This window comes from Cylas formicarius, unplaced genomic scaffold (assembly GCF_029955315.1).
Source record: "Cylas formicarius isolate icCylForm1 unplaced genomic scaffold, icCylForm1.1 PGA_scaffold_16__1_contigs__length_5364039, whole genome shotgun sequence".
Lineage (NCBI taxonomy): Eukaryota > Metazoa > Arthropoda > Insecta > Coleoptera > Brentidae > Cylas > Cylas formicarius.
Genome location: NW_026844246.1, coordinates 897594 through 1185951, shown reverse-complemented (window position 1 = coordinate 1185951; position 288358 = coordinate 897594). Strand labels below are relative to the sequence as shown.

Genomic DNA, 288358 nt, shown 5'->3' with positions numbered 1-288358 from the left:
TGGTGATGTGCCATTTGAAATATAAGGGCATATGCATGCATATTGTTTTAAATTTATGCACTCAATCCCCATAATTGACAAAATTTTCTGGGCGGAGCTGCTAATTACAAAAATTATATTTCAAGCAAAACAAATGCTCGTTTACAGTAGGTAGTTTTCGAACCTACGCTGCCATAGAGAATCTGATTTCTAGTCAGACGCCTTAACCGACAGACCAGGGCTAAATCTGTTTGAAAGTCGAACTATTTCTGGTGATGTGCCATGCGTTGAAATATAAGTTTATTATATTTTTATAAATTTACGTACTCAATCCTCATATTTGAGAAAAATTTCTTTGCTGAGCTGTTAATTAAAAAATATATATTTCAAGCAAAACAATGGCCGTTTGCAGTAGGTAGGTTTCGAACCTACGCTGCCATAGAGAATCTGATTTCTAGTCAGACGCCTTAACCGACAGAAAAGGGCTAAATCTGTTTGAAAGTAGGACAATTTCTGGTGATGTGCCATTTGAAATATAAGGGCATATGTATGCATATTGTTTTAAATTTATGCACTCAATCCCCATAATTGACAAAATTTTCTGGGCTGAGCTGCTAATTACAAAAATTATATTTCAAGCAAAACAAATGGTCGTTTGCAGTAGGTAGGTTTCGAACCTATGCTGATAGAGAATCTGATTTCTAGTCAGACGCCTTAACCGACAGACCAAGGCTAAATCTGTTTGAAAGTCGAACTACTTCTGGTGATGTGCCATGCGTTGAAATATAAGTCCATTATATTTTTATAAATTTACGTACTCAATCCCCATATTTGAGAAAAATTTCTTAGCTGAGCTGTTAATTAAAAAATATATATTTCACGCAAAACAAATGCTCGTTTGCAGTAGGTAGGTTTCGAACCTACGCTGCCATGGAGAATCTGATTTCTAGTCAGACGCCTTAACCGACAGACCAAGGCTAAATCTGTTTGAAAGTCGAACTATTTCTGGTGATGTACCATGCGTTGAAATATAAGTCCATTATATTTTTATAAATTTACGTACTCAATCCTCATATTTGAGAAAAATTTCTTTGCTGAGCTGGTAATTAAAAAATATATATTTCAAGCAAAACAATGGCCGTTTGCAGTAGGTAGGTTTCGAACCTACGCTGCCATAGAGAATCTGATTTCTAGTCAGACGCCTTAACCGACAGAAAAGGGCTAAATCTGTTTGAAAGTAGGACAATTTCTGGTGATGTGCCATTTGAAATATAAGGGCATATGTATGCATATTGTTTTAAATTTATGCACTCAATCCCCATAATTGACAAAATTTTCTGGGCTGAGCTGCTAATTACAAAAATTATATTTCAAGCAAAACAAATGGTCGTTTGCAGTAGGTAGGTTTCGAACCTATGCTGATAGAGAATCTGATTTCTAGTCAGACGCCTTAACCGACAGACCAGTGCTAAATCTGTTTGAAAGTAGGATTATTTCTGGTGATGTGCCATTTGAAATATAAGGGCATATGTATGCATATTGTTTTAATTTTATGCACTCAATCCCCATAATTGACAAAATTTTCTGGGCGGAGCTGCTTATTACAAAAATTATATTTCAAGCAAAACAAATGCTCGTTTACAGTAGGTAGTTTTCGAACCTACGCTGCCATAGAGAATCTGATTTCTAGTCAGACGCCTTAACCGACAGACCAGGGCTAAATCTGTTTGAAAATAGGACTATTTCTGGTGATGTGCCATTTGAAATATAAGGGCATATGTATGCATATTGTTTTAAATTTATGCACTCAATCCCCATAATTGACAAAATTTTCTGGGCTGAGCTGCTAATTACAAAAATTATATTTCAAGCAAAATAATGGCCGTTTGCAGTAGGTAGGTTTCGAACCTACGCTGTCATGGAGAATCTGATTTCTAGTCAGACGCCTTAACCGACAGACCAAGGCTAAATCTGTTTGAAAGTCGAACTATTTCTGGTGATGTGCCATGCGTTGAAACATAAGGCCATTATATATTTGCAGTAGGTAGGTTTCGAACCTACGCTGTCATGGAGAATCTGAGTTCTAGTCAGACGCCTTAACGGAGAGACCAAGGCTAAATCTGTTTGAAAGTCGAACTATTTCTGGTAATGTGCCATGCGTTGAAATATAAGTCCATTATATTTTTATAAATTTATGTACTCAATCCCCATGTTTGAGAAAAATTTCTGAGCTGAGCTGTTAATTAACAAATATATATTTCACGCAAAACAATGGCCGTTTGCAGTAAGTAGGTATCGATCCTACGCTGCCATGGAGAATCTGATTTCTAGTCAGACGCCTTAACCGACAGACCAAGGCTAAATCTGTTTGAAAGTCGAACTATTTCTGGTGATGTGCCATGCGTTGAAATATAAGGCCATTATATTTTTATAAATTTTTGTATTCAATCCCCATATTTGAGAAAAATTTCTGAGCTGAGCTGTTAATTAACAAATATATATTTCAGGCAAAACAATGGCCGTTTGCAGTAGGTAGGTATCGATCTTACGCTGCCATGGAGAATCTGATTTCTAGTCAGACGCCTTAACCGACAGACCAGGGCTAAATCTGTTTGAAAATAGGACTATTTCTGGTGATGTGCCATTTGAAATATAAGGGCATATGTATGTAGGTAGGTATCGATCCTACGCTGCCATGGAGAATCTGATTTCTAGTCAGACGCCTTAACCGACAGACCGGGGCTAAATCTGTTTGAAAGTCGAACTATTTCTGGTAATGTGCCATGCGTTGAAACATAAGGCCATTATATTTTTATAAATTTACGTACTCAATCCCCATATTTGCAGTAGGTAGGTTTCGAACCTACGCTGTCATGGAGAATCTGAGTTCTAGTCAGACGCCTTAACGGAGAGACCAAGGCTAAATCTGTTTGAAAGTCGAACTATTTCTGGTAATGTGCCATGCGTTGAAATATAAGTCCATTATATTTTTATAAATTTATGTACTCAATCCCCATGTTTGAGAAAAATTTCTGAGCTGAGCTGTTAATTAACAAATATATATTTCACGCAAAACAATGGCCGTTTGCAGTAAGTAGGTATCGATCCTACGCTGCCATGGAGAATCTGATTTCTAGTCAGACGCCTTAACCGACAGACCAAGGCTAAATCTGTTTGAAAGTCGAACTATTTCTGGTGATGTGCCATGCGTTGAAATATAAGGCCATTATATTTTTATAAATTTTTGTATTCAATCCCCATATTTGAGAAAAATTTCTGAGCTGAGCTGTTAATTAACAAATATATATTTCACGCAAAACAATGGCCGTTTGCAGTAGGTAGGTATCGATCCTACGCTGCCATGGAGAATCTGATTTCTAGTCAGACGCCTTAACCGACAGACCAAGGCTAAATCTGTTTGAAAGTCGAACTATTTCTGGTGATGTGCAATGCGTTGAAATATAAGGCCATTATATTTTTATAAACTTATGTGTTCAATCCCCATATTTGAAAAAATTTTCTGGGCTGAGCTGCTAATTACAAAAATTATATTTCAAGCAAAACAATGGCCGTTTGCAGTAGGTAGGTATCGATCCTACGCTGCCATGGAGAATCGGATTTCTAGTCAGACGCCTTAACCGACAGACCAGGGTTAAATCCGTTTGAAAGTAGGACAATTTCTGGTGTTGTGCCATTTGAAATATAAGGGCATATGTATGCATATTGTTTTAAATTTATGCACTCAATCCCCATAATTGACAAAATTTTCTGGGCTGAGCTGCTAATTACAAAAATAATATTTCAAGCAAAACAATGGCCGTTTGCAGTAGGTAGGTTTCGAACCTACGCTGCCATAGAGAATCTGATTTCTAGTCAGACGCCTTAACCGACAGACCAGGGCTAAATCTGTTTGAAAATAGGAGTATTTCTGGTGATGTGCCATTTGAAATATAAGGGCATATGTATGTAGGTAGGTATCGATCCTACGCTGCCATGGAGAATCTGATTTCTAGTCAGACGCCTTAACCGACAGACCAAGGCTAAATCTGTTTGAAAGTCGAACTATTTCTGGTGATGTGCTATGCGTTGAAATATAAGGCCATTATATTTTTATAAATTTTTGTATTCAATCCCCATATTTGAGAAAAATTTCTGAGCTGAGCTGTTAATTAACAAATATATATTTCACGCAAAACAATGGCCGTTTGCAGTAGGTAGGTATCGATCCTACGCTGCAATGGAGAATCTGATTTCTAGTCAGACGCCTTAACCGACAGACCAAGGCTAAATCTGTTTGAAAGTCGAACTATTTCTGATGATGTGCCATGAAATAAAAGGCCATTATATTTTTATAAACTTATGTGTTCAATCCCCATATTTGAAAAAATTTTCTGGGCTGAGCTGTTAATTAAAATATATATATTTCAAGCAAAACAATGGCCGTTTGCAGTAGGTAGGTTTCGAACCTACGCTGCCATAGAGAATCTGATTTCTAGTCAGACGCCTTAACCGACAGACCGGGGCTAAATCTGTTTGAAAGTCGAACTATTTCTGGTGATGTGCCATGCGTTGAAACATAAGGCCATTATATTTTTATAAATTTACGTACTCAATCCCCATATTTGCAGTAGGTAGGTTTCGAACCTACGCTGTCATGGAGAATCTGAGTTCTAGTCAGACGCCTTAACGGAGAGACCAAGGCTAAATCTGTTTGAAAGTCGAACTATTTCTGGTAATGTGCCATGCGTTGAAATATAAGTCCATTATATTTTTATAAATTTATGTACTCAATCCCCATGTTTGAGAAAAATTTCTGAGCTGAGCTGTTAATTAACAAATATATATTTCACGCAAAACAATGGCCGTTTGCAGTAAGTAGGTATCGATCCTACGCTGCCATGGAGAATCTGATTTCTAGTCAGACGCCTTAACCGACAGACCAAGGCTAAATCTGTTTGAAAGTCGAACTATTTCTGGTGATGTGCCATGCGTTGAAATATAAGGCCATTATATTTTTATAAATTTTTGTATTCAATCCCCATATTTGAGAAAAATTTCTGAGCTGAGCTGTTAATTAACAAATATATATTTCAGGCAAAACAATGGCCGTTTGCAGTAGGTAGGTATCGATCTTACGCTGCCATGGAGAATCTGATTTCTAGTCAGACGCCTTAACCGACAGACCAGGGCTAAATCTGTTTGAAAATAGGACTATTTCTGGTGATGTGCCATTTGAAATATAAGGGCATATGTATGTAGGTAGGTATCGATCCTACGCTGCCATGGAGAATCTGATTTCTAGTCAGACGCCTTAACCGACAGACCGGGGCTAAATCTGTTTGAAAGTCGAACTATTTCTGGTGATGTGCCATGCGTTGAAACATAAGGCCATTATATTTTTATAAATTTACGTACTCAATCCCCATATTTGCAGTAGGTAGGTTTCGAACCTACGCTGTCATGGAGAATCTGAGTTCTAGTCAGACGCCTTAACGGAGAGACCAAGGCTAAATCTGTTTGAAAGTCGAACTATTTCTGGTAATGTGCCATGCGTTGAAATATAAGTCCATTATATTTTTATAAATTTATGTACTCAATCCCCATGTTTGAGAAAAATTTCTGAGCTGAGCTGTTAATTAACAAATATATATTTCAGGCAAAACAATGGCCGTTTGCAGTAAGTAGGTATCGATCCTACGCTGCCATGGAGAATCTGATTTCTAGTCAGACGCCTTAACCGACAGACCAAGGCTAAATCTGTTTGAAAGTCGAACTATTTCTGGTGATGTGCCATGCGTTGAAATATAAGGCCATTATATTTTTATAAATTTTTGTATTCAATCCCCATATTTGAGAAAAATTTCTGAGCTGAGCTGTTAATTAACAAATATATATTTCACGCAAAACAATGGCCGTTTGCAGTATGTAGGTATCGATCCTACGCTGCCATGGAGAATCTGATTTCTAGTCAGACGCCTTAACCGACAGACCAAGGCTAAATCTGTTTGAAAGTCGAACTATTTCTGGTGATGTGCAATGCGTTGAAATATAAGGCCATTATATTTTTATAAACTTATGTGTTCAATCCCCATATTTGAAAAAATTTTCTGGGCTGAGCTGCTAATTACAAAAATTATATTTCAAGCAAAACAATGGCCGTTTGCAGTAGGTAGGTATCGATCCTACGCTGCCATGGAGAATCGGATTTCTAGTCAGACGCCTTAACCGACAGACCAGGGTTAAATCCGTTTGAAAGTAGGACAATTTCTGGTGTTGTGCCATTTGAAATATAAGGGCATATGTATGCATATTGTTTTAAATTTATGCACTCAATCCCCATAATTGACAAAATTTTCTGGGCTGAGCTGCTAATTACAAAAATAATATTTCAAGCAAAACAATGGCCGTTTGCAGTAGGTAAGTTTCGAACCTACGCTGCCATAGAGAATCTGATTTCTAGTCAGACGCCTTAACCGACAGACCAGGGCTAAATCTGTTTGAAAATAGGAGTATTTCTGGTGATGTGCCATTTGAAATATAAGGGCATATGTATGTAGGTAGGTATCGATCCTACGCTGCCATGGAGAATCTGATTTCTAGTCAGACGCCTTAACCGACAGACCAAGGCTAAATCTGTTTGAAAGTCGAACTATTTCTGGTGATGTGCTATGCGTTGAAATATAAGGCCATTATATTTTTATAAATTTTTGTATTCAATCCCCATATTTGAGAAAAATTTCTGAGCTGAGCTGTTAATTAACAAATATATATTTCACGCAAAACAATGGCCGTTTGCAGTAGGTAGGTATCGATCCTACGCTGCAATGGAGAATCTGATTTCTAGTCAGACGCCTTAACCGACAGACCAAGGCTAAATCTGTTTGAAAGTCGAACTATTTCTGATGATGTGCCATGAAATAAAAGGCCATTATATTTTTATAAACTTATGTGTTCAATCCCCATATTTGAAAAAATTTTCTGGGCTGAGCTGTTAATTAAAATATATATATTTCAAGCAAAACAATGGCCGTTTGCAGTAGGTAGGTTTCGAACCTACGCTGCCATAGAGAATCTGATTTCTAGTCAGACGCCTTAACCGACAGACCAGGGTTAAATCTGTTTGAAAGTAGGACTATTTCTGGTGTTGTGCCATTTGAAATATAAGGGCATATATATGCATATTGTTTTAAATTTATGCACTCAATAACCATAATTGACAAAATTTTCTGGGCTGAGCTGCTAATTACAAAAATTATATTTTAAGCAAAACAAATGGTCGTTTGCAGTAGGTAGGTTTCGAACCTATGCTGATAGAGAATCTGATTTCTAGTCAGACGCCTTAACCGACAGACCAAGGCTAAATCTGTTTGAAAGTCAAACTATTTCTGGTGATGTGCCATGCGTTGAAATATAAGGCCATTATATTTTTATAAATTTATGTAGCCAATTCCCATATTTGAGGAAAATTTCTGGGCTGACCTGTTAATTAAAAAATATATATTTCAAGCAAAACAATGGCCGTTTGCAGTCGGTAGGTTTCGAACCTACGCTGCCATGGAGAATCTGATTTCTAGTCAGACGCCTTAACCGACAGACCAAGGCTAAATCTGTTTGAAAGTCGAACTATTTCTGGTGATGTGCCATGCGTTGAAATATAAGGATATTATATTTTTAAAAATTTATGTAGTCAATCCCCATATTTGAGAAAAATTTCTGGGCCGACCTGTTAATTAAAAAATATATATTTCAAGCAAAACAATGGCCGTTTGCAGTAGGTAGGTTTCGAACCTACGCTGCCATAGAGAATCTGATTTCTAGTCAGACGCCTTAACCGACAGACCAGGGCTAAATCTGTTTGAAAATAGGACTATTTCTGGTGATGGGCCATTTGAAATATAAGGGCATATGTATGCATATTGTTTTAAATTTATGCACTCAATCCCCATAATTGACAAAATTTTCTGGGCTGAGCTGCTAATTACAAAAATTATATTTCAAGCAAAATAATGGCCGTTTGCAGTAGGTAGGTTTCGAACCTACGCTGCCATGGAGAATCTGATTTCTAGTCAGACGCCTTAACCGAGAGACCAAGGCTAAATCTGTTTGAAAGTCGAACTATTTCTGGTAATGTGCCATGCGTTGAAATATAAGTCTATTATATTTTTATAAATTTATGTACTCAATCTACATATTTGAGAAAAATTTCTGAGCTGAGCTGTTAATTAACAAATATATATTTCACGCATAACAATGGCCGTTTGCAGTAGGTAGGTATCGATCCTACGCTGCCATGGAGAATCTGATTTCTAGTCAGACGCCTTAACCGACAGACCAAGGCTAAATCTGTTTGAAAGTCGAACTATTTCTGGTGATGTGCCATGCGTTGAAGTATAAGGCCATTATATTTTTATAAATTTTTGTATTCAATCCCCATATTTGAGAAAAATTTCTGAGCTGAGCTGTTAATTAACAAATATATATTTCACGCAAAACAATGGCCGTTTGCAGTAGGTATTTATCGATCCTACGCTGCCATGGAGAATCTGATTTCTAGTCAGACGCCTTAACCGACAGACCAAGGCTAAATCTGTTTGAAAGTCGAACTATTTCTGGTGATGTGCCATGCGTTGAAATATAAGGCCATTATATTTTTATAAACTTATGTGTTCAATCCCCATATTTGAAAAAAATTTCTGGGCTGAGCTGTTAATTAAAATATATATATTTCAAGCAAAACAATGGCCGTTTGCAGTAGGTAGGTTTCGAACCTACGCTGCCATAGAGAATCTGATTTATAGTCAGACGCCTTAACCGACAGACCAGGGCTAAATCTGTTTGAAAGTAGGACTATTTCTGGTGTTGTGCCATTTGAAATATAAGGGCATATGTATGCATATTGTTTTAAATTTATGCACTCAATCCCAATAATTGACAAAATTTTCTGGGCTGAGCTGCTAATTACAAAAATTATATTTCAAGCAAAACAATGGCCGTTTGCAGTAGGTAGGTTTCGAACCTACGCTGCCATAGAGAATCTGATTTCTAGTCAGACGCCTTAACCGACAGACCAGGGCTAAATCTGTTTGAAAATAGGACTATTTCTGGTGATGTGCCATTTGAAATATAAGGGCATATGTATGCATATTGTTTTAAATTTATGCACTCAATCCGCATAATTGACAAAATTTTCTGGACTGAGCTGCTAATTACAAAAATTATATTTCAAGCAAAATAATGGCCGTTTGCAGTAGGTAGGTTTCGAACCTACGCTGCCATGGAGAATCTGATTTCTAGTCAGACGCCTTAACCGACAGACCAAGGCTAAATCTGTTTGAAAGTCGAACTATTTCTGGTGATGTGCCATGCGTTGAAATATAAGGATATTATATTTTTATAAATTTATGTAGTCAATCCCCATATTTGAGAAAAATTTCTGGGCCGAAATGTTAATTAAAAAATATATATTTCAAGCAAAACAATGGCCGTTTGCAGTAGGTAGGTTTCGAACCTACGTTGCCATAGAGAATCTGATTTCTAGTCAGACGCCTTAACCGACAGACCAGAACTAAATCTGTTTGAATATAGGACTATTTCTGGTGATGGGCCATTTGAAATATAAGGGCATATGTATGCATATTGTTTTAAATTTATGCACTCAATCCCCATAATTGACAAAATTTTCTGGGCTGAGCTGCTAATTACAAAAATTATATTTCAAGCAAAATAATGGCCGTTTGCAGTAGGTAGGTTTCGAACCTACGCTGCCATGGAGAATCTGATTTCTAGTCAGACGCCTTAACCGAGAGACAAAGGCTAAATCTGTTTGAAAGTCGAACTATTTCTGGTAATGTGCCATGCGTTGAAATATAAGTCTATTATATTTTTATAAATTTATGTACTCAATCTACATATTTGAGAAAAATTTCTGAGCTGAGCTGTTAATTAAAAAATATATATTTCACGCAAAACAATGGCCGTTTGCAGTAGGTAGGTATCGAACCTACGCTGCCATGGAGAATCTGATTTCTAGTCAGACGCCTTAACCGAGAGACCAAGGCTAAATCTGTTTGAAAGTCGAACTATTTCTGGTAATGTGCCATGCGTTGAAATATAAGTCTATTATATTTTTATAAATTTATGTACTCAATCTACATATTTGAGAAAAATTTCTGAGCTGAGCTGTTAATTAAAAAATATATATTTCACGCAAAACAATGGCCGTTTGCAGTAGGTAGGTATCGAACCTACGCTGCCATGGAGAATCTGATTTCTAGTCAGACGCCTTAACCGACAGACCGGGGCTAAATCTCTTTGAAAGTCGAACTATTTCTGGTGATGTGCCATGCGTTGAAACATAAGGCCATTATATTTTTATAAATTTACGTACTCAATCCCCATATTTGAGAAAAATTTCTGGGCTGAGCTGTTAATTAAAAAATATATATTTCAAGCTAAATAATGACCGTTTGCAGTAGGTAGGTTTCGAACCTACGCTGTCATGGAGAACCTGAGTTCTAGTCAGACGCCTTAACGGAGAGACCAGGCTAAATCTGTTTGAAAGTCGAACTATTTCTGGTAATGTGCCATGCGTTGAAATATAAGTCCATTATATTTTTATAAATTTATGTACTCAATCCCCATGTTTGAGAAAAATTTCTGAACTGAGCTGTTAATTAACAAATATATATTTCACGCAAAACAATGGCCGTTTGCAGTAGGTAGGTATCGATCCTACGCTGCCATGGAGAATCTGATTTCTAGTCAGACGCCTTAACCGACAGACCAAGGCTAAATCTGTTTGAAAGTCGAACTATTTCTGGTGATGTGCCATGCGTTGAAATATAAGGCCATTATATTTTTATAAACTTATGTGTTCAATCCCCATATTTGAAAAAATTTTCTGGGCTGAGCTGTTAATTAAAATATATATATTTCAAGCAAAACAATGGCCGTTTGCAGTAGGTAGGCTTCGAACCTACGCTGCCATAGAGAATCTGATTTCTAGTCAGACGCCTTAACCGACAGACCAGGGTTAAATCTGTTTGAAAGTAGGACTATTTCTGGTGTTGTGCCATTTGAAATATAAGGGCATATGTATGCATATTGTTTTAAATTTATGCACTCAATCCCCATAATTGACAAAATTTTCTGGGCTGAGCTGCTAATTACAAAAATTATATTTCAAGCAAAACAATGGCCGTTTGCAGTAGGTAGGTTTCGAACCTACGCTGCCATAGAGAATCTGATTTCTAGTCAGACGCCTTAACCGACAGACCAAGGCTAAATCTGTTTGAAAGTCAAACTATTTCTGGTGATGTGCCATGCGTTGAAATATAAGGCCATTATATTTTTATAAATTTATGTAGCCAATTCCCATATTTGAGGAAAATTTCTGGGCTGACCTGTTAATTAAAAAATATATATTTCAAGCAAAACAATGGCCGTTTGCAGTCGGTAGGTTTCGAACCTACGCTGCCATGGAGAATCTGATTTCTAGTCAGACGCCTTAACCGACAGACCAAGGCTAAATCTGTTTGAAAGTCGAACTATTTCTGGTGATGTGCCATGCGTTGAAATATAAGTCCATTATATTTTTATAAATTTACGTACTCAATCCCCATATTTACGAAAAATTTCTGGGCTGAGCTGTTAATTAAAAAATATATATTTCAAGCAAAATAATGATCGTTTGCAGTAGGTAGGTTTCGAACCTACGCTGCCATGGAGAATCTGATTTCTAGTCAGACGCCTTAACCGAGAGACCAAGGCTAAATTTGTTTGAAAGTCGAACTATTTCTGGTAATGTGCCATGCGTTGAAATATAAGTCCATTATATTTTTATAAATTTATATACTCAATCCCCATATTTGAGAAAAATTTCTGAGGTGAGCTGTTAATTAAAAAATATATATTTCACGCAAAACAATGGCCGTTTGCAGTAGGTAGGAATCGAACCTACGCTGCCATGGAGAATCTGATTTCTAGTCAGACGCCTTAACCGACAGACCAGGGCTAAATCTGTTTGAAAGTCGAACTATTTCTGGTGATGTGCCATGCGTTGAAATATAAGGATATTATATTTTTAAAAATTTATGTAGTCAATCCCCATATTTGAGAAAAATTTCTGGGCCGACCTGTTAATTAAAAAATATATATTTCAAGCAAAACAATGGCCGTTTGCAGTAGGTAGGTTTCGAACCTACGCTGCCATAGAGAATCTGATTTCTAGTCAGACGCCTTAACCGACAGACCAGGGCTAAATCTGTTTGAAAATAGGACTATTTCTGGTGATGGGCCATTTGAAATATAAGGACATATGTATGCATATTGTTTTAAATTTATGCACTCAATACCCATAATTGACAAAATTTTCTGGGCTGAGCTGCTAATTACAAAAATTATATTTCAAGCAAAATAATGGCCGTTTGCAGTAGGTAGGTTTCGAACCTACGCTGCCATGGAGAATCTGATTTCTAGTCAGACGCCTTAACCGACAGACCAAGGCTAAATCTGTTTGAAAGTCGAACTATTTTTGGTGATGTGCCATGCGTTGAAATATAAGGATATTATATTTTTAAAAATTTATGTAGTCAATCCCCATATTTGAGAAAAATTTCTGTTCCGACCTGTTAATTAAAAAATATATATTTCAAGCAAAACAATGGCCGTTTGCAGTAGGTAGGTTTCGAACCTACGCTGCCATGGAGAATCTGATTTGTAGTCAGACGCCTTAACCGACAGACCAAGGCTAAATCTGTTTGAAAGTCGAACTATTTCTGGTGATGTGCCATGCGTTGAAATATAAGTCTATTATATTTTTATGAATTTATGTACTCAATCTACATATTTGAGAAAAATTTCTGAGCTGAGCTGTTAATTAACAAATATATATTTCACGCAAAACAATGGCCGTTTGCAGTAGGTAGGTATCGATCCTACGCTGCCATGGAGAATCTGATTTCTAGTCAGACGCCTTAACCGACAGACCAAGGCTAAATCTGTTTGAAAGTCGAACTATTTCTGGTGATGTGCCATGCGTTGAAATATAAGGCCATTATATTTTTATAAATTTTTGTATTCAATCCCCATATTTGAGAAAAATTTCTGAGCTGAGCTGTTAATTAACAAATATATATTTCACGCAAAACAATGGCCGTTTGCAGTAGGTAGGTATCGATCCTACGCTGCCATGGAGAATCTGATTTGTAGTCAGACGCCTTAACCGACAGACCAAGGCTAAATCTGTTTGAAAGTCGAACTATTTCTGGTGATGTGCCATGCGTTGAAATATAAGGCCATTATATTTTTATAAACTTATGTGTTCAATCCCCATATTTGAAAAAATTTTCTGGGCTGAGCTGTTAATTAAAATATATATATTTCAAGCAAAACAATGGCCGTTTGCAGTAGGTAGGTTTCGAACCTACGCTGCCATAGAGAATCTGATTTCTAGTCAGACGCCTTAACCGACAGACCAGGGCTAAATCTGTTTGAAAGTAGGAATATTTCTGGTGTTGTGCCATTTGAAATATAAGGGCATATGTATGCATATTGTTTTAAATTTATGCACTCAATCCCCATAATTGACAAAATTTTCTGGGCTGAGCTGCTAATTACAAAAATTATATTTCAAGCAAAACAATGGCCGTTTGCAGTAGGTAGGTTTCGAACCTACGCTGCCATAGAGAATCTGATTTCTAGTCAGACGAGTTAACCGACAGACCAGGGCTAAATCTGTTTGAAAATAGGACTATTTCTGGTGATGTGCCATTTGAAATATAAGGGCATATGTATGCATATTGTTTTAAATTTATGCACTCAATCCCCATAATTGACAAAATTTTCTGGGCTAAGCTGCTAATTACAAAAATTATATTTCAAGCAAAATAATGGCCGTTTGCAGTAGGTAGGTTTCGAACCTACGCTGCCATGGAGAATCTGATTTCTAGTCAGACGCCTTAACCGACAGACCAAGGCTAAATCTGTTTGAAAGTCGAACTATTTCTGGTGATGTGCCATGCGTTGAAATATAAGTCTATTATATTTTTATAAATTTATGTACTCAATCTACATATTTGAGAAAAATTTCTGAGCTGAGCTGTTATTTAAAAAATATATATTTCACGCAAAACAATGGCCGTTTGCGGTAGGAAGGTATCGAACCTACGCTGCCATGGAGAATCTGATTTCTAGTCAGACGCCTTAACCGAGAGGCCAAGGCTAAATCTGTTTGAAAGTCGAACTATTTCTGGTAATGTGCCATGCGTTGAAATATAAGTCTATTATATTTTTATAAATTTATGTACTCAATCTACATATTTGAGAAAAATTTCTGAGCTGAGCTGTTAATTAAAAAATATATATTTCACGCAAAACAATGGCCGTTTGGAGTAGGTAGGTATCGAACCTACGCTGCCATGGAGAATCTGATTTCTAGTCAGACGCCTTAACCGACAGACCGGGGCTAAATCTGTTTGAAAGTCGAACTATTTCTGGTGATGTGCCATGCGTTGAAACATAAGGCCATTATATTTTTATAAATTTACGTACTCAATCCCCATATTTGAGAAAAATTTCTGGGCTGAGCTGTTAATTAAAAAATATATATTTCAAGCAAAATAATGACCGTTTGCAGTAGGTAGGTTTCGAACCTACGCTGCCATGGAGAATCTGAGTTCTAGTCAGACGCCTTAACGGAGAGACCAAGGCTAAATCTGGTTGAAAGTCGAACTATTTCTGGTGTTGTGCCATGCGTTGAAACATAAGGCCATTATATTTTTATAAATTTACGTACTCAATCCCCATATTTGAGAAAAATTTCTGGGCTGAGCTGTTAATTAAAAAATATATATTTCAAGCAAAATAATGACCGTTTGCAGTAGGTGGGTTTCGAACCTACGCTGCCATGGAGAATCTGATTTCTAGTCAAACGCCTTAACCGAGAGACCAAGACTAAATCTGTTTGAAAGTCGAACTATTTCTGGTAATGTGCCATGCGTTGAAATATAAGTCTATTGTATTTTTATAAATTTATGTACTCAATCTACATATTTGAGAAAAATTTCTGAGCTGAGCTGTTAATTAAAAAATATATATTTCACGCAAAACAATGGCCGTTTGCAGTAGGTAGGTATCGAACCTACGCTGCCATGGAGAATCTGATTTCTAGTCAGACGCCTTAACCGACAGACCGGGGCTAAATCTGTTTGAAAGTCGAACTATTTCTGGTGATGTGCCATGCGTTGAAACATAAGGCCATTATATTTTTATAAATTTACGTACTCAATCCCCATATTTGAGAAAAATTTCTGGGCTGAGCTGTTAATTAAAAAATATATATTTCACGCAAAACAATGGCCGTTTGCAGTAGGTAGGTATCGAACCTACGCTGTCATGGAGAATCTGAGTTCTAGTCAGACGCCTTAACCGAGAGACCAAGGCTAAATCTGTTTGAAAATCGAACTATTTCTGGTAGTGTGCCATGCGTTGAAATATAAGTCCATTATATTTTTATAAATTTATGTACTCAATCCCCATGTTTGAGAAAAATTTCTGAGCTGAGCTGTTAATTAATAAATATATATTTCACGCAAAACAATGGCCGTTTGCAGTAGGTAGGTATCGATCCTACGCTGCCATGGAGAATCTGATTTCTAGTCAGACGCCTTAACCCACAGACCAAGGCTAAATCTGTTTGAAAGTCGAACTATTTCTGGTGATGTGCCATGCGTTGAAATATAAGGCCATTATATTTTTATAAATTTTTGTATTCAATCCCCATATTTGAGAAAAATTTCTGAGCTGAGCTGTTAATTAACAAATATATATTTCACGCAAAACAATGGCCGTTTGCAGTAGGTAGGTATCGATCCTACGCTGCCATGGAGAATCTGATTTCTAGTCAGACGCCTTAACCGACAGACCAAGGCTAAATCTGTTTGAAAGTCGAACTATTTCTGGTGATGTGCCATGCGTTGAAAAATAAGGCCATTATATTTTTATAAACTTATGTGTTCAATCCCCATATTTGAAAAAATTTTCTGGGCTGAGCTGTTAATTAAAATATATATATTTCAAGCAAAACAATGGCCGTTTGCAGTAGGTAGGTTTCGAACCTACGCTGCCATAGAGAATCTGATTTCTAGTCAGACGCCTTAACCGACAGACCAGGGCTAAATCTGTTTGAAAGTAGGACTATTTCTGGTGTTGTGCCATTTGAAATATAAGGGCATATGTTTGCATATTGTTTTAAATTTATGCACTCAATCCCCATAATTGACAAAATTTTCTGGGCTGAGCTGCTAATTACAAAAATTATATTTCAAGCAAAACAATGGCCGTTTGGAGTAGGTAGGTTTCGAACCTACGCTGCCATAGAGAATCTGATTTCTAGTCAGACGCCTTAACCGACAGACCAGGGCTAAATCTGTTTGAAAATAGGACTATTTCTGGTGATGTGCCATTTGAAATATAAGGGCATATGTATGCATATTGTTTTAAATTTATGCACTCAATCCCCATAATTGACAAAATTTTCTGGGCTGAGCTGCTAATTACAAAAATTATATTTCAAGCAAAACAAATGGTCGTTTGCAGTAGGTAGGTTTCGAACCTATGCTGATAGAGAATCTGATTTCTAGTCAGACGCCTTAACCGACAGACCAAGGATAAATCTGTTTGAAAGTCAAACTATTTCTGGTGATGTGCCATGCGTTGAAATATAAGGCCATTATATATTTATAAATTTATGTAGCCAATTCCCATATTTGAGGAAAATTTCTGGGCTGACCTGTTAATTAAAAAATATATATTTCAAGCAAAACAATGGCCGTTTGCAGTAGGTGGGTTTCGAATCTACGCTGCCATGGAGAATCTGATTTCTAGTCAGACGCCTTAACCGAGAGACCAAGGCTAAATCTGTTTGAAAGTCGAACTATTTCTGGTAATGTACCATGCGTTGAAATATAAGTCTATTGTATTTTTATAAATTTATGTACTCAATCTACAAATTTGAGAAAAATTTCTGAGCTGAGCTGTTAATTAAAAAATATATATTTCACGCAAAACAATGGCCGTTTGCAGTAGGTAGGTATCGAACCTACGCTGCCATGGAGAATCTGATTTCTAGTCAGACGCCTTAACCGACAGACGGGGGCTAAATCTGTTTGAAAGTCGAACTATTTCTGGTGATGTGCCATGCGTTGAAACATAAGGCCATTATATTTTTATAAATTTACGTACTCAATCCCCATATTTGAGAAAAATTTCTGGGCTGAGCTGTTAATTAAAAAATATATATTTCAAGCAAAATAATGACCGTTTGCAGTAGGTGGGTTTCGAACCTACGCTGCCATGGAGAATCTGAGTTCTAGTCACGCGCCTTAACGGAGAGACCAAGGCTAAATCTGTTTGAAAGTCGAACTATTTCTGGTGATGTGCCATGCGTTGAAATATAAGGCCATTATATTTTTATAAATTTTTGTATTCAATCCACATATTTGAGAAAAATTTCTGAGCTGAGCTGTTAATTAACAAATATATATTTCACGCAAAACAATGGCCGTTTGCAGTAGGTAGGTATCGATCCTACGCTGCCATGGAGAATCTGATTTCTAGTCAGACGCCTTAACCGAGAGACCAAGGCTAAATCTGTTTGAAAGTCGAACTATTTCTGGTAATGTACCATGCGTTGAAATATAAGTCTATTGTATTTTTATAAATTTATGTACTCATTCTACATATTTGAGAAAAATTTCTGAGCTGAGCTGTTAATTAAAATATATATATTTCAAGCAAAACAATGGCCGTTTGCAGTAGGTAGGTTTCGAACCTACGCTGCCATGGAGAATCTGATTTCTAGTCAGACGCCTTAACCGACAGACCGGGGCTAAATCTGTTTGAAAGTCGAACTATTTCTGGTGATGTGCCATGCGTTGAAACATAAGGCCATTATATTTTTATAAATTTACGTACTCAATCCCCATATTTGAGAAAAATTTCTGGGCTGAGCTGTTAATTAAAAAATATATATTTCACGCAAAACAATGGCCGTTTGCAGTAGGTAGGTATCGAACCTACGCTGTCATGGAGAATCTGAGTTCTAGTCAGACGCCTTAACGGAGAGACCAAGGCTAAATCTGTTTGAAAATCGAACTATTTCTGGTAGTGTGCCATGCGTTGAAATATAAGTCCATTATATTTTTATAAATTTATGTACTCAATCCCCATGTTTGAGAAAAATTTCTGAGCTGAGCTGTTAATTAATAGATATATATTTCACGCAAAACAATGGCCGTTTGCAGTAGGTAGGTATCGATCCTACGCTGCCATGGAGAATCTGATTTCTAGTCAGACGCCTTAACCCACAGACCAAGGCTAAATCTGTTTGAAAGTCGAACTATTTCTGGTGATGTGCCATGCGTTGAAATATAAGGCCATTATATTTTTATAAATTTTTGTATTCAATCCCCATATTTGAGAAAAATTTCTGAGCTGAGCTGTTAATTAACAAATATATATTTCACGCAAAACAATGGCCGTTTGCAGTAGGTAGGTATCGATCCTACGCTGCCATGGAGAATCTGATTTCTAGTCAGACGCCTTAAAAGACAGACCAAGGCTAAATCTGTTTGAAAGTCGAACTATTTCTGGTGATGTGCCATGCGTTGAAATATAAGGCCATTATATTTTTATAAACTTATGTGTTCAATCCCCATATTTGAAAAAATTTTCTGGGCTGAGCTGCTAATTAAAATATATATATTTCAAGCAAAACAATGGCCGTTTGCAGTAGGTAGGTTTCGAACCTACGCTGCCATAGAGAATCTGATTTCTAGTCAGACGCCTTAACCGACAGACCAGGGCTAAATCTGTTTGAAAGTAGGACTATTTCTGGTGTTGTGCCATTTGAAATATAAGGGCATATGTATGCATATTGTTTTAAATTTATGCACTCAATCCCCATAATTGACAAAATTTTCTGGGCTGAGCTGCTAATTACAAAAATTATATTTCAAGCAAAACAATGGCCGTTTGCAGTAGGTAGGTTTCGAACCTACGCTGCCATAGAGAATCTGATTTCTAGTCAGACGCCTTAACCGACAGACCAGGGCTAAATCTGTTTGAAAATAGGACTATTTCTGGTGATGGGCCATTTGAAATATAAGGGCATATGTATGCATATTGTTTTAAATTTATGCACTCAATCCCCATAATTGACAAAATTTTCTGGGCTGAGCTGCTAATTACAAAAATTATATTTCAAGCAAAATAATGGCCGTTTGCAGTAGGTAGGTTTCGAACCTACGCTGCCATGGAGAATCTGATTTCTAGTCAGACGCCTTAACCGAGAGACCAAGCATAAATCTGTTTGAAAGTCGAACTATTTCTGGTAATGTGCCATGCGTTGAAATATAAGTCTATTATATTTTTATAAATTTATGTACTCAATCTACATATTTGAGAAAAATTTCTGAGCTGAGCTGTTAATTAAAAAATATATATTTCACGCAAAACAATGGCCGTTTGCAGTAGTAAGGTATCGAACCTACGCTGCCATGGAGAATCTGATTTCTAGTCAGACGCCTTAACCGAGAGACCAAGGCTAAATCTGTTTGAAAGTCGAACTATTTCTGGTAATGCGCCATGCGTTGAAATATAAGTCTATTATATTTTTATAAATTTATGTACTCAATCTACATATTTGAGAAAAATTTCTGAGCTGAGCTGTTAATTAAAAAATATATATTTCACGCAAAACAATGGCCGTTTGCAGTAGGTAGGTATCGAACCTACGCTGCCATGGAGAATCTGATTTCTAGTCAGACGCCTTAACCGACAGACCGGGACTAAATCTGTTTGAAAGTCGAACTATTTCTGGTGATGTGCCATGCGTTGAAACATAAGGCCATTATATTTTTATAAATTTACGTACTCAATCCCCATATTTGAGAAAAATTTCTGGGCTGAGCTGTTAATAAAAAAATATATATTTCAAGCAAAATAATGACCGTTTGCAGTAGGTAGGTTTCGAACCTACGCTGCCATGGAGAATCTGAGTTCTAGTCAGACGCCTTAACGGAGAGACCAAGGCTAAATCTGTTTGAAAGTCGAACTATTTCTGGTGATGTGCCATGCGTTGAAACATAAGGCCATTATATTTTTATAAATTTACGTACTCAATCCCCATATTTGAGAAAAATTTCTGGGCTGAGCTGTTAATTAAAAAATATATATTTCAAGCAAAATAATGACCGTTTGCAGTAGGTGGGTTTCGAACCTACGCTGCCATGGAGAATCTGATTTCTAGTCAGACGCCTTAACCGAGAGACCAAGGCTAAATCTGTTTGAAAGTCGAACTATTTCTGGTAATGTACCATGCGTTGAAATATAAGTCTATTGTATTTTTATAAATTTATGTACTCATTCTACATATTTGAAAAAAATTTCTGAGCTGAGCTGTTAATTAAAATATATATATTTCAAGCAAAACAATGGCCGTTTGCAGTAGGTAGGTTTCGAACCTACGCTGCCATGGAGAATCTGAGTTCTAGTCAGACGCCTTAACGGAGAGACCAAGGCTAAATCTGTTTGAAAGTCGAACTATTTCTGGTGATGTGCCATGCGTTGAAACATAAGGCCATTATATTTTTATAAATTTACGTACTCAATCCCCATATTTGAGAAAAATTTCTGGGCTGAGCTGTTAATAAAAAAATATATATTTCAAGCAAAATAATGACCGTTTGCAGTAGGTAGGTTTCGAACCTACGCTGCCATGGAGAATCTGAGTTCTAGTCAGACGCCTTAACGGAGAGACCAAGGCTAAATCTGTTTGAAAGTCGAACTATTTCTGGTGATGTGCCATGCGTTGAAACATAAGGCCATTATATTTTTATAAATTTACGTACTCAATCCCCATATTTGAGAAAAATTTCTGGGCTGAGCTGTTAATTAAAAAATATATATTTCACGCAAAACAATGGCCGTTTGCAGTAGGTAGGTATCGAACCTGCGCTGCCATGGAGAATCTGAGTTCTAGTCAGACGCCTTAACGGAGAGACCAAGGCTAAATCTGTTTGAAAGTCGAACTATTTCTGGTGATGTGCCATGCGTTGAAACATAAGGCCATTATATTTTTATAAATTTACGTACTCAATCCCCATATTTGAGAAAAATTTCTGGGCTGAGCTGTTAATTAAAAAATATATATTTCACGCAAAACAATGGCCGTTTGCAGTAGGTAGGTATCGAACCTGCGCTGCCATGGAGAATCTGAGTTCTAGTCAGACGCCTTAACCGAGAGACCAAGGCTAAATCTGTTTGAAAGTCGAACTATTTCTGGTAATGTACCATGCGTTGAAATATAAGTCTATTGTATTTTTATAAATTTATGTACTCATTCTACATATTTGAAAAAAATTTCTGAGCTGAGCTGTTAATTAAAATATATATATTTCAAGCAAAACAATGGCCGTTTGCAGTAGGTAGGTTTCGAACCTACGCTGCCATGGAGAATCTGAGTTCTAGTCAGACGCCTTAACGGAGAGACCAAGGCTAAATCTGTTTGAAAGTCGAACTATTTCTGGTGATGTGCCATGCGTTGAAACATAAGGCCATTATATTTTTATAAATTTACGTACTCAATCCCCATATTTGAGAAAAATTTCTGGGCTGAGCTGTTAATTAAAAAATATATATTTCACGCAAAACAATGGCCGTTTGCAGTAGGTAGGTATCGAACCTGCGCTGCCATGGAGAATCTGAGTTCTAGTCAGACGCCTTAACGGAGAGACCAAGGCTAAATCTGTTTGAAAGTCGAACTATTTCTGGTGATGTGCCATGCGTTGAAATATAAGGCCATTATATTTTTATAAATTTTTGTATTCAATCCACATATTTGAGAAAAATTTCTGAGCTGAGCTGTTAATTAACAAATATATATTTCACGCAAAACAATGGCCGTTTGCAGTATTTAGGTATCGATCCTACGCTGCCATGGAGAATCTGATTTCTAGTCAGACGCCTTAGCCGACAGACCAAGGCTAAATCTGTTTGAAAGTCGAACTATTTCTGGTGATGTGCCATGCGTTGAAATATAAGTCCATTAGGTTTTTATAAATTTACGTACTCAACCCCCATATTTGAAAAAATTTTCTGGGCTGAGCTGTTAATTAAAATATATGTATTTCAAGCAAAACAATGGCCGTTTGCAGTAGGTAGGTTTCGAACCTACGCTGCCATAGAGAATCTGATTTCTAGTCAGACGCCTTAACCGACAGACCAGGGCTAAATCTGTTTGAAAGTAGGACTATTTCTGGTGTTGTGCCGTTTGAAATATAAGGGCATATGTATGCATATTGTTTTAAATTTATGCACTCAATCCCCATAATTGACAAAATTTTCTGGGCTGAGCTGCTAATTACAAAAATTATATTTCAAGCAAAACAATGGCCGTTTGCAGTAGGTAGGTTTCGAACCTACGCTGCCATAGAAAATCTGATTTCTAGTCAGACGCCTTAACCGACAGACCAGGGCTAAATCTGTTTGAAAATAGGACTATTTCTGGTGATGTGCCATTTGAAATATAAGGGCATATGTATGCATATTGTTTTAAATTTATGCACTCAATCCCCATAATTGACAAAATTTTCTGGGCTGAGCTGCTAATTACAAAAATTATATTTCAAGCAAAACAAATGGTCGTTTGCAGTAGGTAGGTTTCGAACCTACGCTGCCATGGAGAATCTGATTTCTAGTCAGACGCCTTAACCGACAGACCAAGGCTAAATCTGTTTGAAAGTCGAACTATTTCTGGTGATGTGCCATGCGTTGAAATATAAGTCCATTATGTTTTTATAAATTTACGTACTCAACCCCCATATTTGCGAAAAATTTCTGGGCTGAGCTGTTAATTAAAAAATATATATTTCAAGCAAAATAATGACCGTTTGCAGTAGGTAGGTTTCGAACCTACGCTGCCATGGAGAATCTGATTTCTAGTCAGACGCCTTAACCGAGAGACCAAGGCTAAATTTGTTTGAAAGTCGAACTATTTCTGGTAATGTGCCATGTGTTGAAATATAAGTCCATTACATTTTTATAAATTTATATACTCAATCCCCATATTTGAGAAAAATTTCTGAGGTGAGCTGTTAATTAAAAAATATATATTTCACGCAAAACAATGGCCGTTTGCAGTAGGTAGGTATCGAAACTACGCTGCCATGGAGAATCTGATTTCTAGTCAGACGCCTTAACCGACAGACCGGGGCTAAATCTGTTTGAAAGTAGGACTATTTCTGGTGATGTGCCATTTGAAATATAAGGGCATATGTATGCATATTGTTTTAAATTTATGCACTCAATCCCCATAATTGACAAAATTTTCTGGGCTGAGCTGCTAATTACAAAAATTATATTTCAAGCAAAACAAATGGTCGTTTGCAGTATGTAGGTTTCGAACCTATGCTGACAGAGAATCTGATTTCTAGTCAGACGCCTTAACCGACAGACCAAGGCTAAATCTGTTTGAAAGTCGAACTATTTCTGGTGATGTGCCATGCGTTGAAATATAAGGCCATTATATTTTTATAAATTTATGTAGTCAATTCCCATATTTGAGGAAAATTTCTGGGCTGACCTGTTAATTAAAAAATATATATTTCAAGCAAAACAATGGCCGTTTGCAGTAGGTAGGTTTCGAATCTACGCTGCCGTGGAGAATCTGATTTCTAGTCAGACGCCTTAACCGACAGTCCAAGGCTAAATCTGTTTGAAAGTCGAACTATTTCTGGTGATGTGCCATGCGTTGAAATATAAGGCCATTATATTTTTATAAATTTATTTAGTCAATTCCCATATTTGAGGAAAATTTCTGGGCTTACCTGTTAATTAAAAAATATATATTTCAAGCAAAACAATGGCCGTTTGCAGTAGGTTGGTTTCGAACCTACGCTGCCATGGAGAATCTGAATTCTAGTCAGACGCCTTAACCGGCAGACCAAGGCTAAATCTGTTTGAAAGTCGAACTATTTCTGTTGATGTGCCATGCGTTGAAATATAAGGCCATTATATTTTTATAAATTTATGTATTCAATCCCCCATATTTGAGAAAAATTTCTGTGCTGAGCTGTTAATTAAAAAATATATATTTCAAGCAAAACAATGGCCGTTTGCAGTAGGTAGGTTACGAACCAACGCTGCCATAGGGAATCTGATTTCTCGTCAGACGCCTTAACCGACAGACCAAGGCTAAATCTGTTTGAAAGTCGAACTATTTCTGTTGTTGTGCCATGCGTTGAAATATAAGGCCATTATATTTTTATAAATTTATGTATTCAACCCCATATTTGAGAAAATTTTCTGGGCTTAGCTGTTAATTAAAAAATATATATTTCAAGCAAAACAATGGTCGTTTGCAGTAGGTAGGTTTCGAACCTACGCTGCCATAGAGAATCTGATTTCTAGTCAGACGCCTTAACCGACAGACCAGGGCTAAATCTGTTTGAAAGTAGGACTATATCTGGTGATGTGCCATTTGAAATATAAGGGCATATGTATGCATATTGTTTTAAATTTATGCACTCAATCCCCATAATTGACAAAATTTTCTGGGCTGAGCTGCTAATTACAAAAATTATATTTCAAGCAAAACAATGGCCGTTTGCAGTAGGTAGGTTTCGAACCTACGCTGCCATAGAGAATCTGATTTCTAGTCAGACGCCTTAACCGACAGACCAGGGCTAAATCTGCTTGAAAATAGGACTATTTCTGGTGATGTGCCATTTGAAATATAAGGGCATATGTATGCATATTGTTTTAAATTTATGCACTCAATCCCCATAATTGACAAAATTTTCTGGGCTGAGCTGCTAATTACAAAAATTATATTTCAAGCAAAATAATGGCCGTTTGCAGTAGGTAGGTTTCGAACCTACGCTGCCATAGAGAATCTGAATTCTAGTCAGAGGCCTTAACCGACAGACCAGGGCTAAATCTGTTTGAAAGTAGGACTATTTCTTGTGATGTGCCATTTGAAATATAAAGGCATATGTATGCATATTGTTTTAAATTTATGCACTCAATCCCCATAATTGACAAAATTTTCATTGCTGAGCTGCTAATTACAAAAATTATATTTCAAGCAAAACAAATGGTCGTTTGCAGTAGGTAGGTTTCGAACCTATGCTGATAGAGAATCTGATTTCTAGTCAGACGCCTTAGCCGACAGACCAAGGCTAAATCTGTTTGAAAGTCGAACTATTTCTGGTGATGTGAAATGCGTTGAAATATAAGGCCATTATATTTTTATAAATTTATGTAGTCAATTCCCATATTTGAGGGAAATTTCTTAATTAATTAAAAAATATATATTTCAAGCAAAAGAATGGCCGTTTGCAGTAGGTAGGTTTCGAACCTACGATGCCATGGAGAATCTGATTTCTAGTCAGACGCCTTAACCGACAGACCAAGGCTAAATCTGTTTGAAAGTCGAACTATTTCTGGTGATGTGCCATGCGTTGAAATATAAGTCCATTATATTTTTATAAATTTACGTACTCAATCCCCATATTTGCGAAAAATTTCTGGGCTGAGCTGTTAATTAAAAAATATATATTTCAAGCAAAATAATGACCGTTTGCAGTAGGTAGGTTTCGAAACTACGCTGCCATGGAGAATCTGATTTCTAGTCAGACGCCTTAACCGAGAGACCAAGGCTAAATCTGTTTGAAAGTAGGACTATTTCTGGTGATGTGCCATTTGAAATATAAAGGCATATGTATGCATATTGTTTTAAATTTATGCACTCAATCCCCATAATTGACAAAATTTTCATTGCTGAGCTGCTAATTACAAAAATTATATTTCAAGCAAAACAAATGGTCGTTTGCAGTAGGTAGGTTTCGAACCTATGCTGATAGAGAATCTGATTTCTAGTCAGACGCCTTAGCCGACAGACCAAGGCTAAATCTGTTTGAAAGTCGAACTATTTCTGGTGATGTGAAATGCGTTGAAATATAAGGCCATTATATTTTTATAAATTTATGTAGTCAATTCCCATATTTGAGGGAAATTTCATAATTAATTAAAAAATATATATTTCAAGCAAAACAATGGCCGTTTGCAGTAGGTAGGTTTCGAACCTACGATGCCATGGAGAATCTGATTTCTAGTCAGACGCCTTAACCGACAGACCAAGGCTAAATCTGTTTGAAAGTCGAACTATTTCTGGTGATGTGCCATGCGTTGAAATATAAGTCCATTATATTTTTATAAATTTACGTACTCAATCCCCATATTTGCGAAAAATTTCTGGGCTGAGCTGTTAATTAAAAAATATATATTTCAAGCAAAATAATGACCGTTTGCAGTAGGTAGGTTTCGAAACTACGCTGCCATGGAGAATCTGATTTCTAGTCAGACGCCTTAACCGAGAGACCAAGGCTAAATCTGTTTGAAAGTCGAACTATTTCTGCTAATGTGCCATCCGTTGAAATATAAGTCCATTATATTTTTATAAATTTATATACTCAATCCCCATATTTGAGAAAAATTTCTGAGCTGAGCTGTTAATTAAAAAATATATATTTCACGCAAAACAATATCCATTTGCAGTAAGTAGGTATCGAACTTACGCTGCCATGGAGAATCTGATTTCTAGTCAGACGCCTTAACCGACAGACCAGGGCTAAATCTGTTTGAAAGTAGGACTATTTCTGGTGATGTGCCATTTGAAATATAAGGGCATATGTATGCATATTGTTTTAAATTTATGCACTCAATCCCCATAATTGACAAAATTTTCTGGGCTGAGCTGCTAATTACAAAAATTATATTTCAAGCAAAACAAATGGTCGTTTGCAGTAGGTAGGTTTCGAACCTATGCTGATAGAGAATCTGATTTCGAGTCAGACGCCTTAACCGACAGACCAAGGCTAAATCTGTTTGAAAGTCGAACTATTTCTGGTGATGTGCCATGCGTTGAAATATAAGGATATTATATTTTTATAAATTTATGTAGTCAATCCCCATATTTGAGAAAAATTTCTGGGCCGACCTGTTAATTAAAAAATATATATTTCAAGCAAAACAATGGCCGTTTGCAGTAGGTAGGTTTCGAACCTACGCTGCCATAGAGAATCTGATTTCTAGTCAGACGCCTTAACCGACTAAATCTGTTTGAAAATAGGTCTATTTCTGGTGATGTGCCATTTGAAATATAAGGGCATATGTATGCATATTGTTTTAAATTTATGCACTCAATCCCCATAATTGACAAAATTTTCTGGGCTGAGCTGCTAATTACAAAAATTATATTTCAAGCAAAATAATGGCCGTTTGCAGTAGGTAGGTTTCGAACCTACGCTGCCATAGAGAATCTGATTTCTAGTCAGACGCCTTAACAGACAGACCAGGGCTAAATCTGTTTGAAAGTAGGGCTATTTCTGGTGATGTGCCATTTCAAATATAAGGGCATATGTATGCATATTATTTTAAATTTATGCACTCAATCCCCATAATTGACAAAATTTTCTGGGCTGAGCTGCTAATTACAAAAATTATATTTCAAGCAAAATAATGGCCGTTTGCAGTAGGTAGGTTTCGACAGACCAAGGCTAAATATGTTTGAAAGTCGAACTATTTCTGGTGATGTGCCATGCGTTGAAATATAAGGATATTATATTTTTATAAATTTATGTAGTCCATCCCCATATTTGAGAAAAATTTCTGGGCCGACCTGTTAATTAAAAAATATATATTTCAAGCAAAACAATGGCCGTTTGCAGTAGGTAGGTTTCGAACCTACGCTGCCATAGAGAATCTGATTTCTAGTCAGACGCCTTAACCGACAGACCAGGGCTAAATCTGTTTGAAAATAGGACTATTTCTGGTGATGTGCCATTTGAAATATAAGGGCATATGTATGCATATTGTTTTAAATTTATGCACTCAATCCCCATAATTGACAAAATTTTCTGGGCTGAGCTGCTAATTACAAAAATTATATTTCAAGCAAAATAATGGCCGTTTGCAGTACGTAGGTTTCGACAGACCAAGGCTAAATCTGTTTGAAAGTCGAACTATTTCTGGTGGTGTGCCATGCGTTGAAATATAAGTCCATTATATTTTTATAAATTTACTTACTCAATCCCCATATTTGAGAAAAATTTCTGGGCTGAGCTGTTAATTAAAAAATATATATTTCAAGCAAAATAATGACCGTTTGCAGTAGGTAGGTTTCGAACCTACGCTGCCATGGAGAATCTGATTTCTAGTCAGACGCTTTAACCGAGAGACCAAGGCTAAATCTGTTTGAAAGTCGAACTATTTCTGGTAATGTGCCATGCGTTGAAATATAAGTCTATTATATTTTTATAAATTTATGTACTCAATCTACATATTTGGGAAAAATTTCTGAGCTGAGCTGTTAATTAAAAAATATATATTTCACGCAAAACAATGGCCGTTTGCGGTAGGTAGGTATCGAACCTACGCTGCCATGGAGAATCTGATTTCTAGTCAGACGCCTTAACCCACAGACCGGGGCTAAATCTGTTTGAAAGTAGGTCTATTTCTGGTGATGTGCCATTTGAAATATAAGGGCATATGTATGCATATTGTTTTAAATTTATGCACTCAATCCCCATAATTGACAAAATTTTCTGGGCTGAGCTGCTAATTACAAAAATTATATTTCAAGCAAAACAAATGGTCGTTTGCAGTAGGTAGGTTTCGAACCTATGCTGACAGAGAATCTGATTTCTAGTCAGACGCCTTAACCGACAGACCAAGGCTAAATCTGTTTGAAAGTCGAACTATTTCTGGTGATGTGCCATGCGTTGAAATATAAGGCCATTATATTTTTATAAATTTATGTAGTCAATTCCCATATTTGAGGAAAATTTCTGGGCTGACCTGTTAATTAAAAAATATATATTTCAAGCAAAACAATGGCCGTTTGCAGTAGGTAGGTTTCGAATCTACGCTGCCGTGGAGAATCTGATTTCTGGTCAGACGCCTTAACCGACAGACCAAGGCTAAATCTGTTTGAAAGTCTAACTATTTCTGGTAATGTGCCATGCGTTGAAATATAAGTCTATTATATTTTTATAAATTTATGTACTCAATCCCCATATTTGAGAAAAATTTCTGGGCTGAGCTGTTAATTAAAAAATATATATTTCAAGCAAAACAATGGCCGTTTTCAGTAGGTAGGTTTCGAACCTACGCTGCCATAGGGAATCTGATTTCTAGTCAGACGCTTTAACCGACAGGCCAAGGCTAAATCTGTTTGAAAGTCGAACTATTTCTGGTGATGTGCCATGCTTTGAAATATAAGGCCATTATATTTTTATAAATTTAGGTATTCAATCCCCATATTTGAGAAAAATTTCTGGGCTGGGCTGTTAATTAAAAAATATATATTTCAAGCAAAACAATGGCCGTTTGCAGTAGGTAGGTTTCGAACCTACGCTGCCATAGAGAATCTGATTTCTAGTCAGACGCCTTAACCGGCAGACCAAGGCTAAATCTGTTTGAAAGTCGAACTATTTCTGGTGATGTGCCATGGGTTGAAATATAAGGCCATTATATTTTTATAAATTTATGTATTCAATCCCCATATTTGAGAAAAATTTCTGGGCTGAGCTGTTAATTAAAAAATATATATTTCAAGCAAAACAATGGCCGTTTGCAGTAGGTAGGTTTCGAACCAACGCTGCCATAGGGAATCTGATTTCTAGTCAGACGCCTTAACCGACAGACCAGGGCTAAATCTGTTTGAAAATAGGACTATTTCTGGTGATGTGCCATTTGAAATATAAGGGCATATGTATGCATATTGTTTTAAATTTATGCACTCAACACCCATAATTGACAAAATTTTCTGGGCTGAGCTGCTAATTACAAAAATTATATTTCAAGCAAAATAATGGCCGTTTGCAGTAGGTAGGTTTCGAACCTACGCTGATAGAGAATCTGATTTCTAGTCAGACGCCTTAGCCGACAGACCAAGGCTAAATCTGTTTGAAAGTCGAACTATTTCTGGTGATGTGAAATGCGTTGAAATATAAGGCCATTATATTTTTATAAATTTATGTATTCAATCCCCATATTTGAGAAAAATTTCTGGGCTGAGCTGTTAATTAAAAAATATATATTTCAAGCAAAACAATGGCCGTTTGCAGTAGGTGGGTTTCGAACCTACGCTGCCATAGAGAATCTGATTTCTAGTCAGACGCCTTAACAGACAGACCAGGGCTAAATCTGTTTGAAAGTAGGACTATTTCTGGTGATGTGCCATTTCAAATATAAGGGCATATGTATGAATATTATTTGAAATTTATGAACTCAATCCCCATAATTGACAAAATTTTCTGGGCTGAGCTGCTAATAACAAAAATTATATTTCAATCAAAATAATGGCCGTTTGCAGTAGGTAGGTTTCGAACCTACGCTGCCATGGAGAATCTGATTTCTAGTCAGACGCCTTAACCGACAGACCAAGGCTAAATCTGTTTGAAAGTCGAACTATTTTTGGTGATGTGCCATGCGTTGAAATATAAGTCCATTATATTTTTATAAATTTACGTACTCAATCCCCATATTTGAGAAAAATTTCTGGGCTGAGCTGATAATTAAAAAATATATATTTCAAGCAAAATAATGACCGTTTGCAGTAGGTAGGTTTCGAACCTACGCTGCCATGGAGAATCTGATTTCTAGTCAGACGCATTAACCGACAGACCAAGGCTAAATCTGTTTGAAAGTCGAACTATTTCTGGTGATGTGAAATGCGTTGAAATATAAGGCCATTATATTTTTATAAATTTATGTATTCAATCCCCATATTTGAGAAAAATTTCTGGGCTGAGCTGTTAATTAAAAAATATATATTTCAAGCAAAACAATGGCCGTTTGCAGTAGGTAGGTTTCGAACCTACGCTGCCATAGAGAATCTGATTTCTAGTCAGACGCCTTAACCGACAGACCAGGGCTAAATCTGTTTGAAAATAGGTCTATTTCTGGTGATGTGCCATTTGAAATATAAGGGCATATGTATGCATATTGTTTAAAATTTATGCACTCAATCCCCATAATTGACAAAATTTTCTGGGCTGAGCTGCTAATTACAAAAATTATATTTCAATCAAAATAATGGCCGTTTGCAGTAGGTAGGTTTCGAACCTACGCTGCCATAGAGAATCTGATTTCTAGTCAGACGCCTTAACAGACAGACCAGGGCTAAATCTGTTTGAAAGTAGGACTATTTCTGGTGATGTGCCATTTCAAATATAAGGGCATATGTATGAATATTATTTGAAATTTATGCACTCAATCCCCATAATTGACAAAATTTTCTGGGCTGAGCTGCTAATAACAAAAATTATATTTCAATCAAAATAATGGCCGTTTGCAGTAGGTAGGTTTCGAACCTACGCTGCCATGGAGAATCTGATTTCTAGTCAGACGCCTTAACCGACAGACCAAGGCTAAATCTGTTTGAAAGTCGAACTATTTTTGGTGATGTGCCATGCGTTGAAATATAAGTCCATTATATTTTTATAAATTTACGTACTCAATCCCCATATTTGAGAAAAATTTCTGGGCTGAGCTGTTAATTAAAAAATATATATTTCAAGCAAAATAATGACCGTTTGCAGTAGGTAGGTTTCGAACCTACGCTGCCATGGAGAATCTGATTTCTAGTCAGACGCATTAACCGACAGACCAAGGCTAAATCTGTTTGAAAGTCGAACTATTTCTGGTGATGTGCCATGCGTTGAAATATAAGGATATTATATTTTTATAAATTTATGTAGTCAATCCCCATATTTGAGAAAAATTTCTGGGCCGACCTGTTAATTAAAAAATATATATTTCAAGCAAAACAATGGCCGTTTGCAGTAGGTAGGTTTCGAACCTACGCTGCCATAGAGAATCTGATTTCTAGTCAGACGCCTTAACCGACAGACCAGGGCTAAATCTGTTTGAAAATAGGACTATTTCTGGTGATGTGCCATTTGAAATATAAGGGCATATGTATGCATATTGTTTTAAATTTATGCACTCAATCCCCATAATTGACAAAATTTTCTGGGCTGAGCTGCTAATTACCAAAATTATATTTCAAGCAAAATAATGGCCGTTTGCAGTAGGTAGGTTTCGAACCTACGCTGCCATGGAGAATCTGATTTCTGGTCAGACGCCTTAACCGGCAGACCAAGGCTAAATCTGTTTGAAAGTCGAACTATTTCTGGTGGTGTGCCATGCGTTGAAATATAAGTCCATTATATTTTTATAAATTTACGTACTCAATCCCCATATTTGAGAAAAATTTCTGGGCTGAGCTGTTAATTAAAAAATATATATTTCAAGCAAAATAATGACCGTTTGCAGTAGGTAGGTTTCGAACCTACGCTGCCATGGAGAATCTGATTTCTAGTCAGACGCCTTAACCGAGAGACCAAGGCTAAATCTGTTTGAAAGTCGAACTATTTCTGCTAATGTGCCATGCGTTGAAATATAAGTCCATTATATTTTTGTAAATTTATATACTCAATCCCCATATTTGGCAAAATTTTCTGGGCTGAGCTGCTAATTACAAAAATTATATTTCAAGCAAAACAAATGGTCGTTTGCAGTAGGTAGGTTTCGAACCTATGCTGACAGAGAATCTGATTTCTAGTCAGACGCCTTAACCGACAGACCAAGGCTAAATCTGTTTGAAAGTCGAACTATTTCTGGTGATGTGCCATGCGTTGAAATATAAGGCCATTATATTTTTATAAATTTATTTAGTCAATTTCCCATATTTGAGGAAAATTTCTGGGCTGACCTGTTAATTAAAAAATATATATTTCAAGCAAAACAATGGCCGTTTGCAGTAGGTAGGTTTCGAAACTACGCTGCCATGGAGAATCTGATTTCTAGTCAGACGCCTTAACCGAGAGACCAAGGCTAAATCTGTTTGAAAATAGGACTATTTCTGGTGATGTGCCATTTGAAATATAAGGGCATATGTTTGAAAGTCGAACTATTTCTGGTGATGTGAAATGCGTTGAAATATAAGGCCATTATATTTTTATAAATTTATGTAGTCAATTCCCATATTTGAGGAAAATTTCTGGGCTGACCTGTTAATTAAAAAATATATATTTCTAGCAAAACAATGGCCGTTTGCAGTAGGTAGGTTTCGAACCTACGATGCCATGGAGAATCTGATTTCTAGTCAGACGCCTTAACCGACAGACCAAGGCAAAATCTGTTTGAAAGTCGAACTATTTCTATTGATGTGAAATGCGTTGAAATATAAGGCCATTATATTTTTATAAATTTATGTAGTCAATTCTAATATTTGAGGAAAATTTCTGGGCTGACCTGTTAATTAAAAAATATATATTTCAAGCAAAACAATGGCCGTTTGCAGTAGGTAGGTTTCGAACCTACGATGCCATGGAGAATCTGATTTCTAGTCAGACGCCTTAACCGACAGACCAAGGCTAAATCTGTTTGAAAGTCGAACTATTTCTGCTAATGTGCCATGCGTTGAAATATAAGTCCATTATATTTTTGTAAATTTATATACTCAATCCCCATATTTGACAAAATTTTCTGGGCTGAGCTGCTAATTACAAAAATTATATTTCAAGCAAAACAAATGGTCGTTTGCAGTAGGTAGGTTTCGAACCTATGCTGACAGAGAATCTGATTTCTAGTCAGACGCCTTAACCGACAGACCAAGGCTAAATCTGTTTGAAAGTCGAACTATTTCTGGTGATGTGCCATGCGTTGAAATATAAGGCCATTATATTTTTATAAATTTATTTAGTCAATTCCCATATTTGAGGAAAATTTCTGGGCTGACCTGTTAATTAAAAAATATATATTTCAAGCAAAACAATGGCCGTTTGCAGTAGGTAGGTTTCGAAACTACGCTGCCATGGAGAATCAGATTTCTAGTCAGACGCCTTAACCGAGAGACCAAGGCTAAATCTGTTTGAAAATAGGACTATTTCTGGTGATGTGCCATTTGAAATATAAGGGCATATGTATGCATATTGTTTTAAATTTATGCACTCAATTCCCATAATTGACAAAAATTTCTGGGCTGAGCTGCTAATTACAAAAATTATATTTCAAGAAAAATAATGGCCGTTTGCAGTAGGTAGGTTTCGAACCTACGCTGCCATAGAGAATCTGAATTCTAGTCAGACGCCTTAACCGACAGACCAGGGCTAAATCTTTTTGAAAGTAGGACTATTTCTGGTGATGTGCCATTTGAAATATAAGGGCATATGTATGCATATTGTTTTAAATTTATGCACTCAATCGCTATAATTGACAAAATTTTCTGGGCTGAGCTGCTAATTACAAAAATTATATTTCAAGCAAAACAATGGCCGTTTGCAGTAGGTAGGTTTCGAACCTACGCTGCCATAGAGAATCTGATTTCTAGTCAGACGCCTTAACCGACAGACCAGGGCTAAATCTGTTTGAAAATAGGACTATTTCTGGTGATGTGCCATTTGAAATATAAGGGCATATGTATGCATATTGTTTTAAATTTATGCACTCAATCCCCATAATTGACAAAATTTTCTGGGCTGAGCTGCTAATTACAAAAATTATATTTCAAGCAAAATAATGGCCGTTTCAGTAGGTAGGTTTCGAACCTACGCTGCCATAGAGAATCTGAATTCTAGTCAGACGCCTTAACCGACAGACCAGGGCTAAATCTGTTTGAAAGTAGGACTATTTCTGGTGATGTGCCATTTGAAATATAAAGGCATATGTATGCATATTGTTTTAAATTTATGCACTCAATCCCCATAATTGACAAAATTTTCTGGGCTGAGCTGCTAATTACAAAAATTATATTTCAAGCAAAACAAATGGTCGTTTGCAGTAGGTAGGTTTCGAACCTCTGCTGATAGAGAATCTGATTTCTAGTCAGACGCCTTAACCGACAGACCAGGGCTAAATCTGTTTGAAAATAGGTCTATTTCTGGTGATGTGCCATTTGAAATATAAGGGCATATGTATGCATATTGTTTTTAATTTATGCACTCAGTCCCCATAATTGACAAAATTTTCTGGGCTGAGCTGCTAATTACAAAAATTATATTTCAAGCAAAATAATGGCCGTTTGCAGTAGGTAGGTTTCGAACCTACGCTGCCATAGAGAATCTGATTTCTAGTCAGACGCCTTAACAGACAGACCAGGGCTAAATCTGTTTGAAAGTAGGACTATTTCTGGTGATGTGCCATTTCAAATATAAGGGCATATGTATGCATATTATTTTAAATTTATGCACTCAATCCCCATAATTGACAAACTTTTCTGGGCTGAGCTGCTAATTACAAAAATTATGTTTCAAGCAAAATAATGGCCGTTTGCAGTAGGTAGGTTTCGAACCTACGCTGCTATGGAGAATCTGATTTCTAGTCAGACGCCTTAACCGACAGACCAAGGCTAAATCTGTTTGAAAGTCGAACTATTTCTGGTGATGTGAAATGCGTTGAAATATAAGGCCATTATATTGTTATAAATTTATGTAGTCAATCCCCATATTTGAGAAAAATTTCTGGGCCGACCTGTTAATTAAAAAATATATATTTCAAGCAAAACAATGGCCGTTTGCAGTAGGTAGGTTTCGAACCTACGCTGCCATAGAGAATCTGATTTCTAGTCAGACGCCTTAACCGACAGACCAGGGCTAAATCTGTTTGAAAATAGGTCTATTTCTGGTGATGTGCCATTTGAAATATAAGGGCATATGTATGCATATTGTTTTAAATTTATGCACTCAGTCCCCATAATTGACAAAATTTTCTGGGCTGAGCTGCTAATTACAAAAATTATATTTCAAGCAAAATAATGGCCGTTTGTAGTAGGTAGGTTTCGAACCTACGCTGCCATAGAGAATCTGATTTCTAGTCAGACGCCTTAACAGACAGACCAGGGCTAAATCTGTTTGAAAGTAGGACTATTTCTGGTGATGTGCCATTTCAAATATAAGGGCATATGTATGCATATTATTTTAAATTTATGCACTCAATCCCCATAATTGACAAACTTTTCTGGGCTGAGCTGCTAATTACAAAAATTATATTTCAAGCAAAATAATGGCCGTTTGCAGTAGGTAGGTTTCGAACCTACGCTGCCATGGAGAATCTGATTTCTAGTCAGACGCCTTAACCGACAGACCAAGGCTAAATCTGTTTGAAAGTCGAACTATTTCTGGTGATGTGAAATGCGTTGAAATATAAGGCCATTATATTTTTATAAATTTATGTAGTCAATTCCCATATTTGAGGAAAATTTCTGGACTGACCTGTTAATTAAAAAATATATATTTCTAGCAAAACAATGGCCGTTTGCAGTAGGTAGGTTTCGAACCTACGATGCCATGGAGAATCTGATTTCTAGTCAGACGCCTTAACCGAGAGACCAAGGCTAAATCTGTTTGAAAGTCGAACTATTTCTGGTAATGTGCCATGCGTTGAGATATAAGTCTATTATATTTTTATAAATTTACGTACTCAATCCAAATATTTGCGAAAAATTTCTGGGCTGAGCTGTTAATTAAAAAATATATATTTCAAGCAAAATAATGACCGTTTGCAGTAGGTAGGTTTCGAAACTACGCTGCCATGGAGAATCTGATTTCTAGTCAGACGCCTTAACCGAGAGACCAAGGCTAAATCTGTTTGAAAGTCGAACTATTTCTGGTAATGTGCCATGCGTTGAGATATAAGTCTATTATATTTTTATAAATTTATGTACTCAATCTACATATTTGAGAAAATTTTCTGAGCTGAGCTGTTAATTAAAAAATATATATTTCACGCAAAACAATGGCCGTTTGCGGTAGGTAGGTATCGAACCTACGCTGCCATGGAGAATCTGATTTCTAGTCAGACGCCTTAACCCACAGACCGGGGCTAAATCTGTTTGAAAGTAGGACTATTTCTGGTGATGTGCCATTTGAAATATAAGGGCATATGTATGCATATTGTTTTAAATTTATGCACTCAATCCCCGTAATTGACAAAATTTTCTGGGCTGAGCTGCTAATTACAAAAATTATATTTCAAGCAAAACAAATGGTCGTTTGCAGTAGGTAGGTTTCGAACCTATGCTGACAGAGAATCTGATTTCTAGTCAGACGCCTTAACCGACAGACCAAGGCTAAATCTGTTTGAAAGTCGAACTATTTCTGGTGATGTGCCATGCGTTGAAATATAAGGCCATTATATTTTTATAAATTTATGTATTCAATCCCCATATTTGAGAAAAATTTCTGGGCTGAGCTGTTAATTAAAAAATATATATTTCAAGCAAAACAATGGCCGTTTTCAGTAGGTAGGTTTCGAACCTACGCTGCCATAGGGAATCTGATTTCTAGTCAGACGCTTTAACCGACAGGCCAAGGCTAAATCTGTTTGAAAGTCGAACTATTTCTGGTGATGTGCCATGCTTTGAAATATAAGGCCATTATATTTTTATAAATTTAGGTATTCAATCCCCATATTTGAGAAAAATTTCTGGGCTGGGCTGTTAATTAAAAAATATATATTTCAAGCAAAACAATGGCCGTTTGCAGTAGGTAGGTTTCGAACCTACGCTGCCATAGAGAATCTGATTTCTAGTCAGACGCCTTAACCGGCAGACCAAGGCTAAATCTGTTTGAAAGTCGAACTATTTCTGGTGATGTGCCATGGGTTGAAATATAAGGCCATTATATTTTTATAAATTTATGTATTCAATCCCCATATTTGAGAAAAATTTCTGGGCTGAGCTGTTAATTAAAAAATATATATTTCAAGCAAAACAATGGCCGTTTGCAGTAGGTAGGTTTCGAACCAACGCTGCCATAGGGAATCTGATTTCTAGTCAGACGCCTTAACCGACAGACCAGGGCTAAATCTGTTTGAAAATAGGACTATTTCTGGTGATGTGCCATTTGAAATATAAGGGCATATGTATGCATATTGTTTTAAATTTATGCACTCAACACCCATAATTGACAAAATTTTCTGGGCTGAGCTGCTAATTACAAAAATTATATTTCAAGCAAAATAATGGCCGTTTGCAGTAGGTAGGTTTCGAACCTACGCTGCCATAGATAATCTGAATTCTAGTCAGACGCCTTAACCGACAGACCAGGGCTAAATCTGTTTGAAAGTAGGACTATTTCTGGTGATGTGCCATTTCAAATATAAGGGCATATGTATGAATATTATTTGAAATTTATGCACTCAATCCCCATAATTGACAAAATTTTCTGGGCTGAACTGCTAATTACAAAAATTATATTTCAAGCAAAACAAATGGTCGTTTGCAGTAATTAGGTTTCGAACCTATGCTGATAGAGAATCTGATTTCTAGTCAGACGCCTTAGCCGACAGACCAAGGCTAAATCTGTTTGAAAGTCGAACTATTTCTGGTGATGTGAAATGCGTTGAAATATAAGGCCATTATATTTTTATAAATTTATGTATTCAATCCCCATATTTGAGAAAAATTTCTGGGCTGAGCTGTTAATTAAAAAATATATATTTCAAGCAAAACAATGGCCGTTTGCAGTAGGTAGGTTTCGAACCTACGCTGCCATAGAGAATCTGATTTCTAGTCAGACGCCTTAACCGACAGACCAGGGCTAAATCTGTTTGAAAATAGGTCTATTTCTGGTGATGTGCCATTTGAAATATAAGGGCATATGTATGCATATTGTTTAAAATTTATGCACTCAATCCCCATAATTGACAAAATTTTCTGGGCTGAGCTGCTAATTACAAAAATTATATTTCAAGCAAAATAATGGCCGTTTGCAGTATGTAGGTTTCGAACCTACGCTGCCATAGAGAATCTGATTTCTAGTCAGACGCCTTAACAGACAGACCAGGGCTAAATCTGTTTGAAAGTAGGACTATTTCTGGTGATGTGCCATTTCAAATATAAGGGCATATGTATGAATATTGTTTGAAATTTATGCACTCAATCCCCATAATTGACAAAATTTTCTGGGCTGAGCTGCTAATTACAAAAATTATATTTCAAGCAAAATAATGGCCGTTTGCAGTAGGTAGGTTTCGAAACTACGCTGCCATGGAGAATCTGATTTCTAGTCAGACGCCTTAACCGAGAGACCAAGGCTAAATCTGTTTGAAAGTCGAACTATTTCTGCTAATGTGCCATGCGTTGAAATATAAGTCCATTATATTTTTATAAATTTATATACTCAATCCCCATATTTGAGAAAAATTTCTGAGCTGAGCTGTTAATTAAAAAATATATATTTCACGCAAAACAATATCCATTTGCAGTAAGTAGGTATCGAACTTACGCTGCCATGGAGAATCTGATTTCCAGTCAGACGCTTTAACCGAGAGACCAAGGCTAAATCTGTTTGAAAGTCGAACTATTTCTGTTGATGTGCCATGCGTTGAAATATAAGGCCATTATATTTTTATAAATTTATGTATTCAATCCCCCATATTTGAGAAAAATTTCTGGGCTGAGCTGTTAATTAAAAAATATATATTTCAAGCAAAACAATGGCCGTTTGCAGTAGGTAGGTTACGAACCAACGCTGCCATAGGGAATCTGATTTCTCGTCAGACGCCTTAACCGACAGACCAAGGCTAAATCTGTTTGAAAGTCGAACTATTTCTGTTGTTGTGCTATGCGTTGAAATATAAGGCCATTATATTTTTATAAATTTATGTATTCAACTTCATATTTGAGAAAATTTTCTGGGCTTAGCTGTTAATTAAAAAATATATATTTCAAGCAAAGCAATGGTCGTTTGCAGTAGGTAGGTTTCGAACCTACGCTGCCATAGAGAATCTGATTTCTAGTCAGACGCCTTAACCGACAGACCAGGGCTAAATCTGTTTGAAAGTAGGACTATATCTGGTGATGTGCCATTTGAAATATAAGGGCATATGTATGCATATTGTTTTAAATTTATGCACTCAATCCCCATAATTGACAAAATTTTCTGGGCTGAGCTGCTAATTACAAAAATTATATTTCAAGCAAAACAATGGCCGTTTGCAGTAGGTAGGTTTCGAACCTACGCTGCCATAGAGAATCTGATTTCTAGTCAGACGCCTTAACCGACAGACCAGGGCTAAATCTGCTTGAAAATAGGACTATTTCTGGTGATGTGCCATTTGAAATTTAAGGGCATATGTATGCATATTGTTTTAAATTTATGCACTCAATCGCCATAATTGACAAAATTTTCTGGGCTGAGCTGCTAATTACAAAAATTATATTTCAAGCAAAATAATGGCCGTTTGCAGTAGGTAGGTTTCGAACCTACGCTGCCATAGAGAATCTGAATTCTAGTCAGACGCCTTAACCGACAGACCAGGGCTAAATCTGTTTGAAAGTAGGACTATTTCTGGTGATGTGCCATTTCAAATATAAGGGCATATGTATGCATATTATTTTAAATTTATGCACTCAATCCCCATAATTGACAAAATTTTCTGGGCTGAGCTGCTAATTACAAAAATTATATTTCAAGCAAAACAAATGGTCGTTTGCAGTAGGTAGGTTTCGAACCTATGCTGATAGAGAATCTGATTTCTAGTCAGACGCCTTAGCCGACAGACCAAGGCTAAATCTGTTTGAAAGTCGAACTATTTCTGGTGATGTGAAATGCGTTGAAATATAAGGCCATTATATTTTTATAAATTTATGTAGTCAATTCCCATATTTGAGGGAAATTTCTTAATTAATTAAAAAATATATATTTCAAGCAAAACAATGGCCGTTTGCAGTAGGTAGGTTTCGAACCTACGATGCCATGGAGAATCTGATTTCTAGTCAGACGCCTTAACCGACAGACCAATTCTAAATCTGTTTGAAAGTCGAACTATTTCTGGTGATGTGCCATGCGTTGAAATATAAGTCCATTATATTTTTATAAATTTACGTACTCAATCCCCATATTTGCGAAAAATTTCTGGGCTGAGCTGTTAATTAAAAAATATATATTTCAAGCAAAATAATGACCGTTTGCAGTAGGTAGGTTTCGAAACTACGCTGCCATGGAGAATCTGATTTCTAGTCAGACGCCTTAACCGAGAGACCAAGGCTAAATCTGTTTGAAAGTCGAACTATTTCTGCTAATGTGCCATGCGTTGAAATATAAGTCCATTATATTTTTATAAATTTATATACTCAATCCCCATATTTGAGAAAAATTTCTGAGCTGAGCTGTTAATTAAAAAATATATATTTCACGCAAAACAATATCCATTTGCAGTAAGTAGGTATCGAACTTACGCTGCCATGGAGAATCTGATTTCTAGTCAGACGCCTTAACCGACAGACCAGGGCTAAATCTGTTTGAAAGTAGGACTATTTCTGGTGATGTGCCATTTGAAATATAAGGGCATATGTATGCATATTGTTTTAAATTTATGCACTCAATCCCCATAATTGACAAAATTTTCTGGGCTGAGCTGCTAATTACAAAAATTATATTTCAAGCAAAACAAATGGTCGTTTGCAGTAGGTAGGTTTCGAACCTATGCTGATAGAGAATCTGATTTCGAGTCAGACGCCTTAACCGACAGACCAAGGCTAAATCTGTTTGAAAGTCGAACTATTTCTGGTGATGTGCCATGCGTTGAAATATAAGGATATTATATTTTTATAAATTTATGTAGTCAATCCCCATATTTGAGAAAAATTTCTGGGCCGACCTGTTAATTAAAAAATATATATTTCAAGCAAAACAATGGCCGTTTGCAGTAGGTAGGTTTCGAACCTACGCTGCCATAGAGAATCTGATTTCTAGTCAGACGCCTTAACCGACTAAATCTGTTTGAAAATAGGTCTATTTCTGGTGATGTGCTATTTGAAATATAAGGGCATATGTATGCATATTGTTTTAAATTTATGCACTCAATCCCCATAATTGACAAAATTTTCTGGGCTGAGCTGCTAATTACAAAAATTATATTTCAAGCAAAATAATGGCCGTTTGCAGTAGGTAGGTTTCGAACCTACGCTGCCATAGAGAATCTGATTTCTAGTCAGACGCCTTAACAGACAGACCAGGGCTAAATCTGTTTGAAAGTAGGACTATTTCTGGTGATGTGCCATTTCAAATATAAGGGCATATGTATGCATATTATTTTAAATTTATGCACTCAATAGCCATAATTGACAAAATTTTCTGGGCTGAGCTGCTAATTACAAAAATTATATTTCAAGCAAAATAATGGCCGTTTGCAGTAGGTAGGTTTCGACAGACCAAGGCTAAATATGTTTGAAAGTCGAACTATTTCTGGTGATGTGCCATGCGTTGAAATATAATTATATTATATTTTTATAAATTTATGTAGTCCATCCCCATATTTGAGAAAAATTTCTGGGCCGACCTGTTAATTAAAAAATATATATTTCAAGCAAAACAATGGCCGTTTGCAGTAGGTAGGTTTCGAACCTACGCTGCCATAGAGAATCTGATTTCAAGTCAGACGCCTTAACCGACAGACCAGGGCTAAATCTGTTTGAAAATAGGACTATTTCTGGTGATGTGCCATTTGAAATATAAGGGCATATGTATGCATATTGTTTTAAATTTATGCACTCAATCCCCATAATTGACAAAATTTTCTGGGCTGAGCTGCTAATTACAAAAATTATATTTCAAGCAAAATAATGGCCGTTTGCAGTAGGTAGGTTTCGACAGACCAAGGCTAAATCTGTTTGAAAGTCGAACTATTTCTGGTGGTGTGCCATGCGTTGAAATATAAGTCCATTATATTTTTATAAATTTACGTACTCAATCCCCATATTTGACAAAATTTTCTGGGCTGAGCTGCTAATTACAAAAATTATATTTCAAGCAAAACAAATGGTCGTTTGCAGTAGGTAGGTTTCGAACCTATGCTGATAGAGAATCTGATTTCTAGTCAGACGCCTTAGCCGACAGACCAAGGCTAAATCTGTTTGAAAGTCGAACCATTTCTGGTGATGTGAAATGCGTTGAAATATAAGGCCATTATATTTTTATAAATTTATGTAGTCAATTCCCATATTTGAGGGAAATTTCTTAATTAATTAAAAAATATATATTTCAAGCAAAACAATGGCCGTTTGCAGTAGGTAGGTTTCGAACCTACGATGCCATGGAGAATCTGATTTCTAGTCAGACGCCTTAACCGACAGACCAAGGCTAAATCTGTTTGAAAGTCGAACTATTTCTGGTGATGTGCCATGCGTTGAAATATAAGTCCATTATATTTTTATAAATTTACGTACTCATTCCCCATATTTGCGAAAAATTTCTGGGCTGAGCTGTTAATTAAAAAATATATATTTCAAGCAAAATAATGACCGTTTGCAGTAGGTAGGTTTCGAAACTACGCTGCCATGGAGAATCTGATTTCTAGTCAGACGCCTTAACCGAGAGACCAAGGCTAAATCTGTTTGAAAGTCGAACTATTTCTGCTAATGTGCCATGCGTTGAAATATAAGTCCATTATATTTTTATAAATTTATATACTCAATCCCCATATTTGAGAAAAATTTCTGAGCTGAGCTGTTAATTAAAAAATATATATTTCACGCAAAACAATATCCATTTGCAGTAAGTAGGTATCGAACTTACGCTGCCATGGAGAATCTGATTTCTAGTCAGACGCCTTAACCGACAGACCAGGGCTAAATCTGTTTGAAAGTAGGACTATTTCTGGTGATGTGCCATTTGAAATATAAGGGCATATGTATGCATATTGTTTTAAATTTATGCACTCAATCCCCATAATTGACAAAATTTTCTGGGCTGAGCTGCTAATTACAAAAATTATATTTCAAGCAAAACAAATGGTCGTTTGCAGTAGGTAGGTTTCGAACCTATGCTGATAGAGAATCTGATTTCGAGTCAGACGCCTTAACCGACAGACCAAGGCTAAATCTGTTTGAAAGTCGAACTATTTCTGGTGATGTGCCATGCGTTGAAATATAAGGATATTATATTTTTATAAATTTATGTAGTCAATCCCCATATTTGAGAAAAATTTCTGGGCCGACCTGTTAATTAAAAAATATATATTTCAAGCAAAACAATGGCCGTTTGCAGTAGGTAGGTTTCGAACCTACGCTGCCATAGAGAATCTGATTTCTAGTCAGACGCCTTAACCGACTAAATCTGTTTGAAAATAGGTCTATTTCTGGTGATGTGCTATTTGAAATATAAGGGCATATGTATGCATATTGTTTTAAATTTATGCACTCAATCCCCATAATTGACAAAATTTTCTGGGCTGAGCTGCTAATTACAAAAATTATATTTCAAGCAAAATAATGGCCGTTTGCAGTAGGTAGGTTTCGACAGACCAAGGCTAAATATGTTTGAAAGTCGAACTATTTCTGGTGATGTGCCATGCGTTGAAATATAATTATATTATATTTTTATAAATTTATGTAGTCCATCCCCATATTTGAGAAAAATTTCTGGGCCGACCTGTTAATTAAAAAATATATATTTCAAGCAAAACAATGGCCGTTTGCAGTAGGTAGGTTTCGAACCTACGCTGCCATAGAGAATCTGATTTCAAGTCAGACGCCTTAACCGACAGACCAGGGCTAAATCTGTTTGAAAATAGGACTATTTCTGGTGATGTGCCATTTGAAATATAAGGGCATATGTATGCATATTGTTTTAAATTTATGCACTCAATCCCCATAATTGACAAAATTTTCTGGGCTGAGCTGCTAATTACAAAAATTATATTTCAAGCAAAATAATGGCCGTTTGCAGTAGGTAGGTTTCGACAGACCAAGGCTAAATCTGTTTGAAAGTCGAACTATTTCTGGTGGTGTGCCATGCGTTGAAATATAAGTCCATTATATTTTTATAAATTTACGTACTCAATCCCCATATTTGAGAAAAATTTCTGGGCTGGGCTGTTAATTAAAAAATATATATTTCAAGCAAAACAATGGCCGTTTGCAGTAGGTAGGTTTCGAACCTACGCTGCCATAGAGAATCTGATTTCTAGTCAGACGCCTTAACCGGCAGACCAAGGCTAAATCTGTTTGAAAGTCGAACTATTTCTGGTGATGTGCCATGCGTTGAAATATAAGGATATTATATTTTTATAAATTTATGTAGTCAATCCCCATATTTGAGAAAAATTTCTGGGCCGACCTGTTAATTAAAAAATATATATTTCAAGCAAAACAATGGCCGTTTGCAGTAGGTAGGTTTCGAAACAACGCTGCCATAGGGAATCTGATTTCTAGTCAGACGCCTTAACCGACAGACCAGGGCTAAATCTGTTTGAAAATAGGACTATTTCTGGTGATGTGCCATTTGAAATATAAGGGCATATGTATGCATATTGTTTTAAATTTATGCACTCAACACCCATAATTGACAAAATTTTCTGGGCTGAGCTGCTAATTACAAAAATTATATTTCAAGCAAAATAATGGCCGTTTGCAGTAGGTAGGTTTCGAACCTACGCTGCCATAGATAATCTGAATTCTAGTCAGACGCCTTAACCGACAGACCAGGGCTAAATCTGTTTGAAAGTAGGACTATTTCTGGTGATGTGCCATTTGAAATATAAAGGCATATGTATGCATATTGTTTTAAATTTATGCACTCAATCCCCATAATTGACAAAATTTTCTGGGCTGAGCTGCTAATTACAAAAATTATATTTCAAGCAAAACAAATGGTCGTTTGCAGTAATTAGGTTTCGAACCTATGCTGATAGAGAATCTGATTTCTAGTCAGACGCCTTAGCCGACAGACCAAGGCTAAATCTGTTTGAAAGTCGAACTATTTCTGGTGATGTGAAATGCGTTGAAATATAAGGCCATTATATTTTTATAAATTTATGTATTCAATCCCCATATTTGAGAAAAATTTCTGGGCTGAGCTGTTAATTAAAAAATATATATTTCAAGCAAAACAATGGCCGTTTGCAGTAGGTAGGTTTCGAACCTACGCTGCCATAGAGAATCTGATTTCTAGTCAGACGCCTTAACCGACAGACCAGGGCTAAATCTGTTTGAAAATAGGTCTATTTCTGGTGATGTGCCATTTGAAATATAAGGGCATATGTATGCATATTGTTTAAAATTTATGCACTCAATCCCCATAATTGACAAAATTTTCTGGGCTGAGCTGCTAATTGCAAAAATTATATTTCAAGCAAAATAATGGCCGTTTGCAGTAGGTAGGTTTCGAACCTACGCTGCCATAGAGAATCTGATTTCTAGTCAGACGCCTTAACAGACAGACCAGGGCTAAATCTGTTTGAAAGTAGGACTATTTCTGGTGATGTGCCATTTCAAATATAAGGGCATATGTATGAATATTATTTGAAATTTATGCACTCAATCCCCATAATTGACAAAATTTTCTGGGCTGAGCTGCTAATAACAAAAATTATATTTCAAGCAAAATAATGGCCGTTTGCAGTAGGTAGGTTTCGAACCTACGCTGCCATGGAGAATCTGATTTCTAGTCAGACGCCTTAACCGACAGACCAAGGCTAAATCTGTTTGAAAGTCGAACTATTTTTGGTGATGTGCCATGCGTTGAAATATAAGTCCATTATATTTTTATAAATTTACGTACTCAATCCCCATATTTGAGAAAAATTTCTGGGCTGAGCTGTTAATTAAAAAATATATATTTCAAGCAAAATAATGACCGTTTGCAGTAGGTAGGTTTCGAACCTACGCTGCCATGGAGAATCTGATTTCTAGTCAGACGCATTAACCGACAGACCAAGGCTAAATCTGTTTGAAAGTCGAACTATTTCTGGTGATGTGCCATGCGTTGAAATATAAGGATATTATATTTTTATAAATTTATGTAGTCAATCCCCATATTTGAGAAAAATTTCTGGGCCGACCTGTTAATTAAAAAATATATATTTCAAGCAAAACAATGGCCGTTTGCAGTAGGTAGGTTTCGAACCTACGCTGCCATAGAGAATCTGATTTCTAGTCAGACGCCTTAACCGACAGACCAGGGCTAAATCTGTTTGAAAATAGGACTATTTCTGGTGATGTGCCATTTGAAATATAAGGGCATATGTATGCATATTGTTTTAAATTTATGCACTCAATCCCCATAATTGACAAAATTTTCTGGGCTGAGCTGCTAATTACCAAAATTATATTTCAAGCAAAATAATGGCCGTTTGCAGTAGGTAGGTTTCGAACCTACGCTGCCATGGAGAATCTGATTTCTGGTCAGACGCCTTAACCGGCAGACCAAGGCTAAATCTGTTTGAAAGTCGAACTATTTCTGGTGGTGTGCCATGCGTTGAAATATAAGTCCATTATATTTTTATAAATTTACGTACTCAATCCCCATATTTGAGAAAAATTTCTGGGCTGAGCTGTTAATTACAAAAATTATATTTCAAGCAAAACAAATGGTCGTTTGCAGTAGGTAGGTTTCGAACCTATGCTGACAGAGAATCTGATTTCTAGTCAGACGCCTTAACCGGCAGACCAAGGCTAAATCTGTTTGAAAGTCGAACTATTTCTGGTGGTGTGCCATGCGTTGAAATATAAGTCCATTATATTTTTATAAATTTACGTACTCAATCCCCATATTTGAGAAAAATTTCTGGGCTGAGCTGTTAATTAAAAAATATATATTTCAAGCAAAATAATGACCGTTTGCAGTAGGTAGGTTTCGAACCTACGCTGCCATGGAGAATCTGATTTCTAGTCAGACGCCTTAACCGAGAGACCAAGGCTAAATCTGTTTGAAAGTCGAACTATTTCTGCTAATGTGCCATGCGTTGAAATATAAGTCCATTATATTTTTGTAAATTTATGTACTCAATGCACTCAATCCCCATAATTGACAAAATTTTCTGGGCTGAGCTGCTAATTACAAAAATTATATTTCAAGCAAAACAAATGGTCGTTTGCAGTAATTAGGTTTCGAACCTATGCTGATAGAGAATCTGATTTCTAGTCAGACGCCTTAGCCGACAGACCAAGGCTAAATCTGTTTGAAAGTCGAACTATTTCTGGTGATGTGAAATGCGTTGAAATATAAGGCCATTATATTTTTATAAATTTATGTATTCAATCCCCATATTTGAGAAAAATTTCTGGGCTGAGCTGTTAATTAAAAAATATATATTTCAAGCAAAACAATGGCCGTTTGCAGTAGGTAGGTTTCGAACCTACGCTGCCATAGAGAATCTGATTTCTAGTCAGACGCCTTAACCGACAGACCAGGGCTAAATCTGTTTGAAAATAGGTCTATTTCTGGTGATGTGCCATTTGAAATATAAGGGCATATGTATGCATATTGTTTAAAATTTATGCACTCAATCCCCATAATTGACAAAATTTTCTGGGCTGAGCTGCTAATTACAAAAATTATATTTCAAGCAAAATAATGGCCGTTTGCAGTAGGTAGGTTTCGAACCTACGCTGCCATAGAGAATCTGATTTCTAGTCAGACGCCTTAACAGACAGACCAGGGCTAAATCTGTTTGAAAGTAGGACTATTTCTGGTGATGTGCCATTTCAAATATAAGGGCATATGTATGAATATTATTTGAAATTTATGCACTCAATCCCCATAATTGACAAAATTTTCTGGGCTGAGCTGCTAATAACAAAAATTATATTTCAAGCAAAATAATGGCCGTTTGCAGTAGGTAGGTTTCGAACCTACGCTGCCATGGAGAATCTGATTTCTAGTCAGACGCCTTAACCGACAGACCAAGGCTAAATCTGTTTGAAAGTCGAACTATTTTTGGTGATGTGCCATGCGTTGAAATATAAGTCCATTATATTTTTATAAATTTACGTACTCAATCCCCATATTTGAGAAAAATTTCTGGGCTGAGCTGTTAATTAAAAAATATATATTTCAAGCAAAATAATGACCGTTTGCAGTAGGTAGGTTTCGAACCTACGCTGCCATGGAGAATCTGATTTCTAGTCAGACGCATTAACCGACAGACCAAGGCTAAATCTGTTTGAAGGTCGAACTATTTCTGGTGATGTGCCATGCGTTGAAATATAAGGATATTATATTTTTATAAATTTATGTAGTCAATCCCCATATTTGAGAAAAATTTCTGGGCCGACCTGTTAATTAAAAAATATATATTTCAAGCAAAACAATGGCCGTTTGCAGTAGGTAGGTTTCGAACCTACGCTGCCATAGAGAATCTGATTTCTAGTCAGACGCCTTAACCGACAGACCAGGGCTAAATCTGTTTGAAAATAGGACTATTTCTGGTGATGTGCCATTTGAAATATAAGGGCATATGTATGCATATTGTTTTAAATTTATGCACTCAATCCCCATAATTGACAAAATTTTCTGGGCTGAGCTGCTAATTACCAAAATTATATTTCAAGCAAAATAATGGCCGTTTGCAGTAGGTAGGTTTCGAACCTACGCTGCCATGGAGAATCTGATTTCTGGTCAGACGCCTTAACCGGCAGACCAAGGCTAAATCTGTTTGAAAGTCGAACTATTTCTGGTGGTGTGCCATGCGTTGAAATATAAGTCCATTATATTTTTATAAATTTACGTACTCAATCCCCATATTTGAGAAAAATTTCTGGGCTGAGCTGTTAATTAAAAAATATATATTTCAAGCAAAATAATGGCCGTTTGCAGTAGGTAGGTTTCGAACCTACGCTGCCATGGAGAATCTGATTTCTAGTCAGACGCCTTAACCGAGAGACCAAGGCTAAATCTGTTTGAAAGTCGAACTATTTCTGCTAATGTGCCATGCGTTGAAATATAAGTCCATTATATTTTTGTAAATTTATATACTCAATCCCCATATTTGACAAAATTTTCTGGGCTGAGCTGCTAATTACAAAAATTATATTTCAAGCAAAACAAATGGTCGTTTGCAGTAGGTAGGTTTCGAACCTATGCTGACAGAGAATCTGATTTCTAGTCAGACGCCTTAACCGACAGACCAAGGCTAAATCTGTTTGAAAGTCGAACTATTTCTGGTGATGTGCCATGCGTTGAAATATAAGGCCATTATATTTTTGTAAATTTATATACTCAATCCCCATATTTGACAAAATTTTCTGGGCTGAGCTGCTAATTACAAAAATTATATTTCAAGCAAAACAAATGATCGTTTGCAGTAGGTAGGTTTCGAACCTATGCTGACAGAGAATCTGATTTCTAGTCAGACGCCTTAACCGACAGACCAAGGCTAAATCTGTTTGAAAGTCGAAATATTTCTGGCATATAAAACCATTATATTTTTATAAATTTATGCACTCAACCCCATATTTGAGAAAAATTTCTGAGCTGATTTGTTAATTAAAAAATATATATTTTAAGCAAAACAATGGCCGTTTGCAGTAGGTAGGTTTCGAACTTACGCTGCCATAGAGAATCTGATTTCTAGTCAGACGCCTTAACCGACAGAACAAGGCTTAATCTGTTTGAAAGTCGAACTATTTCTGCTGATGTGCCATGCGTTAAAATATAAGTCCATTATATTTTTATAAATTTATTTACTCAATCCCCATATTTGAGAAAAATTTGTGGGCTGAGCTGTTAATTTAAAAATATATATTTCAAGCAAAACATTGGCCGTTTGCAGTAGGTAGGTTTCGAACCTACGCTGCCATGGAGAATTTGATTTCTAGACAGACGCCTTAACCGACAGACCAAGGCTAAATCTGTTTGAAAGTCGAACTATTTCTGGTGATGTGCCATTTGAAATATAAGTTCATTATATTGTTATAAATTTATGCACTCAATCCCCATAATTGACAAAATTTTCTTGGCTGAGCTGCTAATTACAAAAATTATATTTCAAGCAAAACAATGGTCGTTTGCAGAGGCGAACCTATGCTGATAGAGAATCTGATTTCTAGTCAGACGCCTTAACCGACAGACCAGGGCCAAATCGTTTTGAAAGTAGAACTATTTCTGGTGATGTGCCATTTGAAATATAAGGGCATTATATTGTTTTAAATTTATGCACTCAATCCCCATAATTGACAAAATTTTCTTGGCTGAGCTGCTAATTACAAAAATTATTTTTCAAGCAAAACAATGGTCGTTTGCAGCAGGTAGGTTTAGAACCTTCGCTGCCATAGAGAATCTGATTTCTAATCAGACGCCTTAACCGACAGACCAAGGCTAAATCTGTTTGAAAGTAGAACTATTTCTGGTGTTGTGCCATATGAAATATAAGGGCATTACATTGTTATAAATTTATGCACTCAATCCCCATAAATGACAAAATTTTCAGGGCTGAGCTGTTAACTAAAAAATATATATTTCAAGCAAAACAATGGCCGTTTGCAGTAGGTAGGTTTCGAACCTACGCTGCCATAGAGAATCTGATTTCTAGTCAGACGCCTTAACCGACAGACCAAGGTTAAATCTGTTTGAAAGTCGAACTATTTCTGGTGATGTGCCATGCGTTGAAATATAAGGCCATTATATTTTTTTAAATTTATGTGGTCAATCCCCATATTTGAGAAAAGTTTCTGGGCTGAGCTGTTAATTAAAAATTATATGTTTCAAGCAAAACAATGGCCGTTTGCAGTAGGTAGGTTTCGAACCTACGCTGCCATAGAGAATCTGATTTCTAGTCAGACGCCTTAACCGACAGACCAGGGCTAAATCTGTTTGAAAGTAGAACTGTTTCCGGTGATGTGCCATTTGAAAAATAAGGGCATTATTTTGTTTTAAATTTATGAACTCAATCCCCATAATTGACAAAATTTTCTGGGATAAGCTGCTATTTACGAAAATTATATTTCAAGCAAACCAATGGTCGTTTGCAGAGGCGAACCTATGCTGATAGAGAATCTGATTTCTAGTCAGACGCCTTAACCGACAGACCAAGGCTTAATCTGTTTGAAAGTCGAATTATTTCTGGTGATGTGCCATGCGTTGAAATATAAGTCCATTATATTTTTATAAATTTATGTACTCAATCCCGATATTTGAGAAAAATTTCTGGGCTGAGCTGTTAATTAAAAAATATATATTTTAATCAAAACAATGGCCGTTTGCAGTAGGTAGCTTTCTTACCTACGCTGCCATAGGGAATCTGATTTCTAGTCAGATGCCTTAACCGACAGACCAAGGCTAAATCTGTTTTAAAGTCGAACTATTTCCGGTGAAGTGCCATTTGAAATATAAGGGCATTATATTGTTATAAATTTTTGCACTCAATCTCCATAATTGACAAAATTTTCTTGGCTGAGCTGCTAATTACAAAAATTATATTTCAAGCAAAACAATGGTCGTTTGCAGCAGGTAGGTTTCGAACCTACGCTGCCATGGAGAATTTGATTTCTAGTCAGACGCCTTAACCGACAGACCAAGGCTAAATATGTTTGAAAGTCGAAATACTTCTGGCATATAAAACCATTATATTTTTATACATTTATGCATTCAACCCCATATTTGAGAAAAATTTTTGAGCTGAGCTGTTAATTAAAAAAAATATATTTTAATCAAAACAATGGCCGTTTGCAGTAGGTAGCTTTCTTACTTACGCTGCCATAGGGAATCTGATTTCTAGTCAGATGCCTTAACCGACAGACCAAGGCTAAATCTGTTTTAAAGTCGACTATTTCCGGTGAAGTGCCATTTGAAATATGAGGGCATTATATTGTTATAAATTTTTGCACTCAATCTCCATAATTGACAAAATTTTCTTGGCTGAGCTGCTAATTACAAAAATTATGTTTCAAGCAAAACAATGGTCGTTTGCAGAGGCGAACCTATGCTGATAGAGAATCTGATTTCTAGTCAGACGCCTTAACCGACAGACCAAGGCTAAATCTGTTTGAAAGTCAAAATATTTCTGGCATATAAAACTATTATATTTTTATAAATTTATGCACTCAACCCCATATTTGAGAAAAATTTCTGAGCTGATTTGTTAATTAAAAAATATATATTTCAAACAAAACAATGGTCGCTTGCAGCAGGTAGGTTTCGAACCTACGCTGCCATAGAGAATCTGATTTCTAGTCAGACGCCTTAACCGACAGACCAGGGCTAAATCTGTTTGAAAGTAGAACTATTTCTGGTGATGTGACATTTGATATATAAGGGCATTATATTGTTATAAATTTATGCACTCAATCCCCATAATTGACAAAATTTTCTTGGCTGAGCTGCTAATTACAAAAATTATATTTCAAGCAAAACAATGGTCGTTTGCAGCAGGTAGGTTTCGAACCTACGCTGCCATGGAGAATCTGATTTCTAGTCAGACGCCTTAACCGACAGACCAAGGCTAAATCTGTTTGAAAGTCGAAATATTTCTGGCATATAAAACCATTATATTTTTATAAATTTATGCACTCAACCCCATATTTGAGAAAAATTTGTGAGCTGATTTGTTAATTAAAAAATATATATTTTAAGCAAAACAATGGCCGTTTGCAGTATGTAGGTTTCGAACTTACGCTGCCATAGAGAATCTGATTTCTAGTCAGACGCCTTAACCGACAGACCAAGGCTTAATCTGTTTGAAAGTCGAACTATTTCTGCTGATGTGCCATGCGTTGAAATATAAGTCCATTATATTTTTATAAATTTATGTACTCAATCCCCATATTTGAGAAAAATTTGTGGGCTGAGATGTTAATTAAAAAATATATATTTCAAGCAAAACATTGGCCGTTTGCAGTAGGTAGGTTTCGAACCTACGCTGCCATGGAGAATTTGATTTCTAGACAGACGCCTTAACCGACAGACCAGGGCTAAATCTGTTTGAAAGTAGAACTATTTCTAATGATGTGCCGTTTGAAATATAAGGGCATTACATTGTTATAAATTTATGCACTCAATCCTGATAATTGACAAAATTTTCTTGGCTGAGCTGCTAATTACAAAAATTATATTTCAAGCAAAACAATGGTCGTTTGCAGTAGGTAGGTTTCAAACCTATGCTGATAGAGAATCTGATTTCTAGTCACACGCTTTAACCGACAGACCAAATCTAAATCTGTTTGAAAATCGAACTATTTCTGGTGATGTGCCATGCGTTGAAATAAAAGGCCATTATATTTTTTTAAATTTATGTAGTCAATCCCCATATTTGAGAAAAATTTCTGGGCTGAGCTGTTAATTAAAAAATATATATTTCAAGCAAAACCATGGCCGTTTGCAGTAGGTAGGTTTCGAACCCACGCTGCTATAGAGAAACTGATTTCAAGTCAGACGCCTTAACCGACAGACCAAGGCTAAATCTGTTTGGAAGTCCAAATATTTCTGGTGATGTGCCATGCGTTGAAATATAAGTAAATTATATTTTTATAAATTTATGTACTCAATCCCCATATTTAAGAAAAATTTCTGGGCTGAGCTGGTAATTAAAAATTATATATTTCAAGCAAAACAATTGCCGTTTGCAGTAGGTAGGTTTCGAAACTACGCTGCCATAGAAAATCTGATTTCTAATCAGACGCCTTAACCGACAGACCAGGGATTAATCTGTTTGAAAGTAGAACTATTTCCGGTGATGTGCCATTTGAAATATGAGGTCATTTTATTTTTTTAAATTTATGAACTCGATATCCATAATTGACAAAATTTTCTGGGATAAGCTGCTATTTACGAAAATTTTAGTTCATGCAAAATAATGTTCGTTTGCAGTGGCGAACCTATGCTGATAGAGAATCTGATTTCTAGTCAGATGCCTTAACCGACAGACCAAGGTTAAATCTGTTTGAAAGTCGAACTATTTCTGGTGATGTGTAATGCGTTGAAATATAGAAATATAAGGCCATTATATTTTTATAAATTTATGTATTCAATCCCCATATTTGAGAAAAATTTCTGGGCTGAGCTGTTAATTAAAAAATATATATTTCAAGCAAAATAAGGGCCGTTTGCAGTAGGTAGGTTTCGAAACTAGGCTGCCATAGAAGATCTAATTTCTAGTCAGACGCCTTAACCTACAGACCAATTCTAAATCTGTTTGAATGTGGAACTTTTTTTTATGATGTGCCATGCGTTGAAATATAAGGCCATTATATTTTTATAAATTTAAGTTTTCAATCCCCATATTTGAGAAAAATTTCTTTGTTGAGCTGTTAATTAAAAAATATATATTTCAAGCAAAACAATGGCCGTTTGCAGTAGGTAGGTTTCGAACCTACGCTGCCCTAGAGAATCTGATTTCTAGTCAGACGCCTTAATCGACAGACCAAGGCTAAATCTGTTTTAATGTCGAACTATTTCTGGTGATGTTCCATGCGTTGAAATATAAGGCCAATTTATTTTAATAAATTTATGTACTCAATCCCTATATTTTAGAAAAATTTCTGGGCTGAGCTGTTAATTAATAAATACATATTTCAAGCAAAACAATTTCCGCCTGCAGTAGGTAGGTTTCGAAACTACGCTGCCATTGTCAATCTGATTTTCAGTCAGACGCCTTAACCGACAGACCAGGGCTAAATCTGTTTGAAAGTTAAACTATTTCTGGTGATGTGCCATTTGAAATATAAGGGCATTATATTGTTTTAAATGTATGCACTTAATTCTCATAATTGACAAAATTTTCTGGACTGAGCTGCTAATTACAAAAATTATATTACAAGCAAAACAAATGGTCGTTTGCAGTAAGTAGGTTTTAAACCTACGTTGCCATGGAGAAACTGATTTCTAGTCAGACGCCTTAACCGACAGACCAAGTCTAAATCTGTTTGAAAGTCGAACTATTTCTCGTGATGTGCCATGCGTTGAAATATAAGCCATTACATTTTTATAAATTTATGTACTCAATCCACATATTTGAGAAAAATTTCTGGGCTGAGCTGTTAATTAAAAAATATATATTTCAAGCAAAACAATAGACGTTTGCAGTAGGTAGGTTTCGAACCTACGCTGCCATAGAGAATCTGATTTCTAGTAAGACGCCTTAACCGACAGACCAAGGTTAAATCTGTTTGAAAGTCGAACTATTTCTAGTGATGTGCCATGCTTTGAAATATAAGGCCATTATATTTTTTTAAATTTATGTGGTCAATCCCCATATTTGAGAAAAGTTTCTGGGCTGAGCTGTTAATTAAAAAATATATGTTTCAAGCAAAACAATGGCCGTTTGCAGTAGGTAGGTTTCGAACCTACGCTGCCATAGAGAATCTGATTTCTAGTCAGACGCCTTAACCGACAGACCAGGGCTAAATCTGTTTGAAAGTAGAACTGTTTCCGGTGATGTGCCATTTGAAAAATAAGGGCATTATTTTGTTTTAAATTTATGAACTCAATCCCCATAATTGACAAAATTTTCTGGGATAAGCTGCTATTTACGAAAATTATATTTCAAGCAAACCAATGGTCGTTTGCAGAGGCGAACCTATGCTGATAGAGAATCTGATTTCTAGTCAGACGCCTTAACCGACAGACCAAGGCTTAATCTGTTTGAAAATCGAATTATTTCTGGTGATGTGCCATGCGTTGAAATATAAGTCCATTATATTTTTATAAATTTATGTACTCAATCCCCATATTTGAGAAAAATTTCTGGGCTGAGCTGTTAATTAAAAAATATATATTTTAATCAAAACAATGGCCGTTTGCAGTAGGTAGCTTTCTTACCTACGCTGCCATAGGGAATCTGATTTCTAGTCAGAAGCCTTAACCGACAGACCAAGGCTAAATATGTTTGAAAGTCGAAATACTTCTGGCATATAAAACCATTATATTTTTATACATTTATGCATTCAACCCCATATTTGAGAAAAATTTCTGGGCTGAGCTGTTAATTAAAAAATATATATTTTAATCAAAACAATGGCCGTTTGCAGTAGGTAGCTTTCTTACCTACGCTGTCATGGGGAATCTGATTTCTAGTCAGATGCCTTAACCGACAGACCAAGGCTAAATCTGTTTTAAAGTCGAACTATTTCCGGTGAAGTGGCATTTGAAATATAAGGGCATTATATTGTTATAAATTTTTGCACTCAATCCCCATAATTGACAAAATTTTCTTGGCTGAGCTGCTAATTACAAAAATTATATTTCAAGCAAAACAATGGTCGTTTGCAGCAGGTAGGTTTCGAACCTACGCTGCCATGGAGAATCTGATTTCTAGTCAGACGCCTTAACCGACAGACCACGGCTAAATCTGTTTGAAAGTAGAACTATTTCTGGTGTTGTGCCATATGAAATATAAGGGCATTACATTGTTATAAATTTATGCACTCAATCCCCATAAATGACAAAATTTTCTGGGCTGAGCTGTTAACTAAAAAATACATATTTCAAGCAAAACAATGGCCGTTTGCAGTAGGTAGATTTCGAACCTACGCTGCCATAGAGAATCTGATTTCTAGTAAGACGCCTTAACCGACAGACCAAGGTTAAATCTGTTTGAAAGTCGAACTATTTCTGGTGATGTGCCATGCGTTGAAATATAATGCCATTATATTTTTTTAAATTTATTTGGTCAATCCCCATATTTGAGAAAAGTTTCTGGGCTGAGCTGTTAATTAAGAAATATATGTTTCAAGCAAAACAATGGCCGTTTGCAGTAGGTAGGTTTCGAACCTACGCTGCCATGGAGAATCTGATTTCTAGACAGACGCCTTAACCGACAGACCAAGGCTAAATCTGTTTGAAAGTCGAACTATTTCTGGTGTTGTGCCATATGAAATATAAGGGCATTACATTGTTATAAATTTATGCACTCAATCCCCATAAATGACAAAATTTTCTGGGCTTAGCTGTTAACTAAAAAATATATATTTCAAGCAAAACAATGGCCGTTTGCAGTAGGTAGATTTCGAACCTACGCTGCCATAGAGAATCTGATTTCTAGTAAGACGCCTTAACCGACAGACCAAGGTTAAATTTGTTTGAAAGTCGAACTATTTCTGGTGATGTGCCATGCGTTGAAATATAAGGCCATTATATTTTTTTAAATTTATGTAGTCAATCCCCATATTTGAGAAAAGTTTCTGAGCTGAGCTGTTAATTAAAAAATATATATTTCAAGCAAAACAATGGCCGTTTGCAGTAGGTAGGTTTCGAACCTACGCTGCCATGGAGAATCTGATTTCTAGACAGACGCCTTAACCGACAGACCAAGGCTAAATCTGTTTGAAAGTCGAACTATTTCTGGTGATGTGCCATTTGAAATATAAGTTCATTATATTGTTATAAATTTATGCACTCAATCCCCATAATTGACAAAATTTTCTTGGCTGAGCTGCTAAATACAAAAATTATATTTCAAGCAAAACAATGGTGGTTTGCAGCAGGTAGATTTCGAACCTACGCTGCCATGGAGAATCTGATTTCTAGTCAGACGCCTTAACCGACAGACCACGGCTAAATCTGTTTGAAAGTAGAACTATTTCTGGTGTTGTGCCATATGAAATATAAGGGCATTACATTGTTATAAATTTATGCACTCAATAACCATAAATGACAAAATTTTCTGGGCTGAGCTGTTAACTAAAAAATATATATTTCAAGCAAAACAATGGCCGTTTGCAGTAGGTAGGTTTCGAACTTACGCTGCCATAGAGAATCTGATTTCTAGTCAGACGCCTTAACCGACAGACCAAGGCTAAATCTGTTTGAAAGTCGAACTATTTCTGGTGATGTGCCATTTGAAATATAAGTTCATTATATTGTTATAAATTTATGCACTCAATCCCCATAATTGACAAAATTTTCTTGGCTGAGCTGCTAATTACAAAAATTATATTTCAAGCAAAACAATGGTCGTTTGCAGAGGCGAACCTATGCTGATAGAGAATCTGATTTCTAGTCAGACGCCTTAACCGACAGACCAGGGCCAAATCGTTTTGAAAGTAGAACTATTTCTGGTGATGTGCCATTTGAAATATAAGGGCATTATATTGTTTTAAATTTATGCACTCAATCCCCATAATTGACAAAATTTTCTTGGCTGAGCTGCTAATTACAAAAATTATTTTTCAAGCAAAACAATGGTCGTTTGCAGCAGGTAGGTTTAGAACCTTCGCTGCCATAGAGAATCTGATTTCTAATCAGACGCCTTAACCGACAGACCACGGCTAAATCTGTTTGAAAGTAGAACTATTTCTGGTGTTGTGCCATATGAAATATAAGGGCATTACATTATTATAAATTTATGCACTCAATCCCCATAAATGACAAAATTTTCTGGGCTGAGCTGTTAATTAAAAAATATATATTTCAAGCAAAACAATGGCCGTTTGCAGTAGGTAGGTTTCGAACCTACGCTGCCATAGAGAATCTGATTTCTAGTAAGACGCCTTAACCGACAGACCAAGGTTAAATCTGTTTGAAAGTCGAACTATTTCTGGTGATGTGCCATGCGTTGAAATATAAGGCCATTATATTTTTTTAAATCTATGTGGTCAATCCCCATATTTGAGAAAAGTTTCTGGGCTGAGCTGTTAATTAAAAAATATATGTTTCTAGCAAAACAATGGCCGTTTGCAGTAGGTAGGTTTCGAACCTACGCTGCCATAGAGAATCTGATTTCTAGTCAGACGCCTTAACCGACAGACCAGGGCTAAATCTGTTTGAAAGTAGAACTGTTTCCGGTGATGTGCCATTTGAAAAATAAGGGCATTATTTTGTTTTAAATTTATGAACTCAATCCCCATAATTGACAAAATTTTCTGGGATAAGCTGCTATTTACGAAAATTATATTTCAAGCAAACCAATGGTCGTTTGCAGAGGCGAACCTATGCTGATAGAGAATCTGATTTCTAGTCAGACGCCTTAACCGACAGACCTAGGCTTAATCTGTTTGAAAGTCGAATTATTTCTGGTGATGTGCCATGCGTTGAAATATAAGTCCATTATATTTTTATAAATTTATGTACTCAATCCCCATATTTGAGAAAAATTTTTGAGCTGAGCTGTTAATTAAAAAATATATATTATAATCAAAACAATGGCCGTTTGCAGTAGGTAGCTTTCTTACTTACGCTGCCATAGGGAATCTGATTTCTAGTCAGATGCCTTAACCGACAGACCAAAGCTAAATCTGTTTTAAAGTCGACTATTTCCGGTGAAGTGCCATTTGAAATATGAGGGCATTATATTGTTATAAATTTTTGCACTCAATCTCCATAATTGACAAAATTTTCTTGGCTGAGCTGCTAATTACAAAAATTATGTTTCAAGCAAAACAATGGTCGTTTGCAGAGGCGAACCTATGCTGATAGAGAATCTGATTTCTAGTCAGACGCCTTAACCGACAGACCAAGGCTAAATCTGTTTGAAAGTCGAAATATTTCTGGCATATTAAACCATTATATTTTTATAAATTTATGCACTCAACCCCATATTTGAGAAAAATTTCTGAGCTGATTTGTTAATTAAAAAATATATATTTCAAACAAAACAATGGTCGCTTGCAGCAGGTAGGTTTCGAACCTACGCTGCCATAGAGAATCTGATTTCTAGTCAGACGCCTTAACCGACAGACCAGGGCTAAATCTGTTTGAAAGTAGAACTATTTCTGGTGATGTGACATTTGATATATAAGGGCATTATATTGTTATAAATTTATGCACTCAATCCCCATAATTGACAAAATTTTCTTGGCTGAGCTGCTAATTACAAAAATTATATTTCAAGCAAAACAATGGTCGTTTGCAGCAGGTAGGTTTCGAACCTACGCTGCCATGGAGAATCTGATTTCTAGTCAGACGCCTTAACCGACAGACCAAGGCTAAATCTGTTTGAAAGTCGAAATATTTCTGGCATATAAAACCATTATATTTTTATAAATTTATGCACTCAACCCCATATTTGAGAAAAATTTCTGAGCTGATTTGTTAATTAAAAAATATATATTTTAAGCAAAACAATGGCCGTTTGCAGTAGGTAGGTTTCGAACTTACGCTGCCATAGAGAATCTGATTTCTAGTCAGACGCCTTAACCGACAGACCAAGGCTTAATCTGTTTGAAAGTCGAACTATTTCTGCTGATGTGCCATGCGTTGAAATATAAGTCCATTATATTTTTATAAATTTATGTACTCAATCCCCATATTTGAGAAAAATTTGTGGGCTGAGATGTTAATTAAAAAATATATATTTCAAGCAAAACAATGGTCGTTTGCGGTAGGTAGGTTTCGAACTTATGCTGATAGAGAATCTGATTACTACTCAGACGCCTTAACCGACAGACCAAAGCTAAATCTGTTTGAAAGTCGAACTATTTCTGGTGATGTGCCATGCGTTGAAATATAAGGCCATTATATTTTTTTAAATTTATGTATTCAATACCCATATTTGAGAAAAATTTCTGGGCTGAGCTGTTAATTAAAAAATATATATTTCAAGCAAAACAATGGCCGTTTGCAGTAGGTAGGTTTCGAACCTACGCTGCCTTAGAGAATCTGATTTCAAGTCAGACGCCTTGACCGACAGACCAGGGCTAAATCTGTTTGAAAGTCGAACTATTTCTGGTGATGTGCCATTTGAAATATAAGGGCATTATATTGTTATAAATTTATGCACTCAATCCACATAATTGACAAAATTTTCTTGACTGAGCTGCTAATTACAAAAATTATAATTCAAGCAAAACAATGGTGGTTTGCAGCAGGTAGGTTTCGAACCTACGCTGCCATGGAGAACCTGATTTCTAATCAGACGCCTTAACCGACAGACCAGGGCTAAATCTGTTTGAAAGTAGAACTATTTCTGGTGTTGTGCCATTTGAAATATAAGGGCATTACATTGTTATAAATTTATGCACTCAATCCCCATAATTGACAAAATTTTCTTAGCTGAGCTGCTAATTACAAAAATTATATTTCAAGCAAAACAATGGTCGTTTGCAGCAGGTAGGTTTCGAACTTACGCTGCCATGGAGAACCTGATTTCTAATCAGACGCCTTAACCGACAGACCAGGGCTAAATCTGTTTGAAAGTCGAACTATTTCTGGTGATGTGCCATTTGAAATATAAGGGCATTATATTGTTATAAATTTATGCACTCAATCCACATAATTGACAAAATTTTCTTGGCTGAGCTGCTAATTACAAAAATTATAATTCAAGCAAAACAATGGTGGTTTGCAGCAGGTAGGTTTCGAACCTACGCTGATAGAGAATCTGATTAATAGTCAGATGCCTTAACCGACAGATCAGGGCTAAATCTGTTTGAAAGTAGGACTATTTCTGGTGATGTGCCATTTCAAATATAAGGGTATTACATTGTTATAAATTTATGCACTCAATCCCCATAATTGACAAAATTTTCTTTACTGAGCTGCTAATTACAAAAATTATATTTCAAGCAAAACAATGGTCGTTTGCAGCAGGTAGGTTTCGAAACTACGCTGCCAAAGAAAATCTGATTTCTAGTCAGACGCCTTAACCGACAGACCAAGGCTAAATCTGATTGAAAATCAAACTATTTCTGGTGATGTGTAATGCGTTGAAATATAGAAATATAAGGCCATTATATTTTTATAAATTTATGTATTCAATCCCCATATTTGAGAAAAATTTCTGGGCTGAGCTGTTAATTAAAAAATATATATTTCAAGCAAAATAAGGGCCGTTTGCAGTAGGTAGGTTTCGAAACTAGGCTGCCATAGAGGATCTAATTTCTAGTCAGACGCCTTAACCTACAGACCAATTCTAAATCTGTTTGAATGTGGAACTTTTTTTTATGATGTGCCATGCGTTGAAATATAAGGCCATTATATTTTTATAAATTTAAGTTTTCAATCCCCATATTTGAGAAAAATTTCTTTATTGAGCTGTTAATTAAAAATATATATATTTCAAGCAAAACAATGGCCGTTTGCAGTAGGTAGGTTTCGAACCTACGCTGCCATGGAGAATCTGATTTCTAGTCAGACGCCTTAACGGACAGACCAAGGCCTAACCTGTTTGAAAGTAGAACTATTTATGGTGATGCGCCATTTGAAATATAAGGCCATTATATTTTTATAAATTTATGTATTCAATCCCCATATTTGAGAAAAATTTCTGGGTTGAGCTGTTAATTAAAAAATATATATTTCAAGCAAAACAATGGCCGTTTGCAGTAGGTAGGTTTCGAACCTACGCTGCCCTAGAGAATCTGATTTCTAGTCAGACGCCTTAATCGACAGACCAAGGCTAAATCTGTTTTAATGTCGAACTATTTCTGGTGATGTTCCATGCGTTGAAATATAAGGCCAATTTATTTTAATAAATTTATGTACTCAATCCCTATATTTTAGAAAAATTTCTGGGCTGAGCTGTTAATTAATAAATACATATTTCAAGCAAAACAATTTCCGCCTGCAGTAGGTAGGTTTCGAACCTACGCTGCCATTGTCAATCTGATTTTCAGTCAGACGCCTTAACCGACAGACCAGGGCTAAATCTGTTTGAAAGTTAAACTATTTCTGGTGATGTGCCATTTGAAATATAAGGGCATTATATTGTTATAAATGTATGCACTTAATTCTCATAATTGACAAAATTTTCTGGACTGAGCTGCTAATTACAAATATTATATTACAAGCAAAACAAATGGTCGTTTGCAGTAAGTAGGTTTTAAACCTACGTTGCCATGGAGAAACTGATTTCTAGTCAGACGCCTTAACCGACAGACCAAGTCTAAATCTGTTTGAAAGTCGAACTATTTCTCGTGATGTGCCATGCGTTGAAATATAAGCCCATTACATTTTTATAAATTTATGTACTCAATCCACATATTTGAGAAAAATTTCTGGGCTGAGCTGTTAATTAAAAAATATATATTTCAAGCAAAACAATGGCCGTTTGCAGTAGGTAGGTTTCGAACCTACGCTGCCATAGAGAATCTGATTTCTAGTAAGACGCCTTAACCGACAGACCAAGGTTAAATCTGTTTGAAAGTCGAACTATTTCTAGTGATGTGCCATGCTTTGAAATATAAGGCCATTATATTTTTTTAAATTTATGTGGTCAATCCCCATATTTGAGAAAAGTTTCTGGGCTGAGCTGTTAATTAAAAAATATATGTTTCAAGCAAAACAACGGCCGTTTGCAGTAGGTAGGTTTCGAACCTACGCTGCCATAGAGAATCTGATTTCTAGTCAGACGCCTTAACCGACAGACCAGGGCTAAATCTGTTTGAAAGTAGAACTGTTTCCGGTGATGTGCCATTTGAAAAATAAGGGCATTATTTTGTTTTAAATTTATGAACTCAATCCCCATAATTGACAAAATTTTCTGGGATAAGCTGCTATTTACGAAAATTATATTTCAAGCAAACCAATGGTCGTTTGCAGAGGCGAACCTATGCTGATAGAGAATCTGATTTCTAGTCAGACGCCTTAACCGACAGACCAAGGCTTAATCTGTTTGAAAATCGAATTATTTCTGGTGATGTGCCATGCGTTGAAATATAAGTCCATTATATTTTTATAAATTTATGTACTCAATCCCCATATTTGAGAAAAATTTCTGGGCTGAGCTGTTAATTAAAAAATATATATTTTAATCAAAACAATGGCCGTTTGCAGTAGGTAGCTTTCTTACCTACGCTGCCATAGGGAATCTGATTTCTAGTCAGATGCCTTAACCGACAGACCAAGGCTAAATCTGTTTTAAAGTCGAACTATTTCCGGTGAAGTGGCATTTGAAATATAAGGGCATTATATTGTTATAAATTTTTGCACTCAATCTCCATAATTGACAAAATTTTCTTGGCTGAGCTGCTAATTACAAAAATTATATTTCAAGCAAAACAATGGTCGTTTGCAGCAGGTAGGTTTCGAACCTACGCTGCCATGGAGAATCTGATTTCTAGTCAGACGCCTTAACCGACAGACCAAGGCTAAATATGTTTGAAAGTCGAAATACTTCTGGCATATAAAACCATTATATTTTTATACATTTATGCATTCAACCCCATATTTGAGAAAAATTTTTGAGCTGAGCTGTTAATTAAAAAAAATATATTTTAATCAAAACAATGGCCGTTTGCAGTAGGTAGCTTTCTTACTTACGCTGCCATAGGGAATCTGATTTCTAGTCAGATGCCTTAACCGACAGACCAAGGCTAAATCTGTTTTAAAGTCGACTATTTCCGGTGAAGTGCCATTTGAAATATGAGTGCATTATATTGTTATAAATTTTTGCACTCAATCTCCATAATTGACAAAATTTTCTTGGCTGAGCTGCTAATTACAAAAATTATGTTTCAAGCAAAACAATGGTCGTTTGCAGAGGCGAACCTATGCTGATAGAGAATCTGATTTCTAGTCTTAACCGACAGACCAAGGCTAAATCTGTTTGTAAGTCGAAATATTTCTGGCATATAAAACCATTATATTTTTATAAATTTATGCACTCAACCCCATATTTGAGAAAAATTTCTGAGCTGATTTGTTAATTAAAAAATATATATTTTAAGCAAAACAATGGCCGTTTGCAGTAGGTAGGTTTCGAACTTACGCTGCCATAGAGAATCTGATTTCTAGTCAGACACCTTAACCGACAGACCAAGGCTTAATCTGTTTGAAAGTCGAACTATTTCTGCTGATGTGCCATGCGTTGAAATATAAGTCCAATATATTTTTATAAATTTATGTACTCAATCCCCATATTTGAGAAAAATTTGTGGGCTGAGCTGTTAATTAAAAAATATTTATTTCAAGCAAAACATTGGCCGTTTGCAGTAGGTAGGTTTCGAAACTACGCTGCCATGGAGAATTTGATTTCTAGACAGACGCCTTAACCGACAGACCAGGGCTAAATCTGTTTGAAAGTAGAACGATTTCTAATGATGTGCCGTTTGAAATATAAGGGCATTACATTGTTATAAATTTATGCACTCAATCCCTATAATTGACAAAATTTTCTTGGCTGAGCTGCTAATTACAAAAATTATATTTCAAGCAAAACAATGGTCGTTTGCAGTAGGTAGGTTTCAAACCTATGCTGATAGAGAATCTGATTTCTAGTCAGACGCTTTAACCGACAGACCAAAGCTAAATCTGTTTGAAAATCGAACTATTTCTGGTGATGTGCCATGCGTTGAAATAAAAGGCCATTATATTTTTTTAAATTTATGTAGTCAATCCCCATATTTGAGAAAAATTTCTGGGCTGAGCTGTTAATTAAAAAATATATATTTCAAGCAAAACAATGGCCGTTTGCAGTAGGTAGGTTTCGAACCCACGCTGCTATAGAGAAACTGATTTCAAGTCAGACGCCTTAACCGACAGACCAAGGCTAAATCTGTTTGGAAGTCCAAATATTTCTGGTGATGTGCCATGCGTTGAAATATAAGTAAATTATATTTTTATAAATTTATGTACTCAATCCCCATATTTAAGAAAAATTTCTGGGCTGAGCTGGTAATTAAAAATTATATATTTCAAGCAAAACAACGGCCGTTTGCAGTAGGTAGGTTTCGAAACTACGCTGCCATAGAAAATCTGATTTCTAATCAGACGCCTTAACCGACAGACCAGGGATAAATCTGTTTGAAAGTAGAACTATTTCCGGTGATGTGCCATTTGAAATATGAGGTCATTTTATTGTTTTAAATTTATGAACTCAATATCCATAATTGACAAAATTTTCTGGGATAAGCTGCTATTTACGAAAATTATAGTTCATGCAAAATAATGATCGTTTGCAGTGGCGAACCAATGCTGATAGAGAATCTGATTTCTAGTCAGACGCCTTAACCGACAGACCAAGGTTAAATTTGTTTGAAAGTCGAACTATTTCTGGTGATGTGCCATGCGTTGAAATATAAGGCCATTATATTTTTTTAAATTTATGTAGTCAATCCCCATATTTGAGAAAAGTTTCTGAGCTGAGCTGTTAATTAAAAAATATATATTTCAAGCAAAACAATGGCCGTTTGCAGTAGGTAGATTTCGAACCTACGCTGCCATGGAGAATCTGATTTCTAGACAGACGCCTTAACCGACAGACCAAGGCTAAATCTGTTTGAAAGTCGAACTATTTCTGGTGATGTGCCATTTGAAATATAAGTTCATTATATTGTTATAAATTTATGCACTCAATCCCCATAATTGACAAAATTTTCTTGGCTGAGCTGCTAATTACAAAAATTATATTTCAAGCAAAACAATGGTCGTTTGCAGCAGGTAGGTTTCGAACCTACGCTGCCATGGAGAATCTGATTTCTAGTCAGACGCCTTAACCGACAGACCACGGCTAAATCTGTTTGAAAGTAGAACTATTTCTGGTGTTGTGCCATATGAAATATAAGGGCATTACATTGTTATAAATTTATGCACTCAATCCCCATAAATGACAAAATTTTCTGGGCTGAGCTGTTAACTAAAACATATATATTTCAAGCAAAACAATGGCCGTTTGCAGTAGTTAGATTTCGAACCTACGCTGCCATAGAGAATCTGATTTCTAGTAAGACGCCTTAACCGACAGACCAAGGTTAAATCTGTTTGAAAGTCGAACTATTTCTGGTGATGTGCCATGCGTTGAAATATAAGGCCATTATATTTTTTTAAATTTATTTGGTCAATCCCCATATTTGAGAAAAGTTTCTGGGCTGAGCTGTTAATTAAGAAATATATGTTTCAAGCAAAACAATGGCCGTTTGCAGTAGGTAGGTTTCGAACCTACGCTGCCATGGAGAATCTGATTTCTAGACAGACGCCTTAACCGACAGACCAAGGCTAAATCTGTTTGAAAGTCGAACTATTTCTGGTGTTGTGCCATATGAAATATAAGGGCATTACATTGTTATAAATTTATGCACTCAATCCTCATAAATGACAAAATTTTCTGGGCTGAGCTGTTAACTAAAAAATATATATTTCAAGCAAAACAATGGCCGTTTGCAGTAGGTAGATTTCGAACCTACGCTGCCATAGAGAATCTGATTTCTAGTAAGACGCCTTAACCGACAGACCAAGGTTAAATTTGTTTGAAAGTCGAACTATTTCTGGTGATGTGCCATGCGTTGAAATATAAGGCCATTATATTTTTTTAAATTTATGTACTCAATCCCCATATTTGAGAAAAGTTTCTGAGCTGAGCTGTTAATTAAAAAATATATATTTCAAGCAAAACAATGGCCGTTTGCAGTAGGTAGGTTTCGAACCTACGCTGCCATGGAGAATCTGATTTCTAGACAGACGCCTTAACCGACAGACCAAGGCTAAATCTGTTTGAAAGTCGAACTATTTCTGGTGATGTGCCATTTGAAATATAAGTTCATTATATTGTTATAAATTTATGCACTCAATCCCCATAATTGACAAAATTTTCTTGGCTGAGCTGCTAATTACAAAAATTATATTTCAAGCAAAACAATGGTCGTTTGCAGCAGGTAGGTTTCGAACCTACGCTGCCATGGAGAATCTGATTTCTAGTCAGACGCCTTAACCGACAGACCACGGCTAAATCTGTTTGAAAGTAGAACTATTTCTGGTGTTGTGCCATATGAAATATAAGGGCATTACACTGTTATAAATTTATGCACTCAATCCCCATAAATGACAAAATTTTCTGGGCTGAGCTGTTAACTAAAAAATATATATTTCAAGCAAAACAATGGCCGTTTGCAGTAGGTAGGTTTCGAACTTACGCTGCCATAGAGAATCTGATTTCTAGTCAGACGCCTTAACCGACAGACCAAGGCTAAATCTGTTTGAAAGTCGAACTATTTCTGGTGATGTGCCATTTGAAATATAAGTTCATTATATTGTTATAAATTTATGCACTCAATCCCCATAATTGACAAAATTTTTTTGGCTGAGCTGCTAATTACAAAAATTATATTTCAAGCAAAACAATGGTCGTTTGCAGAGGCGAACCTATGCTGATAGAGAATCTGATTTCTAGTCAGACGCCTTAACCGACAGACCAGGGCCAAATCGTTTTGAAAGTAGAACTATTTCTGGTGATGTGCCATTTGAAATATAAGGGCATTATATTGTTTTAAATTTATGCACTCAATCCCCATAATTGACAAAATTTTCTTGGCTGAGCTGCTAATTACAAAAATTATTTTTCAAGCAAAACAATGGTCGTTTGCAGCAGGTAGGTTTAGAACCTTCGCTGCCATAGAGAATCTGATTTCTAGTCAGACGCCTTAACCGACAGACCAGGGCTAAATCTGTTTGAAAGTAGAACTGTTTCCGGTGATGTGCCATTTGAAAAATAAGGGCATTATTTTGTTTTAAATTTATGAACTCAATCCCCATAATTGACAAAATTTTCTGGGATAAGCTGCTATTTACGAAAATTATATTTCAAGCAAACCAATGGTCGTTTGCAGAGGCGAACCTATGCTGATAGAGAATCTGATTTCTAGTCAGACGCCTTAACCGACAGACCAAGGCTTAATCTGTTTGAAAGTCGAATTATTTCTGGTGATGTGCCATGCGTTGAAATATAAGTCCATTATATTTTTATAAATTTATGTACTCAATCCCCATATTTGAGAAAAATTTTTGAGCTGAGCTGTTAATTAAAAAATATATATTTTAATCAAAACAATGGCCGTTTGCAGTAGGTAGCTTTCTTACTTACGCTGCCATAGGGAATCTGATTTCTAGTCAGATGCCTTAACCGACAGACCAAAGCTAAATCTGTTTTAAAGTCGACTATTTCCGGTGAAGTGCCATTTGAAATATGAGGGCATTATATTGTTATAAATTTTTGCACTCAATCTCCATAATTGACAAAATTTTCTTGGCTGAGCTGCTAATTACAAAAATTATATTTCAAGCAAAACAATGGTCGTTTGCAGCAGGTAGGTTTCGAACCTACGCTGCCATGGAGAATCTGATTTCTAGTCAGACGCCTTAACCGACAGACCAAGGCTAAATCTGTTTGAAAGTCGAAATATTTCTGGCATATAAAACCATTATATTTTTATAAATTTATGCAATCAACCCCATATTTGAGAAAAATTTCTGAGCTGATTTGTTAATTAAAAATTATATATTTTAAGCAAAACAATGGCCGTTTGCAGTAGGTAGGTTTCGAACTTACGCTGCCATAGAGAATCTGATTTCTAGTCAGACGCCTTAACCGACAGACCAATGCTTAATCTGTTTGAAAGTCGAACTATTTCTGCTGATGTGCCATGCGTTGAAATATAAGTCCATTATATTTTTATAAATTTATGTACTCAATCCCCATATTTGAGAAAAATTTGTGGGCTGAGATGTTAATTAAAAAATATATATTTCAAGCAAAACATTGGCCGTTTGCAGTAGGTAGGTTTCGAACCTACGCTGCCATGGAGAATTTGATTTCTAGACAGACGCCTTAACCGACAGACCAGGGCTAAATCTGTTTGAAAGTAGAACTATTTCTAATGATGTGCCGTTTGAAATATAAGGGCATTACATTGTTATAAATTTATGCACTCAATCCTGATAATTGACAAAATTTTCTTGGCTGAGCTGCTAATTACAAAAATTATATTTCAAGCAAAACAATGGCCGTTTGCAGTAGGTAGGTTTCAAACCTATGCTGATAGAGAATCTGATTTCTAGTCAGACGCTTTAACCGACAGACCAAATCTAAATCTGTTTGAAAATCGAACTATTTCTGGTGATGTGCCATGCGTTGAAATAAAAGGCCATTATATTTTTTTAAAATTATGTAGTCAATCCCCATATTTGAGAAAAATTTCTGGGCTGAGCTGTTAATTAAAAAATATATATTTCAAGCAAAACAATGGCCGTTTGCAGTAGGTAGGTTTCGAACCCACGCTGCTATAGAGAAACTGATTTCAAGTCAGACGCCTTAACCGACAGACCAAGGCTAAATCTGTTTGGAAGTCCAAATATTTCTGGTGATGTGCCATGCGTTGAAATATAAGTAAATTATATTTTTATAAATTTATGTACTCAATCCCCATATTTAACAAAAATTTCTGGGCTGAGCTGGTAATTAAAAATTACATATTTCAAGCAAAACAATTGCCGTTTGCAGTAGGTAGGTTTCGAAACTACGCTGCCATAGAAAATCTGATTTCTAATCAGACGCCTTAACCGACAGACCAGGGATTAATCTGTTTGAAAGTAGAACTATTTCCGGTGATGTGCCATTTGAAATATGAGGTCATTTTATTGTTTTAAATTTATGAACTCGATATCCATAATTGACAAAATTTTCTGGGATAAGCTGCTATTTACGAAAATTATAGTTCATGCAAAATAATGATCGTTTGCAGTGGCGAACCTATGCTGATAGAGAATCTGATTTCTAGTCAGACGCCTTAACCGACAGACCAAGGTTAAATCTGTTTGAAAGTCGAACTATTTCTGGTGATGTGCCATGCGTTGAAATATAAGGCCATTATATTTTTTTAAATTTATGTAGTCAATCCCCATATTTGAGAAAAGTTTCTGATCTGAGCTGTTAATTAAAAAATATATATTTCAAGCAAAACAATGGCCGTTTGCAGTAGGTAGGTTTCGAACCTACGCTGCCATGGTGAATCTGATTTCTAGACAGACGCCTTAACCGACAGACCAAGGCTAAATCTGTTTGAAAGTCGAACTATTTCTGGTGATGTGTCATTTGAAATATAAGTTCATTATATTGTTATAAATTTATGCACTCAATCCCCATAATTGACAAAATTTTCTTGGCTGAGCTGCTAATTACAAAAATTATATTTCAAGCAAAACAATGGTCGTTTGCAGCAGGTAGGTTTCGAACCTACGCTGCCATGGAGAATCTGATTTCTAGTCAGACGCCTTAACCGACAGACCAAGGCAAAATCTGTTTGAAAGTCGAAATATTTCTGGCATATAAAACCATTATATTTTTATACATTTATGCATTCAACCGCATATTTGAGAAAATTTTCTGAGCTGAGCTGTTAAATAAAAAATATATATTTCAAGCAAAACAATGGCCGTTTGCAGTAGGTAGTTTACGAACCTACGCTGCCATGGAGAATCTGATTTCTAGACAGACGCCTTAACCGACAGACCATGGCTAAATCTGTTTGAAAGTCGAAATATTTCTGGTGATGTACATAGAGAATCTGATTTCAAGTCAGACGCCTTGACCGACAGACCAGGGCTAAATCTGTTTGAAAGTCGAACTATTTCTGGTGATGTGCCATTTGAAATATAAGGGCATTATATTGTTATAAATTTATGCACTCAATCCACATAATTGACAAAATTTTCTTGGCTGAACTGCTTATTACGAAAATTATATTTCAAGCAAAACAGTGGTCGCTTGCAGCAGGTAGGTTTCGAACCTACGCTGCCATGGAGAACCTGATATCTAATCAGAGGCCTTAACTGACAGACCAAAGCTAAATCCGTTTGAATGTCGTACCATTTCTGGTAATGTGCCATGCGTTGAAATATAAGGGCAATTTATTTTAATAAATTAATGTAATCAATCCCCATATTTTAGAAAAATTTCTGGACTGAGCTGTTAATTAAAAAATACATATTTCAAGCAAAATAATTTCCGCTTGCAGTAGGTAGGTTTCGAACCTACGCTGCCATTGAGAATCTGATTTCCAGCCTGACGCCTTAACCGACAGACCAGGAATAAATCTGTTTGAAAGTTAAACTATATCTGGTGATGTGCCATCATTTGAAATATAAGGGCATTATATTGTTATAAATTTATGCACCCAATCCCCATAATTGACAAAATTTGCTTGGCTGAGCTTCTAATTACAAAAATTATATTTCAAGCAAAACAATGGCCGTTTGCAGTAGGTAGGTTTCGAACCTACGCTGCCATAGAGAATCTGATTTCTAGTCAGACGCCTTAATCGACAGACCAAGGCTAAATCTGTTTGAATGTCGAACTATTTCTGGTGATGTGCCATGCGTTAAAATATAAGGCCATTATATTTTTTTAAATTTATGTAGTCAATCCCCATATTTGAGAAAAATTACTGGGCTGAGCTGTTAATTAAAAAATATATATTTCAAGCAAAGCAATGGCCGTTTGCAGTAGGTAGGTATCGAACCTACGCTGCCATAGAGAATCTGATTTCTAGTCAGACGCCTTAACCGACAGACCAAGGCTAAATCTGTTTGAAAGTCGAACTATTTCTGGTGATGTGCCATTTGAAATATAAGGGCATTATATTGTTTTGAATGTATGCACTCAATCCCCATAATTGACAAAATTTTCTGGACTGAGCTGCTAATTACAAAAATTATATTTCAAGCAAAACAATGGTCGTTTGCAACAGGCAGGTTTCGAACCTACGCTGCCATAGAGAATCTGATTTCTAGTCAGACGCCTTAACCGACAGACCAAGGCTAAATCTGTTTGAATGTGGAACTTTTTTTTATGATGTGTCATGCGTTGAAATATAAGGCCATTATATTTTTATAAATTTAAGTATTCAATCCCCATATTTGAGAAAAATTTCTGGGCTGAGCTGTTAATTAAAAAATATATATTTCAAGCAAAATAAGGGCCGTTTGCAGTAGGTAGGTTTCGAAACTAGGCTGCCATAGAGGATCTAATTTCTAGTCAGACGCCTTAACCTACAGACCAATTCTAAATCTGTTTGAATGTGGAACTTTTTTTTATGATGTGCCATGCGTTGAAATATAAGGCCATTATATTTTTATAAATTTAAGTTTTCAATCCCCATATTTGAGAAAAATTTCTGGGTTGAGCTGTTAATTAAAAAATATATATTTCAAGCAAAACAATGGCCGTTTGCAGTAGGTAGGTTTCGAACCTACGCTGCCATGGAGAATCTGATTTCTAGTCAGACGCCTTAACGGACAGACCAAGGCCTAAGCTGTTTGAAAGTAGAACTATTTATGGTGATGCGCCATTTGAAATATAAGGCCATTATATTTTTATAAATTTATGTATTCAATCCCCATATTTGAGAAAAATTTCTGGGTTGAGCTGTTAATTAAAAAATATATATTTCAAGCAAAACAATGGTCGTTTGCAGCAGGTAGGTTTCGAACCTACGCTGCCATGGAGAATCTGATTTCTAGTCAGACGCCTCAACCGACAGACCAAAGCTAAATCTGTTTGAAAGTCGAACTATTTCTGATAATGTGCCATGCGTTGAAATATAAGTATAAGTATATTTTTATAAATTTATGTACTCAATCCCCATATTGGAGAAAAATTTCTGGTCTGAGCTGTTAATTACAAAAATTATATTTCAAGGAAAACAAATGGTTGTTTGCAGTAGGTAGGTTTCGAACCCACGCTGTAATGGAGAATCTGATTTATAGTCAGACGCCTTAACCGACAGACCAGGGCTAAATCTGTTTGAAAGTAGAACTATTTCTGGTGATGTGCCATTTGAAATATAAGGGCAATATATTGTTATAAATTTATGCACTCATTCCTCATAATTGACAAAATTTTCTTGGCTGAGCTGCTAATTACAAAAATCATATTTCAAGCAAAACAATGGTCGTTTGCAGCAGGAAGGTTTCGAAAATACGCTGCCATAAAGAATCTGATTTCTAGTCAGGCGCCTTAACCGACAGACCAGGGCTAAATCTGTTTGAAAGTCGAACTATTTCTGGTGATGTGCCATGCGTTGAAATATAAGGCCATTATATTTTTTTAAATTTATTTATTCAATCCCCATATTTGAGAAAAATTTCTGGGCTGAGCTGTTAATTAAAAAATATGTATTTCAAGCAAAACAATGGCCGTTTGCAGTAGGTAGGTTTCGAACCTACGCTGCCATAGAAAATCTGATTTCAAGTCAGACGCCATGACCGACAGACCAGGGCTAAACCTGTTTGAAAGTCGAACTATTTCTGGTGATGTGCCATTTGAAATATAAGGGCATTATATTGTTATAAATTTATGCACTCAATCCACATAATTGACAAAATTTTCTTGGCTGAGCTGCTAATTACAAAAATTATAATTCAAGCAAAACAATGGTGGTTTGCAGCAGGTAGGTTTCGAACCTACGCTGCCATGGAGAACCTGATTTCTAATCAGACGCCTTAACCGAGAGACCAGGGCTAAATCTGTTTGAAAGTAGAATTATTTCTGGTGTTGTGCCATTTGAAATATAAGGGCATTACATTGTTATAAATTTATGCACTCAATCCCCATAATTGACAAAATTTTCTTGGCTGAGCTGCTAATTACAAAAATTATATTTCAAGCAAAACAATGGTCGTTTGCAGCAGGTAGGTTTCGAACCTACGCTGCCATGGAGAACCTGATTTCTAATCAGACGCCTTAACCGACAGACCAGGGCTAAATCTGTTTGAAAGTCGAACTAATTCTGGTGATGTGCCATTTGAAATATAAGGGCATTATATTGTTATAAATTTATGCACTCAATCCACATAATTGACAAAATTTTCTTGGCTGAGCTGCTAATTACAAAAATTATAATTCAAGCAAAACAATGGTGGTTTGCAGCAGGTAGGTTTCGAACCTACGCTGATAGAGAATCTGATTAATAGTCAGATGCCTTAACCGACAGACCAGGGCTAAATCTGTTTGAAAGTAAGACTATTTCTGGTGATGTGCCATTTCAAATATAAGGGTATTACATTGTTATAAATTTATGCACTCAATCCACATAATTGACAAAATTTTCTTGGCTGAGCTGCTAATTACAAAAATTATATTTCAAGCAAAACAAATGGTCGTTTGCAGTAGGTAGGTTTCGAACCTATGCTGATAGAGAATCTGATTTCTAGTCAGACGCCTTAACCGACAGACCAAAGCTAAATCTGTTTGAAAGTCGAACTATTTCTGGTGCTGTGCCATGCGTTGAAATATAAGGCGATTATATTTTTATAAATTTATGTAGTCAATCCCCATATTTGACAAAAATTTCTGGGTTGATCTGTTAATTAAAAAATATATATTTCAAGCAAAACAATGGCCGTTTGCAGTAGGTAGGTTTCGAAACCTACGCTGCCAAAGAGAATCTGATTTCTAGTCAGACGCCTTAACCGACAGACCAAGGCTAAATCTGATTGAAAATCGAACTATTTCTGGTGATGTGTTATGCGTTGAAATATAGAAATATAAGGCCATTATATTTTTATAAATTTATGTATTCAATCCCCATATTTGAGAAAAATTTCTGGGCTGAGCTGTTAATTAAAAAATATATATTTCAAGCAAAATAAGGGCCGTTTGCAGTAGGTAGGTTTCGAACCTACGCTGCCATAGAGGATCTAATTTCTAGTCAGACGCCTTAACCTACAGACCAATTCTAAATCTGTTTGAATGTGGAACTTTTTTTTTATGATGTGCCATGCGTTGAAATATAAGGCCATTATATTTTTATAAATTTAAGTTTTCAATCCCCATATTTGAGAAAAATTTCTGGGTTGAGCTGTTAATTAAAAAATATATATTTCAAGCAAAACAATGGCCGTTTGCAGTAGGTAGGTTTCGAACCTACGCTGCCATGGAGAATCTGATTTCTAGTCAGACGCCTTAACGGACAGACCAAGGCCTAACCTGTTTGAAAGTAGAACTATTTATGGTGATGCGCCATTTGAAATATAAGGCCATTATATTTTTATAAATTTATGTATTCAATCCCCATATTTGAGAAAAATTTCTGGGTTGAGCTGTTAATTAAAAAATATATATTTCAAGCAAAACAATGGCCGTTTGCAGTAGGTAGGTTTCGAACCTACGCTGCCCTAGAGAATCTGATTTCTAGTCAGACGCCTTAATCGACAGACCAAGGCTAAATCTGTTTTAAGGTCGAACTATTTCTGGTGATGTTCCATGCGTTGAATTTATTTTAATAAATTTATGTACTCAATCCCTATATTTTAGAAAAATTTCTGGGCTGAGCTGTTAATTAAAAAATACATATTTCAAACAAAACAATTTCCGCCTGCAGTAGGTAGGTTTCGAACCTACGCTGCCATTGTCAATCTGATTTTCAGTCAGACGCCTTAACCGACAGACCAGGGCTAAATCTGTTTGAAAGTTAAACTGTTTCTGGTGATGTGCCATTTGAAATATAAGGGCATTATATTGTTTTAAATGTATGCACTTAATTCTCATAATTGACAAAATTTTCTGGACTGAGCTGCTAATTACAAAAATTATATTACAAGCAAAACAAATGGTCGTTTGCAGTAAGTAGGTTTTAAACCTACGTTGCCATGGAGAAACTGATTTCTAGTCAGACGCCTTAACCGACAGACCAAGTCTAAATCTGTTTGAAAGTCGAACTATTTCTCGTGATGTGCCATGCGTTGAAATATAAGCCCATTACATTTTTATGAATTTATGTACTCAATCCACATATTTGAGAAAAATTTCTGGGCTGAGCTGTTAATTAAAAAATATATATTTCAAGCAAAACAAATGGTCGTTTGCAGTAGGTAGGTTTCGAACCTACGCTGCCATGGAGAATCTGACTTCTAGTCAGACGCCTTAACCGACAGATAAAGGCTAAATCTGTTTGAAAGTCGAACTATTTCTGGTGATTTGCCATGCGTTGAAATATAAGGGCATTATATTGTTTTAAATGTATGCACTTAATTCTCATAATTGACAAAATTTTCTGGACTGAGCTGCTAATTATAAAAATTATATTACAAGCAAAACAAATGGTCGTTTGCAGTAAGTAGGTTTTAAACCTACGCTGCCATGGAGAAACTGATTCACTCAATCCACATATTTGAGAAAAATTTCTGAGCCGAGCTGTTAATTAAAAAATATATATTTCAAGCAAAACAATGGCCGCTTGCATTAGGTAGATTTCGAACCTACGCTACCAACGACCATTGTTTTGCTTGAAATATAATTTTTGTAATTAGCAGCTCAGCCAAGAAAATTTTGTCAATTATGGGGATTGAGTGCATAAATTTATAACAATATAATGCCCTTATATTTCAAATGGCACATCACCAGAAATAGTTCTACTTTCAAACAGATTTAGCCCTTGTCTGTCGGTTAAGGCGTCTGACTAGAAATCAGATTCTCCATGGCATCGTAGGTTCGAAACCTACCTACTGCAAACGGCCATTGTTTTGCTTGAAATATAATTTTTGTAAGTAGCAGCTTAGCCCAGAAAATTTTGTCAATTATGGGGATTGAGTGCATAAATTTATAAAGATATAATGCCCTTCTATTTCAAATGGCACATCGCCAGAAGTAGTTCTAATTTCAAACAGATTTAGCCCTGGACTCTCGGTTAAGGCGTCTGACTGGAAATCAGATTCTCCATTAGCAGCTCAGTCCAGAAAATTTTGTCAATTACGTGGATTGAGTGCATACATTTAAAACAATATAATGCCATTATATTTCAAATGGAACATCACCAGATATAGTTCCACTTTCAAACAGATTTAGGGGGATTGAGTGCATAAATTAATAAAAATATAATGCCTTTCTATTTCAAATGGCACATCGCCAGAAATAGTTCTACTTTCAAACAGATTTAGCCCTGGACTCTCGGTTAAGGCGTCTGACTGGAAATCAGATTCTCCATGGCATCGTAGTTTCAAAACCTACTTACTGCAAACAACCATTGGTTTCCTTGAAATATAGTTTTAAATTAACAGCTCATCCAAGAAAATTTTGTCAATTATGGGGATTGAGTGCATAAATTTATAACAATATAATGCCCTTATATTTCAAATGAACATCACCGGAAATAGTTCTACTTTCAAACAGGTTTAGCCCTGGTCTGTCGGTTAAGGCGTCTGACTAGAAATCAGATTCTCTATGGCAGCGTAGCTTGGAAACCTACTTGCTGCAAACTACCATTGTTTTGCTTAAAATATAATTTTTGCAATTAGCAGCTCAGCCAAGAAAATTTTGTCAATTATGGGGATTGAGTGCATAAATTTATAACAATATAATGCCCTTCTATTTCAAATGGCACATCGCCAGAAATATTTCTACTTTCAAATAGATTTAGCCCTGGTCCGTCGGTTAAATCGTCTGACTAGAAATCAGATTCTCTATCAGCATAGGTTCGAAACCTACCTACTGCAAACGAATTATGGGGATTCAGTGCATAAATTTAAAACAATATGCACACATATGCCCTTATATTTCAAATGGCACATCACCAGAAATAGTCCTACTTTCAAACAGATTTAGCCCTGGTCTGTCGGTTAAAGCGTTTGACTAGAAATCAGATTCTCTATGGCAGCGTAGGTTTCGAAACCTACCTACTGCAAACGGCCATTGTTTTGCTTGAAATATATATTTTTTAATTAACAGATCAACCCAGAAATTTTTGTCAAATATGGGGATTGACTACATAAATTTATAAAAATATAATGGCCTTATATTTCAACGCATGGCACAGCACCAGAAATAGTTCGACTTTCAAACAGATTTAGCTCTGGTCTGTCGGTTAAGGCGTCTGACTAGAAATCAGATTCTCTATCAGCATAGGTTCGAAACCTACCTACTGCAAACGACCATTTGTTTTGCTTGAAATATAATTTTTGTAATTAGCAGCTCAGCCCAGAAAATTTTGTCAATTATGGGGATTGAGTGCATAAATTTAAAACAATATGCATACATATGCCCTTATATTTCAAATGGCACATCACCAGAAATAGTCCTACTTTCAAACATTTTTAGCCCTGGTCTGTCGGATAAAGCGTCTGACTAGAAATCAGATTCTCTATGGCAGCGTAGGTTCGAAACCTACCTACTGCAAACGGACATTGTTTTGCTTGAAATATTTATTTTTTAATTAACAGGTCAGCCCAGAAATTTTTCTCAAATATGGGGATTGACTACAAAAATTTATAAAAATATAATGGCCTTATATTTCAACGCATGGCACATCACCAGAAATAGTCCTACTTTCAAACAGATTTAGCCCTGCTCTGTCGGTTAAGGCGTCTAACTAGAAATCAGATTCTCAATGGCAGCGTAGGTTCGAAACCTACCTACTGCAAACGGTAATTGTTTTGCTTGAAATATATATTTTTTAATTATCAGCTCAGCCCAGAAATTTTTCTCAAATATGGGGATTGAATACATAAATTTATAAAAATATAATGGCCTTATATTTCAACGCATGGCACATCACCAGAAATATTTCGACTTGCAAACAGATTTAGCATTGGTCTCTCAGTTAAGGCGTCTGACTAGAAATAAGATTCCCTATGACAGCGTAGGTTCGAAACCTACCTACTGCAAACGGTAATTGTTTTGCTTGAAATATATATTTTTTAATTAACAGCTCAGCCCAGAAATTTCTCTCAAATATGGGGATTGAATACATAAATTTATAAAAATATAATGGCCTTATATTTCAACGCATGGCACATCACCAGAAATAGTCCGACTTTCAAACAGATTTAGCCCTGGTCTCTCCGTTAAGGCGTCACCGGAGGTTCGAAACCGACCTAACGCAAACGACCATTGCTTTGCTTGAATTATAATTTTTTTAATTAGCAGCTCAGCCAAGAAACTTTTGTCAATTATGGGGATTTAGTGCATAAATTTATAACAATGTAATGCCCTTATGTTTCAAATGGCACATCACCAGAAATAGTTCTACTTTCAAACAGATTTAGCCCTGGTCTGTCGGTTAAGGCGTCTGACTAGAAATCAGATTCTCTATGGCAGCGTAGGTTCGAAACCTACCTACTGCAAACGGCCATTGTTTTGATTGAAATATATATTTTTTAATTAACAGGTCAGCCCAGAAATTTTCCTCAAATATGGGAATTGACTACATAAATTTATAAAAATATAATGGCCTTATATTTCAACGCATGGCACATCACCAGAAATAGTTCGACTTTCAAACAGATTTAGCCTTGGTCTGTCGGTTAAGGCGTCTGACTAGAAATAAGATTCCCTATGGCAGCGTAGGTTCGAAACCTACCTACTGCAAACGACCATTGTTTTGCTTGAAATATATATTTTTTAATTAACAGCTAAGCCCAGAAAATTTTCTCAAATATGGGGATTGAATACATAAATTTATAAAAATATAATGGCCTTATATTTCAACGCATGGCACATCACCAGAAATAGTTCGACTTTCAAACAGATTTAGCCTTGGTCTGTCGGTTAAGGCGTCTGACTAGAAATCAGATTCCCTATGGCAGCATAGTTTCGAAACCTACCTACTGCAAACGACCATTGTTTTGCTTGAAATATATATTTTTTAATTAACAGCTCAGCCCAGAAATTTTTCTCAAATATGGGGATTGAATACATAAATTTATAAAAATATAATGACCTTATATTTCAGCGCATGGCACATCACCAGAAATAGTTCGACTTTCAAACAGATTTAGCCTTGGCCTGTCGGTTAAAGCGTCTGACTAGAAATTAGATTCCCTATGGCAGCGTAGGTTCGAAACCTACCCACTGCAAACGGCCATTGTTTTGCTTGAAATATATATTTTTTAATTAACAGCTAAGCCCAGAAAATTTTCTCAAATATGGGGATTGAATACATAAATTTATAAAAAATATAATGGCCTTATATTTCAACGCATGGCACAACAACAGAAATAGTTCGACTTTCAAACAGATTTAGCCTTGGTCTGTCGGTTAAGGCGTCTGACTAGAAATCAGATTAACTAAGGCAGCGTAGGTTCGAAACCTACCTACTGCAAACGGCCATTGTTTTGCTTGAAATATATATTTTTTAATTAACAGGTCAGCATAGAAATTTTTCTCAAATATGGGGATTGAATACATAAATTTATAAAAATATAATGGCCTTATATTTCAACGCTTGGCACATCACCAGAAATAGTTCGACTTTCAAACAGATTTAGCCTTGGTCTGTCGGTTAAGGCGTCTGACTAGAAATCAGATTCTCCATGGCAGCGTAGGTTCGAAACCTACCTACTGCAAACGGCCATTGTTTTGCTTGAAATATATATTTTTTAATTAACAGGTCAGCCCAGAAATTTTTCTCAAATATGGGGATTGAATACATAAATTTATAAAAATATAATGGCCTTATATTTCAACGCTTGGCACATCACCAGAAATAGTTCGACTTTCAAACAGATTTAGCCTTGGCCTGTCGGTTAAAGCGTCTGACTAGAAATCAGATTCCCTATGGCAGCGTAGGTTCGAAACCTACCTACTGCAAACGGCCATTGTTTTGCTTGAAATATATATTTTTTAATTAACAGCTCAGCCCAGAAATTTTTCTCAAATATGGGGATTGAATACATAAATTTATAAAAATATTATGGCCTTATATTTCAACGCATGGCACATCACCAGAAATAGTTCGACTTTCAAACAGATTTAGCCTTGGTCTGTCGGTTAAGGCGTCTGACTAGAAATCAGATTCCCTATGGCAGAGTAGGTTCGAAACCTACCTACTGCAAACGGCCATTGTTTTGCTTGAAATATATATTTTTTAATTAACAGCTCAGCCCAGAAATTTTTCTCAAATATGGGGATTGAATACATAAATTTATAAAAATATTATGGCCTTATATTTCAACGCATGGCACATCACCAGAAATAGTTCGACTTTCAAACAGATTTAGCCTTGGTCTGTCGGTTAAGGCGTCTGACTAGAAATCAAATTCTCTATCAGCATAGGTTAGAAACCTACCTACTGCAAACGACCATTTGTTTTGCTTGAAATATAATTTTTGTAATTAGCAGCTCAGCCCAGAAAATTTTGTCAATTATGGGTATTGAGTGCATAAATTTAAAACAACATGCATACATATGCCCTTATATTTCAAATGGCACATCACCAGAAATAGTCCTACTTTTAAACAGATTTAGCCCTGGTCTGTCGGTTAAGGCGTCTGACTAGAAATCAGATTCTCCATGGCAGCGTATGTTCGACAACTACCTACTGCAAATGGCCATTGTTTTGCGTGAAATATATATTTTTTAATTAACAGCTCAGCCCAGAAATTTTTCGCAAATATGGGGATTGAGTACGTAAATTTATAAAAATATAATGGACTTATATTTCAACGCATGGCACTTCACCAGAAATAGTTCGACTTTCAAACAGATTTAGCCTTGGTCTCTCGGTTAAGGCGTCTGACTAGAAATCAGATTCTCCATGGCAGCGTAGGTTCGAAACCTACCTACTGCAAACGGCCAATGTTTTGCTGAAATATATATTTTTTAATTAACAGGTCAGCCCAGAAACTTTTCCCAAATATAGGGATTGAGTACGTAAATTTATAAAAATATGACGGACTTATATTTCAACGCATGGCACATCACCAGAAATAGATCGACTTTCAAACAGATTTAGCCCTGGTCTGTCGGTTAAGGCGTATGACTAGAAATCAGATTCTCTATGAAAGCGTAGGTTCGAAACCTACCTACTGCAAACGACCATTGTTTTGCTTGAAATATAATTTTTGTAATTAGCAGCTCAGCCCAGAAAATTTTGTCAATTATGGGTATTGAGTGCATAAATTTAAAACAACATGCATACATATGCCCTTATATTTCAAATGGCACATCACCAGAAATAGTCCTACTTTCAAACAGATTTAGCCCTGGTCTGTCGGTTAAGGCGTATGACTAGAAATCAGATTCTCTATGAAAGCGTAGGTTCGAAACCTACCTACTGCAAACGACCATTGTTTTGCTTGAAATATATATTTTTTAATTAACAGCTAAGCCCAGAAAATTTTCTCAAATATGGGGTTGAATACATAAATTTATAAAAAAATAATGGCCTTATATTTCAACGCATGGCACATCACCAGAAATAGTTCGACTTTCAAACAGATTTAGCCTTGGTCTGTCGGTTAAGGCGTCTGACTAGAAATCAGATTCTCCATGGCAGCGTAGGTTCGAAACCAACCTACTGCAAACGGCCATTGTTTTGCTTGAAATATATATTTTTTAATTAACAGGTCAGCCCAGAAATTTTCCTCAAATATGGGAATTGACTAAATAAATTTATAAAAATATAATGGCCTTATATTTCAACGCATGGCACATCACCAGAAATAGTTCGACTTTCAAACAGATTTAGCCTTGGTCTGTCGGTTAAGGCGTCTGACTAGAAATCAGATTCCCTACGGCAGCGTTGGTTCGAAACCTACCCACTGCAAACGGCCATTGTTTTGCTTGAAATATATATTTTTTAATTAACAGCTCAGCCCAGAAATTTTTCTCAAATATGGGGATTGAATACATAAATTTATAAAAATATAATGGCCTTCTATTTCAACGCATGGCACATCAACAGAAATAGTTCGACTTTCAAACAAATTTAGCCTTGGTCTGCCGGTTAAGGCGTCTGACTAGAAATCAGATTCTCTATGGCAGCGTAGGTTCGAAACCTACCTACTGCAAACGGCCATTGTTTTGCTTGAAATATATATTTTTTAATTAACAGCTCAGCCCAGAAATTTTTCTCAAATATGGGGATTGAATACATAAATTTATAAAAATATAGGGGCCTTATATTTCAACGCATGGCACATCACCAGAAATAGTTCGACTTTCAAACAGATTTAGCCTTGGCCTGTCGGTTAAAGCGTCTGACTAGAAATCAGATTCCCTATGGCAGCGTAGGTTCGAAACCTACCTACTGCAAACGGCCATTGTTTTGCTTGAAATATATATTTTTTAATTAACAGCTCAGCCCAGAAATTTTTCTCAAATATGGGGATTGAATACATAAATTTATAAAAAAATAATGGCCTTATATTTCAACGCATGGCACATCACCAGAAATAGTTCGACTTTCAAACAGATTTAGCCTTGGTCTGTCGGTTAAGGCGTCTGACTAGAAATCAGATTCTCCATGGCAGCGTAGGTTCGAAACCAACCTACTGCAAACGGCCATTGTTTTGCTTGAAATATATATTTTTTAATTAACAGGTCAGCCCAGAAATTTTCCTCAAATATGGGAATTGACTAAATAAATTTATAAAAATATAATGGCCTTATATTTCAACGCATGGCACATCACCAGAAATAGTTCGACTTTCAAACAGATTTAGCCTTGGTCTGTCGGTTAAGGCGTCTGACTAGAAATCAGATTCTCTATCAGCATAAGTTAGAAACCTACCTACTGCAAACGACCATTTGTTTTGCTTGAAATATAATTTTTGTAATTAGCAGCTCAGCCCAGAAAATTTTGTCAATTATGGGGATTGAGTGCATAAATTTAAAACAATATGCATACATATGCCCTTATATTTCAAATGGCACATCACCAGAAATAGTCCTACTTTCAAACAGATTTAGCCTTGGTCTGCCGGTTAAGGCGTCTGACTAGAAATCAGATTCTCTATGGCAGCGTAGGTTCGAAACCTACCTACTGCAAACGGCCATTGGTTTGCTTGAAATATATATTTTTTAATTAACAGCTCAGCCCAGAAATTTTTCTCAAATATGGGGATTGAATACATAAATTTATAAAAATATAATGGCCTTATATTTCAACGCATGGCACATCACCAGAAATAGTTCGACTTTCAAACAGATTTAGCCTTGGCCTGTCGGTTAAAGCGTCTGACTAGAAATCAGATTCCCTATGGCAGCGTAGGTTCGAAGTAGTAATTATTCGTGACTTGACCGTCCCCCGTCCCCCGGGGGAGATTTTGTGATTGCAAATTTACAGATTCCCAAGCAACCGAAAAAAAAAAAAATTAGTTTGACCATTCTACGAGAGATGTCGCCACCCATTAAGAGCTCAGGTTTCGATCGCCAGATGTCACCCTGAATGGGGGGTAGGGGGTAGTTTTCGCGTTAGTGCCTTTTTGGCAATTTCGCCCCGCTAGGGGTAGTTTTTGCGTTAGTGCCTTTTTGTTTTGACGTATTTTTGCGCGAGGTGAAAAAAGCGACCGGTGTGTCGCGCGCGGTCGGGGGATTCGAACCTCGAACCCCGCGCGCTACGTTAGTCGAGCCTAGCCGAGCCTAGCCGACGACGATTTCGGCGGCGACGATAAGAGAATTCAACTAATAAAAGGTCGTCGAGGTAGTATTGACATCCGACATGTTTAAAATGCGCGAATTCAATAAACACATTTTTATTAACTTACAATGTATCTGATAACGATAAAAAACATTATACGTAAATAAAGCATATATATTTCATATTTGCTAATGTGATGAAATTTTGTTTAAATTCATCAAGTGTGACCCCGAGGTTAGCTACTTTGTGCGAAATTGCATTGTTCTGTTTCCGCATAAATATAATAAAAGGTCGTCGAGGTCGCGTAAAATATAATTAAATTAAATAAATGTGCACCGATAAAATTTATGATGTAACATTTTTATGAAATATCGCTAACAAATGGCAAGTTGAGTTAGCCAGGTCCCTTTTTTGACTTAAAGTAAGTTGGTGGTGTATGTTGTTTTGCGGTCAGACAGAAACAAATTATAGACCAGTATATGTTTAGGAATTAAATGAAAAATGACATAAACCAAATACGTGTTACTAATAAAATTATTTATTGATTATATATATTTACATCTCGGTTATGTATATTTACATCTCGGTATAAATTCATAGCTTTAAAAAGACTGTGCCTTTTTGACATAATTTTTTCAATATCTTCTCTTTCGAGAAAAATTTGCGACCGTCCATTTTTTAATAGCCTCAAATCACAAAGCTCTTCTTCGTTCCAATACATCACCTCTATGTCGTCACCGATGTGTGCTGAAACGTCGTTCCACTTTAGATGTTCTCCTACTTCTTCGTTTAGAAAATTGAGAAAATCCAAGAACTCTTCTAGTTGAAAATCCATATGTTCGTCCCTGCTGGTGAAACGAACGCCAGTGTTGTAAATTTCAAACAGCATATTTTCGTCAATCCTAACAACATCAGTGGCCATTTTAATTTTTTTTTTTTTTGCTGCGTTAAGTACACTTTTCGAGTCACAGTCGATTGAAGAGTTTTGGAATATATGCGAACAATTTATACATCCACATATCCCTACTTGCGAAGATGGGCGGAGCAATGAATTTTTGTCAACTTGTATAAGCACTTTGATAGTAATAGGAAACAAGCACCCGTAACTAGATACAGTAGAATCAAAACCTTTTGGAGGTCTGTCCCAAAATTTTCCTCCTTATCACTACGATAGCTGATATTATTGAAAGCAATCGTTTGCCATTCGCCGTGGTCGCCGAAACTGCGATCAAAGAAAACCAAACGGACTTTGTAATTTAGATACTGAGCGGTAACGTTTGGTAACCTTGCTCCAAAAATGTGTAGCTTATCGTTACCGTTAACTGTCATGGGATACAGCTGACTCCATTCTTCCGGCCAAACGCCACTGATATTGTTATTTTTAAAACAAACGTACGCTTCGATAACCCTATTGGGTTTATTTAAGTAGAACATATTTTGCACTATCGCTGTTAATAAAACATATTGAGCACTTAACAAAGCCATGTTTCTCACTATATTGAGGCGATTTAAATCAATGAACTACTTTTTATAACACTCAAACAAAGCGGACATTTATTTTGTGGAGGCACGGGTCCGTCGATATGAGTTCTACTATCCGGTCGATTATAGTGAATAAAACAAGGCAAATGAGTCTGCAGGTCGAAATTGTTTTTCTGCTTGTCGGATAACCTATGCCACATAGCCAGCAAGTCGTAGGATTTCACGTATTTGATTAGGTATTCCGCGGGAAGCTCATCGACGTTGCTTATAGGGCGATTCATCACTTAACACTTGAGAATTAATTTTGATTTGCTCGCTTTGCGTTAGTCTGTTTTATATGTTGCCGCACAAAATAAAATTGCAAATTTTGAAAGCACATCTTTTTATTGTCATTTTCATATAGGAATTTTAGCATATAACCAATTGAATAATAATACAGAGTTTCGTAAGGCACACATGCGTAATCCACCATTCATATGAAAGGTGCACTTAGGTCGATCCAATTCAAATTTGAGCGGTATCAGCCAACTGTCGTCGAATTTTTCGATATTAACAATCAAAGGAAGGTGTAGCTGTAGTTGTTGGATCTTCGAAGTCAAAAAATCAATTTTCGGTTGCCCTCTGAGGTATATAATGTCCGCGGTTGCAACCAAACGCCTAACCAATTCGTCGATAAAGTTATAGTCTATAAGACCTGTACTATATTTTAATCCGTGGTGAAAACGCTCGAGCCAACGTACGCTTCGCTTATCAGCATGAGTCAACGTTAAAAAATCTCTCGGCGGCTTCATTATGTAGTGGGCCATTTGATTTCCGTCGTAAATTGCAATTTCTTTAGCGACGAAACCTTCACCGTCCTTCAGATTAAACCCTTGTATATCTAGTGCCACGATCCGCATGATGACAACTGTCAAAAATGTACTGTTTCGCCTGATATTTATGGCAAATTTTTTGAACATCTGCGAATCGGGTTTTTAAAATCCGTTACATTTGTTTTACTATTTTAGTTAGCGGATTGTAACTAAATACTTTGTCATGTAAAATGAGACAATAAACCGATGTATCCTTCTTGATATTAGCGCTAGTTTCAAATTCAATTCGCATTACCACGGAACCAGTTTGTAGAGACTCTCTTTGATGAGAACAATCGATGTGTGTAATGGGACATTTTTCTTTGAAATGCTGCGGTGTGAAAATTGGCTCATTGGAAATCCCGTAATAAGAGTGTCTAAAATTAGCAAACATATCATACAGAGTCGAATACTTGTTTTCTTTAAAATTTAGGTTTAAATCATGGTACGGATATCGTTCCGAATTTAAAAATACTTTTATATTAGTTAAATCGACGTCATCAAATTGACTCATATCCTTTTCTACTCGACCTTTCCTATTTTCGTGGAAGGCGATAATGATATGACGTGGAGTTTCTAGTTTATTTGTTGTTTTCACGGGCCACGTGTGAGTTGTGGTTTCAGGCAGAGATGAATATTCAATAATTTCCCAAGATCTGAAACCGATTGTTATCTCTTTATTAGACTCCATGATTTTCGTTAAAACAAGTTCTTCTGCAATATTTGTCATTATTTTTGGGATTTTCCAATATATCTTTTTAAGCGAAACTTTAGGTATTTCGGGAGTTGTGGTTTTTGGTTCATTGTCGTCTAAAAAAAGGACCGCATCTAAATCGTTGCTGGCTCGTATTAAAACTAACTCTTGCTTCATATTCAATACAATTTTTTGATAATCTTCGAAGAATCCTGATAGCATTTTCAACGGAATAGAGATGTTAAATTTTCCGTGATCATCGACCATAATTCTGTCACTTGCATTTCGATTTGGAAACCATCCTGCATTTTGAAGTTTTATACTTTCGTTGGTATTATAGGAAAGATATGCTTTTAATGTTGATGCCAAACCAACGTTCCTGACTGCGTCCAAGGTGACGCCATTAAGTTCGTACCGGATCTCTCTAAAGAGAAAAGCAATTCCATTGTTAATAAACCTTAATTTTCCAGTGTACTTGTCATCTTCATTAGTAAGGACCCCCTCGATGTACAACACACTTTCACAGGGTAAAGTGAAGGAATCTAGTTCCTGAATTGGTATGCGTATTTCGTCGTTATAGTCGAATTTTGAAGACACGAATGGTTGATAAGTATGAAACTCTGAACTTACGATGGAGTTGTCGATATAGAGTTTTTCGTTAACATTTAAAATTGTCATTTTAAGAGCACTTGGAATCCTAATGATTTCAAAAAGGTGCGGTTTGTACGTGTTAAACGTTGGCCGTTTCTAGTGGCACTGGATTTGCAAACAATATTTCTCTTTTTATAGTTTTTTTTTTGTGATTGTACTGTAACCACTGATGGTTCTCTTATAAAAGTCCTGTTATATCTGGTAACCATTATTGCTTTTTTAAATGCAACCTCACTGTTATCGTTTCGTTTCTAAAATTAATAAGATCTCCGTCTTGGTCGATGATTTTTATAGTGATATTATTAATTGTCTTAACACTGATTGGAAAATAAAGTATAGGTAGGGGCGACTCGACTATTTTATACCCAGGAGCTACAGCCGGAAAAAACTGATGTATTATGTGAACCGGTTTACCATTACTGTATGAGCCAACACATATATTACAATCGACGCAAATAGCATTGACTTTATTAATATTTACTACTTTATCCGACTGTTCTGTAGTCGATGCTTCAACTACTCGATTTTTAAATCCAAGCAGTCGACCTATGGAATCATTCGAGGAAAAGTCAATTCGTTTAGAACAAAAAATTGAACTCTTTAAAGTGTTGGAATTTGATTAAAGAATAAAATCGACCTTCTGTTTAAATATCTTTTTCACTTGGTTTTTGACGTATTTCTCGATATCTGTTAAATCGTACGTTCCCTCTGGAATAGTTATAACTTTCTCTCCTATATGTAACTTGTTATTACCGGGTTCAATATTTGGTATGCTCATGTACGTCTCGAAATCTGCTAGTCCCAAAAAGTATTCCTTATCATCATCTAAATAAATTGGCGGATTGAAATCGGCGGATAATATAGAAGTTTTCCCACTTATGGAAATCGTAGTGGACATTGCGAATCTAAATTAATCATTGACGTTTCACTTTAACGGCATGTTATTATATAGAAATTTTAGTGACAGATGTCCGCAATTGTAAGAACTGGACTTTTGTTTGGTTTCATAAGTGTAATATATGTTAACATTTCCGTTAGAATTAAGATATTTAACTAATTCTACAGGCGGTTTCAAATTTCCGTAACCATCAAAGTAGAAAGCCTTAGTTTTGTCCTTTATGTAGCTGACCCAATGAGTTCCCTAGTTTTTCTCACTATCCAAGTTAACAATTCCGCATTCTTCAATTTTAATTTTTCGCGGTAAATTATCACGCATAAAAACGCCCCTGAAATGCGGAATTTGTAGTATTTTTGCATATTTTTCCAGATCGAAATTTGTCAAAGCTCTTCGAGGTAAATTTATTTGGACTTTTTTTTTCTCTTTCGGGTATTTTTCTCCTTCGACACAACACCGCCCTTATATGGTTTAATATAAAGACCTTTTCCTTCACTTCTACTGTTTTTAAACGGTTTTACGTATAGTCCTTTGCCTTGGGCTTCGATGGCTCTGTTATGACGTTCTTGTTCTGCCAACTGCTCTTTGGCCGCTTTAGCATCGTTTACTGCTTTCGCGATACCTGCCGCTCCTCCGCCTAGCGCGCCAAGTGCTCCCAATATCGGTAGTAAAAGAGGTAAAAATCCACCAATTTTATTAGGTGTTTTTATAATACGCTTTTTTTTGCCCGCTTTCATTTTGCTTGCTTTTTTAACACCCATTCCCAATTTTCGCTTTCCTTTCATTACACCTGTTATGCCTAAAGCGGCTGTTTTTTCTCCAAACGAAGAGTCCTTTGCTTTAACCCTCTACCAAGCTTTATCTTCTAAGATCTTGTCTGCTTCGTGTCTCTTTGTTAAATTGTTAGACTGAGAGTATGCTATATCGTGCTCTTTACAAGCAGCGTCTAAGGGATTTATACCTGGATCACCTCTATTTATTCTCTTCTGTAAATGAGTACCCGGTCCGCAGAATTGGTAACCAGGAATATGCAGTTCGATAGGAAGTTTGTTTATAAGTTTATTTTCCAATCCTGAACCTTTCGCCCTGTTTCGATGTACAATCATGAGAGTGTTTGGAAATACTGTTTAAATATTTAGGAATTATGCTATAAATACTTTTGCAGGTTCTTGTTAATGCCTCAGTCGAAATGAAAGTTGTTAAGCAAGCCTTTTCTTTACCCGTAAAAAACCACGATGCAAGCTTGGTCCGCGAATTTCAAAAGCACGGCGATCTCTTTGGAGGTAGTTGCAAGAGGGCACTAATTGTAGGACCCTCAAATTCGGGTAAAACCAACGTCATGTTATCATTGCTCGAACATCCTAATGGAATTAGATTTGAAAACGTTTACTTATATTCCAAATCCCTGCAACAGCCAAAATACGTGTAATTGAGAGAACTGCTAAAGCCTTTACAAGAGATTGGCTTTTTTGAGTTTGAGATCGATGAGAATATCGTTTCTCCTCAGGAAATTAAACCCAATTCTGTTATAATATTTGATGATATTCCTTGTCACGACCAAAGTGTCATTAGAGATTATTTCACTCACGGTAGGCATAAAAACACCGATTGTTTCTTTATTTTTCAAGGATATTCTTCTATACTCAAGCGACTTATCAGGGAAAACGCCAACCTTCTGATTTTATTCAAGCAAGACATGATGAGTTTAAAGCATATATATAACGATCACTGTATGTTGGACATGTCATTTGAACAGTTTAGAAATATCTGTGTGTACTGCTGGAACGAACCTTATAATTTTCTTGTGATTGACAAAGATTGTGAGTTAGATAAGGGCAGATATAGGAAAAACTTCGATTCCTTCATTTATATATAATATCCCAAAATGGATAAACACCTAGCGACGGAGCTAATAAAATCAAGAAACGCAGTTAGAGAAAAATATCAAAGGCTAAAACAAGCCGCAAGTGAATCCCAGACGCAACTCGAACAAACCTATAAACCGATAACTCAGCCTCTGCAGCAATTAATTTCATCAATAAATAAAACGGATATCAAACAAGAACCGTTTGAAGAAAAAGAAAATATTAAACATGAAGTGTTAACCTCGACGCCTACCAAAATAAAGGAGAAAAGAACCGGAAAAACCCCAATCTTACCTTCAGAATTGCCCTCATTTTTTGATACCTCCTTTCCGTCGATCCAACAACAAAGCAATGTTGTAGCTGAAAGTACGGGTCTTTCGGACAGCGATACTACGTTGGGAAATCTGTCAGATATTTTAGAACAAACTAAGCAAGCTATGCAGGATTACGTCGACACTCCCGCTTACGAGCAATGGTTGAATGACTTTAATAAATTACCACGAACATACATTGATGACAGCGTAAAAGATACCCAACATATATTTGACCATAATTATGGTATCGTTCATGACATAGAAAACGATAAATTTTTTCTGGGCTTAACCCAAAAAGCTGTGGAAATTGTCGGTAAAGATGTGAAGGTACAAGGTATTACATACCCTGGGACTGTGGGTTTGTATGAGTTACTTTTCAAGAAGGTGCCGGTCGGTTTCAAATCGCAAGATCTAGATAATTATATGGATATACTGAAAAGAACAAACGCGTATCGGAGAAACCATGACCCTAATGGACAAGTGCAAGGAAATGCATCATATAAATATATAAATATAATTGGACCTTATTTACAGGAGCGAGGAATAACAAAAACAAAAAACCCGGTGAGACGACTAGCTGACGCATTTTCTAAAGTGCCTCCGCCTTATAGGACAATCAAAACTGGGACGGGGTTAACTTTAAAATCAAATAAAGAAAATACAGATTATATTTATTGGGATAATGTTAACGAGCTTGTCGATAGATTAAGACTGTTATTGGCATCTACTGCTGCGGGGCACACGGGACATGAGAACGAAATAGCGTCAATTATTGAAGAACTAAGAGAGGGAAAAGTTATCTTATAAAATAAGCACGACTGAGAGTTAGAAAATTATTTGAGTAACAACCGCTGTCATGACTATTAATAAATTTGGAACACACATTAATCACCACCTTAACGAGAAATACGATAATTCAATGAAGGAGTTGGAAAAACATTTATCCAAAATAGAAGAGCTTGAGAAGACATTAAAGAACTATCAGGCAGATATCAATTCCCAACTTAATAAACTTTTGCCACAACAAAACCGATATACACAATGGGTGAACAAATACAATACGAGTTTGGACCAAATAAATCAGTTAGCGACAACAACTAATGAATGATTTAAAATGGTGTTTAATTCAAATTGACGGGCAATCGACAAAGTAATGAGCAGTGAGAAAGCACAACTCGTCCGAGAGCTGCACAAGCCGGCACGCAGAAATTACGCGTGTCGCAGAACTATAATACGAGGGCTGGATGATTTGTGGCAAGCGGATTTGGCTCAGCTAGACCGATATGCGAAACAAAATAAAAACTTTAAATTCATACTAGTCGTGATCGATTGCTTTTCAAAATACGTGTGGTGTCGACCGTTAAAAACAAAAACCGGTGTTGAAGTTACCAAAGCGTTTACCCAAATTCTCAAAGAAGGACGCCGGCCGCAAAATCTGCAAACTGATCTCGGCAAAGAGTTTTATAATATCCATTTTAAAAAAATGACGGGTAGGTTTGACATAAATCACTACAGTACATATAGCAACGTGAAAGCTGCCGTAGCCGAGAGAGTTATACGTACTCTCAAGGAAAAATTATTTAGATATTTTTCGTTAAACGGCACCTACAAATGGATAGATGTTTTATCCTCTGTTGTCGAAAAATATAACAGTAGCGTGCACAGGACCACCGGAATGAAACCTAAAGAAGTGAACAAAGATAACGCGCCTAGTTTGCTGAAATCAGCGTACAGTCACTTGAAAATTGTAGGACCATCTAAACTTAAACTGGACGACGTTGTAATGTTAGCCAGGACGCTTTTGGTCAGATTTAAATTAGGTCTAAAATATCTATGGAACAGCTCTCGAACAGGTCTAGGACAGCCTTAAACAGACCCAAAACCTCTACGGAACAGGTTTCTACAGGTCCGACACAGATATGGACCATTTTGCTTCTTTAAACAGGAATGTTTATTTCGCATTGCGATCGAACAATTATTTTTGGTGACGCAAAGTATAACATACTGACAAAATGAAATTACGGAGTGAGATTTTTTTTTTTGCGTTTTTGTTCGCGTCGAAGGAAATGCGACGATAACCTCGATGTCGAAGGAAACGCATGCGGTAAGAATATCAAACGTTTCGATTAAACCATTTCTTGTGTCGCAGGAAAACACGTATGCCGTTCCTAAGCGGTCTAATATGAAAGTCTCGTTTAAAACAAAGTTTAGTTTAAACATTTCGCAAAGCGATGATGTCATGCATCCGCTGCCGCACACCGACGACGCGGCGGGCAATGATATCAGCCAGTTGTCAAACGCGACGGCGGCGGTACGCCTACGACCAATTTTATCAGCGGGTCGCGTTATATTGCGGAATTCTCGCCAACACAAATCTTAATTATTCTGAAGGAACGTTCTCGAATGTAATTTTAAATTCATTACCCCAGACAAATTGGCTTAATTAACAAGTGACCGCCGCCATAGTGAGACTTCATTCTTTGGATTTTTGTTTGTGTGTCACCACTTAAAAAAGGTAAGTGTCAAGTAGAGATCTGGAACAGTTGGAGAGTGAGACGCCTATTCCTCGCAGCAAATAAAAATGTTCACCTGCGAATATTGCAACCGCTCGTTCAGCCGTAAAGACCACCTGGCGAGGCAAGGGGACTGTCGCGCAGCAGTACAAATTTGTGACGTTTGCGGCGGGATATACAAATCCGAGGGGGCTCTCCGACGCCATAAACGCGAGAAGCATGAGGTTCCCAAGGCGAAAAGACCCGCCGCCGCCCCTATTGCTGCAGACGAACCCAAGCGCCCGAGACTTGACCTACCGGAAGGTAAGGATTTTTGATTTTATATCCCAAACAATTCTCATATTGTATTTTATAGCTTCGACATCATCATCATCACCATCATCCACGCGCCATTGTACGCAGTGTAACTTGACCATTCCTGCAATGAGATGGCAAGGACACTTGCGTACTTTGGCTCACCGCCAAAAATGCAGCGTGGTGCAGGAGCCAGGAGTAGAAATGATACAGACCTCCTTCCGAAACCGCATAGTTACATACCGTCTGGCGTCCACCATTAACCCTACCGACGTTAAGGGCTTCTTGGACCACCTTAGGTCCAAAATCCTTACGTTGGTAGAGTCGAACGTCCGACGCTACGGCAACGTAAAAGTCGGTATGGAGCTATTCGGAAACTTCCTCTTACAGACGAAGGAACAAGAGGAGGTCAAGTCCTTCAATACCAAATATCGGCTGGTGAGCGGAAACACCGATCTGGAGGAGCTATACGTCCAGTTCGTCGACATCTTGGCTACCAAAGCGTCCGAGTTTCAGGAAAGGGACAGCGGTATGATTCATAAAAATGTATATTTCCGAACTAATTTCTTTCTCTTTTTTACAGGCTGGGCGTTGGAGGAACTTCTCCATTTAGAAATAGGGATTAACAAGTACAATCCCCTAAGGGCGTCGTCCTATGTTAGCCTGCCCAAGGAAATCGAAGCCAAAAAAGCTGTTTTGAACTTGCAAAATACGGACGAAAAATGCTTTATGTGGTCGATCTTGGCTGCTCTTCACCCAATTCACTGGACAAATAACGCTAACAGGGTCAGTAACTATGTAGAATTTCAGAACGAGCTGGATTTTACAGGTATCGATTTTCCCGTTAAACTTAAGGACATATCCACTTTTGAACGACTTAATGAAATTTCGGTCAATGTCTATGGCCTCGAGAGAGTCTATAACAAAGTCCGTAATGATGTTGAGGTCGTTGGTCCTTTGCATTTTACTGAATCTCGTAAAGAGAGACATGTAAACCTATTATTAATTAGTAATGACTATGGAGAAAATCATTATTGTTTAATAAGAAGTATGTCTCGGTTGGTTTCAAAACAATTAACTAAAAGGTCCTCTACAAAGTTTTTATGCGATGGGTGTTTGGTTTATTTTTATAACGAAGAAAAACTAAAGCGTCATAAAGAACACGACTGCACTCACATTTCCATCAAACTTCCGACCACCGAATTGCGCAAGGATAAATACGGTAAAGATGTTCCCGCGAATAAGCTGAAATTTGAAGAATTTGAAAAGAAATTAAAAGTTCCTTTTGTTGTGTACGCGGACTTTGAAACAGTCATGACTCCTTTACAGGTGGAAGGCGAACCGAATCCCGACAAATCGTTTACCGTCAAAACTCATATTCACGAGCCTTACTCTTTCGCCTACTTTGTCAAATGTAACTTTGACGATTCCCAGTCTACTTTTAAACAGTACAGAGGTCGGGGCGCACACAAAATTTTCATTGAATGGTTGGAGAGCGACTGCAAAGCGCTCTACAACAAGTTCATGAAAACTTCCGTGCCCATGACCACTCTATCGTTTGAACAAGAGACCGGCTTTCGAAACGCTGTGGCTTGTCACATTTGCGAGAAGCCATTTAATGCAGAGGACGAAAAAGTAAGGGATCATTGTCATATGACAGGCGAATTTCGAGGTGCGGCTCACTTCACTTGCAACTTGAATTTCAAAGTTCCGCGGCACATCCCTGTCTTTTTTCACCATTTAGGTTTCGACAGTCATTTATTTGTAAAAGTTATGGCTGAAGAAGGGGAAAAGATCGATGTCATCGCCCAAAACAAGGAACGTTACATTTCCTTTACGAAACATGTCCTAGTCGATAACATTGAGTCGGAGAAAGGAGGCAAAGGGAAAAGGGTATTTTTAAAACTCCGATTTTTAGATTCATTTCGATTTATGGCATCCAGTTTGGACAGATTGAGTCGAAATTTGAACGATAGTCAGTGTCGGGAAGTCAAAACATTTTTTGAAAATGAACAAGAATTTCAACTTATTCGACAGAAGGGCGTTTTTCCATATACGTATCTAGATTCTTTTTCAAAATTAGACGAAACCAAACTGCCATCGCACGAGGCCTTTTATGACTCCATGCGAAAGAGCAACATAACCAGGGAGGATTACAAGCGTGCCTGGACTGTGTGGAATTTGTTCAAATGTAAAACTTTAGGCGAATATTCAGATATTTATTTAAAATCCGACGTTTTACTTTTAGCCGATATTTTTGAAAACTTCAGAGAGGTGTGTCTGAAAACGTACGGTCTGGACCCGAGTCAGTTTTATACGACACCGGGTCTATCATGGACGAGCGCCCTGAAGGCGACAAAGGTCGAACTGGACCTGTTGACCGACGTGGACATGATACACTTCTTGAAGCACGGTATCCGCGGAGGAGTCAGTCAGTGTAGTGTGAGAAAGGCCGCGGCTAATAATAAATTTTTACCTCATTACGACCCTTCCAAACCTATTTCTTACGTCATGTACTTGGACGCTACCAATTTATACGGGGCGGCCATGTCACAATACCTCCCAACGGGAAACTTCGAGTGGTTGGAGGAGGGCAAAATTCAAAATTTAGATATTACGCGTATCCCCAACGATTCACCTAGGGGCTATATTTTCGAAGTATATTTGGACTATCCGGAAGTGCTGCATGACGCACACAACGAACTGCCTTTTTGCCCGGAATCCATCGTTTCGCCAATCGCGAAAACCAAAATGAGAAAACTTATTCCAATTTTAAACAATAAACGTAATTATGTATTGCATTATAGGAATCTGCAACAGGCTTTAAGCAACGGTTTAAAGCTTGTTCGCATCCATCGCGTTCTTGTTTTCGATCAATCTCCCTGGCTAAAACAATACATAGACTTGAATACGGCGATGCGTAATACAGCTAAAAATAAGTTTGAAAAAGATTTTTTCAAACTTATGAATAACGCTGTGTTTGGAAAAACGATGGAAAATGTGGACAAAAGGGTGGACGTGCGGCTCGTTTCCCATTGGGAAAATATTGGGAAAAGGTTGGGGGCAGAAGCGTTAATCGCGAGACCTAATTTTAAAAATGTCGCCATATTTAGCGAAAATCTAGTAGCTCTCCAGATGGAAAGGACTAAAGTCGTATATGATAAGCCTATTTACGCCGGATTTTGCATTTTGGACATATCCAAGACTCTCATATACGACTTTTTTTACGGCTATCTAAAGGCTAAGTACGGCGACAAAGCCGTCTTACTCTACACCGATACCGACAGCCTCGTTGTCCAAATTTTTTGCGAAAATTTCTACGAAGATATGAAAGAAAATTTGGACAAATTCGATACTTCTAATTACTCGGAGAACAACCAACACGGCATTCCTGTAAACAAGTCCGTTCTTGGTAAAATGAAGGACGAGAACGCAGGACGGCCGTTGTGGGAATTCTTGGGTACGGGAGCGAAAGCTTATTGCGTAAATGTGGACGGCAACGAGTTGACCAAAAAGGCCAAGGGCGTTGCTGACTCGGTCAGCCAGCGCGAACTTAGTCTCGACGACTATAAGCGCGCTGTCCACGAGGAAGGCACGCTAATCTTGCGCCAAATGTCTTCGTTTCGCTCACATTTACATGATATGTACGTCGAACTGAAAAATAAGGTGGCGTTGTCTTACGCGGATGACAAACGACATCTTATACCCGGCTCAGAGTACACGCTAGCTTGGGGCCATCGAAATTTAGTTGGTTCAAAGGACAGCGGGAAAATCACTGATTGATCGACCACCAGATATTTCTTTTGGCAAACTAATATGTTACGATTCCTTTAGATGATTGTAGTTTATATTTGTGTTTAATTTATGTATCTATTTATGTCCATATATGCTATTTATATATGCATATCGTTCGAATATATTTATTAATATGTGTCTATCCTGATGGGGTTTTGTATATGATTAATAAAACAATTTGTTCGATATTAGTGTCATTAAACGTCTTTTTCCCTGTTGCATTTTATTTAATCCGCAAAAAAAAAAAATGTTGTCAATAAATTATTATATTTTAAGCGACCTCGACGACCTTTTATTAGTTGAATTCTCTTATCGTCGCCGCCGAAATCGTCGTCGGCTAGGCTCGGCTAGGCTCGACTAACGTAGCGCGCGGGGTTCAAGGTTCGAATCCCCCGACCGCGCGCGACACACCGGTCGCTTTTTTCACCTCGCGCAAAAATACGTCAAAACAAAAAGGCACTAACGCAAAAACTACCCCTAGCGGGGCGAAATTGCCAAAAAGGCACTAACGCGAAAACTACCCCCTACCCCCCATTCAGGGTGACATCTGGCGATCGAAACCTGAGCTCTTAATGGGTGGCGACATCTCTCGTAGAATCGTCAAACTATTTTTATTTTATTTTTTTCTGTTGCTTGGGAATCTGTAAATTTGCAATCACAAAATCTCCCCCGGGGGACGGGGGATGGTCAAGTCACGAATAATTACTACTGTCATTATATTTTTATAAATTTACTTACTCAATCCCCATATTTGAGAAAAATTTCTGGGCTGAGCTGTTAATTAAAAAATATATATTTTAAGCAAAATAATGTCCGTTTGCAGTAGGTAGGTTTCGAACCTACGCTGCCATGGAGAATCTGGTTTCTAGTCAGAAGCCTTAACCGACACACAAGGCTAAATCTGTTTGAAAGTCGAACTATTTCTTTTGATGTGCCATGTGTTGAAATATAAGGCCATTATATTTTTATAAATTTATGTATTGAATCCCCATATTTGAGAAAAATTTCTGGACTGAGCTGTTAATTAAAAAATATGTATTTCAAGCAAAACAATGGCCGTTTGCAGCAGGTAGGTTTAGAACCTACGCTGCCATGGAGAATCTGATTTTTAGTCAGAAGCCTTAACCGACAGACCAAGGCTAAATCTGTTTGAAAGTCGAACTATTTCTGGTGATGTGCCATGCCTTGAAATATAAGTCCATTATATTTTTATAAATTTATGTACTCAATCCTTATATTTGAGAAAAATTTCTGGGCTGAGCTGTTAATTAAAAAATATATATTTCAAGCAAAACAATGACCGTTTGCAGCAGGTAGGTTTCGAACCTACGCTGCCATGGAGAATCTGATTTCTAGTCAGAAGCCTTAACCGACAGACCAAGGCTAAATCTGTTTGAAAGTCGAGCTATTTCTGGTGATGTGCCATGCGTTGAAATATAAGGCCATTATATTTTTATAAATTTATGTATTGAATCCCCATATTTTATAAAAATTTCTGGGCTGAGCTGTTAATTAAAAAATATATATTTCAAGCAAAACAATGGCCGTTTGCAGCATATAGGTTTCAAACCTACGCTGCCATGGAGAATCTGATTTCCACTTAGAAGCCTTAACCGACAGACCAAGGCTAAATCTGTTTGAAAGTCGAAGTATTTCTGATTATGTGAATATGATATATTAAAATATAAGTCCATTATATTTTTATAAATTTATGTACTCAATCCTTATATTTGAGAAAAATTTCTGGGCTGAGCTGTTAATTAAAAAATATATATTTAAAGCAAAACAATGGCCGTTTGCAGTAGGTAGGTTTCGAACTTACGCTGCAATAGAGAATTTGATTACTAGTCAGACGCCTTAACCGACAGACCAAGGCTAAATCTGTTTGAAAGTCGAACTATTTCTGGTGATGTGCCATGCGTTGAAATATAAGGCCAATTTATTTTTATAAATTTATGTAATCAATCCCCATTTTTTATAAAAATTTCTGGGCTGAGCTGTTAATTAAAAAATATATATTTCAAGCAAAACAATGGCCGTTTGCAGCATATAGGTTTCAAACCTACGCTGCCATGGAGAATCTGATTTCCACTTAGAAGCCTTAACCGACAGACCAAGGCTAAATCTGTTTGAAAGTCGAAGTATTTCTGATTATGTGAATATGATATATTAAAATATAAGTCCATTATATTTTTATAAATTTATGTACTCAATCCTTATATTTGAGAAAAATTTCTGGGCTGAGCTGTTAATTAAAAAATATATATTTCAAGCAAAACAATGACCGTTTGCAGCAGGTAGGTTTCGAACCTACGCTGCCATGGAGAATCTGATTTCTAGTCAGAAGCCTTAACCGACAGACCAAGGCTAAATCTGTTTGAAAGTCGAGCTATTTCTGGTGATGTGCCATGCGTTGAAATATAAGGCCATTATATTTTTATAAATTTATGTATTGAATCCCCATATTTTATAAAAATTTCTGGGCTGAGCTGTTAATTAAAAAATATATATTTCAAGCAAAACAATGGCCGTTTGCAGCATATAGGTTTCAAACCTACGCTGCCATGGAGAATCTGATTTCCACTCAGAAGCCTTAACCGACAGACCAAGGCTAAATCTGTTTGAAAGTCGAACTATTTCTGATTATGTGAATATGATATATTAAAATATAAGTCCATTATATTTTTATAAATTTATGTACTCAATCCTTATATTTGAGAAAAATTTCTGGGCTGAGCTGTTAATTAAAAAATATATATTTAAAGCAAAACAATGGCCGTTTGCAGTAGGTAGGTTTCGAACTTACGCTGCAATAGAGAATTTGATTACTAGTCAGACGCCTTAACCGACAGACCAAGGCTAAATCTGTTTGAAAGTCGAACTATTTCTGGTGATGTGCCATGCGTTGAAATATAAGGCCAATTTATTTTTATAAATTTATGTAATCAATCCCCATATTTTATAAAAATTTCTGGGCTGAGCTGTTAATTAAAAAATATATATTTCAAGCAAAACAATGGCCGTTTGCAGCATATAGGTTTCGAACCTACGCTGCCATGGAGAATCTGATTTCCACTCAGAAGCCTTAACCGACAGACCAGGGCTAAATCTGTTTGAAAGTCGAACTATTTCTGATTATGTGCCATGCATTGAAATATAAGTCCATTATATTTTTATAAATTTATGTACTCAATCCTTATATTTGAGAAAAATTTCTGGGCTGAGCTGTTAATTAAAAAATATATATTTCAAGCAAAACAATGGCCGTTTGCAGTAGGTAGGTTTCGAACCTACGCTGCCATAGAGAATCTGATTTCTAGTCAGACGCCTTAACCGACAGACCAAGGCTAAATCTGTATGAAAGTCGAACTATTTCTGGTGATGTGCCTTGTGTTGAAATATAAGGCCATTACATTTTTATAAATTTATGTAGTCAATCCCCATATCTGAGAAAAATTTCTGGGCTGAGCTGTTAATTAAAAAATATATATTTCAAGCAAAACAATGGCCGTTTGCAGCATATAGGTTTCGAACCTACGCTGCCATGTAGAATCTGATTTCTAATCAGAAGCCTTAGCCGACAGACCAAGGCTAAATCTGTTTGAAAGTCGAAATATTTCTGGTGATGTGCCATGAGTTGAAATATAAGGCCATCATATTTTTATAAATTTATGTATTGAATCCCATATTTGAGAAAAATTTCTGGGCTGAGCTGTTAATTAAAAAATATGTGTTAAACAATTTCCGTTTGCAGCAGGTAGCTTTTGAACCTACGCTGCCATGTAGAATCTGATTTCTAGTCAGAAGCCTTAGCCGACAGACCAAGGCTAAATCTGTTTGAAAGTCGAAATATTTCTGGTGATGTGCCATGAGTTGAAATATAAGGCCATCATATTTTTATAAATTTATGTATTGAATCCCATATTTGAGAAAAATTTCTGGGCTGAGCTGTTAATTAAAAATATATATATTTCAAGCAAAACAATGGCCGTTTGCAGCAGGTAGGTTTCGAACCTACGCTGCCATGGAGAATCTGATTTCTAGTCAGAAGCCTTAACCGACAGACCAAGGCTAAATCTGTTTGAAAGTCGAGCTATTTCTGGTGATGTGCCATGCGTTGAAATATAAGGCCATTATATTTTTATAAATTTATGTATTGAATCCCCATATTTTATAAAAATTTCTGGGCTGAGCTGTTAATTAAAAAATATATATTTCAAGCAAAACAATGGCCGTTTGCAGCATACAGGTTTCGAACCTACGCTGCCATGGAGAATCTGATTTCCACTCAGAAGCCTTAACCGACAGACCAAGGCTAAATCTGTTTGAAAGTCGAACTATTTCTGATTATGTGAATATGATATATTGAAATATAAGTCCATTATATTTTTATAAATTTATGTACTCAATCCTTATATTTGAGAAAAATTTCTGGGCTGAGCTGTTAATTAAAAAATATATATTTAAAGCAAAACAATGGCCGTTTGCAGTAGGTAGGTTTCGAACTTACGCTGCAATAGAGAATTTGATTACTAGTCAGACGCCTTAACCGACAGACCAAGGCTAAATCTGTTTGAAAGTCGAACTATTTCTGGTGATGTGCCATGCGTTGAAATATAAGGCCAATTTATTTTTATAAATTTATGTAATCAATCCCCATTTTTTATAAAAATTTCTGGGCTGAGCTGTTAATTCAAAAATATATATTTCAAGCAAAACAATGGCCGTTTGCAGCAGGTAGGTTTCGAACCTACGCTGCCATGGAGAATCTGGTTTCTAGTCAGAAGCCTTAACCGACACACAAGGCTAAATCTGTTTGAAAGTCGAACTATTTCTTTTGATGTGCCATGTGTTGAAATATAAGGCCATTATATTTTTATAAATTTATGTATTGAATCCCCATATTTGAGAAAAATTTCTGGACTGAGCTGTTAATTAAAAAATATGTATTTCAAGCAAAACAATGGCCGTTTGCAGCAGGTAGGTTTAGAACCTACGCTGCCATGGAGAATCTGATTTTTAGTCAGAAGCCTTAACCGACAGACCAAGGCTAAATCTGTTTGAAAGTCGAACTATTTCTGGTGATGTGCCATGCCTTGAAATATAAGTCCATTATATTTTTATAAATTTATGTACTCAATCCTTATATTTGAGAAAAATTTCTGGGCTGAGCTGTTAATTAAATAATATATATTTCAAGCAAAACAATGACCGTTTGCAGCAGGTAGGTTTCGAACCTACGCTGCCATGGAGAATCTGATTTCTAGTCAGAAGCCTTAACCGACAGACCAAGGCTAAATCTGTTTGAAAGTCGAGCTATTTCTGGTGATGTGCCATGCGTTGAAATATAAGGCCATTATATTTTTATAAATTTATGTATTGAATCCCCATATTTTATAAAAATTTCTGGGCTGAGCTGTTAATTAAAAAATATATATTTCAAGCAAAACAATGGCCGTTTGCAGCATATAGGTTTCAAACCTACGCTGCCATGGAGAATCTGATTTCCACTCAGAAGCCTTAACCGACAGACCAAGGCTAAATCTGTTTGAAAGTCGAACTATTTCTGATTATGTGAATATGATATATTAAAATATAAGTCCATTATATTTTTATAAATTTATGTACTCAATCCTTATATTTGAGAAAAATTTCTGGGCTGAGCTGTTAATTAAAAAATATATATTTAAAGCAAAACAATGGCCGTTTGCAGTAGGTAGGTTTCGAACTTACGCTGCAATAGAGAATTTGATTACTAGTCAGACGCCTTAACCGACAGACCAAGGCTAAATCTGTTTGAAAGTCGAACTATTTCTGGTGATGTGCCATGCGTTGAAATATAAGGCCAATTTATTTTTATAAATTTATGTAATCAATCCCCATATTTTATAAAAATTTCTGAGCTGAGCTGTTAATTAAAAAATACATATTTCAAGCAAAACAATGGCCGTTTGCAGCATATAGGTTTCGAACCTACGCTGCCATGGAGAATCTGATTTCCACTCAGAAGCCTTAACCGACAGACCAGGGCTAAATCTGTTTGAAAGTCGAACTATTTCTGATTATGTGCCATGCATTGAAATATAAGTCCATTATATTTTTATAAATTTATGTACTCAATCCTTATATTTGAGAAAAATTTCTGGGCTGAGCTGTTAATTAAAAAATATATATTTCAAGCAAAACAATGGCCGTTTGCAGTAGGTAGGTTTCGAACCTACGCTGCCATAGAGAATCTGATTTCTAGTCAGACGCCTTAACCGACAGACCAAGGCTAAATCTGTATGAAAGTCGAACTATTTCTGGTGATGTGCCTTGTGTTGAAATATAAGGCCATTACATTTTTATAAATTTATGTAGTCAATCCCCATATCTGAGAAAAATTTCTGGGCTGAGCTGTTAATTAAAAAATATATATTTCAAGCAAAACAATGGCCGTTTGCAGCATATAGGTTTCGAACCTACGCTGCCATGTAGAATCTGATTTCTAATCAGAAGCCTTAGCCGACAGACCAACTCTAAATCTGTTTGAAAGTCGAAATATTTCTGGTGATGTGCCATGAGTTGAAATATAAGGCCATCATATTTTTATAAATTTATGTATTGAATCCCATATTTGAGAAAAATTTCTGGGCTGAGCTGTTAATTAAAAAATATGTGTTTCAAGCAAAACAATTTCCGTTTGCAGCAGGTAGCTTTTGAACCTACGCTGCCATGTAGAATCTGATTTCTAGTCAGAAGCCTTAGCCGACAGACCAAGGCTAAATCTGTTTGAAAGTCGAAATATTTCTGGTGATGTGCCATGAGTTGAAATATAAGGCCATCATATTTTTATAAATTTATGTATTGAATCCCATATTTGAGAAAAATTTCTGGGCTGAGCTGTTAATTAAAAATATATATATTTCAAGCAAAACAATGGCCGTTTGCAGCAGGTAGGTTTCGAACCTACGCTGCCATGGAGAATCTGATTTCTAGTCAGAAGCCTTAACCGACAGACCAAGGCTAAATCTGTTTGAAAGTCGAGCTATTTCTGGTGATGTGCCATGCGTTGAAATATAAGGCCATTATATTTTTATAAATTTATGTATTGAATCCCCATATTTTATAAAAATTTCTGGGCTGAGCTGTTAATTAAAAAATATATATTTCAAGCAAAACAATGGCCGTTTGCAGCATATAGGTTTCGAACCTACGCTGCCATGGAGAATCTGATTTCCACTCAGAAGCCTTAACCGACAGACCAAGGCTAAATCTGTTTGAAAGTCGAACTATTTCTGATTATGTGAATATGATATATTGAAATATAAGTCCATTATATTTTTATAAATTTATGTACTCAATCCTTATATTTGAGAAAAATTTCTGGGCTGAGCTGTTAATTAAAAAATATGTATTTCAAGCAAAACAATGGCCGTTTGCAGCAGGTAGGTTTCGAACCTACGCTGCCATGGAGAATCTGATTTCTAGTCAGAAGCCTTAACCGACAGACCAAGGCTAAATCTGTTTGAAAGTCGAACTATTTCTGGTGATGTGCCATGCGTTGAAATATAAGGCCAATTTATTTTTATAAATTTATGTAATCAATCCCCATATTTTATAAAAATTTCTGGGCTGAGCTGTTAATTAAAAAATATATATTTCAAGCAAAACAATGGCCGTTTGCAGCATATAGGTTTCGAACCTACGCTGCCATGGAGAATCTGATTTCCACTCAGAAGCCTTAACCGACAGACCAGGGCTAAATCTGTTTGAAAGTCGAACTATTTCTGATTATGTGCCATGCATTGAAATATAAGTCCATTATATTTTTATAAATTTATGTACTCAATCCCCATATCTGAGAAAAATTTGTGGGCTGAGCTGTTAATTGAAAAATATATATTTCAAGCAAAACAATGGCCGTTTGCAGCATATAGGTTTCGAACCTACGCTGCCATGGAGAATCTGATTTCTAGTCAGAAGTCTTAACCGACAGACCAAGGCTAAATCTGATTGAAAGTAGAACTATTTCTGGTGATGTGCCATGCGTTGAAATATAAGGCCATTATATTTTTATAAATTTATGTATTGAATCCCCATATTTGAGAAAAAATTCTGATATAGAGAATCTGGTTTCTAGTCAGACACCTTAACCGACAGACCAAGGCAAAATCTGTTTGAAAGTCGAAATATTTCTGGTATATAAAACCATTATATTTTTATAAATTTATGCACTCAACCCCATATTTGAGAAAAATTTCTGAGCTGAGCTGTTAATTAAAAAATATATATTTTATACAAAACAATGGCCGTTTGCAGGAGGTAGGTTTCGAACTTACGATGCCATAGAGAATCTGATTTCTAGTCAGACGCCTTAACCGACAGACCAAGGCTTAATCTGTTTGAAAGTCGAACTTTTTCTGGTGATGTGCCATGCGTTGAAATATAAGTCCATTATATTTTTATAAGTTTATGTACTCAATCCCAATATTTGAGAAAAATTTCTGGGCTGAGCTGTTAATTAAAAAATATATATTTCAAGCAAAACAATGGCCGTTTGCAGGAGGTAGGTTTCGAACCTACGCTGCCATAGAGAATCTGATTTCTAGTCAGACGCCTTCACCGACAGACCAGGGCTTAATCTGTTTTAAAGTAGCAATATATCTCGTGATGTGCCATTTGTATTGTATTATATTATTATTATTATTGTATTGTATTATTTTAAATTTATGAACTCAATCCCCATAATGGACAAAATTTTCTGGGATAAGCTGCTATTTACGAAAATTATGTTTCAAGCAAAACAATATTCGTTTCCAGTAGGTAGGTTTCGAAACTATACTGATAGAGAATCTGATTTCTAGTGAGACGCCCTAACCGTCAGACCAAGGCTAAATCTGTTTGAGAGTCGAACTATTTCTGGTGATGTGCCATGTGTTGAAATGTAAGGCCATTATATTTTTTTAAATTTATATAGTCAATCCATATATTTTAGAAAAATTTCTGGGCTGAGCTGTTAATTAAAAAATATATATTTCAAGCAAAACAATGGCTGTTTGCAGTAGGTAGGTTTCGAACCTACGCTGCCATGGAGAATCTGATTTCTAGTCAGAAGCCTTAACCGACAGACCTAGGCTAAATCTGTTTGAAAGTCGAACTATTTCTGGTGATGTGCCATGCGTTGAAATATAAGTCCATTCTATTTTTATAAATTTATGTACTCAATCCTTATATTTGAGAAACATTTCTGGGCTGAGCTGTTAATTAAAAAATATATATTTCAAGCAAAACAATGGCCGTTTGCAGTAGGTAGGTTTCGAACCTACGCTGCCATAGAGAATCTGATTTCTAGAAAGACGCCTTAACCGACAGACCAAGGCTAAATCTGTATGAAAGTCGAACTATTTCTGGTGATGTGCCTTGTGTTGAAATATAAGGCCATTACATTTTTATAAATTTATTTAGTCAATCCCTATATCTGAGAAAAATTTCTGGGCTGAGCTCTTAATTAAAAAATATATATTTCAAGCAAAACAATGGCCGTTTGCAGCATATAGGTTTCGAACCTACGCTGCCATGGAGAATCTGATTTCTAGTCAGAAGTCTTAACCGACAGAAAAAGGCTAAATCTGTATGAAAGTCGAACTATTTCTGGTGATGTGCCTTGTGTTGAAATATAAGGCCATTACATTTTTATATATTTATGTATTGAATCCCCATATTTGAGATAAATTTCTGGGCTGAGCTGTTAATTAAAAAATATATATTTCAAGCAAAACAATGGCCGTTTGCAGTATGTAGGTTTCGAACCTACGCTGCCATAGAGAATCTGATTTCTAGTCAGACGCCTTAACCGACAGACCAAGGCTAAATCTGTTTGAAAGTCGAACTATTTCTGGTGATGTGCCTCGCGTTGAAATAAAAGGCCATTATATTTTTATAAATTTATGTACTCAATCCCCATATCTGAGAAAAATTTGTGGGCTGAGCTGTTAATTAAAAAATATGTGTTTCAAGCAAAACAATTTCCGTTTGCAGCAGGTAGCTTTTGAACCTACGCTGCCATGTAGAATCTGATTTCTAGTCAGAAGCCTTAGCCGACAGACCAAGGCTAAATCTGTTTGAAAGTCGAAATATTTCTGGTGATGTGCCATGAGTTGAAATATAAGGCCATCATATTTTTATAAATTTATGTATTGAATCCCATATTTGAGAAAAATTTCTGGACTGAGCTCTTAATTAAAAAATATATATTTCAAGCAAAACAATGGCCGTTTGCAGCAGGTAGGTTTCGAACCTACGCTGCCATGGAGAATCTGATTTCTAGTCAGAAGCCTTAACGGACACACAAGGCTAAACCTGTTTGAAAGTCGAACTATTTCTGGTGATGTCCCATGCGTTGAAATATAAGGCCATTATATTTTTATAAATTTATGTATTGAATCCCCATATTTGAGAAAAATTTCTGGGCTGAGCTGTTAATTAAAAAATATATATTTCAAGCAAAACAATGGCCGTTTGCAGCATATAGGTTTCGAACCTACGCTGCCATGGGGAATCTGATTTCTAGTCAGAAGCCTAAACCGACAGACCAAGGCTTAATCTGTTTGAAAGTCTAACTATTTCTGGTGATGTGCCATGCGTTGAAATATAAGTCCATTATATTTTTATAAATTTATGTAATCAATCCTTATATTTGAGAAAAATTTCTGGGCTGAGCTGTTAATTAAAAAATATATATTTCAAGCAAAACAATGGCCGTTTGCAGCAGGTAGGTTTCGAACCTACGCTGCCATGGAGAATCTGGTTTCTAGTCAGAAGCCTTAACCGACACACAAGGCTAAATCTGTTTGAAAGTCGAACTATTTCTTTTGATGTGCCATGTGTTGAAATATAAGGCCATTATATTTTTATAAATTTATGTATTGAATCCCCATATTTGAGAAAAATTTCTGGACTGAGCTGTTAATTAAAAAATATGTATTTCAAGCAAAACAATGGCCGTTTGCAGCAGGTAGGTTTAGAACCTACGCTGCCATGGAGAATCTGAATTTTAGTCAGAAGCCTTAACCGACAGACCAAGGCTAAATCTGTTTGAAAGTCGAACTATTTCTGGTGATGTGCCATGCCTTGAAATATAAGTCCATTATATATTTATAAATTTATGTACTCAATCCTTATATTTGAGAAAAATTTCTGGGCTGAGCTGTTAATTAAAAAATATATATTTCAAGCAAAACAATGGCCGTTTGCAGCAGGTAGGTTTCGAACCTACGCTGCCATGGAGAATCTGATTTCTAGTCAGAAGCCTTAACCGACAGACCAAGGCTAAATCTGTTTGAAAGTCGAGCTATTTCTGGTGATGTGCCATGCGTTGAAATATAAGGCCATTATATTTTTATAAATTTATGTAATCAATCCTTATATTTGAGAAAAATTTCTGGTCTGAGCTGTTAATTAAAAAATATATATTTCAAGCAAAACAATGGCCGTTTGCAGCAGGTAGGTTTCGAACCTACGCTGCCATGGAGAATCTGGTTTCTAGTCAGAAGCCTTAACCGACACACAAGGCTAAATCTGTTTGAAAGTCGAACTATTTCTTTTGATGTGCCATGTGTTGAAATATAAGGCCATTATATTTTTATAAATTTATGTATTGAATCCCCATATTTGAGAAAAATTTCTGGACTGAGCTGTTAATTAAAAAATATGTATTTCAAGCAAAACAATGGCCGTTTGCAGCAGGTAGGTTTAGAACCTACGCTGCCATGGAGAATCTGATTTTTAGTCAGAAGCCTTAACCGACAGACCAAGGCTAAATCTGTTTGAAAGTCGAACTATTTCTGGTGATGTGCCATGCGTTGAAATATAAGTCCATTATATTTTTATAAATTTATGTAATCAAGCCTTATATTTGAGAAAAATTTCTGGGCTGAGCTGTTAATTAAAAAATATATATTTCAAGCAAAACAATGGCCGTTTGCAGCAGGTAGGTTTCGAACCTACGCTGCCATGGAGAATCTGATTTCTAGTCAGAAGCCTTAACCGACAGACCAAGGCTAAATCTGTTTGAAAGTCGAAATATTTTTGGTGATGTGCCATGAGTTGAAATATAAGGCCATCATATTTTTATAAATTTATGTATTGAATCCCATATTTGAGAAAAATTTCTGGGCTGAGCTGTTAATTAAAAAATATGTGTTTCAAGCAAAACAATTTCCGTTTGCAGCAGGTAGCTTTTGAACCTACGCTGCCATGGAGAATCTGATTTCTAGTCAGAAGCCTTAACCGACAGACCAAGGCTAAATCTGTTTGAAAGTCGAACTATTTCTGGTGATGTGCCATGCGTTGAAATATAAGTCCATTATATTTTTATAAATTTATGTAATCAATCCTTATATTTGAGAAAAATTTCTGGGCTGAGCTGTTAATTAAAAAATATATATTTCAAGCAAAACAATGGCCGTTTGCAGTATGTAGGTTTCGAACCTACGCTGCCATAGAGAATCTGATTTCTAGTCAGACGCCTTAACCGACAGACCAAGGCTAAATCTGTTTGAAAGTTGAACTATTTCTGGTGATGTGCCTCGCGTTGAAATAAAAGGCCATTATATTTTTATAAATTTATGTACTCAATCCCCATATCTGAGAAAAATTTGTGGGCTGAGCTGTTAATTAAAAAATATGTGTTTCAAGCAAAACAATTTCCGTTTGCAGCAGGTAGCTTTTGAACCTACGCTGCCATGTAGAATCTGATTTCTAGTCAGAAGCCTTAGCCGACAGACCAAGGCTAAATCTGTTTGAAAGTCGAAATATTTCTGGTGATGTGCCATGAGTTGAAATATAAGGCCATCATATTTTTATAAATTTATGTATTGAATCCCATATTTGAGAAAAATTTCTGGACTGAGCTCTTAATTAAAAAATATATATTTCAAGCAAAACAATGGCCGTTTGCAGCAGGTAGGTTTCGAACCTACGCTGCCATGGAGAATCTGATTTCTAGTCAGAAGCCTTAACGGACACACAAGGCAAAACCTGTTTGAAAGTCGAACTATTTCTGGTGATGTCCCATGCGTTGAAATATAAGGCCATTATATTTTTATAAATTTATGTATTGAATCCCCATATTTGAGAAAAATTTCTGGGCTGAGCTGTTAATTAAAAAATATATATTTCAAGCAAAACAATGGCCGTTTGCAGCATATAGGTTTCGAACCTACGCTGCCATGGGGAATCTGATTTCTAGTCAGAAGCCTAAACCGACAGACCAAGGCTTAATCTGTTTGAAAGTCTAACTATTTCTGGTGATGTGCCATGCGTTGAAATATAAGTCCATTATATATTTATAAATTTATGTACTCAATCCTTATATTTGAGAAAAATTTCTGGACTGAGCTGTTAATTAAAAAATATGTATTTCAAGCAAAACAATGGCCGTTTGCAGCAGGTAGGTTTAGAACCTACGCTGCCATGGAGAATCTGATTTCCACTCAGAAGCCTTAACCGACAGACCAAGGCTAAATCTGTTTGAAAGTCGAACTATTTCTGATTATGTGAATATGATATATTGAAATATAAGTCCATTATATTTTTATAAATTTATGTACTCAATCCTTATATTTGAGAAAAATTTCTGGGCTGAGCTGTTAATTAAAAAATATATATTTCAAGCAAAACAATGGCCGTTTGCAGCAGGTAGGTTTCGAACCTACGCTGCCATGGAGAATCTGATTTCTAGTCAGAAGCCTTAACCGACAGACCAAGGCTAAATCTGTTTGAAAGTCGAGCTATTTCTGGTGATGTGCCATGCGTTGAAATATAAGGCCATTATATTTTTATAAATTTATGTAATCAATCCTTATATTTGAGAAAAATTTCTGGTCTGAGCTGTTAATTAAAAAATATATATTTCAAGCAAAACAATGGCCGTTTGCAGCAGGTAGGTTTCGAACCTACGCTGCCATGGAGAATCTGGTTTCTAGTCAGAAGCCTTAACCGACACACAAGGCTAAATCTGTTTGAAAGACGAACTATTTCTTTTGATGTGCCATGTGTTGAAATATAAGGCCATTATATTTTTATAAATTTATGTATTGAATCCCCATATTTGAGAAAAATTTCTGGACTGAGCTGTTAATTAAAAAATATGTATTTCAAGCAAAACAATGGCCGTTTGCAGCAGGTAGGTTTAGAACCTACGCTGCCATGGAGAATCTGATTTTTAGTCAGAAGCCTTAACCGACAGACCAAGGCTAAATCTGTTTGAAAGTCGAACTATTTCTGGTGATGTGCCATGCGTTGAAATATAAGTCCATTATATTTTTATAAATTTATGTAATCAATCCTTATATTTGAGAAAAATTTCTGGGCTGAGTTGTTAATTAAAAAATATATATTTCAAGCAAAACAATGGCCGTTTGCAGCAGGTAGGTTTCGAACCTACGCTGCCATGGAGAATCTGATTTCTAGTCAGAAGCCTTAACCGACAGACCAAGGCTAAATCTGTTTGAAAGTCGAAATATTTTTGGTGATGTGCCATGAGTTGAAATATAAGGCCATCATATTTTTATAAATTTATGTATTGAATCCCATATTTGAGAAAAATTTCTGGGCTGAGCTGTTAATTAAAAAATATGTGTTTCAAGCAAAACAATTTCCGTTTGCAGCAGGTAGCTTTTGAACCTACGCTGCCATGGAAAATCTGATTTCTAGTCAGAAGCCTTAACCGAGAGACCAAGGCTAAATCTGTTTGAAAGTCGAGCTATTTCTGGTGATGTGCCATGCGTTGAAATATAAGGCCATTATATTTTTATAAATTTATGTAATCAATCCTTATATTTGAGAAAAATTTCTGGTCTGAGCTGTTAATTAAAAAATATATATTTCAAGCAAAACAATGGCCGTTTGCAGCAGGTAGGTTTCGAACCTACGCTGCCATGGAGAATCTGGTTTCTAGTCAGAAGCCTTAACCGACACACAAGGCTAAATCTGTTTGAAAGTCGAACTATTTCTTTTGATGTGCCATGTGTTGAAATATAAGGCCATTATATTTTTATAAATTTATGTATTGAATCCCCATATTTGAGAAAAATTTCTGGACTGAGCTGTTAATTAAAAAATATGTATTTCAAGCAAAACAATGGCCGTTTGCAGCAGGTAGGTTTAGAACCTACGCTGCCATGGAGAATCTGATTTTTAGTCAGAAGCCTTAACCGACAGACCAAGGCTAAATCTGTTTGAAAGTCGAACTATTTCTGGTGATGTGCCATGCGTTGAAATATAAGTCCATTATATTTTTATAAATTTATGTAATCAATCCTTATATTTGAGAAAAATTTCTGGGCTGAGCTGTTAATTAAAAAATATATATTTCAAGCAAAACAATGGCCGTTTGCAGCAGGTAGGTTTCGAACCTACGCTGCCATGGAGAATCTGGTTTCTAGTCAGAAGCCTTAACCGACACACAAGGCTAAATCTGTTTGAAAGTCGAACTATTTCTTTTGATGTGCCATGTGTTGAAATATAAGGCCATTATATTTTTATAAATTTATGTATTGAATCCCCATATTTGAGAAAAATTTCTGGACTGAGCTGTTAATTAAAAAATATGTATTTCAAGCAAAACAATGGCCGTTTGCAGCAGGTAGGTTTAGAACCTACGCTGCCATGGAGAATCTGATTTTTAGTCAGAAGCCTTAACCGACAGACCAAGGCTAAATCTGTTTGAAAGTCGAACTATTTCTGGTGATGTGCCATGCCTTGAAATATAAGTCCATTATATTTTTATAAATTTATGTACTCAATCCTTATATTTGAGAAAAATTTCTGGACTGAGCTGTTAATTAAAAAATATGTATTTCAAGCAAAACAATGGCCGTTTGCAGCAGGTAGGTTTAGAACCTACGCTGCCATGGAGAATCTGATTTCCACTCAGAAGCCTTAACCGACAGACCAAGGCTAAATCTGTTTGAAAGTCGAACTATTTCTGATTATGTGAATATGATATATTGAAATATAAGTCCATTATATTTTTATAAATTTATGTACTCAATCCTTATATTTGAGAAAAATTTCTGGGCTGAGCTGTTAATTAAAAAATATATATTTAAAGCAAAACAATGGCCGTTTGCAGTAGGTAGGTTTCGAACTTACGCTGCAATAGAGAATTTGATTACTAGTCAGACGCCTTAACCGACAGACCAAGGCTAAATCTGTTTGAAAGTCGAACTATTTCTGGTGATGTGCCATGCGTTGAAATATAAGGCCAATTTATTTTTATAAATTTATGTAATCAATCCCCATATTTTATAAAAATTTCTGGGCTGAGCTGTTAATTAAAAAATATATATTTCAAGCAAAACAATGGCCGTTTGCAGCATATAGGTTTCGAACCTACGCTGCCATGGAGAATCTGATTTCCACTCAGAAGCCTTAACCGACAGACCAAGGCTAAATCTGTTTGAAAGTCGAACTATTTCTGATTATGTGCCATGCATTGAAATATAAGTCCATTATATTTTTATAAATTTATGTACTCAATCCTTATATTTGAGAAAAATTTCTGGGCTGAGCTGTTAATTAAAAAATATATATTTCAAGCAAAACAATGGCCGTTTGCAGTAGGTAGGTTTCGAACCTACGCTGCCATAGAGAATCTGATTTCTAGTCAGACGCCTTAACCGACAGACCAAGGCTAAATCTGTATGAAAGTCGAACTATTTCTGGTGATGTGCCTTGTGTTGAAATATAAGGCCATTACATTTTTATAAATTTATGTAGTCAATCCCCATATCTGAGAAAAATTTCTGGGCTGAGCTGTTAATTAAAAAATATATATTTCAAGCAAAACAATGGCCGTTTGCAGCATATAGGTTTCGAACCTACGCTGCCATGTAGAATCTGATTTCTAATCGGAAGCCTTAGCCGAGAGACCAAGGCTAAATCTGTTTGAAAGTCGAAATATTTCTGGTGATGTGCCATGAGTTGAAATATAAGGCCATCATATTTTTATAAATTTATGTATTGAATCCCATATTTGAGAAAAATTTCTGGGCTGAGCTGTTAATTAAAAAATATATATTTAAAGCAAAACAATGGCCGTTTGCAGTAGGTAGGTTTCGAACTTACGCTGCAATAGAGAATTTGATTACTAGTCAGACGCCTTAACCGACAGACCAAGGCTAAATCTGTTTGAAAGTCGAACTATTTCTGGTGATGTGCCATGCGTTGAAATATAAGGCCAATTTATTTTTATAAATTTATGTAATCAATCCCCATATTTTATAAAAATTTCTGGGCTGAGCTGTTAATTAAAAAATATATATTTCAAGCAAAACAATGGCCGTTTGCAGCATATAGGTTTCGAACCTACGCTGCCATGGAGAATCTGATTTCCACTCAGAAGCCTTAACCGACAGACCAAGGCTAAATCTGTTTGAAAGTCGAACTATTTCTGATTATGTGCCATGCATTGAAATATAAGTCCATTATATTTTTATAAATTTATGTACTCAATCCTTATATTTGAGAAAAATTTCTGGGCTGAGCTGTTAATTAAAAAATATATATTTCAAGCAAAACAATGGCCGTTTGCAGTAGGTAGGTTTCGAACCTACGCTGCCATAGAGAATCTGATTTCTAGTCAGACGCCTTAACCGACAGACCAAGGCTAAATCTGTATGAAAGTCGAACTATTTCTGGTGATGTGCCTTGTGTTGAAATATAAGGCCATTACATTTTTATAAATTTATGTAGTCAATCCCCATATCTGAGAAAAATTTCTGGGCTGAGCTGTTAATTAAAAAATATATATTTCAAGCAAAACAATGGCCGTTTGCAGCATATAGGTTTCGAATCTACGCTGCCATGTAGAATCTGATTTCTAATCGGAAGCCTTAGCCGACAGACCAAGGCTAAATCTGTTTGAAAGTCGAAATATTTCTGGTGATGTGCCATGAGTTGAAATATAAGGCCATCATATTTTTATAAATTTATGTATTGAATCCCATATTTGAGAAAAATTTCTGGGCTGAGCTGTTAATTAAAAAATATGTGTTTCAAGCAAAACAATTACCGTTTGCAGCAGGTAGCTTTTGAACCTACGCTGACATGTAGAATCTGATTTCTAGTCAGAAGCCTTAGCCGACAGACCAAGGCTAAATCTGTTTGAAAGTCGAAATATTTCTGGTGATGTGCCATGAGTTGAAATATAAGGCCATCATATTTTTATAAATTTATGTATTGAATCCCATATTTGAGAAAAATTTCTGGGCTGAGCTGTTAATTAAAAAATATATATTTCAAGCAAAACAATGGCCGTTTGCAGCAGGTAGGTTTCGAACCTACGCTGCCATGGAGAATCTGATTTCTAGTCAGAAGCCTTAACGGACACACAAGGCTAAACCTGTTTGAAAGTCGAACTATTTCTGGTGATGTGCCATGCGTTGAAATATAAGGCCATTATATTTTTATAAATTTATGTATTGAATCCCCATATTTGAGAAAAATTTCTGGGTTGAGCTGTTAATTAAAAAATATATATTTCAAGCAAAACAATGGCCGTTTGCAGCATATAGGTTTCGAACCTGCGCTGCCATGGAGAATCTGATTTCTAGTCAGAAGCCTAAACCGACAGACCAAGGCTAAATCTGTTTGAAAGTCGAACTATTTCTGGTGATGTGCCATGCGTTGAAATATAAGTCCATTATATTTTTATAAATTTATGTAATCAATCCTTATATTTGAGAAAAATTTCTGGGCTGAGCTGTTAATTAAAAAATATATATTTCAAGCAAAACAATGGCCGTTTGCAGCAGGTAGGTTTAGAACATACGCTGCCATGGAGAATCTGATTTCTAGTCAGAAGCCTAAACCGACAGACCAAGGCTAAATCTGTTTGAAAGTCGAACTATTTCTGGTGATGTGCCATGCGTTGAAATATAAGTCCATTATATTTTTATAAATTTATGTAATCAATCCTTATATTTGAGAAAAATTTCTGGGCTGAGCTGTTAATTAAAAAATATATATTTCAAGCAAAACAATGGCCGTTTGCAGCATATAGGTTTCGAACCTGCGCTGCCATGGAGAATCTGATTTCTAGTCAGAAGCCTAAACCGACAGACCAAGGCTAAATCTGTTTGAAAGTCGAACTATTTCTGGTGATGTGCCATGCGTTGAAATATAAGTCCATTATATTTTTATAAATTTATGTACTCAATCCCCATATCTGAGAAAAATTTCTGGGCTGAGCTGTTAATTAAAAAATATATATTTCAAGCAAAACAATGGCCGTTTGCAGCAGGTAGGTTTCGAACCCACGCTGCTATGGAGAATATGATATCTAGTCAGAATCCTTAACCGACAGACCAAGGCTAAATCTGTTTGAAAGTCGAGCTATTTCTGGTGATGTGCCATGCGTTGAAATATAAGTCCATTATATTTTTGTAAATTTAAATACTCAATCCTTATATTTGAGAAAAATTTCTGGGCTGAGCTGTTAATTAAAAAATATATATTTCAAGCAAAACAATGGCCGTTCGGAGCAGGTAGGTTTCGAACCTACGCTGCCATGGAGAATCTGATTTCTAGTCAGAAGCCTTAACCGACAGACCAAGGCTAAATCTGTTTGAAAGTCGAACTATTTCTGGTGATGTGCCATCCGTTGAAATATAGTGCCATTATATTTTTATAAATTTATGTATTGAATCCCCATATTTGAGAAAAATTTCTGGGCTGAGCTGTTAATTAAAAAATTAATATTTCAAGCAAAACAATGGCCGTTCGCAGTAGGTAGGTATCGAGGCTACGCTGCCATGGAGAATCTGATTTCTAGTCAGACGCCTTAACCGACAGACCAAGGCTAAATCTGTTTGAAAGTCGAACTATTTCTGATTATGTGCCATGCGTTGAAATATAAGGCTATTATATTTTTTTAAATTTATGTATTGAATCCCCATATTTGAGAAAAATTTCTGGGCTGAGCTGTTAATTAAAAAATATATATTTAAAGCAAAACAATGGCCGTTTGCAGTAGGTAGGTTTCGAACTTACGCTGCAATAGAGAATTTGATTACTAGTCAGACGCCTTAACCGACAGACCAAGGCTAAATCTGTATGAAAGTCGAACTATTTCTGGTGATGTGCCTTGTGTTGAAATATAAGGCCATTACATTTTTATAAATTTATGTAGTCAATCCCCATATCTGAGAAACATTTCTGGGCTGAGCTGTTAATTAAAAAATATATATTTCAAGCAAAACAATGGCCGTTTGCAGCATATAGGTTTCGAACCTACGCTGCCATGTAGAATCTGATTTCTAGTCAGAAGCCTTAACCGACAGACCAAGGCTAAATCTGTTTGAAAGTCGAACTATTTCTGGTGATGTGCCATCCGTTGAAATATAGTGCCATTATATTTTTATAAATTTATGTATTGAATCCCCATATTTGAGAAAAATTTCTGGGCTGAGCTGTTAATTAAAAAATATGTGTTTCAAGCAAAACAATTTCCGTTTGCAGCAGGTAGATTTTGAACCTACGCTGCCATGTAGAATCTGATTTCTAGTCAGAAGCCTTAGCCGACAGACCAAGGCTAAATCTGTTTGAAAGTCGAAATATTTCTGGTGATGTGCAATGAGTTGAAATATAAGGCCATCATATTTTTATAAATTTATGTATTGAATCCCATATTTGAGAAAAATTTCTGGGCTGAGCTGTTAATTAAAAAATATATATTTCAAGCAAAACAATGGCCGTTTGCAGCAGGTAGGTTTCGAACCTACGCTGCCATGGAGAATCTGATTTCTAGTCAGAAGCCTTAACGGACACACAAGGCTAAACCTGTTTGAAAGTCGAACTATTTCTGGTGATGTGCCATGCGTTGAAATATAAGGCCATTATATTTTTATAAATTTATGTATTGAATCCCCATATTTGAGAAAAATTTCTGGGCTGAGCTGTTAATTAAAAAATATATATTTCAAGCAAAACAATGGCCGTTTGCAGCATATAGGTTTCGAACCTACGCTGCCATGGAGAATCTGATTTCTAGTCAGAAGCCTAAACCGACAGACCAAGGCTAAATCTGTTTGAAAGTCGAACTATTTCTGCTGATGTGCCATGCGTTGAAATATAAGTCCATTATATTTTTATAAATTTATGTAATCAATCCTTATATTTGAGAAAAATTTCTGGGCTGAGCTGTTAATTAAAAAATATATATTTCAAGCAAAACAATGGCCGTTTGCAGCAGGTAGGTTTAGAACATACGCTGCCATGGAGAATCTGATTTCTGGTCAGAAGCCTTAACCGACAGACCAAGGCTAAATCTGTTTGAAAGTCGAACTATTTCTGGTGATGTGCCATGCCTTGAAATATAAGTCCATTATATTTTTATAAATTTATGTAATCAATCATTATATTTGAGAAAATTTTCTGGGCTGAGCTGTTAATTAAAAAATATATATTTCAAGCAAAACAATGGCCGTTTGCAGCAGGTAGGTTTCGAACCTACGCTGCCATGGAGAATCTGGTTTCTAGTCAGAAGCCTTAACCGACACACAAGGCTAAATCTGTTTGAAAGTCGAACTATTTCTTTTGATGTGCCATGTGTTGAAATATAAGGCCATTATATTTTTATAAATTTATGTATTGAATCCCCATATTTGAGAAAAATTTCTGGACTGAGCTGTTAATTAAAAAATATGTATTTCAAGCAAAACAATGGCCGTTTGCAGCAGGTAGGTTTAGAACCTACGCTGCCATGGAGAATCTGAATTTTAGTCAGAAGCCTTAACCGACAGACCAAGGCTAAATCTTTTTGAAAGTCGAACTATTTCTGGTGATGTGCCATGCCTTGAAATATAAGTCCATTATATATTTATAAATTTATGTACTCAATCCTTACATTTGAGAAAAATTTCTGGGCTGAGCTGTTAATTAAAAAATATATATTTCAAGCAAAACAATGGCCGTTTGCAGCAGGTAGGTTTCGAACCTACGCTGCCATGGAGAATCTGATTTCTAGTCAGAAGCCTTAACCGACAGACCAAGGCTAAATCTGTTTGAAAGTCGAGCTATTTCTGGTGATGTGCCATGCGTTGAAATATAAGGCCATTATATTTTTATAAATTTATGTAGTCAATCCTTATATTTGAGAAAAATTTCTGGTCTGAGCTGTTAATTAAAAAATATATATTTCAAGCAAAACAATGGCCGTTTGCAGCAGGTAGGTTTCGAACCTACGCTGCCATGGAGAATCTGGTTTCTAGTCAGAAGCCTTAACCGACACACAAGGCTAAATCTGTTTGAAAGTCGAACTATTTCTTTTGATGTGCCATGTGTTGAAATATAAGGCCATTATATTTTTATAAATTTATGTATTGAATCCCCATATTTGAGAAAAATTTCTGGACTGAGCTGTTAATTAAAAAATATGTATTTCAAGCAAAACAATGGCCGTTTGCAGCAGGTAGGTTTAGAACCTACGCTGCCATGGAGAATCTGATTTTTAGTCCGAAGCCTTAACCGACAGACCAAGGCTAAATCTGTTTGAAAGTCGAACTATTTCTGGTGATGTGCCATGCGTTGAAATATAAGTCCATTATATTTTTATAAATTTATGTAATCAATCCTTATATTTGAGAAAAATTTCTGGGCTGAGCTGTTAATTAAAAAATATATATTTCAAGCAAAACAATGGCCGTTTGCAGCAGGTAGGTTTCGAACCTACGCTGCCATGGAGAATCTGATTTCTAGTCAGAAGCCTTAACCGACAGACCAAGGCTAAATCTGTTTGAAAGTCGAAATATTTTTGGTGATGTGCCATGAGTTGAAATATAATCCCATCATATTTTTATAAATTTATGTATTGAATCCCATATTTGAGAAAAATTTCTGGGCTGAGCTGTTAATTAAAAAATATGTGTTTCAAGCAAAACAATTTCCGTTTGCAGCAGGTAGCTTTTGAACCTACGCTGCCATGGAGAATCTGATTTCTAGTCAGAAGCCTTAACCGAGAGACCAAGGCTAAATCTGTTTGAAAGTCGAGCTATTTCTGGTGATGTGCCATGCGTTGAAATATAAGGCCATTATATTTTTATAAATTTATGTAATCAATCCTTATATTTGAGAAAAATTTCTGGTCTGAGCTGTTAATTAAAAAATATATATTTCAAGCAAAACAATGGCCGTTTGCAGCAGGTAGGTTTCGAACCTACGCTGCCATGGAGAATCTGGTTTCTAGTCAGAAGCCTTAACCGACACACAAGGCTAAATCTGTTTGAAAGTCGAACTATTTCTTTTGATGTGCCATGTGTTGAAATATAAGGCCATTATATTTTTATAAATTTATGTATTGAATCCCCATATTTGAGAAAAATTTCTGGACTGAGCTGTTAATTAAAAAATATGTATTTCAAGCAAAACAATGGCCGTTTGCAGCAGGTAGGTTTAGAACCTACGCTGCCATGGAGAATCTGATTTTTAGTCAGAAGCCTTAACCGACAGACCAAGGCTAAATCTGTTTGAAAGTCGAACTATTTCTGGTGATGTGCCATGCGTTGAAATATAAGTCCATTATATTTTTATAAATTTATGTAATCAATCCTTATATTTGAGAAAAATTTCTGGGCTGAGCTGTTAATTAAAAAATATATATTTCAAGCAAAACAATGGCCGTTTGCAGCAGGTAGGTTTCGAACCTACGCTGCCATGGAGAATCTGGTTTCTAGTCAGAAGCCTTAACCGACACACAAGGCTAAATCTGTTTGAAAGTCGAACTATTTCTTTTGATGTGCCATGTGTTGAAATATAAGGCCATTATATTTTTATAAATTTATGTATTGAATCCCCATATTTGAGAAAAATTTCTGGACTGAGCTGTAAATTAAAAAATATGTATTTCAAGCAAAACAATGGCCGTTTGCAGCAGGTAGGTTTAGAACCTACGCTGCCATGGAGAATCTGATATCCACTCAGAAGCCTTAACCGACAGACCAAGGCTAAATCTGTTTGAAAGTCGAACTATTTCTGATTATGTGAATATGATATATTGAAATATAAGTCCATTATATTTTTATAAATTTATGTACTCAATCCTTATATTTGAGAAAAATTTCTGGGCTGAGCTGTTAATTAAAAAATATATATTTAAAGCAAAACAATGGCCGTTTGCAGTAGGTAGGTTTCGAACTTACGCTGCAATAGAGAATTTGATTACTAGTCAGACGCCTTAACCGACAGACCAAGGCTAAATCTGTTTGAAAGTCGAACTATTTCTGGTGATGTGCCATGCGTTGAAATATAAGGCCAATTTATTTTTATAAATTTATGTAATCAATCCCCATATTTTATAAAAATTTCTGGGCTGAGCTGTTAATTAAAAAATATATATTTCAAGCAAAACAATGGCCGTTTGCAGCATATAGGTTTCGAACCTACGCTGCCATGGAGAATCTGATTTCCACTCAGAAGCCTTAACCGACAGACCAAGGCTAAATCTGTTTGAAAGTCGAACTATTTCTGATTATGTGCCATGCATTGAAATATAAGTCCATTATATTTTTATAAATTTATGTACTCAATCCTTATATTTGAGAAAAATTTCTGGGCTGAGCTGTTAATTAAAAAATATATATTTCAAGCAAAACAATGGCCGTTTGCAGTAGGTAGGTTTCGAACCTACGCTGCCATAGAGAATCTGATTTCTAGTCAGACGCCTTAACCGACAGATCAAGGCTAAATCTGTATGAAAGTCGAACTATTTCTGGTGATGTGCCTTGTGTTGAAATATAAGGCCATTACATTTTTATAAATTTATGTAGTCAATCCCCATATCTGAGAAAAATTTCTGGGCTGAGCTGTTAATTAAAAAATATATATTTCAAGCAAAACAATGGCCGTTTGCAGCATATAGGTTTCGAACCTACGCTGCCATGTAGAATCTGATTTCTAATCGGAAGCCTTAGCCGACAGACCAAGGCTAAATCTGTTTGAAAGTCGAAATATTTCTGGTGATGTGCCATGAGTTGAAATATAAGGCCATCATATTTTTATAAATTTATGTATTGAATCCCATATTTGAGAAAAATTTCTGGGCTGAGCTGTTAATTAAAAAATATGTGTTTCACGCAAAACAATTACCGTTTGCAGCAGGTAGCTTTTGAACCTACGCTGACATGTAGAATCTGATTTCTAGTCAGAAGCCTTAGCCGACAGACCAAGGCTAAATCTGTTTGAAAGTCGAAATATTTCTGGTGATGTGCCATGAGTTGAAATATAAGGCCATCATATTTTTATAAATTTATGTATTGAATCCCATATTTGAGAAAAATTTCTGGGCTGAGCTGTTAATTAAAAAATATATATTTCAAGCAAAACAATGGCCGTTTGCAGCAGGTAGGTTTCGAACCTACGCTGCCATGGAGAATCTGATTTCTAGTCAGAAGCCTTAACGGACACACAAGGCTAAACCTGTTTGAAAGTCGAACTATTTCTGGTGATGTGCCATGCGTTGAAATATAAGGCCATTATATTTTTATAAATTTATGTATTGAATCCCCATATTTGAGAAAAATTTCTGGGTTGAGCTGTTAATTAAAAAATATATATTTCAAGCAAAACAATGGCCGTTTGCAGCATATAGGTTTCGAACCTGCGCTGCCATGGAGAATCTGATTTCTAGTCAGAAGCCTAAACCGACAGACCAAGGCTAAATCTGTTTGAAAGTCGAACTATTTCTGGTGATGTGCCATGCGTTGAAATATAAGTCCATTATATTTTTATAAATTTATGTAATCAATCCTTATATTTGAGAAAAATTTCTGGGCTGAGCTGTTAATTAAAAAATATATATTTCAAGCAAAACAATGGCCGTTTGCAGCAGGTAGGTTTAGAACATACGCTGCCATGGAGAATCTGATTTCTAGTCAGAAGCCTTAACCGACAGACCAAGGCTAAATCTGTTTGAAAGTCGAACTATTTCTGGTGATGTGCCATGCCTTGAAATATAGGTCCATTATATTTTTATAAATTTATGTAATCAATCATTATATTTAAGAAAAATTTCTGGGCTGAGCTGTTAATTAAAAAATATATATTTCAAGAAAAACAATGGCCGTTTGCAGCAGGTAGGTTTCGAACCTACGCTGCCATGGAGAATCTGATTTCTAGTCAGAAGCCTTAACCGACACACAAGGCTAAATCTGTTTGAAGGTCGAACTATTTCTATTGATGTGCCATGCGTTGAAATATAGGTCTATTATATTTTTATAAATTTATGTACTCAATCCTTATATTTGAGAAAAAATTCTGGGCTGAGCTGTTAATTAAAAAATATATATTTCAAGCAAAACAATGGCCGTTTGCAGTAGGTAGGTTTCGAACCTACGATTCCATGGAAAATCTGATTTCTAGTCAGAAGCCTTAACCGACAGACCAAGGCTAAATCTGTTTGAAAGTCGAACTATTTCTGGTGATGTGCCATGCGTTGAAATATAAGGCCATTATATTTTTATAAATTTATGTATTGAATCCCCGTATTTGAGAAAAATTTCTGGGCTGAGCTGTTAATTAAAAAATATATATTTCAAGCAAAACAATGGCCGTTTGCAGTAGGTAGGTTTCGAACCTACGCTGCCATAGAGAATTTGATTTCTAGTCAGAAGCCTTAACCGACACACAAGGCTAAATCTGTTTGAAAGTCGAACTATTTCTGGTGATGTGCCATGCGTTGAAATATAAGGCCATTATATTTTTATAAATTTATGTATTGAATCCCCATATTTGAGAAAAATTTCCGGGCTGAGCTCTTAATTAAAAAATATATATTTCAAGCAAAACAATGGCCGTTCGCAGTAGGTAGGTATCGAACCTACGCTGCCATGGAGAATTTGATTTCTAGTCAGACGCCTTAACCGACAGACCAAGGTTAAATCTGTTTGAGAGTCGAACTATTTCTGATTATGTGCCATGCGTTGAAATGAAATATAATTCCATTATATTTTTATAAATTTTTGTACTCAATCCTTATATTTGAGAAAAATTTCTGGGCTGAGCTGTTAATTAAAAAATATATATTTCAAGCAAAACAATGGCCGTTTGCTGTAGGTAGGTTTCGAACCTAACCTGCCATAGAGAATCTGATTTCTAGTCATACGCTTTAACCGACAGACCAAGGCTAAATCTGTATGAAAGTCGAACTATTTCTGGTGATGTGCCTTGCGTTGAAATATAAGGCCATTATATTTTTATAAATTTATGTACTCAATCCCCATATCTGAGAAAAATTTCTGGGCTGAGCTGTTAATTAAAAAATATATATTTCAAGCAAAACAATGGCCGTTTGCAGCAGGTAGGTTTCGAACCCACGCTGCTATGGAGAATATGATATCTAGTCAGAATCCTTAACCGACAGACCAAGGCTAAATCTGTTTGAAAGTCGAGCTATTTCTGGTGATGTGCCATGCGTTGAAATATAAGTCCATTATATTTTTGTAAATTTAAATACTCAATCCTTATATTTGAGAAAAATTTCTGGGCTGAGCTGTTAATTAAAAAATATATATTTCAAGCAAAACAATGGCCGTTCGGAGCAGGTAGGTTTCGAACCTACGCTGCCATGGAGAATCTGATTTCTAGTCAGAAGCCTTAACCGACAGACCAAGGCTAAATCTGTTTGAAAGTCGAACTATTTCTGGTGATGTGCCATCCGTTGAAATATAGTGCCATTATATTTTTATAAATTTATGTATTGAATCCCCATATTTGAGAAAAATTTCTGGGCTGAGCTGTTAATTAAAAAATTAATATTTCAAGCAAAACAATGGCCGTTCGCAGTAGGTAGGTATCGAGGCTACGCTGCCATGGAGAATCTGATTTCTAGTCAGACGCCTTAACCGACAGACCAAGGCTAAATCTGTTTGAAAGTCGAACTATTTCTGATTATGTGCCATGCGTTGAAATATAAGGCTATTATATTTTTTTAAATTTATGTATTGAATCCCCATATTTGAGAAAAATTTCTGGGCTGAGCTGTTAATTAAAAAATATATATTTAAAGCAAAACAATGGCCGTTTGCAGTAGGTAGGTTTCGAACTTACGCTGCAATAGAGAATTTGATTACTAGTCAGACGCCTTAACCGACAGACCAAGGCTAAATCTGTTTGAAAGTCGAACTATTTCTGGTGATGTGCCATGCGTTGAAATATAAGGCCAATTTATTTTTATAAATTTATGTAATCAATCCCCATATTTTATAAAAATTTCTGGGCTGAGCTGTTAATTAAAAAATATTTATTTCAAGAAAAACAATGGCCGTTTGCAGCATATAGGTTTCGAACCTACGCTGCCATGGAGAATCTGATTTCCACTCAGAAGCCTTAACCGACAGACCAAGGCTAAATCTGTTTGAAAGTCGAACTATTTCTGATTATGTGCCATGCATTGAAATATAAGTCCATTATATTTTTATAAATTTATGTACTCAATCCTTATATTTGAGAAAAATTTCTGGGCTGAGCTGTTAATTAAAAAATATATATTTCAAACAAAACAATGGCTGTTTGCAGTAGGTAGGTTTCGAACCTACGCTGCCATAGAGAATCTGATTTCTAGTCAGACGCCTTAACCGACAGACCAAGGCTAAATCTGTATGAAAGTCGAACTATTTCTGGTGATGTGCCTTGTGTTGAAATATAAGGCCATTACATTTTTATAAATTTATGTAGTCAATCCCCATATCTGAGAAACATTTCTGGGCTGAGCTGTTAATTAAAAAATATATATTTCAAGCAAAACAATGGCCGTTTGCAGCATATAGGTTTCGAACTTACGCTGCCATGTAGAATCTGATTTCTAATCAGAAGCCTTAGCCGACAGACCAAGGCTAAATCTGTTTGAAAGTCGAAATATTTCTGGTGATGTGCCATGAGTTGAAATATAAAGCCATCATATTTTTATAAATTTATGTATTGAATCCCATATTTGAGAAAAATTTCTGGGCTGAGCTGTTAATTAAAAAATATGTGTTTCAAGCAAAACAATTTCCGTTTGCAGCAGGTAGATTTTGAACCTACGCTGCCATGTAGAATCTGATTTCTAGTCAGAAGCCTTAGCCGACAGACCAAGGCTAAATCTGTTTGAAAGTCGAAATATTTCTGGTGATGTGCAATGAGTTGAAATATAAGGCCATCATATTTTTATAAATTTATGTATTGAATCCCATATTTGAGAAAAATTTCTGGGCTGAGCTGTTAATTAAAAAATATATATTTCAAGCAAAACAATGGCCGTTTGCAGCAGGTAGGTTTCGAACCTACGCTGCCATGGAGAATCTGATTTCTAGTCAGAAGCCTTAACGGACACACAAGGCTAAACCTGTTTGAAAGTCGAACTATTTCTGGTGATGTGCCATGCGTTGAAATATAAGTCCATTATATTTTTATAAATTTATGTAATCAATCCTTATATTTGAGAAAAATTTCTGGGCTGAGCTGTTAATTAAAAAATATATATTTCAAGCAAAACAATGGCCGTTTGCAGCAGGTAGGTTTAGAACATACGCTGCCATGGAGAATCTGATTTCTGGTCAGAAGCCTTAACCGACAGACCAAGGCTAAATCTGTTTGAAAGTCGAACTATTTCTGGTGATGTGCCATGCCTTGAAATATAAGTCCATTATATTTTTATAAATTTATGTAATCAATCATTATATTTGAGAAAATTTTCTGGGCTGAGCTGTTAATTAAAAAATATATATTTCAAGCAAAACAATGGCCGTTTGCAGCAGGTAGGTTTCGAACCTACGCTGCCATGGAGAATCTGATTTCTAGTCAGAAGCCTTAACCGACACACAAGGCTAAATCTGTTTGAAAGTCGAACTATTTCTATTGATGTGCCATGTGTTGAAATATAAGGCCATTATATTTTTATAAATTTACGTATTGAATCCCCATATTTGAGAAAAATTTCTGGACTGAGCTGTTAATTAAATAATATGTATTTCAAGCAAAACAATGGCCGTTTGCAGCAGGTAGGTTTAGAACCTACGCTGCCATGGAGAATCTGATTTCTAGTCAGAAGCCTTAACCGACAGACCAAGGCTAAATCTGTTTGAAAGTCGAAATATTTCTGGTGATGTGCCATGCCTTGAAATATAAGTCCATTATATTTTTATAAATTTATGAATTGAATCCCCATATTTGAGAAAAATTTCTGAGCTGAGCTGTTAATTGAAAAATATATATTTCAAGCAAAACAATGGCCGTTTGCAGCAGGTAGGTTTCGAACCTACGCTGCCATGGAGAATCTGATTTCTAGTCAGAAGCCTTAACCGACACACAAGGCTAAATCTGTTTGAAAGTCGAACTATTTCTGGTGATGTGCCATGCCTTGAAATATAAGTCCATTATATTTTTATAAATTTATGTACTCAATACTTATATTTGAGAAAAATTTCTGGGCTGAGCTGTTAATTGAAAAATATATATTTCAAGCAAAACAATGGCCGTTTGCAGCAGGTAGGTTTCGAACCTACGCTGCCATGGAGAATCTGATTTCTAGTCAGAAGCCTTAACCGACAGACCAAGGCTAAATCTGTTTGAAAGTCGAAATATTTCTGGTGATGTGCCATGCGTTGAAATATAAGGCCATTATATTTTTATAAATTTATGTATTGAATCCCCATATTTGAAAAAAATTTCTGGGCTGAGCAGTTAATTAAAAGATATATATTTCAAGCAAAACAATGGCCGTTTGCAGCATATAGGTTTCGAACCTACGCTGCCATGGAGAATCTGATTTCTGGTCAGAAGCCTTAACCGACAGACCAATGCTAAATGTGTTTGAAAGTCGAACTACTTCTGGTGATGTGAAATGCGTTAAAATATAAGGCCATTATATTTTTATAAATTTATGTATTGAATCCCCATATTTGAGATAAATTTCTGGGCTGAGCTGTTAATTAAAAAATATATATTTCAAGCAAAACAATGGCCGTTTGCAGTAGGTAGGTTTCGAACCTACGCTGCCATAGAGAATCTGATTTCTAGTCAGACGCCTTTACCGACAGACCAAGGCTAAATCTGTTTGAAAGTCGAATTATTTCTGGTGATGTGCCATGCGTTGAAATATAAGGCTATTATATTTTTATAAATTTATGTTTTGAATCCCCATATTTGAGAAAAATTTCTATACTGAGCTGTTAATTAAAAAATATGTATTTCAAGCAAAACAATGGCCGTTTGCAGCAAGTAGGTTTAGAACCTACGCTGCCATGGAGAATCTGATTTCTAGTCAGAAGCCTTAACCGACAGACCAAGGCTAAATCTGTTTGAAAGTCGAAATATTTCTGGTGATGTGCCATGCGTTGAAATATAAGACCATTATATTTTTATAAATTTATGTAATGAATCCCCATATTTGAGAAAAATTTCTGGGCTGAGCTGTTAATTAAAAAATATATATTTCAAGCAAAACAATGGCCGTTTGCAGCATATAGGTTTCGAACCTACGCTGCCATGGAGAATCTGATTTCTAGTCAGAAGCCTTAACCGACAGACCAATGCTAAATGTGTTTGAAATTCGAACTACTTCTGGTGATGTGAAATGCGTTGAAATATAAGGCCATTATATTTTTATAAATTTATGTATTGAATCCCCATATTTGAGATAAATTTCTGGGCTGAGCTGTTAATTAAAAAATATATATTTCAAGCAAAACAATGGCCGTTTGCAGCAGGTAGGTTTCGAACCTACGCTGCCATGGAGAATCTGATTTCTAGTCAGAAGCCTTAACCGACAGACCAAGGCTAAATCTGTTTGAAAGTCGAAATATTTCTGGTGATGTGCCATGAGTTGAAATATAAGGCCAACATATTTTTATAAATTTATGTATTGAATCCCATATTTGAGAAAAATTTCTGGGCTGAGCTGTTAATTAAAAAATATGTATTTCAAGCAAAACAATGGCCGTTTGCAGCAGGTAGATTTAGAACCTACGCTGCCATGGAGAATCTGATTTCTAGTCAGAAGCCTTAACCGACAGACCAAGGCTAAATCTGTTTGAAAGTCGAACTATTTCTGGTGATGTGCCATGCCTTGAAATATAAGTCCATTATATTTTTATAAATTTATGTACTCAATCCTTATATTTGAGAAAAATTTCTGGGCTGAGCTGTTAATTAAAAAATATATATTTCAAGCAAAACAATGGCCGTTTGCAGCAGGTAGGTTTCGAACCTACGCTGCCATGGAGAATCTGATTTCTAGTCAGAAGCCTTAACCGACACACAAGGCTAAATCTGTTTGAAAGTCGAACTATTTCTATTGATGTGCCATGTGTTGAAATATAAGGCCAATTTATTTTTATAAATTTATGTAATCAATCCCCATATTTTATAAAAATTTCTGGGCTGAGCTGTTAATTAAAAAATATATATTTCAAGCAAAACAATGGCCGTTTGCAGCAGGTAGGTTTCGAACCTACGCTGCCATGGAGAATCTGATTTCTAGTCAGAAGCCTTAACCGACACACAAGGCTAAATCTGTTTGAAAGTCGAACTATTTCTATTGATGTGCCATGTGTTGAAATATAAGGCCATTATATTTTTATAAATTTACGTATTGAATCCCCATATTTGAGAAAAATTTCTGGGCTGAGCTCTTAATTAAAAAATATATATTTCAAGCAAAACAATGGCCGTTTGCAGCAGGTAGGTTTCGAACCTACGCTGCCATGGAGAATCTGATTTCTAGTCAGAAGCCTTAACGGACACACAAGGCTAAACCTGTTTGAAAGTCGAACTATTTCTGGTGATGTGCCATGCGTTGAAATATAAGGCCATTATATTTTTATAAATTTATGTATTGAATCCCCATATTTGAGAAAAATTTCTGGGCTGAGCTGTTAATTAAAAAATATATATTTCAAGCAAAACAATGGCCGTTTGCAGCATATAGGTTTCGAACCTACGCTGCCATGGAGAATCTGATTTCTAGTCAGAAGCCTAAATCGACAGACCAAGGCTAAATCTGTTTGAAAGTCGAACTATTTCTGGTGATGTGCCATGCGTTGAAATATAAGTCCATTATATTTTTATAAATTTATGTAATCAATCCTTATATTTGAGAAAAATTTCTGGGCTGAGCTGTTAATTAAAAAATATATATTTCAAGCAAAACAATGGCCGTTTGCAGCAGGTAGGTTTCGAACCTACGCTGCCATGGAGAATCTGGTTTCTAGTCAGAAGCCTTAACCGACACACAAGGCTAAATCTGTTTGAAAGTCGAACTATTTCTTTTGATGTGCCATGTGTTGAAATATAAGGCCATTATATTTTTATAAATTTATGTATTGAATCCCCATATTTGAGAAAAATTTCTGGACTGAGCTGTTAATTAAAAAATATGTATTTCAAGCAAAACAATGGCCGTTTGCAGCAGGTAGGTTTAGAACCTACGCTGCCATGGAGAATCTGATTTCTAGTCAGAAGCCTTAACCGACAGACCAAGGCTAAATCTGTTTGAAAGTCGAACTATTTCTGGTGATGTGCCATGCCTTGAATTATAAGTCCATTATATTTTTATAAATTTATGTACTCAATCCTTATATTTGAGAAAAATTTCTGGGCTGAGCTGTTAATTAAAAAATATATATTTCAAGCAAAACAATGGCCGTTTGCAGCAGGTAGGTTTCGAACCTACGCTGCCATGGAGAATCTGATTTCTAGTCAGAAGCCTTAACCGACAGACCAAGGGTAAATCTGTTTTGAAAGTCGAGCTATTTCTGGTGATGTGCCATGCGTTGAAATATAAGGCCATTATATTTTTATAAATTTATGTATTGAATCCCCATATTTTATAAAAATTTCTGGGCTGAGCTGTTAATTAAAAAATATATATTTCAAGCAAAACAATGGCCGTTTGCAGCATATAGGTTTCGAACCTACGCTGCCATGGAGAATCTGATTTCCACTCAGAAGCCTTAACCGACAGACCAAGGCTAAATCTGTTTGAAAGTCGAACTATTTCTGATTATGTGAATATGATATATTGAAATATAAGTCCATTATATTTTTATAAATTTATGTACTCAATCCTTATATTTGAGAAAAATTTCTGGGCTGAGCTGTTAATTAAAAAATAAATATTTCAAGCAAAACAATGGCCGTTTGCAGCATATAGGTTTCGAACCTACGCTGCCATGGAGAATCTGATTTCCACTCAGAAGCCTTAACCGACAGACCAAGGCTAAATCTGTTTGAAAGTCGAACTATTTCTGATTATGTGAATATGATATATTGAAATATAAGTCCATTATATTTTTATAAATTTATGTACTCAATCCTTATATTTGAGAAAAATTTCTGGGCTGAGCTGTTAATTAAAAAATATATATTTAAAGCAAAACAATGGCCGTTTGCAGTAGGTAGGTTTCGAACTTACGCTGCAATAGAGAATTTGATTACTAGTCAGACGCCTTAACCGACAGACCAAGGCTAAATCTGTTTGAAAGTCGAACTATTTCTGGTGATGTGCCATGCGTTGAAATATAAGGCCAATTTATTTTTATAAATTTATGTAATCAATCCCCATATTTTATAAAAATTTCTGGGCTGAGCTGTTAATTAAAAAATATATATTTCAAGCAAAACAATGGCCGTTTGCAGCATATAGGTTTCGAACCTACGCTGCCATGGAGAATCTGATTTCCACTCAGAAGCCTTAACCGACAGACCAAGGCTAAATCTGTTTGAAAGTCGAACTATTTCTGATTATGTGCCATGCATTGAAATATAAGTCCATTATGTTTTTATAAATTTATGTACTCAATCCTTATATTTGAGAAAAATTTCTGGGCTGAGCTGTTAATTAAAAAATATATATTGCAAGCAAAACAATGGCCGTTTGCAGTAGGTAGGTTTCGAACCTACGCTGCCATAGAGAATCTGATTTCTAGTCAGACGCCTTAACCGACAGACCAAGGCTAAATCTGTATGAAAGTCGAACTATTTCTGGTGATGTGCCTTGTGTTGAAATATAAGGCCATTACATTTTTATAAATTTATGTAGTCAATCCCCATATCTGAGAAAAATTTCTGGGCTGAGCTGTTAATTAAAAAATATATATTTCAAGCAAAACAATGGCCGTTTGCAGCATATAGGTTTCGAACCTACGCTGCCATGTAGAATCTGATTTCTAATCAGAAGCCTTAGCCGACAGACCAACGCCAAATCTGTTTGAAAGTCGAAATATTTCTGGTGATGTGCCATGAGTTGAAATATAAGGCCATCATATTTTTATAAATTTATGTATTGAATCCCATATTTGAGAAAAATTTCTGGGCTGAGCTGTTAATTAAAAAATATGTGTTTCAAGCAAAACAATTTCCGTTTGCAGCAGGTAGCTTTTGAACCTACGCTGCCATGTAGAATCTGATTTCTAGTCAGAAGCCTTAGCCGACAGACCAAGGCTAAATCTGTTTGAAAGTCGAAATATTTCTGGTGATGTGCCATGAGTTGAAATATAAGGCCATCATATTTTTATAAATTTATGTATTGAATCCCATATTTGAGAAAAATTTCTCGGCTGAGCTGTTAATTAAAAAATATATATTTCAAGCAAAACAATGGCCGTTTGCAGCAGGTAGGTTTCGAACCTACGCTGCCATGGAGAATCTGATTTCTAATCAGAAGCCTTAACGGACACACAAGGCTAAACCTGTTTGAAAGTCGAACTATTTCTGGTGATGTGCCATGCGTTGAAATATAAGGCCATTATATTTTTATAAATTTATGTATTGAATCCCCATATTTGAGGAAAATTTCTGGGTTGAGCTGTTAATTAAAAAATATATATTTCAAGCAAAACAATGGCCGTTTGCAGCATATAGGTTTCGAACCTGCGCTGCCATGGAGAATCTGATTTCTAGTCAGAAGCCTAAACCGACAGACCAAGGCTAAATCTGTTTGAAAGTCGAATTATTTCTGGTGATGTGCCATGCGTTGAAATATAAGTCCATTATATTTTTATAAATTTATGTAATCAATCCTTATATTTGAGAAAAATTTCTGGGCTGAGCTGTTAATTAAAAAATATATATTTCAAGCAAAACAATGGCCGTTTGCAGCATATAGGTTTCGAACCTACGCTGCCATGGAGAATCTGATTTCTAGTCAGAAGCCTTAACCGACAGACCAATGCTAAATGTGTTTGAAAGTCGAACTACTTTTGGTGATGTGAAATGCGTTGAAATATAAGGCCATTATATTTTTATAAATTTATGTATTGAATCCCCATATTTGAGATAAATTTCTGGGCTGAGCTGTTAATTAAAAAATATATATTTCAAGCAAAACAATGGCCGTTTGCAGTAGGTAGGTTTCGAACCTACGCTGCCATAGAGAATCTGATTTCTAGTCAGACGCCTTAACCGACAGACCAAGGCTAAATCTGTTTGAAAGTCGAATTATTTCTGGTGATGTGCCATGCGTTGAAATATAAGGCCATTATATTTTTATAAATTTATGTATTGAATCCCCATATTTGAGATAAATTTCTGGGCTGAGCTGTTAATTAAAAAATATATATTTCAAGCAGAACAATGGCCGTTTGCAGCAGGTAGGTTTCGAACCTACGCTGCCATGGAGAATCTGATTTCTAGTCAGAAGCCTTAACCGACACACAAGGCTAAATCTGTTTGAAAGTCGAACTATTTCTATTGATGTGCCATGTGTTGAAATATAAGGCCATCATATTTTTATAAATTTACGTATTGAATCCCCATATTTGAGAAAAATTTCTGGACTGAGCTGTTAATTAAAAAATATGTATTTCAAGCAAAACAATGGCCGTTTGCAGCAGGTAGGTTTAGAACCTACGCTGCCATGGAGAATCTGATTTCTAGTCAGAAGCCTTAACCGACAAACCAAGGCTAAATCTGTTTGAAAGTCGAACTATTTCTGGTGATGTGCCATGCCTTGAAATATAAGTCCATTAAATTTTTATAAATTTATGTACTCAATCCTTATATTTGAGAAAAATTTCTGGGCTGAGCTGTTAATTAAAAAATATATATTTCAAGCAAAACAATGGCCGTTTGCAGCAGGTAGGTTTCGAACCTACGCTGCCATGGAGAATCTGATTTCTAGTCAGAAGCCTTAACCGACAGACCAAGGCTAAATCTGTTTGAAAGTCGAAATATTTCTGGTGATGTGCCATGCGTTGAAATATAAGGCCATTATATTTTTATAATTTTATGTATTGAATCCCCATATTTGAGAAAAATTTCTGGGCTGAGCTGTTAATTAAAAAATATATATTTCAAGCAAAACAATGGCCGTTTGCAGCATATAGGTTTCGAACCTACGCTGCCATGGAGAATCTGATTTCTAGTCAGAAGCCTTAACCGACAGACCAATGCTAAATGTGTTTGAAATTCGAACTACTTCTGGTGATGTGAAATGCGTTGAAATATAAGGCCATTATATTTTTATAAATTTATGTATTGAATCCCCATATTTGAGATAAATTTCTGGGCTGAGCTGTTAATTAAAAAATATATATTTCAAGCAAAACAATGGCCGTTTGCAGCAGGTAGGTTTCGAACCTACGCTGCCATGGAGAATCTGATTTCTAGTCAGAAGCCTTAACCGACAGACCAAGGCTAAATCTGTTTGAAAGTCGAAATATTTCTGGTGATGTGCCATGAGTTGAAATATAAGGCTATCATATTTTTATAAATTTATGTATTGAATCCCATATTTGAGAAAAATTTCTGGGCTGAGCTGTTAATTAAAAAATATGTGTTTCAAGCAAAACAATTTCCGTCTGCAGCAGGTAGCTTTTGAACCTACGCTGCCATGTAGAATCTGATTTCTAGTCAGAAGCCTTAGCCGACAGACCAAGGCTAAATCTGTTTGAAAGTCGAAATATTTCTGGTGATGTGCCATGAGTTGAAATATAAGGCCATCATATTTTTATAAATTTATGTATTGAATCCCATATTTGAGAAAAATTTCTGGGCTGAGCTCTTAATTAAAAAATATATATTTCAAGCAAAACAACGGCCGTTTGCAGCAGGTAGGTTTCGAACCTACGCTGCCATGGAGAATCTGATTTCTAGTCAGAAGCCTTAACGGACACACAAGGCTAAACCTGTTTGAAAGTCGAACTATTTCTGGTGATGTGCCATGCGTTGAAATATAAGGCCATTATATTTTTATAAATTTATGTATTGAATCCCCATATTTGAGAAAAATTTCTGGGCTGAGCTGTTAATTAAAAAATATATATTTCAAGCAAAACAATGGCCGTTTGCAGCATATAGGTTTCGAACCTACGCTGCCATGGAGAATCTGATTTCTAGTCAGAAGCCTAAACCGACAGACCAAGGCTAAATCTGTTTGAAAGTCGAACTATTTCTGGTGATGTGCCATGCGTTGAAATATAAGTCCATTATATTTTTATAAATTTATGTAATCAATCCTTATATTTGAGAAAAATTTCTGGGCTGAGCTGTTAATTAAAAAATATATATTTCAAGCAAAACAATGGCCGTTTGCAGCAGGTAGGTTTCGAACCTACGCTGCCATGGAGAATCTGGTTTCTAGTCAGAAGCCTTAACCGACACACAAGGCTAAATCTGTTTGAAAGTCGAACTATTTCTTTTGATGTGCCATGTGTTGAAATATAAGGCCATTATATTTTTATAAATTTATGTATTGAATCCCCATATTTGAGAAAAATTTCTGGACTGAGCTGTTAATTAAAAAATATGTATTTCAAGCAAAACAATGGCCGTTTGCAGCAGGTAGGTTTAGAACCTACGCTGCCATGGAGTATCTGATTTCTAGTCAGAAGCCTTAACCGACAGACCAAGGCTAAATCTGTTTGAAAGTCGAGCTATTTCTGGTGATGTGCCATGCGTTGAAATATAAGGCCATTATATTTTTATAAATTTATGTATTGAATCCCCATATTTTATAAAAATTTCTGGGCTGAGCTGTTAATTAAAAAATATATATTTCAAGCAAAACAATGGCCGTTTGCAGCATATAGGTTTCGAACCTACGCTGCCATGGAGAATCTGATTTCCACTCAGAAGCCTTAACCGACAGACCAAGGCTAAATCTGTTTGAAAGTCGAACTATTTCTGATTATGTGAATATGATATATTGAAATATAAGTCCATTATATTTTTATAAATTTATGTACTCAATCCTTATATTTGAGAAAAATTTCTGGGCTGAGCTGTTAATTAAAAAATATATATTTCAAGCAAAACAATGGCCGTTTGCAGCAGGTAGGTTTCGAACCTACGCTGCCATGGAGAATCTGATTTCTAGTCAGAAGACTTAACCGACAGACCAAGGCTAAATCTGTTTGAAAGTCGAAATATTTCTGGTGATGTGCCATGCGTTGAAATATAAGGCCATTATATTTTTATAAATTTATGTATTGAATCCCCATATTTGAGAAAAATTTCTGGGCTGAGCTGTTAATTAAAAAATATATATTTCAAGCAAAACAATGGCCGTTTGCAGCATATAGGTTTCGAACCTACGCTGCCATGGAGAATCTGATTTCTAGTCAGAAGCCTTAACCGACAGACCAATGCTAAATGTGTTTGAAATTCGAACTATTTCTGGTGATGTGAAATGCGTTGAAATATAAGGCCATTATATTTTTATAAATTTATGTATTGAATCCCCATATTTGAGATAAATTTCTGGGCTGAGCTGTTAATTAAAAAATATATATTTCAAGCAAAACAATGGCCGTTTGCAGCAGGTAGGTTTCGAACCTACGCTGCCATGGAGAATCTGATTTCTAGTCAGAAGCCTTAACCGAGAGACCAAGGCTAAATCTGTTTGAAAGTCGAAATATTTCTGGTGATGTGCCATGAGTTGAAATATAAGGCCATCATATTTTTATAAATTTATGTATTGAATCCCATATTTGAGAAAAATTTCTGGGCTGAGCTCTTAATTAAAAAATTTATATTTCAAGCAAAACAATGGCCGTTTGTAGCAGGTAGGTTTCGAACCTACGCTGCCATGGAGAATCTGATTTCTAGTCAGAAGCCTTAACGGACACACAAGGCTAAACCTGTTTGAAAGTCGAACTATTTCTGGTGATGTGCCATGCGTTGAAATATAAGGCCATTATATTTTTATAAATTTATGTATTGAATCCCCATATTTGAGAAAATTTTCTGGGCTGAGCTGTTAATTAAAAAATATATATTTCAAGCAAAACAATGGCCTATTGCAGCATATAGGTTTCGAACCTACGCTGCCATGGAGAATCTGATTTCTAGTCAGAAGCCTAAACCGACAGACCAAGGCTAAATCTGTTTGAAAGTCGAACTATTTCTGGTGATGTGCCATGCGTTGAAATATAAGTCCATTATATTTTTATAAATTTATGTAATCAATCCTTATATTTGAGAAAAATTTCTGGGCTGAGCTGTTAATTAAAAAATATATATTTCAAGCAAAACAATGGCCGTTTGCAGCAGGTAGGTTTCGAACCTACGCTGCCATGGAGAATCTGGTTTCTAGTCAGAAGCCTTAACCGACACACAAGGCTAAATCTGTTTGAAAGTCGAACTATTTCTTTTGATGTGCCATGTGTTGAAATATAAGGCCATTATATTTTTATAAATTTATGTATTGAATCCCCATATTTGAGAAAAATTTCTGGACTGAGCTGTTAATTAAAAAATATGTATTTCAAGCAAAACAATGGCCGTTTGCAGCAGGTAGGTTTAGAACCTACGCTGCCATGGAGAATCTGATTTTTAGTCAGAAGCCTTAACCGACAGACCAAGGCTAAATCTGTTTGAAAGTCGAACTATTTCTGGTGATGTGCCATGCCTTGAAATATAAGTCCATTATATTTTTATAAATTTATGTACTCAATCCTTATATTTGAGAAAAATTTCTGGGCTGAGCTGTTAATTAAAAAATATATATTTCAAGCAAAACAATGACCGTTTGCAGCAGGTAGGTTTCGAACCTACGCTGCCATGGAGAATCTGATTTCTAGTCAGAAGCCTTAACCGACAGACCAAGGCTAAATCTGTTTGAAAGTCGAGCTATTTCTGGTGATGTGCCATGCGTTGAAATATAAGGCCATTATATTTTTATAAATTTATGTATTGAATCCCCATATTTTATAAAAATTTCTGGGCTGAGCTGTTAATTAAAAAATATATATTTCAAGCAAAACAATGGCCGTTTGCAGCATATATGTTTCAAACCTACGCTGCCATGGAGAATCCGATTTCCACTCAGAAGCCTTAACCGACAGACCAAGGCTAAATCTGTTTGAAAGTCGAACTATTTCTGATTATGTGAATATGATATATTAAAATATAAGTCCATTATATTTTTATAAATTTATGTACTCAATCCTTATATTTGAGAAAAATTTCTGGGCTGAGCTGTTAATTAAAAAATATATATTTCAAGCAAAACAATGGCCGTTTGCAGCATATAGGTTTCGAACCTACGCTGCCATGTAGAATCTGATTTCTAATCAGAAGCCTTAGCCGACAGACCAAGGCTAAATCTGTTTGAAAGTCGAAATATTTCTGGTGATGTGCCATGAGTTGAAATATAGGGCCATCATATTTTTATAAATTTATGTATTGAATCCCATATTTGAGAAAAATTTCTGGGCTGAGCTGTTAATTAAAAAATATGTGTTTCAAGCAAAACAATTTCCGTTTGCAGCAGGTAGCTTTTGAACCTACGCTGCCATGTAGAATCTGATTTCTAGTCAGAAGCCTTAGCCGACAGACCAAGGCTAAATCTGTTTGAAAGTCGAAATATTTCTGGTGATGTGCCATGAGTTGAAATATAAGGCCATCATATTTTTATAAATTTATGTATTGAATCCCCATATTTTATAAAAATTTCTGGGCTGAGCTGTTAATTAAAAAATATATATTTCAAGCAAAACAATGGCCGTTTGCAGCATATAGGTTTCGAACCTACGCTGCCATGGAGAATCTGATTTCCACTCAGAAGCCTTAACCGACAGACCAAGGCGAAATCTGTTTGAAAGTCGAACTATTTCTGATTATGTGAATATGATATATTGAAATATAAGTCCATTATATTTTTATAAATTTATGTACTCAATCCTTATATTTGAGAAAAATTTCTGGGCTGAGCTGATAATTAAAAAATATATATTTCAAGCAAAACAATGGCCGTTTGCAGCAGGTAGGTTTCGAACCTACGCTGCCATGGAGAATCTGATTTCTAGTCAGAAGCCTTAACCGACAGACCAAGGCTAAATCTGTTTGAAAGTCGAACTATTTCTGGTGATGTGCCATGCGTTGAAATATAAGGCCAATTTATTTTTATAAATTTATGTAATCAATCCCCATATTTTATAAAAATTTCTGGGCTGAGCTGTTAATTAAAAAATATATATTTCAAGCAAAACAATGGCCGTTTGCAGCATATAGGTTTCGAACCTACGCTGCCATGGAGAATCTGATTTCCACTCAGAAGCCTTAACCGACAGACCAGGGCTAAATCTGTTTGAAAGTCGAACTATCTCTGATTATGTGCCATGCATTGAAATATAAGTCCATTATATTTTTATAAATTTATGTACTCAATCCTTATATTTGAGAAAAATTTCTGGGCTGAGCTGTTAATTAAAAAATATATATTTCAAGCAAAACAATGGCCGTTTGCAGCAGGTAGGTTTCGAACCTACGCTGCCATGGAGAATCTGATTTCTAGTCAGAAGACTTAACCGACAGACCAAGGCTAAATCTGTTTGAAAGTCGAAATATTTCTGGTGATGTGCCATGCGTTGAAATATAAGGCCATTATATTTTTATAAATTTATGTATTGAATCCCCATATTTGAGAAAAATTTCTGGGCTGAGCTGTTAATTAAAAAATATATATTTCAAGCAAAACAATGGCCGTTTGCAGCATATAGGTTTCGAACCTACGCTGCCATGGAGAATCTGATTTCTAGTCAGAAGCCTTAACCGACAGACCAATGCTAAATGTGTTTGAAATTCGAACTATTTCTGGTGATGTGAAATGCGTTGAAATATAAGGCCATTATATTTTTATAAATTTATGTATTGAATCCCTATATTTGAGATAAATTTCTGTACCATGAGTTGAAATATAAGGCCATCATATTTTTATAAATTTATGTATTGAATCCCATATTTGAGAAAAATTTCTGGGCTGAGCTCTTAATTAAAAAATATATATTTCAAGCAAAACAATGGCCGTTTGTAGCAGGTAGGTTTCGAACCTACGCTGCCATGGAGAATCTGATTTCTAGTCAGAAGCCTTAACGGACACACAAGGCTAAACCTGTTTGAAAGTCGAACTATTTCTGGTGATGTGCCATGCGTTGAAATATAAGGCCATTATATTTTTATAAATTTATGTATTGAATCCCCATATTGCCATGGAGAATCTGATTTCTAGTCAGAAGCCTAAACCGACAGACCAAGGCTAAATCTGTTTGAAAGTCGAACTGTTTCTGGTGATATTTTTATAAATTTATGTAATCAATCCTTATATTTGAGAAAAACTTCTGGGCTGAGCTGTTAATTAAAAAATATATATTTCAAGCAAAACAATGGCCGTTTGCAGCAGGTAGGTTTCGAACCTACGCTGCCATGGAGAATCTGGTTTCTAGTCAGAAGCCTTAACCGACACACAAGGCTAAATCTGTTTGAAAGTCGAACTATTTCTTTTGATGTGCCATGTGTTGAAATATAAGGCCATTATATTTTTATAAATTTATGTATTGAATCCCCATATTTGAGAAAAATTTCTGGACTGAGCTGTTAATTAAAAAATATGTATTTCAAGCAAAACAATGGCCGTTTGCAGCAGGTAGGTTTAGAACCTACGCTGCCATGGAGAATCTGATTTTTAGTCAGAAGCCTTAACCGACAGACCAAGGCTAAATCTGTTTGAAAGTCGAACTATTTCTGGTGATGTGCCATGCCTTGAAATATAAGTCCATTATATTTTTATAAATTTATGTACTCAATCCTTATATTTGAGAAAAATTTCTGGGCTGAGCTGTTAATTAAAAAATATATATTTCAAGCAAAACAATGACCGTTTGCAGCAGGTAGATTTCGAACCTACGCTGCCATGGAGAATCTGATTTCTAGTCAGAAGCCTTAACCGACAGACCAAGGCTAAATCTGTTTGAAAGTCGAACTATTTCTGATTATGTGAATATGATATATTTAAATATAAGTCCATTATATTTTAATAAATTTATGTACTCAATCCTTATATTTGAGAAAAATTTCTGGGCTGAGCTGTTAATTAAAAAATATATATTTAAAGCAAAACATTGGCCGTTTGCAGTAGGTAGGTTTCGAACTTACGCTGCAATAGAGAATTTGATTACTAGTCAGACGCCTTAACCGACAGACCAAGGCTAAATCTGTTTGAAAGTCGAACTATTTCTGGTGATGTGCCATGCGTTGAAATATAAGGCCAATTTATTTTTATAAATTTATGTAATCAATCCCCATATTTTATAAAAATTTCTGGGCTGAGCTGTTAATTAAAAAATATATATTTCAAGCAAAACAATGGCCGTTTGCAGCATATAGGTTTCGAACCTACGCTGCCATGGAGAATCTGACAGACCAGGGCTAAATCTGTTTGAAAGTCGAACTATTTCTGATTATGTGCCATGCATTGAAATATAAGTCCATTATATTTTTATAAATTTATGTACTCAATCCTTATATTTGAGAAAAATTTCTGGGCTGAGCTGTTAATTAAAAAATATATATTTCAAGCAAAACAATGGCCGTTTGCAGTAGGTAGGTTTCGAACCTACGCTGCCATAGAGAATCTGATTTCTAGTCAGACGCCTTAACCGACAGACCAAGGCTAAATCTGTATGAAAGTCGAACTATTTCTGGTGATGTGCCTTGTGTTGAAATATAAGGCCATTACATTTTTATAAATTTATGTAGTCAATCCCCATATCTGAGAAAAATTTCTGGGCTGAGCTGTTAATTAAAAAATATATATTTCAAGCAAAACAATGGCCGTTTGCAGCATATAGGTTTCGAACCTACGCTGCCATGTAGAATCTGATTTCTAATCAGAAGCCTTAGCCGACAGACCAAGGCTAAATCTGTTTGAAAGTCGAAATATTTCTGGTGATGTGCCATGAGTTGAAATATAAGGCCATCATATTTTTATAAATTTATGTATTGAATCCCATATTTGAGAAAAATTTCTGGGCTGAGCTGTTAATTAAAAAATATGTGTTTCAAGCAAAACAATTTCCGTTTGCTGCAGGTAGCTTTTGAACCTACGCTGCCATGTAGAATCTGATTTCTAGTCAGAAGCCTTAGCCGACAGACCAAGGCTAAATCTGTTTGAAAGTCGAAATATTTCTGGTGATGTGCCATGAGTTGAAATATAAGGCCATCATATTTTTATAAATTTATGTATTGAATCCCATATTTGAGAAAAATTTCTGGGCTGAGCTGTTAATTAAAAATATATATATTTCAAGCAAAACAATGGCCGTTTGCAGCAGGTAGGTTTCGAACCTACGCTGCCATGGAGAATCTGATTTCTAGTCAGAAGCCTTAACCGACAGACCAAGGCTAAATCTGTTTGAAAGTCGAGCTATTTCTGGTGATGTGCCATGCGTTGAAATATAAGGCCATTATATTTTTATAAATTTATGTATTGAATCCCCATATTTTATAAAAATTTCTGGGCTGAGCTGTTAATTAAAAAATATATATTTCAAGCAAAACAATGGCCGTTTGCAGCATATAGGTTTCGAACCTACGCTGCCATGGAGAATCTGATTTCCACTCAGAAGCCTTAACCGACAGACCAAGGCTAAATCTGTTTGAAAGTCGAACTATTTCTGATTATGTGAATATGATATATTGAAATATAAGTCCATTATATTTTTATAAATTTATGTACTCAATCCTTATATTTGAGAAAAATTTCTGGGCTGAGCTGTTAATTAAAAAATATATATTTCAAGCAAAACAATGGCCGTTTGCAGCAGGTAGGTTTCGAACCTACGCTGCCATGGAGAATCTGATTTCTAGTCAGAAGCCTTAACCGACAGACCAAGGCTAAATCTGTTTGAAAGTCGAAATATTTCTGGTGATGTGCCATGCGTTGAAAAATAAGGCCATTATATTTTTATAAATTTATGTATTGAATCCCCATATTTGAGAAAAATTTCTGGGCTGAGCTGTTAATTAAAAAATATATATTTCAAGCAAAACAATGGCCGTTTGCAGCATATAGGTTTCGAACCTACGCTGCCATGGAGAATCTGATTTCTAGTCAGAAGCCTTAACCGACAGACCAATGCTAAATGTGTTTGAAATTCGAACTACTTCTGGTGATGTGAAATGCGTTGAAATATAAGGCCATTATATTTTTATAAATTTATGTATTGAATCCCCATATTTGAGATAAATTTCTGGGCTGAGCTGTTAATTAAAAAATATATATTTCAAGCAAAACAATGGCCGTTTGCAGCAGGTAGGTTTCGAACCTACGCTGCCATGGAGAATCTGATTTCTAGTCAGAAGTCTTAACCGACAGACCAAGGCTAAATCTGTTTGAAAGTCGAAATATTTTCGGTGATGTGCCATGAGTTGAAATATAAGGCCATCATATTTTTATAAATTTATGTATTGAATCCCATATTTGAGAAAAATTTCTGGGCTGAGCTGTTAATTAAAAAATATGTGTTTCAAGCAAAACAATTTCCGTTTGCAGCAGGTAGCTTTTGAACCTACGCTGCCATGTAGAATCTGATTTCTAGTCAGAAGCCTTAGCCGACAGACCAAGGCTAAATCTGTTTGAAAGTCGAAATATTTCTGGTGATGTGCCATGAGTTGAAATATAAGGCCATCATATTTTTATAAATTTATGTATTGAATCCCATATTTGAGAAAAATTTCTGGGCTGAGCTGTTAATTAAAAATATATATATTTCAAGAAAAACAATGGCCGTTTGCAGCAAGTAGGTTTCGAACCTACGCTGCCATGGAGAATCTGATTTCTAGTCAGAAGCCTTAACCGACAGACCAAGGCTAAATCTGTTTGAAAGTCGAGCTATTTCTGGTGATGTGCCATGCGTTGAAATATAAGGCCATTATATTTTTATAAATTTATGTATTGAATCCCCATATTTTATAAAAATTTCTGGGCTGAGCTGTTAATTAAAAAATATATATTTCAAGCAAAACAATGGCCGTTTGCAGCATATAGGTTTCGAACCTACCCTGCCATGGAGAATCTGATTTCCACTCAGAAGCCTTAACCGACAGACCAAGGCTAAATCTGTTTGAAAGTCGAACTATTTCTGATTATGTGAATATGATATATTGAAATATAAGTCCATTATATTTTTATAAATTTATGTACTCAATCCTTATATTTGAGAAAAATTTCTGGGCTGAGCTGTTAATTAAAAAATATATATTTCAAGCAAAACAATGGCCGTTTGCAGCAGGTAGGTTTCGAACCTACGCTGCCATGGAGAATCTGATTTCTAGTCAGAAGCCTTAACCGACAGACCAAGGCTAAATCTGTTTGAAAGTCGAACTATTTCTGGTGATGTGCCATGCGTTGAAATATAAGGCCAATTTATTTTTATAAATTTATGTAATCAATCCCCATATTTTATAAAAATTTCTGGGCTGAGCTGTTAATTAAAAAATATATATTTCAAGCAAAACAATGGCCGTTTGCAGCATAGAGGTTTCGAACCTTCGCTGCCATGGAGAATCTGATTTCCACTCAGAAGCCTTAACCGACAGACCAGGGCTAAATCTGTTTGAAAGTCGAACTATTTCTGATTATGTGCCATGCATTGAAATATAAGTCCATTATATTTTTATAAATTTATGTACTCAATCCTTATATTTGAGAAAAATTTCTGGGCTGAGCTGTTAATTAAAAAATATATATTTCAAGCAAAACAATGGCCGCTTGCAGTAGGTAGGTTTCGAACCTACGCTGCCATAGAGAATCTGATTTCTAGTCAGACGCCTTAACCGACAGACCAAGGCTAAATCTGTATGAAAGTCGAACTATTTCTGGTGATGTGCCATGCGTTGAAAAATAAGGCCATTATATTTTTATAAATTTATGTATTGAATCCCCATATTTGAGAAAAATTTCTGGGCTGAGCTGTTAATTAAAAAATATATATTTCAAGCAAAACAATGGCCGTTTGCAGCATATAGGTTTCGAACCTACGCTGCCATGGAGAATCTGATTTCCACTCAGAAGCCTTAACCGACAGACCAAGGCTAAATCTGTTTGAAAGTCGAAATATTTTTGGTGATGTGCCATGAGTTGAAATATAAGGCCATCATATTTTTATAAATTTATGTACTCAATCCTTATATTTGAGAAAAATTTCTGGGCTGAGCTGTTAATTAAAAAATATATATTTCAAGCAAAACAATGGCCGCTTGCAGTAGGTAGGTTTCGAACCTACGCTGCCATGGAGAATCTGATTTCTAGTCAGAAGCCTTAACCGACAGACCAAGGCTAAATCTGTTTGAAAGTCGAAATATTTCTGGTGATGTGCCATGCGTTGAAAAATAAGGCCATTATATTTTTATAAATTTATGTATTGAATCCCCATATTTGAGAAAAATTTCTGGGCTGAGCTGTTAATTAAAAAATATATATTTCAAGCAAAACAATGGCCGTTTGCAGCATATAGGTTTCGAACCTACGCTGCCATGGAGAATCTGATTTCTAGTCAGAAGCCTTAACCGACAGACCAATGCTAAATGTGTTTGAAATTCGAACTACTTCTGGTGATGTGAAATGCGTTGAAATATAAGGCCATTATATTTTTATAAATTTATGTATTGAATCCCCATATTTGAGATAAATTTCTGGGCTGAGCTGTTAATTAAAAAATATATATTTCAAGCAAAACAATGGCCGTTTGCAGCAGGTAGGTTTCGAACCTACGCTGCCATGGAGAATCTGATTTCTAGTCAGAAGTCTTAACCGACAGACCAAGGCTAAATCTGTTTGAAAGTCGAAATATTTTCGGTGATGTGCCATGAGTTGAAATATAAGGCCATCATATTTTTATAAATTTATGTATTGAATCCCATATTTGAGAAAAATTTCTGGGCTGAGCTGTTAATTAAAAAATATGTGTTTCAAGCAAAACAATTTCCGTTTGCAGCAGGTAGCTTTTGAACCTACGCTGCCATGTAGAATCTGATTTCTAGTCAGAAGCCTTAGCCGACAGACCAAGGCTAAATCTGTTTGAAAGTCGAAATATTTCTGGTGATGTGCCATGAGTTGAAATATAAGGCCATCATATTTTTATAAATTTATGTATTGAATCCCATATTTGAGAAAAATTTCTGGGCTGAGCTGTTAATTAAAAATATATATATTTCAAGAAAAACAATGGCCGTTTGCAGCAAGTAGGTTTCGAACCTACGCTGCCATGGAGAATCTGATTTCTAGTCAGAAGCCTTAACCGACAGACCAAGGCTAAATCTGTTTGAAAGTCGAGCTATTTCTGGTGATGTGCCATGCGTTGAAATATAAGGCCATTATATTTTTATAAATTTATGTATTGAATCCCCATATTTTATAAAAATTTCTGGGCTGAGCTGTTAATTAAAAAATATATATTTCAAGCAAAACAATGGCCGTTTGCAGCATATAGGTTTCGAACCTACCCTGCCATGGAGAATCTGATTTCCACTCAGAAGCCTTAACCGACAGACCAAGGCTAAATCTGTTTGAAAGTCGAACTATTTCTGATTATGTGAATATGATATATTGAAATATAAGTCCATTATATTTTTATAAATTTATGTACTCAATCCTTATATTTGAGAAAAATTTCTGGGCTGAGCTGTTAATTAAAAAATATATATTTCAAGCAAAACAATGGCCGTTTGCAGCAGGTAGGTTTCGAACCTACGCTGCCATGGAGAATCTGATTTCTAGTCAGAAGCCTTAACCGACAGACCAAGGCTAAATCTGTTTGAAAGTCGAACTATTTCTGGTGATGTGCCATGCGTTGAAATATAAGGCCAATTTATTTTTATAAATTTATGTAATCAATCCCCATATTTTATAAAAATTTCTGGGCTGAGCTGTTAATTAAAAAATATATATTTCAAGCAAAACAATGGCCGTTTGCAGCATAGAGGTTTCGAACCTTCGCTGCCATGGAGAATCTGATTTCCACTCAGAAGCCTTAACCGACAGACCAGGGCTAAATCTGTTTGAAAGTCGAACTATTTCTGATTATGTGCCATGCATTGAAATATAAGTCCATTATATTTTTATAAATTTATGTACTCAATCCTTATATTTGAGAAAAATTTCTGGGCTGAGCTGTTAATTAAAAAATATATATTTCAAGCAAAACAATGGCCGCTTGCAGTAGGTAGGTTTCGAACCTACGCTGCCATAGAGAATCTGATTTCTAGTCAGACGCCTTAACCGACAGACCAAGGCTAAATCTGTATGAAAGTCGAACTATTTCTGGTGATGTGCCTTGTGTTGAAATATAAGGCCATTACATTTTTATAAATTTATGTAGTCAATCCCCATATCTGAGAAAAATTTCTGGGCTGTTTGAAAGTCGAGCTATTTCTGGTGATGTGCCATGCGTTGAAATATAAGGCCATTATATTTTTATAAATTTATGTATTGAATCCCCATATTTTATAAAAATTTCTGGGCTGAGCTGTTAATTAAAAAATATATATTTCAAGCAAAACAATGGCCGTTTGCAGCATATAGGTTTCGAACCTACGCTGCCATGGAGAATCTGATTTCCACTCAGAAGCCTTAACCGACAGACCAAGGCTAAATCTGTTTGAAAGTCGAAATATTTTTGGTGATGTGCCATGAGTTGAAATATAAGGCCATCATATTTTTATAAATTTATGTATTGAATCCCATATTTGAGAAAAATTTGTGGGCTGAGCTGTTAATTAAAAAATATGTGTTTCAAGCAAAACAATTTCCGTTTGCAGCAGGTAGCTTTTGAACCTACGCTGCCATGTAGAATCTGATTTCTAGTCAGAAGCCTTAGCCGACAGACCAAGGCTAAATCTGTTTGAAAGTCGAAATATTTCTGGTGATGTGCCATGAGTTGAAATATAAGGCCATCATATTTTTATAAATTTATGTATTGAATCCCATATTTGAGAAAAATTTCTGGTCTGAGCTGTTAATTAAAAATATATATATTTCAAGCAAAACAATGGCCGTTTGCAGCAGGTAGGTTTCGAACCTACGCTGCCATGGAGAATCTGATTTCTAGTCAGAAGCCTTAACGGACACACAAGGCTAAACCTGTTTGAAAGTCGAACTATTTCTGGTGATGTGCCATGCGTTGAAATATAAGGCCATTATATTTTTATAAATTTATGTATTGAATCCCCATATTTGAGAAAAATTTCTGGGCTGAGCTGTTAATTAAAAAATATATATTTCAAGCAAAACAATGGCCGTTTGCAGCATATAGGTTTCGAACCTACGCTGCCATGGGGAATCTGATTTCTAGTCAGAAGCCTAAACCGACAGACCAAGGCTTAATCTGTTTGAAAGTCGAACTATTTCTGGTGATGTGCCATGCGTTGAAATATAAGTCCATTATATTTTTATAAATTTATGTAATCAATCCTTATATTTGAGAAATATTTCTGGGCTGAGCTGTTAATTAAAAAATATATATTTCAAGCAAAACAATGGCCGTTTGCAGCAGGTAGGTTTCGAACCTACGCTGCCATGGAGAATCTGGTTTCTAGTCAGAAGCCTTAACCGACACACAAGGCTAAATCTGTTTGAAAGTCGAACTATTTCTTTTGATGTGCCATGTGTTGAAATATAAGGCCATTATATTTTTATAAATTTATGTATTGAATCCCCATATTTGAGAAAAATTTCTGGACTGAGCTGTTAATTAAAAAATATGTATTTCAAGCAAAACAATGGCCGTTTGCAGCAGGTAGGTTTAGAACCTACGCTGCCATGGAGAATCTGATTTTTAGTCAGAAGCCTTAACCGACAGACCAAGGCTAAATCTGTTTGAAAGTCGAACTATTTCTGGTGATGTGCCATGCCTTGAAATATAAGTCCATTATATTTTTATAAATTTATGTACTCAATCCTTATATTTGAGAAAAATTTCTGGGCTGAGCTGTTAATTAAAAAATATATATTTCAAGCAAAACAATGGCCGTTTGCAGCAGGTAGGTTTCGAACCTACGCTGCCATGGAGAATCTGATTTCTAGTCAGAAGCCTTAACCGACAGACCAAGGCTAAATCTGTTTGAAAGTCGAGCTATTTCTGGTGATGTGCCATGCGTTGAAATATAAGGCCATTATATTTTTATAAATTTATGTAATCAATCCTTATATTTGAGAAAAATTTCTGGTCTGAGCTGTTAATTAAAAAATATATATTTCAAGCAAAACAATGGCCGTTTGCAGCAGGTAGGTTTCGAACCTACGCTGCCATGGAGAATCTGGTTTCTAGTCAGAAGCCTTAACCGACACACAAGGCTAAATCTGTTTGAAAGTCGAACTATTTCTTTTGATGTGCCATGTGTTGAAATATAAGGCCATTATATTTTTATAAATTTATGTATTGAATCCCCATATTTGAGAAAAATTTCTGGACTGAGCTGTTAATTAAAAAATATGTATTTCAAGCAAAACAATGGCCGTTTGCAGCAGGTAGGTTTAGAACCTACGCTGCCATGGAGAATCTGATTTTTAGTCAGAAGCCTTAACCGACAGACCAAGGCTAAATCTGTTTGAAAGTCGAACTATTTCTGGTGATGTGCCATGCGTTGAAATATAAGTCCATTATATTTTTATAAATTTATGTAATCAATCCTTATATTTGAGAAAAATTTCTGGGCTGAGCTGTTAATTAAAAAATATATATTTCAAGCTAAACAATGGCCGTTTGCAGCAGGTAGGTTTAGAACCTACGCTGCCATGGAGAATCTGATTTCCACTCAGAAGCCTTAACCGACAGACCAAGGCTAAATCTGTTTGAAAGTCGAACTATTTCTGATTATGTGAATATGATATATTGAAATATAAGTCCATTATATTTTTATAAATTTATGTACTCAATCCTTATATTTGAGAAAAATTTCTGGGCTGAGCTGTTAATTAAAAAATATATATTTAAGGCAAAACAATGGCCGTTTGCAGTAGGTAGGTTTCGAACTTACGCTGCAATAGAGAATTTGATTACTAGTCAGACGCCTTAACCGACAGAGCAAGGCTAAATCTGTTTGAAAGTCGAACTATTTCTGGTGATGTGCCATGCGTTGAAATATAAGGCCAATTTATTTTTATAAATTTATGTAATCAATCCCCATATTTTATAAAAATTTCTGGGCTGAGCTGTTAATTAAAAAAAATATATTTCAAGCAAAACAATGGCCGTTTGCAGCATATAGGTTTCGAACCTACGCTGTCATGGAGAATCTGATTTCCACTCAGAAGCCTTAACCGACAGACCAAGGCTAAATCTGTTTGAAAGTCGAACTATTTCTGATTATGTGCCATGCATTGAAATATAAGTCCATTATATTTTTATAAATTTATGTACTCAATCCTTATATTTGAGAAAAATTTCTGGGCTGAGCTGTTAATTAAAAAATATATATTTCAAGCAAAACAATGGCCGTTTGCAGTAGGTAGGTTTCGAACCTACGCTGCCATAGAGAATCTGATTTCTAGTCAGACGCCTTAACCGACAGACCAAGGCTAAATCTGTATGAAAGTCGAACTATTTCTGGTGATGTGCCTTGTGTTGAAATATAAGGCCATTACATTTTTATAAATTTATGTAGTCAATCCCCATATCTGAGAAAAATTTCTGGGCTGAGCTGTTAATTAAAAAATATATATTTCAAGCAAAACAATGGCCGTTTGCAGCATATAGGTTTCGAACCTACGCTGCCATGTAGAATCTGATTTCTAATCAGAAGCCTTAGCCGACAGACCAAGGCTAAATCTGTTTGAAAGTCGAAATATTTCTGGTGATGTGCCATGAGTTGAAATATAAGGCCATCATATTTTTATAAATTTATGTATTGAATCCCATATTTGAGAAAAATTTCTGGGCTGAGCTGTTAATTAAAAAATATGTGTTTCAAGCAAAACAATTACCGTTTGCAGCAGGTAGCTTTTGAACCTACGCTGCCATGTAGAATCTGATTTCTAGTCAGAAGCCTTAGCCGACAGACCAAGGCTAAATCTGTTTGAAAGTCGAAATATTTCTGGTGATGTGCCATGAGTTGAAATATAAGGCCATCATATTTTTATAAATTTATGTATTGAATCCCATATTTGAGAAAAATTTCTGGGCTGAGCTGTTAATTAAAAAATATATATTTCAAGCCAAACAATGGCCGTTTGCAGCATATAGGTTTCGAACCTGCGCTGCCATGGAGAATCTGATTTCTAGTCAGAAGCCTAAACCGACAGACCAAGGCTAAATCTGTTTGAAAGTCGAACTATTTCTGGTGATGTGCCATGCGTTGAAATATAAGTCCATTATATTTTTATAAATTTATGTAATCAATCCTTATATTTGAGAAAAATTTCTGGGCTGAGCTGTTAATTAAAAAATATATATTTCAAGCAAAACAATGGCCGTTTGCAACAGGTAGGTTTCGAACCTACGCTGCCATGGAGAATCTGATTTCTAGTCAGAAGCCTTAACCGACAGACCAAGGCTAAATCTGTTTGAAAGTCGAAATATTTCTGGTGATGTGCCATGCGTTGAAATATAAGGCCATTATATTTTTATAAATTTATGTACTCAATCCTTATATTTGAGAAAAATTTCTGGGCTGAGCTGTTAATTAAAAAATATATATTTCAAGCAAAACAATGGCCGTTTGCAACAGGTAGGTTTCGAACCTACGCTGCCATGGAGAATCTGATTTCTAGTCAGAAGCCTTAACGGACACACAAGGCTAAACCTGTTTGAAAGTCGAACTATTTCTGGTGATGTGCCATGCGTTGAAATATAAGGCCATTATATTTTTATAAATTTATGTATTGAATCCCCATATTTGAGAAAAATTTCTGGGTTGAGCTGTTAATTAAAAAATATATATTTCAAGCAAAACAATGGCCGTTTGCAGCATATAGGTTTCGAACCTGCGCTGCCATGGAGAATCTGATTTCTAGTCAGAAGCCTAAACCGACAGACCAAGGCTAAATCTGTTTGAAAGTCGAACTATTTCTGGTGATGTGCCATGCGTTGAAATATAAGTCCATTATATTTTTATAAATTTATGTAATCAATCCTTATATTTGAGAAAAATTTCTGGGCTGCGCTGTTAATTAAAAAATATATATTTCAAGCAAAACAATGGCCGTTTGCAACAGGTAGGTTTCGAACCTACGCTGCCATGGAGAATCTGATTTCTAGTCAGAAGCCTTAACCGACAGACCAAGGCTAAATCTGTTTGAAAGTCGAAATATTTCTGGTGATGTGCCATGCGTTGAAATATAAGGCCATTATATTTTTATAAATTTATGTACTCAATCCTTATATTTGAGAAAAATTTCTGGGCTGAGCTGTTAATTAAAAAATATATATTTCAAGCAAAACAATGGCCGTTTGCAACAGGTAGGTTTCGAACCTACGCTGCCATGGAGAATCTGATTTCTAGTCAGAAGCCTTAACCGACAGACCAAGGCTAAATCTGTTTGAAAGTCGAAATATTTCTGGTGATGTGCCATGCGTTGAAATATAAGGCCATTATATTTTTATAAATTTATGTATTGAATCCCCATATTTGAGAAAAATTTCTGGGCTGAGCTGTTAATTAAAAAATATATATTTCAAGCAAAACAATGGCCGTTTGCAGCATATATGTTTCGAACCTACGCTGCCATGGAGAATCTGATTTTTAGTCAGAAGCCTTAACCGACAGACCAATGCTAAATGTGTTTGAAAGTCGAACTACTTCTGGTGATGTGAAATGCGTTGAAATATAAGGTCATTATATTTTTATAAATTTATGTATTGAATCCCCATATTTGAGATAAATTTCTGGGCTGAGCTGTTAATTAAAAAATATATATTTCAAGCAAAACAATGGCCGTTTGCAGTAGGTAGGTTTCGAACCTACGCTGCCATAGAGAATCTGATTTCTAGTCAGACGCCTTAACCGACAGACCAAGGCTAAATCTGTTTGAAAGTCGAATTATTTCTGGTGATGTGCCATGCGTTGAAATATAAGGCTATTATATTTTTATAAATTTATGTATTGAATCCCCATATTTGAGAAAAATTTCTGGGCTGAGCTGTTAATTAAAAAATATATATTTCAAGCAAAACAATGGCCGTTTGCAGCAGGTAGGTTTCGAACCTACGCTGCCATGGAGAATCTGATTTCTAGTCAGAAGCCTTAACCGACACACAATTCTAAATCTGTTTGAAAGTCGAACTATTTCTATTGATGTGCCATGTGTTGAAATATAAGGCCATTATATTTTTATAAATTTACGTATTGAATCCCCATATTCGAGAAAAATTTCTGGACTGAGCTGTTAATTAAAAAATATGTATTTCAAGCAAAAGAATGGCCGTTTGCAGCAGGTAGGTTTAGAACCTACGCTGCCATGGAGAATCTGATTTCTAGTCAGAAGCCTTAACCGACAGACCAAGGCTAAATCTGTTTGAAGGTCGAACTATTTCTGGTGATGTGCCATGCCTTGAAATAAAAGTCCATTATATTTTTATAAATTTATGTACTCAATCCTTATATTTGAGAAAAATTTCTGGGCTGAGCTGTTAATTAAAAAATATATATTTCAAGCAAAACAACGGCCGTTTGCAGCAGGTAGGTTTCGAACCTACGCTGCCATGGAGAATCTGATTTCTAGTCAGATGCCTTAACCGACAGACCAAGGCTAAATCTGTTTGAAAGTCGAAATATTTCTGGTGATGTGCCATGCGTTGAAATATAAGGCCATTATATTTTTATAAATTTATGTATTGAATCCCCATATTTGAGAAAAATTTCTGGGCTGAGCTGTTAATTAAAAAATATATATTTCAAGCAAAACAATGGCCGTTTGCAGCATATAGGTTTCGAACCTACGCTGCCATGGAGAATCTGATTTCTAGTCAGAAGCTTTCACCGACAGACCAATGCTAAATGTGTTTGAAATTCGAACTACTTCTGGTGATGTGAAATGCGTTGAAATATAAGGCCATAATATTTTTATAAATTTATGTATTGAATCCCATATTTGAGAAAAATTTCTGGGCTGAGCAGTTAATTAAAAAATATGTGTTTCAAGCAAAACAATTTCCGTTTGCAGCAGGTAGCTTTTGAACCTACGCTGCCATGTAGAATCTGATTTCTAGTCAGAAGCCTTAGCCGACAGACCAAGGCTAAATCTGTTTGAAAGTCGAAATATTTCTGGTGATGTGCCATGAGTTGAAATATAAGGCCATCATATTTTTATAAATTTATGTATTGAATCCCATATTTGAGAAAAATTTCTGGGCTGAGCTCTTAATTAAAAAATATATATTTCAAGCAAAACAATGGCCGTTTGCAGCATATAGGTTTCGAACCTACGCTGCCATGGAGAATCTGATTTCTAGTCAGAAGCCTTAACCGACAGACCAAGGCTAAATCTGTTTGAAAGTCGAAATATTTCTGGTGATGTGCCATGAGTTGAAATATAAGGCCATCATATTTTTATAAATTTATGTATTGAATCCCATATTTGAGAAAAATTTCTGGGCTGAGCTGTTAATTAAAAAATATGTGTTTCAAGCAAAACAATTTCCGTTTGCAGCAGGTAGCTTTTGAACCTACGCTGCCATGTAGAATCTGATTTCTAGTCAGAAGCCTTAGCCGAGAGACCAAGGCTAAATCTGTTTGAAAGTCGAAATATTTCTGGTGATGTGCCATGAGTTGAAATATAAGGCCATCATATTTTTATAAATTTATGTATTGAATCCCATATTTGAGAAAAATTTCTGGGCTGAGCTCTTAATTAAAAAATATATATTTCAAGCAAAACAATGGCCGTTTGCAGCCGGTAGGTTTCGAAACTACGCTGCCATGGAGAATCTGATTTCTAGTCAGAAGCCTTAACGGACACACAAGGCTAAACCTGTTTGAAAGTCGAACTATTTCTGGTGATGTGCCATGTGTTGAAATATAAGGCCATTATATTTTTATAAATTTACGTATTGAATCCCCATATTTGAGAAAAATTTCTGGACTGAGCTGTTAATTAAAAAATATGTATTTCAAGCAAAAGAATGGCCGTTTGCAGCAGGTAGGTTTAGAACCTACGCTGCCATGGAGAATCTGATTTCTAGTCAGAAGCCTTAACCGACAGACCAAGGCTAAATCTGTTTGAAGGTCGAACTATTTCTGGTGATGTGCCATGCCTTGAAATAAAAGTCCATTATATTTTTATAAATTTATGTACTCAATCCTTATATTTGAGAAAAATTTCTGGGCTGAGCTGTTAATTAAAAAATATATATTTCAAGCAAAACAACGGCCGTTTGCAGCAGGTAGGTTTCGAACCTACGCTGCCATGGAGAATCTGATTTCTAGTCAGATGCCTTAACCGACAGACCAAGGCTAAATCTGTTTGAAAGTCGAAATATTTCTGGTGATGTGCCATGCGTTGAAATATAAGGCCATTATATTTTTATAAATTTATGTATTGAATCCCCATATTTGAGAAAAATTTCTGGGCTGAGCTGTTAATTAAAAAATATATATTTCAAGCAAAACAATGGCCGTTTGCAGCATATAGGTTTCGAACCTACGCTGCCATGGAGAATCTGATTTCTAGTCAGAAGCTTTCACCGACAGACCAATGCTAAATGTGTTTGAAATTCGAACTACTTCTGGTGATGTGAAATGCGTTGAAATATAAGGCCATTATATTTTTATAAATTTATGTATTGAATCCCATATTTGAGAAAAATTTCTGGGCTGAGCAGTTAATTAAAAAATATGTGTTTCAAGCAAAACAATTTCCGTTTGCAGCAGGTAGCTTTTGAACCTACGCTGCCATGTAGAATCTGATTTCTAGTCAGAAGCCTTAGCCGACAGACCAAGGCTAAATCTGTTTGAAAGTCGAAATATTTCTGGTGATGTGCCATGAGTTGAAATATAAGGCCATCATATTTTTATAAATTTATGTATTGAATCCCATATTTGAGAAAAATTTCTGGGCTGAGCTCTTAATTAAAAAATATATATTTCAAGCAAAACAATGGCCGTTTGCAGCATATAGGTTTCGAACCTACGCTGCCATGGAGAATCTGATTTCTAGTCAGAAGCCTTAACCGACAGACCAAGGCTAAATCTGTTTGAAAGTCGAAATATTTCTGGTGATGTGCCATGAGTTGAAATATAAGGCCATCATATTTTTATAAATTTATGTATTGAATCCCATATTTGAGAAAAATTTCTGGGCTGAGCTGTTAATTAAAAAATATGTGTTTCAAGCAAAACAATTTCCGTTTGCAGCAGGTAGCTTTTGAACCTACGCTGCCATGTAGAATCTGATTTCTAGTCAGAAGCCTTAGCCGAGAGACCAAGGCTAAATCTGTTTGAAAGTCGAAATATTTCTGGTGATGTGCCATGAGTTGAAATATAAGGCCATCATATTTTTATAAATTTATGTATTGAATCCCATATTTGAGAAAAATTTCTGGGCTGAGCTCTTAATTAAAAAATATATATTTCAAGCAAAACAATGGCCGTTTGCAGCAGGTAGGTTTCGAAACTACGGTGCCATGGAGAATCTGATTTCTAGTCAGAAGCCTTAACCGACACACAAGGCTAAATCTGCTTGAAAGTCGAACTATTTCCATTGATGTGCCATGTGTTGAAATATAAGGCCATTATATTTTTATAAATTTACGTATTGAATCCCCATATTTTAGAAAAATTTCTGGACTGAGCTGTTAATTAAAAAATATGTATTTCAAGCAAAACAATGGCCGTTTGCAGCAGGTAGGTTTAGAACCTACGCCGCCATGGAGAATCTGATTTCTAGTCAGAAGCCTTAACCGACAGACCAAGGCTAAATCTGTTTGAAAGTCGAACTATTTCTGGTGATGTGCCATGCCTTGAAATATAAGTCCATTATATTTTTATAAATTTATGTAATCAATCATTATATTTGAGAAAAATTTCTGGGCTGAGCTGTTAATTAAAAAATATATATTTCAAGCAAATCAATGGCCGTTTGCAGCAGGTAGGTTTCGAACCTACGGTGCCATGGAGAATCTGATTTCTAGTCAGAAGCCTTAACCGACACACAAGGCTAAATCTGTTTGAAAGTCGAACTATTTCCATTGATGTGCCATGTGTTGAAATATAAGGCCATTATATTTTTATAAATTTACGTATTGAATCCCCATATTTTAGAAAAATTTCTGGACTGAGCTGTTAATTAAAAAATATGTATTTCAAGCAAAACAATGGCCGTTTGCAGCAGGTAGGTTTAGAACCTACGCCGCCATGGAGAATCTGATTTCTAGTCAGAAGCCTTAACCGACAGACCAAGGCTAAATCTGTTTGAAAGTCGAACTATTTCTGGTGATGTGCCATGCCTTGAAATATAAGTCCATTATATTTTTATAAATTTATGTAATCAATCATTATATTTGAGAAAAATTTCTGGGCTGAGCTGTTAATTAAAAAATATATATTTCAAGCAAATCAATGGCCGTTTGCAGCAGGTAGGTTTCGAACCTACGGTGCCATGGAGAATCTGATTTCTAGTCAGAAGCCTTAACCGACACACAAGGCTAAATCTGTTTGAAAGTCGAACTATTTCCATTGATGTGCCATGTGTTGAAATATAAGGCCATTATATTTTTATAAATTTACGTATTGAATCCCCATATTTTAGAAAAATTTCTGGACTGAGCTGTTAATTAAAAAATATGTATTTCAAGCAAAACAATGGCCGTTTGCAGCAGGTAGGTTTAGAACCTACGCCGCCATGGAGAATCTGATTTCTAGTCAGAAGCCTTAACCGACAGACCAAGGCTAAATCTGTTTGAAAGTCGAACTATTTCTTTTGATGTGCCATGTGTTGAAATATAAGGCCATTATATTTTTATAAATTTATGTATTGAATCCCCATATTTGAGAAAAATTTCTGGGCTGAGCTGTTAATTAAAAAATATATATTTCAAGCAAAACAATGGCCGTTTGCAGCAGGTAAGTTTCGAACTTACCCTGCCATGGAGAATCTGATTTCTAGTCAGAAGCCTTAACGGACACACAAGGCTAAACCTGTTTGAAAGTCGAACTATTTCTGGTGATGCGCCATGCGTTGAAATATAAGGCCATTATATTTTTATAAATTTATGTAATCAATCCTTATATTTGAGAAAAATTTCTGGGCTGAGCTGTTAATTAAAAAATATATATTTCAAGCAAAACAATGGCCGTTTGCAGCAGGTAGGTTTAGAACCTACGCCGCCATGGAGAATCTGATTTCTAGTCAGAAGCCTTAACCGACAGACCAAGGCTAAATCTGTTTGAAAGTCGAACTATTTCTTTTGATGTGCCATGTGTTGAAATATAAGGCCATTATATTTTTATAAATTTATGTATTGAATCCCCATATTTGAGAAAAATTTCTGGGCTGAGCTGTTAATTAAAAAATATATATTTCAAGCAAAACAATGGCCGTTTGCAGCAGGTAAGTTTCGAACTTACCCTGCCATGGAGAATCTGATTTCTAGTCAGAAGCCTTAACGGACACACAAGGCTAAACCTGTTTGAAAGTCGAACTATTTCTGGTGATGCGCCATGCGTTGAAATATAAGGCCATTATATTTTTATAAATTTATGTAATCAATCCTTATATTTGAGAAAAATTTCTGGGCTGAGCTGTTAATTAAAAAATATATATTTAAAGCAAAACAATGGCCGTTTGCTGTAGGTAGGTTTCGAACCTACGATGCCATGGAAAATCTGATTTCTAGTCAGAAGCCTTAACCGACAGACCAAGGCTAAATCTGTTTGAAAGTCGAATTATTTCTGGTGATGTGCCATGCGTTGAAATATAAGGCTATTATATTTTTATAAATTTATGTATTGAATCCCCATATTTGAGAAAAATTTCTGGGCTGAGCTGTTAATTAAAAAATATATATTTCAAGCAAAACAATGGCCGTTTGCAGTACGTAGGTTTCGAACCTACGATGCCATGAAAAATCTGATTTCTAGTCAGAAGCCTTAACCGACAGACCAAGACTAAGCCTGTTTGAAAGTCGAACTATTTCTGGTGATGTGCCATGCGTTGAAATATAAGGCCAATTTATTTTTATAAATTTATGTAATCAATCCCCATATTTTATAAAAATTTCTGGGCTGAGCTGTTAATTAAAAAATATATATTTCAAGCAAAACAATGGCCGTTCGCAGTAGGTAGGTATCGAACCTACGCTGCCATGGAGAATCTGATTTCTAGTCAGACGCCTTAACCGACAGACCAAGGCTAAATCTGTTTTAAAGTCGAACTATTTCTGATTATGTGCCATGCGTTGAAATATAAGGCCATTATATTTTTATAAATTTATGTACTCAATCCTTATATTTGAGAAAAATTTCTGGGCTGAGCTGTTAATTAAAAAATATATATTTCAAGCAAAACAATGGCCGTTCGCAGTAGGTAGGTATCGAACCTACGCTGAAATGGAGAATCTGATTTCTAGTCAGACGCCTTAACCGACAGACCAAGGCTAAATCTGTTTTAAATTCGAACTATTGCTGGCGATGTGCCATGCGTTGAAATATAAGGCCATTATATTTTTATAAATTTATGTACTCAATCCTTACATTTGAGAAAAATTTCTGGGCTGAGCTGTTAATTAAAAAATATATATTTCAAGCAAAACAATGGCCGTTTGCAGCATATAGGTTTCGAACCTACGCTGCCATGGAGAATCTGATTTCCACTCAGAAGCCTTAACCGACAGACCAAGGCTAAATCTGTTTGAAAGTCGAACTATTTCTGATTATGTGCCATGCGTTGAAATATAAGGCCATTATATTTTTATAAATTTATGTACTCAATCCTTATATTTGAGAAAAATTTCTGGGCTGAGCTGTTAATTAAAAAATATATATTTCAAGCAAAACAATGGCCGTTTGCAGTAGGTAGGTATCGAACCTACGCTGCCATGGAGAATCTGATTTCTAGTCAGACGCCTTAACCGACAGACCAAGGTTAAATCTGTTTGAAAGTCGAACTATTTCTGATTATGTGCCATGCGTTGAAATATAAGTCCATTATATTTTTATAAATTTATGTACTCAATCCTTATATTTGAGAAAAATTTCTGGGCTGAGCTGTTAATTAAAAAATATATATTTCAAGCAAAACAATGGCCGTTTGCAGTAGGTAGGTTTCGAACCTACGCTGCCATAGAGAATCTGATTTCTAGTCAGACGCCTTAACCGACAGACCAAGGCTAAATCTGTATGAAAGTCGAACTATTTCTGGTGATGTGCCTTGTGTTGAAATATAAGGCCATTACATTTTTATAAATTTATGTAGTCAATCCCCATATCTGAGAAAAATTTCTGGGCTGAGCTGTTAATTAAAAAATATATATTTCAAGCAAAACAATGGCCGTTTGCAGCATATAGGTTTCGAACCTACGCTGCCATGTAGAATCTGATTTCTAGTCAGAAGCCTTAGCCGACAGACCAAGGCTAAATCTGTTTGAAAGTCGAAATATTTCTGGTGATGTGCCATGAGTTGAAATATAAGGCCATCATATTTTTATAAATTTATGTATTGAATCCCATATTTTAGAAAAATTTCTGGGCTGAGCTGTTAATTAAAAAATATGTGTTTCAAGCAAAACAATTTCCGTTTGCAGCAGGTAGCTTTTGAACCTACGCTGCCATGGAGAATCCGAATTCTAGTCAGAAGCCTTAGCCGACAGACCAAGGCTAAATCTGTTTGAAAGTCGAAATATTTCTGGTGATGTGCCATGAGTTGAAATATAAGGCCATCATATTTTTATAAATTTATGTATTGAATCCCATATTTTAGAAAAATTTCTGGGCTGAGCTGTTAATTAAAAAATATGTGTTTCAAGCAAAACAATTTCCGTTTGCAGCAGGTAGCTTTTGAACCTACGCTGCCATGGAGAATCCGATTTCTAGTCAGAAGCCTTAACCGAGAGACCAATGCTAAATCTCTTTGAAAGTCGAACTATTTCTGGCGATGTGCCATGCGTTGAAATATAAGGCCATTATATTTTTATAAATTTATGTACTCAATCCTTGTATTTGAGAAAAATTTCTGGGCTGAGCTGTTAATTAAAAAATATATATTTCAAGCAAAACAATGGCCGTTTGCTGCATATAGGTTTCGAACCTACGCTGCCATGGAGAATCTGATTTCCACTCAGAAGCCTAAACCGACAGACCAAGGCTAAATCTGTTTGAAAGTCGAACTATTTCTGATTATGTGCCATGCATTGAAATATAAGTCCATTATATTTTTATAAATTTATGTACTCAATCCTTATATTTGAGAAAAATTTCTGGGCTGAGCTGTTAATTAAAAAATATATATTTCAAGCAAAACAATGGCCGTTTGCAGTAGGTAGGTATCGAACCTACGCTGCCATGGAGAATCTGATTTCTAGTCAGACGCCTTAACCGACAGACCAAGGTTAAATCTGTATGAAAGTCGAACTATTTCTGGTGATGTGCCTTGTGTTGAAATATAAGGCCATTACATTTTTATAAATTTATGTAGTCAATCCCCATATCTGAGAAAAATTTCTGGGCTGAGCTGTTAATTAAAAAATATATGTTTCAAGCAAAACAATGGCCGTTTGCAGCATATAGGTTTCGAAACTACGCTGCCATGTAGAATCTGATTTCTAGTCAGAAGCCTTAGCCGACAGACCAAGGCTAAATCTGTTTGAAAGTCGAAATATTTCTGGTGATGTGCCATGAGTTGAAATATAAGGCCATCATATTTTTATAAATTTATGTATTGAATCCCATATTTTAGAAAAATTTCTGGGCTGAGCTGTTAATTAAAAAATATGTGTTTCAAGCAAAACAATTTCCGTTTGCAGCAGGTAGCTTTTGAACCTACGCTGCCATCGAGAATCCGATTTCTAGTCAGAAGCCTTAGCCGAGAGACCAAGGCTAAATCTCTTTGAAAGTCGAACTATTTCTGGTGATGTGCCATGAGTTGAAATATAAGGCCATCATATTTTTATAAATTTATGTATTGAATCCCATATTTGAGAAAAATTTCTGGGCTGAGCTCTTAATTAAAAAATATATATTTCAAGCAAAACAATGGCCGTTTGCAGCATATAGGTTTCGAACCTACGCTGCCATGGAGAATCTGATTTCTAGTCAGAAGCCTTAACCGACAGACCAAGGCTAAAACTGTTTGAAAGTCGAAATATTTCTGGTGATGTGTAATGAGTTGAAATATAAGGCCATCATATTTTTATAAATTTATGTATTGAATCCCATATTTGAGAAAAATTTCTGGGCTGAGCTGTTAATTAAAAAATATGTGTTTCAAGCAAAACAATTTCCGTTTGCAGCAGGTAGCTTTTGAACCTACGCTGCCATGTAGAATCTGATTTCTAGTCAGAAGCCTTAGCCGAGAGACCAAGGCTAAACCTGTTTGAAAGTCGAACTATTTCTGGTGATGTGCCATGCGTTGAAATATAAGGCCATTATATTTTTATAAATTTATGTAATCAATCCTTATATTTGAGAAAAATTTCTGGGCTGAGCTGTTAATTAAAAAATATATATTTCAAGCAAAACAATGGCCGTTTGCAGCAGGTAAGTTTCGAACCTACGCTGCCATGGAGAATCTGATTTCTAGTCAGAAGCCTTAACCGACACACAAGGCTAAATCTGTTTGAAAGTCGAACTATTTCTTTTGATGTGCCATGTGTTGAAATATAAGGCCATTATATTTTTATAAATTTATGTATTGAATCCCCATATTTGAGAAAAATTTCTGGACTGAGCTGTTAATTAAAAAATATGTATTTCAAGCAAAACAATGGCCGTTTGCAGCAGGTAGGTTTAGAACCTACGCTGCCATGGAGAATCTGATTTCTAGTCAGAAGCCTTAACCGACAGACCAAGGCTAAATCTGTTTGAAAGTCGAACTATTTCTGGTGATGTGCCATGCCTTGAAATATAAGTCCATTATATTTTTATAAATTTATGTAATCAATCATTATATTTGAGAAAAATTTCTGGGCTGAGCTGTTAATTAAAAAATATATATTTCAAGCAAAACAATGGCCGTTTGCAGCAGGTAGGTTTCGAACCTACGCTGCCATGGAGAATCTGATTTCTAGTCAGAAGCCTTAACCGACACACAAGGCTAAATCTGTTTGAAAGTCGAACTATTTCTATTGATGTGCCATGTGTTGAAATATAAGGCCATTATATTTTTATAAATTTACGTATTGAATCCCCATATTTTAGAAAAATTTCTGGACTGAGCTGTTAATTAAAAAATATGTATTTCAAGCAAAACAATGGCCGTTTGCAGCAGGTAGGTTTAGAACCTACGCCGCCATGGAGAATCTGATTTCTAGTCAGAAGCCTTAACCGACAGACCAAGGCTAAATCTGTTTGAAAGTCGAACTATTTCTGGTGATGTGCCATGCCTTGAAATATAAGTCCATTATATTTTTATAAATTTATGTACTCAATCCTTATATTTGAGAAAAATTTCTGGGCTGAGCTGTTAATTAAAAAATATATATTTCAAGCAAAACAATGGCCGTTTGCAGCAGGTAGGTTTCGAACCTACGCTGCCATGGAGAATCTGATTTCTAGTCAGAAGCCTTAACCGACAGACCAAGGCTAAATCTGTTTGAAATTCGAAATATTTCTGGTGATGTGCCATGCGTTGAAATATAAGGCCATTATATTTTTATAAATTTATGTATTGAATCCCCATATTTGAGAAAAATTTCTGGGCTGAGCTGTTAATTAAAAAATATATATTTCAAGCAAAACAATGGCCGTTTGCAGCATATAGGTTTTGAACCTACGCTGCCATGGAGAATCTGATTTCTAGTCAGAAGCCTTAACCGACAGACCAATGCTAAATGTGTTTGAAAGTCGAACTACTTCTGGTGATGTGAAATGCGTTGAAATATAAGGCCATTATATTTTTATAAATTTATGTATTGAATCCTAATATTTGAGATAAATTTCTGGGCTGAGCTGTTATTTAAAAAATATATATTTCAAGCAAAACAATGGCCGTTTGCAGTAGGTAGGTTTCGAAGCTACGCTGCCATAGAGAATCTGATTTCTAGTCAGACGCCTTAACCGACAGACCAAGGCTAAATCTGTTTGAAAGTCGAATTATTTCTGGTGATGTGCCATGCGTTGAAATATAAGGCTATTATATTTTTATAAATTTATGTATTGAATCCCCATATTTGAGAAAAATTTCTAGGCTGAGCTGTTAATTAAAAAATTAATATTTCAAGCAAAACAATGGCCGTTCGCAGTAGGTAGGTTTCGAACCTACGATGCCATGGAAAATCTGATTTCTAGTCAGAAGCCTTAACCGACAGACCAAGGCTAAATCTGTTTGAAAGTCGAAATATTTCTGGTGATGTGCCATGCGTTGAAATATAAGGCCATTATATTTTTATAAATTTATGTATTGAATCCCCATATTTAAAGAAATTTCTGGGCTGAGCTGTTAATTAAAAAATATATATTTCAAGCAAAACAATGGCCGTTTGCAGCATATAGGTTTCGAACCTACGCTGCCATGGAGAATCTGATTTCTAGTCAGAAGCCTTAACCGACAGACCAAGGCTAAATCTGTTTGAAAGTCGAACTATTCCTGGTGATGTGCCATGCGTTGAAATATAAGGCCATTATATTTTTATAAATTTATGTATTTAATCCCCATATTTGAGATAAATTTCTGGGCTGAGCTGTTAATTAAAAATATATATTTCAAGCAAAACAATGACCGTTTGCAGCAGGTAGGTTTTGAATCTACGCTGCCATGGAGAATCTGATTTCTAGTCAGAAGCCTTAACCGAGAGACCAAGGCTAAATCTGTTTGAAAGTCGAACTATTTCTGGTGATGTGATATGCGTTGAAATATAAGGCCATTATATTTTTATTAATTTATGTATTGAATCCCCATATTTGAGAAAAATTTCTGGGCTGAGCTGTTAACTAAAAAATATATATTTCAAGCAAAACAATGGCCGTTTGCAGCATATAGGTTTCGAACCTACGCTGCCATGGAGAATCTAATTTCTAGTCAGAAGCCTTAACCGACAGACCAAGGCTAAATCTGTTTGAAAGTCGAACTATTCCTGGTGATGTGCCATGCGTTGAAATATAAGGCCATTATATTTTTATAAATTTATGTATTGAATCCCCATATTTGAGATAAATTTCTGGGCTGAGCTGTTAATTAAAAATATATATTTCAAGCAAAACAATGGCCGTTTGCAGCATATAGGTTTCGAACCTACGCTGCCATGTAGAATCTGATTTCTAGTCAGAAGCCTTAGCCGACAGACCAAGGCTAAATCTGTTTGAAAGTCGAAATATTTCTGCTGATGTGCCATGAGTTGAAATATAAGGCCATCATATTTTTATAAATTTATGTATTGAATCCCATATTTTAGAAAAATTTCTGGGCTGAGCTGTTAATTAAAAAATATGTGTTTCAAGCAAAACAATTTCCGTTTGCAGCAGGTAGCTTTTGAACCTACGCTGCCATGGAGAATCCGATTTCTAGTCAGAAGCCTTAGCCGAGAGACCAAGGCTAAATCTCTTTGAAAGTCGAACTATTTCTGGTGATGTGCCATGCGTTGAAATATAAGGCCATTATATTTTTATAAATTTATGTATTGAATCCCCATATTTGAGAAAAATTTCTGGGCTGAGCTGTTAATTAAAAAATATATATTTCAAGCAAAACAATGGCCGTTCGCAGTAGGTAGGTTTCGAACCTACGCTGCCATAGAGAATCTGATTTCTAGTCAGACGCTTTAACCGACAGACCAAGGCTAAATCTGTATGAAAGTCGAACTATTTCTGGTGATGTGCCTTGTGTTGAAATATAAGGCCATTACATTTTTATAAATTTATGTAGTCAATCCTCATATTTGAGAAAAATTTCTGGGCTGAGCTGTTAAATAAAAAATATATATTTCAAGCAAAACAATATCCGTTTGCAGTAGGTAGGTTTCGAACCTACGCTGCCATAGAGAATCTGATTTCTATTCAGACGCTTTAACCGACAGACCAAGGCTTAATCTGTTTGAAAGTCGAACTATTTCTGGTGATGTTCCATGCGTTGAAATATAAGGCCATTATATTTTTATAAATTTATGTATCGAATCCCCATATTTGAGAAAAATTTCTGGGCTGAGCTGTTAATTAAAAAATATGTATTTCAAGCAAAACAATGGCCGTTTGTAGCAGGTAGGTTTTGAACCTACGCTGCCATGGAGAATCTGATTTCTAGTCAGAAGCCTTAACCGAGAGACCAAGGCTAAATCAGTTTGAAAGTCGAACTATTTCTGGTGATGTGATATGCATTGAAATATAAGGCCATTATATTTTTATAAATTTATGTATTGAATCCCCATATTTGAGAAAAATTTCTGGGCAGAGCTGTTAATTAAAAAATATATATTTCAAGCAAAACGATGGCCGTTTGCAGCATATAGGTTTCGAACCTACGCTGCCATGGAGAATCTGATTTCTAGTCAGAAGCCTTAACCGACAGACCAAGGCTAAATCTGTTTGAAAGTCGAAATATTTCTGGTGATGTGCCATGCGTTGAAATATAAGGCCATTATATTTTTATAAATTTATGTATTGAATCCCCATATTTGAGAAAAATTTCTGGGCTGAGCTGTTAATTAAAAAATATATATTTCAAGCAAAACAATGGCCGTTTGCAGCATATAGGTTTCGAACCTACGCTGCCATGGAGAATCTGATTTCTAGTCAGAAGCCTTAACCGACAGACCAATGCTAAATGTGTTTGAAATTCGAACTACTTCTGGTGATGTGAAATGCGTTGAAATATAAAGCCATTATATTTTTATAAATTTATGTATTGAATCCCATATTTGAGAAAAATTTCTGGGCTGAGCTGTTAATTAAAAAATATGTGTTTCAAGCAAAACAATTTCCGTTTGCAGCAGGTAGCTTTTGAACCTACGCTGCCATGTAGAATCTGATTTCTAGTCAGAAGCCTTAGCCGACAGACCAAGGCTAAATCTGTTTGAAAGTCGAAATATTTCTGGTGATGTGCCATGAGTTGAAATATAAGGCCATCATATTTTTATAAATTTATGTATTGAATCCCATATTTGAGAAAAATTTCTGGGCTGAGCTCTTAATTAAAAAATATATATTTCAAGCAAAACAATGGCCGTTTGCAGCATATAGGTTTCGAACCTACGCTGCCATGGAGAATCTGATTTCTAGTCAGAAGCCTTAACCGACAGACCAAGGCTAAATCTGTTTGAAAGTCGAAATATTTCTGGTGATGTGCCATGAGTTGAAATATAAAGCCATCATATTTTTATAAATTTATGTATTGAATCCCATATTTGAGAAAAATTTCTGGGCTGAGCTGTTAATTAAAAAATATTTGTTTCAAGCAAAACAATTTCCGTTTGCAGCAGGTAGCTTTTGAACCTACGCTGCCATGTAGAATCTGATTTCTAGTCAGAAGCCTTAGCCGAGAGACCAAGGCTAAATCTGTTTGAAAGTCGAAATATTTCTGGTGATGTGCCATGATTTGAAATATAAGGCCATCATATTTTTATAAATTTATGTATTGAATCCCATATTTGAGAAAAATTTCTGGGCTGAGCTCTTAATTAAAAAATATGTATTTCAAGCAAAACAATGGCCGTTTGCAGCAGGTAGGTTTCGAACCTACGCTGCCATGGAGAATCTGATTTCTAGTCAGAAGCCTTAACCGACACACAAGGCTAAATCTGTTTGAAAGCCGAACTATTTCTATTGATGTGCCATGTGTTGAAATATAAGGCCATTATATTTTTATAAATTAACGTATTGAATCCCCATATTTTAGAAAAATTTCTGGACTGAGCTGTTAATTAAAAAATATGTATTTCAAGCAAAACAATGGCCGTTTGCAGCAGGTAGGTTTAGAACCTACGCCGCCATGGAGAATCTGATTTCTAGTCAGAAGCCTTAACCGACAGACCAAGGCTAAATCTGTTTGAAAGTCGAACTATTTCTGGTGATGTGCCATGCCTTGAAATATAAGTTCATTATATTTTTATAAATTTATGTACTCAATCCTTATATTTGAGAAAAATTTCTGGGCTGAGCTGTTAATTAAAAAATATATATTTCAAGCAAAACAATGGCCGTTTGCAGCAGGTAGGTTTCGAACCTACGCTGCCATGGAGAATCTGATTTCTAGTCAGAAGCCTTAACCGACAGACCAAGGCTAAATCTGTTTGAAATTCGAAATATTTCTGGTGATGTGCCATGCGTTGAAATATAAGGCCATTATATTTTTATAAATTTATGTATTGAATCCCCATATTTGAGAAAAATTTCTGGGCTGAGCTGTTAATTAAAAAATATATATTTCAAGCAAAACAATGGCCGTTTGCAGCATATAGGTTTTGAACCTACGCTGCCATGGAGAATCTGATTTCTAGTCAGAAGCCTTAACCGACAGACCAATGCTAAATGTGTTTGAAAGTCGAACTACTTCTGGTGATGTGAAATGCGTTGAAATATAAGGCCATTATATTTTTATAAATTTATGTATTGAATCCCCATATTTGAGATAAATTTCTGGGCTGAGCTGTTAATTAAAAAATATATATTTCAAGCAAAACAATGGCCGTTTGCAGTAGGTCTTTTTCGAAGCTACGCTGCCATAGAAAATCTGATTTCTAGTCAGACGCCTTAACCGACAGACCAAGGCTAAATCTGTTTGAAAGTCGAATTATTTCTGGTAATGTGCCATGCGTTGAAATATAAGGCTATTATATTTTTATAAATTTATGTATTGAATCCCCATATTTGAGAAAAATTTCTGGGCTGAGCTGTTAATTAAAAAATTAATATTTCAAGCAAAACAATGGCCGTTCGCAGTAGGTAGGTTTCGAACCTACGATGCCATGGAAAATCTGATTTCTAGTCAGAAGCCTTAACCGACAGACCAAGGCTAAATCTGTTTGAAAGTCGAAATATTTCTGGAGATGTGCCATGCGTTGAAATATAAGGCCATTATATTTTTATAAATTTATGTATTGAATCCCCATATTTGAGAAAAATTTCTGGGCTGAGCTTTTAATTAAAAAATATATATTTCAAGCAAAACAATGGCCGTTTACAGCAGGTAGGTTTCGAACCTACGCTGCCATGGAGAATCTGATTTCTAGTCAGACGCCTTAACCGACAGACCAAGGCTAAATCTGTTTGAAAGTCGAACTATTTCTGATTATGTGCCATGCGTTGAAATATAAGTCCATTATATTTTTATAAATTTATGAACTCAATCCTTATATTTGAGAAAAATTTCTGGGCTGAGCTGTTAATTAAAAAATATATATTTAAAGCAAAACAATGGCCGTTTGCTGTAGGTAGGTTTCGAACCTACGATGCCATGGAAAATCTGATTTCTAGTCAGAAGCCTTAACCGACAGACCAAGGCTAAATCTGTTTGAAAGTCGAATTATTTCTGGTGATGTGACATGCGTTGAAATATAAGGCTATTATATTTTTATAAATTTATGTATTGAATCCCCATATTTGAGAAAAATTTCTGGGCTGAGCTGTTAATTAAAAAATATATATTTCAAGCAAAACAATGGCCGTTTGCAGCATATAGTTTTCGAACCTACGCTGCCATGGAGAATCTGATTTCTAGTCAGAAGCCTTAACCGACAGACCAAGGCTAAATCTGTTTGAAAGTCGAAATATTTCTGGTGATGTGCCATGCGTTGAAATATAAGGCCATTATATTTTTATAAATTTATGTATTGAATCCCCATATTTGAGAAAAATTTCTGGGCTGAGCTGTTAATTAAAAAATATATATTTCAAGCAAAACAATGGCCGTTTGCAGCATATAGGTTTCGAACCTACGCTGCCATGGAGAATCTGATTTCTAGTCAGAAGCCTTAACCGACAGACCAATGCTAAATGTGTTTGAAATTCGAACTACTTCTGGTGATGTGAAATGCGTTGAAATATAAGGCCATTATATTTTTATAAATTTATGTATTGAATCCCATATTTGAGAAAAATTTCTGGGCTGAGCTGTTAATTAAAAAATATGTGTTTCAAGCAAAACAATTTCCGTTTGCAGCAGGTAGCTCTTGAACCTACGCTGCCATGTAGAATCTGATTTCTAGTCAGAAGCCTTAGCCGACAGACCAAGGCTAAATCTGTTTGAAAGTCGAAATATTTCTGGTGATGTGCCATGAGTTGAAATATAAGGCCATCATATTTTTATAAATTTATGTATTGAATCCCATATTTGAGAAAAATTTCTGGGCTGAGCTCTTAATTAAAAAATATATATTTCAAGCAAAACAATGGCCGTTTGCAGCATATAGGTTTCGAACCTATGCTGCCATGGAGAATCTGATTTCTAGTCAGAAGCCTTAACCGACAGACCAATGCTAAATGTGTTTGAAAGTCGAACTACTTCTGGTGATGTGAAATGCGTTGAAATATAAGGCCATTATATTTTTATAAATTTATGTATTGAATCCCCATATTTGAGATAAATTTCTGGGCTGAGCTGTTAATTAAAAAATATATATTTCAAGCAAAACAATGGCCGTTTGCAGCAGGTAGGTTTCGAACCTACGCTGCCATGGAGAATCTGATTTCTAGTCAGAAGCCTTAACCGACACACAAGGCTAAATCTGTTTGAAAGTCGAACTATTTCTATTGATGTGCCATGTGTTGAAATATAAGGCCATTATATTTTTATAAATTTACGTATTGAATCCCCATATTTTAGAAAAATTTCTGAACTGAGCTGTTAATTAAAAAATATGTATTTCAAGCAAAACAATGGCCGTTTGCAGCAGGTAGGTTTAGAACCTACGCCGCCATGAAGAATCTGATTTCTAGTCAGAAGCCTTAACCGACAGACCAAGGCTAAATCTGTTTGAAAGTCGAATTATTTCTGGTAATGTGCCATGCGTTGAAATATAAGGCTATTATATTTTTATAAATTTATGTATTGAATCCCCATATTTGAGAAAAATTTCTGGGCTGAGCTGTTAATTAAAAAATTAATATTTCAAGCAAAACAATGGCCGTTCGCAGTAGGTAGGTTTCGAACCTACGATGCCATGGAAAATCTGATTTCTAGTCAGAAGCCTTAACCGACAGACCAAGGCTAAATCTGTTTGAAAGTCGAAATATTTCTGGAGATGTGCCATGCGTTGAAATATAAGGCCATTATATTTTTATAAATTTATGTATTGAATCCCCATATTTGAGAAAAATTTCTGGGCTGAGCTTTTAATTAAAAAATATATATTTCAAGCAAAACAATGGCCGTTTACAGCAGGTAGGTTTCGAACCTACGCTGCCATGGAGAATCTGATTTCTAGTCAGACGCCTTAACCAACAGACCAAGGCTAAATCTGTTTGAAAGTCGAACTATTTCTGATTATGTGCCATGCGTTGAAATATAAGTCCATTATATTTTTATAAATTTATGAACTCAATCCTTATATTTGAGAAAAATTTCTGGGCTGAGCTGTTAATTAAAAAATATATATTTAAAGCAAAACAATGGCCGTTTGCTGTAGGTAGGTTTCGAACCTACGATGCCATGGAAAATCTGATTTCTAGTCAGAAGCCTTAACCGACAGACCAAGGCTAAATCTGTTTGAAAGTCGAATTATTTCTGGTGATGTGACATGCGTTGAAATATAAGGCTATTATATTTTTATAAATTTATGTATTGAATCCCCATATTTGAGAAAAATTTCTGGGCTGAGCTGTTAATTAAAAAATATATATTTCAAGCAAAACAATGGCCGTTTGCAGCATATAGTTTTCGAACCTACGCTGCCATGGAGAATCTGATTTCTAGTCAGAAGCCTTAACCGACAGACCAAGGCTAAATCTGTTTGAAAGTCGAAATATTTCTGGTGATGTGCCATGCGTTGAAATATAAGGCCATTATATTTTTATAAATTTATGTATTGAATCCCCATATTTGAGAAAAATTTCTGGGCTGAGCTGTTAATTAAAAAATATATATTTCAAGCAAAACAATGGCCGTTTGCAGCATATAGGTTTCGAACCTACGCTGCCATGGAGAATCTGATTTCTAGTCAGAAGCCTTAACCGACAGACCAATGCTAAATGTGTTTGAAATTCGAACTACTTCTGGTGATGTGAAATGCGTTGAAATATAAGGCCATTATATTTTTATAAATTTATGTATTGAATCCCATATTTGAGAAAAATTTCTGGGCTGAGCTGTTAATTAAAAAATATGTGTTTCAAGCAAAACAATTTCCGTTTGCAGCAGGTAGCTCTTGAACCTACGCTGCCATGTAGAATCTGATTTCTAGTCAGAAGCCTTAGCCGACAGACCAAGGCTAAATCTGTTTGAAAGTCGAAATATTTCTGGTGATGTGCCATGAGTTGGAATATAAGGCCATCATATTTTTATAAATTTATGTATTGAATCCCATATTTGAGAAAAATTTCTGGGCTGAGCTCTTAATTAAAAAATATATATTTCAAGCAAAACAATGGCCGTTTGCAGCATATAGGTTTCGAACCTATGCTGCCATGGAGAATCTGATTTCTAGTCAGAAGCCTTAACCGACAGACCAATGCTAAATGTGTTTGAAAGTCGAACTACTTCTGGTGATGTGAAATGCGTTGAAATATAAGGCCATTATATTTTTATAAATTTATGTATTGAATCCCCATATTTGAGATAAATTTCTGGGCTGAGCTGTTAATTAAAAAATATATATTTCAAGCAAAACAATGGCCGTTTGCAGCAGGTAGGTTTCGAACCTACGCTGCCATGGAGAATCTGATTTCTAGTCAGAAGCCTTAACCGACACACAAGGCTAAATCTGTTTGAAAGTCGAACTATTTCTATTGATGTGCCATGTGTTGAAATATAAGGCCATTATATTTTTATAAATTTACGTATTGAATCCCCATATTTTAGAAAAATTTCTGAACTGAGCTGTTAATTAAAAAATATGTATTTCAAGCAAAACAATGGCCGTTTGCAGCAGGTAGGTTTAGAACCTACGCCGCCATGAAGAATCTGATTTCTAGTCAGAAGCCTTAACCGACAGACCAAGGCTAAATCTGTTTGAAAGTCGAACTATTTCTGGTGATGTGCCATGCCTTGAAATATAAGTCCATTATATTTTTATAAATTTATGTACTCAATCCTTATATTTGAGAAAAATTTCTGGGCTGAGCTGTTAATTAAAAAATATATATTTCAAGCAAAACAATGGCCGTTTGCAGCAGGTAGGTTTCGAACCTACGCTGCCATGGAGAATCTGATTTCTAGTCAGAAGCCTTAACCGACAGACCAAGGCTAAATCTGTTTGAAATTCGAAATATTTCTGGTGATGTGCCATGCGTTGAAATATAAGGCCATTATATTTTTATAAATTTATGTATTGAATCCCCATATTTGAGAAAAATTTCTGGGCTGAGCTGTTAATTAAAAAATATATATTTCAAGCAAAACAATAGCCGTTTGCAGCATATAGGTTTTGAACCTACGCTGCCATGGAGAATCTGATTTCTAGTCAGAAGCCTTAACCGACAGACCAATGCTAAATGTGTTTGAAAGTCGAACTACTTCTGGTGACGTGAAATGCGTTGAAATATAAGGCCATTATATTTTTATAAATTTATGTATTGAATCCCCATATTTGAGATAAATTTCTGGGCTGAGCTGTTAATTAAAAAATATATATTTCAAGCAAAACAATGGCCGTTTGCAGTAGGTAGGTTTCGAACCTACGCTGCCATAGAGAATCTGATTTCTAGTCAGACGCCTTAACCGACAGACCAAGGCTAAATCTGTTTGAAAGTCGAATTATTTCTGGTGATGTGCCATGCGTTGAAATATAAGGCTATTATATTTTTATAAATTTATATATTGAATCCCCATATTTGAGAAAAATTTCTGGGCTGAGCTGTTAATTAAAAAATTAATATTTCAAGCAAAACAATGGCCGTTCGCAGTAGGTAGGTTTCGAACCTACGATGCCATGGAAAATCTGATTTCTAGTCAGAAGCCTTAACCGACAGACCAAGGCTAAATCTGTTTGAAAGTCGAAATATTTCTGGTGATGTGCCATGCGTTGAAATATAAGGCCATTATATTTTTATAAATTTATGTATTGAATCCCCATATTTGAGAAAAATTTCTGGGCTGAGCTTTTAATTAAAAAATATATATTTCAAGCAAAACAATGGCCGTTTGCAGCAGGTAGGTTTCGAACCTACGCTGCCATGGAGAATCTGATTTCTAGTCAGACGCCTTAACCGACAGACCAAGGCTAAATCTGTTTGAAAGTCGAACTATTTCTGATTATGTGCCATGCGTTGAAATATAAGTCCATTATATTTTTATAAATTTATGAACTCAATCCTTATATTTGAGAAAAATTTCTGGGCTGAGCTGTTAATTAAAAAATATATATTTAAAGCAAAACAATGGCCGTTTGCTGTAGGTAGGTTTCGAAACTACGATGCCATGGAAAACCTGATTTCTAGTCAGAAGCCTTAACCGACAGACCAAGGCTAAATCTGTTTGAAAGTCGAATTATTTCTGGTGATGTGACATGCGTTGAAATATAAGGCTATTATATTTTTATAAATTTATGTATTGAATCCCCATATTTGAGAAAAATTTCTGGGCTGAGCTGTTAATTAAAAAATATATATTTCAAGCAAAACAATGGCCGTTTGCAGTACGTAGGTTTCGAACCTACAATGCCATGAAAAATCTGATTTCTAGTCAGAAGCCTTAACCGACAGACCAAGACTAAGTCTGTTTGAAAGTCGAACTATTTCTGGTGATGTGCCATGCGTTGAAATATAAGGCCAATTTATTTTTATAAATTTATGTAATCAATCCCCATATTTTATAAAAATTTCTGGGCTGAGCTGTTAATTAAAAAATATATATTTCAAGCAAAACAATGGCCGTTCGCAGTAGGTAGGTATCGAACCTACGCTGCCATGGAGAATCTGATTTCTAGTCAGACGCCTTAACCGACAGACCAAGGCTAAATCTGTTTTGAAGTCGAACTATTTCTGGCGATGTGCCATGCGTTGAAATATAAGGCCATTATATTTTTATAAATTTATGTACTCAATCCTTATATTTGAGAAAAATTTCTGGGCTGAGCTGCTAATTAAAAAATATATATTTCAAGCAAACAATGGCCGTTTGCAGCATATAGGTTTCGAACCTATGCTGCCATGGAGAATCTGATTTCCACTCAGAAGCCTTAACCGACAGAACAAGGCTAAATCTGTTTGAAAGTCGAACTATTTCTGATTATGTGCCATGCATTGAAATATAAGTCCATAATATTTTTATAAATTTATGTACTCAATCCTTATATTTGAGAAAAATTTCTGGGCTGAGCTGTTAATTAAAAAATATATATTTCAAGCAAAACAATGGCCGTTTGCAGTAGGTAGGTATCGAACCTACGCTGCCATGGAGAATCTGATTTCTAGTCAGACGCCTTAACCGACAGACCAAGGTTAAATCTGTTTGAAAGTCGAACTATTTCTGATTATGTGCCATGCGTTGAAATATAAGTCCATTATATTCTTATAAATTTATGTACTCAATCCTTATATTTGAGAAAAATTTCTGGGCTGAGCTGTTAATTAAAAAATATATATTTCAAGCAAAACAATGGCCGTTTGCAGTAGGTGGGTTTCGAATCTACGCTGCCATGGAGAATCTGATTTCTAGTCAGACGCCTTAACCGACAGACCAAGGTTAAATCAGTATGAAAGTCGAACTATTTCTGATTATGTGCCATGCATTGAAATAAAAGTCCATTAAATTTTTATAAATTTATGTACTAAATCCTTATATTTGAGAAAAATTTCTGTTCTGAGCTGTTAATTAAAAAATAAATATTTCAAGCAAAACAATGGCCGTTCGCAGTAGGTAGGTTTCGAACCTACGCTGCCATAGAGAATCTGATTTCTAGTCAGACGCCTTAACCGACAGACCAAGGCTAAATCTGTATGAAAGTCGAACTATTTCTGGTGATGTGCCTTGTGTTGAAATATAAGGCCATTACATTTTTATAAATTTATGTAGTCAATCCCCATATCTGAGAAAAATTTCTGGGCTGAGCTGTTAATTAAAAAATATATATTTCAAGCAAAACAATGGCCGTTTGCAGCATATAGGTTTCGAACCTACGCTGCCATGGAGAATCTGATTTCTAGTCAGACGCCTTAACCGACAGACCAAGGCTAAATCTGTTTGAAAGTCGAACTATTTCTGGTGATGTGCCATGCGTTGAAATATAAGGCCATTATATTTTTATAAATTTATGTACTCAATCCTTATATTTGAGAAAAATTTCTGGGCTGAGCTGTTAATTAAAAAATATATAATTCAAGCAAAACAATGGCCGTTTGCACTAGGTAGGTATCGAACCTACGCTGCCATGGAGAATCTGATTTCTAGTCAGACGCCTTAACCGACAGACCAAGGTTAAATCTGTTTGAAAGTCGAACTATTTCTGATTATGTGCCATGCATTGAAATAAAAGTCCATTAAATTTTTATAAATTTATGTACTAAATCCTTATATTTGAGAAAAATTTCTGTTCTGAGCTGTTAATTAAAAAATAAATATTTCAAGCAAAACAATGGCCGTTCGCAGTAGGTAGGTTTCGAACCTACGCTGCCATAGAGAATCTGATTTCTAGTCAGACGCCTTAACCGACAGACCAAGGCTAAATCTGTATGAAAGTCGAACTATTTCTGGTGATGTGCCTTGTGTTGAAATATAAGGCCATTACATTTTTATAAATTTATGTAGTCAATCCCCATATCTGAGAAAAATTTCTTTGCTGAACTGTTAATTAAAAAATATATATTTCAAGCAAAACAAAGACCGTTTGCAGCATATAGGTTTCGAACCTACCCTGCCATGTAGAATCTGATTTCTAGTCAGAAGCCTTAGCCGACAGACCAAGGTTAAATCTGTTTGAAAGTCGAAATATTTCTGGTGATGTGCCATGCGTTGAAATACAAGGCCATTATATTTTTATAAATTTATGTATTGAATCCCATATTTGAGAAAAATTTCTGGGCTGAGCTGTTAATTAAAAAATATGTGTTTCAAGCAAAACAAATGCCGTTTGCAGCAGGTAGGTTTTGAACCTACGCTGCCATGGAGAATCCGATTTCTAGTCAGAAGCCTTAACCGAGAGACCAAGGCTAAATCTGTTTGAAAGTCGAACTATTTCTGGTGATGTGCCATGCGTTGAAATATAAGGATATTATATTTTTATAAATTTATGTATTGAATCCCCATATTTGAGAAAAATTTCTGGGCTGAGCTGTTAATTAAAAAATATATATTTCAAGCAAAACAATGGCCGTTTGCAGCATATTGGTTTCGAACCTACGCTGCCATGGAGAATCTGATTTCTAGTCAGAAGCCTTAACCGACAGACCAAGGCTAAATCTGTTTGAAAGTCGAACTATTTCTGGTGATGTGCCATGCGCTGAATTATAAGGCCATTATATTTTTATAAATTTATGTATTGAATCCCCATATTTGAGAAAAATTTCTGGGCTGAGCTGTTAATTAAAAAATATATATTTCAAGCAAAACAATGGCCGTTTGCAGCAGGTAGGTTTTGAATCTACGCTGCCATGGAGAATCTGATTTCTAGTCAGAAGCCTTAACCGACAGATCAAGGCTAAATATGTTTGAAAGTCAAACTATTTCTGGTGATGTGCCATGCGTTGAAATATAAGGCCATTATATTTTTATAAATTTATGTATTGAATCCCCATATTTGAGAAAAATTTCTGGGCTGAGCTGTTAACTAAAAAATATATATTTCAAGCAAAACAATGGCCGTTTGCAGCATATAGGTTTCGAACCTACGCTGCCATGGAGAATCTGATTTCTAGTCAGAAGCCTTAACCGACAGACCAAGGCTAAATCTGTTTGAAAGTCGAACTATTCCTGGTGATGTGCCATGCGTTGAAATATAAGGCCATTATATTTTTATAAATTTATGTATTTAATCCCCATATTTGAGATAAATTTCTGGGCTGAGCTGTTAATTAAAAATATATATTTCAAGCAAAACAATGGCCGTTTGCAGCAGGTAGGTTTTGAATCTACGCTGCCATGGAGAATCTGATTTCTAGTCAGAAGCCTTAACCGAGAGACCAAGGCTAAATCTGTTTGAAAGTCGAACTATTTCTGGTGATGTGCCATGCGTTGAAATATAAGGCCATTATATTTTTATAAATTTATGTATTGAATCTCCATATTTGAGAAAAATTTCTGGGCTGAGCTGTTAACTAAAAAATATATATTTCAAGCAAAACAATGGCCGTTTGCAGCATATAGGTTTCGAACCTACGCTGCCATGGAGAATCTGATTTCTAGTCAGAAGCCTTAACCGACAGACCAAGGCTAAATCTGTTTGAAAGTCGAACTATTCCTGGTGATGTGCCATGCGTTGAAATATAAGGCCATTATATTTTTATAAATTTATGTATTTAATCCCCATATTTGAGATAAATTTCTGGGCTGAGCTGTTAATTAAAAATATATATTTCAAGCAAAACAATGGCCGTTTGCAGCATATAGGTTTCGAACCTACGCTGCCATGGAGAATCTGATTTCTAGTCAGAAGCCTTAACCGACAGACCAAGGCTAAATCTGTTTGAAAGTCGAACTATTCCTGGTGATGTGCCATGCGTTGAAATATAAGGCCATTATATTTTTATAAATTTATGTATTTAATCCCCATATTTGAGATAAATTTCTGGGCTGAGCTGTTAATTAAAAATATATATTTCAAGCAAAACAATGGCCGTTTGCAGCAGGTAGGTTTTGAATCTACGCTGCCATGGAGAATCTGATTTCTAGTCAGAAGCCTTAACCGAGAGACCAAGGCTAAATCTGTTTGAAAGTCGAACTATTTCTGGTGATGTGCCATGCGTTGAAATATAAGGCCATTATATTTTTATAAATTTATGTATTGAATCTCCATATTTGAGAAAAATTTCTGGGCTGAGCTGTTAACTAAAAAATATATATTTCAAGCAAAACAATGGCCGTTTGCACTAGGTAGGTATCGAACCTACGCTGCCATGGAGAATCTGATTTCTAGTCAGACGCCTTAACCGACAGACCAAGGTTAAATCTGTTTGAAAGTCGAACTATTTCTGATTATGTGCCATGCATTGAAATAAAAGTCCATTAAATTTTTATAAATTTATGTACTAAATCCTTATATTTGAGAAAAATTTCTGTTCTGAGCTGTTAATTAAAAAATAAATATTTAAAGCAAAACAATGGCCGTTCGCAGTAGGTAGGTTTCGAACCTACGCTGCCATAGAGAATCTGATTTCTAGTCAGACGCCTTAACCGACAGACCAAGGCTAAATCTGTATGAAAGTCGAACTATTTCTGGTGATGTGCCTTGTGTTGAAATATAAGGCCATTACATTTTTATAAATTTATGTAGTCAATCCCCATATCTGAGAAAAAATTCTTTGCTGAACTGTTAATTAAAAAATATATATTTCAAGCAAAACAATGGCCGTTTGCAGCATATAGGTTTCGAACCTACCCTGCCATGTAGAATCTGATTTCTAGTCAGAAGCCTTAGCCGACAGACCAAGGTTAAATCTGTTTGAAAGTCGAAATATTTCTGGTGATGTGCCATGCGTTGAAATACAAGGCCATTATATTTTTATAAATTTATGTATTGAATCCCCATATTTGAGAAAAATTTCTGGGCTGAGCTGTTAATTAAAAAATATATATTTCAAGCAAAACAATGGCCGTTTGCAGCATATTGGTTTCGAACCTACGCTGCCATGGAGAATCTGATTTCTAGTCAGAAGCCTTAACCGACAGACCAAGGCTAAATCTGTTTGAAAGTCGAACTATTTCTGGTGATGTGCCATGCGCTGAATTATAAGGCCATTATATTTTTATAAATTTATGTATTGAATCCCCATATTTGAGAAAAATTTCTGGGCTGAGCTGTTAATTAAAAAATATGTATTTCAAGCAAAACAATGGCCGTTTGCAGCAGGTAGGTTTTGAATCTACGCTGCCATGGAGAATCTGATTTCTAGTCAGAAGCCTTAACCGACAGATCAAGGCTAAATATGTTTGAAAGTCAAACTATTTCTGGTGATGTGCCATGCGTTGAAATATAAGGCCATTATATTTTTATAAATTTATGTATTGAATCCCCATATTTGAGAAAAATTTCTGGGCTGAGCTGTTAACTAAAAAATATATATTTCAAGCAAAACAATGGCCGTTTGCAGCATATAGGTTTCGAACCTACGCTGCCATGGAGAATCTGATTTCTAGTCAGAAGCCTTAACCGACAGACCAAGGCTAAATCTGTTTGAAAGTCGAACTATTCCTGGTGATGTGCCATGCGTTGAAATATTAGGCCATTATATTTTTATAAATTTATGTACTCAATCCCCATATTTTAGAAAAATTTCTGAGCTGAGCTGTTAATTAAAAAATATATATTTCAAGCAAAACAATGGCCGTTTGCAGCATATAGGTTTCGAACCTACGCTGCCATGGAGAATCTGATTTCTAGTCAGAAGCCTTAACCGACAGACCAAGGCTAAATCTGTTTGAAAGTCGAACTATTCCTGGTGATGTGCCATGCGTTGAAATATAAGGCCATTATATTTTTATAAATTTATGTATTTAATCCCCATATTTGAGATAAATTTCTGGGCTGAGCTGTTAATTAAAAATATATATTTCAAGCAAAACAATGGCCGTTTGCAGCAGGTAGGTTTTGAATCTACGCTGCCATGGAGAATCTGATTTCTAGTCAGAAGCCTTAACCGAGAGACCAAGGCTAAATCTGTTTGAAAGTCGAACTATTTCTGGTGATGTGCCATGCGTTGAAATATAAGGCCATTATATTTTTATAAATTTATGTATTGAATCCCCATATTTGAGAAAAATTTCTGGGCTGAGCTGTTAACTAAAAAATATATATTTCAAGCAAAACAATGGCCGTTTGCAGCATATAGGTTTCGAACCTACGCTGCCATGGAGAATCTGATTTCTAGTCAGAAGCCTTAACCGACAGACCAAGGCTAAATCTGTTTGAAAGTCGAACTATTCCTGGTGATGTGCCATGCGTTGAAATATAAGGCCATTATATTTTTATAAATTAATGTATTGAATCCCCATATTTGAGAAAAATTTCTGGGCTGAGCTGTTAACTAAAAAATATATATTTCAAGCAAAACAATGGCCGTTTGCAGCATATAGGTTTCGAACCTACGCTGCCATGGAGAATCTAATTTCTAGTCAGAAGCCTTAGCCGAGAGACCAAGGCTAAATCTGTTTGAAAGTCGAACTATACCTGGTGATGTGCCATGCGTTGAAATATAAGGCCATTATATTTTTATAAATTTATGTATTGAATCCCCATATTTGAGATAAATTTCTCTGCTGAGCTGTTAATTAAAAATATATATTTCAAGCAAAACAATGGCCGTTTGCAGCATATAGATTTCGAACCTACGCTGCCATGTAGAATCTGATTTCTAGTCAGAAGCCTTAGCCGACAGACCAAGGCTAAATCTGTTTGAAAGTCGAAATATTTCTGGTGATGTGCCATGAGTTGAAATATAAGGCCATCATATTTTTATAAATTTATGTATTGAATCCCATATTTTAGAAAAATTTCTGGGCTGAGCTGTTAATTAAAAAATATGTTTTTCAAGCAAAACAATTTCCGTTTTTAGCAGGTAGCTTTTGAACCTACGCTGCCATGGAGAATCCGATTTCTAGTCAGAAGCCTTAGCCGAGAGACCAAGGCTAAATCTCTTTGAAAGTCGAACTATTTCTGGTGATGTGCCATGCGTTGAAATATAAGGCCATTATATTTTTATAAATTTAGGTTTTGAATCCCCATATTTGAGAAAAATTTCTGGGCTGAGCTGTTAATTAAAAAATATATATTTCAAGCAAAACAATGGCCGTTCGCAGTAGGTAGGTTTCGAACCTACGCTGCCATAGAGAATCTGATTTCTAGTCAGACGCTTTAACCGACAGACCAAGGCTAAATCTGTATGAAAGTCGAACTATTTCTGGTGATGTGCCTTGTGTTGAAATATAAGGCCAATACATTTTTATAAATTTATGTAGTCAATCCCCATATCTGAGAAAAATTTCTGGGCTGAACTGTTAATTAAAAAATATATATTTCAAGCAAAACAATGGCCGTTTGCAGCATATAGGTTTCGAACCTACGCTGCCATGTAGAATCTGATTTCTAGTCAGAAGCCTTAGCCGACAGACCAATGTTAAATCTGTTTGAAAGTCGAAATATTTCTGGTGATGTGCCATGCGTTGAAATACAAGGCCATTATATTTTTATAAATTTATGTATTGAATCCCATATTTGAGAAAAATTTCTAGGCTGAGCTGTTAATTAAAAAATATGTGTTTCAAGCAAAACAATTGCCGTTTGCAGCAGGTAGGTTTTGAACCTACGCTGCCATGGAGAATCCGATTTCTAGTCAGAAGCCTTAACCGAGAGACCAAGGCTAAATCTGTTTGAAAGTCGAACTATTTCTGGTGATGTGCCATGCTTTGAAATATAAGGCCATTATATTTTTATAAATTTATGTATTGAATCCCCATATTTGAGAAAAATTTCTGGGCTGAGCTGTTAATTAAAAAATATATATTTCAAGCAAAACAATGGCCGTTTGCAGCATATTGGTTTCGAACCTACGCTGCCATGGAGAATCTGATTTCTAGTCAGAAGCCTTAACCGACAGACCAAGGCTAAATCTGTTTCAAAGTCGAACTATTTCTGGTGATGTGCCATGCGCTTAATTATAAGGCCATTATATTTTTATAAATTTATATATTGAATCCCCATATTTGAGAAAAATTTCTGGGCTGAGCTGTTAATTAAAAAATATCTATTTCAAGCAAAACAATGGCCGTTTGCAGCAGGTAGGTTTTGAATCTACGCTGCCATGGAGAATCTGATTTCTAGTCAGAAGCCTTAACCGACAGATCAAGGCTAAATATGTTTGAAAGTCAAACTATTTCTGGTGATGTGCCGTGCGTTGAAATATAAGGCCATTATATTTTTATAAATTTATGTATTGAACCCCAAATTTGAGAAAAATTTCTGGGCTGAGCTGTTAATTAAAAAATATGTATTTCAAGCAAAACAATGGCCGTTTGCAGCAGGTAGGTTTTGAACCTTCGCTGCCATGGAGAATCTGATTTCTAGTCAGAAGCCTTAACCGACAGACCAAGGCTAAATCTGTTTGAAAGTCGAACTATTTCTGATTATGTGCCATGCGTTGAAATATAAGTCCATTATATTTTTATAAATTTATGTACTCAATCCTTATATTTGAGAAAAATTTCTGCGCTGAGCTGTTAATTAAAAAAAAAATATTTCAAGCAAAACAATGGCCGTTCGCAGTAGGTAGGTATCGAACCTACGCTGCCATTGAGAATCTGATTTCTAGTAAGACGCCTTAACCGACAGACCAAGGCTAAATCTGTTTGAAAGTCGAACTATTTCTGATTATGTGCCATGCGTTGAAATATAAGTCCATTATATATTTATAAATTTATGTACTCAATCCTCATATTTGAGAAAAATTTCTGGGCTGAGCTGTTAAATAAAAAATATATATTTCAAGCAAAACAATATCCGTTTGCAGTAGGTAGGTTTCGAACCTACGCTGCCATAGAGAATCTGATTTCTATTCAAGCGCTTTAACCGACAGACCAAGGCTAAATCTGTTTGAAAGTCGAACTATTTCTGGTGATGTTCCATGCGTTGAAATATAAGGCCATTATATTTTTATAAATTTATGTATCGAATCCCCATATTTGAGAAAAATTTCTGGGCTGAGCTGATAATTAAAAAATATGTATTTCAAGCAAAACAATGGCCGTTTGTAGCAGGTAGGTTTTGAACCTACGCTGCCATGGAAAATCTGATTTCTAGTCAGAAGCCTTAACCGAGAGACCAAGGCTAAATCAGTTTGAAAGTCGAACTATTTCTGGTGATGTGATATGCGTTGAAATATAAGGCCATTATATTTTTATAAATTTATGTATTGAATCCCCATATTTGAGAAAAATTACTGGGCTGAGCTGTTAATTAAAAAATATATATTTCAAGCAAAATAATGGCCGTTTGCAGCATATAGGTTTCGAACCTACGCTGCCATGGAGAATCTGATTTCTAGTCAGAAGCCTTAACCGACAGACCAAGGCTAAATCTGTTTGAAAGTCGAACTATTCCTGGTGATGTGCCATGCGTTGAAATATAAGGCCATTATATTTTTATAAATTTATGTATTTAATCCCCATATTTGAGATAAATTTCTGGGCTGAGCTGTTAATTAAAAATATATATTTCAAGCAAAACCATGGCCGTTTGCAGCAGGTAGGTTTTGAATCTACGCTGCCATGGAGAATCTGATTTCTAGTCAGAAGCCTTAACCGAGAGACCAAGGCTAAATCTGTTTGAAAGTCGAACTATTTCTGGTGATGTGCCATGCGTTGAAATATAAGGCCATTATATTTTTATAAATTTATGTATTGAATCCCCATATTTGAGAAAAATTTCTGGGCTGAGCTGTTAACTAAAAAATATATATTTCAAGCAAAACAATGGCCGTTTGCAGCAGGTAGGTTTTGAACCTACGCTGCCATGGAGAATCTGATTTCTAGTCAGAAGCCTTAACCGACAGACCAAGGCTAAATATGTTTGAAAGTCGAACTATTTCTGGTGATGTGCCATGCGTTGAAATATAAGGCCATTATATTTTTATAAATTTATGTATTGAATCCCATATTTGAGAAAAATTTCTGGGCTGAGCTGTTAATTAAAAAATATGTGTTTCAAGCAAAACAATTGCCGTTTGCAGCAGGTAGGTTTTGAACCTACGCTGCCATGGAGAATCTGATTTCTAGTCAGAAGCCTTTACCGACAGACCAAGGCTAAATCTGTTTGAAAGTCGAACTATTTCTGGTGATGTGCCATGCGTTGAAATGTTAGGCCATTATATTTTTATAAATTTATGTATTGAATCCCCATATTTGAGAAAAATTTCTGGGCTGAGCTGTTAATTAAAAAATATGTATTTCAAGCAAAACAATTGCCGTTTGCAGCAGGTAAGTTTTGAACCTACTCTGCCATGGAGAATCTGATTTCTAGTCAGAAGCCTTAACCGACAGACCAAGGCTAAATCTATTTGAAAGTCGAACTATTTCTGATTATGTGCCATGCGTTGAAATATAAGTCCATTATATTTTTATAAATTTATGTACTCAATCCTTATATTTGAGAAAAATTTCTGCGCTAAACTGTTAATTAAAAAAAAAATATTTCAAGCAAAACAATGGCCGTTCGCAGTAGGTAGGTATCGAACCTACGCTGCCATTGAGAATCTGATTTCTAGTCAGACGCCTTAACCGACAGACCAAGGCTAAATCTGTTTGAAAGTCGAACTATTTCTGATTATGTGCCATGCGTTGAAATATAAGTCCATTATATATTTATAAATTTATGTATTCAATCCTCATATTTGAGAAAAATTTCTGGGCTGAGCTGTTAAATAAAAAATATATATTTCAAGCAAAACAATATCCGTTTGCAGTAGGTAGGTTTCGAACCTACGCTGCCATAGAGAATCTGATTTCTAGTCAGACGCCTTAACCGACAAACCAAGGCTAAATCTGTATGAAACTCGAACTATTTCTGGTGATGTGCCTTGTGTTGAAATATAAGGCCATTACATTTTTATAAATTTATGTAGTCAATCCCCATATCTGAGAAAAATTTCTGGGCTGAGCTCTTAATTAAAAAATATATATTTCAAGCAAAACAATGGCCTTGTGCAGCATATAGGTATCGAACCTACGCTGCCATGGAGAATCTGATTTCTAGTCAGAAGCCTTAACCGAGAGACCAAGGCTAAATCTGTTTGAAAGTCGAACTATTTCTGGTGATGTGCCATGCGCTGAATTATAAGGCCATTATATTTTTATAAATTTATGTATTGAATCCTCATATTTGAGAAAAATTTCTGGGCTGAGTTGTTAATTAAAAAATATGTATTTCAAGCAAAACAATGGCCGTTTGCAGCATTTAGGTTTTGAACCTACGCTGCCATGGAGAATCTGATTTCTAGTCAGAAGCCTTAACCGACAGACCAAGGCTAAATCTATTTGAAAGTCGAACTATTTCTGATTATGTGCCATGCGTTGAAATATAAGTCCATTATATTTTTATAAATTTATGTACTCAATCCTTATATTTGAGAAAAATTTCTGCGCTGAACTGTTAATTAAAAAAAAAATATTTCAAGCAAAACAATGGCCGTTCGCAGTAGGTAGGTATCGAACCTACGCTGCCATTGAGAATCTGATTTCTAGTCAGACGCCTTAACCGACAGACCAAGGCTAAATCTGTTTGAAAGTCGAACTATTTCTGATTATGTGCCATGCGTTGAAATATAAGTCCATTATATATTTATAAATTTATGTACTCAATCCTCATATTTGAGAAAAATTTCTGGGCTGAGCTGTTAAATAAAAAATATATATTTCAAGCAAAACAATATCCGTTTGCAGTAGGTAGGTTTCGAACCTACGCTGCCATAGAGAATCTGATTTCTAGTCAGACGCTTTAACCGACAGACCAAGGCTAAATCTGTTTGAAAGTCGAACTATTTCTGGTGATGTTCCATGCGTTGAAATATAAGGCCATTATATTTTTATAAATTTATGTATCGAATCCCCATATTTGAGAAAAATTTCTGGGCTGAGCTGTTAATTAAAAAATATGTATTTCAAGCAAAACAATGGCCGTTTGTAGCAGGTAGGTTTTGAACCTACGCTGCCATGGAGAATCTGATTTCTAGTCAGAAGCCTTAACCGAGAGACCAAGGCTAAATCAGTTTGAAAGTCGAACTATTTCTGGTGATGTGATATGCGTTGAAATATAAGGCCATTATATTTTTATAAATTTATGTATTGAATCCCCATATTTGAGAAAAATTTCTGGGCTGAGCTGTTAATTAAAAAATATATATTTCAAGCAAAACAATGGCCGTTTGCAGCATATAGGTTTCGAACCTACGCTGCCATGGAGAATCTGATTTCTAGTCAGAAGCCTTAACCGACAGACCAAGGCTAAATCTGTTTGAAAGTCGAACTATTCCTGGTGATGTGCCATGCGTTGAAATATAAGGCCATTATATTTTTATAAATTTATGTATTTAATCCCCATATTTGAGATAAATTTCTTTGCTGAGCTGTTAATTAAAAATATATATTTCAAGCAAAACAATGGCCGTTTGCAGCAGGTATGTTTTGAATCTACGCTGCCATGGAGAATCTGATTTCTAGTCAGAAGCCTTAACCGAGAGATCAAGGCTAAATCTGTTTGAAAGTCGAACTATTTCTGGTGATGTGCCATGCGTTGAAATATAAGGCCATTATATTTTTATAAACTTATGTATTGAATCCCCATATTTGAGAAAAATTTCTGGGCTGAGCTGTTAACTAAAAAATATATATTTCAAGCAAAACAATGGCCGTTTGCAGCATATAGGTTTCGAACCTACGCTGCCATGGAGAATCTAATTTCTAGTCAGAAGCCTTAACCGACAGACCAAGGCTAAATCTGTTTGAAAGTCGAACTATTCCTGGTGATGTGCCATGCGTTGAAATATAAGGCCATTATATTTTTATAAATTTATGCATTGAATCCCCATATTTGAGATAAATTTCTGGGCTGAGCTGTTAATTAAAAATATATATTTCAAGCAAAACAATGGCCGTTTGCAGCATATAGGTTTCGAACCTACGCTGCCATGGAGAATCTGATTTCTAGTCAGAAGCCTTAACCGACAGACCAAGGCTAAATATGTTTGAAAGTCGAACTATTTCTGGTGATGTGCCATGCGTTGAAATATAAGGCCACTATATTTTTATAAATTTATGTATTGAATCCCATATTTGAGAAAAATTTCTGGGCTGAGCTGTTAATTAAAAAATATGTGTTTCAAGCAAAACAATTGCCGTTTGCAGCAGGTAGGTTTTGAACCTACGCTGCCATGGAGAATCTGATTTCTAGTCAGAAGCCTTTACCGACAGACCAAGGCTAAATCTGTTTGAAAGTCGAACTATTTCTGGTGATGTGCCATGCGTTGAAATGTTAGGCCATTATATTTTTATAAATTTATGTATTGAATCCCCATATTTGAGAAAAATTTCTGGGCTGAGCTGTTAATTAAAAAATATGTATTTCAAGCAAAACAATGGCCGTTTGCAGCAGGTAGGTTTTGAAACTACTCTGCCATGGAGAATCTGATTTCTAGTCAGAAGCCTTAACCGACAGACCAAGGCTAAATCTGTTTGAAAGTCGAACTATTTCTGGTGATGTGCCATGCGTTGAAATATAAGGCCATTATATTTTTATAAATTTATGTATTGAATCCCCATATTTGAGACAAATTTCTGGGCTGAGCTGTTAATTAAAAAATATGTATTTCAAGCAAAACAATGGCCGTTTGCAGCAGGTAGGTTTTGAAACTACGCTGCCATGGAGAATCTGATTTCTAGTCAGAAGCCTTAACCGACAGACCAAGGCTAAATCTGTTTGAAAGTCGAACTATTTCTGATTATGTGCCATGCGTTAAAATATAAGTCCATTATATTTTTATAAATTTATGTACTCAATCCTTATATTTGAGAAAAATTTCTGGGCTGAGCTGTTAATTAAAAAATATATATTTCAAGCAAAACAATGGCCGTTCGCAGTAGGTAGGTATCGAACATACGCTGCCATTGAGAATCTGATTTCTAGACAGATGCCTTAACCGACAGACCAAGGCTAAATCTGTTTGAAAGTCAAACTATTTCTGATTATGTGCCATGCGTTGAAATATATGTCCATTATATTTTTATAAATTTATGTACTCAATCCTCATATTTGAGAAAAATTTCTGGGCTGAGCTGTTAATTAAAAAATATGTATTTCAAGCAAAACAATGGCCGTTTGCAGCATATAGGTTTCGAACCTACGCTGCCATGGAGAATCTGATTCTAGTCAGAAGCCTTAACCGACAGACCAAGGCTAAATATGTTTGAAAGCCGAACTATTTCTGGTGATGTGCCATGCGTTGAAATATAAGGCCATTATATTTTTATAAATTTATGTATTGAATCCCATATTTGAGAAAAATTTCTGGGCTGAGCTGTTAATTAAAAAATATGTGTTTCAAGCAAAACAATTGCCGTTTGCAGCAGGTAGGTTTTGAACCTACGCTGCCATGGAGAATCTGATTTCTAGTCAGAAGCCTTAACCGACAGACCAAGGCTAAATATGTTTGAAAGTCGAACTATTTCTGGTGATGTGCCATGCGTTGAAATATAAGGCCATTATATTTTTATAAATTTATGTATTGAATCCCATATTTGAGAAAAATTTCTGGGCTGAGCTGTTAATTAAAAAATATGTGTTTCAAGCAAAACAATTGCCGTTTGCAGCAGGTAGGTTTTGAACCTACGCTGCCATGGAGAATCTGATTTCTAGTCAGAAGCCTTTACCGACAGACCAAGGCTAAATCTGTTTGAAAGTCGAACTATTTCTGGTGATGTGCCATGCGTTGAAATGTTAGGCCATTATATTTTTATAAATTTATGTATTGAATCCCATATTTGAGAAAAATTTCTGGGCTGAGCTGTTAATTAAAAAATATGTGTTTCAAGCAAAACAATTGCCGTTTGCAGCAGGTAGGTTTTGAACCTACGCTGCCATGGAGAATCTGATTTCTAGTCAGAAGCCTTTACCGACAGACCAAGGCTAAATCTGTTTGAAAGTCGAACTATTTCTGGTGATGTGCCATGCGTTGAAATGTTAGGCCATTATATTTTTATAAATTTATGTATTGAATCCCATATTTGAGAAAAATTTCTGGGCTGAGCTGTTAATTAAAAAATATGTGTTTCAAGCAAAACAATTGCCGTTTGCAGCAGGTAGGTTTTGAACCTACGCTGCCATGGAGAATCTGATTTCTAGTCAGAAGCCTTTACCGACAGACCAAGGCTAAATCTGCTTGAAAGTCGAACTATTTCTGGTGATGTGCCATGCGTTGAAATGTTAGGCCATTATATTTTTATAAATTTATGTATTGAATCCCCATATTTGAGAAAAATTTCTGGGCTGAGCTGTTAATTAAAAAATATGTATTTCAAGCAAAACAATGGCCGTTTGCAGCAGGTAGGTTTTGAACCTTCGCTGCCATGGAGAATCTGATTTCTAGTCAGAAGCCTTAACCGACAGACCAAGGCTAAATCTGTTTGAAAGTCGAACTATTTCTGGTGATGTGCCATGCGTTGAAATATAAGGCCATTATATTTTTATAAATTTATGTATTGAATCCCCATATTTGAGAAAAATTTCTGGGCTGAGCTGTTAATTAAAAAATATGTATTTCAAGCAAAACAATGGCCGTTTGCAGCAGGTAGGTTTTGAAACTACGCTGCCATGGAGAATCTGATTTCTAGTCAGAAGCCTTAACCGACAGACCAAGGCTAAATCTGTTTGAAAGTCGAACTATTTCTGATTATGTGCCATGCGTTAAAATATAAGTCCATTATATTTTTATAAATTTATGTACTCAATCCTTATATTTGAGAAAAATTTCTGGGCTGAGCTGTTAATTAAAAAATATATATTTCAAGCAAAACAATGGCCGTTCGCAGTAGGTAGGTTTTGAAACTACGCTGCCAGGGAGAATCTGATTTCTAGTCAGAAGCCTTAACCGACAGACCAAGGCTAAATCTGTTTGAAAGTCGAACTATTTCTGATTATGTGCCATGCGTTGAAATATAAGTCCATTATATTTTTATAAATTTATTTACTCAATCCTTATATTTGAGAAAAATTTCTGGGCTGAGCTGTTAATTAAAAAATATATATTTCAAGCAAAACAATATCCGTTTGCAGTAGGTAGGTTTCGAACCTACGCTGCCATAGAGAATCTGATTTCTAGTCAGACGCCTTAACCGACAAACCAAGGCTAAATCTGTATGAAACTCGAACTATTTCTGGTGATGTGCCTTGTGTTGAAATATAAGGCCATTACATTTTTATAAATTTATGTAGTCAATCCCCATATCTGAGAAAAATTTCTGGGCTGAGCTCTTAATTAAAAAATATATATTTCAAGCAAAACAATGGCCTTGTGCAGCATATAGGTATCGAACCTACGCTGCCATGGAGAATCTGATTTCTAGTCAGAAGCCTTAACCGAGAGACCAAGGCTAAATCTGTTTGAAAGTCGAACTATTTCTGGTGATGTGCCATGCGCTGAATTATAAGGCCATTATATTTTTATAAATTTATGTATTGAATCCTCATATTTGAGAAAAATTTCTGGGCTGAGCTGTTAATTAAAAAATATGTATTTCAAGCAAAACAATGGCCGTTTGCAGCATTTAGGTTTTGAACCTACGCTGCCATGGAGAATCTGATTTCTAGTCAGAAGCCTTAACCGACAGACCAAGGCTAAATCTATTTGAAAGTCGAACTATTTCTGATTATGTGCCATGCGTTGAAATATAAGTCCATTATATTTTTATAAATTTATGTACTCAATCCTTATATTTGAGAAAAATTTCTGCGCTGAACTGTTAATTAAAAAAAAAATATTTCAAGCAAAACAATGGCCGTTCGCAGTAGGTAGGTATCGAACCTACGCTGCCATTGAGAATCTGATTTCTAGTCAGACGCCTTAACCGACAGACCAAGGCTAAATCTGTTTGAAAGTCGAACTATTTCTGATTATGTGCCATGCGTTGAAATATAAGTCCATTATATATTTATTAATTTATGTACTCAATCCTCATATTTGAGAAAAATTTCTGGGCTGAGCTGTTAAATAAAAAATATATATTTCAAGCAAAACAATATCCGTTTGCAGTAGGTAGGTTTCGAACCTACGCTGCCATAGAGAATCTGATTTCTAGTCAGACGCTTTAACCGACAGACCAAGGCTAAATCTGTTTGAAAGTCGAACTATTTCTGGTGATGTTCCATGCGTTGAAATATAAGGCCATTATATTTTTATAAATTTATGTATCGAATCCCCATATTTGAGAAAAATTTCTGGGCTGAGCTGTTAATTAAAAAATATGTATTTCAAGCAAAACAATGGCCGTTTGTAGCAGGTAGGTTTTGAACCTACGCTGCCATGGAGAATCTGATTTCTAGTCAGAAGCCTTAACCGAGAGACCAAGGCTAAATCAGTTTGAAAGTCGAACTATTTCTGGTGATGTGATATGCGTTGAAATATAAGGCCATTATATTTTTATAAATTTATGTATTGAATCCCCATATTTGAGAAAAATTTCTGGGCTGAGCTGTTAATTAAAAAATATATATTTCAAGCAAAACAATGGCCGTTTGCAGCATATAGGTTTCGAACCTACGCTGCCATGGAGAATCTGATTTCTAGTCAGAAGCCTTAACCGACAGACCAAGGCTAAATCTGTTTGAAAGTCGAACTATTCCTGGTGATGTGCCATGCGTTGAAATATAAGGCCATTATATTTTTATAAATTTATGTATTTAATCCCCATATTTGAGATAAATTTCTTTGCTGAGCTGTTAATTAAAAATATATATTTCAAGCAAAACAATGGCCGTTTGCAGCAGGTATGTTTTGAATCTACGCTGCCATGGAGAATCTGATTTCTAGTCAGAAGCCTTAACCGAGAGATCAAGGCTAAATCTGTTTGAAAGTCGAACTATTTCTGGTGATGTGCCATGCGTTGAAATATAAGGCCATTATATTTTTATAAACTTATGTATTGAATCCCCATATTTGAGAAAAATTTCTGGGCTGAGCTGTTAACTAAAAAATATATATTTCAAGCAAAACAATGGCCGTTTGCAGCATATAGGTTTCGAACCTACGCTGCCATGGAGAATCTAATTTCTAGTCAGAAGCCTTAACCGACAGACCAAGGCTAAATCTGTTTGAAAGTCGAACTATTCCTGGTGATGTGCCATGCGTTGAAATATAAGGCCATTATATTTTTATAAATTTATGTATTGAATCCCCATATTTGAGATAAATTTCTGGGCTGAGCTGTTAATTAAAAATATATATTTCAAGCAAAACAATGGCCGTTTGCAGCATATAGGTTTCGAACCTACGCTGCCATGGAGAATCTGATTTCTAGTCAGAAGCCTTAACCGACAGACCAAGGCTAAATATGTTTGAAAGTCGAACTATTTCTGGTGATGTGCCATGCGTTGAAATATAAGGCCATTATATTTTTATAAATTTATGTATTGAATCCCATATTTGAGAAAAATTTCTGGGCTGAGCTGTTAATTAAAAAATATGTGTTTCAAGCAAAACAATTGCCGTTTGCAGCAGGTAGGTTTTGAACCTACGCTGCCATGGAGAATCTGATTTCTAGTCAGAAGCCTTTACCGACAGACCAAGGCTAATTCTGTTTGAAAGTCGAACTATTTCTGGTGATGTGCCATGCGTTGAAATGTTAGGCCATTATATTTTTATAAATTTATGTATTGAATCCCCATATTTGAGAAAAATTTCTGGGCTGAGCTGTTAATTAAAAAATATGTATTTCAAGCAAAACAATGGCCGTTTGCAGCAGGTAGGTTTTGAACCTACTCTGCCATGGAGAATCTGATTTCTAGTCAGAAGCCTTAACCGACAGACCAAGGCTAAATCTGTTTGAAAGTCGAACTATTTCTGATTATGTGCCATGCGTTAAAATATAAGTCCATTATATTTTTATAAATTTATGTACTCAATCCTTATATTTGAGAAAAATTTCTGGGCTGAGCTGTTAATTAAAAAATATATATTTCAAGCAAAGCAATGGCCGTTCGCAGTAGGTAGGTATCGAACCTACGCTGCCATTGAGAATCTGATTTCTAGACAGATGCCTTAACCGACAGACCAAGGCTAAATCTGTTTGAAAGTCAAACTATTTCTGATTATGTGCCATGCGTTGAAATATATGTCCATTATATTTTTATAAATTTATGTACTCAATCCTCATATTTGAGAAAAATTTCTGGGCTGAGCTGTTAATTAAAAAATATGTATTTCAAGCAAAACAATGGCCGTTTGCAGCAGGTAGGTTTTGAAACTACGCTGCCATGGAGAATCTGATTTCTAGTCAGAAGCCTTAACCGACAGACCAAGGTTAAATCTGTTTGAAAGTCGAATTATTTCTGATTATGTGCCATGCGTTGAAATATAAGTTCATTATATTTTTATAAATTTATGTACTCAATCCTTATATTTGAGAAAAATTTCTGGGCTGAGCTGTTAATTAAAAAATATATATTTCAAGCAAAACAATATCCGTTTGCAGTAGGTAGGTTTCGAACCTACGCTGCCATAGAGAATCTGATTTCTAGTCAGACGCCTTAACCGACAAACCAAGGCTAAATCTGTATGAAACTCGAACTATTTCTGGTGATGTGCCTTGTGTTGAAATATAAGGCCATTACATTTTTATAAATTTATGTAGTCAATCCCCATATCTGAGAAAAATTTCTGGGCTGAGCTCTTAATTAAAAAATATATATTTCAAGCAAAACAATGGCCTTGTGCAGCATATAGGTATCGAACCTACGCTGCCATGGAGAATCTGATTTCTAGTCAGAAGCCTTAACCGAGAGACCAAGGCTAAATCTGTTTGAAAGTCGAAATATTTCTGGTGATGTGCCATGCGTTGAAATATAAGGCCATTATATTTTTATAAATTTATGTATTGAATCCCCATATTTGAGATAAATTTCTGGGCTGAGCTGTTAATTAAAAAATTTATATTTCAAGCAAAACAATGGCCGTTTGCAGTAGGTAGGTTTCGAACCTACGCTGCCATAGAGAATCTGATTTCTAGTCAGACGCCTTAACCGACAGACCAAGGCTAAATCTGTTTGAAATTCGAACTATTTCTGGTGATGTGCCATGCGTTGAAATATAAGGCCATTATATTTTTATAAATTTATGTATTGAATCCCCATATTTGAGATAAATTTCTGGGCTGAGCTGTTAATTAAAAAATTTATATTTCAAGCAAAACAATGGCCGTTTGCAGTAGGTAGGTTTCGAACTTACGCTGCCATAGAGAATCTGATTTCTAGTCAGACGCCTTAACCGACACACCAAGGCTAAATCTGTATGAAAGTCGAACTATTTCTGGTGATGTGCCTTGTGTTGAAATATAAGGCCACTACATTTTTATAAATTTATGTAGTCAATCCCCATATCTGAGAAAAATTTCTGGGCTGAGCTATTAATTAAAAAATAAATATTTCAAGCAAAACAATGGCCGTTTGCAGTAGGTAGGTATCGAACCTACGCTGCCATGGAGAATCTGATTTCTAGTCAGACGCCTTAACCGACAGACCAAGGTTAAATCTGTTTGAAAGTCGAACTATTTCTGATTATGTGCCATGCGTTGAAATATAAGTCCATTATATTTTTATAAATTTATGTACTCAATCCTTATATTTGAGAAAAATTTCTGGGCTGAGCTGTTAATTAAAAAATATATATTTCAAGCAAAACCATGGCCGTTTGCAGTAGGTAGGTTTCGAACCTACGCTGCCATAGAGAATCTGATTTCTAGTCAGACGCCTTAACCGACAGACCAAGGCTGAATCTGTATGAAAGTCGAACTATTTCTGGTGATGTGCCTTGTGTTGAAATATAAGGCCATTACATTTTTATAAATTTATGTAGTCAATCCCCATATCTGAGAAAAATTTCTGGGCTGAGCTGTTAATTAAAAAATATATATTTCAAGCAAAACAATGGCCGTTTGCAGCATATAGGTTTCGAACCTACGCTGCCATATAGAATCTGATTTCTAGTCAGAAGCCTTAGCCGACAGACCAAGGCTAAATCTGTTTGAAAGTCGAAATATTTCTGGTGATGTGCCATGCGTTGAAATATAAGGCCATCATATTTTTATAAATTTATGAATTGAATCCCATATTTGAGAAAAATTTCTGGGCAGAGCTGTTAATTAAAAAATATGTGTTTCAAGCAAAACAATTTCCGTTTGCAGCAGGTAGCTTTTGAACCTACGCTGCCATGGAGAATCCGATTTCTAGTCAGAAGCCTTAACCGAGAGACCAAGGCTAAATCTGTTTGAAAGTCGAACTATTTCTGGTGATGTGCCATGCGTTGAAATATAAGGCCATTATATTTTTATAAATTTATGTATTGAATCCCCATATTTGAGAAAAATTTCTGGGCTGAGCTGTTAATTAAAAAATATATATTTCAAGCAAAACAATGGCCGTTTGCAGCATATTGGTTTCGAACCTACGCTGCCATGGAGAATCTGATTTCTAGTCAGAAGCTTTAACCGACAGACCAAGGCTAAATCTGTTTGAAAGTCGAACTATTTCTGGTGATGTGCCATGCGTTGAATATAAGGCCATTATATTTTTATAAATTTATGTACTCAATCCTTATATTTGAGGAAAATTTCTGTTCTGAGCTGTTAATTAAAAAATATATATTTCAAGCAAAACAATGGCCGTTTGCAGTAGGTAGGTTTCGAACCTACGCTGCCATAGAGAATCTGATTTCTAGTCAGACGCCTTAACCGACAGACCAAGGCTAAATCTGTATGAAAGTCGAACTATTTCTGGTGATGTGCCTTGTGTTGAAATATAAGGCCATTACATTTTTATAAATTTATGTAGTCAATCCTCATATCTGAGAAAAATTTCTGGGCTGAGCTGTTAATTAAAAAATATATATTTCAAGCAAAACAATGGCCGTTTGCAGCATATAGGTTTCGAACCTACGCTGCCATATAGAATCTGATTTCTAGTCAAAGGCCTTAGCCGACAGACCAAGGCTAAATCTGTTTGAAAGTCGAAATATTTCTGGTGATGTGCCATGCGTTGAAATATAAGGCCATCATATTTTTATAAATTTATGTATTGAATCCCATATTTGAGAAAAATTTCTGGGCTGAGCTGTTAATTAAAAAATATGTGTTTCAAGCAAAACAATTTCCGTTTGCAGCAGGTAGCTTTTGAACCTACGCTGCCATGGAGAATCCGATTTCTAGTCAGAAGCCTTAACCGAGAGACCAAGGCTAAATCTGTTTGAAAGTCGAACTATTTCTGGTGATGTGCCATGCGTTGAAATATAATTCCATTATATTTTTATAAATTTATGTATTGAATCCCCATATTTGAGAAAAATTTCTGGGCTGAGCTGTTAATTAAAAAATATATATTTCAAGCAAAACAATGGCCGTTTGCAGCATATAGGTATCGAACCTACGCTGCCATGGAGAATCTGATTTCTAGTCAGAAGCCTTAACCGAGAGACCAAGGCTAAATCTGTTTGAAAGTCGAAATATTTCTGGTGATGTGCCATGCGTTGAAATATAAGGCCATTATATTTTTATAAATTTATGTATTGAATCCCCATATTTGAGATAAATTTCTGGGCTGAGCTGTTAATTAAAAAATTTATATTTCAAGCAAAACAATGGCCGTTTGCAGTAGGTAGGTTTCGAACCTACGCTGCCATAGAGAATCTGATTTCTAGTCAGACGCCTTAACCGACAGACCAAGGCTAAATCTGTTTGAAATTCGAACTATTTCTGGTGATGTGCCATGCGTTGAAATATAAGTCCATTATATTTTTATAAATTTATGTACTCAATCTTTATATTTGAGAAAAATTTCTGGACTGAGCTGTTAATTAAAAAATATATATTTCAAGCAAAACAATGGCCGTTAGCAGTAGGTAGGTTTCGAACCTACGCTGCCATAGAGAATCTGATTTCTAGTCAGACGCCTTAACCGACACACCAAGGCTAAATCTGTATGAAAGTCGAACTATTTCTGGTGATGTGTCTTGTGTTGAAATATAAGGCCACTACATTTTTATAAATTTATGTAGTCAATCCCCATATCTGAGAAAAATTTCTGGGCTGAGCTATTAATTAAAAAATAAATATTTCAAGCAAAACAATGGCCGTTTGCAGTAGCTAGGTATCGAAACTACGCTGCCATGGAGAATCTGATTTCTAGTCAGACGCCTTAACCGACAGACCAAGGTTAAATCTGTTTGAAAGTCGAACTATTTCTGATTATGTGCCATGCGTTGAAATATAAGTCCATTATATTTTTATAAATTTATGTACTCAATCCTTATATTTGAGAAAAATTTCTGGGCTGAGTTGTTAATTAAAAAATATATATTTCAAGCAAAACAATGGCCGTTTGCAGTAGGTAGGTTTCGAACCTACGCTGCCATAGAGAATCTGATTTCTAGTCAGACGCCTTAACCGACAGACCAAGGCTAAATCTGTATGAAAGTCGAACTATTTCTGGTGATGTGCCTTGTGTAGAAATATAAGGCCATTACATTTTTATAAATTTATGTAGTCAATCCCCATATCTGAGAAAAATTTCTGGGCTGAGCTGTTAATTAAAAAATATATATTTCAAGCAAAACAATGGCCGTTTGCAGCATATAGGTTTCGAACCTACGCTGCCATATAGAATCTGATTTCTAGTCAGAAGCCTTAGCCGACAGACCAAGGCTAAATCTGTTTGAAAGTCGAAATATTTCTGGTGATGTGCCATGCGTTGAAATATAAGGTCATCATATTTTTATAAATTTATGTATTGAATCCCATATTTGAGAAAAATTTCTGGGCTGAGCTGTTAATTAAAAAATATGTGTTTCAAGCAAAACAATTTCCGTTTGCAGCAGGTAGCTTTTGAACCTACGCTGCCATGGAGAATCCGATTTCTAATCAGAAGCCTTAACCGAGAGACCAAGGCTAAATCTGTTTGAAAGTCGAACTATTTCTGGTGATGTGCCATGCGTTGAAATATATGGCCATTATATTTTTATAAATTTATGTATTGAATCCCCATATTTGAGAAAAATTTCTGGGCTGAGCTGTTAATTAAAAAATATATATTTCAAGCAAAACAATGGCCGTTTGCAGCATATTGGTTTCGAACCTACGCTGCCATGGAGAATCTGATTTCTAGTCAGAAGCTTTAACCGACAGACCAAGGCTAAATCTGTTTGAAAGTCGAACTATTTCTGGTGATGTGCCATGCGTTGAAATATAAGGCCATTATATTTTTATAAATTTATGTACTCAATCCTTATATTTGAGAAAAATTTCTGGGCTGAGCTGTTAATTAAAAAATATATATTTCAAGCAAAACAATGGCCGTTTGCACTAGGTAGGTATCGAACCTACGCTGCCATGGAGAATCTGATTTCTAGTCAGACGCCTTAACCGACAGACCAAGGTTAAATCTGTTTGAAAGTCGAACTATTTCTGATTATGTGCCATGCGTTGAAATATAAGTCCATTAAATTTTTATAAATTTATGTACTAAATCCTTATATTTGAGAAAAATTTCTGTTCTGAGCTGTTAATTAAAAAATATATATTTCAAGCAAAACAATGGCCGTTCGCAGTAGGTAGGTTTCGAACCTACGCTGCCATAGAGAATCTGATTTCTAGTCAGACGCCTTAACCGACAGACCAAGGCTAAATCTGTATGAAAGTCGAACTATTTCTGGTGATGTGCCTTGTGTTGAAATATAAGGCCATTACATTTTTATAAATTTATGTAGTCAATCCCCATATCTGAGAAAAATTTCTGGGCTGAACTGTTAATTAAAAAATATATATTTCAAGCAAAACAATAACCGTTTGCAGCATATAGGTTTCGAACCTACGCTGCCATGTAGAATCTGATTTCTAGTCAGAAGCCTTAGCCGAAAGACCAAGGTTAAATCTGTTTGAAAGTCGAAATATTTCTGGTGATGTGCCATGCGTTGAAATACAAGGCCATTAAAATTTAAAATAAAAAAAATTTCTGGGCTGAGCTGTTAATTAAAAAATATGTGTTACAAGCAAAACAATTGCCGTTTGCAGCAGGTAGGTTTTGAACCTACGCTGCCATGGAGAATCCGATTTCTAGTCAGAAGCCTTAACCGAGAGACCAAGGCTAAATCTGTTTGAAAGTCGAACTATTTCTGGTGATGTGCCATGCGTTGAAATATAAGGCCATTATATTTTTATAAATTTATGTATTGAATCCCCATATTTGAAAAAAATTTCTGGGCTGAGCTGTTAATTAAAAAATATGTATTTCAAGCAAAACAATGGCCGTTTGCAGCAGTTAGATTTTGAATCTACGCTGCCATGGAGAATCTGATTTCTAGTCAGAAGCCTTAACCGACAGATCAAGGCTAAATATGTTTGAAAGTCAAACTATTTCTGGTGATGTGCCATGCGTTGAAATATAAGGCCATTATATTTTGATAAATTTATGTATTGAATCCCCATATTTGAGAAAAATTTCTGGGCTGAGCTGTTAATTAAAAAATATGTATTTCAAGTAAAACAATGGCCGTTTGCAGCAGGTAGGTTTTGAACCTACGCTGCCATGGAGAATCTGATTTCTAGTCAGAAGCCTTAACCGACAGACCAAGGCTAAATCTGTTTGAAAGTCGAACTATTTCTGATTATGTGCCATGCGTTGAAATATAAGTCCATTATATTTTTATAAATTTATGTACTCAATCCTTATATTTGAGAATAATTTCTGTGCTGAGCTGTTAATTAAAAAAAAAATATTTCAAGCAAAACAATGGCCGTTCGCAGTAGGTAGGTATCGAACCTACGCTGCCATTGAGAATCTGATTTCTAGTCAGACGCCTTAACCGACAGACCAAGGCTAAATCTGTTTGAAAGTCGAACTATTTCTGATTATGTGCCATGCGTTGAAATATAAGTCCATTATATTTTTATAAATTTATGTACTCAATCCTCATATTTGAGAAAAATTTCTGGGCTGAGCTGTTAAATAAAAAATATATATTTCAAGCAAAACAATATCCGTTTGCAGTAGGTAGGTTTCGAACCTACGCTGCCATAGAGAATCTGATTTCTAGTCAGACGCTTTAACCGACAGACCAAGGCTAAATCTGTATGAAAGTCGAACTATTTCTGGTGATGTGCCTTGTGTTGAAATATAAGGCCATTACATTTTTATAAATTTATGTAGTCAATCCCCATATCTGAAAAAAATTTCTGGGCTGAGCTCTTAATTAAAAAATATATATTTCAAGCAAAACAATGGCCTTTTGCAGCATATAGGTTTCGAACCTACGCTGCCATGGAGAATCTGATTTCTAGTCAGAAGCCTTAACCGGCAGGGCAAGGCTAAATCTGTTTAAAAGTCGAACTATTTCTGGTGATGTTCCATGCGTTGAAATATAAGGCCATTATATTTTTATAAATTTATGTATTGAATCCCCATATTTGAGACAAATTTCTGGGCTGAGCTGTTAATTAAAAAATATGTATTTCAAGTAAAACAATGGCCGTTTGCAGCAGGTAGGTTTTGAACCTACGCTGCCATGGAGAATCTGATTTCTAGTCAGAAGCCTTAACCGAGAGACCAAGGCTAAATCTGTTTGAAAGTCGAACTATTTCTGATTATGTGCCATGCGTTGAAATATAAGTCCATTATATTTTTATAAATTTATGTACTCAATCCTTATATTTGAGAAAAATTTCTGGGCTGAGCTGTTAATTAAAAAAAAAATATTTCAAGCAAAACAATGGCCGTTCGCAGTAGGTAGGTATCGAACCTACGCTGCCATTGAGAATCTGATTTCTAGTCAGACGCCTTAACCGACAGACCAAGGCTAAATCTGTTTGAAAGTCGAACTATTTCTGATTATGTGCCATGCGTTGAAATATAAGTCCATTATATTTTTATAAATTTATGTACTCAATCCTCATATTTGAGAAAAATTTCTGGGCTGAGCTGTTAAATAAAAAATATATATTTCAAGCAAAACAATATCCGTTTGAAGTAGGTAGGTTTCGAACCTACGCTGCCATAGAGAATCTGATTTCTAGTCAGACGCTTTAACCGACAGACCAAGGCTAAATCTGTATGAAAGTCGAACTATTTCTGGTGATGTGCCTTGTGTTGAAATATAAGGCCATTACATTTTTATAAATTTATGTAGTCAATCCCCATATCTGAAAAAAATTTCTGGGCTGAGCTCTTAATTAAAAAATATATATTTCAAGCAAAACAATGGCCTTTTGCAGCATATAGGTTTCGAACCTACGCTGCCATGGAGAATCTGATTTCTAGTCAGAAGCCTTAACCGACAGGGCAAGGCTAAATCTGTTTGAAAGTCGAACTATTTCTGGTGATGTTCCATGCGTTGAAATATAAGGCCATTATATTTTTATAAATTTATGTATTGAATCCCCATATTTGAGAAAAATTTCTGGGCTGAGCTGTTAATTAAAAAATATGTATTTAAAGCAAAACAATGGCCGTTTGCAGCAGGTAGGTTTTGAACCTACGCTGCCATGGAGAATCTGATTTCTAGTCAGAAGCCTTAACCGAGAGACCAAGGCTAAATCTGTTTGAAAGTCGAACTATTTCTGGTGATGTGCCATGCGTTGAAATATAAGGCCATTATATTTTTATAAATTTATGTATTGAATCCCCATATTTGAGAAAAATTTCTGGGCTGAGCTGTTAATTAAAAAATATATATTTCAAGCAAAACAATGGCCGTTTGCAGCATATAGGTTTCGAACCTACGCTGCCATGGAGAATCTGATTTCTAGTCAGAAGCCTTAACCGATAGACCAAGGCTAAATCTGTTTGAAAGTCGAACTATTCCTGGTGATGTGCCATGCGTTGAAATATAAGGCCATTATATTTTTATAAATTTATGTATTTAATCCCCATATTTGAGATAAATTTCTGGGCTGACCTGTTAATTAAAAATATATATTTCAAGCAAAACAATGGCCGTTTGCAGCAGGTAGGTTTTGAACCTACGCTGAAATGGAGAATCTGATTTCTAGTCAGAAGCCTTAACCGAGAGACCAAGGCTAAATCTGTTTGAAAGTCGAACTATTTCTGGTGATGTGCCATGCGTTGAAATATAAGGCCATTATATTTTTATAAATTTATGTATCGAATCCCCATATTTGAGAAAAATTTCTGGGCTGAGCTGTTAACTAAAAAATATATATTTCAAGCAAAACAATGGCCGTTTGCAGCATATAGGTTTCGAACCTACGTTGCCATGGAGAATCTGATTTCTAGTCAGAAGCCTTAACCGACAGACCAAGGCTAAATCTGTTTGAAAGTCGAACTATTCCTGGTGATGTGCCATGCGTTGAAATATAAGGCTATTATATTTTTATAAATTTATGTATTGAATCCCCATATTTGAGATAAATTTCTGGGCTGAGCTGTTAATTAAAAATATATATTTCAAGCAAAACAATGGCCGTTTGCAGCATATAGGTTTCGAACCTACGCTGCCATGGAGAATCTGATTTCTAGTCAGAAGCCTTAACCGACAGACCAAGGCTAAATATGTTTGAAAGTCGAACTATTTCTGGTGATGTGCCATGCGTTGAAATAAAAGGCCATTATATTTTTATAAATTTATGTATTGAATCCCATATTTGAGAAAAATTTCTGGGCTGAGCTTTTAATTAAAAAATATGTGTTTCAAGCAAAACAATTGCCGTTTGCAGCAGGTAGGTTTTGAACCTACGCTGCCATGGAGAATCTGATTTCTAGTCAGAAGCCTTTACCGACAGACCAAGGCTAAATCTGTTTGAAAGTCGAACTATTTCTGGTGATGTGCCATGCGTTGAAATGTAAGGCCATTATATTTTTATAAATTTATGTATTGAATCCCCATATTTGAGAAAAATTTCTGGGCTGAGCTGTTAATTAAAAAATATGTATTTCAAGCAAAACAATGGCCGTTTGCAGCAGGTAGGTTTTGAAACTACGCTGCCATGGAGAATCTGATTTCTAGTCAGAAGCCTTAACCGACAGTCCAAGGCTAAATCTGTTTGAAAGTCGAACTATTTCTGATTATGTGCCATGCGTTGAAATATAAGTCCATTATATTTTTATAAATTTATGTACCCAATCCTCATATTTGAGAAAAATTTCTGGGCTGAGCTGTTAATTTAAAAATATGTATTTCAAGCAAAACAATGGCCGTTTGCAGCAGGTAGGTTTTGAAACTACGCTGCCATGGAGAATCTGATTTCTAGTCAGAAGCCTTAACCGACAGACCAAGGCTAAATCTGTTTGAAAGTCGAACTATTTCTGATTATGTGCCATGCGTTGAAATATAAGTCCATTATATTTTTATAAATTTATGTACTCAATCCTTATATTTGAGAAAAATTTCTGGGCTGAGCTGTTAATTAAAAAATATATATTTCAAGCAAAACAATATCCGTTTGCAGTAGGTAGGTTTCGAACCTACGCTGCCATAGAGAATCTGATTTCTAGTCAGACGCCTTAACCGACAGACCAAGGCTAAATCTGTATGAAACTCGAACTATTTCTGGTGATGTGTCTTGTGTTGAAATATAAGGCCATTACATTTTTATAAATTTATGTAGTCAATCCCCATATCTGAGAAAAATTTCTGGGCTGAGCTCTTAATTAAAAAATATATATTTCAAGCAAAACAATGGCCGTTTGCAGCATATAGGTTTCGAACCTACGCTGCCATGGAGAATCTGATTTCTAGTCAGAAGCCTAAACCCACAGGGCAAGGCTAAATCTGTTTGAAAGTCGAACTATTTCTGGTGATGTTCCATGCGTTGAAATATAAGGCCATTATATTTTTATAAATTTATGTATTGAATCCCCATATTTGTGAAAAATTTCTGGGCTGAGCTGTTAATTAAAAAATATGTATTTCAAGCAAAATACTGGCCGTTTGCAGCAGGTAGGTTTTGAACCTACGCTGCCATGGAGAATCTGATTTCTAGTCAAATGCCTTAACCGACAGGGCAAGGCTAAATCTGTTTGAAAGTCGAACTATTTCTGGTGATGTTCCATGCGTTGAAATATAAGGCCATTATATTTTTATAAATTTATGTATTGAATCCCATATTTGAGAAAAATTTCTGGGCTGAGCTGTTAATTAAAAAATATGTGTTTCAAGCAAAACAATGGCCGTTTGCAGCATATAGGTTTCGAACCTACGCTGCCATGGAGAATCTGATTTCTAGTCAGAAGCCTAAACCCACAGGGCAAGGCTAAATCTGTTTGAAAGTCGAACTATTTCTGGTGATGTGCCATGCGTTGAAATGTAAGGCCATTATATTTTTATAAATTTATGTATTGAATCCCCATATTTGAGAAAAATTTCTGGGCTGAGCTGTTAATTAAAAAATATGTATTTCAAGCAAAACAATGGCCGTTTGCAGCAGGTAGGTTTTGAAACTACGCTGCCATGGAGAATCTGATTTCTAGTCAGAAGCCTTAACCGACAGACCAAGGCTAAATCTGTTTGAAAGTCGAACTATTTCTGATTATGTGCCATGCGTTGAAATATAAGTCCATTATATTTTTATAAATTTATGTATTGAATCCCCATATTTGTGAAAAATTTCTGGGCTGAGCTGTTAATTAAAAAATATATATTTCAAGCAAAACAATGGCCGTTTGCAGCATATAGGTTACGAACCTACGCTGCCATGGAGAATCTGATTTCTAGTCAGAAGCCTAAACCGACAGGGCAAGGCTAAATCTGTTTGAAAGTCGAACTATTTCTGGTGATGTTCCATGCGATGAAATATAAGGCCATTATATTTTTATAAATTTATGTATTGAATCCCATATTTGAGAAAAATTTCTGGGCTGAGCTGTTAATTAAAAAATATGTGTTTCAAGCAAAACAATTGCCGTTTGCAGCAGATAGGTTTTGAACCTACGCTGCCATGGAGAATCTGATTTCTAGTCAGAAGCCTTTACCGACAGACCAAGGCTAAATCTGTTTGAAAGTCGAACTATTTCTGGTGATGTGCCATGCGTTGAAATGTAAGGCCATTATATTTTTATAAATTTATGTATTGAATCCCCATATTTGAGAAAAATTTCTGGGCTGAGCTGTTAATTAAAAAATATGTATTTCAAGCAAAACAATGGCCGTTTGCAGCAGGTAGGTTTTGAAACTACGCTGCCATGGAGAATCTGATTTCTAGTCAGAAGCCTTAACCGACAGACCAAGGCTAAATCTGTTTGAAAGTCGAACTATTTCTGATTATGTGCCATGCGTTGAAATATAAGTCCATTATATTTTTATAAATTTATGTACTCAATCCTTATATTTGAGAAAAATTTCTGGGCTGAGCTGTTAATTAAAAAATATATATTTCAAGCAAAACAATGGCCGTTCGCAGTAGGTAGGTATCGAACCTACGCTGCCATTGAGAATCTGATTTCTAGTCAGATGCCTTAACCGACAGACCAAGGCTAAATCTGTTTGAAAGTCAAACTATTTCTGATTATGTGCCATGCGTTGAAATATAAGTCCATTATATTTTTATAAATTTATGTACCCAATCCTCATATTTGAGAAAAATTTCTGGGCTGAGCTGTTAATTAAAAAATATGTATTTCAAGCAAAACAATGGCCGTTTGCAGCAGGTAGGTTTTGAAACTACGCTGCCATCTAGAATCTGATTTCTAGTCAGAAGCCTTAACCGACAGACCAAGGCTAACTCTGTTTGAAAGTCGAACTATTTCTGATTATGTGCCATGCGTTGAAATATAAGTCCATTATATTTTTATAAATTTATGTACTCAATCCTTATATTTGAGAAAAATTTCTGGGCTGAGCTGTTAATTAAAAATATATATTTCAAGCAAAACAATATCCGTTTGCAGTAGGTAGGTTTCGAACCTACGCTGCCATAGAGAATCTGATTTCTAGTCAGACGCCTTAACCGACAGACCAAGGCTAAATCTGTATGAAACTCGAACTATTTCTGGTGATGTGTCTTGTGTTGAAATATAAGGCCATTACATTTTTATAAATTTATGTAGTCAATCCCCATATCTGAGAAAAATTTCTGGGCTGAGCTCTTAATTAAAAAATATATATTTCAAGCAAAACAATGGCCGTTTGCAGCATTATGGTTTCGAACCTACGCTGCCATGGAGAATCTGATTTCTAGTCAGAAGCCTAAACCGACAGGGCAAGGCTAAATCTGTTTGAAAGTCGAACTATTTCTGGTGATGTTCCATGCGTTGAAATATAAGGCCATTATATTTTTATAAATTTATGTATTGAATCCCCATATTTGTGAAAAATTTCTGGGCTGAGCTGTTAATTAAAAAATATGTATTTCAAGCAAAACACTGGCCGTTTGCAGCAGGTAGGTTTTGAACCTACGCTGCCATGGAGAATCTGATTTCTAGTCAAATGCCTTAACCGAGAGGCCAAGGCTAAATCTGTTTGAAAGTCGAACTATTTCTGGTGATGTGCCATGCGTTGAAATATAAGGCCATTATATTTTTATAAATTTATGTATTGAATCCCCATATTTGAGAAAAATTTCTGGGCTGAGCTGTTAATTAAAAAATATATATTTCAAGCAAAACAATGGCCGTTTGCAGCATATAGGTTTCGAACCTACGCTGCCATGGAGAATCTGATTTCTAGTCAGAAGCCTTAACCGACAGACCAAGGCTAAATCTGTTTGAAAGTCGAACTATTCCTGGTGATGTGCCATGCGTTGAAATATAAGGCCATTATATTTTTATAAATTTATGTATTGAATCCCCATATTTGAGATAAATTTCTGGGCTGAGCTATTAATTAAAAATATATATTTCAAGCAAAACAATGGCCGTTTGCAGTAGGTAGGTTTCGAACCTACGCTGCCATAGAGAATCTGATTTCTAGTCATACGCCTTAACCGACAGACCAAGGCTAAATCTGTATGAAAGTCGAACTATTTCTGGTGATGTGCCATGCGTTGAAATATAAGTCCATTATATTTTTATAAATTTATGTACTCAATCCTTATATTTGAGAAAAATTTCTGGGCTGAGCTGTTAATTAAAAAATATGTATCTCAAGCAAAACAATGGCCGTTTGCAGCATATGGGTTTCGAACCTACGCTGCCATGGAGAATCTGATTTCTAGTCAGAAGCCTTAACCGACAGGGCAAGGCTAAATCTGTTTGAAAGTCGAACTATTTCTGGTGATGCTCCATGCGTTGAAATATAAGGCCATTATATTTTTATAAATTTATGTATTGAATCCCCATATTTGAGAAAAATTTCTGGGCTGAGCTGTTAATTAAAAAATATGTATTTCAATCAAAACAATGGCCGTTTGCAGCAGGTAGGTTTCGAACCTACGCTGCCATGGAGAATCTGATTTCTACTCAGAAGCCTTAACCGACAGACCAAGGCTAAATCTGTTTGAAAGTCGAAATATTTCTGGTGATGTGCCATGCGTTGAAATATAAGGCTATTATGTTTTTATAAATTTATGTATTGAATCCCCATATTTGAGAAATATTTCTGGGCTGAACTGTTAATTAAAAAATATATATTTCAAGCAAAACAATGACCGTTTGCAGCATATAGGTTTCGAACCTACGCTGCCATGGAGAATCTGATTTCTAGTCAGAAGCCTTAACCGATAGACCAAGGCTAAATCTGTTTGAAAGTCGAACTATTCCTGGTGACGTGCCATGCGTTGAAATATAAGGCCATTATATTTTTATAAATTTATGTATTTAATCCCCATATTTGAGATAAATTTCTGGGCTGAGCTGTTAATTAAAAATATATATTTCAAGCAAAACAATGGCCGTTTGCAGCAGGTAGGTTTTGAACCTACGCTGCCATGGAGAATCTGATTTCTAGTCAGAAGCCTTAACCGAGAGACCAAGGCTAAATCTGTTTGAAAGTCGAACTATTTCTGGTGATGTGCCATGCGTTGAAATATAAGGCCATTATATTTTTATAAATTTATGTATTGAATAACATATTTGAGAAAAATTTCTGGGCTGAGCTGTTAATTAAAAAATATGTGTTTCAAGCAAAACAATTGCCGTTTGCAGCAGGTAGGTTTTGAACCTACGCTGCCATGGAGAATCTGATTTCTAGTCAGAAGCCTTTACCGACAGACCAAGGCTAAATCTGTTTGAAAGTCGAACTATTTCTGGTGATGTGCCATGCGTTGAAATGTAAGGCCCTTATATTTTTATAAATTTATGTATTGAATCCCCATATTTGAGAAAAATTTCTGGGCTGAGCTGTTAATTAAAAAATATGTATTTCAAGCAAAACAATGGCCGTTTGCAGCAGGTAGGTTTTGAAACTACGCTGCCATGGAGAATCTGATTTCTAGTCAGAAGCCTTAACCGACAGACCAAGGCTAAATCTGTTTGAAAGTCGAACTATTTCTGATTATGTGCCATGCTTTGAAATATAAGTCCATTATATTTTTATAAATTTATGTACTCAATCCTTATATTTGAGAAAAATTTCTGGGCTGAGCTGTTAATTAAAAAATATATATTTCAAGCAAAACAATGGCCGTTCGCAGTAGGTAGGTATCGAAACTACGCTGCCATTGAGAATCTGATTTCTAGTCAGATGCCTTAACCGACAGACCAAGGCTAAATCTGTTTGAAAGTCAAACTATTTCTGATTATGTGCCATGCGTTGAAATATAAGTCCATTATATTTTTATAAATTTATATACCCAATCCTCATATTTGAGAAAAATTTCTGGGCTGAGCTGTTAATTAAAAAATATGTATTTCAAGCAAAACAATGGCCGTTTGCAGCAGGTAGGTTTTGAAACTACGCTGCCATGGAGAATCTGATTTCTAGTCAGAAGCCTTAACCGACAGACCAAGGCTAAATCTGTTTGATAGTCGAACTATTTCTGATTATGTGCCATGCGTTGAAATATAAGTCCATTATATTTTTATAAATTTATGTACTCAATCCTTATATTTGAGAAAAATTTCTGGGCTGAGCTGTTAATTAAAAAATATATATTTCAAGCAAAACAATATCCGTTTGCAGTAGGTAGGTTTCGAACCTACGCTGCCATAGAGAATCTGATTTCTAGTCAGACGCCTTAACCGACAGACCAAGGCTAAATCTGTATGAAACTCGAACTATTTCTGGTGATGTGTCTTGTGTTGAAATATAAGGCCATTACATTTTTATAAATTTATGTATTCAATCCCCATATCTGAGAAAAATTTCTGGGCTGAGCTCTTAATTAAAAAATATATATTTCAAGCAAAACAATGGCCGTTTGCAGCATATAGGTTTCGAACCTACGCTGCCATGGAGAATCTGATTTCTAGTCAGAAGCCTAAACCGACAGGGCAAGGCTAAATCTGTTTGAAAGTCGAACTATTTCTGGTGATGTTCCATGCGTTGAAATATAAGGCCATTATATTTTTATAAATTTATGTATTGAATCCCCATATTTGTGAAAAATTTCTGGGCTGAGCTGTTAATTAAAAAATATGTATTTCAAGCAAAACACTGGCCGTTTGCAGCAGGTAGGTTTTGAACCTACGCTGCCATGGAGAATCTGATTTCTAATCAAATGCCTTAACCGAGATGCCAAGGCTAAATCTGTTTGAAAGTCGAACTATTTCTGGTGATGTGCCATGCGTTGAAATATAAGGCCAATATATTTTTATAAATTTATGTATTGAATCCCCATATTTGAGAAAAATTTCTGGGCTGAGCTGTTAATTAAAAAATATATATTTCAAGCAAAACAATGGCCGTTTGCAGCATATAGGTTTCGAACCTACGCTGCCATGGAGAATCTGATTTCTAGTCAGAAGCCTTAACCGACAGACCAAGGCTAAATCTGTTTGAAAGTCGAACTATTCCTGGTGATGTGCCATGCGTTGAAATATAAGGCCATTATATTTTTATAAATTTATGTATTGAATCCCCATATTTGAGATAAATTTCTGGGCTGAGCTATTAATTAAAAATATATATTTCAAGCAAAACAATTTCCGTTTGCAGTAGGTAGGTTTCGAACCTACGCTGCCATAGAGAATCTGATTTCTAGTCATACGCCTTAACCGACAGACCAAGGCTAAATCTGTTTGAAAGTCGAACTATTTCTGGTGATGTGCCATGCGTTGAAATATAAGTCCATTATATTTTTATAAATTTATGTACTCAATCCTTATATTTGAGAAAAATTTCTGGGCTGAGCTGTTAATTAAAAAATATGTATCTCAAGCAAAACAATGGCCGTTTGCAGCATATGGGTTTCGAACCTACGCTGCCATGGAGAATCTGATTTCTAGTCAGAAGCCTTAACCGACAGGGCAAGGCTAAATCTGTTTGAAAGTCGAACTATTTCTGGTGATGCTCTATGCGTTGAAATATAAGGCCATTATATTTTTATAAATTTATGTATTGAATCCCCATATTTGAGAAAAATTTCTGGGCTGAGCTGTTAATTAAAAAATATGTATTTCAATCAAAACAATGGCCGTTTGCAGCAGGTAGGTTTCGAACCTACGTTGCCATGGAGAATCTGATTTCTACTCAGAAGCCTTAACCGACAGACCAAGGCTAAATCTGTTTGAAAGTCGAAATATTTCTGGTGATGTGCCATGCGTTGAAATATAAGGCTATTATATTTTTATAAATTTATGTATTGAATCCCCATATTTAAGAAACATTTCTGGGCTGAACTGTTAATTAAAAAATATATATTTCAAGCAAAGCAATGGCCGTTTGCAGCATATAGGTTTCGAACCTACGCTGCCATGGAGAATCTGATTTCTAGTCAGAAGTCTTAACCGACAGACCAAGGCTAAATCTGTTTGAAAGTCGAAATATTCCTGGTGATGTGTTATGCGTTGAAATATAAGGCCATTATATTTTTATAAATTTATGTACTCAATCCTTATATTTCAGAAAAATTTCTGGGCTGAGCTGTTAATTAAAAATATATATTTCAAGCAAAACAATGGCTGTTTGCAGTAGGTAGGTTTCGAACCTACGCTGCCATAGAGAATCTGATTTCTAGTCAGACGCCTTAACCGACAGACCAATGCTAAATCTGTTTGAAAGTCGAACTATTTCTGGTGATGTGCCATGCGTTGAAATATAAGGCCATTATATTTTTATAAATTTATGTATTGAATCCCCATATTTGAGCTAAATTTCTGGGCTGAGCTGTTAATTAAAAATATATATTTCAAGCAAAACAATGGCCGTTTGCACTAGGTAGGTTTCGAACCTACGCTGGCATAGAGAATCTGATTTCTAGTCAGACGCCTTAACCGACAGACCAAGGCTAAATCTGTTTGAAAGTCGAAATATTTCTGGTGATGTGCCATGCGTTGAAATATAAAGCCATTATATTTTTATAAATTTATGTATTGAATCCCCATATTTGAGAAAAATTTCTGGGTTGAGCTGTTAATTAAAAAATATATATTTCAAGCAAAACAATGGCCGTTTGCAGCATATAGGTTTCGAACCTACGCTGCCATGGAGAATCTGATTTCTAGTCAGAAGCCTTAACCGACAGACCAAGGCTAAATCTGTTTGAAAGTCGAAATATTCCTGGTGATGTGCCATGCGTTGAAATATAAGGCCATTATATTTTTATAAATTTATGTATTGAATCCCCATATTTGGGATAAATTTCTGGGCTGAGCTGTTAATTAAAAATATATATTTCAAGCAAAACAATGGCCGTTTGCAGTAGGTATGTTTCGAACCTACGCTGCCATAGAGAATCTGATTTCTAGTCAGACGCCTTAACCGACAGACCAAGGCTAAATCTGTTTGAAAGTCGAACTATTTCTGGTGATTTGCCATGCGTTGAAATATAAGGCCATTATATTTTTATAAATTTATGTATTGAATCCCCATATTTGAGCTAAATTTCTGGGCTGAGCTGTTAATTAAAAATATATATTTCAAGCAAAACAATGGCCGTTTGCACTAGGTAGGTTTCGAACCTACGCTGGCATAGAGAATCTGATTTCTAGTCAGACGCCTTAACCGACAGACCAAGGCTAAATCTGTTTGAAAGTCGAACTATTTCTCGTGATGTGCCATGCGTTGAAATATAAGTCCATTATATTTTTATAAATTTATGTACTCAATCCTTATATTTGAGAAAAATTTCTGGGCTGAGCTGTTAATTAAAAAATATATATTTCAAGCAAAACAATGGCCGTTCGCAGTAGGTAGGTATCGAACCTACGCTGCCATGGAGAATCTGATTTCTAGTCAGAAGCCTTAACCGACAGGGCAAGGCTAAATCTGTTTGAAAGTCGAACTATTTCTGGTGATGTTCCATGCGTTGGAATATAAGGCCATTATATTTTTATAAATTTATGTATTGAATTCCCATATTTGAGAAAAATTTCTGGGCTGAGCTGTTAATTAAAAAATATGTATTTCAAGCAAAACAATGGCCGTTTGAGGCAGGTAGGTTTTGAACCTACGCTGCCATGGAGAATCTGAGTTCTAGTCAGACGCCTTAACCGACAGACCAAGGCTAAATCTGTTTGAAAGTCGAACTATTTCTGGTGATGTGCCATGCGTTGAAATATAAGTCTATTATATTTTTATAAATTTATGTACACAATCCTTATATTTGAGAAAAATTTCTGGGCTGAGCTGTTAATTAAAAAATATATATTTCAAGCAAAACAATGGCCGTTGGCAGCAGGTAGGTTTCGAACCTACGCCGCCATGGAGAATCTGATTTCTAGTCAGAAGCCTTAACCGACAGACCAAGGCTAAATCTGTTTGATAGTCGAACTATTTCTGATTATGTGCCATGTTGAAATATAGGTCAATTATATTTCTATAAATTTATGTACTCAATCCTTATATTTGAGAAAAATTTCTGAACTGAGCTGTTAATTAAGAAATATATATTTCAAGCAAAACCATGGCCGTTCGCAGTAGGTAGGTATCGAACCTACGATGCCTTGGAGAATCTGATTTCTAGTCAGACGCCTTAACCGACAGACCAAGGCTAAATCTGTTTGAAAGTTTAACTATTTCTGATTATGTGCCATGCGTTGAAATATAATTCCATTATATTTTATAAATTTATGTACTCAATCCTTATATTGAGAAAAATTTCTGGGCTGAGCTGTTAATTAAAAAATGTATATTTCATGCAAAACAATGGCCGTTTGCAGTAGGTAGGTTTCGAAAATACGCTGCCATAGAGAATCTGATTTCTAGTCAGACGCCTTAACCGACAGACCAAGGCTAAATCTGTATTGAAAGTCGAACTATTTCTGATTATGTGCCATGTTGAAATATAAGTCCATTATATTTCTATAAATTTATGTACTCAATCCTTATATTTGAGAAAAATTTCTGAACTGAGCTGTTAATTAAGAAATATATATTTCAAGCAAAACCATGGCCGTTCGCAGTAGGTAGGTATCGAACCTACGATGCCTTGGAGAATCTGATTTCTAGTCAGACGCCTTAACCGACAGACCAAGGCTAAATCTGTTTGAAAGTTTAACTATTTCTGATTATGTGCCATGCGTTGAAATATAAGTCCATTATATTTTTATAAATTTATGTACTCAATCCTTATATTTGAGAAAAATTTCTGTGCTGAGCTGTTAATTAAAAAATGTATATTTCATGCAAAACAATGGCCGTTTGCAGTAGGTAGGTTTCGAACCTACGCTGCCATAGAGAATCTGATTTCTAGTCAGACGCCTTAACCGACAGACCAAGGCTAAATCTGTTTGAAAGTCGAACTATTTCTGGTGATGTGCCATGCGTTGAAATATAAGTCCATTATGTTTTTATAAATTTATGTACTCAATCCTTATATTTGAGAAAAATTTCTGGGCTGAGCTGTTAATTAAAAATATATATTTCAAGCAAAACAATGGCCGTTTGCAGTAGGTAGGTTTCGAACCTACGCTGCCATAGAGAATCTGATTTCTAGTCAGACGCCTTAACCGACAGACCAAGGCTAAATCTGTTTGAAAGTCGAACTATTTCTGGTGATGTGCCATGCGTTGAAATATAAGGCCATTATATTTTTATAAATTTATGTATTGAATCCCCATATTTGAGCTAAATTTCTGGGCTGAGCTGTTAATTAAAAATATATATGTCAAGCAAAACAATGGCCGTTTGCACTAGGTAGGTTTCGAACCTACGCTGGCATAGAGAATCTGATTTCTAGTCAGACGCCTTAACCGAGAGACCAAGGCTAAATCTGTTTGAAAGTCGAACTATTTCTGGTGATGTGCCATGCGTTGAAATATAAGTCCATTATGTTTTTATAAATTTATGTACTCAATCCTTATATTTGAGAAAAATTTCTGGGCTGAGCTGTTAATTAAAAAATATGTATTTCAAGCAAAACAATGGCCGTTTGCAGCAGGTAGGTTTCGAACCTACGCTGCCATGGAGAATCTGATTTCTACTCAGAAGCCTTAACCGACAGACCAAGGCTAAATCTGTTTGAAAGTCGAAATATTCCTGGTGATGTGCCATGCGTTGAAATATAAGGCCATTATATTTTTATAAATTTATGTATTGAATCCCCATATTTGAGATAAATTTCTGGGCTGAGCTGTTAATTAAAAATATATATTTCAAGCAAAACAATGGCCGTTTGCAGTAGGTAGGTTTCGAACCTACGCTGCCATAGAGAATTTGATTTCTAGTCATACGCCTTAACCGACAGACCAAGGCTAAATCTGTTTGAAAGTCGAACTATTTCTGGTGATGTGCCATGCGTTGAAATATAAGGCCATTATATTTTTATAAATTTATGTATTGAATCCCCATATTTGAGCTAAATATCTGGGCTGAGCTGTTAATTAAAAATATATATTTCAAGCAAAACAATGGCCGTTTGCACTAGGTAGGTTTCGAACCTACGCTGGCATAGAGAATCTGATTTCTAGTCAGACGCCTTAACCGACAGACCAAGGCTAAATCTGTTTGAAAGTCGAAATATTTCTGGTGATGTGCCATGCGTTGAAATATAAGTCCATTATGTTTTTATAAATTTATGTACTCAATCCTTATATTTGAGAAAAATTTCTGGGCTGAGCTGTTAATTAAAAAATATGTATTTCAATCAAAACAATGGCCGTTTGCAGCAGGTAGGTTTCGAACCTACGCAGACCAAGGCTAAATCTGTTTGAAAGTCGAAATATTTCTGGTGATGTGCCATGCGTTGAAATATAAAGCCATTATATTTTTATAAATTTATGTATTGAATCCCCATATTTGAGAAAAATTTCTGGGTTGAGCTGTTAATTAAAAAATATATATTTCAAGCAAAACAATGGCCGTTTGCAGCATATAGGTTTCGAACCTACGCTGCCATGGAGAATCTGATTTCTAGTCAGAAGCCTTAACCGACAGACCAAGGCTAAATCTGTTTGAAAGTCGAAATATTCCTGGTGATGTGCCATGCGTTGAAATATAAGGCTATTATATTTTTATAAATTTATGTATTGAATCCCCATATTTGAGATAAATTTCTGGGCTGAGCTGTTAATTAAAAATATATATTTCAAGCAAAACAATGGCCGTTTGCAGTAGGTAGGTTTCGAACCTACGCTGCCATAGAGAATCTGATTTCTAGTCATACGCCTTAACCGACAGACCAAGGCTAAATCTGTTTGAAAGTCGAACTATTTCTGGTGATGTGCCATGCGTTGAAATATAAGTCCATTATATTTTTATAAATTTATGTACTCAATCCTTATATTTGAGAAAAATTTCTGGGCTGAGCTGTTAATTAAAAAATATATATTTCAAGCAAAACAATGGCCGTTCGCAGTAGGTAGGTATCGAACCTACGCTGCCATGGAGAATCTGATTTCTAGTCAGAAGCCTTAACCGACAGGGCAAGGCTAAATCTGTTTGAAAGTCGAACTATTTCTGGTGCCGTTCCATGCGTTGGAATATAAGGCCATTATATTTTTATAAATTTATGTATTGAATTCCCATATTTGAGAAAAATTTCTGGGCTGAGCTGTTAATTAAAAAATATGTATTTCAAGAAAAACAATGGCCGTTTGAGGCAGGTAGGTTTTGAACCTACGCTGCCATGGAGAATCTGAGTTCTAGTCAGACGCCTTAACCGACAGTCCAAGGCTAAATCTGTTTGAAAGTCGAACTATTTCTGGTGATGTGCCATGCGTTGAAATATAAGTCTATTATATTTTTATAAATTTATGTACTCAATCCTTATATTTGAGAAAAATTTCTGGGCTGAGCTGTTAATTAAAAAATATATATTTCAAGCAAAACAATGGCCGTTCGCAGTAGGTAGGTATCGAACCTACGCTGCCATGGAGAATCTGATTTCTAGTCAGAAGCCTTAACCGACAGGGCAAGGCTAAATCTGTTTGAAAGTCGAACTATTTCTGGTGACGTTCCATGCGTTGGAATATAAGGCCATTATATTTTTATAAATTTATGTATTGAATTCCCATATTTGAGAAAAATTTCTGGGCTGAGCTGTTAATTAAAAAATATGTATTTCAAGAAAAACAATGGCCGTTTGAGGCAGGTAGGTTTTGAACCTACGCTGCCATGGAGAATCTGAGTTCTAGTCAGACGCCTTAACCGACAGTCCAAGGCTAAATCTGTTTGAAAGTCGAACTATTTCTAATTATGTGCCATGTTGAAATATAGGTCCATTATATTTCTATAAATTTATGTACTCAATCCTTATATTTGAGAAAAATTTCTGAACTGAGCTGTTAATTAAGAAATATATATTTCAAGCAAAACCATGGCCGTTCGCAGTAGGTAGGTATCGAACCTACGATGCCTTGGAGAATCTGATTTCTAGTCAGACGCCTTAACCGACAGACCAAGGCTAAATCTTTTTGAAAGTTTAACTATTTCTGATTATGTGCTATGCGTTGAAATATAAGTCCATTATATTTTTATAAATTTATGTACTCAATCCTTATATTTGAGAAAAATTTCTGGGCTGAGCTGTTAATTAAAAAATGTATATTTCATGCAAAACAATGGCCGTTTGCAGTAGGTAGGTTTCGAAAATACGCTGCCATAGAGAATCTGATTTCTAGTCAGACGCCTTAACCGACAGACCAAGGCTAAATCTGTATTGAAAGTCGAACTATTTCTGATTATGTGCCATGTTGAAATATAAGTCCATTATATTTCTATAAATTTATGTACTCAATCCTTATATTTGAGAAAAATTTCTGTGCTGAGCTGTTAATTAAAAAATGTATATTTCATGCAAAACAATGGCCGTTTGCAGTAGGTAGGTTTCGAACCTTCGCTGCCATAGAGAATCTGATTTCTAGTCAGACGCCTTAACCGACAGACCAAGGCTAAATCTGTTTGAAAGTCGAACTATTTCTGGTGATGTGCCATGCGTTGAAATATAAGTCCATTATGTTTTTATAAATTTATGTACTCAATCCTTATATTTGAGAAAAATTTCTGGGCTGAGCTGTTAATGAAAATATATATTTCAAGCAAAACAATGGCCGTTTGCAGTAAGTAGGTTTCGAACCTACGCTGCCATAGAGAATCTGATTTCTAGTCAGACGCCTTAACCGACAGACCAAGGCTAAATCTGTTTGAAAGTCGAACTATTTCTGGTGATGTGCCATGCGTTGAAATATAAGGCCATTATATTTTTATAAATTTATGTATTGAATCCCCATATTTGAGCTAAATTTCTGGGCTGAGCTGATAATTAAAAATATATATTTCAAGCAAAACAATGGCCGTTTGCACTAGGTAGGTTTCGAACCTACGCTGGCATAGAGAATCTGATTTCTAGTCAGACGCCTTAACCGACAGACCAAGGCTAAATCTGTTTGAAAGTCGAACTATTTCTGGTGATGTGCCATGCGTTGAAATATAAGTCCATTATGTTTTTATAAATTTATGTACTCAATCCTTATATTTGAGAAAAATTTCTGGGCTGAGCTGTTAATTAAAAAATATGTATTTCAAGCAAAACAATGGCCGTTTGCAGCAGGTAGGGTTCGAACCTACGCTGCCATGGAGAATCTGATTTCTACTCAGAAGCCTTAACCGACAGACCAAGGCTAAATCTGTTTGAAAGTCGAAATATTTCTGGTGATGTGCCATGCGTTGAAATATAAAGCCATTATATTTTTATAAATTTATGTATTGAATCCCCATATTTGAGAAAAATTTCTGGGCTGAACTGTTAATAAAAAAATATATATTTCAAGCAAAACAATGGCAGTTTGCAGCATATAGGTTTCGAACTTACGCTGCCATGGAGAATCTGATTTCTAGTCAGAAGCCTTAACCGACAGACCAAGGCTAAATCTGTTTGAAAGTCGAAATATTCCTGGTGATGTGCCATGCGTTGAAATATAAGGCCATTATATTTTTATAAATTTATGTATTGAATCCCCATATTTGAGATAAATTTCTGGGCTGAGCTGTTAATTAAAAATATATATTTCAAGCAAAACAATGGCCGTTTGCAGTAGGTAGGTTTCGAACCTACGCTGCCATAGAGAATCTGATTTCTAGTCATACGCCTTAACCGACAGACCAAGGCTAAATCTGTTTGAAAGTCGAACTATTTCTGGTGATGTGCCATGCGTTGAAATATAAGTCCATTATATTTTTATAAATTTATGTACTCAAACCTTATATTTGAGAAAAATTTCTGGGCTGAGCTGTTAATTAAAAAATATATATTTCAAGCAAAACAATGGCCGTTCGCAGTAGGTAGGTATCGAACCTACGCTGCCATGGAGAATCTGATTTCTAGTCAGAGCCCTTAACCGACAGACCAAGGCTAAATCTGATTGAAAGTCGAACTATTTCTGATTATGTGCCATGCGTTGAAATATAAGTCCATTATATTTTTATAAATTTATGTACTCAATCCTTATATTTGAGAAAAATTTCTGGGCTGAGCTGTTAATTAAAAAATATGTATCTTAAGCAAAACAATGGCCGTTTGCAGCATATAGGTTTCGAACGTACGCTGCCATGGAGAATCTGATTTCTAGTCAGAAGCCTTAACCGACAGGGCAAGGCTAAATCTGTTTGTAAGTCGAACTATTTCTGGTGATGTTCCATGCGTTGAAATATAAGGCCATTATATTTTCATCAATTTATGTATTGAATTCCCATATTTGAGAAAAATTTCTGGGCTGAGCTGTTAATTAAAAAATATGTATTTCAAGCAAAACAATGGCCGTTTGAGGCAGGTAGGTTTTGAACCTACGCTGCCATGGAGAATCTGATTTCTAGTCAGACGCCTTTACCGACAGACCAAGGCTAAATCTGTTTGAAAGTCGAACTATTTCTGGTGATGTGCCATGCGTTGAAATATAAGTCTATTATATTTTTATAAATTTATGTACTCAATCCTTATATTTGAGAAAAATTTCTGGGCTGAGCTGTTAATTAAAAAATATATATTTCACGCAAAACAATGGCCGTTTGCAGTAGGTAGTTATCGAACATACGCTGCTATGGAGAATCTGATTTCTAGTCAGACGCCTTAACCGACAGACCAAGGCTAAATCTGTTTGAAAGTCGAACTATTTCTGGTGATGTGCCATGCGTTGAAATATAAGGCCATAATATTTTTATAAATTTATGTAGTCAATCCCCATATTTGAGAAAAGTTTCTGGGCTGAGCTGTTAATTAAAAAATATATATTTCAAGCAAAACAATGGTCTTTTGCAGTAGGTGGGATTCGAACCTACGCTGCCATAGAGAATCTGATTTCTAGTCAGACGCCTTAACCGACGGACCAAGGCTAAATCTGTTTGAAAGTCGAACTATTTCTGGTAATGTGCCATGCGTTGAAATATAAGGCCATTATATTTTTATAAATTTATGTATTCAATCCCCAAATTTGAGAAAAATTTCTGGGCTGAGCTGTTAATTAAAAAATATATATTTCAAGCAAAACAATGGCCGTTTGCAGCAGGTAGGATTCGAACCTACGCTGCTATGCAGAATCTGATTTCTAGTCAGAAGCCTTAGCCGACAGACCAAGGCTAAATCTGTTTGAAAGTCGAACTATTTCTGGTGATGTGCCATGCGTTGAAATATAAGGCCATTATATTTTTATAAATTTATGTATTGAATCCCCATATTTGAGCTAAATTTCTGGGCTGAGCTGATAATTAAAAATATATATTTCAAGCAAAACAATGGCCGTTTGCACTAGGTAGGTTTCGAACCTACGCTGGCATAGAGAATCTGATTTCTAGTCAGACGCCTTAACCGACAGACCAAGGCTAAATCTGTTTGAAAGTCGAACTATTTCTGGTGATGTGCCATGCGTTGAAATATAAGGCCATTATATTTTTATAAATTTATGTATTGAATCCCCATATTTGAGAAAAATTTCTGGGCTGAGCTGTTAACTAAAAAATATATATTTCAAGCAAAACAATGGCCGTTTGCAGCATATAGGTTTCGAACCTACGCTGCCATGGAGAATCTGATTTCTAGTCAGAAGCCTTAACCGACAGACCAAGGCTAAATCTGTTTGAAAGTCGAACTATTCCTGGTGATGTGCCATGCGTTGAAATATAAGGCCATTATATTTTTATAAATTTATGTATTGAATCCCATATTTGAGAAAAATTTCTGGGCTGAGCTGTTAATTAAAAAATATGTGTTTCAAGCAAAACAATTGCCGTTTGCAGCAGGTAGGTTTTGAACCTACGCTGCCATGGAGAATCTGATTTCTAGTCAGAAGCCTTTACCGACAGACCAAGGCTAAATCTGTTTGAAAGTCGAACTATTTCTGGTGATGTGCCATGCGTTGAAATGTAAGGCCATTATATTTTTATAAATTTATGTATTCAATCCCCATATTTGAGAAAAATTTCTGGGCTGAGCTGTTAATTAAAAAATATATATTTCAAGCAAAACAATGGCCGTTTGCAGCAGGTAGGATTCGAACCTACGCTGCTATGCAGAATCTGATTTCTAGTCAGAAGCCTTAGCCGACAGACCAAGGCTAAATCTGTTTGAAAGTCGAACTATTCCTGGTGATGTGCCATGCTTTGAAATATAAGGCCATTATATTTTTATAAATTTATGTATTTAATCCCCATATTTGAGATAAATTTCTGGGCTGAGCTGTTAATTAAAAATATATATTTCAAGCAAAACAATGGCCGTTTGCAGCAGGTAGGTTTTGAACCTACGCTGCCATGGAGAATCTGATTTCTAGTCAGAAGCCTTAACCGAGAGACCAAGGCTAAATCTGTTTGAAAGTCGAACTATTTCTGGTGATGTGCCATGCGTTGAAATATAAGGCCATTATATTTTTATAAATTTATGTATTGAATCCCCATATTTGAGAAAAATTTCTGGGCTGAGCTGTTAACTAAAAAATATATATTTCAAGCAAAACAATGGCCGTTTGCAGCATATAGGTTTCGAACCTACGCTGCCATGGAGAATCTGATTTCTAGTCAGAAGCCTTAACCGACAGACCAAGGCTAAATCTGTTTGAAAGTCGAACTATTCCTGGTGATGTGCCATGCGTTGAAATATAAGGCCATTATATTTTTATAAATTTATGTATTGAATCCCATATTTGAGAAAAATTTCTGGGCTGAGCTGTTAATTAAAAAATATGTGTTTCAAGCAAAACAATTGCCGTTTGCAGCAGGTAGGTTTTGAACCTACGCTGCCATGGAGAATCTGATTTCTAGTCAGAAGCCTTTACCGACAGACCAAGGCTAAATCTGTTTGAAAGTCGAACTATTTCTGGTGATGTGCCATGCGTTGAAATGTAAGGCCATTATATTTTTATAAATTTATGTATTGAATCCCCATATTTGAGAAAAATTTCTGGGCTGAGCTGTTAATTAAAAAATATGTATTTCAAGCAAAACAATGGCCGTTTGCAGCAGGTAGGTTTTGAAACTACGCTGCCATGGAGAATCTGATTTCTAGTCAGAAGCCTTAACCGACAGACCAAGGCTAAATCTGTTTGAAAGTCGAACTATTTCTGATTATGTGCCATGCGTTGAAATATAAGTCCATTATATTTTTATAAATTTATGTACTCAATCCTTATATTTGAGAAAAATTTCTGGGCTGAGCTGTTAATTAAAAAATATATATTTCAAGCAAAACAATGGCCGTTCGCAGTAGGTAGGTATCGAACCTACGCTGCCATTGAGAATTTGATTTCTAGTCAGATGCCTTAACCGACAGACCAAGGCTAAATCTGTTTGAAAGTCAAACTATTTCTGATTATGTGCCATGCGTTGAAATATAAGTCCATTATATTTTTATAAATTTATGTACCCAATCCTCATATTTGAGAAAAATTTCTGGGCTGAGCTGTTAATTAAAAAAATATGTATTTCAAGCAAAACAATGGCCGTTTGCAGCAGGTAGGTTTTGAAACTACGCTGCCATGGAGAATCTGATTTCTAGTCAGAAGCCTTAACCGACAGACCAAGGCTAAATCTGTTTGAAAGTCGAACTATTTCTGATTATGTGCCATGCGTTGAAATATAAGTCCATTATATTTTTATAAATTTATGTACTCAATCCTTATATTTGAGAAAAATTTCTGGGCTGAGCTGTTAATTAAAAAATATATATTTCAAGCAAAACAATATCCGTTTGCAGTAGGTAGGTTTCGAACCTACCCTGCCATAAAGAATCTGATTTCTAGTCAGACGCCTTAACCGACAGACCAAGGCTAAATCTGTATGAAACTCGAACTATTTCTGGTGATGTGTCTTGTGTTGAAATATAAGGCCATTACATTTTTATAAATTTATGTATTCAATCCCCATATCTGAGAAAAATTTCTGGGCTGAGCTCTTAATTAAAAAATATATATTTCAAGCAAAACAATGGCCGTTTGCAGCATATAGGTTTCGAACCTACGCTGCCATGGAGAATCTGATTTCTAGTCAGAAGCCTAAACCGACAGGGCAAGGCTAAATCTGTTTGAAAGTCGAACTATTTCTGGTGATGTTCCATGCGTTGAAATATAAGGCCATTATATTTTTATAAATTTATGTATTGAATCCCCATATTTGTGAAAAATTTCTGGGCTGAGCTGTTAATTAAAAAATATGTATTTCAAGCAAAACACTGGCCGTTTGCAGCAGGTAGGTTTTGAACCTACGCTGCCATGGAGAATCTGATTTCTAGTCAAATGCCTTAACCGAGAGGCCAAGGCTAAATCTGTTTGAAAGTCGAACTATTTCTGGTGATGTGCCATGCGTTGAAATATAAGGCCATTATATTTTTATAAATTTATGTATTGAATCCCCATATTTGAGAAAAATTTCTGGGCTGAGCTGTTAATTAAAAAATATATATTTCAAGCAAAACAATGGCCGTTTGCAGCATATAGGTTTCGAACCTACGCTGCCATGGAGAATCTGATTTCTAGTCAGAAGCCTTAACCGACAGACCAAGGCTAAATCTGTTTGAAAGTCGAACTATTCCTGGTGATGTGCCATGCGTTGAAATATAAGTCCATTATATTTTTATAAATTTATGTACTCAATCCTTATATTTGAGAAAAATTTCTGGGATGAGCTGTTAATTAAAAAATATGTATCTCAAGCAAAACAATGGCCGTTTGCAGCATATGGGTTTCGAACCTACGCTGCCATGGAGAATCTGATTTCTAGTCAGAAGCCTTAACCCACAGGGCAAGGCTAAATCTGTTTGAAAGTCGAACTATTTCTGGTGATGCTCCATGCGTTGAAATATAAGGCCATTATATTTTTATAAATTTATGTATTGAATCCCCATATTTGAGAAAAATTTCTGGGCTGAGCTGTTAATTAAAAAATATGTATTTCAATCAAAACAATGGCCGTTTGCAGCAGGTAGGTTTCGAACCTACGCTGCCATGGAGAATCTGATTTCTACTCAGAAGCCTTAACCGACAGACCAAGGCTAAATCTGTTTGAAAGTCGAAATATTTCTGGTGATGTGCCATGCGTTGAAATATAAGGCTATTATATTTTTATAAATTTATGTATTGAATCCCCATATTTAAGAAATATTTCTGGGCTGAACTGTTAATTAAAAAATATATATTTCAAGCAAAACAATGGCCGTTTGCAGCAGGTAGGTTTCGAACCTACGCTGCTATGGAGAATCTGATTTCTAGTCATACGCCTTAACCGACAGACCAAGGCTAAATCTGTTTGAAAGTCGAACTATTTCTGGTGATGTGCCATGCGTTGAAATATAAGTCCATTATATTTTTATAAATTTATGTACTCAATCCTTACATTTGAGAAAAATTTCTGGGCTGAGCTGTTAATTAAAAAATATGTATCTCAAGCAAAACAATGGCCGTTTGCAGCATATGGGTTTCGAACCTACGCTGCCATGGAGAATCTGATTTCTAGTCAGAAGCCTTAACCCACAGGGCAAGGCTAAATCTGTTTGAAAGTCGAACTATTTCTGGTGATGCTCCATGCGTTGAAATATAAGGCCATTATATTTTTATAAATTTATGTATTGAATCCCCATATTTGAGAAAAATTTCTGGGCTGAGCTGTTAATTAAAAAATATGTATTTCAATCAAAACAATGGCCGTTTGCAGCAGGTAGGTTTCGAACCTACGCTGCCATGGAGAATCTGATTTCTACTCAGAAGCCTTAACCGACAGACCAAGGCTAAATCTGTTTGAAAGTCGAAATATTCCTGGTGATGTGCCATGCGTTGAAATATAAGGCCATTATATTTTTATAAATTTATGTACTCAATCCTTATATTTCAGAAAAATTTCTGGGCTGAGCTGTTAATTAAAAATATATATTTCAAGCAAAACAATGGCTGTTTGCAGTAGGTAGGTTTCGAACCTACGCTGCCATAGAGAATCTGATTTCTAGCCAGACGCCTTAACCGACAGACCAAGGCTAAATCTGTTTGAAAGTCGAACTATTTCTTGTGATGTGCCATGCGTTGAAATATAAGGCCATTATATTTTTATAAATTTATGTATTGAATCCCCATATTTGAGATAAATTTCTGGGCTGAGCTGTTAATTAAAAATATATATTTCAAGCAAAACAATGGCCGCTTGCAGTAGGTAGGTTTCGAACCTACGCTGCCATAGAGAATCTGATTTCTAGTCATACGCCTTAACCGACAGACCAAGGCTAAATCTGTTTGAAAGTCGAACTATTTCTGGTGATGTGCCATGCGTTGAAATATAAGTCCATTATATTTTTATAAATTTATGTACTCAATCCTTATATTTGAGAAAAATTTCTGGGCTGAGCTGTTAATTAAAAAATATATATTTCAAGCAAAACAATGGCCGTTCGCAGTAGGTAGGTATCGAACCTACGCTGCCATGGAGAATCTGATTTCTAGTCAGAAGCCTTAACCGACAGGGCAAGGCTAAATCTGTTTGAAAGTCGAACTATTTCTGGTGATGTTCCATGCGTTGGAATATAAGGCCATTATATTTTTATAAATTTATGTATTGAATTCCCATATTTGAGAAAAATTTCTGGGCTGAGCTGTTAATTAAAAAATATGTATTTCAAGAAAAACAATATCCGTTTGAGGCAGGTAGGTTTTGAACCTACGCTGCCATGGAGAATCTGAGTTCTAGTCAGACGCCTTAACCGACAGACCAAGGCTAAATCTGTTTGAAAGTCGAACTATTTCTGGTGATGTGCCATGCGTTGAAATATAAGTCTATTATATTTTTATAAATTTATGTACTCAATCCTTATATTTGAGAAAAATTTCTGGGCTGAGCTGTTAATTAAAAAATATATATTTCAAGCAAAACAATGGCCGTTTGCAGCAGGTAGGTTTCGAACCTACGCCGCCATGGAGAATCTGATTTCTAGTCAGAAGCCTTAACCGACAGACCAAGGCTAAATCTGTTTGAAAGTCGAACTATTTCTGAATATGTGCCATGTTGAAATATAGGTCCATTATATTTTTATAAATTTATGTATTCAATCCTTATATTTGAGAAAAATTTCTGGGCTGAGCTCTTATTTAAAAAATGTATATTTCATGCAAAACAATGGCCGTTTGCAGTAGGTAGGTTTCGAACCTACGCTGCCATAGAGAATCTGATTTCTAGTCAGACGCCTTAACCGACAGACCAAGGCTAAATCTGTTTGAAAGTCGAACTATTTCTGGTGATGTGCCATGCGTTGAAATATAAGTCCATTATATTTTTATAAATTTATGTACTCAATCCTTATATTTGAGAAAAATTTCTGGGCTGAGCTGTTAATTAAATATATATATTTCAAGCAAAACAATGGCCGTTTGCAGCAGGTAGGTTTCGAACCTACGCTGCCATGGAGAATCTGATTTCTACTCTTAACCGACAGACCAAGGCTAAATCTGTTTGAAAGTCGAAATATTTCTGGTGATGTGCCATGCGTTGAAATATAAAGCCATTATATTTTTATAAATTTATGTATTGAATCCCCATATTTGAGAAAAATTTCTGGGCTGAACTGTTAATAAAAAAATATATATTTCAAGCAAAACAATGGCCGTTTGCAGCATATAGGTTTCGAACCTACGCTGCCATGGAGAATCTGATTTCTAGTCAGAAGCCTTAACCGACAGACCAAGGCTAAATCTGTTTGAAAGTCGAAATATTCCTGGTGATGTGCCATGCGTTGAAATATAAGGCCATTATATTTTTATAAATTTATGTATTGAATCCCCATATTTGAGATAAATTTCTGGGCTGAGCTGTTAATTAAAAATATATATTTCAAGCAAAACAATGGCCGTTTGCAGTAGGTAGGTTTCGAACCTACGCTGGCATAGAGAATCTGATTTCTAGTCAGACGCCTTAACCGACAGACCAAGGCTAAATCTGTTTGAAAGTCGAACTATTTCTGGTGATGTGCCATGCGTTGAAATATAAGTCCATTATGATTTTATAAATTTATGTACTCAATCCTTATATTTGAGAAAAATTTCTGGGCTGAGCTGTTAATAAAAAAATATGTATTTCAATCAAAACAATGGCCGTTTGCAGCAGGTACGTTTCGAACCTACGCTGCCATGGAGAATCTGATTTCTACTCAGAAGCCTTAACCGACAGACCAAGGCTAAATCTGTTTGAAAGTCGAAATATTTCTGGTGATGTGCCATGCGTTGAAATATAAGGCTATTATATTTTTATAAATTTATGTATTGAATCCCCATATTTGAGAAATATTTCTGGGCTGAACTGTTAATTTAAAAATATATATTTCAAGCAAAACAATGACCGTTTGCAGCATATAGGTTTCGAACCTACGCTGCCATGGAGAATCTGATTTCTAGTCAGAAGTCTTAACCGACAGACCAAGGCTAAATCTGTTTGAAAGTCGAAATATTCCTGGTGATGTGCCATGCGTTGAAATATAAGGCCATTATATTTTTATAAATTTATGTACTCAATCCTTATATTTCAGAAAAATTTCTGGGCTGAGCTGTTAATTAAAAATATATATTTCAAGCAAAACAATGGCTGTTTGCAGTAGGTAGGTTTCGAACCTACGCTGCCATAGAGAATCTGATTTCTAGTCAGACGCCTTAACCGACAGACCAAGGCTAAATCTGTTTGAAAGTCGAACTATTTCTGGTGATGTGCCATGCGTTGAAATATAAGGCCATTATATTTTTATAAATTTATGTATTGAATCCCCATATTTGAGCTAAATTTCTGGGCTGAGCTGTTAATTAAAAATATATATTTCAAGCAAAACAATGGCCGTTTGCACTAGGTAGGTTTCGAACCTACGCTGGCATAGAGAATCTGATTTCTAGTCAGACGCCTTAACCGACAGACCAAGGCTAAATCTGTTTGAAAGTCGAACTATTTCTGGTGATGTGCCACGCGTTGAAATATAAGTCCATTATGTTTTTATAAATTTATGTACTCAATCCTTATATTTGAGAAAAATTTCTGGGCTGAGCTGTTAATTAAAAAATATGTATTTCAAGCAAAACAATGGCCGTTTGCAGCAGGTAGGTTTCGAAACTACGCTGCCATGGAGAATCTGATTTCTACTCAGAAGCCTTAACCGACAGACCAAGGCTAAATCTGTTTGAAAGTCGAAATATTTCTGGTGATGTGCCATGCGTTGAAATATAAAGCCATTATATTTTTATAAATTTATGTATTGAATCCCCATATTTGAGAAAAATTTCTGGGTTGAGCTGTTAATTAAAAAATATATATTTCAAGCAAAACAATGGCCGTTTGCAGCATATAGGTTTCGAACCTACGCTGCCATGGAGAATCTGATTTCTAGTCAGAAGCCTTAACCGACAGACCAAGGCTAAATCTGTTTGAAAGTCGAAATATTCCTGGTGATGTGCCATGCGTTGAAATATAAGGCCATTATATTTTTATAAATTTATGTATTGAATCCCCATATTTGAGATAAATTTCTGGGCTGAGCTGTTAATTAAAAATATATATTTCAAGCAAAACAATGGCCGTTTGCAGTAGGTAGGTTTCGAACCTACGCTGCCATAGAGAATCTGATTTCTAGTCATACGTCTTAACCGACAGACCAAGGCTAAATCTGTTTGAAAGTCGAACTATTTCTGGTGATGTGCCATGCGTTGAAATATAAGTCCATTATATTTTTATAAATTTATGTACTCAATCCTTATATTTGAGAAAAATTTCTGGGCTGAGATGTTAATTTAAAAATATATATTTCAAGCAAAACAATGGCCGTTCGCAGTAGGTAGGTATCGAACCTACGCTGCCATGGAGAATCTGATTTCTAGTCAGAAGCCTTAACCGACAGGGCAAGGCTAAATCTGTTTGAAAGTCGAACTATTTCTGGTGATGTTCCATGCGTTGGAATATAAGGCCATTATATTTTTATAAATTTATGTATTGAATTCCCATATTTGAGAAAAATTTCTGGGCTGAGCTGCTAATTAAAAAATATGTATTTCAAGAAAAACAATGGCCGTTTGTGGCAGGTAGGTTTTGAACCTACGCTGCCATGGAGAATCTGAGTTCTAGTCAGACGCCTTAACCGACAGACCAAGGCTAAATCTGTTTGAAAGTCGAACTATTTCTGGTGATGTGCCATGCGTTGAAATATAAGTCTATTATATTTTTATAAATTTATGTACTCAATCCTTATATTTGAGAAAAATTTCTGGGCTGAGCTGTTAATTAAAAAATATATATTTCAAGCGAAACAATGGCCGTTTGCAGCAGGTAGGTTTCGAACCTACGCCGCCATGGAGAATCTGATTTCTAGTCAGAAGCCTTAACCGACAGACCAAGGCTAAATCTGTTTGAAAGTCGAACTATTTCTGATTATGTGCCATGTTGAAATATAGGTCCATTATATTTCTATAAATTTATGTACTCAATCCTTATATTTGAGAAAAATTTCTGAACTGAGCTGTTAATTAAGAAATATATATTTCAAGCAAAACCATGGCCGTTCGCAGTAGGTAGGTATCGAACCTACGATGCCTTGGAGAATCTGATTTCTAGTCAGACGCCTTAACCGACAGACCAAGGCTAAATCTTTTTGAAAGTTTAACTATTTCTGATTATGTGCCATGCGTTGAAATATAAGTCCATTATATTTTTATAAATTTATGTACTCAAACCTTATATTTGAGAAAAATTTCTGGGCTGAGCTGTTAATTAAAAAATGTATATTTCATGCAAAACAATGGCCGTTTGCAGTAGGTAGGTTTCGAACCTACGCTGCCATAGAGAATCTGATTTCTAGTCAGACGCCTTAACCGACAGACCAAGGCTAAATCTGTTTGAAAGTCGAACTATTTCTGGTGATGTGCCATGCGTTGAAATATAAGTCCATTATGTTTTTATAAATTTATGTACTCAATCCTTATATTTGAGAAAAATTTCTGGGCTGAGCTGTTAATTAAAAATATATATTTCAAGCAAAACAATGGCCGTTTGCAGCATATAGGTTTCGAACCTACGCTGCCATGGAGAATCTGATTTCTAGTCAGAAGCCTTAACCGACAGACCAAGGCTAAATCTGTTTGAAAGTCGAAATATTCCTGGTGATGTGCCATGCGTTGAAATATAAGGCCATTATATTTTTATAAATTTATGTATTGAATCCCCATATTTGAGATAAATTTCTGGGCTGAGCTGTTAATTAAAAATATATATTTCAAGCAAAACAATGGCCGTTTGCAGCAGGTAGGTTTCGAACCTACGCTGCCATAGAGAATCTGATTTCTAGTCATACGCCTTAACCGACAGGCCAAGGCTAAATCTGTTTGAAAGTCGAACTATTTCTGGTGATGTGCCATGCGTTGAAATATAAGTCCATTATATTTTTATAAATTTATGTACTCAATCCTTATATTTGAGAAAAATTTCTGGGCTGAGCTGTTAATTAAAAAATATATATTTCAAGCAAAACAATGGCCGTTCGCAGTAGGTAGGTATCGAACCTACGCTGCCATGGAGAATCTGATTTCTAGTCAGAAGCCTTAACCGACAGGGCAAGGCTAAATCTGTTTGAAAGTCGAACTATTTCTGGTGATGTTCCATGCGTTGGAATATAAGGCCATTATATTTTTATAAATTTATGTATTGAATTCCCATATTTGAGAAAAATTTCTGGGCTGAGCTGTTAATTAAAAAATATGTATTTCAAGAAAAACAATGGCCGTTTGAGGCAGGTAGGTTTTGAACCTACGCTGCCATGGAGAATCTGAGTTCTAGTCAGACGCCTTAACCGACAGACCAAGGCTAAATCTGTTTGAAAGTCGAACTATTTCTGGTGATGTGCCATGCGTTGAAATATAAGTCTATTATATTTTTATAAATTTATGTACTCAATCCTTATATTTGAGAAAAATTTCTGGGCTGAGCTGTTAATTAAAAAATATATATTTCAAGCAAAACAATGGCCGTTTGCAGCACGTAGGTTTCGAACCTACGCCGCCATGGAGAATCTGATTTCTAGTCAGAAGCCTTAACCGACAGACCAAGGCTAAATCTGTTTGAAAGTCGAACTATTTCTGATTATGTGCCATGTTGAAATATAGGTCCATTATATTTCTATAAATTTATGTACTCAATCCTTATATTTGAGAAAAATTTCTGAACTGAGCTGTTAATTAAGAAATATATATTTCAAGCAAAACCATGGCCGTTCGCAGTAGGTAGGTATCGAACCTACGATGCCTTGGAGAATCTGATTTCTAGTCAGACGCCTTAACCGACAGACCAAGGCTAAATCTTTTTGAAAGTTTAACTATTTCTGATTATGTGCCATGCGTTGAAATATAAGTCCATTATATTTTTATAAATTTATGTACTCAATCCTTATATTTGAGAAAAATTTCTGGGCTGAGCTGTTAATTAAAAAATGTATATTTCATGCAAAACAATGGCCGTTTGCAGTAGGTAGGTTTCGAACCTACGCTGCCATAGAGAATCTGATTTCTAGTCAGACGCCTTAACCGACAGACCAAGGCTAAATCTGTTTGAAAGTCGAACTATTTCTGGTGATGTGCCATGCGTTGAAATATAAGGCCATTATATTTTTATAAATTTATGTATTGAATCCCCATATTTGAGCTAAATTTCTGGGCTGAGCTGTTAATTAAAAATATATATTTCAAGCAAAACAATGGCCGTTTGCACTAGGTAGGTTTCGAACCTACGCTGGCATAGAGAATCTGATTTCTAGTCAGACGCCTTAACCGACAGACCAAGGCTAAATCTGTTTGAAAGTCGAACTATTTCTGGTGATGTGCCATGCATTGAAATATAAGTCCATTATGTTTTTATAAATTTATGTACTCAATCCTTATATTTGAGAAAAATTTCTGGGCTGAGCTGTTAATTAAAAATATATATTTCAAGCAAAACAATGGCCGTTTGCAGTAGGTAGGTTTCGAACCTACGCTGCCATAGAGAATCTGATTTCTAGTCAGACGCCTTAACCGACAGACCAAGGCTAAATCTGTTTGAAAGTCGAACTATTTCTGGTGATGTGCCATGCGTTGAAATATAAGGCCATTATATTTTTATAAATTTATGTATTGAATCCCCATATTTGAGCTAAATTTCTGGGCTGAGCTGTTAATTAAAAATATATATTTCAAGCAAAACAATGGCCGTTTGCACTAGGTAGGTTTCGAACCTACGCTGGCATAGAGAATCTGATTTCTAGTCAGACGCCTTAACCGACAGACCAAGGCTAAATCTGTTTGAAAGTCGAACTATTTCTGGTGATGTGCCATGCGTTGAAATATAAGTCCATTACGTTTTTATAAATTTATGTACTCAATCCTTATATTTGAGAAAAATTTCTGGGCTGAGCTGTTAATTAAAAAATATGTATTTCAAGCAAAACAATGGCCGTTTGCAGCAGGTAAGTTTCGAACCTACGCTGCCATGGAGAATCTGATTTCTACTCTTAACCGACAGACCAAGGCTAAATCTGTTTGAAAGTCGAAATATTTCTGGTGATGTGCCATGCGTTGAAATATAAAGCCATTATATTTTTATAAATTTATGTATTGAATCCCCATATTTGAGAAAAATTTCTGGGCTGAACTGTTAATAAAAAAATATATATTTCAAGCAAAACAATGGCCATTTGCAGCATATAGGTTTCGAACCTACGCTGCCATGGAGAATCTGATTTCTAGTCAGAAGCCTTAACCGACAGACCAACGCTAAATCTGTTTGAAAGTCGAAATATTCCTGGTGATGTGCCATGCGCTGAAATATAAGGCCATTATATTTTTATAAATTTATGTATTGAATCCCCATATTTGAGATAAATTTCTGGGCTGAGCTGTTAATTAAAAATATATATTTCAAGCAAAACAATGGCCGTTTGCAGTAGGTAGGTTTCGAACCTACGCTGCCATAGAGAATCTGATTTCTAGTCATACGCCTTAACCGACAGACCAAGGCTAAATCTGTTTGAAAGTCGAACTATTTCTGGTGATGTGCCATGCGTTGAAATATAAGTCCATTATATTTTTATAAATTTATGTACTCAATCCTTATATTTGAGAAAAATTTCTTTGCTGAGCTGTTAATTAAAAAATATGTATTTCAAGCAAAACAATGGCCGTTCGCAGTAGGTAGGTATCGAACCTACGCTGCCATGGAGAATCTGATTTCTAGTCAGACCCCTTAACCGACAGACCAAGGCTAAATCTGATTGAAAGTCGAACTATTTCTGATTATGTGCCATGCGTTGAAATATAAGTCCATTATATTTTTATAAATTTATGTACTCAATCCTTATATTGGAGAAAAATTTCTGGGCTGAGCTGTTAATTAAAAAATATGTATCTTAAGCAAAACAATGGCCGTTTGCAGCATCTATCTTTCGAACGTACGCTGCCATGGAGAATCTGATTTCTACTCAGAAGCCTTAACCGACAGACCAAGGCTAAATCTGTTTGAAAGTTTAACTATTTCTGATTATGTGCCATGCGTTGAAATATAAGTCCATTATAATTTTATAAATTTATGTATTGAATTCCCATATTTGAGAAAAATTTCTGGGCTGAGCTGTTAATTAAAAAATATGTATTTCAAGCAAAACAATGGCCGTTTGAGGCAGGTAGGTTTTGAACCTACGCTGCCATGGAGAATCTGATTTCTAGTCAGACGCCTTAACCGACAGACCAAGGCTAAATCTGTTTGAAAGTCGAACTATTTCTGGTGATGTGCCATGCGTTGAAATATAAGTCTATTATATTTTTATAAATTTATGTACTCAATCCTTATATTTGAGAAAAATTTCTGGGCTGAGCTGTTAATTAAAAAATATATATTTCAGGCAAAACAATGGCCGTTTGCAGCAGGTAGGATTCGAACCTACGCTGCTATGGAGAATCTGATTTCTAGTTAGAAGCCTTAGCCGACAGACCAAGGCTAAATCTGTGTGAAAGTCGAACTATTTCTGGCAATGTGCCGTGCGTTGAAATATAAGTCCATTATAATTTTATAAATTTATGAACTCAATCCCCATATTTGAGAAAAATTTCTGAGTTGAGCTGTTAATTAAAAAATATATATTTCACGCAAAACAATGGCCGTTTGCAGTAGGTAGTTATCGAACCTACGCTGCTATGGAGAATCTGATTTCTAGTCAGACGCCTTAACCGACAGACCAAGGCTAAATCTGTTTGAAAGTCGAACTATTTCTGGTGATGTGCCATGCGTTAAAATATAAGGCCATAATATTTTTATAAATTTATGTAGTCAATCCCCATATTTGAGAAAAGTTTCTGGGCTGAGCTGTTAATTAAAAAATATATATTTCAAGAAAAACAATGGTCTTTTGCAGTAGGTGGGATTCGAACCTACGCTGCCATAGAGAATCTGATTTCTAGTCAGACGCCTTAACCGACGGACCAAGGCTAAATCTGTTTGAAAGTCGAACTATTTCTGGTGATGTGCCATGCGTTGAAATATAAGTCTATTATATTTTTATAAATTTATGTACTCAATCCTTATATTTGAGAAAAATTTCTGGGCTGAGCTGTTAATTAAAAAATATATATTTCAAGCAAAACAATGGCCGTTTGCAGCAGGTAGGTTTCGAACCTACGCCGCCATGGAGAATCTGATTTCTAGTCAGAAGCCTTAACCGACAGACCAAGGCTAAATCTGTTTGAAAGTCGAACTATTTCTGATTATGTGCCATGTTGAAATATAGGTCCATTATATTTCTATAAATTTATGTACTCAATCCTTATATTTGAGAAAAATTTCTGAACTGAGCTGTTAATTAAGAAATATATATTTCAAGCAAAACCATGGCCGTTCGCAGTAGGTAGGTATCGAACCTACGATGCCTTGGAGAATCTGATTTCTAGTCAGACGCCTTAACCGACAGACCAAGGCTAAATCTTTTTGAAAGTTTAACTATTTCTGATTATGTGCCATGCGTTGAAATATAAGTCCATTATATTTTTATAAATTTATGTACTCAATCCTTATATTTGAGAAAAATTTCTGGGCTGAGCTGTTAATTAAAAAATGTATATTTCATGCAAAACAATGGCCGTTTGCAGTAGGTAGGTTTCGAACCTACGCTGCCATAGAGAATCTGATTTCTAGTCAGACGCCTTAACCGACAGACCAAGGCTAAATCTGTTTGAAAGTCGAACTATTTCTGGTGATGTGCCATGCGTTGAAATATAAGGCCATTATATTTTTATAAATTTATGTATTGAATCCCCATATTTGAGCTAAATTTCTGGGCTGAGCTGTTAATTAAAAATATATATTTCAAGCAAAACAATGGCCGTTTGCACTAGGTAGGTTTCGAACCTACGCTGGCATAGAGAATCTGATTTCTAGTCAGACGCCTTAACCGACAGACCAAGGCTAAATCTGTTTGAAAGTCGAACTATTTCTGGTGATGTGCCATGCATTGAAATATAAGTCCATTATGTTTTTATAAATTTATGTACTCAATCCTTATATTTGAGAAAAATTTCTGGGCTGAGCTGTTAATTAAAAATATATATTTCAAGCAAAACAATGGCCGTTTGCAGTAGGTAGGTTTCGAACCTACGCTGCCATAGAGAATCTGATTTCTAGTCAGACGCCTTAACCGACAGACCAAGGCTAAATCTGTTTGAAAGTCGAACTATTTCTGGTGATGTGCCATGCGTTGAAATATAAGGCCATTATATTTTTATAAATTTATGTATTGAATCCCCATATTTGAGCTAAATTTCTGGGCTGAGCTGTTAATTAAAAATATATATTTCAAGCAAAACAATGGCCGTTTGCACTAGGTAGGTTTCGAACCTACGCTGGCATAGAGAATCTGATTTCTAGTCAGACGCCTTAACCGACAGACCAAGGCTAAATCTGTTTGAAAGTCGAACTATTTCTGGTGATGTGCCATGCGTTGAAATATAAGTCCATTATGTTTTTATAAATTTATGTACTCAATCCTTATATTTGAGAAAAATTTCTGGGCTGAGCTGTTAATTAAAAAATATGTATTTCAAGCAAAACAATGGCCGTTTGCAGCAGGTAGGTTTCGAACCTACGCTGCCATGGAGAATCTGAATTCTACTCTTAACCGACAGACCAAGGCTAAATCTGTTTGAAAGTCGAAATATTTCTGGTGATGTGCCATGCGTTGAAATATAAAGCCATTATATTTTTATAAATTTATGTATTGAATCCCCATATTTGAGAAAAATTTCTGGGCTGAACTGTTAATAAAAAAATATATATTTCAAGCAAAACAATGGCCATTTGCAGCATATAGGTTTCGAACCTACGCTGCCATGGAGAATCTGATTTCTAGTCAGAAGCCTTAACCGACAGACCAAGGCTAAATCTGTTTGAAAGTCGAAATATTCCTGGTGATGTGCCATGCGTTGAAATATAAGGCCATTATATTTTTATAAATTTATGTATTGAATCCCCATATTTGAGATAAATTTCTGGGCTGAGCTGTTAATTAAAAATATATATTTCAAGCAAAACAATGGCCGTTTGCAGTAGGTAGGTTTCGAACCTACGCTGCCATAGAGAATCTGATTTCTAGTCATACGCCTTAACCGACAGACCCAGGCTAAATCTGTTTGAAAGTCGAACTATTTCTGGTGATGTGCCATGCGTTGAAATATAAGTCCATTATATTTTTATAAATTTATGTACTCAATCCTTATATTTGAGAAAAATTTCTGGGCTGAGCTGTTAATTAAAAAATATGTATTTCAAGCAAAACAATGGCCGTTCGCAGTAGGTAGGTATCGAACCTACGCTGCCATGGAGAATCTGATTTCTAGTCAGACCCCTTAACCGACAGACCAAGGCTAAATCTGATAGAAAGTCGAACTATTTCTGATTATGTGCCATGCGTTGAAATATAAGTCCATTATATTTTTATAAATTTATGTACTCAATCCTTATATTGGAGAAAAATTTCTGGGCTGAGCTGTTAATTAAAAAATATGTATCTTAAGCAAAACAATGGCCGTTTGCAGCATATAGCTTTCGAACGTACGCTGCCATGGAGAACCTGATTTCTACTCAGAAGCCTTAACCGACAGACCAAGGCTAAATCTGTTTGAAAGTTTAACTATTTCTGATTATGTGCCATGCGTTGAAATATAAGTCCATTATAATTTTATAAATTTATGTATTGAATTCCCATATTTGAGAAAAATTTCTGGGCTGAGCTGTTAATTAAAAAATATGTATTTCAAGCAAAACAATGGCCGTTTGAGGCAGGTAGGTTTTGAACCTACGCTGCCATGGAGAATCTGATTTCTAGTAAGACGCCTTAACCGACAGACCAAGGCTAAATCTGTTTGAAAGTCGAACTATTTCTGGTGATGTGCCATGCGTTGAAATATAAGTCTATTATATTTTTATAAATTTATGTACTCAATCCTTATATTTGAGAAAAATTTCTGGGCTGAGCTGTTAATTAAAAAATATATATTTCAGGCAAAACAATGGCCGTTTGCAGCAGGTAGGATTCGAACCTACGCTGCTATGGAGAATCTGATTTCTAGTTAGAAGCCTTAGCCGACAGACCAAGGCTAAATCTGTTTGAAAGTCGAACTATTTCTGGCAATGTGCCGTGCGTTGAAATATAAGTCCATTATATTTTTATAAATTTATGTACTCAATCCTTATATTTGAGAAAAATTTCTGGGCTGAGCTGTTAATTAAAAAATATGTATCTTAAGCAAAACAATGGCCGTTTGCAGCATATAGGTTTCGAACGTACGCTGCCATGGAGAATCTGATTTCTAGTCAGAAGCCTTAACCGACAGGGCAAGGCTAAATCTGTTTGAAAGTCGAACTATTTCTGGTGATGTTCCATGCGTTGAAATAAAAGGCCATTATATTTTTATAAATTTATGTATTGAATTCCCATATTTGAGAAAAATTAAAAATATATATTTCAAGCAAAACAATGGCCGTTTGCAGTAGGTAGGTTTCGAACCTACGCTGCCATAGAGAATCTGATTTCTAGTCATACGCCTTAACCGACAGACCAAGGCTAAATCTGTTTGAAAGTCGAACTATTTCTGGTGATGTGCCATGCGTTGAAATATAAGTCCATTATATTTTTATAAATTTATGTACTCAATCCTTATATTTGAGAAAAATTTCTGGGCTGAGCTGTTAATTAAAAAATATGTATCTTAAGCAAAACAATGGCCGTTTGCAGCATATAGGTTTCCAACGTACGCTGCCATGGAGAATCTGATTTCTAGTCAGAAGCCTTAACCGACAGGGCAAGGCTAAATCTGTTTGAAAGTCGAACTATTTCTGGTGATGTTCCATGCGTTGAAATATAAGGCCATTATATTTTCATAAATTTATGTATTGAATCCCCATATTTGAGAAAAATTTCTGGGCTGAGCTGTTAATTAAAAAATATATATTTCAAGCAAAACAATGGCCGATTGCAGCATATAGGTTTCGAACCTACGCTGCCATGGAGAATCTGATTTCTAGTCAGAAGCCTTAACCGACAGACCAAGGCTAAATCTGTTTGAAAGTCGAACTATTTCTGGTGATGTGCCATGCGTTGAAATATAAGTCCATTATGTCTTTATAAATTTATGTACTCAATCCTTATATTTGAGAAAATTTTCTGGGCTGAGCTGTTAATTAAAAATATATATTTCAAGCAAAACAATGGCCGTTTGCAGTAGGTAAGTTTCGAACCTACGCTGTCATAGAGAATCTGATCTCTAGTCAGACGCCTTAACCGACAGACCAAGGCTAAATCTGTTTGAAAGTCGAACTATTTCTGGTGATGTGCCATGCGTTGAAATATAAGTCCATTATGTTTTTATAAATTTATGTACTCAATCCTTATATTTGAGAAAAATTTCTGGGCTGAGCTGTTAATTAAAAATATATATTTCAAGCAAAACAATGGCCGTTTGCAGTAGGTAGGTTTCGAAACTACGCTGCCATAGAGAATCTGATTTCTAGTTAGACGCCTTAACCGACAGACCAAGGCTAAATCTGTTTGAAAGTCGAACTATTTCTGATTATGTGCCATGTTGAAATATAAGTCCATTATATTTCTATAAATTTATGTACTCAATCCTTATATTTGAGAAAAATTTCTGAACTGAGCTGTTAATTAAGAAATATATATTTCAAGCAAAACCATGGCCGTTCGCAGTAGGTAGGTATCGAACCTACGATGCCTTGGAGAATCTGATTTCTAGTCAGACGCCTTAACCGACAGACCAAGGCTAAATCTGTTTGAAAGTTTAACTATTTCTGATTATGTGCCATGCGTTGAAATATAAGTCCATTATATTTTTATAAATTTATGTACTCAATCCTTATATTTGAGAAAAATTTCTGGACTGAGCTGTTAATTAAAAAATGTTTATTTCATGCAAAACAATGGCCGTTTGCAGTAGGTAGGTTTCGAACCTACGCTGCCATAGAGAATCTGATTTCTAGTCATACGCCTTAACCGACAGACCAAGGCTAAATCTGTTTGAAAGTCGAACAATTTCTGGTGATGTGCCATGCGTTGAAATATAAGTCCATTATATTTTTATAAATTTATGAACTCAATCCTTATATTTGAGAAAAATTTCTGGGCTGAGCTGTTAATTAAAAAATATGTATCTTAAGCAAAACAATGGCCGTTTGCAGCATATAGCTTTCGAACGTACGCTGCCATGGAGAATCTGATTTCTACTCAGAAGCCTTAACCGACAGACCAAGGCTAAATCTGTTTGAAAGTTTAACTATTTCTGATTATGTGCCATGCGTTGAAATATAAGTCCATTATAATTTTATAAATTTATGTATTGAATTCCCATATTTGAGAAAAATTTCTGGGCTGAGCTGTTAATTAAAAAATATGTATTTCAAGCAAAACAATGGCCGTTTGAGGCAGGTAGGTTTTGAACCTACGCTGCCATGGAGAATCTGATTTCTAGTCAGACGCCTTAACCGACAGACCAAGGCTAAATCTGTTTGAAAGTCGAACTATTTCTGGTGATGTGCCATGCGTTGAAATATAAGTCTATTATATTTTTATAAATTTATGTACTCAATCCTTATATTTGAGAAAAATTTCTGGGCTGAGCTGTTAATTAAAAAATATATATTTCAGGCAAAACAATGGCCGTTTGCAGCAGGTAGGATTCGAACCTACGCTGCTATGGAGAATCTGATTTCTAGTTAGAAGCCTTAGCCGACAGACCAAGGCTAAATCTGTTTGAAAGTCGAACTATTTCTGGCAATGTGCCGTGCGTTGAAATATAAGTCCATTATAATTTTATAAATTTATGAACTCAATCCCCATATTTGAGAAAAATTTCTGAGTTGAGCTGTTAATTAAAAAATATATATTTCACGCAAAACAATGGCCGTTTGCAGTAGGTAGTTATCGAACCTACGCTGCTATGGAGAATCTGATTTCTAGTCAGACGCCTTAACCGACAGACCAAGGCTAAATCTGTTTGAAAGTCGAACTATTTCTGGTGATGTGCCATGCGTTAAAATATAAGGCCATAATATTTTTATAAATTTATGTAGTCAATCCCCATATTTGAGAAAACTTTCTGGGCTGAGCTGTTAATTAAAAAATATATATTTCAAGCAAAACAATGGTCTTTTGCAGTAGGTGGGATTCGAACCTACGCTGCCATAGAGAATCTGATTTCTAGTCAGACGCCTTAACCGACGGACCAAGGCTAAATCTGTTTGAAAGTCGAACTATTTCTGGTGATGTGCCATGCGTTGAAATATAAGGCCATTATATTTTTATAAATTTATGTATTCAATCCCCATATTTGAGAAAAATTTTTGGACTGAGCTGTTAATTAAAAAATATATATTTCAAGCAAAACAATGACCGTTTGCAGCAGGTAGGTTTCGAACCTACGCTGCCATGGAGAATCTGATTTCTAGTCAGAAGCCTTAACCGACAGACCAAGGCTAAATCTGTTTGAAAGTCGAACAATTTCTGGTGATGTGCCATGCGTTGAAATATAAGTCCATTATATTTTTATAAATTTATGTACTCAATCCTTATATTTGAGAAAAATTTCTGGGCTGAGCTGTTAATTAAAAAATATATATTTCAAGCAAAACAATGGCCGTTCGCAGTAGGTAGGTATCGATCCTACGCTGCCATGGAGAATCTGATTTCTAGTCAGAAGCCTTAACCGACAGACCAAGGCTAAATCTGTTTGAAAGTCGAAATATTCCTGGTGATGTGCCATGCGTTGAAATATAAGGCCATTATATTTTTATAAATTTATGTATTGAATCCCCATATTTGAGATAAATTTCTGGGCTGAGCTGTTAATTAAAAATATATATTTCAAGCAAAACAATGGCCGTTTGCAGTAGGTAGGTTTCGAACCTACGCTGCCATAGAGAATCTGATTTCTAGTCATACGCCTTAACCGACAGACCAAGGCTAAATCTGTTTGAAAGTCGAACTATTTCTGGTGATGTGCCATGCGTTGAAATATAAGTCCATTATATTTTTATAAATTTATGTACTCAATCCTTATATTTGAGAAAAATTTCTATGCTGAGCTGTTAATTAAAAAATATATATTTCAAGCAAAACAATGGCCGTTCGCAGTAGGTAGGTATCGAACCTACGCTGCCATGGAGAATCTGATTTCTAGTCAGACCCCTTAACCGACAGACCAAGGCTAAATCTGTTTGAAAGTCGAACTATTTCTGATTATGTGCCATGCGTTGAAATATAAGTCCATTATATTTTTATAAATTTATGTATTGAATCCCCATATTTGAGAAAAATTTCTGGGCTGAGCTGTTAATTAAAAAATATATATTTCAAGCAAAACAATGGCCGATTGCAGCATATAGGTTTCGAACCTACGCTGCCATGGAGAATCTGATTTCTAGTCAGAAGCCTTAACCGACAGACCAAGGCTAAATCTGTTTGAAAGTCGAACTATTTCTGGTGATGTGCCATGCGTTGAAATATAAGTCCATTATGTCTTTATAAATTTATGTACTCAATCCTTATATTTGAGAAAAATTTCTGGGCTGAGCTGTTAATTAAAAAATATGTATTTCAATCAAAACAATGGCCGTTTGCAGCAGGTAGGTTTCGAACCTACGCTGCCATGGAGAATCTGATTTCTACTCAGAAGCCTTAACCGACACACCAAGGCTAAATCTGTTTGAAAGTCGAAATATTTCTGGTGATGTGCCATGCGTTGAAATATAAGGCCATTATATTTTTATAAATTTATGTATTGAATCCCCATATTTGAGAAAAATTTCTGGGCTGAACTGTTAATTAAAAAATATATATTTCAAGCAAAACAATGGCCGTTTGCAGCATATAGGTTTCGAACCTACGCTGCCATGGAGAATCTGATTTCTAGTCAGAAGTCTTAACCGACAGACCAAGGCTAAATCTGTTTGAAAGTCGAAATATTCCTGGTGATGTGCCATGCGTTGAAATATAAGGCCATTATATTTTTATAAATTTATGTATTGAATCCCCATATTTGAGATAAATTTCTGGGCTGAGCTGTTAATTAAAAATATATATTTCAAGCAAAACAATGGCCGTTTGCAGTAGGTAGGTTTCGAAACTACGCTGCCATAGAGAATCTGATTTCTAGTTAGACGCCTTAACCGACAGACCAAGGCTAAATCTGTTTGAAAGTCGAACTATTTCTGATTATGTGCCATGTTGAAATATAAGTCCATTATATTTCTATAAATTTATGTACTCAATCCTTATATTTGAGAAAAATTTCTGAACTGAGCTGTTAATTAAGAAATATATATTTCAAGCAAAACCATGGCCGTTCGCAGTAGGTAGGTATCGAACCTACGATGCCTTGGAGAATCTGATTTCTAGTCAGACGCCTTAACCGACAGACCAAGGCTAAATCTGTTTGAAAGTTTAACTATTTCTGATTATGTGCCATGCGTTGAAATATAAGTCCATTATATTTTTATAAATTTATGTACTCAATCCTTATATTTGAGAAAAATTTCTGGACTGAGCTGTTAATTAAAAAATGTTTATTTCATGCAAAACAATGGCCGTTTGCAGTAGGTAGGTTTCGAACCTACGCTGCCATAGAGAATCTGATTTCTAGTCATACGCCTTAACCGACAGACCAAGGCTAAATCTGTTTGAAAGTCGAACAATTTCTGGTGATGTGCCATGCGTTGAAATATAAGTCCATTATATTTTTATAAATTTATGTACTCAATCCTTATATTTGAGAAAAATTTCTGGGCTGAGCTGTTAATTAAAAAATATATATTTCAAGCAAAACAATGGCCGTTCGCAGTAGGTAGGTATCGATCCTACGCTGCCATGGAGAATCTGATTTCTAGTCAGAAGCCTTAACCGACAGACCAAGGCTAAATCTGTTTGAAAGTCGAAATATTCCTGGTGATGTGCCATGCGTTGAAATATAAGGCCATTATATTTTTATAAATTTATGTATTGAATCCCCATATTTGAGATAAATTTCTGGGCTGAGCTGTTAATTAAAAATATATATTTCAAGCAAAACAATGGCCGTTTGCAGTAGGTAGGTTTCGAACCTACGCTGCCATAGAGAATCTGATTTCTAGTCATACGCCTTAACCGACAGACCAAATCTAAATCTGTTTGAAAGTCGAACTATTTCTGGTGATGTGCCATGCGTTGAAATATAAGTCCATTATATTTTTATAAATTTATGTACTCAATCCTTATATTTGAGAAAAATTTCTGGGCTGAGCTGTTAATTAAAAAATATATATTTCAAGCAAAACAATGGCCGTTCGCAGTAGGTAGGTATCGAACCTACGCTGCCATGGAGAATCTGATTTCTAGTCATACCCCTTAACCGACAGACCAAGGCTAAATCTGTTTGAAAGTCGAACTATTTCTGATTATGTGCCATGCGTTGAAATATAAGTCCATTATATTTTTATAAATTTATGTACTCAATCCTTATATTTGAGAAAAATTTCTGGGCTGAGCTGTTAATTAAAAAATATGTATCTTAAGCAAAACAATGGCCGTTTGCAGCATATAGGTTTCGAACGTACGCTGCCATGGAGAATCTGATTTCTAGTCAGAAGCCTTAACCGACAGGGCAAGGCTAAATCTGTTTGAAAGTCGAACTATTTCTGGTGATGTTCCATGCGTTGAAATAAAAGGCCATTATATTTTTATAAATTTATGTATTGAATTCCCATATTTGAGAAAAATTAAAAATATATATTTCAAGCAAAACAATGGCCGTTTGCAGTAGTTAGGTTTCGAACCTACGCTGCCATAGAGAATCTGATTTCTAGTCATACGCCTTAACCGACAGACCAAGGCTAAATCTGTTTGAAAGTCGAACTATTTCTGGTGATGTGCCATGCGTTGAAATATAAGTCCATTATATTTTTATAAATTTATGTACTCAATCCTTATATTTGAGAAAAATTTCTGGGCTGAGCAGTTAATTAAAAAATATGTATTTTAAGCAAAACAATGGCCGTTTGCAGCATATAGGTTTCGAACGTACGCTGCCATGGAGAATCTGATTTCTAGTCAGAAGCCTTAACCGACAGGGCAAGGCTAAATCTGTTTGAAAGTCGAACTATTTCTGGTGATGTTCCATGCGTTGAAATATAAGGCCATTATATTTTCATAAATTTATGTATTGAATCCCCATATTTGAGAAAAATTTCTGGGCTGAGCTGTTAATTAAAAAATATATATTTCAAGCAAAACAATAGCCGATTGCAGCATATAGGTTTCGAACCTACGCTGCCATGGAGAATCTGATTTCTAGTCAGAAGCCTTAACCGACAGACCAAGGCTAAATCTGTTTGAAAGTCGAACTATTTCTGGTGATGTGCCATGCGTTGAAATATAAGTCCATTATGTTTTTATAAATTTATGTACTCAATCCTTATATTTGAGAAAAATTTCTGGGCTGAGCTGTTAATTAAAAAATATGTATTTCAATCAAAACAATGGCCGTTTGCAGCAGGTAGGTTTCGAACTTACGCTGCCATGGAGAATCTGATTTCTACTCAGAAGCCTTAACCGACAGACCAAGGCTAAATCTGTTTGAAAGTCGAAATATTTCTGGTGATGTGCCATGCGTTGAAATATAAGGCCATTATATTTTTATAAATTTATGTATTGAATCCCCATATTTGAGATAAATTTCTGGGCTGAGCTGTTAATTAAAAATATATATTTCAAGCAAAACAATGGCCGTTTGCAGTAGGTAAGTTTCGAACCTACGCTGTCATAGAGAATCTGATTTCTAGTCAGACGCCTTAACCGACAGACCAAGGCTAAATCTGTTTGAAAGTCGAACTATTTCTGGTGATGTGCCATGCGTTGAAATATAAGTCCATTATGTTTTTATAAATTTATGTACTCAATCCTTATATTTGAGAAAAATTTCTGGGCTAAGCTGTTAATTAAAAATATATATTTCAAGCAAAACAATGGCCGTTTGCAGTAGGTAGGTTTCGAAACTACGCTGCCATAGAGAATCTGATTTCTAGTTAGACGCCTTAACCGACAGACCAAGGCTAAATCTGTTTGAAAGTCGAAATATTCCTGGTGATGTGCCATGCGTTGAAATATAAGGCCATTATATTTTTATAAATTTATGTATTGAATCCCCATATTTGAGATAAATTTCTGGGCTGAGCTGTTAATTAAAAATATATATTTCAAGCAAAACAATGGCCGTTTGCAGTAGGTAGGTTTCGAAACTACGCTGCCATAGAGAATCTGATTTCTAGTTAGACGCCTTAACCGACAGACCAAGGCTAAATCTGTTTGAAAGTCGAACTATTTCTGATTATGTGCCATGTTGAAATATAAGTCCATTATATTTCTATAAATTTATGTACTCAATCCTTATATTTGAGAAAAATTTCTGAACTGAGCTGTTAATTAAGAAATATATATTTCAAGCAAAACCATGGCCGTTCGCAGTAGGTAGGTATCGAACCTACGATGCCTTGGAGAATCTGATTTCTAGTCAGACGCCTTAACCGACAGACCAAGGCTAAATCTGTTTGAAAGTTTAACTATTTCTGATTATGTGCCATGCGTTGAAATATAAGTCCATTATATTTTTATAAATTTATGTACTCAATCCTTATATTTGAGAAAAATTTCTGGACTGAGCTGTTAATTAAAAAATGTTTATTTCATGCAAAACAATGGCCGTTTGCAGTAGGTAGGTTTCGAACCTACGCTGCCATAGAGAATCTGATTTCTAGTCATACGCCTTAACCGACAGACCAAGGCTAAATCTGTTTGAAAGTCGAACAATTTCTGGTGATGTGCCATGCGTTGAAATATAAGTCCATTATATTTTTATAAATTTATGTACTCAATCCTTATATTTGAGAAAAATTTCTGGGCTGAGCTGTTAATTAAAAAATATATATTTCAAGCAAAACAATGGCCGTTCGCAGTAGGTAGGTATCGATCCTACGCTGCCATGGAGAATCTGATTTCTAGTCAGAAGCCTTAACCGACAGACCAAGGCTAAATCTGTTTGAAAGTCGAAATATTCCTGGTGATGTGCCATGCGTTGAAATATAAGGCCATTATATTTTTATAAATTTATGTATTGAATCCCCATATTTGAGATAAATTTCTGGGCTGAGCTGTTAATTAAAAATATATATTTCAAGCAAAACAATGGCCGTTTGCAGTAGGTAGGTTTCGAACCTACGCTGCCATAGAGAATCTGATTTCTAGTCATACGCCTTAACCGACAGACCAAGGCTAAATCTGTTTGAAAGTCGAACTATTTCTGGTGATGTGCCATGCGTTGAAATATAAGTCCATTATATTTTTATAAATTTATGTACTCAATCCTTATATTTGAGAAAAATTTCTGGGCTGAGCTGTTAATTAAAAAATATATATTTCAAGCAAAACAATGGCCGTTCGCAGTAGGTAGGTATCGAACCTACGCTGCCATGGAGAATCTGATTTCTAGTCATACCCCTTAACCGACAGACCAAGGCTAAATCTGTTTGAAAGTCGAACTATTTCTGATTATGTGCCATGCGTTGAAATATAAGTCCATTATATTTTTATAAATTTATGTACTCAATCCTTATATTTGAGAAAAATTTCTGGGCTGAGCTGTTAATTAAAAAATATGTATCTTAAGCAAAACAATGGCCGTTTGCAGCATATAGGTTTCGAACGTACGCTGCCATGGAGAATCTGATTTCTAGTCAGAAGCCTTAACCGACAGGGCAAGGCTAAATCTGTTTGAAAGTCGAACTATTTCTGGTGATGTTCCATGCGTTGAAATAAAAGGCCATTATATTTTTATAAATTTATGTATTGAATTCCCATATTTGAGAAAAATTTCTGGGCTGAGCTGTTAATTAAAAAATATATATTTCAAGCAAAACAATAGCCGATTGCAGCATATAGGTTTCGAACCTACGCTGCCATGGAGAATCTGATTTCTAGTCAGAAGCCTTAACCGACAGACCAAGGCTAAATCTGTTTGAATGTCGAACTATTTCTGGTGATGTGCCATGCGTTGAAATATAAGTCCATTATGTTTTTATAAATTTATGTACTCAATCCTTATATTTGAGAAAAATTTCTGGGCTGAGCTGTTAATTAAAAAATATGTATTTCAATCAAAACAATGGCCGTTTGCAGCAGGTAGGTTTCGAACCTACGCTGCCATGGAGAATCTGATTTCTACTCAGAAGCCTTAACCGACAGACCAAGGCTAAATCTGTTTGAAAGTCGAAATATTTCTGGTGATGTGCCATGCGTTGAAATATAAGGCCATTATATTTTTATAAATTTATGTATTGAATCCCCATATTTGAGATAAATTTCTGGGCTGAGCTGTTAATTAAAAATATATATTTCAAGCAAAACAATGGCCGTTTGCAGTAGGTAAGTTTCGAACCTACGCTGTCATAGAGAATCTGATTTCTAGTCAGACGCCTTAACCGACAGACCAAGGCTAAATCTGTTTGAAAGTCGAAATATTTCTGGTGATGTGCCATGCGTTGAAATATAAGGCCATTATATTTTTATAAATTTATGTATTGAATCCCCATATTTGAGATAAATTTCTGGGCTGAGCTGTTAATTAAAAATATATATTTCAAGCAAAACAATGGCCGTTTGCAGTAGGTAAGTTTCGAACCTACGCTGTCATAGAGAATCTGATTTCTAGTCAGACGCCTTAACCGACAGACCAAGGCTAAATCTGTTTGAAAGTCGGACTATTTCTGGTGATGTGCCATGCGTTGAAATATAAGTCCATTATGTTTTTATAAATTTATGTACTCAATCCTTATATTTGAGAAAAATTTCTGGGCTAAGCTGTTAATTAAAAATATATATTTCAAGCAAAACAATGGCCGTTTGCAGTAGGTAGGTTTCGAAACTACGCTGCCATAGAGAATCTGATTTCTAGTTAGACGCCTTAACCGACAGACCAAGGCTAAATCTGTTTGAAAGTCGAACTATTTCTGGTGATGTGCCATGCGTTGAAATATAAGGCCATTATATTTTTATAAATTTATGTATTGAATCCCCATATTTGAGATAAATTTCTGGGCTGAGCTGTTAATTAAAAATATATATTTCAAGCAAAACAATGGCCGTTTGCAGTAGGTAGGTTTCGAACCTACGCTGCCATAGAGAATCTGATTTCTAGTCATACGCCTTAACCGACAGACCAAGGCTAAATCTGTTTGAACTATTTCTGGTGATGTGCCATGCGTTGAAATATAAGTCCATTATATTTTTATAAATTTATGTACTCAATCCTTATATTTGAGAAAAATTTCTGGGCTGAGCTGTTAATTAAAAAATATGTATTTCAATCAAAACAATGGCCGTTTGCAGCAGGTAGGTTTCGAACCTACGCTGCCATGGAGAATCTGATTTCTACTCAGAAGCCTTAACCGACAGACCAAGGCTAAATCTGTTTGAAAGTCGAAATATTTCTGGTGATGTGCCATGCGTTGAAATATAAGGCCATTATATTTTTATAAATTTATGTATTGAATCCCCATATTTGAGAAAAATTTCTGGGCTGAACTGTTAATTAAAAAATATATATTTCAAGCAAAACAATGGCCGTTTGCAGCATATAGGTTTCGAACCTACGCTGCCATGGAGAATCTGATTTCTAGTCAGAAGTCTTAACCGACAGACCAAGGCTAAATCTGTTTGAAAGTCGAAATATTCCTGGTGATGTGCCATGCGTTGAAATATAAGGCCATTATATTTTTATAAATTTATGTATTGAATCCCCATATTTGAGATAAATTTCTGGGCTGAGCTGTTAATTAAAAATATATATTTCAAGCAAAACAATGGCCATTTGCAGTAGGTAGGTTTCGAACCTACGCTGTCATAGAGAATATGATTTCTAGTCAGACGCCTTAACCGACAGACCAAGGCTAAATCTGTTTGAAAGTCGAACTATTTCTGGTGATGTGCCATGCGTTGAAATATAAGTCCATTATGTTTTATAAATTTATGTACTCAATCCTTATATTTGAGAAAAATTTCTGGGCTGAGCTGTTAATTAAAAATATATATTTCAAGCAAAACAATGGCCGTTTGCAGTAGGTAGGTTTCGAACCTACGCTGCCATAGAGAATCTGATTTCTAGTCAGACGCCTTAACCGACAGACCAAGGCTAAATCTGTTTGAAAGTCGAACTATTTCTGGTGATGTGCCATGCGTTGAAATATAAGGCCATTATATTTTTATAAATTTATGTATTGAATCCCCATATTTGAGCTAAATTTCTGGGCTGAGCTGTTAATTAAAAATATATATTTCAAGCAAAACAATGGCCGTTTGCACTAGGTAGGTTTCGAACCTACGCTGGCATAGAGAATCTGATTTCTAGTCAGACGCCTTAACCGACAGACCAAGGCTAAATCTGTTTGAAAGTCGAACTATTTCTGATTATGTGCCATGCGTTGAAATATAAGTCCATTATATTTTTATAAATTTACGTACTCAATCCTTATATTTGAGAAAAATTTCTGGGCTGAGCTGTTAATTAAAAAATATGTATCTTAAGCAAAACAATGGCCGTTTGCAGCATATAGGTTTCGAACGTACGCTGCCATGGAGAATCTGATTTCTAGTCAGAAGCCTTAACCGACAGGGCAAGGCTAAATCTGTTTGAAAGTCGAACTATTTCTGGTGATGTGCCATGCGTTGAAATATAAGTCCATTATATTTTTATAAATTTATGTACTCAATCCTTATATTTGAGAAAAATTTCTGGGCTGAGCTGTTAATTAAAAAATATGTATCTTAAGCAAAACTATGGCCGTTTGCAGCATATAGGTTTCGAACGTACGCTGCCATGGAGAATCTGATTTCTAGTCAGAAGCCTTAACCGACAGGGCAAGGCTAAATCTGTTTGAAAGTCGAACTATTTCTGGTGATGTTCCATGCGTTGAAATATAAGGCCATTATATTTTCATAAATTTATGTATTGAATCCCCATATTTGAGAAAAATTTCTGGGCTGAGCTCTTAATTAAAAAATATGTATTTCAAGCAAAACAATGGCCGATTGCAGCATATAGGTTTCGAACCTACGCTGAGATGGAGAATCTGATTTCTAGTCAGAAGCCTTAACCGACAGACCAAGGCTAAATCTGTTTGAAAGTCGAACTATTTCTGGTGATGTGCCATGCGTTGAAATATAAGTCCATTATGTCTTTATAAATTTATGTACTCAATCCTTATATTTGAGAAAAATTTCTGGGCTGAGCTGTTAATTAAAAAATATGTATTTCAATCAAAACAATGGCCGTTTGCAGCAGGTAGGTTTCGAACCTACGCTGCCATGGAGAATCTGATTTCTACTCAGAAGCCTTAACCGACAGACCAAGGCTAAATCTGTTTGAAAGTCGAAATATTTCTGGTGATGTGCCATGCGTTGAAATATAAGGCCATTATATTTTTATAAATTTATGTATTGAATCCCCATATTTGAGAAAAATTTCTGGGCTGAACTGTTAATTAAAAAATATATATTTCAAGCAAAACAATGGCCGTTTGCAGCATATAGGTTTCGAACCTACGCTGCCATGGAGAATCTGATTTCTAGTCAGAAGTCTTAACCGACAGACCAAGGCTAAATCTGTTTGAAAGTCGAAATATTCCTGGTGATGTGCCATGCGTTGAAATATAAGGCCATTATATTTTTATAAATTTATGTATTGAATCCCCATATTTGAGATAAATTTCTGGGCTGAGCTGTTAATTAAAAATATATATTTCAAGCAAAACAATGGCCGTTTGCAGTAGGTAAGTTTCGAACCTACGCTGTCATAGAGAATCTGATTTCTAGTCAGACGCCTTAACCGACAGACCAAGGCTAAATCTGTTTGAAAGTCGAACTATTTCTGGTGATGTGCCATGCGTTGAAATATAAGTCCATTATGTTTTTATAAATTTATGTACTCAATCCTTATATTTGAGAAAAATTTCTGGGCTGAGCTGTTAATTAAAAATATATATTTCAAGCAAAACAATGGCCGTTTGCAGTAGGTAGGTTTCGAAACTACGCTGCCATAGAGAATCTGATTTCTAGTTAGACGCCTTAACCGACAGACCAAGGCTAAATCTGTTTGAAAGTCGAACTATTTCTGATTATGTGCCATGTTGAAATATAAGTCCATTATATTTCTATAAATTTATGTACTCAATCCTTATATTTGAGAAAAATTTCTGAACTGAGCTGTTAATTAAGAAATATATATTTCAAGCAAAACCATGGCCGTTCGCAGTAGGTAGGTATCGAACCTACGATGCCTTGGAGAATCTGATTTCTAGTCAGACGCCTTAACCGACAGACCAAGGCTAAATCTGTTTGAAAGTTTAACTATTTCTGATTATGTGCCATGCGTTGAAATATAAGTCCATTATATTTTTATAAATTTATGTACTCAATCCTTATATTTGAGAAAAATTTCTGGACTGAGCTGTTAATTAAAAAATGTTTATTTCATGCAAAACAATGGCCGTTTGCAGTAGGTAGGTTTCGAACCTACGCTGCCATAGAGAATCTGATTTCTAGTCATACGCCTTAACCGACAGACCAAGGCTAAATCTGTTTGAAAGTCGAACAATTTCTGGTGATGTGCCATGCGTTGAAATATAAGTCCATTATATTTTTATAAATTTATGTACTCAATCCTTATATTTGAGAAAAATTTCTGGGCTGAGCTGTTAATTAAAAAATATATATTTCAAGCAAAACAATGGCCGTTCGCAGTAGGTAGGTATCGATCCTACGCTGCCATGGAGAATCTGATTTCTAGTCAGAAGCCTTAACCGACAGACCAAGGCTAAATCTGTTTGAAAGTCGAAATATTCCTGGTGATGTGCCATGCGTTGAAATATAAGGCCATTATATTTTTATAAATTTATGTATTGAATCCCCATATTTGAGATAAATTTCTGGGCTGAGCTGTTAATTAAAAATATATATTTCAAGCAAAACAATGGCCGTTTGCAGTAGGTAGGTTTCGAACCTACGCTGCCATAGAGAATCTGATTTCTAGTCATACGCCTTAACCGACAGACCAAGGCTAAATCTGTTTGAAAGTCGAACTATTTCTGGTGATGTGCCATGCGTTGAAATATAAGTCCATTATATTTTTATAAATTTATGTACTCAATCCTTATATTTGAGAAAAATTTCTGGGCTGAGCTGTTAATTAAAAAATATATATTTCAAGCAAAACAATGGCCGTTCGCAGTAGGTAGGTATCGAACCTACGCTGCCATGGAGAATCTGATTTCTAGTCAGACCCCTTAACCGACAGACCAAGGCTAAATCTGTTTGAAAGTCGAACTATTTCCGATTATGTGCCATGCGTTGAAATATAAGTCCATTATATTTTTATAAATTTATGTACTCAATCCTTATATTTGAGAAAAATTTCTGGGCTGAGCTGTTAATTAAAAAATATGTATCTTAAGCAAAACAATGGCCGTTTGCAGCATATAGGTTTCGAACGTACGCTGCCATGGAGAATCTGATTTCTAGTCAGAAGCTTTAACCGACAGGGCAAGGCTAAATCTGTTTGAAAGTCGAACTATTTCTGGTGATGTTCCATGCGTTGAAATAAAAGGCCATTATATTTTTATAAATTAATGTATTGAATTCCCATATTTGAGAAAAATTGAAAATATATATTTCAAGCAAAACAATGGCCGTTTGCAGTAGTTAGGTTTCGAACCTACGCTGCCATAGAGAATCTGATTTCTAGTCATACGCCTTAACCGACAGACCAAGGCTAAATCTGTTTGAAAGTCGAACTATTTCTGGTGATGTGCCATGCGTTGAAATATAAGTCCATTATGTTTTTATAAATTTATGTACTCAATCCTTATATTTGAGAAAAATTTCTGGGCTGAGCAGTTAATTAAAAAATATGTATCTTAAGCAAAACAATGGCCGTTTGCAGCATATAGGTTTCGAACGTACGCTGCCATGGAGAATCTGATTTCTAGTCAGAAGCCTTAACCGACAGGGCAAGGCTAAATCTGTTTGAAAGTCGAACTATTTCTGGTGATGTTCCATGCGTTGAAATATAAGGCCATTATATTTTCATAAATTTATGTATTGAATCCCCATATTTGAGAAAAATTTCTGGGCTGAGCTGTTAATTAAAAAATATATATTTCAAGCAAAACAATAGCCGATTGCAGCATATAGGTTTCGAACCTACGCTGCCATGGAGAATCTGATTTCTAGTCAGAAGCCTTAACCGACAGACCAAGGCTAAATCTGTTTGAAAGTCGAACTATTTCTGGTGATGTGCCATGCGTTGAAATATAAGTCCATTATGTTTTTATAAATTTATGTACTCAATCCTTATATTTGAGAAAAATTTCTGGGCTGAGCAGTTAATTAAAAAATATGTATCTTAAGCAAAACAATGGCCGTTTGCAGCATATAGGTTTCGAACGTACGCTGCCATGGAGAATCTGATTTCTAGTCAGAAGCCTTAACCGACAGGGCAAGGCTAAATCTGTTTGAAAGTCGAACTATTTCTGGTGATGTTCCATGCGTTGAAATATAAGGCCATTATATTTTCATAAATTTATGTATTGAATCCCCATATTTGAGAAAAATTTCTGGGCTGAGCTGTTAATTAAAAAATATATATTTCAAGCAAAACAATAGCCGATTGCAGCATATAGGTTTCGAACCTACGCTGCCATGGAGAATCTGATTTCTAGTCAGAAGCCTTAACCGACAGACCAAGGCTAAATCTGTTTGAAAGTCGAAATATTTCTGGTGATGTGCCATGCGTTGAAATATAAGTCCATTATGTTTTTATAAATTTATGTACTCAATCCTTATATTTGAGAAAAATTTCTGGGCTGAGCTGTTAATTAAAAAATATGTATTTCAATCAAAACAATGGCCGTTTGCAGCAGGTAGGTCTCGAACCTACGCTGCCATGGAGAATCTGATTTCTACTCAGAAGCCTTAACCGACAGACCAAGGCTAAATCTGTTTGAAAGTCGAAATATTTCTGGTGATGTGCCATGCGTTGAAATATAAGGCCATTATATTTTTATAAATTTATGTATTGAATCCCCATATTTGAGAAAAATTTCTGGGCTGAACTGTTAATTATAAAATATATATTTCAAGCAAAACAATGGCCGTTTGCAGCATATAGGTTTCGAACCTACGCTGCCATATAGAATCTGATTTCTAGTCAGAAGTCTTAACCGACAGACCAAGGCTAAATCTGTTTGAAAGTCGAAATATTCCTGGTGATGTGCCATGCGTTGAAATATAAGGCCATTATATTTTTATAAATTTATGTATTGAATCCCCATATTTGAGATAAATTTCTTGGCTGAGCTGTTAATTAAAAATATATATTTCAAGCAAAACAATGGCCGTTTGCAGTAGGTAAGTTTCGAACCTACGCTGTCATAGAGAATCTGATTTCTAGTCAGACGCCTTAACCGACAGACCAAGGCTAAATCTGTTTGAAAGTCGAACTATTTCTGGTGATGTGCCATGCGTTGAAATATAAGTCCATTATGTTTTTATAAATTTATGTACTCAATCCTTATATTTGAGAAAAATTTCTGGGCTGAGCTGTTAATTAAAAATATATATTTCAAGCAAAACAATGGCCGTTTGCAGTAGGTAGGTTTCGAAACTACGCTGCCATAGAGAATCTGATTTCTAGTTAGACGCCTTAACCGACAGACCAAGGCTAAATCTGTTTGAAAGTCGAACTATTTCTGGTGATGTGCCATGCGTTGAAATATAAGGCCATTATATTTTTATAAATTTATGTATTGAATCCCCATATTTGAGCTAAATTTCTGGGCTGAGCTGTTAATTAAAAATATATATTTCAAGCAAAACAATGGCCGTTTGCACTAGGTAGGTTTCGAACCTACGCTGGCATAGAGAATCTGATTTCTAGTCAGACGCCTTAACCGACAGACCAAGGCTAAATCTGTTTGAAAGTCGAACTATTTCTGGTGATGTGCCATGCGTTAAAATATAAGTCCATTATGTTTTTATAAATTTATGTACTCAATCCTTATATTTGAGAAAAATTTCTGGGCTGAGCTGTTAATTAAAAAATATGTATTTCAAGCAAATCAATGGCCGTTTGCAGCATATAGGTTTCGAACCTACGCTGCCATGGAGAATCTGATTTCTAGTCAGAAGCCTTAACCGACAGACCAAGGCTAAATCTGTTTGAAAGTCGAAATATTCCTGGTGATGTGCCATGCGTTGAAATATAAGGCCATTATATTTTTATAAATTTATGTATTGAATCCCCATATTTGAGATAAATTTCTGGGCTGAGCTGTTAATTAAAAATATATATTTCAAGCAAAACAATGGCCGTTTGCAGTAGGTAGGTTTCGAACCTACGCTGAAATAGAGAATCTGATTTCTAGTCATACGCCTTAACCGACAGACCAAGGCTAAATCTGTTTGAAAGTCGAACTATTTCTGGTGATGTGCCATGCGTTGAAATATAAGTCCATTATATTTTTATAAATTTATGTACTCAATCCTTATATTTGAGAAAAATTTCTGGGCTGAGCTGTTAATTAAAAAATATGTATTTCAATCAAAACAATGGCCGTTTGCAGCAGGTAGGTTTCGAACCTACGCTGCCATGGAGAATCTGATTTCTACTCAGAAGCCTTAACCGACAGACCAAGGCTAAATCTGTTTGAAAGTCGAAATATTTCTGGTGATGTGCCATGCGTTGAAATATAAGGCCATTATATTTTTATAAATTTATGTATTGAATCCCCATATTTGAGAAAAATTTCTGGGCTGAACTGTTAATTAAAAAATATGTATTTCAATCAAAACAATGGCCGTTTGCAGCAGGTAGGTTTCGAACCTACGCTGCCATGGAGAATCTGATTTCTACTCAGAAGCCTTAACCGACAGACCAAGGCTAAATCTGTTTGAAAGTCGAAATATTTCTGGTGATGTGCCATGCGTTGAAATATAAGGCCATTATATTTTTATAAATTTATGTATTGAATCCCCATATTTGAGAAAAATTTCTGGGCTGAGCTGTTAATTAAAAATATATATTTCAAGCAAAACAATGGCCGTTTGCAGTAGGTTGGTTTCGAACCTACGCTGCCATAGAGAATCTGATTTCTAGTCAGACGCCTTAACCGACAGACCAAGGCTAAATCTGTTTGAAAGTCGAACTATTTCTGGTGATGTGCCATGCGTTGAAATATAAGGCCATTATATTTTTATAAATTTATGTATTGAATCCCCATATTTGAGCTAAATTTCTGGGCTGAGCTGTTAATTAAAAATATATATTTCAAGCAAAACAATGGCCGTTTGCACTAGGTAGGTTTCGAACCTACGCTGGCATAGAGAATCTGATTTCTAGTCAGACGCCTTAACCGACAGACCAAGGCTAAATCTGTTTGAAAGTCGAACTATTTCTGGTGATGTGCCATGCGTTAAAATATAAGTCCATTATGTTTTTATAAATTTATGTACTCAATCCTTATATTTGAGAAAAATTTCTGGGCTGAGCTGTTAATTAAAAAATATGTATTTCAAGCAAAACAATGGCCGTTTGCAGCATATAGGTTTCGAACCTACGCTGCCATGGAGAATCTGATTTCTAGTCAGAAGCCTTAACCGACAGACCAAGGCTAAATCTGTTTGAAAGTCGAAATATTCCTGGTGATGTGCCATGCGTTGAAATATAAGGCCATTATATTTTTATAAATTTATGTATTGAATCCCCATATTTGAGATAAATTTCTGGGCTGAGCTGTTAATTAAAAATATATATTTCAAGCAAAACAATGGCCGTTTGCAGTAGGTAGGTTTCGAACCTACGCTGCCATAGAGAATCTGATTTCTAGTCATACGCCTTAACCGACAGGCCAAGGCTAAATCTGTTTGAAAGTCGAACTATTTCTGGTGATGTGCCATGCGTTGAAATATAAGTCCATTATATTTTTATAAATTTATGTACTCAATCCTTATATTTGAGAAAAATTTCTGGGCTGAGCTGTTAATTAAAAATATATATTTCAAGCAAAACAATGGCCGTTTGCAGTAGGTAGGTTTCGAAACTACGCTGCCATAGAGAATCTGATTTCTAGTTAGACGCCTTAACCGACAGACCAAGGCTAAATCTGTTTGAAAGTCGAACTATTTCTGATTATGTGCCATGTTGAAATATAAGTCCATTATATTTCTATAAATTTATGTACTCAATCCTTATATTTGAGAAAAATTTCTGAACTGAGCTGTTAATTAAGAAATATATATTTCAAGCAAAACCATGGCCGTTCGCAGTAGGTAGGTATCGAACCTACGATGCCTTGGAGAATCTGATTTCTAGTCAGACGCCTTAACCGACAGACCAAGGCTAAATCTGTTTGAAAGTTTAACTATTTCTGATTATGTGCCATGCGTTGAAATATAAGTCCATTATATTTTTATAAATTTATGTACTCAATCCTTATATTTGAGAAAAATTTCTGGACTGAGCTGTTAATTAAAAAATGTTTATTTCATGCAAAACAATGGCCGTTTGCAGTAGGTAGGTTTCGAACCTACGCTGCCATAGAGAATCTGATTTCTAGTCATACGCCTTAACCGACAGACCAAGGCTAAATCTGTTTGAAAGTCGAAATATTCCTGGTGATGTGCCATGCGTTGAAATATAAGGCCATTATATTTTTATAAATTTATGTATTGAATCCCCATATTTGAGAAAAATTTCTGGGCTGAACTGTTAATTAAAAAATATATATTTCAAGCAAAACAATGGCCGTTTGCAGCATATAGGTTTCGAACCTACGCTGCCATGGAGAATCTGATTTCTAGTCAGAAGTCTTAACCGACAGACCAAGGCTAAATCTGTTTGAAAGTCGAAATATTCCTGGTGATGTGCCATGCGTTGAAATATAAGGCCATTATATTTTTATAAATTTATGTATTGAATCCCCATATTTGAGATAAATTTCTGGGCTGAGCTGTTAATTAAAAATATATATTTCAAGCAAAACAATGGCCGTTTGCAGTAGGTAGGTTTCGAACCTACGCTGTCATAGAGAATATGATTTCTAGTCAGACGCCTTAACCGACAGACCAAGGCTAAATCTGTTTGAAAGTCGAACTATTTCTGGTGATGTGCCATGCGTTGAAATATAAGTCCATTATGTTTTATAAATTTATGTACTCAATCCTTATATTTGAGAAAAATTTCTGGGCTGAGCTGTTAATTAAAAATATATATTTCAAGCAAAACAATGGCCGTTTGCAGTAGGTAGGTTTCGAACCTACGCTGCCATAGAGAATCTGATTTCTAGTCAGACGCCTTAACCGACAGACCAAGGCTAAATCTGTTTGAAAGTCGAACTATTTCTGGTGATGTGCCATGCGTTGAAATATAAGGCCATTATATTTTTATAAATTTATGTATTGAATCCCCATATTTGAGCTAAATTTCTGGGCTGAGCTGTTAATTAAAAATATATATTTCAAGCAAAACAATGGCCGTTTGCACTAGGTAGGTTTCGAACCTACGCTGGCATAGAGAATCTGATTTCTAGTCAGACGCCTTAACCGACAGACCAAGGCTAAATCTGTTTGAAAGTCGAACTATTTCTGGTGATGTGCCATGCGTTAAAATATAAGTCCATTATGTTTTTATAAATTTATGTACTCAATCCTTATATTTGAGAAAAATTTCTGGGCTGAGCTGTTAATTAAAAAATATGTATTTCAAGCAAAACAATGGCCGTTTGCAGCATATAGGTTTCGAACCTACGCTGCCATGGAGAATCTGATTTCTAGTCAGAAGCCTTAACCGACAGACCAAGGCTAAATCTGTTTGAAAGTCGAAATATTCCTGGTGATGTGCCATGCGTTGAAATATAAGGCCATTATATTTTTATAAATTTATGTATTGAATCCCCATATTTGAGATAAATTTCTGGGCTGAGCTGTTAATTAAAAATATATATTTCAAGCAAAACAATGGCCGTTTGCAGTAGGTAGGTTTCGAACCTACGCTGCCATAGAGAATCTGATTTCTAGTCATACGCCTTAACCGACAGGCCAAGGCTAAATCTGTTTGAAAGTCGAACTATTTCTGGTGATGTGCCATGCGTTGAAATATAAGTCCATTATATTTTTATAAATTTATGTACTCAATCCTTATATTTGGGAAAAATTTCTGGGCTGAGCTGTTAATTAAAAAATATGTATCTCAAGCAAAACAATGGCCGTTTGCAGCATATAGGTTTCGAACCTACGCTGCCATGGAGAATCTGATTTCTAGTCAGAAGCCTTAACCGACAGGGCAAGGCTAAATCTGTTTGAAAGTCGAACTATTTCTGGTGATGTTCCATGCGTTGAAATATAAGGCCATTATATTTTTATAAATTTATGTATTGAATTCCCATATTTGAGAAAAATTTCTGGGCTGAGCTGTTAATTAAAAAATAAGTATTTCAAGCAAAACAATGGCCGTTTGAGGCAGGTAGGTTTTGAACCTACGCTGCCATGGAGGATCTGATTTCTAGTCAGACGCCTTAACCGACAGACCAAGGCTAAATCTGTTTGAAAGTCGAACTATTTATGGTGATGTGCCATGCGTTGAAATATAAGTCTATTATATTTTTATAAATTTATGTACTCAATCCTTATATTTGAGAAAAATTTCTGGGCTGAGCTGTTAATTAAAAAATATATATTTCAAGCAAAGCAATGGCCGTTTGCAGCAGGTAGGTTTCGAACCTACGCTGCCATGGAGAATCTGATTTCTAGTCAGAAGCCTTAACCGACAGAACAAGGCTAAATCTGTTTGAAAGTCGAACTTTTTCTGATTATGTGCCATGTTGAAATATAAGTCCATTATATTTCTATAAATTTATGTACTCAATCCTTATATTTGAGAAAAATTTCTGAACTGAGCTGTTAATTAAGAAATATATATTTCAAGCAAAACCATGGCCGTTCGCAGTAGGTAGGTATCGAACCTACGATGCCTTGGAGAATCTGATTTCTAGTCAGACGCCTTAACCGGCAGACCAAGGCTAAATCTGTTTGAAAGTTTAACTATTTCTGATTATGTGCCATGCGTTGAAATATAAGTCCATATATTTCTATAAATTTATGTACTCAATCCTTATATTTGAGAAAAATTTCTGAACTGAGCTGTTAATTAAAAAATATATATTTCAAGCAAAGCAATGGCCGTTTGCAGCAGGTAGGTTTCGAACCTACGCTGCCATGGAGAATCTGATTTCTAGTCAGAAGCCTTAACCGACAGACCAAGGCTAAATCTGTTTGAAAGTCGAACTTTTTCTGATTATGTGCCATGTTGAAATATAAGTCCATTATATTTCTATAAATTTATGTACTCAATCCTTATATTTGAGAAAAATTTCTGAACTGAGCTGTTAATTTAGAAATATATATTTCAAGCAAAACCATGGCCGTTCGCAGCAGGTAGGTTTCGAACCTACGCTGCCATGGAGAATCTGATTTCTAGTCAGAAGCCTTAACCGACAGACCAAGGCTAAATCTGTTTGAAAGTCGAACTTTTTCTGATTATGTGCCATGTTGAAATATAAGTCCATTATATTTCTATAAATTTATGTACTCAATCCTTATATTTGAGAAAAATTTCTGAACTGAGCTGTTAATTAAGAAATATATATTTCAAGCAAAACCATGGCCGTTCGCAGTAGGTAGGTATCGAACCTACGATGCCTTGGAGAATCTGATTTCTAGTCAGAAGCCTTAACCGACAGACCAAGGCTAAATCTGTTTGAAAGTCGAAATATTCCTGGTGATGTGCCATGCGTTGAAATATAAGGCCATTATATTTTTATAAATTTATGTATTGAATCCCCATATTTGAGATAAATTTCTGGGCTGAGCTGTTAATTAAAAATATATATTTCAAGCAAAACAATGGCCGTTTGCAGTAGGTAGGTTTCGAATCTACGCTGCCATAGAGAATCTGATTTCTAGTCATACGCCTTAACCGACAGACCAAGGCTAAATCTGTTTGAAAGTCGAACTATTTCTGGTGATGTGCCATGCGTTGAAATATAAGTCCATTATATTTTTATAAATTTATGTACTCAATCCTTATATTTGAGAAAAATTTCTGGGCTGAGCTGTTAATTAAAAAATATATATTTCAAGCAAAACAATGGCCGTTCGCAGTAGGTAGGTATCGAACCTACGCTGCCATGGAGAATCTGATTTCTAGTCAGACCCCTTAACCGACAGACCAAGGCTAAATCTGTTTGAAAGTCGAACTATTTCTGGTGATGTTCCATGCGTTGAAATATAAGGCCATTATATTTTTATAAATTTATGTATTGAATCCCCATATTTGAGATAAATTTCTGGGCTGGGCTGTTAATTAAAAAATATATATTTCAAGCAAAACAATGGCCGTTTGCAGTAGGTAGGTTTCGAACCTACGCTGCCATAGAGAATCTGATTTCTAGTCAGATGCCTTAACCGACAGACCAAGGCTAAATCTGTTTGAAAGTCGAACTATTTCTGGTAATGTGCCATGTGCTGAAATATAGGTCCATTATATTTTTAAAAATTTATGTACTCAATCCTTATATTTGAGAAATATTTCTGGGCTGAGCTGTTAATTAAATAATATATATTTCAAGCAAAACAATGGCCGTTTGCAGCAGGTAGGTTTCGAACCTACGCTGCCATGGAGAATCTGATTTCTAGACAGAAGCCTTAACCGACAGACCAAGGCTAAATCTGTTTGAAAGTCGAAATATTTCTGGTGATGTGCCATGCGTTGAAATATAAGGCCAATATATTTTTATAAATTTATGTATTGAATCCCCATATTTGAGAAAAACTTCTGGGCTGAGCTGTTAATTAAAAAATATATATTTCAAGCAAAACAATGGCCGTTTGCAGCAGGTAGGTTTCGAACCTACGATGCCATGGAGAATCTGATTTCTAGTCAGAAGCCTTAACCGACAGACCAAGGCTATATATGTTTGAAAGTCGAACTATTTCTGGTGATGTGCCATGCGTTGAAATATAAGGCTATTATATTTTTATAAATTTATGTATTGAATCAACATATTTGAGAAAAATTTCTGGGCTGATCTGTTAATTAAAAAATATATATTTCAAGTAAAACAATGGCCGTTTGCAGCATATAGGTTTCGAACCTACGCTGCCATGGAGAATCTGATTTCTAGTCAGAAGCCTTAACCGACAGACCAAGGCTAAATCTGTTTGAAAGTTTAACTATTTCTGATTATGTGCCATGCGTTGAAATATAAGTCCATTATATTTTTATAAATTTATGTACTCAATCCTTATATTTGAGAAAAATTTCTGGGCTGAGCTGTTAATTAAAAAATATATATATCAAGCAAAACAATGGCCGTTTGCAGTAGGTAGGTTTCGAACCTACCCTGCCATAGAGAATCTGATTTCTAGTCAGACGCCTTAACCGACAGACCAAGGCTAAATCTGTTTGAAAGTCGAACTATTTCTGGTGATGTGCCATGCTTTGAAATATAGGTCCATTATATTTTTATAAATTTATGTACTCAATCCTTATATTTGAAAAAAATTTTTGGGCTGAGCTGTTAATTAAAAAATATATATATCAAGCAAAACAATGGCCGTTTGCAGTAGGTAGGTTTCGAACCTACCCTGCCATAGAGAATCTAATTTCTAGTCAGACGCCTTAACCGACAGAGCAAGGCTAAATCTGTATGAAAGTCGAACTATTTCTGGTGATGTGCCTTGCGTTGAAATATAAGGCCATTATATTTTTATAAATTTATGTACTTAATCCCCATATCTGAGAAAAATTTCTGGGCTGAGCTGTTAATTAAAAAATATATATTTCAAGCAAAACAATGGCCGTGTGCAGCATATAGGTTTCGAACCTACGCTGCCATGGAGAATCTGATTTCTAGTCAGAAGCATTAACCGACAGACCAAGGCTAAATCTGTTTGAAAGTCGAACTATTTCTGGTGATGTGCCATGCGTTGAAATATAAGGCCATTATATTTTTATAAATTTATGTATTGAATCCCCATATTTGAGAAAAATTTCTGGGCTGAGCTGTTAATTAAAAAATATATATTTCAAGCAAAACAATGGCCGTTTGCAGCAGGTAGGTTTCGAACCTACGCTGCTATGGAGAATCTGATTTCTAGTCAGAAGCCTTAACCGACAGACCAAGGCTAAATCTGTTTGAAAGTCGAACTATTTCTGGTGATGTGCCATGCGTTGAAATATAGGTCCATTATATTTTTGTAAATTTATGTACTCAATCCTTATATTTGAGAAAAATTTCTGGGCTGAGCTGTTAATTAAAAAATATATATTTCAAGCAAAACAATGGCCGTTTGCAGCAGGTAGGTTTCGAACCTATGCTGCCATGGATAATCTGATTTCTAGTCAGAAGCCTTAACCGAGAGACCAAGGCTAAATCTGTTTGAAAGTCGAAATATTTCTGGTGATGTGCCATGCGTTGAAATATAAGGAAATTATATTTTTATAAATTTATGTATTGAATCCCCATATTTGAGAAAAATTTCTGGGCTGAGCTGTTAATTAAGAAATATATATTTCAAGCAAAACAATGGCCGTTTGCAGCAGGTAGGTTTCGAACCTACGCTGCCATGGAGAATCTGATTTCTAGTCAGAAGCCTTAACCGACAGACCAAGGCTAAACCTGTTTGAAAGTCGAAATATTTCTGGTGATGTGCCATGCGTTGAAATATAAGGCTATTATATTTTTATAAATTTATGTATTGAATCCCCATTTTTGAGAAAAATTTCTGGGCTGAGCTGTTAATTAAAAAATATATATTTCAAGCAAAACAATGGCCGTTTGCAGCGGGTAGGTTTCGAACCTACGCTGCCATGGAGAATATGATTTCTAGTCAGAAGCCTTAACAGACAGACCAAGGCTAAATCTGTTTGAAAGTCGAACTATTTCTGGTGATGTGCCATGCGTTGAAATATAAGGCCATTATATTTTTATAAATTTATATATTGAATCCCCATATTTGAGAAAAATTTCTGGGCTGAGCTGTTAATTAAAAAATATATATTTCAAGCAAAACAATGGCCGATTGCAGCATATAGGTTTCGAACCTACGCTGCCATGGAGAATCTGATTTCTAGTCAGAAGCCTTAACCGACAGACCAAGGCTAAATCTGTTTGAAAGTCGAACTATTTCTGATTATATGCCATGTTGAAATATAAGTCCATTATATTTCTATAAATTTATGTACTCAATCCTTATATTTGAGAAAAATTTCTGAACTGAGCTGTTAATTAAGAAATATATATTTCAAGCAAAACCATGGCCGTTCGCAGTAGGTAGGTATCGAACCTACGATGCCTTGGAGAATCTGATTTCTAGTCAGACGCCTTAACCGACAGACCAAGGCTAAATCTGTTTGAAAGTTTAACTATTTCTGATTATGTGCCATGCGTTGAAATATAAGTCCATTATATTTATATATATATATATATATATATATATATATATATATATATATATATATATATATATATATATATATATATATATATATATATATATATATATATATATATAAATTTATGTACTCAATCCTTATATTTGAGAAAAATTTCTAGTCTGAGCTGTTAATTAAAAAATGTATATTTCATGCAAAACAATGGCCGTTTGCAGTAGGTAGGTTTCGAAAATACGCTGCCATAGAGAATCTGATTTCTAGTCAGACGCCTTAACTGACAGACCAATGCTAAATCTGTATGAAAGTCGAACTATTTCTGGTGATGTGCCTTGCGTTGAAATATAAGGCCATTATATTTTTATAAATTTATATACTCAATCCCCATATTTGAGAAAAATTTCTGGGCTGAGCTGTTAATTCAAAAATATATATTTCAAGCAAAACAATTTCTGTTTGCAGTAGGTAGGTTACGAAACTACGCTGCCATGGAGAATCTGATTTCTGGTCAGACGCCCTTATCGACAGACCAGGGCTAAATCTGTCTGAAAGTAGAACTATTTCTGGTGATCTGCCATTTGAAATATAAGGGCATTATATTGTTTTAAAAGTATGCACTCAATCCCCATAATTGACAAAATTTGCTGGACTGTTCTGCTAATTACAAAAATTATATTTCAAGCAAAACAAATGGTCGTTTGCAGTAGGTAGGATTCGAACCTACGCTGCCATGGAGAATCTGATTTCTAGTCAGACGCCTTAACCGAGAGACCAGGGCTAAATCTGTTTGAAAGTAGAACTATTTCTTTTGATATGCCATTTGAAATATAAGAGCATTATATTGTTCTAAATATATGCGCTCAAACCACATATTCGACAAAATTTTCTGGACTGGGCTGCTAATTACAAAAATTATATTTCAAGCAAAACAAATGGTCGTTTGCACTAGGTAGGTTTCGAACCTACGCTGCCATAGAGAATCTGATTTCTAGTCAGAAGCCTTAACCGACAGACCAAGGCTAAATCTGTTTGAAAGTCGAACTATTTCTGATTATGTGCCATGCGTTGAAATATAAGTCCATTATATTTTTATAAATTTATGTACTCAATCCTTATATTTGAGAAGTATTTCTGGGCTGCGCTGTTAATTAAATAATATATATTTCAAGCAAAACAATGGCCGTTTGCAGCAGGTAGGTTTCGAACCTACGCTGCCATGGAGAATCTGATTTCTAGTCAGAAGCCTTAACCGACAGACCAAGGCTAAATCTGTTTGAAAGTCGAAATATTTTTGCTGATGTGCCATGCGTTGAAATATAAGGCCATTATATTTTTATAAATTTATGTATTGAATCCCCATATTTGAGAAAATCTTCTGGGCTGAGCTGTTAATTAAAAAATATATATTTCAAGCAAAACAATGGCCGTTTGCAGCAGGTAGGTTTCGAAACTACGCTGCCATGGAGAATCTGATTTCTAGTCAGAAGCCTTAACCGACAAACCAAGGCTATATCTGTTTGAAAGTCGAACTATTTCTGGTGATGTGCCATGCGTTGAAATATATGGCTATTATATTTTTATAAATTTATGTATTGAATCAACATATTTGAGAAAAATTTCTGGGCTGAGCTGTTAATTAAAAAATATATATTTCAAGCAAAACAATGGCCGTTTGCAGCATATAGGTTTCGAACCTACGCTGCCATGGAGAATCTGATTTCTAGTCAGAAGTCTTAACCGACAGACCAAGGCTAAATCTGTTTGAAAGTCGAACTATTTCTGATTATGTGCCATGCGTTGAAATATAAGTCCATTATATTTTTATAAATTTATGTACTCAATCCTTATATTTGAGAAAAATTTCTGAACTGAGCTGTTAATTAAAAAATATATATTTCAAGCAAAACAATGGCCGTTTGCAGCATATAGGTTTCGAACCTACGCTGCCATGGAGAATCTGATTTCTAGTCCGACGCCTTAACCGACAGACCAAGGCTAAATCTGTTTGAAAGTTTAACTATTTCTGATTATGTGCCATGCGTTGAAATATAAATCCGTTATATTTTTATAAATTTATGTACTCAATCCTTATATTTGAGAAAAATTTCTGGGCTGAGCTGTTAATTAGAAAATATATATATCAAGCAAAAAAATGGCCGTTTGCAGTAGGTAGGTTTCGAACCTACCCTGCCATAGAGAATCTGATTTCTAGTCAGACGCCTTAACCGACAGACCAAGGCTAAATCTGTTTGAAAGTCGAACTATTTCTGGTGATGTGCCATGCTTTGAAATATAGGTCCATTATATTTTTATAAATTTATGTACTCAATCCTTATATTTGAGAAAAATTTCTGGGCTGAGCTGTTAATTAAAAAATATATATATCAAGCAATACAATGGCCGTTTGCAGTAGGTAGGTTTCGAACCTACCCTGCCATAGAGAATCTGATTTCTAGTCAGACGCCTTAACCGACAGACCAAGGCTAAATCTGTATGAAAGTCGAACTATTTCTGGTGATGTGCCTTGCGTTGAAATATAAGGCCATTATATTTTTATAAATTTATGTACTCAATCCCCATATCTGAGAAAAATTTCTGGGCTGAGCTGTTAATTAAAAAATATATATTTCAAGCAAAACAATGGCCGTGTGCAGCATATAAGTTTCGAACCTACGCTGCCATGGAGAATCTGATTTCTAGTCAGAAGCATTAACCGACAGACCAAGGCTAAATCTGTTTGAAAGTCGAACTATTTCTGGTGATGTGCCATGCGTTGAAATATAAGGCCATTATATTTTTATAAATTTATGTATTGAATCCCCATATTTGAGAAAAATTTCTGGGCTGAGCTGTTAATTAAAAAATATATATTTCAAGCAAAACAATGGCCGTTTGCAGCAGGTAGGTTTCGAACCTACGCTGCTATGGAGAATCTGATATCCAGTCAGACGCCTTAACCGACAGACCAATGCTTAATCTGTATGTAAGTCGAACTATTTCTGGTGATGTGCCTTGCGTTGAAATATAAGGCCATTATATTTTTATAAATTTATATACTCAATCCCCATATCTGAGAAAAATTTCTGGGCTGAGCTGTTAATTAAAAAATATATATTTCAAGCAAAACAATGGCCGTTTGCAGCAGGTAGGTTTCGAACCTACGCTGCCATAGAGAATCTGATTTCTAGACAGACGCCTTAACCGACAGACCAATGCTAAATCTGTATGAAAGTCGAACTATTTCTGGTGATGTGCCTTGCGTTGAAATATAAGGCCATTATATTTTTATAAATTTATATACTCAATCCCCATATCTGAGAAAAATTTCTGGCCTGAGCTGTTAATTCAAAAATATATATTTTAAGCAAAACAATTTCTGTTTGCAGTAGGTAGGTTACGAAACTACGCTGCCATGGAGAATCTGATTTCTGGTCAGACGCTCTTATCGACAGACCAGGGCTAAATCTGTCTGAAAGTAGAACTATTTCGGGTGATCTGCCATTTGAAATATAAGGGCATTATATTGTTTTAAAAGTATGCACTCAATCCCCATAATTGACAAAATTTGCTGGACTGTTCTGCTAATTACAAAAATTATATTTCAAGCAAAACAAATGGTCGTTTGCAGTAGGTAGGATTCGAACCTACGCTGCCATGGAGAATCTGATTTCTAGTCAGACGCCTTAACCGAGAGACCAGGGCTAAATCTGTTTGAAAGTAGAACTATTTCTTTTGATATGCCATTTGAAATATAAGAGCATTATATTGTTCTAAATATATGCGCTCAAACCACATATTCGACAAAATTTTCTGGACTGGGCTGCTAATTACAAAAACTATATTTCAAGCAAAACAAATGGTCGTTTGCACTAGGTAGGTTTCGAACCTACGCTGCCATAGAGAATCTGATTTCTAGTCAGAAGCCTTAACCGACAGACCAAGGCTAAATCTGTTTGAAAGTCGAACTATTTCTGATTATGTGCCATGCGTTGAAATATAAGTCCATTATATTTTTATAAATTTATGTACTCAATCCTTATATTTGAGAAATATTTCTGGGCTGAGCTGTTAATTAAATAATATATATTTCAAGCAAAACAATGGCCGTTTGCAGCAGGTAGGTTTCGAACCTACGCTGCCATGGAGAATCTGATTTCTAGTCAGAAGCCTTAACCGACAGACCAAGGCTAAATCTGTTTGAAAGTCGAAATATTTTTGGTGATTGCCATGCGTTGAAATATAAGGCCATTATATTTTTATAAATTTATGTATTGAATCCCCATATTTGAGAAAAACTTCTGGGCTGAGCTGTTAATTAAAAAATATATATTTCAAGCAAAACAATGGCCGTTTGCAGCAGGTAGGTTTCGAACCTACGCTGCCATAGAGAATCTGATTTCTAGTCAGAAGCCTTAACCGACAAACCAAAGCTATATCTGTTTGAAAGTCGAACTATTTCTGGTGATGTGCCATGCGTTGAAATATAAGGCTATTATATTTTTATAAATTTATGTATTGAATCAACATATTTGAGAAAAATTTCTGGGCTGAGCTGTTAACTAAAAAATACATATTTCAAGCAAAACAATGGCCGTTTGCAGCATATAGATTTCGAACCTACGCTGCCATGGAGAATCTGATTTCTAGTCAGAAGCCTTAACCGACAGACCAAGGCTAAATCTGTTTGAAAGTCGAACTATTTCTGATTATGTGCCATGCGTTGAAATATAAGTCCATTATATTTTTATAAATTTATGTACTCAATCCTTATATTTGAGAAAAATTTCTGAACTGAGCTGTTAATTAAAAAATATATATTTCAAGCAAAACCATGGCCGTTCGCAGTAGGTAGGTATCGAACCTACGCTGCCATGGAGAATCTGATTTCTAGTCCGACGCCTTAACCGACAGACCAAGGCTAAATCTGTTTGAAAGTTTAACTATTTCTGATTATGTGCCATGCGTTGAAATATAAGTCCGTTATATTTTTATAAATTTATGTACTCAATCCTTATATTTGAGAAAAATTTCTGGGCTGAGCTGTTAATTAAAAAATATATATATCAAGCAAAACAATGGCCGTTTGCAGTAGGTAGGTTTCGAACCTACCCTGCCATAGAGAGTCTGATTTCTAGTCAGACGCCTTAACCGACAGACCAAGGCTAATTCTGTTTGAAAGTCGAACTATTTCTGGTGATGTGCCATGCTTTGAAATATAGGTCCATTATATTTTTATAAATTTATGTACTCAATCCTTATATTTGAGAAAAATTTCTGGGCTGAGCTGTTAATTAAAAAATATATATATCAAGCAAAACAATGGCCGTTTGCAGTAGGTAGGTTTCGAACCTACCCTGCCATAGAGAATCTGATTTCTAGTCAGACGCCTTAACCGACAGACCAAGGCTAAATCTGTATGAAAGTCGAACTATTTCTGGTGATGTGCCTTGCGTTGAAATATAAGGCCATTATATTTTTATTAATTTATGTACTCAATCCCCATATTTGAGAAAAATTTCTGGGCTGATCTGTTAATTAAAAAATATATATTTCAAGCAAAACAATGGCCGTGTGCAGCATATAAGTTTCGAACCTACGCTGCCATGGAGAATCTGATTTCTAGTCAGAAGCATTAACCGACAGACCAAGGCTAAATCTGTTTGAAAGTCGAACTATTTCTGGTGATGTGCCATGCGTTGAAATATGAGGCCATTATATTTTTATAAATTTATGTATTGAATCCCCATATTTGAGAAAAATTTCTGGGCTGAGCTGTTAATTAAAAAATATATATTTCAAGCAAAACAATGGCCGTTTGCAGCAGGTAGGTTTCGAACCTACGCTGCTATGGAGAATCTGATTTCTAGTCAGAAGCCTTAACCGACAGACCAAGGCTAAATCTGTTTGAAAGTGGAACAATTTCTGGTGATGTGCCATGCGTTGAAATATAGGTCCATTATATTTTTGTAAATTTATGTACTCAATCCTTATATTTGAGAAAAATTTCTGGGCTGAGCTGTTAATTAAAAAATATATATTTCAAGCAAAACAATGGCCGTTTGCAGCAGGTAGGTTTCGAACCTACGCTGCCATGGAGAATCTGATTTCTAGTCAGAAGCATTAACCGACAGACCAAGGCTAAATCTGTTTGAAAGTCGAACTATTTCTGGTGATGTGCCATGCGTTGAAATATAAGGCCATTATATTTTTATAAATTTATGTATTGAATCCCCATATTTGAGAAAAATTTCTGGGCTGAGCTGTTAATTAAAAAATATATATCTCAAGCAAAACAATGGCCGTTTCCAGTAGGTAGGTTTCGAACCTACGCTGCCATAGAGAATCTGATTTCTCGTCAGACGCCTTAACCGACAGACCAAGGCTAAATCTGTTTGAAATGCGTTGAAATATAAGGCTATTATATTTTTATAAATTTATGTACACAATCCCCATATCTGAGAAAAATTTCTGAAATGAGCTGTTAATTAAAAAATATATATTTCAAGCAAAACAATGGCCGTTTGCAGCAGGTAGGATTCGAACCTACGCTGCTATGGAGAATCTGATTTCTAGTCAGAAGCCTTAGCCGACAGACCAAGGCTAAATCTGTTTGAAAGTGGAACAATTTCTGGTGATGTGCCATGCGTTGAAATATAGGTCCATTATATTTTTGTAAATTTATGTACTCAATCCTTATATTTGAGAAAAATTTCTGGGCTGAGCTGTTAATTAAAAAATATATATTTCAAGCAAAACAATGGCCGTTTGCAGCAGGTAGGTTTCGAACCTACGCTGCCATGGAGAATCTGATTTCTAGTCAGAAGCATTAACCGACAGACCAAGGCTAAATCTGTTTGAAAGTCGAACTATTTCTGGTGATGTGCCATGCGTTGAAATATAAGGCCATTATATTTTTATAAATTTATGTATTGAATCCCCATATTTGAGAAAAATTTCTGGGCTGAGCTGTTAATTAAAAAATATATATCTCAAGCAAAACAATGGCCGTTTCCAGTAGGTAGGTTTCGAACCTACGCTGCCATAGAGAATCTGATTTCTCGTCAGACGCCTTAACCGACAGACCAAGGCTAAATCTGTTTGAAATGCGTTGAAATATAAGGCTATTATATTTTTATAAATTTATGTACACAATCCCCATATCTGAGAAAAATTTCTGAAATGAGCTGTTAATTAAAAAATATATATTTCATGCAAAACAATAGCCGTTTGCAGTAGGTAGGTTTCGAAAATACGCTGCCATAGAGAATCTGATTTCTAGTCAGACGCCTTAACCGACAGACCAAGGCTAAATCTGTATTGAAAGTCGAACTATTTCTGGTGATGTGCCTTGCGTTGAAATATAAGGCCATTATATTTTTATAAATTTACGTACTCAATCCCCATATCTGAGAAAAATTTCTGAAATGAGCTGTTAATTAAAAAATATATATTTCAAGCAAAACAATGGCCGTTTGCAGCAGGTAGGATTCGAACCTACGCTGCTATGGAGAATCTGATTTCTAGTCAGAAGCCTTAGCCGACAGACCAAGGCTAAATCTGTTTGAAAGTCGAACTATTTCTGGTGATGTGCCATGCGTTGGAATATAAGGCCATTATATTTTTATAAATTTATGTATTGAATCCCCATATTTGAGAAAAATTTCTGGGCTGAGCTGTTAATTAAAAAATATATATTTCAAGCAAAACAATGGCCGTTTCCAGTAGGTAAGTTTCGAAATTACGCTGCCATAGAGAATCTGATTTCTAGTCAGACGCCTTAACCTTCAGACCAAGGCTAAATCTGTTTGAAAGTCGAACTATTTCTGGTGATGTGCCATGCGTTGAAATATAAGGCCAATATATTTTTATAAATTTATGTAATCATTCCTAATATTTTATAAAAATTTCTGGGCTGAGCTGTTAATTAAAAAATATATATTTCAAGCAAAATAATGGCCGTTTGCAGCAGGTAGGATTCGAACATACGCTGCTATGGAGAATCTGATTTCTAGTCAGAAGCCTTAGCCGACAGACCAAGGCTAAATCTGTTTGAAAGTCGAACTATTTCTGGTGATGTGCCATGCGTTGGAATATAAGGCCATTATATTTTTATAAATTTATGTATTGAATCCCCATATTTGAGAAAAATTTCTGGGCTGAGCTGTTAATTAAAAAATATATATTTCAAGCAAAACAATGGCCGTTTCCAGTAGGTAGGTTTCGAACCTACGCTGCCATAGAGAATCTGATTTCTCGTCAGACGCCTTAACCGACAGACCAAGGCTAAATCTGTTTGAAATGCGTTGAAATATAAGGCTATTATATTTTTATAAATTTATGTACACAATCCCCATATCTGAGAAAAATTTCTGGGCTGAGTGTTAATTAAAAAATATATATTTCAAGCAAAACAATGGCCGTTTGCAGTAGGTAGGTTTCGAACCTACGCTGCCATGGAGAATCTGATTTCTAGTCAGACGCCTTAACCGACAGACCAAGGCTAAATCTGTTTGAAAGTCGAACTATTTCTGGTGATGTGCCAGGCGTTGAAATATAAGTCCATTCTCTTTTTATAAATTTATGTACTCAATACCCATATTTGGGAAAAATTTCTGGGCTGAGCTGTTAATTAAAAAATATGTATTTCAAGCAAAACAATGGCCGTTTGCAGTAGGTAGGTTTCGAACCTACGCTGCCATGGAGAATCTGATTTCTAGTCAGACGCCTTAACCGACAGACCAAGGCTAAATCTGTTTGAAAGTGGAACTATTTCTGGTGATATGCCATTTGAAATATAAGAGCATTGTATTGTTCTAAATGTATGCACTCAATCCCCATATTCGACAAAATTTTCTGGACTGGGCTGCTAATTACAAAAATTATATTTCAAGCAAAACAATGGTCGTTTGCACTAGGTAAGTTTCGAACCTACGCTGCCATGGAGAATCTGATTTCTAGTCAGAAGCCTTAGCCGACAGACCAAGGCTAAATCTGTTTGAAAGTCGAACTATTTCTGGTGATGTGCCATGCGTTCAAATATAAGGCCATTATATTTTTATAAATTTATGTATTGAATCCCCATATTTGAGAAAAATTTCTGGGCTGAGCTATTAATTAAAAAATATATATTTCAAGCAAAACAATGGCCGTTTCCAGTAGGTAAGTTTCGAACCTACGCTGCCATAGAGAATCTGATTTCTAGTCAGACGCCTTAACCGACAGACCAAGGCTAAATCTGTTTGAAAGTCGAACTATTTCTGGTGATGTGCCATGCGTTGAAATATAAGGCCAATATATTTTTATAAATTTATGTAATCATTCGTAATATTTCATAAAAATTTCTGGGCTGAGCTGTTAATTAAAAAATATATATTTCAAGCAAAACAATGGCCGTTTGCAGTAGGTAGGTTTCGAAACTACGCTGCCATAGAGAATCTGATTTCTAGTCAGACGCCTTAACCGACAGACCAATGCTAAATCTGTATGAAAGTCGAACTATTTCTGGTGATGTGCCTTGCGTTGAAATATAAGGCCATTATATTTTTATAAATTTATATACTCAATCCCCATATCTGAGAAAAATTTCTGGGCTGAGCTGTTAATTCAAAAATATATATTTCAAGCAAAACAATTTCTGTTTGCAGTAGGTAGGTTACGAAACTACGCTGCCATGGAGAATCTGATTTCTGGTCAGACGCCCTTATCGACAGACCAGGGCTAAATCTGTCTGAAAGTAGAACTATTTCTGGTGATCTGCCATTTGAAATATAAGGGCATTATATTGTTTTAAAAGTATGCACTCAATCCCCATAATTGACAAAATTTGCTGGACTGTTCTGCTAATTACAAAAATTATATTTCAAGCAAAACAAATGGTCGTTTGCAGTAGGTAGGATTCGAACCAACGCTGCCATGGAGAATCTGATTTCTAGTCAGACGCCTTAACCGAGAGACCAGGGCTAAATCTGTTTGAAAGTAGAACTATTTCTTTTGATATGCCATTTGAAATATAAGAGCATTATATTGTTCTAAATATATGCGCTCAAACCACATATTCGACAAAATTTTCTGGACTGGGCTGCTAATTACAAAAATTATATTTCAAGCAAAACAAATGGTCGTTTGCACTAGGTAGGTTTCGAACCTACGCTGCCATAGAGAATCTGATTTCTAGTCAGAAGCCTTAACCGACAGACCAAGGCTAAATCTGTTTGAAAGTCGAACTATTTCTGATTATGTGCCATGCGTTGAAATATAAGTCCATTATATTTTTATAAATTTATGTACTCAATCCTTATATTTGAGAAATATTTCTGGGCTGAGCTGTTAATTAAATAATATATATTTCAAGCAAAACAATGGCCGTTTGCAGCAGGTAGGTTTCGAACCTACGCTGCCATGGAGAATCTGATTTCTAGTCAGAAGCCTTAACCGACAGACCAAGGCTAAATCTGTTTGAAAGTCGAAATATTTTTGGTGATGTGCCATGCGTTGAAATATAAGGCCATTATATTTTTATAAATTTATGTATTGAATCCCCATATTTGAGAAAATCTTCTGGGCTGAGCTGTTAATTAAAAAATATATATTTCAAGCAAAACAATGGCCGTTTGCAGCAGGTAGGTTTCGAAACTACGCTGCCATGGAGAATCTGATTTCTAGTCAGAAGCCTTAACCGACAAACCAAGGCTATATCTGTTTGAAAGTCGAACTATTTCTGGTGATGTGCCATGCGTTGAAATATAAGGCTATTATATTTTTATAAATTTATGTATTGAATCAACATATTTGAGAAAAATTTCTGGGCTGAGCTGTTAATTAAAAAATATATATTTCAAGCAAAACAATGGCCGTTTGCAGCATATTGGTTTCGAACCTACGCTGCCATGGAGAATCTGATTTCTAGTCAGAAGCCTTAACCGACAGACCAAGGCTAAATCTGTTTGAAAGTCGAACTATTTCTGATTATGTGCCATGCGTTGAAATATAAGTCCACTATATTTTTATAAATTTATGTACTCAATCCTTATATTTGAGAAAAATTTCTGGGCTGAGCTGTTAATTAAAAAATATATATATCAAGCAAAACAATGGCCGTTTGCAGTAGGTAGGTTTCGAACCTACCCTGTCATAGAGAATCTGATTTCTAGTCAGACTCCTTAACCGACAGACCAAGGCTAAATCTGTTTGAAAGTCGAACTATTTCTGGTGATGTGCCATGCTTTGAAATATAGGTCCATTATATTTTTATAAATTTATGTACTCAATCCTTATATTTGAGAAAATTTTCTGGGCTCAAGCAAAACAATGGCCGTTTGCAGTAGGTAGGTTTCGAACCTACCCTGCCATAGAGAATCTGATTTCTAGTCAGACGCCTTAACCGACAGACCAAGGCTAAATCTGTATGAAAGTCGAACTATTTCTGGTGATGTGCCTTGCGTTGAAATATAAGGCCATTATATTTTTATAAATTTATGTACTCAATCCCCATATCTGAGAAAAATTTCTGGGCTGAGCTGTTAATTAAAAAATATATATTTCAAGCAAAACAATGGCCGTGTGCAGCATATAAGTTTCGAACCTACGCTGCCATGGAGAATCTGATTTCTAGTCAGAAGCATTAACCGACAGACCAAGGCTAAATCTGTTTGAAAGTCGAACTATTTCTGGTGATGTGCCATGCGTTGAAATATAAGGCCATTATATTTTTATAAATTTATGTATTGAATCCCCATATTTGAGAAAAATTTCTGGGCTGAGCTGTTAATTAAAAAATATATATTTCAAGTAAAACAATGGCCGTTTGCAGCAGGTAGGTTTCGAACCTACGCTGCTATGGAGAATCTGATTTCTAGTCAGACGCCTTAACCGACAGACCAATGCTAAATCTCTATGAAAGTCGAACTATTTCTGGTGATGTGCCTTGCGTTGAAATATAAGGCCATTATATTTTTATAAATTTATATACTCAATCCCCATATCTGAGAAAAATTTCTGGGCTGAGCTGTTAATTCAAAAATATATATTTCAAGCAAAACAATTTCTGTTTGCAGTAGGTAGGTTACGAAACTACGCTGCCATGGAGAATCTGATTTCTGGTCAGACGCCCTTATCGACAGACCAGGGCTAAATCTGTCTGAAAGTAGAACTATTTCTGGTGATCTGCCATTTGAAATATAAGGGCATTATATTGTTTTAAAAGTATGCACTCAATCCCCATAATTGACAAAATTTGCTGGACTGTTCTGCTAATTACAAAAATTATATTTCAAGCAAAACAAATGGTCGTTTGCAGTAGGTAGGTTTCGAACCTACGCTGCCATAGAGAATCTCATTTCTAGTCAGAAGCCTTAACCGACAGACCAAGGCTAAATCTGTTTGAAAGTCGAACTATTTCTGATTATGTGCCATGCGTTGAAATATAAGTCCATTATATTTTTATAAATTTATGTACTCAATCCTTATATTTGAGAAATATTTCTGGGCTGAGCTGTTAATTAAATAATATATATTTCAAGCAAAATAATGGCCGTTTGCAGCAGGTAGGTTTCGAACCTACGCTGCCATGGAGAATCTGATTTCTAGTCAGAAGCCTTAACCGACAGACCAAGGCTAAATCTGTTTGAAAGTCGAAATATTTTTGGTGATGTGCCATGCGTTGAAATATAAGGCCATTATATTTTTATAAATTTATGTATTGAATCCCCATATTTGAGAAAAACTTCTGGGCTGAGCTGTTAATTAAAAAATATATATTTCAAGCAAAACAATGGCTGTTTGCAGCAGGTAGGTTTCGAACCTACGCTGCCATAGAGAATCTGATTTCTAGTCAGAAGCCTTAACCGACAAACCAAGGCTATATCTGTTTGAAAGTCGAACTATTTCTGGTGATGTGCCATGCGTTGAAATATAAGGCTATTATATTTTTATAAATTTATGTATTGAATCAACATATTTGAGAAAAATTTCTGGGCTGAGCTGTTAATTAAAAAATATATATTTCAAGCAAAACAATGGCCGTTTGCAGCATATAGGTTTCGAACCTACGCTGCCATGGAGAATCTGATTTCTAGTCAGAAGCCTTAACCGACAGACGAAGGCTAAATCTGTTTGAAAGTCGAACTATTTCTGATTATGTGCCATGCGTTGAAATAAAGTCCATTATATTTTTATAAATTTATGTACTCAATCCTTATATTTGAGAAAAATTTCTGAACTGAGCTGTTAATTAAAAAATATATATTTCAAGCAAAACCATGGCCGTTCGCAGTAGGTAGGTATCGAACCTACGCTGCCATGGAGAATCTGATTTCTAGTCAGACGCCTTAACCGACAGACCAAGGCTAATTCTGTTTGAAAGTCGAACTATTTCTGGTGATGTGCCTTGCGTTGAAATATAAGGCCATTATATTTTTATAAATTTATGTACTCAATCCCCATATCTGAGAAAAATTTCTGGGCTGAGCTGTTAATTAAAAAATATATATTTCAAGCAAAACAATGGCCGTGTGCAGCATATAAGTTTCGAACCTACGCTGCCATGGAGAATCTGATTTCTAGTCAGAAGCATTAACCGACAGATCAAGGCTAAATCTGTTTGAAAGTCGAACTATTTCTGGTGATGTGCCATGCGTTGAAATATAAGGCCATTATATTTTTATAAATTTATGTATTGAATCCCCATATTTGAGAAAAATTTCTGGGCTGAGCTGTTAATTAAAAAATATATATTTCAAGCAAAACAATGGCCGTTTGCAGCAGGTAGGCTTCGAACCTACGCTGCTATGGAGAATCTGATTTCCAGTCAGAAGCCTTAACCGACAGACCAAGGCTAAATCTGTTTGAAAGTGGAACTATTTCTGGTGATGTGCCATGCGTTGAAATATAAGGCCATTATATTTTTATAAATTTATGTATTGAATCCCCATATTTGAGAAAAATTTCTGGGCTGAGCTGTTAATTAAAAAATATATATTTCAAGCAAAACAATCTCCGTTTACAGCAGGTAGGTTTCGAACCTACGCTGCCATGGAGAATCTGATTTCTAGTCAGAAGCCTTAACCGACAGACCAAGGCTAAACCTGTTTGAAAGTCGAAATATTTCTGGTGATGTGCCATGCGTTGAAATATAAGGCTATTATATTTTTATAAATTTATGTATTGGATCCCCATTTTTGAGAAAAATTTCTGGGCTGAGCTGTTAATTAAAAAATATATATTTCAAGCAAAACAATGGCCGTTTGCAGCAGGTAGGTTTCGAACCTACGCTGTCATGGAGAATCTGATTTCTAGTCAGAAGCATTAACCGACAGACCAAGGCTAAATCTGTTTGAAAGTCGGACTATTTCTGGTGATGTGCCATGCGTTGAAATATAAAGCCATTATATTTTTATAAATTTATGTATTGAATCCCCATATTTGAGAAAAATTTCTGGGCTGAGCTGTTAATTAAAAAATATATATTTCAAGCAAAACAATCTCCGTTTGCAGCAGGTAGGTTTCGAACCTACGCTGCCATGGAGAATCTGATTTCTAGTCAGAAGCCTTAACCGACAGACCAAGGCTAAACCTGTTTGAAAGTCGAAATATTTCTGGTGATGTGCCATGCGTTGAAATATAAGGCTATTATATTTTTATAAATTTATGTATTGGATCCCCATTTTTGAGAAAAATTTCTGGGCTGAGTTGTTAATTAAAAAATATATATTTCAAGCAAAACAATGGCCGTTTGCAGCAGGTAGGTTTCGAACCTACGCTGCCATGGAGAATATGATTTCTAGTCAGAAGCCTTAACCGACAGACCAAGGCTAAATCTGTTTGAAAGTCGAACTATTTCTGGTGATGTGCCATGCGTTGAAATATAAGGCCATTATATTTTTATAAATTTATGTATTGAATCCCCATATTTGAGAAAAATTTCTGGGCTGAGCTGTTAATTAAAAAATATATATTTCAAGCAAAAACCATGGCCGTTCGCAGTAGGTAGGTATCGAACCTACGATGCCTTGGAGAATCTGATTTCTAGTCAGACGCCTTAACCGACAGACCAAGGCTAAATCTGTTTTAAAGTTTAACTATTTCTGATTATGTGGAATGCGTTGAAATATAAGTCCATTATATTTTTATAAATTTATGTACTCAATCCTTATATTTGAGAAAAATTTCTGGGCTGAGCTGTTAATTAAAAAATGTATATTTCATGCAAAACAATGGCCGTTTGCAGTAGGTAGGTTTCGAAAATACGCTGCCATAGAGAATCTGATTTCTAGTCAGACGCCTTAACCGACAGACCAAGGCTAAATCTATATTGAAAGTCGAACTATTTCTGGTGATGTGCCTTGCGTTGAAATATAAGGCCATTATATTTTTATAAATTTACGTACTCAATCCCCATATCTGAGAAAAATTTCTGGGCTGAGCTGTTAATTAAAAAATATATATTTCAAGCAAAACAATGGCCGTTTGCAGCAGGTAGGATTCGAACCTACGCTGCTATGGAGAATCTGATTTCTAGTCAGAAGCCTTAGCCGACAGACCAAGGCTAAATCTGTTTGAAAGTCGAACTATTTCTGGTGATGTGCCATGCGTGGAAATATAAGGCCATTATATTTTTATAAATTTATGTATTGAATCCCCATATTTGAGAAAAATTTCTGGGCTGAGCTGTTAATTAAAAAATATATATTTCAAGCAAAACAATGGCCGTTTCCAGTAGGTAAGTTTCGAACCTACGCTGCCATAGAGAATCTGATTTCTAGTCAGACGCCTTAACCTTCAGACCAAGGCTAAATCTGTTTGAAAGTCGAACTATTTCTGGTGATGTGCCATGCGTTGAAATATAAGGCCAATATATTTTTATAAATTTATGTAATCATTAGTAATATTTTATAAAAATTTCTGGGCTGAGCGGTTAATTAAAAAATATATATTTCAAGCAAAACAATGGCCGTTTGCAGCAGGTAGGATTCGAACCTACGCTGCTATGGAGAATCTGATTTCTAGTCAGAAGCCTTAGCCGACAGACCAAGGCTAAATCTGTTTGAAAGTCGAACTATTTCTGGTGATGTGCCATGCGTTGAAATATAAGGCCATTATATTTTTATAAATTTATGTATTGAATCCCCATATTTGAGAAAAATTTCTGGGCTGAGCTTTTAATTAAAAAAAATATATTTCAAGCAAAACAATGGCCGTTTCCAGTAGGTAGGTTTCTAACCTACGCTGCCATAGAGAATCTGATTTCTAGTCAGACGCCTTAACCGACAGACCAAGGCTAAATCTGTTTGAAATGCGTTGAAATATAAGGCTATTATATTTTTATAAATTTATGTACACAATCCCCATATCTGAGAAAAATTTCTGGGCTGAGTGTTAATTAAAAAATATATATTTCAAGCAAAACAATGGCCGTTTGCAGTAGGTAAGTTTCGAACCTACGCTGCCATGGAGAATCTGATTCCTAGTCAGACGCCTTAACCGACAGACCAAGGCTAAATCTGTTTGAAAGTCGAACTATTTCTGGTGATGTGCCAGGCGTTGAAATATAAGTCCATTCTCTTTTTATAAATTTATGTACTCAATACCCATATTTGGGAAAAATTTCTGGGCTGAGCTGTTAATTAAAAAATATGTATTTCAAGCAAAACAATGGCCGTTTGCAGTAGGTAGGTTTCGAACCTACGCTGCCATGGAGAATCTGATTTCTAGTCAGACGCCTTAACCGACAGACCAAGGCTAAATCTGTTTGAAAGTGGAACTATTTCTGGTGATATGCCATTTGAAATATAAGAGCATTATATTGTTCTAAATGTATGCACTCAATCCCCATATTCGACAAAATTTTCTGGACTGGGCTGCTAATTACAAAAATTATATTTCAAGCAAAACAAATGGTCGTTTGCACTAGGTAAGTTTCGAACCTACGCTGCCATGGAGAATCTGATTTCTAGTCAGACACCTTAACCGACAGACCAAGGCTAAATCTGTTTGAAAGTCGAACTATTTCTGGTGATGTGCCTTGCGTTGAAATATAAGGCCATTATATTTTTATAAATTTATGTACTCAATCCCCATATTTGAGAAAAATTTCTGGGCTGAGCTGTTAATTAAAAAATATATATTTCAAGCAAAACAATGGCCGTTTGCAGTAGGTAGGTTTTGAACCTACGCTGAAATAGAGAATCTGGTTTCTAGTCAGACGCCTTAACCTACAGACCAAGGCTAAATCTGTTTGAAAGTAGAAATATTTCTGGTATATAAAACCATTATATTTGTGTAAATTTATGCACTCAACCCCATATTTGAGAAAAATTTCTGAGCTGAGCTGTTAATTAAAAAATATATATTTTATGCAAAACAATGGCCGTTTGCAGGAGGTAGGTTTCGAACTTACGATGCCATAGAGAATCTGATTTCTAGTCAGACTCCTTAACCGACAAACCAAGGCTTAATCTGTTTGAAAGTCGAACTTTTTCTGGTGATGTGCCATGCGTTGAAATATAAGTCCATTATATTTTTATAAATTTATGTACTCAATCCCAATATTTGAGAATAATTTCTGGGCTGAGCTGTTAATTAAAAAATATATATTTCAAGCAAAACAATGGTCGTTTGCAGCAGGTAGGTTTCGAACCTACGCTGCCATGGAGAATCTGATTTCTAGTCAGACGCCTTAACGGGCAGACCAAAGCTAAATCGGTTTGACAGTAGAACTATTTCTGGTGATGTGCCATTTGAAATATAATTGCATTATATTGTTATAAATTTATGCACTCAATCCCCATAATTGACAAAATTTTTTTGGCTGAGCTGCTAATTACAAAAATTATGTTTAAAGAAACAATGGTCGTTTGCAGCAGGTAGGTTTCGAACCTACGCTGCCATGGAGAATCTGATTTCTAGTCAGACGCCTTAACGGGCAGACCAAAGCTAAATCGGTTTGACAGTAGAACTATTTCTGGTGATGTGCCATTTGAAATATAAGGGCATTATATTGTTATAAATTTATGCACTCAATCCCCATAATTGACAAAATTTTCTTGGCTGAGCTGCTAATTACAAAAATTATATTTCAAGCAAAACAATGGTCGTTTGCAGCAGGTAGGTTTCGAACCTACGCTGCCATTTAGAATCTGATTTCTAGTCAGACGCCTTAACCGGCAGACCAGGGCTAAATCTCAGTGAAAGTAGAACTATTTCTGGTGATATGCAATTTGAAATATAAGGGCATTACATTGTTTTAAATTTATGAACTCAATCCGCATAATTGACAAAATTTTCTGGGCTAAGCTGTTATTTAAAAAAATTATGTTTCAAGCAGAAGAATTTTCGTTTGCAGCAGGTAGGTTTCGAACCTACGCTGCCATAGAGAATCTGATTTCTAGTCAGACGCTTTAATCGACAGACCAAGGCTAAATCTGTTTGAAAGTCGAAATATTTCTGGTATATAAAACCATTATATTTTTATAAATTTATGCACTCAACCCCATATTTGAGAAAAATTTCTGAGCTGAGCTGTTAATTAAAAAATATATATTTTATGCATAACAATGGAAGTTTGCAGTAGGTAGGTTTCGAACTTACGCTGCCATAGAGAATCTGATTTCTAGTCAGACGCCTTAACCGACAGACCAAGGCTTAATCTGTTTGAAAGTCGAACTTTTTCTGGTGATGTGCCATGCGTTGAAATGTAAGTCCATTATATTTTTATAAATTTATGTACTCAATCTCAATATTTGAGAAAAATTTCTGGGCTGGGCTGTTAATTAAAAAATATATATTTCAAGCAAAAAAAATGGCCGCTTGCAGTAGGTAGGTTTCGAACCTACGCTGCCATGGAGAATCTGATTTTTAGCCAGACGCCTTCACCGACAAACCAGGGCTTAATCTGTTTGAAAGTAGCACTATATCTCGTGATGTGCCATTTGAAATATAGGGGCATTGTATTATTTTAAATTTATGAACTCAATCCCCATAATAGACAAAATTTTCTGGGATAAGCTGCTATTTACAAAAATTATGTTTCAAGCAAAACAATATTCGTTTGCAGTAGGTAGGTTTCGAAACTATGCTGATAGAGAATCTGATTTCTAGTCAGACGCCCTAACCGTCAGACCAAGGCTAAATCTGTTTGAAAGTCGAACGATTTTTGGTGATGTGCTATGCGTTGAAATATAAGTCCATTATATTTTTATAAATTTATGGACTCAATCCTTATATTTGAGAAAAATTTCTGGGCTGAGCTGTTAATTAAAAAATAAATATTTCAAGTAAAACAATCGCCGTTTGCAGTAGGTAGGTTTCGAACCTACGCTGCCATGGAGAATCTGATTTCTAGTCAGACGCCTTAACCGACAGAACAAGGCTAAATCTGTTTGAAAGTCGAACTATTTCTGGTGATGTGCCATGCGTTGAAATATAAGTCCATTATATTTTTATAAATTTATGGACTCAATCCTTATATTTGAGAAAAATTTCTGGGCTGAGCTGTTAATTAAAAAATAAATATTTCAAGTAAAACAATGGCCGTTTGCAGTAGGTAGGTATCGAACCTACGCTGCCATGGAGAATCTGATTTCAAGTCAGACGCTTTAACCGACAGACCAATGCTAAATCTGTTTGAAAGTCGAACTATTTCTGGTAATGTGCCATGAATTGAAATATAAGTTAAGTATATTTTTATAAATTTATGTACTCAATCCCCACATTTGAGAAAAATTTCTGAGCTGACCTGTTAATTAAAAAATATATATTTCAAGCAAAACAATGGCCGTTTGCAGTAGGTAGGTTTCGAACCTACGCTGCCATAGTGAATCTGATTTCTAG

General features: G+C 35.6%; 1 protein-coding gene across 1 annotated transcript; it reads left to right on the top strand.

Moving 5' to 3' along the window:
• Positions 1 to 95720: 95720 nt before the first annotated feature.
• LOC132695938 (uncharacterized) lies at positions 95721 to 269686 on the top strand. Its single transcript, XM_060660494.1, has 3 exons — positions 95721 to 95847; positions 95902 to 96732; positions 269661 to 269686. The coding sequence occupies exons 2-3, from the start codon at positions 96048 to 96050 to the stop codon at positions 269684 to 269686; spliced, it is 711 nt and encodes a 236-aa protein (XP_060516477.1). The 5' UTR covers positions 95721 to 95847; positions 95902 to 96047.
• Positions 269687 to 288358: the final 18672 nt, after the last annotated feature.

Coding starts and splice junctions, on each gene's coding strand:
- LOC132695938 (XM_060660494.1), top strand. CDS start 96,048: ATGTGGTCGATCTTGGCTGCTCTTCACCCAATTCACTGGACAAATAAC. Junction 96,733..269,660: donor TTTCGCCTACTTTGTCAAAT/GTAACTTTGACG, acceptor ATATTTGAGAAG/TATTTCTGGGCTGCGCTGTT.